This window comes from Hemicordylus capensis, chromosome 1 (assembly GCF_027244095.1).
Source record: "Hemicordylus capensis ecotype Gifberg chromosome 1, rHemCap1.1.pri, whole genome shotgun sequence".
NCBI lineage: Eukaryota > Metazoa > Chordata > Lepidosauria > Squamata > Cordylidae > Hemicordylus > Hemicordylus capensis.
In genome coordinates this window covers 227,823,633-228,080,885 of record NC_069657.1, presented here as the reverse complement: position 1 = coordinate 228,080,885, position 257,253 = coordinate 227,823,633, and the positions used below count along the sequence as shown (strand labels likewise).

At 44.2% G+C, this 257,253-nt stretch overlaps 5 protein-coding genes across 12 annotated transcripts; 1 reads left to right on the top strand and 4 right to left on the bottom strand.

Annotated features, from left to right (window-relative positions):
- The first annotated feature begins 44,809 nt into the window (after positions 1-44,809).
- Positions 44,810-132,563, top strand: COL6A2 (collagen type VI alpha 2 chain). 2 transcript variants are annotated; one of them, XM_053285178.1, is made up of 28 exons: positions 44,810-45,031; positions 52,792-52,906; positions 57,191-57,801; positions 59,585-59,605; positions 63,474-63,539; positions 64,834-64,887; positions 65,475-65,519; positions 66,786-66,812; positions 69,469-69,495; positions 69,585-69,629; positions 70,325-70,378; positions 72,258-72,320; positions 72,422-72,484; positions 75,491-75,580; positions 80,688-80,750; positions 86,184-86,246; positions 88,003-88,065; positions 95,083-95,145; positions 97,948-97,998; positions 101,705-101,740; positions 102,562-102,624; positions 106,628-106,690; positions 108,214-108,249; positions 108,616-108,661; positions 111,552-111,704; positions 113,197-113,646; positions 114,778-114,816; positions 130,395-132,563. In XM_053285178.1, exons 2-28 carry the CDS (start codon positions 52,813-52,815, stop codon positions 130,997-130,999), a joined length of 3,054 nt encoding a protein of 1,017 aa, XP_053141153.1. In that variant the 5' UTR covers positions 44,810-45,031; positions 52,792-52,812; the 3' UTR covers positions 131,000-132,563. The 2 variants fall into 2 exon arrangements, with proteins under 2 accessions (XP_053141153.1, XP_053141154.1); XM_053285179.1 differs by lacking the exon at positions 130,395-132,563 and adding an exon at positions 118,442-121,758.
- Positions 132,564-132,856: 293 nt separating this feature from the next.
- LOC128340357 (proline, histidine and glycine-rich protein 1-like) lies at positions 132,857-140,836 on the bottom strand. Of its 2 annotated transcripts, none has more exons than XM_053285367.1 (4): positions 140,640-140,836; positions 135,400-135,440; positions 133,534-133,865; positions 132,857-133,139 (listed from the first exon to the last, which is right to left on the bottom strand). In XM_053285367.1, the coding sequence occupies exons 2-4, from the start codon at positions 135,416-135,418 to the stop codon at positions 133,098-133,100; spliced, it is 393 nt and encodes a 130-aa protein (XP_053141342.1). In that variant the 5' UTR covers positions 135,419-135,440; positions 140,640-140,836; the 3' UTR covers positions 132,857-133,097. The 2 variants fall into 2 exon arrangements, with proteins under 2 accessions (XP_053141342.1, XP_053141340.1); XM_053285365.1 differs by having other exon boundaries at positions 140,644-140,836.
- A 3,796-nt stretch (positions 140,837-144,632) lies between these two features.
- FTCD (formimidoyltransferase cyclodeaminase) lies at positions 144,633-178,429 on the bottom strand. The gene is made up of 14 exons (XM_053287563.1): positions 178,309-178,429; positions 173,196-173,379; positions 170,591-170,719; positions 169,944-170,032; positions 167,966-168,145; positions 165,987-166,124; positions 163,764-163,895; positions 163,182-163,243; positions 157,802-157,931; positions 153,687-153,848; positions 152,655-152,698; positions 151,526-151,664; positions 149,420-149,515; positions 144,633-146,343 (listed from the first exon to the last, which is right to left on the bottom strand). The coding sequence occupies exons 1-14, from the start codon at positions 178,360-178,362 to the stop codon at positions 146,257-146,259; spliced, it is 1,626 nt and encodes a 541-aa protein (XP_053143538.1). The 5' UTR covers positions 178,363-178,429; the 3' UTR covers positions 144,633-146,256.
- An 8,395-nt stretch (positions 178,430-186,824) lies between these two features.
- SPATC1L (spermatogenesis and centriole associated 1 like) lies at positions 186,825-210,643 on the bottom strand. 3 transcript variants are annotated; one of them, XM_053283089.1, is made up of 5 exons: positions 210,327-210,642; positions 206,399-206,749; positions 195,994-196,323; positions 189,190-189,341; positions 186,826-187,461 (listed from the first exon to the last, which is right to left on the bottom strand). In XM_053283089.1, the coding sequence occupies exons 1-5, from the start codon at positions 210,520-210,522 to the stop codon at positions 187,135-187,137; spliced, it is 1,356 nt and encodes a 451-aa protein (XP_053139064.1). In that variant the 5' UTR covers positions 210,523-210,642; the 3' UTR covers positions 186,826-187,134. The 3 variants fall into 3 exon arrangements, with proteins under 3 accessions (XP_053139065.1, XP_053139064.1, XP_053139066.1); XM_053283090.1 differs by lacking the exon at positions 206,399-206,749 and having other exon boundaries at positions 186,825-187,461; positions 210,327-210,643; XM_053283091.1 differs by lacking the exons at positions 206,399-206,749; positions 210,327-210,642 and adding an exon at positions 201,526-201,663.
- A 3,005-nt stretch (positions 210,644-213,648) lies between these two features.
- On the bottom strand, positions 213,649-248,889 carry LSS (lanosterol synthase). Of its 4 annotated transcripts, XM_053283081.1 has the most exons (22): positions 248,673-248,888; positions 247,095-247,266; positions 245,332-245,470; positions 243,458-243,566; positions 239,772-239,893; positions 239,463-239,559; positions 237,777-237,912; positions 236,793-236,901; positions 236,277-236,395; positions 234,643-234,740; positions 233,994-234,021; positions 232,885-232,941; positions 231,974-232,045; positions 225,399-225,449; positions 225,083-225,232; positions 224,725-224,821; positions 223,033-223,138; positions 222,667-222,732; positions 221,852-221,932; positions 220,809-220,979; positions 219,907-219,985; positions 213,649-216,121 (listed from the first exon to the last, which is right to left on the bottom strand). In XM_053283081.1, exons 1-22 carry the CDS (start codon positions 248,681-248,683, stop codon positions 215,984-215,986), a joined length of 2,208 nt encoding a protein of 735 aa, XP_053139056.1. In that variant the 5' UTR covers positions 248,684-248,888; the 3' UTR covers positions 213,649-215,983. The 4 variants fall into 4 exon arrangements, with proteins under 4 accessions (XP_053139056.1, XP_053139058.1, XP_053139057.1 ...); XM_053283083.1 differs by lacking the exon at positions 220,809-220,979 and having other exon boundaries at positions 248,673-248,889; XM_053283082.1 differs by lacking the exon at positions 221,852-221,932.
- Positions 248,890-257,253: the final 8,364 nt, after the last annotated feature.

Below are 257,253 nucleotides of genomic sequence, written 5' to 3'. Positions count from 1 at the left end.
ATTTTCTTCCTCTGTAAATGAAAATACTCAGTGCATTTAGAATATGCATTTGATTTTTAAATGGTACTTTTTAATTTAATCAGATTAACAACACCCAACCCAATGCACTCTACACTAAAAGATGGTCCTTGCATCATTTATGAAAATGCCCTCATTCCTGCATGTGAGGAGGCCGCACATGTTCATCGTGTTCTTCCTAGTTCATCAGTTGCCCATTGCAATGCACAATAGTGCTCGAGCTCTCTCCCTCTTTCTGTGGTGCTCTGATCTTTTACATCAGCTGAAATGTGCCATAAAAATATTGAAGGTCCAATGCAATTCCACTCAGGGGTCAGCAATCTTTTAGAATGGTTTGCCAGCCAAAGGAGGAGACCTGCTTGAAGTGAAATTGGCATCCCCGCCTTGCTAGCGTTGCCCAACCCCCTGTGTCAGCCCAGGCAGGATGCTGCCCTATACCCCACATCACTAGCCATGCCCCCCAGCTGCAGGAGTCACTGCTGGAATGGAATCCCCTTGCTAATTGCCACCCCTCTTCTTCCCCGTGGTGTTCAATGCAGTTTTCTAGCTGGCAAGAAGCACTGCCAGCTGGTCTGCCTCTCTGTTCTTCAGCAAACATTTATGCTTTGACTCCTCCATTTCAAGAGGACAAAGCACAGGCGTTCGTTGCTGGAGGTGAGAGAGGAAGACTAGCTGCTACAATACCCGCTGCCTGTCTCCAGGTGACATGTCACAGCTTGCTATAGCAGGCAGCAAACATCCAGGATTGCGGCATGCAGCAGTGGTCTCTCTTGGTCTTGCCAGCCAGCCGTCTGGCTCTCTCATATGAGCTGTTCATTTTCCAGAGTGCACACATTCAAGAGAGAGAGCCAGCCAGCTGGCACAGCCAGAGACAGGCAGAGGGCAACAAAGCAACTGATCTTTAGGGATGTGCACAAAACTGGTTTGCCTGGTTTGGTTCGAATTCAACCTGATTTTGAACTGGGGTGGGGAGTTTCAGTTTTGGTTTTGCTCAAACCCCACTTTGGTTTGGTTTGAATTCAAACCTGATTTGATTTTTAAATGGTGCCAATTGCCACCTGAAGCAATCGGACACTCCTATGATTTTTAATGAAATTTTGAAAAATTTTATTATTGCCCATGATTCCCTATGTGGAGTACCTTGGGGCAAAAAACTGGGGTGCCTACCACCCACCAAACCCCATGGCAATTGGACACTTCTCTGATAATTGGTGAATTTTTGAAGTATTTTTTCAATTTCCCATAGGTAATAATGGGGATTTGAGACAGCCCCACCACCCCACTTTGGGCAGTGCTAGGGCACCCCACAGTGAGTCTGGGGACATGCAAGGGCTGGCCTCAACTCCCCCAGGCACCTCTAAGTTGCTAGGAATTATTGTTATTTATTCATGAATTTTTAAATAATTAATGTTTGCCTCCATAGACATGCATGGAGCCATGGCTGCTGCTGCTGGGGCTCTGCTGCTATATAGGGCAGGCTGGCCCAAGGGCACAAGCCTCTTGGTGTGAGCCGAAGGGCGAGAGCACAAGGGCTCTCGTCCTTGTGGCTCTCAGCCATGGAGCGAGCTGCCGAGGGCCCAGAAGACCTTCCTTCCTGCTACAAAGATCAGCAAGAGCAAGAGACTGCATAAATCTGGATTTGGTTTTTTTTATCATGCCAAGGAGCTGTGGTTGGTTAGGCTGGGGAGATGTGTCTGGGAGAGCAGAAAAGCAGGGATGGAGTGGGAGCAGCAATATCACAGGTAGCAGGCAGAGGGAGGTATGGTGGTGCGAGTTGGGCAGGCTGTTACAGGGGGAAACGGTCCAGGCAACTGAGGCCTGTTCCTTTTTCCAGCTCTTCTCCCAACCCTCTGACCCCAGGGAGCTCTGAGAACACTCCCTCGAGGATTAGGGTACTGCTGCTGAATACCAGGTCAGTTAATGCTAAAACATCTCACATCAACTATTTGATTGTGGATGAGCATGCTGACCTGGTATGTGTGATGGAGACCTGGTTGGATGAGCTGGGTGAGGTTGGTCTCTCTCAGCTCAGTCCTCCAGGTTTCCAGATCGTGCAACAGCCCCGCCTCAAGGGTTGTGGAGGGGGCGTTGCAGTCATCTTTCAAGAGATCCTCCACGTTTCCAGATGCCCAGTCAGGCAATCTCAGAATTTTGAGTGTTTGTCCTTGAGGGTGGGCCTCTGAAATAGTCTGGGGATTCTGCTGGTGTACCGACCAGCCCGCTGCACTTCAGTCTCCTTACCTGAGCTGGCGGGGGTGGTCTTGGAGGTGGCCTTGGGTTTCCCCAGGCTTATTGTTTTGTGGGATTTCAATGTCCATGCTGAGGCCCCCCAGTGGGTGCGGCTCAGGATTTCATGGCCTCCATGGCAACCGTGGGCCTGTCTCAGTTGGTATCAGGCCCTACCCACATGGCAGGACATACTCTGGATCTGGTTTTTGCTGACTAGGAAATAAATGATCTGGAGGTTGGTAAATTTGAGACAACTCCCTTGTCATGGACAGATCATCATCTGGTGGGGTTTAGTTTGCCTGCTTCGTCTGCCCTCTGCAGGGGTGGTGGGCCGATTAGGATGGTCCGCCCCTGGAGGCTTATGGATCAGCTTGGATTTCAGATGGCCCTCGGGGAGTTTCCAGTGTCCAGAGCTGGTGACCCTGTTGAGGCCCTGGTCGATCTCTGGAATGGAGAGACAGCCCAGGCTATTGACACGGTCGCTCCTAAACGCCCTCTCCAACTTGGTGGAGCACGATCTGCTCCTTGGTTTTCTTTGGAACTTTGGGCAATGAAACAACTCGGACGGCTGGAACGACGCTGGAGGAAGAGTCGTGACCAATCCGACCGAACACGGGCTAGAGCCCGTGGGACTACCCCGTGGCAGTGGGAGCAGTGAAGAAACGTTTTTTCTCTGCCTCCATTGCATCCGCTCAGTGCAGACAAACAGGGCTCTTTTGTGTGGTTAAAACATTGCTCCACACATCCCCCCAGGTAATGGGGGAGGAATCATCTACAGCTCATTGTGATCAGTTTGCTTGCCACTTTGCAGATAAAGTCGCTTGCATCCGTGCCAATTTGGACTCCAGAGTTTTGGCAGTTCCGGCAGACATGCCTCTGGTACCATGTGGTCCCGTTCTGTTGGATTCTTTTCAGTTATTGCAGCCTGAGGATGTGAACAAGATCCTGGACAGTGTGCGGGCGACATCATGTGCTCTTGACCCTTGCCCTTCATGGCTAATAAAAGCTGCCAGGGAGGGTACAGATAGATGGTTGGAGGTGACTATTAATGCATCATTAAGGGAGGGCAGGATGCCACCATGCCTCAAGGAGGCAGTGGTAAAACCATTATTAAAAATGCCCTCCCTGTTGGAGATGAACTTCCAGTGCATCGACCTTTTGCACCAACTGTCCTAATGACCACTAGGGGCATTGGGAGTAGAGACAGTGAGTCAGGGTCTCCCTATCTGTCCCTACTCTATGACCCCTGAACTGACTCTGCAGCACTTCCTGTGCTGAGTCACAATCCTTCCTTTCCTCCTAGAGAGCAGATGGAAACATCTCTCTCTCTCTCCTTACGTATCCACTATGTAGTCCTTTAGATTAGATATAGGTCTTTCCTATCGAAGTGTATTTAACCAATAAATATTTAGTATTTAGTTCTACAAGGATCTCCATGTGTTTTGTCTAAATAGCTGCAATATCCAAACCATCCTCTGCTACCTACTCTAACTGGAGTGTGTGCTCATTCCTTAGTGCTCTGCTGTTTTACCTATTGTGGGTAAAAATCAACAACCTCTAACACTCCCTTGATCCCTCCAACCTGGACAACTACAGACCGGTCTCTAACCTGCCCTTTTTGGGCAAGGTGATAGAGCGTGTAGTGGCGTCCCAGCTGCAGAGGGTCTTGGATGATACGAATTAGCTGGACCCTTTTCAATCTGGCTTCCGCCGGTTAGGGTAGCAGCAGCGTTCAATACCATCGACCATGGTATCCTTCTGGGTGCCTCTCGAGTATGGGAGTCGGAGGTACTGCGTTGCAGTGGTTCCAGTCCTTTCTTGAGGGGAGGGTCCAGAAGGTGGTGCTGGGGGACTACTGCTTGGCTCCGTGGCCACTTGCCTGTGGGGTCCCACAGGGTTCGGTCTTGCCCCCCATGCTGTTTAACATCTACATGAAGCCGCTGGGAGAGGTCATCTGGGGACCTGGACTGAGTTGTCAGAAATATGCAGATGACACTCAGCTCTATCTCTCCTTGTCATCTGATCCTAGGGAGGTGGTGGATGTCCTGAATCGGGGGCTGGAGGCCGTGATGGGTTGGATGTGGGCTAAGAAACTGAGATTGAATCCGGACAAGACGGAGGTACTGTTGGTCAGTAGGAGAGCCAATCAGGATGAGTAGATTTTACCGGTTCTGGATGGGGTTGCACTCCGCTTGAAGGAGCAAGTACGCAGCTTGGGGGTACTACTGGACCCAGCTCTGCTTTTGGAAGCTCAGGTGGAGACGGTGGCCAGGGGTGCCTTTGCACGGCTTCGGCTAGTGCGCCAGCTGCGTCCCTTTCTTGAGAAGGCAGTTCTGGCCACAGTTACCCATGCCTTAGTCACGTCATGGCTGGATTACTGTAACACGCTCTGCATGGGGCTGCCCTTGAAGAATATCCAGAAACTGCAGCTAGTGCAAAACGCGACAGCTAGGGTTTTATCCGGAGCTGTCCAATGGGAGCACATCACACCCATTCTGAAAGAGTTGCACTGGCTGCCAGTTCATTTCTGTGTCCAATTCAAGGTGCTGGTTTTGACCTTTAAAGCCCTTAACAGTTTGGCCCTGGGGTATCTAAGGGACCGCCTGCTCCCAAGGGTTGCTGCCCACTCGATGAGGTCATCTGAGGGGGCTCTGCTCCAGGTGCTGACAATGAGGGAGGCTCAACTGTTGTGCACTCGGGACAGGGCCTTCTCTGTTGCTGCCCCCACTCTGGAATGCTCTCCCAGTGGCCATTCACTCCTCAGACTCCATCACAGTTTTTAGAAAGCTTGTTAAATCTTGGCTTTTTATCCAGGCTTTTACATGATTGATTTTATTGCTGCTTCTTTTTACCTGTGTATAGTTTTTATGCTTGTATTTTATATTTCATTTGTTTACAAAACAAATTTGGTTTGTTTTTATATTTTTAGCTTAATATTCTTATTGTCATTTTATTGTATGTTTTTTTTAACTTTTGTAAACCGCCTTGAGATTGTTTTTAATGAAAGGTGGTATATAAATTCAACAATAAATAAATAAAAATAAAATCCCCATTATTCCCTATGGGAGGGATACAAACATTGGGGAAAAAAATACTTCAAAAATCCACCAATAATCAGAGAAGAGTCCGATTGCCTTGGGGTTTGCTGGGTGGTAGGCACTAGGAGTGTGCATGGTTTTGGTCCGGCATGATAGACCAGACCGCCAGACCGGTCCGGAGGTCCGGCGGTCTGGCTGGGTGGGGGACTGTGACTTTAAGCGGGGGGTGGTAGTACTTACCCCCCCACACACCGCACTTCCCCCTCCAGCGCTGTTCCTTTAAAAGGGGCAGCAGAGCTCCTCTCTGCCGCCCCTGCCCCCGTCGTCGTTTGAAAAGCTTTAACAGAGACAAGCGCTAGCGGCGCGCATGCGCCCTGCGTGGCGTGCGCGCTCGTCTCTGTTAAAGCTTTTCAAATGACGACGGGGACAGGGGTGGCAGAGAGGAGCTCTGCCGCTCCAAGAAGATTTTTAAAAGGAACAGCGCCGGAGAGGGAAGCGCGGCGGGGGGTGGGTAAGTACTACCACCACCCCCTGCTTAAAGTCACAGTCCCCCCATGACTCCGAGCCACGCACACCCCTAGTAGGCAACCTTGGGTTAGGGTTAGGGTAGGCACCCTTGGGTGCCTACCACACACCCCAGGTTTTTACCTCTAGGTACTCCACATTGGGAATAATGGGCAATAATAAAAAATTCAAAAAATCATTAAAAACCGGAGTGTCCAATCGCTTTGGGGTTTGGGTGGTAGTTGGCACCCATGGGTGCCTACCACCCAACCCAGTTTTGCAGGCTTAAACTGGTTCAAACTGGTTTGAATTGAACCAGGCTCAGTTTGATTTGAATTCGAACTGGCAGGTCAAACCCACTGCCTGGTTCGGTTTGAATACGAACCGTCAAACCGAACTGGTTTGAATTCGAACTAGTTTGAATTCGAACCTGTTTGCACATCCCTACTGATCTTCCTGCTCAAAATCATGTTGCATGCTACTTTTGGCACCCATGCCATAGGTTCCTGACCCCCGAAACAGAGCAATCTGTGGCAGAGAAACAACAGCACATACTGCCATTTCCATCTGCCACCACTATGAGCTGACCAAGGAGGGGGGGGGTTCCATCACATAGAGCCCAGGCCACCCTGCCATAGTCATTAAGAGTGCCACTTCTATTTACACATTTAAAATATTTATAGTCCACTGCTCCATATGCTTAAAGCACTTAACAAAAAGCATCACAACCAATGAACACATCAGCTAATAATACAACACCTGAAGATAGCGCAGAAACTCTTTTATAGCTGCTTCCATCACGAAGGCAAAGTAACTTTGTATAGATTTAACTAATGGTTTATTGAGAAACAGATCCATTTTCTCCCCCTTTCCCTCCTTTCCCCTTTCTGACTCCACCCACCACACTCTCTACAGGATCCCCATTGGGACAAACTTCTAAACAACAAAACATAAAAGATGCTGGATAGAATACAACAGAAACCAACCAAATCAATACCTGCTGAAAAAGAAACAATCTTTCCAAAGCTCTAGTAAAGATGTAGATTTATTTAACATATAGGAACATAGGAAGCTACCATATACTGAGCCAGACAACTGGTCCATCTAGCTCAGTATTGCCTACCCAGACTGGCAGCAGCTTCTCTGGGGTTGCAGGCAGGAGTCTCAGCCCTGTCTTGGAGATGCCAGGAAGGGAACTTGGGACCTTCTGCATGCAAGCATGTAGGTGCTCTTCCCAGAGTGGCACCATCCCCTGAGGGGAATATCTTACAGTGCTCACATGTAGAGGTGCTTCACACAACACGTGTGAAGCGCCTGAGGGGGTTCTGTGGGGAGAGTGGGCTTTGTCCACTCTCCCAGCAGACGGGCAGCTGCTCGTAGCTGGGTGGCCGGATCGGCCGCCCACATGACTGCCAGTGTCAGGGGCTACAGGGATTGGGGGCTGCATGGCCGCGGAAGTTCCAGGATGCCCCATGCGAGTGCACAGGACATCCTGGAGAGACCCCCGAGCCTGGGAGGCTGCTTGCAGCTTCCCAGCCAGGTATCTACTCGTGTGTTGCTGCGCACCGTGGTGACACATTAGCAACAAAATGTGGTTAATGGAGCGCTCATTGCATTAACCTCATTTAAGGGGTGGGTGGTTTAGGCGGGCTAGCTGTCTTAGGAGGTGGTTCCCACAACCACTGGAAAGTGGGCTAAGCTCCCTTAGCCAGATTTCCAGTGATCGTGGGAATAGCTTCGTAGTCTCCCATTCAAATGCAACCAGGGTGAACCCTGCTTAGCAAAAGGAACAATTCATGCTTGCTACCATAAGAACATGGTGTGTGTGTGTGTGTGTGTGCACGCGCGCAAAAATCCCTATGGAATTGTTTATCCCAGGGATCATTTGGACAGTTATAAGTGTGGGCTCTTGTCCTCTTTTCTGCATGGCTTCTATTGTCTAATAAAATCTACTATAAGCATAATAATACATACGTTTGCTACCAATGGATCTTCTTGGAAAAGAAGAAAAACTTTACATTAAAAAGATGCTTCAAAATGATAAATTGCAATTACAGAAGCCTTGCTTCCACATGACTTAAAATAGATCTTCATTGAGAATAACTAATCAATAATAATCAATAAATAATCAAGGCTTGAAAAACTCCCCCTCCCCACCTGAAGTTTGAACTATTGGAATTAATGGCCGAGTTCAGACATAACTGCTAACCGCAGTTAAACATGCCCAAGGGTATAACTCCTGTACATTTGAATGCACAAAACCACGGTTATGGGCCAAAGGTTAACTCCAGTTTGCCTTGTGAAGCTCCAGTTGAAACCTTCAGTTATCTCTAAGCCCTACGCCGCCAACAACTGTGGTTTTGGTGCTGAAGCATTACATCCGAGGCAGGCATTACATCTGACACAGCTATAACCGCGATTTCGCTCCTATATTCAAACCCCAATCAGAGAGGTGACATCACAGACCCACCTAGGGATGTGGCTGCTCCATGCTTTTGGCACTTCTCACTGGCAGCCTCTTGGAAAGTCAGCCATGCCTCTCCTGTCAGCTGCAGTTATGGAATTGCCAGGCTACAGGGATGCTGCCACTGCCCATCCCAGACTTGTCAGGCTGTCAAGCTGCAGAGTTGTTCAGGGGCATTCCTTCTTCCCAATCTGTCCCTTGCTCCCCGGACCTGGCAAGCAGGAGGGAAAGGGGATGGGATGACAGAACGGCACTAAATTCTTTGCTCCCCAAGAACAAAGTGAGCACAAACATGCCAGTTGCAGGCATACAGTTGCACAAACATGCCATAAGCAGGGCACAGCACAGGGAGGGGAGCATAGGACAGGAGGGGCTGTGGCTGGCCCGGGGTTGGCGCCCCAAAGCAGCAGCAGGCAGAGTTTCTCAAGCAGCCATGTTCTGTTTTTTTCACAGAAAGTGGGGGCAGCCCCTTCTCCTTGGGGGTTATCATTCCTTAGGCTTGCTCCTGGGAAGAACCATCTGTGAGGAGGAAGAAGAAGAGGGTACTCTGAAATGACCCATACTCCCATGGACTGCTCTCTCATGAGAGTGCCATTCCTTAGGGGTCTCTATACCAAGCCAGGTTGTTCTATGGAGGAAAGCCACAGGGATGGGTACTTGGCCGAGATCTGTCCCAGCCTCGGTGACTGCTGCCAAGCTGCTGCCAAACCCTGTGTCCTGCCAGCCTGCACACCCATGTAGAGATGTGCACCCTTGCCTGTGCCCCCCATGGGTGATGCCGCCGTCCCAGGGCTGCTCTCCTCTCCCAGGAATCCCCACACCAAGAGATCTGAATACGGCACCATGCCGGGCTGGATCCAGGAGTTTTGAATGGATGTAAGGGTCCGTGCCACAGCCTCTTGTCTGTACAGTCTATGCAAATGCTTTGGGTGGGGGTACTATTGGCAGCCTTTGAGAGGCAGTCCCCAGTAGTGATTCCAGAGCAGCCTGATTCTGTTCTTTTCACAGAAAGGCTGGGGAAGGGGGGGCCAGCCTCTTCTCCTTTGGGGGGGGGGGTTTGGTGCCCCCCAGGTTTACTCATGATCAAGGTAGTCACCAGGGTCTGCACTGGGTAAACGGAAATCCTTTTTCAAGGATACATTGTGGTGGAAGGGGAGATAAATGCCCGGACAAATCTGAAATTATGCCAGACAGCAAAACATCCCCCTTTTCTCAACAACACCTCCCTCATGAGAGGCCATGGGGGCTCTGAACAGAGTCAGGTTGCCGTGTGCAGGTGAGCTTCAGGGAGGGCTACCCCGAAGCCTGCTCTCTTAGTCTTGGGGGCCACAGACAGGCTCCTGTGAAACCACGCCCCCTGCCAGCACCCCCCATGTGTACGTGTGCACCCTTTCCTGCACCCCAGAACAGCCACCCAGCTGTTGGTGGCTGGAGAATGGGGGGTCCCCTCTCCTGTGATTCCTCACACACGCAGATCTGCATAAGGTGATACCCTGGAGAAGGACCCAGGATCATGATTCGGTTTAAAAGACCTTTCCAATGTCTCCCCCTGCCCTCCATGCAAGTGTTCAGGCAATGACACATGGGGCATCTAGATGTCCTCTGGGTGTGAGAAAGTCTGTGCAAGGGGAAAGAGTGGGGAGGTTTAGGGGGATCTGTTCTATTTTTCACAAAGAAAAGAAAACCTAGGACCAGTCACTTTCCCTGGGGTGTAGGGTGTTTACAACTCACGCTTACGCATGAGCAGGGCCAGCAGGATTCAGGGGAGGGAGGTGGAGAATCTTTTCTATTTTTTAACACCCTGCCAGCAGTGAGCAGAGCACTTCAAAAATGCATTAGTGCACCAGCCATGTCCCCTTGGAGATCATAGCCAATCACGGCCATGCCGCTGATACAGTGATGCTTTGTCACAAAAAAGCCAAAAAAAGACCCCTCGTAAAATAACCAACAGATTGAGAAATACTACAATAAGATAGAAATTGCTATATTGTGAAATATATATAATATGAATCAATTAAATATGCAATATTTAATATTGCATATTATTCAATTATTGAATAATAAATATTGAATCAATTAAATATATCTGTTCTAAGTAGATTTCAGTCTAAAACTGTCTTGTAGTATTATAGTTGAACCCCCAAAGAGTTCTTTGAATTTTATTTGTCTAATGCATTTGAACACATCTATTCTTGTGAGAAACGCATTATATCGAGGAACGGGCACAAACTAAATCTACTTTCACACCACATTCACAAATTACACAAATCTGCACTTTTGAGGAAGTGGTCTTAAGAGACATCACCAAATTAGAATATTACTACCTCAAGGGAGACCATAATCTTACTACAACAGTGAAGTTGGCTTTATCGTCTTTAGAGACATCATAATCAAACCTGCAGACAAATGGGGCGCCATAGTTTTGTTAAGACAGAGTGACTATTTAACTGAGGTATATCGTCAACTGAATGATGCTACAAACTTATAGGATTTGATCCAACAAAGGATATTTAATTTATTATAAAGATTACGATACAGGAGGCAGCCTCTCTAGGTTACATTTCTGTGACCATTGGTCAATTCTTATGTAAGGAATATGCCAGAACCCAGGGTTTTTTAAAATGCTGGCCAACATTCATAAACCTGGCTCCCTCCTCTGGGTAGACCAATTGTATCAGGTTCCAATTCCATTGTGGAGCCACTGGCCCAATTTTTGGACTCATTTTTACAATCTATGGTTCCTGAAAGTCCATCTTACTTCAAGGGCATGAAACATTCCATCAACATTATAGAACATTTATCCATTCAGATGTCTTTTTCATTTGTCACTTTAGATGTTCAATCTTTATACACATCTATTCCTCACAAAGGTACTAGGATGGTTATTTCATCATATCTTGATTCGAGATCCCAGCAAAATCCCCCAACACATTTTCTACTGGATTTGCTAGATATATTAGGAAAATAATATTTTTGCTTTGAAACCAAATATAATTTACAAATCCAGGGAGTGGCTATAGGAAGCCCTGTTGCTCTCAGTATTGCAAGCTTATATATGTCTTATTTGGAAACCGATATCATTTTAAATGAGGATCGTAATCCTTATAAGAAAGATCTATTATATTATGTTAGATTTATAGATGGCATTTTTATTATCATTCAGTCAGACTGCTATACATCCTCACTTTTTGATTGGTTCAATTCTATTGATCCACATATAAGGTTCACTGGACACGTCAATAATGAGTCCAGTCCATCTCATTCCTAGATGTCACAATGTACAGAGAAGCCAATAACATCTTGGTAAGAAGATATCAAAAACCAACAGAAAGATTTTCCATCTTACATTACAAAAGCTTCCATCCTAGGCATATCAAAGACAACATTCATTTTGGACAATTTTTAAGATTGAAACAAAATTGCACAAGTGGTCAAACTTTTAAACAACATAAGAACAGCCCTGCTGGATCAGGCCCAAGGCCCATCTAGTCCAGCATCCTGTTTCACACAGTGGCTCACCAGATGCCACTGGGAGCCTACAGGCAGGAGTTGAGGGCATGCCCTCTCTCCTGCTGTTACTCCCCTGCAAATGGTACTCAGAGGCATCCTGCCTCTGAGGCTGGAATTGGCCTATAGCCCTCCAACTAGTAACCGTTGATAGACCTCTCCTCCATGAAGTTATCCATACCCCTCTTAAAGCCATCCAGGTTGTTGGCTATCACCACATCATGTGGCAGAGAATTGCACAAGTTGATAATGTGTTGTGTGAAAAAGTACTTCTGTTTCTTGGTCCTAGATTTCCTGACAATCAATTTCATGGGATGACCCCTGGTTCTAGTGTTATGTGAGAGGGAGAAGATTTTCTCTCTATCCACTTTCTCCACACCATGCATGATTTTATTGACAAAGGAGGACATATTCCCAGGAATTTAAAAAAAAAAATAGAGGTTTCCCACCACGCATCATAGATTTGGCAATGACACAAACAAAAGGGATAGCTAGACACCCATTAATTGATAATCATTCTTCCACCTCTCCGTCCAAATTATTTTGGTCCTTGGAGTTCAGCCCTCAAGCCAATTCAGTCAAACAGGTCATCAAGAGACATTGGCACATAGTCCAAGATCTTCCAGATTGTGATATACCACCAGGAATGGGCTATCATAGAACATCAAATCTGAAGGATCATTTAGTTCATTCTGACATCAATCATACCACAACACAGTCTTACAGTACTAGATTTTTAAGACATTATAGATGTGCTCATTCTGTGCAGATCAAGCAATTCATCAGTCCCAAAAATGGTAACTTAATTAGACTAAGATCAATCACAAATTGCAAATCATCAAAGGTGTTCTACATTATTATTTGCACTTGCTCACTTCTTTATGTAAGCCAAACTGGTAGATCTTTAAGAATCCGCATAATTGAACACAAAAGTAAAATTGGGACAGGCAATTTGGAGGCCCCATTGGCTGCATATTTTTTTTGGAGTACAACCATGGAGTGGATTATCTTAAGTTTTTTGCCATCAAAAAAATCATCATTCCAAGTAATAAAGGCATAAATCTATCAAATAAATTACTCCCACGTGTAGCTTTCTAGATTTTTAATTTAAATACTGTAGTACCATATGGACTTAATAAACATTGGAGTTTTCATCATTTTTGTAACAATGTATTATTTACTCACACATGACTGTCAGTGTCATGTGTCACACAATGATTTAGTTTGAGTTCCCCATCTCTGTTAGCTATGTCAGTATGCTTATTATTAAGAACACAAGGGTCAATATATTTTCTACATTTACAAAATTTCGTTACAAATAGAGACTCCACCCTTTATAATACTGATTTTCATTAGTCTGCGGATAATCACCTGGGTTCTGGCATATGTCCAGACAATAGGACTAACATTTATGCTTTCACCAATTGTTGTAAATTGTTTGGGGATTAGTACCTTACATAGTCAGCACACCTTCAATCTTATTTATTATTTATTTATTCCAAAATGGAATAAATTCTTTTTATTCGCCCTGAGCCTTCCAAAATGGCTCAGGGCGGTTCTTGATCTTGATTTATAATTGATTGCCAGTAGGTAGCCAGCTAGCAAGAGACTTGAGTCAGAACAAGCTTTGCACCTATCTATACAAGGGCATTTTTGAGAAATAATCAGAAGAGGTAACACAATAGTAAATACCAGCTGGGCTAGGTGCAAAGCATCTGTACCTCTGGCCGGCCCACCCACCTGCTGCCACCTTCTTGTGGACAAAATCTCTCATATACGGGCCTACTTAGATTCAAACTCTACAATTGTTACAGAGTCTGATGCCGAGGTGTCCAGCAGCGCCTATTATATGATGATCCTGGACAGGGGCGTAATGATAGGGGGGGCAGGCAGGGCAAGTGCCCTGGGCGCCACCCCGGCGGGTCACGTGAGGGGGCGCCAAAAAGTGGCATCCCCCCGACCCCCCCCCCGGATAGCCCGCCAAGTGCGGCGGCGGTGGCGGCGATTCGGCGGTGGCGGGTGGTGGCGGGTCGCTCACCGAGTGCAGCAGTGGCTGGTGGCTGGCGGCGATTCAGCTGTAGAGGCCCGAGCGGCAGCGGATCGCCTGCCGAGGAGTGCAGCAGAGCGACGCTGAGGCCTGCAGTCTGGCCCGGCGTTGCTTCCCATCTGCGCAGGCGCAATTTCAGGGCCAGAGCTTGCCCTGGGCGCCGTTTCCCCCCGTTACGCCACTGATCCTGGATCAGTTTCAGTTCATGACTCCTGAGGATGTGGACAAGTTGCTTGGAATAGTGCGGCCTACCACCTGTCCTCTTGATCCTTGCCCGACATGGCTTATACTGTCTAGCAGGGAGGCTGTTGTAGAGGGTCTGGTAGAGAATATAAATGCTTCTCTGAGGGAGGGCAGGATACCTCCTTGTCTTAAGGAGGTAATCATTAGACCGTTCTGAAGACGCCTACCTTGGATCCCTCAGAGTTAAGCAATTGCAGGCCTGTCTCCAACCTTCCATGGCTGTGCTAGGTGATTGAGAAAGTGGTGGCCTCCCAGCTCCAGGCAGTCTTGGGGGGAACTGATCATCTAGACCCATTTCAAACTGGCTTTTGAATGGGCTATGGGGTGGAGAGTGCCTTGGTCAGCCTGAGGGATTATCTCCAATTAGGAACTGACAGAGGGAGTGTGACTCTGTTAGTCCTTTTGGATCTCTCAGCGGCTTTCGATACTATTGACCATAGTATCCTTCTGGAATGTCTGAGGAGATTGGGGATGGGAGGCACAGCTTTGCAGTGGTTCTATCTCACGGTAGAACCTCACACTCCTACCTCACAGGCAGATTCCAGATGGTGTCTGTGGAGACTGTTGCTCTTCCAAATCTGAACTTTCCTATGGTGTCCCTCAGGGCTCCATATTGTCTCCGATTTTTAACATCTACATGAAACCGCTGGGAGAGATCATCAGGAGATTTGGTGTGGGGTGTTATCAATATGCTGATGACACCCAAATCAATTTCTCTATGTCAACCTCATCAGGAGAAGGCATAACCTCCCTAAATGCCTTCCTGGAGGCTGTAATGGGCTGGATGAGAGATAACAAACTGAGGTTGAATCCAGATAAGACAAAGGTACTTATTGTGCGGGGTCGGAACTCAGGAGACGATTTTGATCTGCCGGTTCTGGATGGGGTCACACTCCCCCAGAAGGAACAGGTACGCAGTCTGGGGGTGCTTCTGGATCTGATCCTCTCCCTGGTGTCCCGGGTTGAGGTGGTGGCCAGAGGTGCTTTTTATCCACTTTGGCTGATACGCCAGCTGCATCCGTTCCTTGAGATGAACGACCTCAAAATGGTGTTACATATGCTGATAACCTCCAGGCTGGATTACTGCAATGTGCTCTATGTGGGGCTGCCTTTGTACGTAGTCCGGAAACTGCAGTTGGTTCAGAATGAGGCAGCCAGGTTGGTCTCTGGGTCATCTAGGAGAGACCATATTACACCTGTGTTAAAGGAACTACACTGGCTGCCGATAGGTTTCCAGGCAAAATACAAGGTGCTGGTTATTACTTATAAAGCCCTAAACAGCTTAGGCCCTGGGTATTTAAGAGAACGTCTTCTTCACCATGTGCCCCACTGCCTGTTAAAGACCACCTAGAAAGATTTGCCTGCGGCTGCCAACTCATTTAGTAACTAAACTACCCGGGAACAGGCCTTCTCCGTTGCTGCCCCTGGACTTTGGAATGTGCTCTCTATTGAAATAAGAGCCTCCTCATCTCTGGAAACTTTTAAAAAGGCACTGAAGACACATTTATTCACCCAGGCTTTTAATTAGATGCATAGTTTTAAAAATTTTAATATTGGGTTTTAAATATTTCAATGTTTTTAATGATTTTCATTGTTAGTTGCTACGATGTATTAAATTATTTTAATTGTAAACCACCCAGAGATGCAAGTTTTGGGTGATATAGAAATATTTTAAATAACTAAATAATAAATAAAATAAATAAGATGAATAAGCCTTTTGAAGCACTGCTCTTAGAAATTTAATATGGACAACCTCCACGGGGGTAAAATGTGAGTACGGGCCCAGTTGAGCTCCAAAGATCAGCTGGGCCATTGACTTGGCTTGAAACAGCTTAATAGCTGCTGGGACAAATTGTCCCCCTTTAGAGAGACAGAACTTTTAAATTGTGGTAGCACTTCATTGTGCTGTCTGTATTATATATTCTAAATGCACTTTCCTCCCTCCCCCCCGAAGCATGAGACACCACCCCTAAGTACTTTTAAAAAATAACTGGTGAAATCATGTTGCTATTCTCCAACTGTGAGATTTGGGTCCCTTAGCAAAGACTATTACTTTAGGGTTTTGGTAGTTAATTAGCAAATGGTCTTCTAAACGGAATAGGAGAAGTGCTTTTAGAGCTCTCCTAATGCCAATGGGTGTGAACGATAGAATCACTGTATCATCAGCATAAAGAAGTATAGAGATCTGCTTGCTAGAGGGAAGAGGGTGCATGTCTACCCTATTCAGATATTAGACAAATGAGTTAATATAGGAGTTGAATAACAAAGGGGCTAAAACACATCCTTGCTTAATGCCAGTGCTATTTAGTACTCCACAGTACACTACACCACCGTGTACTATTTAGTACAACAAAGTGTACTATTTAATACACCACACCACAGTGTTCTATTTAGTACATCACAGCATAGCATGCTGTTTCATGCACCACAGCATGTAACTTAGTGCTCCACTGCACACTAATAGTACATCAAAGCGTACTATTTAGAACACAACACAGCATGCTGCTTAGAACACCACAGTGTACTATTTAGTACATTACACCAAAGAGTGCTAATTAGAACACCATAGCCTACTATTTTGCATCCAGTGTACTATTTATTACACCACTGTGTACAGTTGAGTTCACCAGACCATTGTTCCTTCTATCAGGGATTCCCAGATGGTGTTCAATATAATTCGCAGCATCCCCAGCTGCAATGGCCTTTGGCTGGGGATTATGGGAACTGTAGTCAATAACATCAGTTTCGCTGTTAGAGGGAACACTGCACCAGACCACAGCGTGCTATTTAGTACATCAAAGCATCTTGTTTAGTGCACCACACCGCAGTGTGCTGTTTAGTGCACCCCAGCATAAAATTTAGTACACCATTCCATGGCTTATTTCTCAAGCCATCATCCTATACCAGACTCTACAAAGTCCTTACAGCTTATATGGTTCAGAAATTCAGATGGGCACCTCAACTTGCAATTTCCATTCTTTTTAGACCATGAATGAAAGCAGAAAGCAACAGCATCGTTGAGCCACTGGGCTCACCCACGAGCCCAGTGGTTCTCACAACGAGCCCAGCTAAGGGCTGGGCTCCCTTAGCCTGGTTTCTCTCCACTGTGAGAATAGCCTTAATATGTAAGTTACTTATATATGAGCTACTGTTACAAGCACAAAGCAAAATAAAATAGTAATGATTATAAGGGGAAACATGTTGAGAGAGAACCATTTCCTCATATTTTGCTATCTAAGCCATTTTGAGAACTTTGTTGCTAAAAAAGCAGCATATAAATATTTATAATAAGGGGGGAGGGAAGAAAGCCTACACAGAGACCAGATTAGAGTTTAAAGCAGTTTAGTATCTTCAGAAACAAAAGGCAGAAACAAAAACAGATCCATCTTGTCAGAGTATTTTTTCCCTTTTATTCTTTTTAAAGCTTTTAATACTTTTTCACTAATTTTCTCACAAGAAGGCATATCATTGGCATGAGGAGTTTAAAACTCACTCTCTCACACACATGGTTCATAGTGGGGGAAGAGAAACACAGTGGATTAAGCAAGGGGAACAAATAACACACAAACACATAACGGTTGGTTTGGAATCTTGGTGCCTTGAGACACACAGGACATCAAGGCTTCCCTGACTCCAATCATGAAGGTGGCCTATGACAGGAAGTATATCAGACCTTCAGGAAGCAGGTAGGACTTCCACTGAGCTGGCCTGCACCCCACCCCGAGCATCTCATGCAGTATTTAGTGCACCTGCATGCTCGGGGATTGGCTACAGGGACATTAGCTGGCCATTTGGCAGCCCTTGACTTTTATACACAGTCTGAAGGTTTGCCAGAGCACCAGTGGTTTTCTCATCAGGCACATGTTAGAGGGTTGGGCTCAGGAACACCCAGGCACCTCTAGAATCCAGGAGGTCTCTTGACCCAAAGGTCCTGAAGTCTGCACTACTACTACTACTATATTTATATACCGCTCTTCAACAAAAGTTTCCAGATTTATCTCTCTAATAGAAAGATAGATAAATAAGATGGATCCCTGTCCCTAAATGGCTCACAACCTAAAAAAAAAAACATAAGATAGACACCAGCAACAGTCCCTTGAGGGGTACTGTGCTGGGGGTAGATAGGGCCAGTTCCTCTCCCCCTGCTAAATAAAAATAATCACCAAACTAAAAATGTGCCTCTTTGCCCTGTTAGCAGGGGTCCTGCCTTCAGTTTGTCATTCTCCTTTCAAAAGGACCTTTTTCCATGGTTGCATTTTTTTGTTTGTGCCTTCAAGACCTCTGAGCTGTTTCTGAAAGGAAGGTTAGGGCTGGCTACCCGGGTAGTTCAGCAGAGCAACCTGACCCTGCAGCCAGTTGTATTACTCCAAGACAGATTAGAGAGGGTGGGGTGAGCAAGTTTCTCTGTGCCCAGTTTGAGCACTTCAGCAGTGGCTGCTGGGGGGGAGGGGGGCGCGGTTCTGAAGGATGCCTGCTTGCACATGAGGACAGACTGCCACTCTCACAATACCAGTTTGGAGCAGTGCTCAAGAGGCCTGTCTGCCATTGGGGAGCCTACAGCCAAACTGTCCTTGCATTCCTTCCAGATAGGGCAGCTATCACGGCCGGAGCAGTGTATCCCTGCTCCCCAAACCTAAGTATTATTATTATTATTTACATTTTTATATCCCGCTCTTCCTCCAAGGAGCCCAGAGCAGTGTACTACATACTTAAGTTTCTCCTCACAACAACCCTGTGAAGTAGGTTAGGCTGAGAGAGAAGTGACTGGCCCAGAGTCACCCAGCTAGTCTCATGGCTGAATGGGGATTTGAACTTGGGTCTCCCCGGTCCTAGTCCAACACTCTAACCACTACACCACGCTGGCTCATAAGTACACACACTTGATATAGTCAGACACTTCTACAGGGATCCTGGAAAGGGAGATGTTGTTCTTCTAGACCATAGCCATTCCACCTCCCCACCGACATCCCCTCACCTGCTCCTCAAACAGAGTACCCTGGAGGGAGAAGCTGGACCAAGACCAAGCCTCAAGCCTCCCCCAACCAAATCTCTGTGATACAAAGCAGGTCGGCCCCTTTGTCCAGAATCAGATCATGGAGGATTTCTGATTTATTCTAGACCAACCTGCCAGTACAAAGGAGCAAGATGAGGCTCTGTCGGTGGTTGGCACTGCTCCCAAAGATCAAAAAGCTGGCAGGACAGCTGGAAGGGGAAACAGCTATTAGGTTTCTGATTTCCCTTCCCCTGTAACAACCTTGGCCCCACTTGGCGGCCTGTGTGCTCTGCTCACACAAGTTCAATTATTGAGCCACCCCTTCAGTGTCCCCAGTTTTGATAACACCTGAACACGGCTTTTGTTTCCACATTTTGAAAGATATATAACTCACAGGGATCTAGACTTGTTCTAGGCAAGTATGTGTCCTCTGTCCCTCCATTAATAAGGAGCCAGGGTGGTGTAGTGGTTAGAGTGCTGGACTAGGACCGGGGAGACCCGAGTTCAAATCCCCATTCAGCCAAGATACTTGTTGGGTGACTCTGGGCCGCGTGGCCCCCGGAAGCTCCAGTATGCTCTGCGTGAGCACGCAGAGCATACTGGAGAGACCCCTGGAGCTGGGTGGTGGCTTTTTGCCTCCCCTCCGGGGGTCTACGCGTGAGTAGCCATGGTGCAGAGCAGCGCCGCGGCTACTCACGATTTTAAAAAACGGGATTGCGGCGCACTCGCTTCACAAACCCGGTTTAAGGGGAGGGATTGTTTGGTGGGTTAACCGCCGGGAAGCAACCAGGCTCGCCTGAAAGCCTGGTGGCTCCCACGATCAGCCGAAAGCGGGCTAGGCTCCCCAGGCCGATTTCGGCTGATCGTGGGAATAGCTTCACTGTGACTGCTCTGTTGTCACTGAGAGTTGTGTGAGGACAATAAACTGTTCGTGTATTGTTAACTTGATTGAACAGAGATGTCTGACGATTTTTCTGTAGGCTAAGTGGAGCAGGTAGTTCTGGAGGACCTAGCCTTTTAGTCTCATATTTCTGTCAAGGTAGTGGGAGACCCTGCCTTTTAGGATTGACCATCAACAGTAAAGGATCCAGCAGTCAAGAAATACGCTGCAGACTAGCACTTGGTTAGGGTTGCAATGAAGGCATTAGAAAGGATATTTAGGTGCCATGACGTGTCTAAACCTACAAAGATTAGAATTGTTCAATGGTTTTCCCCAGGACACTCTATGGATGTGAAAGCTGGACTTTGAAGAAGCAAGATAGAAAAAGCATTGACGCGTTTGAACTCTGGTGCTGGAGAAAACATTTGAGGAGACCATGGACAACAAGGAAAACAAACAAATGGATCATAGAACAAATCAATTCAGAATTTTCACTCGAGGCACAAATGACCAGGCTCAAACTAGCATACTTCAGACACATTATGCAAAGACCTGGCTCCCTTGAGGTCTATAATGCTGGGGAAAGTTGAAGGAAAGAGAAGAAGACGATCAGCAGCAAGGTGGATGGTCTGGATTATGACATCAATGAATGCACCACTGAGAGACCTTAAAGGCCAAGTTGGTCATCCTGGAGAGAATCGATCTATGTGGTCGCTAAGAGTCGACACCAACTTGACTGCACCTAATCAATCAATCAATCAATCAATCAATCAGTGGGAGAGAAAATGAGTTTCTATTCTTTTATAATTTGGAGTATTAGACTTTTCCTGATACCTGTAAGGTTTGTACTCCTTCTTGGTTATTTGTGCCACCTTCCATTTCCTGTCTGTGTCCTTTTTGCTTCTCAGCTGCTCAGGGAGTTTCCTGTGCATCCACTCTGGTTTCTTGAGATGTCTCCATTTTTTTTACCCTACTTTCCATTAGGCTTATTTACTACTACTACTACTACTACTACTACTACTACTACTACTATTAATTCGATTTCTATACCACCCTTCCAAAAATGGCTCAGGGTGGTTTATACAGAGAAATAACAAATAAATAAGATGGATTCCTGTCCCCAAAGGGCTCACAATCTAAAAAGAAACACAAGATAGACACCAGCAACAGTCACTGGAAGTACTGTGCTGAGGGTGGATAGGGCTAGTTACTCTCCCCCTGCTCAATAAAGAGAATCACCATGTTAAAAGGTGCCTCTTTGCCAAGTTAGCAGGGTGAGATCACCCAGCATTCTGTGTGTGTGTCCCCACCTATCAAATTCACAATGCCTGGACCAATAAGAACCAAATTGGGTACAGTTGTAGGTACACATAGGAACACCTCAATGGTGCAGTTTGTGATGTCATCTACCCCAATCCAAGATGGTAGACGCATAAACTTTTGAGGCGCAAGTGGACTAACTTGTGAACCACTTAACTGATTTGAACCAAATTTGCTCCAGCTGTAGAGGATGCCCAAATGGCATGATGTGATGATGTCATCCACTCCAATTCAAGATGGCAGCCACGTGAACATCTGAGTTGCAAGTGGGCTAACTTGTGGACTGTCTAACCAATTTGAACCAAATTAGGTACAGTTGCAGTGAGTGACACCTCAGTGGCATAGCTTGTGATGTCATCCACCCTGATTCAAGATGGCAGATGCATACGCTTTTGGTGCGGAAGTGGGCTAACTTGTGAAATGCTTAACCAATTTTAACCAAATTTGCTAGGGGCACATGGGCAAACCTCAATGCCATAGTTTGTGATTATGTCAACCACCCCGATCCAAAACAGCAGACGTGTGAATGTTTGAGGTGCAAATGCACTAACTTGAGGACTGTCAATCTAACCGATTTGGACCAAATGTGGTACAGTTGTAGTGAGTGACACACAGGGACACCTCAATGGTATAGTCTGTAATGATGGCATCCACCCCAATCCAAGATGGTGGATGCATGAACATTTGAGGAGCAAGAGACCTAGCCTGTGGACTTCAATCTGAACAAAATGTAGTCCAGTTGTAGAGACAGAGAAAGGAAAGTAGGCTGATTAGTTTTTACTAGAACAACTTTCCCTTCTCATTAGAGCTGTTTGCAGTTGTGCTTTTCAGTATCTAATTGTTCAGAATTTTCAGCTCCTTTTTCCTTTAGGAACTCTAGCTATGAAATCCTATCTAGCATTCCTAGATAGAAATGTTTATTCAAGTTAGCTTGCCCGAAATCCAAGTGCATGTCTGATTTCCTGAAGTTAATCCTCCCCTTGATTTTATGAATGCTAAGATGGCCTGGACACTTTCTCCCAAGGTTACCCCCACTTCTGCTGCTTCAACCAACACTGCTACTCAGCACATTTCTTCCAGTGCACCCTATCCAGGAGTTCTCTGTCTAGGTGGCATTGGCCATAGTTCAAGAATCCAAGCCTTTCTTGAGTATATCCTCTTCAGTCAGCTGTTTCCTTGCAGGATCCTGCATTCTCTTTTTCCATCTTGACTTTCCACCAGCTAGATAAAAGAGAAGATCACTTATGCCCCTAAATCTTTCATGGTCCTGCTTTATCATCTCATTTTCTTTCGATAATTAAAAAAACCCAGATACATCCAGATGTGTAAGCAGTTAACCCACAGTTCCCAGGTCTGGATGATGTGCAGAGCTGTGGTTTGGCAAGAGTGGACTCCTTCCTCTCAGCCTTGCACACGATCAGGGAGGAGGGACCATGTGACCTTGTCACTCTTTCAAGTCACACTCATAATCCACAATGTTTACAAATGTTGAGATGCCATTTTCAACCAAAAAGGGTTCTCAAAGCAGTTTACATTGCAAAAGGAATGAGAATATAGTTGCTTGCCCCAAAGGGGCTCACAGTCTAAGAAGCAGCACAGGAGAGACACCAGCAATAGCCTCGAAAAGATGCGTTGCTGAGTTGGTTGGGGTAGTTGCTCTCCATCCTGTTAAATATGAGAGCCCCCACTTTAAAAAGTGCTTTGCTCAGTTAGCAGAGATGGAACCCAAACTCTGTGGCACAAAAAAAGCCTGAAGATGCTTCCTTGTCCCAAAAGGACTCACAAGCATGTGTGTACACACACGCGCACACACACACACACACACACACACACACACACACACACACCAGCAGCCATGTGGCTAAATAGGGACAGTTGCTTCCCCCCTCACTAAATATGAGAACTACCCACAAAGGTGCCTCTTTGTCCAGTTAACTGGGATGATTCCCAAACTGTGTGCCACAAGAGGGCCTGAAGATGGGTCTCTGTTCCAAAGGGATTTGAACTCTAAGAAGAAGCACAAGGGAGGCTGCAGCAATGACCACTGGGAGGGATGCTGTGCTGCACTGAACAGGGACAGTTACTCTTTACCTGCTAAAAATAAGAGAACCACGGCTTTTAAAGGTTCCTCTTGGCCCAGTTAGGAGGGCTGATTCCCAAACTGTGTTGCACAAGAGGACCCCAAAATGGCTCCCTGTTCCAAAGGGCTGCATGATCTGAAAAAAGACACAAGGGAGACCCCGGAAGGGGTGCTGTGCTGGACTAAACAGAGACAGTTGCTCTCCACCCTACTCAATAAAAGAGTAGCAGCTTTAAAAGGTGCCTCTTGGCCCAGGTAACAGGGGTCTAGCTAGTAACAGATAAAGCAGATTTTACAGAAACCCACTAAGTCTCCTCCAAAGGGAGGACAGGGTTGACATTAAAACTCCTTGCCACTTGATGAAGTGAGTCACAGCACAGGAGAGAAACCCGTTCCATCATGATCATTAAGACTCACCTGGAAGTTTTTCACCCGGGGCTTTTAAAGCCCTTTAACTCACATCGCCTCCAGAACAGAGCAGGTGCATTCACATATGGGCCAGATTTACCCCAAAGTCCATGCGAGTTATCAGGGAGCAGTTCACACACAAATTGGGTTTTTCACTACATGTTAGAGTGTAGCCCAATCTATATCTGGGATAAAATAAATAAATAAACCTCTTTCTAGGATTTAAAAACCTAAACTGCTGTATCTTAGTCATTTTGCAACGGATTTGCACCACAATTGGAGGAGTAGTGTCTGTTGTCCCCTAATTGATGTGTGTAAACTTTCATGGGGATTGGATGTATATAATTGACTTTATAAGCAATAGAATGTCGAAAACACTCTCCATTGTATAAACTGTGAATAACTCAGCGAACCTATTCCCACAATCACTAGAAAGCAGGCTAAAGGAGGTTTTGCAGGGAGGCTAAAGCCCACTTTCTGGTGGTTGTCGGAACCATTGCTTTCTAGCGACGGTCAGAACTACCAGGCTCACAGGCGAGCCCAGTAGTTCCATGGCAGCTAGCCTGCCTAATTCCCCTTCCCCATAAATGAGGTTAATGGAGCAAGCGCTCCGTTAACTTTGTGTTACATGAGTAGACCTCTGACAGGAAGCAACAACAAGCCTCCCAGCCTCGGGGGTCCCCCCAGAATGCCCCACGCATTCGTTTGGGGCATCCTGGGATTTCCAGGGGGCGTGTGGCCCCTGATCCCCACAGCCCCAACTGACTCCATGACAAAGCCAGCAGTCATGTGGGTGGCCGATCTGGTCGCCCAGGGCTTCACAACAGATTGTCTGATTGTCCACTCTCCCTGTCGAACCCTCCCAGGCTCTACACACCACTCCTGTGTAGAGCCTCAGTCTGTATGTCCCATGCCTACAACACAGCGTTACCACAGCAGTAGACCATTATACACTTAGATCCTGTGAATCCTGTATAGCCATACAGATACTTCAAATGATGGCAGCAAAATAAAAGAATGCTAGGAGAAATAAAAATCATCACATAAATTCAAATAAGGGCATTCTAGAAACCTCCCTTATGACAAACTGCCACTGTCAGGGACAGAAACATGCAGAGAAATCAGTGCTGTAGGATTTCTGAGTCCACAACTGCACCCGTTTCTCTCCTTTGCATGTAAAGTCTGTTAAACTACGACAGATAAATTCCAGATTTTCAGTTTAGAATGGGAAATCACTGGCTATGAATTTAATGCCTTCCTTTGGCCTTGGTGGATGATGACTCATTCCACTACAACCACATCTGGATTTACTTATACTTACAGCTCCCTCAGAAAACTGCTGGGAAACCGTGAGGCAAACAGATGTGATAAGTTACATCTGACACCCACTTTTCATACTAAAATTATTAGTATAGCCCAGGCCTGCTCGACTTAGGCCCCCCAGCTATTTTTGGACTACAATTCCCATCATCCCCAGCCACAGCAGTCAATAGCCAGGGATTATGGGAATTGTGGGCAAACATCTGCAGGAGGGCCGAAGCAGAGCAGCCCTGGTATAGCCTGTGGATATGGCCTGCATTTGCGTTTTTGTTTTTGTTTTAATGTATGTAATGTGCCTAGTTTTATTTAATTATATTTGTATACCACCATTTGTCCTAGGCACTTTAGGCACAAATAAATAATAGACTCACTGTTAATGGCACAATAAGAAAATGTGTGTACATGCTTGCATACACGTACATACATGCATGCGCGTGCACACACACACACTTATATTTGTCTAAGAGATATATTATTAGGATCACCTGCGTTTGGTTGTTTTTTGTTTTGTTTTGTTTTACAAATCTAACAGAATTGGTCCTATGATGAGGTTTGTGGGTGATTATCTATGTCTCATTTCAGACATTCAAAATAAGTGCTGGAAATGGAAACACAAAATGGTTGTGCTTCCTTTTCCCACACTTGTTTTAAGTACTGAAACAAATTGTTGGCTGGAGATACTTGCATACAGTATTCCCATGAGCATGTTTGTAAGTCCCATCCCCATGTTGAGAGCCTGAGGTGCCTCACCCCACTACTGTCCACAGTTGCAGTATTTGCAGAGACAATCCCTGTATTTTTGGAGAGATTCTTCCCAAGATGCAGAACACTGGCACCCCAGCATTCCAATCACAAGAAGAATACCGTGCAGACACAGGGGACAGGGCATTTCAGAGCGTGGTAGAAGAGGGGGGAGCACACTCACAGGAATGCTGTATTCACATTTTTTATAATACCTGAATAGGGCATAGTTCTTTGCAGAAACAGAGAGTTGGACTGAAGGAGAGTTGGAACAGAAACTTCTCCAAATTCAAATTCAAAAAGCGTTTCAGAGTTCCTCAAAGAATAAACTGAAATTGCAAGATAATTTTGGAGTTCCACCTTCCCAAGTTGAAACATCTAAGTATTTTCTTTGGCACATCCCCAGAATGGCCTGATCAGTTTTTTGACACAAGTTTTTAATTTCTGATTCATGTCACACATTCTAAAATCTCTGAGCGATATTAAACTGATGGGTTATATTAAACATCTGATTAACTATATGAAACTTTTAAAGTGGTACATAGCTTTGGCCTTGTCTCCCGTGGGACAGTCCACATTCTCCCTGAAATTTTGAGGAAATCAGTGTGATGGAGGTGCACTACAAACATGCATTTTAAAAAGTGCTTTCAAAGAACGATATGCAACAACGCAACAGTTACAGCCAGTTGTTATGGATTATGCACCACAAGCAAACCAATCCTGAAAAGTAATAGACTTCACCACTGACCCCTGACTCATGCTATGCTCTGAAAGGCAGCACAGCAGAACTGTCCACATTCCGTTCCCTGACCCTCGTACTTCTCTCTTTTTAGTGATCATGGCTGATTCAGGTCCATTCCAGACAGAGAAGATTGCCACATCACAGTGTAGACCCTGGTTATCTGTATTGACGCCATACAGCCAAGGAGTGATTTAACTCACGCTGCATTGTGGGATAATCAAAATATTTTAGAGTCCTATTCAGTCATTATACAAAGCATGGACACTGTATTCAGGTACAGCACTCATAAGAGCACACCATGTCAGTGCAGTCAGTAGCCCTACTTCCACACTATTTGTGGGTATAGCATTTGTCTGCAGAGACAGTTGCTGTACTTAAGGGTGGGGAAATGATAGAGAATACTGCACACTCTGTTAGAGAGCTAAGAAGGGGAGATTTCTTTATCTGCCCCAGCCACAGCAGAAGCGCACAGGTAAGGCAGCACTGTTAATTAATATTCTCAAGCACTAACATAGAGTTAAGAGTTCTAAATAAAGTAGTTTATTTAGCAAATCCAGCAGGGATATAGATAACACCTACATGCCTTATTGCTAGCTCCACACAGGAAGAGCAAAGGGAGAAGAAGGAACTCTCTCAGGTGAGAGAATGGAACCTGAGTCTAACAAAGGGAAGTCCAAGCACAGAAAGCATGGTCAGAGGGGAAACGCCCTTACGAGCTATCTCTTCCCCTAATGCTCCTAATAGTCAAAAGGGGTGCTGGTGATAAGAGTCGATGCCATCAGGAGCTGTATCTCCAACACACTCAAGTACTGTCCTTGTGTATAACGTGTGGGGAGGAGCTTGCCAGCATGCTCTCAGGGATGCTGTCACTGAGGTCACTTTCTATCATGCATGAATAGAAAGTGTCCTTCACTTTCTAGGTTTCTTCAGCATTATTATTATTATTTTATTGTTATTTTTACTACATAATTACTGGGTTCTATCCAGACGAGGGCTCTGTTAGCAGAAACTCCTTCTGTAAATGGAAAGAGCATTCCACATGTGCAACACTTCTTCTGTTCACAGAAGGCACTTCTGCCAATGAAGTGTAACTCCAGCTAAAGATGTGGGTGCTACCCAACAGAAATACAGCAGACTCATTCTTTTGGCATTTATGTGAGAAATTTGTCATTTCTCCTTCAATTGTTGTTGTTGTTGGTATTATCAAATTATTTCCTACCAAAAATGTGTTATTGGACCAGGGATGCTGAGTCAACAATTCTCATGGTGGTGGTGATTTCTCAGTTCATCAGCCGCTTATCAGAACAGCTTTTTGGCTGGAACAACGGTTTCAAATAAGGGATATTCTGATGCCAAAGTAGAAGAAACTTCCCACACTACGGTAAATATCAGAAGCTTCCGATACTAAATGAGTTGACGTTCCTCAGTTGCAGCACATTAAACCAGATTTGTACCATGGCCAGTGCTACACATGTTTAAGAATGATCACTTTCATTTAGGAAAATTGTTTGTTTTTATTTCTTCCTTAACTTTGTCTTTTCTATTTTTGAAATGTTATGAATGTGGGAGTATTATTTTCTAATAACAACAGCTCTTGGACTTAACAGAAGTGGAAGAACTGAAAAAGTGAGGCTGCTATGGAAATGTTACTAGCTATTCACCTTTTACTCTCATAAACAGTCAGTCAAACGGCTGATTGGTTTTAATTCAGATGGTTTTCTAGAACCTCATCATTCCTTGACTGGTGTGTTATCTAAACCACAGATGAAATAAGCCACTGAATTCATGGAATCTGGAGAAGAGAGTAAGTATCTGAGGAAAATAGTTCCGATGTTCCCAAAGATGATTTATCAGTTTCCTCAACTAACCCATTAAAGTTAATTTCATCCATTATAAGACAGGCCAAACTGACAGCAAAAGACATTGATCTCTAGCTATTTAAAAGGGTGGGTCTAGGAAGAGAGAAAGCTGGCTTTTTCTGTGAAATGCTATTGGAAGCTGAGTATCAGATCAATTTGAGCCCATTGGTGCTCCAAACAAAGCAGCAGCTTCTCTGCTTGAGGAACAGAGAAATCTGCTTTTAATTGTGATGCTTAGTCATCTTTTAAGCTATTTAGCCTGTTTTTATTTATGCTGTCCACAAAATGTTTCTCCTTATGGCTTCCTTTTTCTTAAAACTACCACACAGATGGAAAAACTGAAACAAATAAATCACCACAGAGAGCCAAGGAGAAAAGTTTACAATGGAAAGAGACTAAAATGAAAATATCATACATTTCAAGCATCCACCAGCAAAATGGAATACTGGATGGCACAAGAGCTGGTTATTATGACCCCTCAGTGTGTAAGGGGGGAGATATTTTGAAGTCACACATACAGATGTAAGTATCTCTAGAGATTGACCTGAAAGATGCTACAAGCTGAGCTCTCGCAACAGATTTCTCTGGAGGCTTTGCTACCTACAACAAGCCTCTTGCAGCATCTCCCCAGGTACCCAGCACCCCATGGGTTAGCAACCCTTCCCCTGGCCAATGTGGGGTCAGTAAAGAGTGGGAAGAAGCAAAAGAGCCAATGGGGAACAAGGAGGGAATTGTCAGCAGGTCAGCCCATGATTTAGGTCACCAATCAGAAGGCTGGAAGGGTGGGAAATTCAAAGAGATGTCAAACACAAAATGGAGACTGACTCAGAGATCACCACAAAATGGAGGTCCGAAACAACAAAACGTATTGTAGCCGAAACAGGGACGTTTTGTTTTGTATACAAAACTTTTGGATCTGGAAAATGGGTGTTTTGTCTTGTCTACAAAAGACCCAAAACAGGCTGTTTTGGGTACAAAATGTTTTGTATCTGAAACGTTTCGCACATCCCTAGTCCAGGCCAAGGATGGTCCAGACATGGAAAAACACCCAGGGTTAGTGAGTAGGGCTGAGGTTTTGCACGGTTTCTGAGGATGCTTGTGAGATCTCGGGGTGAGAACTCATTTTGGCCTGAGATCTTGCGAGATTTAGCAGGGCTGTCAGGATCTATTTAAGGACACACTGGCCAAGGATGAGGGGCCAGTTACCAAGGAGGACCTGTGTTGGTGTGTGTGCAGTGACTTGGTGTAAGGAAGGAGCACTACTCGGGGGTTGTGTGAGTGAAACCAAACCCACTGCAGGTGGGGTTGCCAAACCCTCTGAGGCCTGTCTGGATGGAGCTTGAGTTCCCCTTTTTATCACAGCCCAGGTGCTTGTAGGCCTGACACCAGTAGATGGCAACAAGCCAAAGCAACCATCTGATCTCAGAAACTCAAGAAGGTCTGACCTGATTATCACTTGGATGGGAGACCATCTGAGAATACAGGTGCTGTTGGCTTCTAGATTTTGATTGGCAGGCATCCAGTCCACGTGACCATGCCTGCCAATAAAAAGTGCTTTTTGAACAGCTGCAATGCAACAAAACCTATAAACAAGTCTCGGTCCAACTTCTGAAAGTGTTTTGCAGTGATATCAAGAGACAATTCATCATCTTTGTGCTTAAGTATGACCACTGAACATAGGAAGCTGCCATATACTGAGTCAGACCATTGGTCTATCTAGCTCAGTATTGTCTTCACAGACTGGCAGTGGCTTCTCCAAGGTTGCAGGCAGGAATCTCTCTCAGTTCTATCTTGGAGAAGCCAGGGAGGGAACTTGGAACCTTTTGTTCTTCCCAGAGCGGCTCCATCACCTGAGGAGAATATCTTACAGTGCTCACACTTCTAGTCTCCCGTTCATATGCAACCAGGATGGACCCTGCTTAGCTAAGTGGACATGTCATGCTTGCTAGCTCAAGACCATCTCTCCTCTCCACTGGTTTAATGAAATATCCTAAAAGGTCTACATATAGTTTCATCATGGCAGGATGTAGCCAGTGTTCCCTCTAACAGGGATTTCCAGATGTTGTTGACTACAGCTCCAATAATCCCCAAGCAAAAGCCATTGCAGCTGGGGATTCTGGGAGTTATAGTCAACAACATCTGAGAATCCCAGTTAGAGTGAAGACTGGATGTAGCCTGTGGATCATTGGTTCCTCACAAAGCAATGCACTGAAGTTCTCAAAGTGAGGTGCAATGGCATGCAGAAACAGAACATGCCGTTTATGGACTGGACTCTTGAATATATTTGCTAGTCTACTCTATCAGTTCTTTTTGTGCTGTTTGGATGGTGTTTTAAAACAAAGACAGGAGCCATTTTGTGACTCTGTCACAGAAAATGGTGGCCAGAAATGACCTCTACGGTCATTTCCAGCCACCTCTGACCCATAGATACATGAGGTCGGATTGGTGTTTTTTTCTCCCGCGGATGCTGAGGTTGGGTGTCTTTTTCCTGACCGTGGCTATGAGAATCTGCAGATGTGGAATCCACAGATAACCAGGTCCACCTGTACTGCATCCTGCAACCGACAGCTGCCAATCAGATGCTACCAGGAAGCAGACATGTGGGGCATGAAGTCAGCAGCCCTCCATTGTTATACGTTCTCCTCTGCTCTCTGTAATGTACTGCCTTTGATATTCAGAGGGCTACTTGAGATACCTTTAACTATCAAGGCTAGTAGTAGTAGTCTTTATTACAGTAACAGACCAGAGAAGCAGGCCCGACCTTAGGGTGGGGCAACTAGGGTGGTAGCCCTGGGCCCCCACATTTGAAGGAGCCCCACTGTACCAGCCTCACAGACTGCCCGCGCACGGGGCTCCTGGTGGCGGCATGTGCTATGGCTGCCCGCCACCCCCATGTGTGCTTGCTTGAGGGAGGGGGGAAGCAAGCCCTATGCCCCCTGCGCCTGATGCAGGGGGCGTGGTTTTGCTCTGAAACGGGGCTGCGTGCTCCGTTTTAGAGGAAATACTGGCAGCGCTGCGCTCGCAGCATGGCCGGGAGTTGCTCTCCTGGCAGGGAGAGCAGCTCCCAGCCACACCACATACATCGCGCTGGCCGGCATGCTCTGAAACAGGGGGGGCCCATTGCAGAGCGAGGCCACACCCCCTGCTGTGTCTGACGTCAGAAGCTGCTGACATCAGACACAGGGGGCGGCCCCCTTCGCCCCACCCCCGCAAGGGACAGCACTGCAGAGAAGTCACAATACAAACATCCGATAAGCCATTAGGGGAAAGCAATCACCTTTTGCCAAGTTCAACAAGCAGTCAAGCAAAATTGGTAAAAACTGAAGATAGAAAAAATCTGTATGGCCTGGAAAATTAGTTAATAAAGGTGATATTTACTGGTCATGACTGTTTTTATAAAAATCACAATATTGTAAAACATTGTTTCGATGAAACCCACACCACATGGGCAAAGGCAATCTGCATAAGGAATTTTCTTAAATTTTCCTTACAAAACAGCTGTGGGTGAAATATTAAAAGGAGCAAATGTTAACGCCCTTAGATATTTCATCACAGTATCATAACTAATAACCACTGAGACTTCTATTCTTTGTGAATTTGACTAATAACTGCTTAAGGACTCTAAAGCCAGAGGCTATCAACATGTGACAGTGATTTTGATCATTATATGTTGTGTGAAAAAATATTTTCTTTTATCTGCCTGAACCTGTTGCCATTCAGTTTCATTCTATGACGATAACTTAAGTATATATCGGTTTGCAATTTCTTTTCCCATCTCTTCACATCATGCATAGTTCATTAAACCTTTTTCTTACTACTCTTGAATGTAAATTCTGAGGATGGAATGTATACAACTAGGGGTATTCATGAACCGAAAATTGCAGTTCAGTTCGAATTCGACCTGTCTCCAAAAGGTGAACCGGTTCAGCATCAAATGGTTCATGCAGACCCCTGCATACAACTGTATTAGTACAGCATGGCGGATTATGATAAAACTCATTAAGAGTCCAGTTGCATCTTACAGAATAAAATGATTTCATTAAAGAGCTTGAACTTTCAGAGTTTATGGCCATCAGATGCTAGTTTGGAACTGTGGACTGCAAGTCAGAGAAATCAATTTAACTGAATGTTTGAACCTAATCTCTCTATGTTTAAAGGGACAGTTACCTCTCCTGTGAACTGGAAAATTCTGCACTATTCTGTAATAGGAAATAAACTACCAGTACTGTGTGAGCAATAATCCTGACACTGTGCCTATGGACTAACATGCCACCACAAACATTTAACAGCATAGTAGTAGGGTAATTTTGTGCTCAGTGTTACTGTTTTTTTCTTTTAGTCTCAATGAATGGCACAACCATTCCGCTATTATTTATTTTATTATTTATATGATTTATATACCGCCCTTCCAAAATGGCTCATTATGATATTGTGGGTTGTTTTTTCAGGTTGTCACTGATGGAGGCACGATGCTCAGGATCCATCCTTGTTAGTGAACTCTGCCCTCAAGATATGAATAAATCTATTTTGAGTGATCATGATCACATTCATAAGAACAAATTCTAGTCTTTTTGAAGGACATGAGGTACTTTCCTAACAGTCAGCTCACTGTGTATTTATTGGTTCTTCCCATATGGAGAAACTGGAAAGTAAAAGTGTTTCAGGGATATGTTTAAACAAAAAACCTCCTCACTGCAGCCTTACATACTGACCTTCCCTCCAAAGGGAACAATGGTAAAGAACATGGAGACTTGATCCAATCAGATGTGGTTTCCCCCCACCCCAGCCACAGAATACAGAAATCCCAGAATTCTTGTATTAACAGCAGTACTCTGCTGTGTATTTTTGTAGAATGCAGCCCCCTCTTTTCCCAGACTGTTTCAGTTTCTCCTTCGGGCTAATTCAATAATTAAACCCCTTCTTAAATTTCCTCTTCATTACTCATTGCAAAACACTGGTCTCTGGTAGAGGTAGAATTACTCATTCAACCAGGAAAATGTCTAACATTAGAAATATTGTGGGTTTTTTCTGAAACCATTGCCAAAAAGGTTCTGTAGGGGGTTATAGTTGACTCATGCAGAGCCAACTCAAATGTTTGAAATCAAAGAGTATGGATATTGCTTTGGGGATGTGTACAGTGTTGAGGGATGCCTGGTACAGAAGAGAAACGTTCATATTTCAAACCATCATTGGAAAAGGTGCAGAAAAGAAATCCTTGTTGTCTTCGTATAACATGTGTATATGTCCTGTTGGATTTCTTAATGAAAACTAATTCCAAGATTTCTCACTGTGGTTTCTCTGGTGACTAGTAAACAAAGCAAATGCAGCTGGACTTTCCAGTCCTGAGACCATCCAACCAGGCAGCACCGATAGAAATACACAAGAATGTGCCAAATACACAAGAAATACACAAGAATGTGCCAAAATTACAGCTAACAACTTTTCATATTTGATTATTCTCAGCAGTGTGAGAGAACATAGGTAGAAATGTAAAGTGGGTTACACTTAACTGAGAGATTATCAGCCCAGCCCTATTACTGAGACCACCAGAGGCGTAACTAGGGAAAACGGCGCCCAGGGCAAGCACTGAATTTGCACCCCCGCGCCCCCAACATACTACATTATACTTAGGTTTTTCATCACAAGCGCCTGCCGCCGCCAAGCCAGGCCACTGACTGGCCGCCAGGCGACAGCAAAGCAATGGGGGGGGCGCGGGCAGCGCGGAAGGGACCGCTCGTGGGGGAGGGGGAATATTTGTATTAACAAAAAATTAACAAAAAAATTTTGTCATGGCAGCGCCCCCCACGTGACCAGAAAAGATGGCACCCGGGGCACGTGCCCCCCCTGCCCCCCCTATAGTTACGCCTCTGGAGACCACACAGATTTTACTTTTTCCCTCAGCTTTTTCCACAAAAGCTGAGAAATCTCTACTGCTTGATTCAACAGGAAGAAAAATACACCTGAAGGCAGAGGGAACTGCCTCAACACACAAGGCTAGTAAGACTCAGGCCAAAGATAAAGAAAAGAAGAAAGTTTCCCGTCACTTTGCCTTTCTTTCTTTCGCTTCTCTAGCTCCATTTGCCTTCCTATATGTTCTTCAGCTCTCGAAAGGCTACTGTGGCTCTTGTATTTGGGATGGGAAGAAGTTCAGAGAGTGCTGGAGAGGAAACTGACAAGGTCATCATGATGCCTGAGTCACAAGCATTAGCAAGTTGAAAGAACAGTGGAAGACAGCCACATTGCAAAGGTGACGGTGCCTCCCGATGAGTTTTCAAAAAGCTGCAATTCATTCTAGTCAAGAGAAGGAACATAGGACAGCTACTTGTGAGCAATGAGCAACGGGAGAAAGGAAATGAGCACAGCTTAGGAATCATTGATAATTCAATCTGCTTCTAACTGTTGACTTTATTGTTTATAGTGGTTTTAAACCAATTGTAAACCGCCATGAAATGCTTCTGTTTGGTGGTATATAAATTAGCTAACTAAATAAATACATAATTTTTAAAAGGCAGGGGAAAGGAGTGGCCAAGGAGGAATTCCTCTGCCCTGAACTGAAGGGAGAATCAGGGAGGAGACCAAGGACAAAGGGTGATCACGAACCCTGTTCCTCCCAACTGAGGTCACACGTACCCACTGTAAGGCACCAGAGAGTGAGACAACAGGTCTCTCTCAATATCTGCCTTACTGCCCTCAAAAACAGGGGCACGAATAAATAGATGAGAAGGCTTCACCAGCACTCTTCCAGCACTCCAGTTAAAGCAGGACACCGACAGATTTTCAGGGGGGGCGGTATTGGTTCTGTGGTCTTTCCCCTGTATGAGTAGATCTGCATCAGCACTAGTCCCATGGGCCTTAAGGGTATCCTACATGGAGCATTGGATTACACAGCTGTGTTCTAAATGAGACTAACACAGTACCATGGTCTCTGTTGTTGTCAGATGCTGTGTGATGATTACTATTTGCTGCTGATATTTGCACAAGGTAGGCATGTCTGCATTGGTAGCCAAACTGAAGAGCATCAGAGGGAGAGGACTATTGCCTTCATATCCTAAATGTGAACTTCCGAGAGTTTAAGATAGCCAGAGTATGAGTATATGTAGGCTCCTACTCTTTTATAATGACTGAGACAGGAAAGCTTCGTACTTTAGAAAGCTTTCTAGAGTTCTTTCCTTAGGGTCTTTTAATCCTTAATAATAACATTCGTATTATTCATATTATTTCAGTTTTGTATCCATTAAGAACAAATGGCATCTAAATTTTTCACCTTTAAATTTTTTATACGAAGCCTTAGGCAAACTACCATCACTCAAGCTCAGCCCCTTTTCCCATCTGCAAAATGGGGAAGATATTGAAGCTCTTCTCACGATCAGTGAGAAGAGCTTTGGGGGTAACTGCAGGGAGAGCGGGCTAAGCCCGCTCTCCCCGCAGCCGGGCAGCCGCTCGTAGCTGGGTGACCAGATCGGCCGCCCACATGACTGCCGTCTTAGGGGAGGGGTAGTTAGACGGACAAGCCACCTTGGGAGCACCAGGCTTGCCTGCGAGCCCAGTGGCTCCCATGATCCCTGGAAAGCGGGCTAAGCTCCCTTTGCCCACTTTCCAGTGATTGTGAGAATAGCTTCACTATTTCTTTACCTCACAGAGCTAGTAACACTTACATTAGCTGTGCTGTAATCCTTACAACACTACAGAAGTGCTTAGTAGTATTATTCCTTGAGGCTAGTCTCACACACACCCTAACCCAAGCCTGGGAAGCCCAGCCGGGATTGGGCCCAATCCCGGCAGGGTAGCACCACCTAGCCCCTTTGAAATCCAGCTCTTAGCTGGGGTTAAGGGCTCAAACAAGTCCTTAACCTGGGATTAAGGGATTATGTGTTCTGTGCGGCTGTATTCAACCCAAGCAATACAGAGACAGGTGCCCAGAACACCTGTCTCCTAGGGGAATCCCCCAATGCATTGTGCATGTTGCATGGTGCATTGTGGGATATCCGGAGGCCAGGACAACATGTCTAACCTCCAATCTCCGCATAAAGCAGATCATCTGGGAGAGCCATCCGCGTTCCCAGCAACAACCAGGGGAGGGTGAACACAACCAGGCAAAAACAACTTAACTAGTTTATTAATAGGATTATTAATAGGATTAATAAACTGGCTCATCTGGTGGCTACTCAGGGATGGGCCTTCTCCATTGCTGCCCCGAGGCTTTGAAACACTGCCCCGAGGCTTTGAAACACACTTCCTGCCGAAATAAGAGCCTCCCCATCTCTTACAACTTTTAAAAAGTCATTCAGGATGCATTTGTTCACCCAGGCTTTTAATTAGACATTGTTTTAACTGTGTTTTGATAGTTCTGACATTTTAAATTTTAATGTATTAATCTTCTTCTTCTTCTTCTTCTTCTTCTTGTGGAAGGTAATGGCGTACCAGGACCGTAAGGTCCCACTAACGCCACCTACTGAAAGTCCAAAAAAGAGCACAACTGTTCGAAAAAGGAGATGGTTTCATAAAGACTCAAAAAGATGTGTTGACTGAAGAAATCTCCACAAAAGAGAGGTAGCAATCTTCCATTTTCGACGGTCCGAAAATAACGCCTGAAGAGACCTGCCACAAAGATCAGCAGACTGAAGAGACAGGAGGAAACGTTCACGGTCATCACAAAACCGAATGCAGTCCCACAAAAGATGATCTATGGTCTCGGACACTCCACAGAACAAGCATAAATCATCCTCAGATTTTCCAAGGAGAAACAACTTGTCTCTAGTCAAACAATGGCCCATTAATGTCCTAAACAAAGAGACTTGTCGGGTCCTATCCGGTATACTGAAAAGTCAAAAATCATTTAGATTCGGACAAAAAGCATAAACACTCCGACCCGTAGAATCAACATCCCATGCCTCTTGCCAAATCTTCCTCATCTCTGACCCAACCCATGACCTAACTTCCATACCATTTAAAGGAACTTTGCAATCCACAACCAAACGATCCAAAGACTGTTTCGCAATAGTATCTGCAAGCTCATTCCCAAAGATCCCAATGTGAGAACGAACCCAGCGGAACTTAATGCAAAAGCCCCGGGAATGAAGAAGATTATTCAAATTCCAGATGTCAGCAACAACAGGAGACTTGTTCAAAAAACTACCCCCTAGGATAGCTTGCAATCCCGACAAGGAATCCGAAAGGATCACAAATCCCCCAGGGTGCAAGTCCTGAACCCATTCCAGGGCCAGGAGCATCGCAGTCAATTCAGCGGTCATAATGCTAACGCCTCCAGTTAACCTACAACCTTTTCCTATGCCCAAACTGGGTATAACAAAAGCAGCAGACACCCTATCACCCTGAGCAGATTTGGAACCATCCGTATAAACGCTACAAAAGTCCAAATCAGCAGACAAGCCTTCCAAAGTCAAAGACTTCAGTACATCATTAGATCTATTAAAAGGACCAACCTCTAAACCTTCGAGCAGAACCACCGGAGAGCAAAAGAGCCATATTGGATATATCAAAGGCACAACTCTCGCCCGCTGAAAGCCCCAGGAAGGTCGGGTCCAGGCCACAAAGAAAGTCTAACTGCATGAGGATAACGACCTCCCGAGAATTTCCCAGGATCACTAAATTCCCAACTCGGATCATATACATTACCCCAAGTCCCAAATGACAAATCCCGCAAGCGATTCCAAAGCGTGATATCCAAATATTTTCGACATAAGCTTCCAGGCATTTCGCCAGTTACACCCCGAAGCACGTTACACGGTGTAGTAAGAGCTGTAGACTGAATCACGTCTAACTTGTGCAAAACGGACTTGGAAGCAGAAGGAAAAACCTGACAACCATAATCCAAAACCGATCGAACCATGGCACGATAAACCAATAAAAGGGAACCCTAATGAGTATCAGAGATACTTATCAACAAATTAAGACGCGGTCTACACCGATCCTCAAGATAGCGACTATGAGGAATCCAAGACAACTTGGAGTCAAAAATAACCCCCAAAAACTTAAATTCGGAGACAACCTCAAGTCGGGAGCCATACAATAACAAACAAGGAGCCACCGGAACCTTCCACCGCGTAAAAATCATTGCCTTTTATTTTAAAGATGAAAATTTGAAGCCCCACTCATTACCCCAAGACTCCAAGGCAAGAAGGGCCCTATTCATCTTATCAACAGCTCCACCCAGATTCCTGCTCCTACACCAAATTGCGTAATCATCAGCATACATGCTACACACCACACCATGTGGCAAAACTGAAGGGAGGTAGTTTATCATGACGTTAAACAATGTGGGAACGCTGCACTGAGGAATCCCATTTTGAACATCTCGAGGCTCAGAAACAAAGTCCTGGACCCGAACCTTAATTCGCCATCCCGTGAAGAAAGACTGTAGCCATCGAAAAAGTCTCCCTTGAACACCGCAGCAATATAACTTATACAACAACCCCTCTCTCCACACCATGTCATAAGCCTTTTCCAAATCCAAAAATACCACTATCAAAAACCCCTTTAAACAGGTCTTCCAGATGTCAGTCTCCAATCTGACCACTTGGTCCAATGTACTACGACCTCTCCAAAATCCACTCTGAAAATCCGTAATTAAAAGTTTTTCTCAAGATAAGCCATTAAACAATCATTTAACATTCATTCCATAAGCTTGCATAAACAAGAAAGCAAGGCAATGGGACAGTAGGATGTCGGATCGGACAAGTTCTTACCCAGCTTACCCACAGGAATAACGACAGCATCCTCCCAGGAACTAGGGACAGTACCCATTTCCCAGACTAAATTATAAAAGCGAAGCAAAAGCACCAATGATTTCACAGGAAAATGCCAAAGGATCTCATAACTAATCCCATCCTCCCCAGGAGCAGACCTTTTAACCGGACTCAAAGCCCTCTGAAGCTCCCAAGGAGAGAAAAAAGCATCAAGCTCACCCTCAAAACAGGGAGCTGACACATCATAAACTGCCCTATGGCAATACAGAAAAACTACTCAATGCCGGTTAAAGGAATCCGGCCAATTGTCTGAACTACTGACCCGTTGGAACACAGTAGCAAGCATTTCAGACTTCTCCATGTTTGAAACAGAATCAAAACCCACAGCTGACTTCAGAGCAGGGATACCCACAGATCTCAGACTAACCCCATTCATCCTCTTAATTTGCCTAAAAACATTCCCAACTGGAACATCTGCTGATAACCTATCACAATAAGACCTCCAGCTCTTCCTCTTTGCCGACCAGATGATCTTCTTAACTTTTGCCCTTAAACACTTATATGAAATCAACTCAGCCCCAGACAAAGAACGCTGAGCCCGCCTAAAAGCACGATTCCTATCTTTCACAGCCAATCTACATTCCTCCGACCACCAAGGAACTGAGCAACAAAAACCAGCCCGGGCCCTAGTCTTAGGGATAGCAAGAGAAGCTGCTTTACAAATCCCACTGGAAATAACACCGGAAAACTCCTCAACCGAGACCAAACCAGGAACCATCACCAATTCCTGCTTACATAAAGACTGGAACAAACCCCAATCAGCTTTAGAGTAGTTCCAGCGAGGGCCAAATGATCCCTGCTCAAACCAACCCTGTTCCCCAAAACGCAGCAAAGTAGGAAGATGATCGCTACCCATGTGAAATTCAGCCAAAACCTCCCAGGAACATTTCCCCGCAATAGAATTAGAGACTATTCCCAAATCCAAAGGAGACATTAATCCAGTACTGGCATTAAACCTAGCTGACGTATCATTATTAAGGACTACAAGACCCTTATCTGCTAAAAAAGCCTCCAAAATTTTCCCATTGGGATCAAGCTTGGAACTACCCCATAGGGGACTATGACTATTAAAATCCCCACATAAAATAACCGGACCTCGAGCACCATCAACCAAAGCGTCCAGGACAAGTCCAGACAGAAGCCGGCATGGGTTATAGACACTGACAATCCGAACTGGCACGGAAGAACCTTCCAATGGAATTTCAATATCTAAAATCTCAATATCATCAACCCTGAGATCAACTTCCAAAAAATTCAGATTCTCCAAAATTCCAAAAGCTACTCCACCACCCCTCCCCTCTTTGTGGTCCTTACATAAAAGAACATATCCTGGCAGACGGAAGGTCAACGAAGGGACCAACCAAGTCTCCTGAATACAAACAACTAAAGGAGGATCCAAAATTCCTGACAAGACATGCTTTAATTCTTGACCGTGAGCAAGAAGGCTATGAGCATTCCAACTAAGAATTGTTAAAGGTCGCAGCCTAAGTTTCAGGGTGACCCAACTCTGCACAAATCTGACCAGCCATAACTGAGCCCATACCCAAGTACTTCTCAGCAGCCTTCAAAATTATTGCCATCTTCTCAGAACAGCGCTCAGCCTGGGCGGTGCAGTTTATCACCTCCACCATGAAAGCCAAAAAAATTTCTTTGGCAGGGAAGCAACAGACTTCACCTCCAACCAAAGCTATGGAAGAAGAAGGAAGAGGGGAAGAAGGAAGAGAACCCCCAACATTCTCCATCGTCCCACTAACCTCCTTATACCGTTTAACGGCCGCAGAATAAGAAATACCCTGCTCAATTCTAAGCGCTTGAACTTTCCAGGCTTGCTTAGACACAGCACAACCACGATAGCCTAGGTTATGGGCACCACCACAATTGCAGCATTTCACAGGTAGGGGGCTCTCACATTGCTTCATGGAATGCGCGCCTCCACATTTCCCACAGCGAATCTGACCACGGCAAACAGCAGCCACATGACCAAAACGCTGACAATTGTAACAACGTAAAGGAGGAGGAATAGACGGGCGAACCTTAAAGACCTGATAGCCTATAACCACCTGCTTGGGCAGCTCTTGACCCCCAAACATAGCAAAAACCGTGAGAGAAGGAAAAACCTTACCCTCCCTCTAAGAAGACAAACGTTTTACCTCTGAGATAGCATCATCCCCCAGGTACTTCTGGATTTCATCATCTGAGAGACTAACAGGAACCCCCAATATTACTCCCTTCCTTAAAGCCTGAAACCTGGGAACCTGACAAGAAACCTTAATCTTACCCAGAGATGTTAACCGGAGGAGTTTGTCTAATTGTTCTTTATGGACACATTCCACCAACAGGTCACCGGACTGGAGGCACTTAGCCCTGGAAATATCTCCCGAAGCCTTACGAAGCCACTCTGCTAATTTAATAGGGCTGGTATCTCCAATTTTCACATCCTTATTAATTGCTTTTACCACAGCTGAAAAGGATGACTCATTACCTTCCCGTCACCATGAGCCCCTGGTGGCGCAGTGGTAAAACTGCCGCCCTGTAACCAGAAGGTTACAAGTTCGATCCTGACCAGGGGCTCAAGGTTGACTCAGCCTTCCATCCTTCTGAGGTCGGTAAAATGAGTACCCAGAATGTTGGGAGGCAATATGCTAAATCATTGTAAACCGCTTAGAGAGCTTCCAGCTATAGAGCAGTATAGAAATGTAAGTGCTATTGCTATTGCTACCCAAAGCCCCAACCTGATAGTCTACAGAGCCACTACACTTCTTTTTGGCACGAGCATCTTCTACAGGGTGACTGCCTTCCATTTCCCCAACCAAATGGCGCCCCTTCCCCTTTCCTGAATTCACCCCCTCAGTCTCCATACCCTCTTCCATTACCACGAGTAGTAAGCAAACACCTCCTCTTCGCCACCGTCAAAAAACATAAGCTGCTGCAAACAGAGGTCGAGCAAAAAAGGACGAAACCGTCCCCACAGGAGACACTAAAACCGCCACAACGAGGGAAAGCAGAAAAACTAGTCCCCTCCCATCTACCAAACACTCACAACCGACAAAACGCCCACCACTATACGCGTGTGTGACTCCGTGCTCGGCTGCTGAGGCTGCTCTCTCTCCGCATCCTCCTCCTCCCCTCCCTCTTACAGGCGCAGTGGCTTCCCCAGCGGCCAATCTTTTTATTGGTTTTTATTGTCTTGTAAATTGCCCAGAGAACTCGCGTTTTGGGCAGTATAAAAATGTGATAAACAAACAAACAAACAAATATAAATATAAATAAAGCTTGCTGAAAGTGATCTAGGCTACAGCAGGGTTTGTCCTAAGCCAAGTACAAAGCACTTTGCATGCATCAACTTGTATACCAGGACTATGCCAATAAGTCCTGAAATGTAGGTGAACAGTAATATGTTTCATGGGAAGGGGCTAAGGATGGATGATTTAGTCCTCAGAGTTTATACAATCTTTATTCTTTCTCTGCCACTGTTGTTCCATTATTACAGAAGTTACTAACAGTTATGCATTCCTTTCTTCTTGTTATTTAGATATTCCTCAGGAAAATTAATTTCACAACTCTGTCAGTCCAAATTACAGTTCACTAGACTGCATTATTTCTATTTAAGCCAGTTTCAATCTCTTGATCTCCCCCTTCCGCTCTTCATTTAAATGGTCTCTCCAAGGAACTTTCTTGAATAAACTGACTTTAATTAGGCATACTAAATATTATTTAATATGCATTGCTAGCTTTAAAGACTATGTTACAGTTTATATAATTTTGACATGTGTTCAGGGAATTGAGGAATTAGAAATCTAAAAATGGAAATTGGACTTGTTTATGCATGCCAACCTTTTTTTTTTAAAGCAAGCTTTTAAATTTCTGATATGACTACTTCCCTTTAAAGAATAAGTCTTTATAGTCATTTGTAGGTAAACAAGTCAGTGGCCGCTGCTGCCCTCCCGCAAGAGACTGCTCCAGTCTCTATCCACTTGACCTGTCCAGCGCTGCCCTCCCAAGATTCCCTCTGTTTCAGAATAGGGTTCAGTTCATGGTCACCCTTGCCATGTCCAAGTGATCCTAGGGTGGGGGGACTCTAGCTACTAGGACTGTGACCATGGCAGGATACTTGAAGAAAGGTAGCCCCTGGTGGCGCAGTGGTAAAACTGCCGCCCTGTAACCAGAAGGTTGCAAGTTCGATCCTGACCAGGGGCTCAAGGTTGACTCATCCTTCCGAGGTCAACATCCTTCCAGAATGTTGGGGGGCAATATGCTAAATCATTGTAAACCGCTTAGAGAGCTTCCAGCTATAGAGCGGTATATAAATGCAAGTGCTATTGCTATTGCTAAGTGCTATTTACACATAGATAAAAGATACTTGAAGAAAGGTATTATTTACACATAGATAAAAGATTCTGGTTCTGAAGCTCAGTACTCAGACATTAATGTACACAAAGACCCTTGGGCTCAGTGACAAGGTTATAGCAGTTTCTGTTGGTTATGAGGAAATCACTGGTTTTCCATTCATTTATTTGAAGCCCAACCTGTGGCAGCCCTACATAGGGTTGTAGGAAAAATGTACATGTACATGTGCACCCTATGTACATAGGGGAAATGTGGCAGCCCTGCATAGTAAGGGAAGCTGGTTACAGCCTTGCCAGGGATAATTAAGAATCTCATTTAAGTCAGTGATTGTATTTGAGAAGTTATGAAAAAGTGGTATAATCTTAGAACTCAATGAGCTGTCCACCATGACCCCAAGATCTCCTGGTCAATTACCAAAAGCTCAGATCTCATCAGCGTATATGAGAAGTTGGGGTTCTTTGCTAGGGATGTGCATGAACCCATTTGGAGGCCCTTTTAAGGGCCAGTATTGGAAAGGCTGCCACTTTAGTTTGCAATTGTTGAGGATGATATTTTAAATATTTTTTAACTTCTTTAAAGCCCTCTGCTTGAAGAGTATCGACTATGAAGGAAGAGGGCAACATTTGTCTGTCCCTTTCTTTTAACACCACCTCCCCGTTTTATTCCTTATTCCATGACACTGAGAGGCTTTTAAAGCTTAGGGCTGGGATACATTCTAGAGACCCTTAATGTGTGAAAAATTCCACACATCGTCTGCATTCCTTCTGTGCTTTTTCTGACCTACTGTGCAAAAATAATAAAAATAAATTCCAGTTTATAAACCTAAAAACTCAAGAGAAAGCCATAAATGCATATGGAGAAATCACATTTGCAAAGGCTTGGTCAGTCTGAAGCTTCCTGCTTGAACATTCAATTTTGTTCAGTCAGTTGAGGGAGAAACGAGAAGAATGGAGAGAAGCCAGGGCAAGGCTCATAAGAAGCACGGCTCAAGGAACACAGCTCTTTGTTGCGTATATTTACTTCACTAAGAGGCTCCTCTCCCCATCTTGTTTTTCTTTTCTTTCTTTCAGTTCCTTTCCATCCAAGATGACGACTTCCCTGTGCCCTACACGACACAGCCCCCATTTCTCAGCCCCACCACCTTCTGAAGGGAAATGATCTGGCAGAGGGGGCTTGTGGAATCCAGCACCACACCCTTCTCTGAAGAAGAATTGATAGACCCACAGCCCCACCCAGTGGCTGTTTGTAGTAGTGACTGCTTTGAGTTTTCTCTGGACTGACTTGACAACTGGAAGGAGGAGAATTCTAAAGCAGGCAGTTACTTTTTGCCAGAGAGCAGAAGCTTTCAGCTGGGGAAATCTGTGGCACATCTAAGTGGTCCCTTCTTTTCACTCAAAACAAGAAAAAGAAAGTAGTTCTTTCTCCCTGAAGATGCAGAACCCATCTTGAAATTGAAGGATAAGAAGTCATTTCTTCATTTTACATTTTCCCCCAAAGAAACTTGGATGATCTCATTGCCTTACAGGTAAGCTTATATTTATGTATTCCATTCTTTTTTCTTGCTTTTATTTTAATTCTTCAGAGGAAAGACAAATTGGTAAAACAGCAAGCAGCTGTTTATGACATGCAGAACTAGGCAGGCTGTACTTCAGCAAAAGCTGAAATAAAGAATGAATTATCTGTGCCTTTTAATGTGTGCTTCATTTACAGAGGCAGACCTAATTCTTAAGGACTGGAATGATTGTCTTACCCTTGCAGTAAAGAAGGCCTCTTTCTCAGTTGAAATTATGTAGGGAAAGTTTGCATTTCCTCCACTGCGATGTATCGAGGAAAAATGAGCTCCAAAAAATAGGCTTTTTATGTGGACAGCAAGGCCAGAAACATAGTCACTCTTGATGCTGGAGGAGGGAAGATTTTTTAACTGCCTTTTTGATACTAATGGGATTATACTAACACAAGTAATCAACGTTTACTCAACACTTTTTGTATGAAGACACTTCTGGTTTCACTTTGTTGAAGAAACAATAGGAAAGATACTTTTGGTCCACCACTTATAGTTTTGTTAGTTATTTTCCTCTTGTAACAGTCTATGAATACAAGACGCTTGTGCTAGTGCTGGACTTCTAAAAGGAAAACATCCCCTGCCCTGAAAAGCTAGGAACCTCTCCCCATAATATTGCCACCGTTATCTTATATCAGTTTTCTTTGTTAAAACACAGCACAGATTTGGCAGGGCTTGCTTAAATTGCTGTGTAGGTTTTCCTGTACTAAGCAATGCCTACTGCCTTTGAATACCATGTTATTTATTTCTATCCGCTCTCCCTCCTAGGAGCCCAAGAATGGTACTAGGTTATGTTTATCCTCAGAACAACCCTGTGAGGTTGGTTAGGCTGAAAGATACATGACTGGCCCAGAGTCACCCAGTGAGTCCCATGGCTGATTTGGGATCCGAACTGAGGTCTCCCTAGTCCAGCACTCTAGACACTATACCACACTGGCTTTCCATTAGATTATGTTATGATTCCAAAAGGTAGAGGACTATGTATTTGTTTCCAGTTAGTGAATTACCATTACGCATATTTTCTTCTCCAGTGTTGTACCATGAAGACAGTTTAGACAAAAGAACAGCTTCAGCATTTCTTCTGTTGTGTTTGATACGTGTGCCTTGGAGCAAATGAAGCACTTTTAGTAATAGTGTTATTCCTCCCCCTTTCAGAAGGAGACTCTTGATATCTGCCTCTAACTTTTGTACACTGATATGTCCCATAGTAAGATGTGCATAATAGTAAACCCGAGTAGCACCCAAAGTTGTAGGGAACCGTTGCAATAAGTCTTATATCTGGGAACCTAGTCTTTGTCTCTTGGGTGAAGGAGTCAAGAAACAAGGACTCTCTCCTTCCACACACAGACTGTGAACTAGGTTTGGGGAAGGAGAGGCATGGGCTGATGTGGTCTTTCTACAGAGACTTTGATTTCTCTTCCTTAATTTGAAGGACAGCTGTGAGCCCAGGGCACTGCTAGTGCTGCAGCAGAAGACCTCTTGCTGATGTTATGAGCCCAGTCTTCAGATATCGTCAACTGCATTCAGTGTATCACAGAGCTTAGTGATCTTAAGCCATAGTAAACGTTCCATTAAAACAGAATATAACATTCTCTTAGGGAGCAGTCATTCACACAGAAAGTAACCGGAGAAAATGCAATGGGAAGCTGAAAGAAATCTTATTGTACAATGTAGGATAACAAGGCAATGACATTTGAGGGCCCCCATTTTGCAGTGTTGGAAAAGCCTCAAACTCAAATCGTGGCATACAAAATCAGAGATCTCCCTTTCAGTCATCCATTATAACTTACTGTTTTATATTTACTGTAATTTACCCACATGTCACCCACCCCCACCCCCCAACCCATTTTGTGGAAATCAGGTCAACCTCATTAAGATTGTGGAACTTCACTGGATGACTCTGGGCCAGTCATGTATCTCTCAGCCTAAACTATCTCACAGGGTTGTTGTGATGATAAAAATAACCTTGTACACTGCTCTAACCTCTCAGAAGAAGAGCGGGATATAAAAGAAAATAAATGAAACGAAATAAATAAAAGAACTTGGTGTGAACTTGGTGGATTTAGGGAGCTAAAGCAAAGGGCAGTGGGCCCTGAATGCTGTGGTCTGCAAATGCTGTGTGTGTCTAACACTAAGGGACAAGAGGTTTGTAAACACAGGATGATCAAATGTGAACAGCCACAAGAAGTCAGGAGCAGGGCTCAGACTATACCAGTGATCTGAAGGCTGGCACATTGCTCACAAGTGCCTCTGAAGGCCTCGGTTCCAGGATATGAAGAGGGGCAAGGCCTGGGAAGGAGTGGACCACCGCTCAGTCAAGGACACGCCTTGCATCCCGAAGGTCCATTCTTCAGGGGAAAGGGTTTCTGGTAACAGGGCTGAGAGAAAGCCAGGAGGGCAGCATTTGTAAGGGGCCTCCTGTCAGGGATAAGAGTATCATGGGCTGGTTCAACTGAAGGCGGTGTCATTATAGAGAACCTTTTAATGTGAATGCCACAAATGTTGCATGGCTCTTGTGGCAGGCTAGTCCTCATTGCTTAAAAAACATATGGCTTTTAAAAAGATTAATTTAACCACATCTTATATGTTGCCATGGATTCTTCTTATGCATTTCTTTGCAAGATTGATTTATATTTTATTAATTATCCTTTTTATATCCTGCTGATATATATCCCTAGGTGGTGTACCTAACTTAAAATACAACAAATATAAACATGATAAAATGATTAAAACCACTTTCCCAAAGAAAGCAAACAATTAATTATTTTAAATAACTAAAAGCCAGAGAAAACAGGTGTGTCTTAAGGGTCTTTTTAAAAATAGCCAGAGGTGGAGATGCTCTTATTTTGACAGGCATTGCAGAGCCCTGGGGCAGCTACAGAGAATACTTACTCTCTGGTCCCTGAAATCTCTCCTCTTATGGAAGCACAGACATCTTCTTTCACACTATATGCTTATTAAGGTTAGCTGCATATACTTTGGCCAAATGTGTCCAGGATCAGACTGTAAATCTGGTAATCACAGGTGAGCCCTGCTAACTGAGCAAAGAGGCACCTTTTAAAGCGGTGATTCTTTTATATTTAGCAGGGGGTTCTATCCAGCCCTAACACAGCATGCCTCCTCCAGTGGCTGTTGCTGGTATCTGCCTTATGTTTCTTTTTTAGATTGTGAGCCTTTTGGGGCCAGGAAGCCATTTTATTTATAATTATATAAACAGGTTTGGGAGCTTTTGTTGAAAAGTAGTACATAAATATTTGTCATATTCATATATTTGTTGTTGTAGTAATCTAATACCTACATTACCAATATCTTTTACCAAAGAAAAAATATTCACATCAGCAAAGTCCAATGTAAGAGAATTATATTTCCTTATTTCCCTCGTATTTTCCGTGGCAACTTTTTTGCATGTTAATAAACAGAAAAGATGTGGTGCAATCTAGGAAAACTTGTAGTGGCTAACTTCTGTTGAAATAAGTGAGAATGGGTGTTCAAGACCCACTGTCTTTACATTCAAAGCTGGGTGACTCTGGGCCAGTCACTTCTCTCTCAGCCTAACCTACTTCACAGGGTTGTTGTGAGAAGAAACTCAAGTACGTAGTATGTAGTACACCGCTCTGGGCTCCTTGGAGGAAGAGCGGGTTATAAATGTAATAAATAAATAATAAATAAATAAATAAATATTTGTACTCTATGCTATTTTTAAGCCATCTTCATAAGCAGGTTTTCTAGAGCAGAATGTGATGCAGTGGATCAGATTTTTGGTATTGGTCCAAAACTCTGATCAGCTATGAAACTCATTGATTGGTCCATACACAGGCCTAGTTCCAGAGTTGATTTGATTTAAATAGATTTAAATCACTTCACAGGAGGACTCAATTTTAATTATTTAAATTATTAGTCAGGAAGATAATTTACTTCTATAAAAGTACATAGGAAGCTGCCATATACTGTACTGAGCCAGATCATTGGTCTATCTAGCTCAGTATTGTCTTCAAAGACTGGCAGTGGCTTCTCCAAGGTTGTAGGGCTGAGAGAGCTTCCTGCCTATCTTGGAGAAACCAGGGAGGGAGCTTGAAACTTCTGCTCTTCCCAGAGTGGCTCCATCCCCTGAGGGGAATATCTTACAGTGCTCTCAAATCTAGCTTCCCATTCATATGCAACCAGGAAGGACCCTGCTTAGCTAAGGGGACAAGTCATGCTTGCTACAATACGAGCTCTCCTCTGGAGTACATTCCAACAAGTACATTCTTGTTGTCTAATATAAGCTTAATGCATATTTAGAGATAGATGTAGGTTTCATATTTAGAAGGTAGATACACACTTCCCATAATGCTATTTCATGCAGGCAACCAGTTTTGCATTTTGTTGTTGCAGTTACCATTTTGCACGCATGCCTTTCTTACTCACAGGTACAGGAAAATATCCCCAGATCAGGACTCTTTGACAGGCTCCTGCCATGATAGGTGTTTCCTTCCTACAAGGGAGGATACATTCAGGAAATGTTTCCTCAGGACTGCATGAATATAAGTTCTGTTCACTTTTGGTTTCACTTTCTATTTCCCTCCCCTCCCCTCTTCCTTGCATTTATATCTAGACTCCTCCTCCTTGCTCATATCTACTCCACCCCACCCACTCGATCCTCGATCCATTCATTGACCTTCCTTGTCTTCGCACTTGGCGCAGGGTGGGGGGGAGAGCAAGGGCTTGAGAGTGTGTGTGTGTGTGTGTGTGTGTGTGTGTGTGTGTGCACTGCATGTACATATACTGCTAATGTTCATAGACTATAATTATGATTAATATTCATGAAGATATCTTTGACTAGGTTCTTTATTTTAAAAAATTAAATCAAAATTTAAAAATCCAAATTTTAGAAATCGTCTATTTTTATCAACCCTGCACTTTTCTCCCTGAGGTAATCAACCTGTATTTGGAGACTGGACAGTACCACTTCAGGCTGCAGTGGGGACTGTTCATGTGGCTGAATGCTTTCTATAACTAGTGTTCATATTACAGAGAACTAGAGAGAAGCCGGCAGCCCCCTGTCTTTTGGGCTGGCCTCTTGTCTACTGTGTTTAGGGTGCTATGGTGGGGGGGGCATGATATGACTGAAACTGGTGAGCGTCAAGGTGAGGACTTGTGGATTTCATGAAGGACCTCCCTACTTTGAGCAGTGTTCTATTCAAAAACAATTTCATATACATAGCAACTGACACACAAAGCAAAGGGCCAGACTAGAATCCTTCTCTCTGGTATGCTAGTCCTCCTTTGTGGAGGGAATGTTTTGGGGAGAGAATAGCATTCAAATGGGAAATCTGAAATGTTTTTTAAAATGAGAAATAGACCATCATACTCTTGCATCTGATAATCTGCTTCATAGGGTTCAGGTGAAGATAAAATGGGATAGCCATTGTTAAAGCAGTTTGTATTAGAGTGCTGGACTAGGACCGGGGAGACCCGAGTTCAAATCCCCATTCAGCCATGATACTTGCTGGGTGACTCTGGGCCAGTCACTTCTCTCTCAGCCTAACCTACTTCACAGGGTTGTTGTGAGGAGAAACCTAAGGATGTAGTACACCGCTCTGGGCTCCTTGGAGGAAGAGCGGGATATAAATGTAAAATAAATAAAAATAAATTTAAAAAAATAAAAATAAAATATTATTGCAGTGATTAAAAATACGGCAGTAGACTTCAGTAGTACCAGCAACATAGGCCCTTCTTTCCCCTATGTCCTGGTGCTCAGGCAAATCAGAGAAGCAAGCAGATATTCCAAGAGCTGGGATTCTTTCCTGTCAGTGTCTTACTATGAAGAGTCCCTCTTACCACCTGGTCTCTAGTCTGACTGAGGTTGCAGCTCACTTTCACTGGCCAAAAATTGTCATCCTGACAGGAAGCATTTTTCAACTTCTGGATCTTTCCCAGCCCTGGTAGCAGAGGTCTCTTAAAGGAAGTTGCTACACACTGCAGATAATGCAACAGTGGGGTTGAAATGTAGTCTTCTGGCAGGAACTGACCTTCATGTATTATTTATACACTATACAGCTTAAATTACTTTAGGAACCAATAGAGTTTTGGTTAATGTAATTATAACTAGAGGAAGGTGTCCCATGTTGTACAGGAGCTCACACAGTCTTTCAGACCACTAAGGAAAACCATAAAAGTATAAAAGCATATGTCAGATGGCTCTGCAGCCTACTTCTAGTGAACTTCTCTGTATTTGCAGTTCTTGCCCATTAGCTACAAATGTACATGTTCAGGATATCCTTGAGGCTGCTGCTCTTGTACTCACACCTGTGTTTCCTCACCAATGGCTGGACAGCTCCATCTTTTGTCACCATATACTTGCTCCTGCATGGTTGCTTCAAATATAACAAGTTGTTCTAGTAAGAACTAATCAGCCTACTTTCCTTTCACTGTCTCTACATCTAGATTAAATTTGGTTCAAATCGAGGTCCACAAGTTAGATCTCTTGCACCTCAAATGTTCATGTATCCGCCATCTTGGATCAGGGTGGATGTCACCATTACTAACTACACCATTGAGGTGTCCCTGTGTGTCATTCATTATAGCTGTTCCAAATTTGGTTCATATCAGTTAGACAGTCCTCAAGTTAGTGCACTTGCGCCTGAAAAGTTTATGCATCCGCCATCCTGGATCAGTGTGGATGACATCATCACAAGCTGTGCCATTGAGGTGTCCCTATATGTCACTCACTGCAACTGTACCTAATTTGATTTAAATAAGTTAGGTGGTCCACAAATTAGCTTGTTTGTGCCTCAGATTTTCATGCAGCCACCATCTTGAATTGGAGTGGATGACATCATCACACACCACACCATTTGGGCACCCCTATGTGTCCCTACAACTGTAGCAAATTTGGTTCAAATTGGTTAAGCGGTTCACAAGTTAGCCCACTTGCACCTCAAAAGTTTACGCATCAGCCATCTTGGATCAGGATGGATGACATCATCACAAACCATGTCATTGAGGTGTCCCTATGTGTCCCTATAGCTGTCCCTGATTTGGTTCATACTGGTATTGCTTAGTTAATACTGGGGACACACAGACGGACACACGAACACACACACAGAATGCCAGGTGATCTCATAAGCCTACTGGAAAGTAGGCTAAAAACTCCACACATACACACACACACACACAAGGAAGGAAGTGGGCTCATGGCACAAGCACAGCCAGGGCAGCCTGCTTGGATTGGTCTGCCCTGTGAAACGTTGTGCTCTCAAGCTTAAGTTTATAAAAGGACATACCCTCTTGATGCTAAATTTCACTTACTTCATGGATGCTCCACGAATGGATGGATGCTCCTGCAGGTCTTTCAGCAAAGTTTCAGAGCCTACTGAAATATTCCTATTACAAGGCAAACATATCTTTTACAATCCAGACTTGGTCCACAAACGTGGCAAAAAGCACCCTGCAGAACTGATAGCATATCTAGTGCCATAGGCAACTTGCAGTACTCTAAGTACAAGAGCCAGCGTGGCGTAGTGGTTAGAGTGCTGGACTAGGACCGGGGAGACCTGAGTTCAAATCCCCATTCAGCCATGAGACTTGCTGGGTGACTCTGGGCCAGTCACTTCTCTCTCAGCCTAACCTACTTCACAGGGTTGTTGTGAAAGAGAAACAAGTATGTAGTACACCGCTCTGGACTCCTTGGAGGAAGAGCGGGACATAAATGTAATAATAAGTAAGCTCTGTTTTCCTGACAGGACTGAAAGCCTATTGCTGAGATGTTTTCCAAAGCCTTTTTAGCTGTTTTGCTCTACACAACCCTGGTTCCCCTCCGGGCACAAAATGGTGAAGATGGAGCTTCTTCTTGTGCAGGTAATAGCACAATTTTAAGAGCTATGCCCACCCAACATCCTGTCTCTCCACCTTCCCCACCTCTCGTCATACTTATTGAAAATTCTTTGCTGTCTTCAGTTATGGAGTACATACAAGTTGTGTAGGGATAGTTATCCTAGACAATGAGCTCCCTTTGGAAGTAGAATTCCACATGCTTCCCCAATACTGAAGGAAATAAATGTGTAAAGATGAGCAGCTAATGTATCTTGAAACTAGCAAGATCCACATTTCAGAGGAGGAAAGGTACCTACAGTATGAACACAAAGGTTAAGGCTGGATGCAATTATGACCCATTGCATAGATATTCTTAACTGTCTATTTACGATGACTATATTTGCATAACTGGATCGCTTGATTCTTTTTCATTACTCAAGCTCTTGTAGAGTCAGGATATTCAACTTGGGTACAGATCTAAGTTATATGCAGATAAATGTTATTATAAGTAAAGTCATCAATATATTACAATGAATATCCCAGATTTGGGGAAAGTCAACAATGAATGCCCCCCAAAAGGATAGAGAGATATCCCCACTATTCAGACATACATTAGTAAAAGTTGACAATCATGCTTAAGTGACTTTCAACTTTCACTAGTGAATTTCTGAATATACAAAATGAAGGTAAGTAAACAGGGAAGGATTTCCAAGCATATGTATTGTGACCAATGCTGCATAATATATTCTTAAATTTAGTATTATGAGTGAGGTAAGCAGAGTAAGGTAGCCAGATCTGTGGACAATATCAAATTATTGTCAGACTCCAAAGAATCTCTTCAAGCAAACTAGCACATGAGCCTCAGTAGAAGTCACAACAAAAGCCAGTAAGATGGGGCAGAAAGTACCACTTAGTAGTCAGCAGCAAAGGACAGGCAGGCCCTGTGCCTTTACCAGCACTGGGCAACTTGGTCAGCACTAGATGTAGCAATTTCACTGCTGACTGGCCAACAATGCACAGTGCTGACTAAACCCAGTCCATCTGACTCCAGCCAGCCAGCATTTCAATGAAACACTGACTGGTGAAGGATGGAAGAGAGTCCAAATAGATCTCTCCCAGGTATTGGCCACACCCCTGCAACTGACATCAGACATAAAGGGGTGGTGCCAATGCCGAGGATGGGATCCATCAGCTCTGCTGGAGCCAATGTTCTTGGCACTGACCCTGCCCCCTTGCATTGCCCCTCCCCCAATATCAGATGCGAGGGGCATGGCTTGGGGCGCGCACACAAAGCACACACAACGGTAAAAGTCTAGAGGGTGGGGGAGTCGTCAGAGGACAAAATCTTCTGGCCGTGGCCAAGTTCCCTGTGCCCCTTCACCTGCCAATAGGGGCTCTCCTTTCCCTTGCTCTTCGGCGCACCTCGCTAGCTACAGCTGTTGTTTGCACTAAATTTTATGTGTCATTTTGTTGCAATTCACCCAGGCTAGAGAGATCCTTTTGGAGCACCACGCCAGTGCTCCAGACATTTAAGACTTAAATGCTTTGGACAGTTAAAAACACGCTGCTGTCACCATGAACAGTGGTGCCAATGTGTCAGCAGTCCTGCCCCAGCCTGTCAATCCCCATTGCTCCCCGCCACTCATGCTTAGAGCAGGCTTTGTCTGAATAGGGAAGTCCCCTACCTGTGATGGTGGGCACTTCCATGATTGCAAGGCTGGAAGGAAGCACCCTCCCTCACGGGTAGGGTGCTTCTCTATTCAGACAAACCCTGCTCTAAGCATGAGTGGCAGGGAGCAGCAGTGATTGACAGGTCGGAGTCTGGGAGTTCCGTTCTGATCCATTTGCATGTGCCTTTTTAAGTGTCTGAATGGGGCTTCTCCTTATGTTTTCACCGCCTTGCATAAGAATGATCCACACTAGAATAAAAATCTTGACCTCATATACACTGATGGCATCTAAATAGGCTGTGACTATCCAGGAAAGATAATTTGGCATGGTGGTGGGTAGTTGAAGGGAAAACACCAACTCATTGTGGAGCAGCAGTGAAAAAGGCAAAATCTGTGTTAAAGAGGGATTATTAGAAAAGGGACTGAAAAACTGCATAACAACTAGCATATAATCCAGTTTTATATACATCTAAACTGAGTTTGCATTGGGAACACTCTACTGTATACAGTTTTGGTGGTTAAAAGAGCAACCAAAATTATCAAGGGGTGAAAGCACTTTTCCTCCAAGGAAAGACTAAAGAATTTGAAGCTTGTTGGGTTTTTTAAATAATGTATGGTGTGGAGACTGTAGATGTAGAGTACCCCCACTCCCCGCCCACAAGTTTCTCAAAATATTAGAACTAAAAACCATCCACTGAAATCTATTTATTGCACATTCAGGACAAACAACATTATTTCTGCACAAACAACAAAGAGTCTTGTGGCACCTGTAAGGCAAACCTATTTATTTTTGCTTAAATTTTCCAGGGAAATGTGATCCACTGCATTACTGCTTCATATGGTGCATCATTAGTTTAGGGAAATTTCTGCCACAAGATGTAGTGATGGTCGCTTTTAGACAGATTTGGAGGAAAAGTCTCTTCCTGGCTTTGAGCCCCGATAGCTGGATGGAACCCCGATCTTCACAGGCAGCAGACCTCTGAACACTCCTTCTTGGAGGACAGACCACAGAGAAAGAGCTGTTGCCCTCATGCCCTGCTTGGGAGCCCTCTAGACACACTAGGCCATGCGTACTGTGGGGAATGGGATACTAGACTACATGCACCCCTAGACTATATGGTCCCAAGGCATAGTCGGAGGCACATGAGGCAGCAATACTGCTGAAGCTAAGCAGGGCTGGGTCTGGTCAGTGATTAGCTGAGAGACCACTTGGGAAGCCCATGCACACAGTCCTGAGTTTCTTCATGGCGGGATGTGAATGGATTTAGAAAGTATGTGCTTCTGTGTTCACAACTGAATGAGAGTCCATTTTCACAAGGTGCGGTAGCCACTTCTTATATGAGCACCGTGTTCAAGTAGTGTGAGATTGCAATTTGCAGGAGCAGGTTATGCGTGCAGGCTAGTGGGAGCCTCATACAGTTTCTTCCTTGGAGATCAGAGCATAAAGGCAGAGTGTTTCCGCTTCAGACCCACGGGCCGGCATCTTTACTAAATCTCCTTACAGCAATTTCAGCTGAAATCAAAAGGTGCAGCTAGGCATGCTTACCTTGTGCTCTTAATTCCAATGCGACTTCCTCGAGTGCATTTAATCAGGATGCCAGCCAGCATCTTTATAGCTCAGACTGAAAAGATATGTTGAAGAGCACAAGACACTAAGGATGTGCACAAACTGTCCGTGCACTCCTGGGAGGGCAGGTGGGTTGCTTTAAGGTACAGGGAAGGTGCTGCCTACTTAGCCCCTGCCCCCCTGCTCCCCCCTGCCCCCACTGCCAACACTCTCCAAAACAGCAGGCTCCCTGAGCTGCAGCATTCCTGCTAGAGCCCCAATCAGCGTCGCCACGCTCATGGCCGACACACGTACCTGCCCTGCAAACCGCTTCAAACGCTGGCTGAGCGAACTGGTTTGGTGCTCCATGAAATGAGCACCAAACCTGTTCGGGCACATCCCTACAAGACACCTGTCCTCTGAAGGCTGGAGGTAAGCATTCTTACAGAGTAAACTATAAAGCTGTTGGGTCCATAGTTGTGCTGAAACAGCTCCTTTCTACCCACTGCTCTCAGAATAACGGCAGGGCATGGGTAGGAAATGAAAAAAGGAAGCTCAATATGCCCATCTAGGAATGCTAGGTTTATATCCCTTATCTGTTTAACAGGCATGCCTGAGTTTTGAATTATGTGTATATTTAATGAGCCCTTGTTTAGAAGACCAAGATATTTTTCTCGTTAGAGCATATGCATATTCATATTTGTAGGGACAGGCTTGCCAGTTGTCACTAGACCTTGACTATATTCTGGCTCACAGACTTTGCTGGTGGGAATAATAATAATAATACTTAGCAGTTGTAGAGTGCTTTTTGAGTGTTCAGAGCACTTTACAGGCATTAGAACAATAATCTTTACAACACCCTTTTCAAATAGATCAGTATTATTTTCACATTGCAAATGGGGCTCTAAGGCCAAGAGAGGGAGTGCCTTGCCTAGGGCTACTTAATAAATCCATGGCAGAGATTAGATTTGAGCTGGTGACTTAATGACTATGCTAATGGCTGAGAAGTACAGCATGAACCCAGATCTAGCCTTTGCATCTGGCAAGCCTGGGTACGGGTTTGGTCCCACCAAGACCTCCTCAGCAATTCTGCCTTGCTGTCTCTCTCTACAGATAAAACGAACTGCCCCATCAGTGTCTACTTTGTGATCGACACATCAGAGAGCATTGCCCTGCAGACTGTGCCCATCCAGAGCCTGATTGACAACATCAAGCGCTTTGTCCCTGATTTTATCAATAAGTTAGAGAATGAGCTCTACCAGAGCCAAGTAGCCATCACTTGGCAGTTTGGGGGACTTCACTTTTCAGACGTAGTCAAGTTCTACAGTGACTTCACCAGTGACAAGTCTGAATACATCACTCGCTTGAAAAACATCGAGTATATTGGCAGGGGCACCTTCACAGACTGTGCTCTCTCCAACATGACGGCAACGATACGCAACAGGGGAGGGCAGAACTATGTAATTGTAATTACTGATGGCCATGTGACGGGGAGCCCGTGTGGAGGGATAAAGCTGCAAGCTGAAAGAGCGCGAGAGGCAGGGATCAAGCTCTTTGCAGTGGCCCCTAACCAGAACATCCATGAGCAGGGACTCCGAGAGATTGCCAGCTCTCCACATGAGCTTTTCCGTAATAACTATATCATCACGAAGATAGATCCCATCACAAAGAAGGATACCATTGATGTAAATACCGACACAATTGATAGGATCATCCAAGTGATGGTAAGTATTAAAATCTATCTCTTTACAGGCAAAAAATATCAGTGCCATTTTTCAAGCTACATTTTGGCTTAAATAGGTTATTTGGACTGGACTTCTAGGGCAGAAGATGCACCACAAAATATATTTCTGTCAAAATCACCACCAAATGGCATGATTTGCATCAACCATTTTTGAAGAGTGCTAGGCAACTGACTAGGGAAATTTCTCTGCAAATTGTTGTGCTGGTAAAACCCTTGGCAGGCATTGGGGGACTGCATCTCAGTGGGTCCAGTATTTAACCTTTCTTTGAATACTCAGTGCCATCTTATTCTTCTCCAACATAAACCAGGGATTGCACAAAATCCTGGCCCTTGCCCTGCTCTTGAAAGCCTCAGTGCCAAGAGAAAAAGGGTGAATTGGGCTCATTCTGGGTGCTCAGGGAACAACTTTCTAGTGCTTTGAAAGGGGGGGAAAGAGAAATCTGCCCATATGCCCAAACCTCCTGCTTTTAGGTGAGAGTTCACAGACACTTTTAACTTCTGCTGTGTTGACTGCACTGTAGGGATGTGCATGGAACCGTTCAGCACTCCATTCTAGGAGCACTGAACTGGACCTGTCAACTGGCATTTGAGCCAGTTCGGAGGGCAGGGGGGTTCCTTTAAGGGGCAGGGGAGCCATTGCCTACCTGCCAGGCCCAACCCCGCCACTTTCCCCCACCGGCACTCTCGTAAAAAGTGGGTGCGCGGGGCTGTAGTGTGCCTCCCTGCAGCCCCAGTCAGCGGTGCCACGCAGATGGCTGACGTGCATGCCTCTCCTAATTATCTGTTAATTATCCTAGAGTTTTCAGTTCACTTTCATAGTAATTTTCAGTAGACATGGGTGTGGTTTGAAAGCTCACATGTGTCCAGAAGAGACCCTCCAGTTTCCACTTTTCAAAGATATCTTAAGGCATTGTGCATCAGACTGGAGCATTTATCAAAAATAATTGAAAAGGTCAACTTGCGTTAACGTAACAAGTACTTCTAATGGAGTCTACTTTCTGCTTCTTTTAGCACGATCTCTTACCCCCTCCCATGTGCTGTGAATGTGGTTTGTATTGGACTATCGGCACATGGGTTTCAATGAAGTGTGGTCTATACTTTGAGTGGCCAAAAAATACCCTCAGAGTCCCCTAGGACCTCCTCCCATGTGCTGTGAATTTGGTTTTCATTGGACTGTAAATGCAAAAATTATTAGAGGAGTTTATGTGTGCGCGCGCACACACACACACACACACACACACACACAGATCTCATAAGTGTTGTTCCCATCAGAAAGTAGGCTAAGAATGGTATATTTTCTTTCTGTATGGCTGAGGCTTACATCCTAGCAAAAATATGAGTTTGACTTGTGTCCACCCCAAAAACTCATATGCTGCACAGACTAGAATGTGCAAATTGAGTAGTATTGCACATGTGAGCTTGTCTTAGACCACTAGCAGTGGCTCTCCAAGGTCTCAGGGAGAGATCTTTTCCAGCTGTTTCCTGACATTCTTTAACCAAGATGCCAGGGACTGAACCTGGGAACAAATATCCATCAACAAATATCCATCACTTTGCTATTTGCCATTGTAGTTCTTGCTAAGAAAATCCCAATATTTGCAGGAATGTGGATTTTAGAAGCAGAATAAGCAAGGGCTGGGGCCATAGCTAAGTGGTGGAGAGCATGCTTTGTCTTCTGCAGGATATGCACAAAAGAGCTATGTCAGTTTTCTTTTTCCTATAGGTAACTGAATTTCACTTTCTTTTTATTCTTTCCCCAACAGAAACATGATTCCTATGGAGAGGTAAGTAGGTCAGCCTGCACAGCATATTTCCAAACAGCAACTCTCCAACTGATAATGGAAAAATTAGTAGTACAACACATCTTGAGCTCTCTAGAAGTACATGCGCAGCTGTGATCTTCAAGATAGCACTAGTTATTCATTCTTACTTAGGAGTTGTAAAGGACCAGAGGTTATTCTTTGCTTTCTTGGAATCGACCCTCAGTAGAGAGATTGCTCTCAGCTCTGATCCCAATTTAGGAGCACACCACTTTTTGGAGGTAGGCTGCCAGCCTACCACCGGTTGAAGACTGATCTAAAGCCACCAACCAGGCTCAGACACAGCTTCAGCAGCCTAGTACTCACTGGCTTGGGACTTGCAGGCATTGTATAGCCAGAGTCTACACAACCCAGCTCTAGTCGAACAGTATATTAATCTAAAAATGACTCATCAATAGCACATGACCTTGCAAGGCACATGGAGAAGAGTTTTGCAAGTAATCCTCTAGAACCCTTCAAACCAGACTGAAGCCACATCTAAGTATATGAAATTTATTAAGAAATAAGGATTGCACACAGAATAAGGGATTGGGGAAAATAGGGGAAACTGGGAGTAAAGAAAGGCACACAGGAATTCAAAAGAAAATACAAAAACATTAACGATCATACTCAGAGTTTTACGTTAGTTTAGCAGGAGGCATGTCCTTGGCTGAGAGAGTCTTAATCTCTACAGCAAATCCCTTGTAACACTAGTAGCAGCTAGGGACATGGCAACAAGACTGATGGCCAAATGGTGGGGCGATTCGGTCCCATTTTATAGTGATTAAAGAGGGGGGAGGCTTTCCCACTCTTCCAGAGATAGACAGTTCTGACATCCAATTAAAAGAGTCAGCATATCTCCAATGTAGTGCTGGTATCCAGCCAATCCAGGGCTGAGGCTTTCTCACCAAACTGGAGGTTCCTCCTCCTTAATGGGTCTGAGCTTACCATATCTAAAGGCAGGTCTGGTTTGAGCTGGTCGCCTGTTGTGGAAAACTATAACGATGGCTCTGTCCCTTCAATGACAAAAGAAAGAGATTGCGTTCATACAGTGATAACAAAGGGAAGGAATGTTGCCATTCAGAGCACATAGACCTGCTCTGTGGTGACTTTTAAAATAATAAATGTAGTTGTAGTGTAATTCAGTGTGGACTTCCCTGGTGGGAGAAGTGCTCTATGTTGTGACTGTTAAAAACCTGATTTTTTTGTATTGCTTGTGTTGCCATTTCCTGATTGTCATTATGTCCAGCAAGCAGTGCATTCCCTTAACCCCCTCCCCTTCTTTCATGTTCTGCTTATTATTTTTACTTACATTGTTGGGTTGCTGTGCAAATGTTAAATTGTAACAAAAAAATATTAAAAATTCTTTTTTTAAGCAACCCTTCAATACCATAAGGAAATGAGTAATTTAGGGGTATAGAAGTGCCTAGAACTAGGCAGCATCATGGGTTTAGTATTCATACAAAATTGCAGGCCATGTTTTAATGTTATTAGTCTTGGTGATTTATGCAACCCTAGGATAATTGCTTAGTCTATGAGGCTCTTCTCACGATCATTGAGAAGAGCCTCTAGGGGGTTTGCGGGGAGAGCGGGCTTAGCCCGCTCTCCCCGCAGACGAGCAGCAGACGGCTCTGGGCAGCCACAGCGGCCACCCACATGACTGCCCGCACCTTCACGAAGCCAGCCGGGGAGTTCAGGGGCTGCTTGGACCCCAAAAGCTCCAGCATGCCCTGCGCAAGCACACAGGGCATGCTGGAGAGACCTCTGAGCCAGGAGGCTGCTTTTGAGCCTCCTGGCCGGGGGTCTACTTATGAGTTGCCACGGCGCAGAGCCACACCGCGGCAACACACGTTAAAAAACGGGTTTGCGGAGCGCTTGCTCCACAAACCTGGTTTAAGGACAGGGGCACTGCAGTGGGTTACCCGCTTAGGAACCACCGGGCTTGCAGTTGAGCCCAGTGGTTCACAGGATGGGAGAAAAGCCTCCACTAGCCCGATTTTCTCCCATCGTGTGAATAGCCTCTATATGTAATAGAATTAATTAGAAGCAACTCTGATTGTGTAAGCAGAGAATGGATAGTAGAGTCTTTTTAGAATCAATGTATAGGGAATCATTTGGACAGGTCTGTTTCAGACTGAGAACCAGTGACAACACTGAAGTTTCTTTTGCCTTTGCATTCTCTTTCTCCCACTGAGCCTACCAGTAGCAAGAGAAATGCCCTCAACTGAACTACGGCACTTTTACCTAATGAGTACCAGCCTTGGTCAATCTGACAGAATTCATCATCAGTTTTACAAGCTTTACTACCTACACCAATTCAGCAGACTTCATTTCACACTCCATGAAATAGCACCTCTGATACATGAGTTATCTTGCATATCAGAAGTTAATAAAGCCAATTAAACCTTTGCTGGATTTGACTCAACCCTGTAGTAGCACAGAGTTTTTGAAACACTTGAAAAGCCTTTCTCCAAAAGCTGGAGTACAAAGGGAATCTTGCTGACACCGATGCACAAAGAAAGTTAGGAAGGAATGAAGTCCCTCACTCCAGCCACTGGAGAAAGCTCCTGCAGTTGAAGGAAATGACTGATGGAGCACAACTCTTGTCCACCATGCCATTGTCTTTAAAGAGCCCAAGTGCCATTTTTAAAAAAACAAAACCTCTATTCCCATTGTTATACAACACCCCAGTTTTTTAATTAAAATTTTTTAAACCTAAGCAAAGTCCAGCCAAAGAAGGAATTCTGTCAAGTGCTGTGGTAGGAGCTGTGCTCCATGAGGATGAAAACAGGCAGAATGAGCATGGCACACTTTTCCAAATTCAGATCCTTGACCCCTCTGGATTGTGTGTCCAGGTTTAATTTTTAGCCTTCTCCCCCATTCCTCACCATCTCTTCCTATAAGGCCCATAGTAGTTTACAACACTTTGAAATATTAAGCTAAAATAGTGCTTTGAACTCCTGTTTGATTTCGATTTCTGTGCTGGAGGCTGGGAGAAAGCTGCAATCCTAAACACATTTTTTAGGAAGCAAGTCCCACTGTATCAATGGGGAACACAGGATCTCACTTTAAGATTGTAATCCTCAGTCAGTAATGCCTCCCCCTTTTTGTCTTTGCCATGGGGACAAGCCCTGCCAAACTGTAGTGGAATTATAACTCTGTATTCAGTGCCATGCAGAGCCACAGTTTTAATTCCATTTCCAGTTGGTCATGCAACAGAGCACTACTTTAACAGTGCTAAAGAGTCCTAGAGGCTTTTCTCATGACCAGCCTAACCCTGCCTGGGCTGCTCCAAACAGAATTAGGCTGGTCGTAAGAAGCAGTGGGATCCTCGCAGTTCCCTCCCCCTCCCTTCCCACTTAACCCCCTTAATAAACCCGGTTTTTAGCCGAGGTTAAGAGTGCAAGACGACCCTTAACCTGGCTACTGGGAATTGCAGAGATTAGTACATATAGCGCATATCGGAGGGGGGAAATCCAGTGCAACAGCACATGTGTTGCATTGAGGGATGCCTGATCCCTCCACCCTGTTCCATGCTGCACGGAGCTGCACGGAGCAGGGCTGTCCATGTGAGCACGCAGAAGGCACGCTGAAGCCGACCTGCTTGGCCGTCTGGGCGGGGAGGAAGTGAAAAGCAGCCTTCCCCCCCACACACACACACCCTCCCCACCCACCCAGGGTGATTGTGAGAATCACCCCCTAGTGTGGAAGCAATCTATGGAACAGGAAGATCAGGATAATTTAATACCCCTATGGAGCTGCTAAATATCAACTTTATCCAAGGCTTCTTTCCTGGCTATATAGAAATTTATCTTTAAGTATGAAAGCTTCATCTCATTCTCATTTATTTTAGTGCTACAAGATGAGCTGCCTGGAATATATCGGGCCAACTGGTCCAAAGGGCTTTCGGGGACAAAAGGTAAGTTCAATTACTTCATTCATCGACATGAATGTATACTGGAATCAAACCAGGGGTGTACTCCTACATGCCGAAGGGCTCAATGGAAAAATCTCTTTTGTGGCTTTTGCGATTACCCACCACTAAGTGGGAAAGAGAGAGGCCATTCACATGACCAGGCAGGCAGAGCAGTGGGCGGGCGGGCTAGTTAAACTCAACTTCACCCCAGATGAGTGCTGTTCTGTGGCACATGAGCGGCACTGCAGCAAGCGGCAGAGCAGGGAGCTAGAGGGGAAAGTCCTCTGGCAGTGCATTGAGGGATCCTCCCTCAGCTGGGAGCTCTTGCCTCCCAGCTTGGTATATGCATGCAGCCTGAGCATACGCATGACCCCATCATAAGAAGTAGGGTTAGGCGGGGCAGGAGCACCAGGATTGAGAGCGATCCCAGCACTCCACACAAGCAACCTAACCCAGGCTCAACCTAACCCAGGAATAGCCTCAACGGCTGAGGATTAACTGTCCCCTGCCTGCCAAGAACATAGCTTGTGGGTAGCCTAATATTTTGTAAACTGAGAGAGTAGCACTGGGGTCTGCTATTTGATTCTACAAGACAACCTAATGTGTGTTGAGGGTTTGTTGTACAAAAAAAGTAAAACCATTGTGGGCTTAGACTACTAGGAAGTCACCAACTGCCAGCTGCATTTTCTTTGTACTTTGGCAAGAAAAGTATTTGTAGCAAAGGCAGTTTGGCAGGAGGGATTTTAAAAAGCCCAATCTCAAGATGTTTGAAGAGACCCAGAAGTCCTTAGCTCAGTCATAATATACCCATATGTGCCTAGAACCTTGGCTGTTAATGATCCTTTGAGATGCAGGGTAGGGACCCTTGAAGACCCTTTTCTACTTGGCAGATTTCTGTTCAGGGGGGCAATTTAAATCAGAGCTGTGGGTCAAGAGGAAAAGGCAAACCCCCACTTCCCCACCCCCACCATAGTAATCTTGATTGTGCTCCCACAGCTATTTAAAAAGAGAGAGAAAATAAAGCATTAGAACCAAAAACATTTTTAATATAACTGTGTTTTGGGCCTTAAACAGCAATAAGGTACTTCCTGTGACTTATTCAGCCTATTGTATCATGCAGATCACGAAATCTGATGTGACTGAACTCCATAAGTGAACCCTCTGTGTGTCTCTGTGAGGTATTGCCCAGCACAGACACTTTGGCCACCATACACTGATGAAATTTCCATTGTATTACGATTGGGGAAATGCAAGCAATGTCGCTCTAACTGTTTCTGGTTTTGGTTTTTCCTTTTAGGGTGCAAAGGGTAACATGGGAGTCCCAGGTTCTCCTGGGCCAAAAGGACGACAGGTGAGTAGCTATAAAAAAAATGGAGAACTAAAATAATTCTAATTTGGTAATATTGGATAGTCAAGACTGTATTTGATCATATTCAAATTTGCATGCCAATTTAGGGGTTAGTATTTAACCCTCAAAATCAGACTGTGATCCTCAAAACTGGTATGTGAATTTGGAGATATGTTCAGTCTCCATTCCGATGTGAAACAGAGTGTGAGCGTATGGGTGAGCATACAATTGTAGTATGTGTGTATTGTTGGACTAGACCCTACTCACTTTCTAAATGTTTAACAAAGAAATAAATGCCTTTATTATAAACAGATTCTGTAATGAGATGTCACTTAAAATAAAGCATTTAAAAACACAATGAGAAGTGACGTCCAAATCACTTTCAGCTCTCTAGAAAACTATTGTCTGTCTCTACCATCTGTCTCTTTTTATAAGGTTCAGTTCATCATTTATAAAATAGTATCAGTAAGAACCTACTATGCATGCCGGTTGGAAAGGTGAATGAAATATTGATTGCAAATAATTAAAAATGCTCTTACTCACATCATCTAGTACTGTCCTATTGATTTTAATGTTGCCTTTTTATGTAGGGTGACCCAGGAATTGAAGGTCCAATTGGATATCCTGGTCCCAAGGTAAATAATTTTGTGCCTTACACTTAAGCATTTATCTTTGTGCATATGTCTTAATTAAGAACGTGAATGCCCCACCCTCGCAATATAGATTAACTGTTATTAATCTTGTCACAGTGCAGGGTCATCATGCTTGGCCCTCAGGTCAGGGGGAAAATAATTGTTAGAGAAACTTTCACAAGGATTAGTGGTAGGCAAATGTCATGTTGTGACAACTGAATGATTCAAATGATGGATATTTATACGGTCACCATTGAAATTTACAGTAAATATCAACCCTGGCTTCTGGAGAGTTCTGGTCACCTCATCTTCGAGGAAATGCTTTTGCTTAGTGTTCTTACATGTGTAGAGAAAGATTCAAACATCTATCTATATTATTAATTCTCTTAGCCGCCCACCGTGGGGATGCATGTTATCACGGTGGAACTCTCAAAAGGTTGTGCGAGAGTTCCGCCCACGGTAATGGTGGCGACCCGGCCTGGGGAGGTGGCTGAGCTGCCAGGAGCAGCCCGGCAATGGCCGCAGTGGGGAGGTGGCGGCAGAAATGGAGAAGGCAGCGGCCCGGCCCAGGGAGGTGGCTGGGCCGCCAGGAAGAGGAGCAGGCAGTGGTAGAGCTGCGCCACCGAGAGCAGCCTGGCTAGGTGGGAGGCGGAGGCGTGCCCGGCTGGGAAGGAAAGTGCAGACGGAGACAAAAGAGAGCAGCCCGGCAATGGCCACGGTGCGGAGGTGGTGTTGCAGAAGGCAGTGGGGAGGGCAGAAGAGACTGGGGCAGAAGTCAGAAGGAAGGTGGGAGAGACTGGGGCAGAAGGTGGTGGGGAGAGGGGAACCGCCAGCCCCAAAGAGCACACACATTCTCTGTGCGGGTTCAGCTAGTAAATTCTTAATTTCACAATTGCTACCCTAGGCAGATATACATTCTGTAGTGCAAAAAGGCATGTAGGACTGCATAGTTTGGAGATTTTGGATTATGCTGCTGGGTAATACAATATCTCTGTTTGTTTGCAAACATATGTTTTGTTGCAGGAACCAATCAGTGTGCATACTTGCTCAGGAAACAGAAGAACCAGAAAGCTGGAAACTTTCTTTAAACTAGTCACTTAACTTTCAGGCCCTTTCCTGAGCACTGTTTTTAAACAAGTTATCTAAATAGGCTTAATTTAAAGCATATTTATTGGAATAAATATGATATTATAACAAAGAAAGAGCTCTACAAGGGAGTTGCACCGAACAGCATTACTAATAGAATGTATATCTTCATTTCTTCCATAGGGTGTTCCTGGTCTAAAAGGAGAAAAGGTAGGATATTCTATGCTACTTCCAGAAAGTTCTGGGAGATATATTTTGTGGTTTTAGAAACATTATATATTTGTTCATTTCAAGTTTATTGTGCCAGGAAAAGATCACCATCTATCTTCTGTGATTTCACCATAGGGGTATCAAATAATAAGTTTGTGTGAGGTTTGTTTGTTCATGTTTGGCAAATTAATAACAGATAGAATAATTAATATTGCAATGTGCACATATTCACCTAGAAACAATTCTACCTTGGGGATGTCTAACACTTCCAGAAAACATTCAGATTTCCAAGCCAGAAGTCTAGCAGATAGGGTATATGCAGAAAGTCCTGCATGTATGCTCTTGAGAAGTAAGTTTTTTGTGGGGCTAATACTTGATTGATCCCATCCAGCTATTCTCAAGTAAAGGATATAAAGATAAGAAAGAGTTTGTGTGAAAATTCAGTTGTAATGTGCGTCTATCTATCTATCTATCTATCTATCTATCATCTATCATATTCTATACCACAGTTTCTCAACCGCCGGTCCCCGGACCGCTGTCGGTCCCCAGGGGGTTGAGTGCTGGTCCGTGCAAGTCCTTTAACACCCCCTCCTTTTCAAGCATGCCAGTCCTTTAACACCCTGGAGATTAGCTCCCTAGAGCTAATCTTTAACCAGGCAGCCTTCACTGCAGGGCTCTGTCTTCCTCCGGAGTCCCAGACAGCCTTTTCTCACTCCCAGCTAATCTCTCCAGTCTCTTTGATGAGAGGAGATAGCGAGAGCGAGTGACGTCACTGGTATGCAGCCGGTGAAACACACACGAGGCAGGTAGCAGGGCGAGTGAGAGGGAGTGCTTGGCTTGGCTGGAGTGCTGCATGCATAAACTCTGTTCTGAACTTCTGCATGCATAAACTCTGTTCTGAACTACTACAGAGGAGGAACAGAGGAAGGCAGGCAGGCAAAAGATAAGAAAACAAACAAAAGTAAGCACCAGTGCTGATCAAATGAAAAAAGAAGGGAAAGATAAGAAGAATGAAAGGGGTGGGGGTGAGGGGCGGGCTGATCATGTACTGACGCAACAAAAGGGGATGGAGATCAAATAAAATGGGATTTTTAAAAGCAAGCATACAGGAGAGAACAAGTACAATCTGTGTGAACTGAGAAATAAAATGTGGGGGGGGATGAGGGAGATGAAGAAAGGGGTGGCTAGGGTGAGCTACTGACTTACCAAAAAGAGGATGAAGCTAACATAAACTGGGATTTTTAAAAGCAAACATGCAGGCAGGAGAGAGAACTAGTGCAATGTGTGTGAACTGAGAAACCCAGTGGAAAAAAGAGATCACGAGAAAGGGGATGGAGTGGGGGCTGGGTGTGGCAAGGTATGAAATGGTGACTAGAGGAGAGAGAAGGAGGGAAAGAAGGATGAAGAAGAGACCCACTAAAAGTCTTCCCACTCATGTGTGAGTACATAGTACTCCCCCCCCCTTAAACCTCTGCCTAAAAATCATTACAGTTGTAAAAACTTGGATATATATGAATGTGTGGTATGAAGGGTTAAATCTCCCACCCCATTTCCCTGTGGTTTACTTTCCTAATGTGGATGCCATATTGATGTGTAAAGTTCATTACCATAACATTACCTTTTCAAGGTAATGAGTGTTTTAGTTCTGAGTGTACTGCTTGAAGGTTTTTTGGATGATGTTTGGTTACAGACTTCCAGTATGATATGAGATATCATGTTTTAAGCTTCCTACCAATTAAGTTGATAAGCTGGTTTTATGGTAGCAAACATGCATTGTCCCATTTGCTAAGGAGAGCAAGGGCAGTGATTACCAAATGAAGAGAGGAGGAAAGCTGGATGGGGAGTACTGTGTGTGTAAGAGAGAGTACTATTTTAAAAGCAATATTAAATTACTATTTTTATGCATTTAAGAAGCAAGATATTATGTATACAGGAACTTGACACAAGTTCCTGCCTGCATGTTTATATGCAAAATAGATAGATGAGGAGTAAGAAACGACAGAATTGGAAGAATGGAGTGTAAGGTTGCAACCTATTTTTAAAATATGGTAATGTTAAATCTGGACTGGACAAATCTCAGGTGCCAGGGAGCCATGATGTCTCATCCTTTCCTCCCTCCCCCTTTTGAGCCAGAACTTCAAAAGTTAAATATAGATTAAATTCATTTTCATTAATTTCACTTTGATTTAATTGATTGATTGTTATTTTAATAATCAGCACCCTAAAAATTGACCTCGGCCCCCATGAGCCAAGTCACGGTCAGTTTTGGCCCATCAGGACATTTGAGTGGTGAACACCTGTGAACGCCTGTACTAATAGATAAACTTGAAACCCCTTTGCTAACTGCTGGTCTGACAAAAAATGTAGCTGTCCTTGAAACTCTGCATGACGAATTTAGCGATCCTTGACTCCAAAAAGGTTGAGAAACACTGTTCTATACCACCTGATATGTACATCTCTAGGCGGTGGTTTTTGCTTGAGGATAATCTTCAGTAATGTAGAAATCTAAAATGCATGCCATTATATTCCAAGTAATTGATCAACTGTTAAAATGAGGCTACATCCTTTTCTGATAGTCTACCTTGTCATTGTGACTGATCTTGAACAAGAAGGCCTGACTCATAATTGCTCTTCTTCTTTCCCTTGCCCTTTTTAGGGAGAGTTTGGAGGAGATGGACGAAAGGTAAGGCCTAATCTTTGAATATTACCCATTATTGCATTTCTAATTTTTAGGGAGGAAGCTGTTCCTAATGCTCTCTGTCTTTACTTTAGGGGAGCAGCGGTTTGGCTGGAAGGAATGGCACCGATGGACAGAAGGTAAAGTTATTTGAAGAATAAATATTTATCATTTTGCTCATATTGATAGACCATTTTTGAAAAATGGAATCTAGAATGCTTCTCTCCAAATCTTGAGGGATGAATCATTGTTTAATCAAATTTGAGGCACTGGCAGATGGAAGAGAGAGAGATCAAGATCGGCATCCCTGACACCCATAAGGCATATGGACATCATGCCAATTCTCATGCTGATGCCCACTAGTCCAAATGGCAGAGAAAAGGAAGTGGGTCCCAAATGGGTGACCCACTTGGGACCATGCCCCACATTCCACACTAAGTAAAGAGGTACTTATATGTAGCTTTGTGGACCTGACTCCAGAATTTCAGCTTCGTGCTCCAGTGTACTCATCTGTGATCTGTGCAGTAAGTTGGCTTAGAGTGAAATATTTTTCTAGAACAACCTATATATAGAAGTAATCTATAGGTTGACTCAGCCTTCCATCCTTCCGAGGTCGGTAAAATGAGTACCCAGAATGTTGGGGGGCAGTATGCTAAATCATTGTAAACCGCTTAGAGAGCTTCGGCTATAGAGCGGTATATAAATGTAAGTGCTATTGCTATTGCTATCTGCTGAATAGGGCTAGATCTTGGATGAGAAAAATTAAATATATATTACATTTTAAAAATATATTCAGAATGTCTTTTTCTCTGTTTTTCATATGTGATCTTTCCAGGGCAAGTTGGGACGTATTGGACCTCCTGGCTGTAAGGGCGACTCAGGTGACAGGGTAGGAATATCTAATCATGGCTATAAACTTTCTTGCAGTAATATTTGGCATAATGTTCACCTGAGCATGCTGAGTGAAGTAAAATAATATCTAATAGGTTAGCAATAAATACAAGAGACATTGGTAGAAGAATAGCTGTCTATTCCACTGCTTACCACCACGTGTGGAGGATCCACCCTGCTGTGCTACCACGAAACACTCCCTGACAATTTGCCAGTTTAACTACGGCCACCAAGTAGATTTTTGTGCTTTAAGTTGAGTCTATGACAACAGCCTTCCAAACTTCTGTTGCAAAAACAAACTTTGGTAGAGTAGTAAGGCCCATAGGCATGGGGTAGAATAAACAGTTTTTTTCTATTAACAAGAAATGTTATTTTGCAAATAGTTCCATTTTAAATCAAGAGTTGCTTCACAAGTTTATTTATTTTTTAACAATTAACCAAAAGAGCATAAGGAATAAACAAAATGTGGTCCAAAACGCACCCACTAACCTGGGCCCTAACTTAGAGGCCTTGATGAACACATTTAGTAGCAACTCTGGCTTGTTCCTTCTCTTGTCCTGGTCACAGTACAGGCCTGGGGTTCAGCCCAGCCTGGTTCTTCTGTGATTTCTGCTCTTGCTACAGCCACAGTACTGAATCACTCGGCCTGTGCAAGCAATGCTTCAGTTTTGACTGGCCTCAGTTCCTCCACTTGGACTGGCCTCAGTTCCTTCAGCTTTCAGACTTCTGATCTCTAGCTACTTCTTCCAGGACACTCCAACTCTACATGTCTGCTAAAACAGTCTCCTATATGTACACACAAATTGTCCCAACAGTTCTTTTTAAAGAGTCCAGTCTGCATAACACAATGTTCCCTCCATTTTTCAAAATTTCCCATCCCTCCAAAATTAAACCATCAAACAGTTCTTTCTCAAAGTTGTAGCAGAATTCCCTAGCCCGGGTTCAGAGTGCGAGAATTGACACCAGCAGTTGAGAAAAAGCAGAATTTATTTGCCAGCAAATTGATCTCAGTGGAATTGCTCCCAACCTGAGATAAAGGATTATATCATGTTTCCAGCTTTATATCCATCTCAATTACATTCAGTGTATACAATCCTCATTGGTCAGCATCACTTAATCGTCATATTACAATTATTACAATTATTGCAATTAGACAACATTCCTCTATTACAATGGAGCGTTTCTCCTCTACATGTTGATAAGCAAACTATCTCACTCCTTTCTCCAGATGTGCCCTTGAAGTTTCAGTTTACACGCTTCACTATCTCTAGATTCCAAACTAGGGCCTCTGCTGGCATCTCCAGCCAGACATGGGGAGATTTATGATTTTAACAACTTGTAATTAACAGCAGGCAGCTTACAGACCCTATTAACCATTTCTTGACCAACACAAACCTGAGTTCTGCCTCAAAGTGAAACTAAAAAACAGCAGGCATGAACTCTTGACCCTGCCAGTATTTCAATGCATACGAACTTTGAAAACATATTAATACAGAAATCCTATTTACAATAATGAGAGTTTTAAGAATACCAATACATTAATAAAAGGGTTTATTTACAAGAAGTGGTTTGAGAATATCAGTCCAATTCATATACAATTCAAGGGTTTATTTTTCAAAAACCAAGAAATTTTGGCCTCATTCCTCCACACATTTCAAGGAAGCTCTTGGATCATATTTGAATGGCAGTGTGAACTGTACGGAAAAGAGGCTCCTGTAATGGTGGCCATCAAGGAGGGAAGGTATAGTTGACTTTAAACATGGGATGGTCTCATCATTTTGCCTGGTGTCTTGTGGTCCATTCTTGTGATCCTGTTTTCTGAAAGTTGTGGCTTATGGTTAGTCATATAAACAATTATTTGCTGAATTCCTCCCTAGGGTGCTGACGGTTATCTTGGAAGTGCTGGTGATCAAGGACCAGCAGGAGACCCAGGGATAAAGGTCTGTACCATCACTGGAAGTTTCAGCACTGCACAGTCAATGTATCCTGCATGCATGTAGAGCTGGTGTGAATTATGACTGTTGCTCTGTTTCTGTTTCAGGGTGATCGTGGGCGGCCTGGCCGTAGTGGACCACCAGGGGCCCCTGGAGAGAAAGGACTCAAGGTATGTACCTCTCTGCTTTCTGAAACTGCTGACTCCCATGGGAAATGTGAGCCGCCATATTCTGTAGGTGTCTCTCCTTCTGCATGGAGAGAGGAATACAGCCCCTGAGGAAATAAGAGCCTCCCCATCTCTGGCAGCTTTTTAAAAGATCCTTAAGACCAGGGGCATAGCAAAGTTGGAGTGGAACTGGGGGACAAAATTTGAAAATGCCCCACCTTTCTGCCCCTCATGATTTTGCTGCAGAGAAACTATCAGGACATGTGTATTATTGTGTACCAGGTTAACAAGGGAGGCAAGTACAAGAATGAAGACATTCCCTTAGAAGCAGATTAATGATAAACACATACATACAACCCTTAAAATGGTGTTGAACTAGGATTGGGGAGACCCAAGTTCAAATCCCTGTTCAGAAACTCACTGGGTGACTCTGGCCGAGTCACTTATCTCTCAGTCAAGCCGATCTCACAGGGTTGTTGAGAGAGCAGGTCAAGAACATTGGACACATGAACAAACCTACTACAGTAAAACTGCATAAACACAAATGGTACAAAATATTTTTAAGGTACATGCTTCCTTCTAGGGATAGAAAATCTTCAGGAGGCAGTGTACATATATGGGAACACACAAACATAAAGCCTTTATGGCACAAATGAATAAAACTTTTTTGATGTGCTATTGTTCTCCATCAGTTGCTGTCCAGCACTACAATCAACTATTTTAGGAAATGAACAACTGAATTAAAAAGCCAGGACTTTAGGAGATACCTCTGATGTCCCACCTCTACCCCCTGTATTTGTTGGAGTTCCAGTGCATTGACCTTTGCACTGACTATCCTAATGACCACTAGGGGCATTGGGAGTAGAGGTAGTTAGTGAGGGTCTCCTTACCTGTCCCTGCTTGCCTCTACTCTATGACGCCTGCCTTGACTCCTCTGGTATTTCCTGTGCTGAGTCAGACCTCTTCCTTTCCTCTTGGAAAGTAGATGGGAACATCTCTATAAACCTATTTAGTTTAGATTGTACAACCATCTCCATGTGTGTTCTTCAGCTAACTGCAACAACTGCACTCTATTCTGTAACTGGAGTCAGTAGCTTCCTTTGTTAGCACTTTGCTAAATAATTTCAAACTCCCAACAGTATTTTCTTCATTTATGTACAGCTTTGTACACCCTTAGAGACAGCCTTATTGGCAGGGGTGTAACTATAATAGGGCAAGGGGAGACAGTCGTCTGGGGGCCCACTGCCTTGGGGAGGCCCCCCAGAGACAAGTCACATGACTGACTCCCCCAGCCACGTACCCGCCCAGGCAGCTTCCTTCAGTTGTATTCATCCTCCAAAACTGATGTGAGTGTTAAGACCTGGAGCTACCAGAACAGCATGTCTTTCTCTAGTACCATTAAATGACTTGCATCGTCCACAATTTACAAAACCTTTAAAAAAATTTAGGATGATGTTCTATTCTGGCATGTAGGGGATACACACACACACACACACACACACACACACACACACACACACACACACACATATATATAGTTAGTTAGTTAGTTAGTTAGTTAGTTAGTTAATTTACGATCTTAGATCAAACATCAATAGACACAGAATATACACAGTAAAGAGAGAAAACAAAAATGGAAACAAAATCTAAAATGTTATCAAATACATAAAATCAGGAACCTTTGACAGTAACCGATTGCTGTGCTCTAGCTTCTCTTAGTTTGGTCAATGTGTAACAGAATTTAGCAACTGCCAGGGATATTGTTGGGTCCCTATCTTCTAATAAAGATGTAAGAATCGTCTCCACTGAGTGGCTTTTGAGATCTTTCAGGTACTGTGATAAAAATAAATCTCTTTCATCAGTATAAAGTGGACAATGTAACAGTGAATGCATCAATGTTTCGGGAGCATATATGCTTTTTGTTACCACTATTCAGCCTCATTTAAGATTTCTTTACTTCATGAGCTGAGCTTCAGTGAAGGGGGGGGCATTTTAAAATCTTGTCTCTGGGACCACTCCAACCTTGCTACACCCCCTGCTTATTGGATATGCTCAGGACTAGGAAAACCCCTTCCATTCTTCCTCTTCCTACTGTTAGCTGAGAACTAATTCAACCACACACACACACACACACACACACACCAAAAAAACCAAACAAAAAAGCACCCACAAGTGCAGCAATCCTCTTCACTGCAATAACCAAGCATGTGGATAGGAAGTATATTTAGTGTCTCATTCCCTCCCCTTCCCAAATTCTGCCTGCCTGACCTCCCTCTCTGCCCCCATATCTCCATCATAACTAAAAAGAAATAAACTATTTTAAAAGTGAGGGTGTCACAGCAAAATTGGCCGAGGGCGCCACAACCCCTTGAGTGCAGTTTAAGGCAGGATATCAGCTCTTCTCTCTGATGTGATGGAAAATCCAAAATTCTCTTCCACATTCACATTTGCTGAAACTTCTAGTATAAGTTTTGAAAATATATATCTTGATGAATCATGGTGTTCCACTTTTTCCAGTTTTTCCCATTACTACCCATAAATGTGCCATAACCAGGCCAAGTTTCATATAACTAGTTTGTCTAGAAAATGATTATAGTTGGAATAGAAGTTATCATCTGTTCAACTATCATAATTATAATTCTTTATAAGTAAGAAGCAGCTGTTTATATTTATATAAAGGTGCTGGGTTGGGGTAAAAGTACAAGAGTCCAATGACCAATTAGCTCAGTGACTATCGAGTGTTCACAAGCCCTGCCATCCTCTAGCAATTAAAAGGGCATTGCAGGCCTGGAATAAACTCAGACCAAGTAAGTCTGATTCTCTGCAGTAGTAAGAGTTGTTTGCTGGCTGATGCAGGTATGGAAGATGTGAAGAAGTATACTGTATAATGCTAGGGACAATGGTGATGTGTCTCTTGACCCTGTGTATGCCCAATACTGGCAACACTGCCTTTGTTGCCCCTGTAAACTGTTATCTTCATGTATATTCTGACCTTTTTGTTTTTCAAAGGGACAAAATGGCAGCAATGGATCTCCTGGCAGTCATGGTACCAAGGGAGGCAAAGGTACCCCTGGATCTCCTGGGCCCAAAGGAGAACCGGTAAGACTGTAGATGATTTCTTCTGTAGCTGTAGCAGCATGGGTTTAAACTATTTGTCTTAATGGAAGGATTCCAATACAGGCTGCATTGAGAATGCAAAGTATGCTAGGTTGGCCTTTTTTAACCCTTTGAACCTCACTGCATTCCCTAGATCTAGGTTACAATGGATTCGGTGACATGTAGCTAGATACAACAGATTGCCTAAGGCCACCCAGTCAACTGAGTAGCTGAATGGAAAGGAGTCAGCATCTAAGCAGCACCACATTCTAGACTTCGCACTGCACTGACCCTAGGACTCCAGGTCTTGCTGACCACAGTCATTGGTGTTCCACTAGTTCCCAGAAACTCTTCCGCTTCAGTAGCTGACAAGGGCAATGATGCCCACCAGATTGCAGCCACTGGGTTTGTGTTGTTGAAGTTTGTGCATGAGGAGACCTGTTCTCCACCTCAATCAAAAGTAAACACTGAAGTTAATAGAGACAAATTGCTTCTGCAAGGCCCAATAATGATACAGCTCCCAGCGGAGATTTTGTTCTAGCCTCAGCTAGCTGCACTGAGATTTGTACAAAACTTTCTTATGCTACCATACAAGCAAACAAAAGACAAGAACGTGATCCAAAACTGAGAATGTGCTGTCTTTCAGTGGGGTCTTTTCCTAAATTCCATAATTCATTATGTTGTCAGCTGTTACTCATACAATACCTATAGGGGGAAAATCATTGCTCCAACTATGATAGTTTTCCTTTAAAAGTACTTTAAAGTTAGCTGAAAGCTACACTCCTGGAGAGACCGAAAATGCACCCTCCTTGGCTGATGTAATTATGGCATCACTTTCCTGTTCTGCTCTGAGGCAGACATACTGCAGCTTGTTCTGCTGGGTTTTCTCTGCCTTCTTCTTTGCTGCCAACTAACAGGCCCTACAATTGTTAAGGTGAGAAACTACATAAGTGGGGTGGAGATGGGGACAGGGAAGGTGGGTAAGGTCATCCAGCTTTACTACCAAGTAATGAGGACAGATGTGCTCTTACTCAGGGCCGAAGTCCAGGGCCTCCACACTCCCTGGGAGGCCCCAAATCCTCCTTAGTCTCTCCTGGGTGGTGTGCTTTGTGCCCTCAATAATCTATGTGTTAAAAAATGATGCTTAACTTGCAGTGGGTGGGTGAGCCTCCAGAGGCCTTTAGGTCCAGGCTCATTACCTAGGTGCACCTCTGAATGAGGAGGTTGCAGCTCTGATTTGGGTGGGGGAACTGAGAGACACTCTCTTTCTCCAAGACGGCAGGCTTTACAATGGTGCCAACATGTGTGCAGAGTGCCTTTTTCTTTCTGCCACCATTAACTGCAGAGTGTCTTTCTTGTGTTACTGTAAATGCAAAGTGCCCTCCTTCCATACGCCCAGGATTAAAGAGCTGGAATTCCATGGCAGATTGAATCTTTCTTAGCAGGAGTGGTGGGTGGTGGGGTGCTTTTATCCCTGCCTTTTATCTAAGTGATGCCACAGATCTGCCTGATATCTCTGGAGGTGATCTAGGGTTGCCAACTATCCTGGACTGGCCAAGATGTCCCGTAATTCCATGGGAAAGTAGTTGTCCCATCCGGGATGCTCTTTCCCCTGTATTTGGATGGCTGTGAGTGGCACAATGGAGCCGGCGGGGTCTGGACTGCTTGGATCCTGCCCAAGAGGCAACGGCGTCAGCAACACTGACTGAGCCCTGGGAGTCAGCTGTGCAAGTATCAGTGGCTGTGGTGCTGCTAGCCGGGGGAAGCCGGCAGCAGATGAGCAGCATGCACCACCCCAAAGCAGTTCTGCACTCTGCTGGGCAGGCTGCTCCTTAGCTACACAGTGAGAACCATGGAAAGGTTAAAAGGATCCGCTTTTCCTGCTGCTCTCCTGGGCTAACAGAAACTCCGCTCACTGCCTTTCCTCTTCCGGCCCCACCTTGTCTCTGACTGATGCTGGTGGAAGGGAGACTTTTTCAAAAGAGGTGTAACACCTGACCTGAATTCCAAAGGAAGCTCCCAAATTTCAACAGAAGATTAAGAATACACAGAAGAGAAGGAAGGACAGGGGCTGAAACAGATTGTTTAAAGAAGGAAGGAATACTAAAGGAGAACTCTGAGAAATGGAAGGGAAAAGAAAATGGCATCAGATCAAAAGCCATAGAGGTCTTTTGAGGGGAGGGATGAAGTAGTGAACTAAATACAGAAAAAAGATGTTCAAAATTAGGAAAATAATACTATTTTGGAGCATATATTCTCATATTTATATATGCTAGAATGACATACTATTGTCAGTTCTGCACTCTCTCTCTCTCTCTCTCTCTCTCTCTCAGAATTGGCACTTGGTTTGTATGGATGGCTCCCGACTTGTTTCCCTTATTCAGGCAACGGAATGTTGGCAACCCTAAGCTGAAACACCATTCGGGTTCCCCACCACCACCAAAAAAGAGGTCACTTTACTCTCCACACACTTGTTAGCCATCCCCTTCCTGCTCTGCTCCTGTCTTCACCTTCTTGGCCCTCCCAGCTCAGGGTCTTCTCCCTTTAGGAACATGGGAGAGACTCAAGAAACACAGCTTCCTTGGTCTTTCAGTATAACTAAATGCAGTAAGCAGCCCCTTGTGAAGATGCTGCCTGTAGCTTGCCTTCTGCTTCCCCCACACGCCAATCCCACTCCCAGGTTTACTAGAGATGGTGGTAGAGAGAGATTCCTCAACCCGACTCCAGTATCCCCCCAAATCAGAACTGCCACCACCTCACTCACTAAAAGCCTTACTTGGTAGCAAAGTTGGATGAATCTCCCAACACCAATGAGGTGCATTTTCAGTCTCCACTGTTGCTAGGCTAACTTTAAAGTATATTTTCTTGAAAACTATAAAAGTTAAAACAATTATTTTTCCCCACTACCTACTAATTGTGTGACTGAAAATACCCCAGTACAAAATAAAAATAAAAAGTAAAGTATGCCATCAAGTCGGTGTTGACTCCTGGTGACCACAGAGCCCTGTGGTTGTCTTTGGTAGAATACAGGAGGGGTTTACCATTCCCTCCTCCCATGCAGTAGGAGATGATGCCTTTCAGTAGCTTCATATATCACTGCTGCCCGATATAGGTGTTTCCCATAGTCTAGGAAACATGTCAGCGGGGATTCAAACTGGCAACCTCTGGCTTGCTAGTCAAGTCATTTCCCCGCTGCACCATTAGACATATTTTAAATCCCCTCCCCATTGAAATCAGTGTGATTTTAAAGAGTTTCTCGGGGTGGACATGAGACCCCAAACTAGTTTGGGAATTTTTTCTTTCTTTCTTTCTATGGTTAACATGGGAACATGTTTAAACAGAAAGCTCACTGCACAGTATATGAGTCAGTAGCTACAGCAACCGTGGTGTTGGGTGGATTCTGCAGGCCTGAAAGGCCTCCTGTTTGTCCTGAATGTGTTTATTGTTTAAGCACCTGAGAACAATTTGTTGTATAGACATAAAATTAGCAATGCGTGCAGGCATACAATCTAAATAAACAGACAGGTGAGGAAAAGGGAGGAGGAGAGAAGAAAAGACAATGAAGGAAGGAAGATACCAAGTTCAAAACTCAGGAAATTAGGAAAGGCCAAGTGAGGGGCTACATACAGTATAACTTGAGGCATTTTTGAAAGAGTTGGAAGGGACTGAAATAACTGGAGGCTAGGGATGTGCACAGAAACAGTTTTGCCAGTTCAGCTCGAATCTTCACCAGATTCAAGCCAACCCAGCTCAGGCTTTGCCAAACCAGGTCCAGTCCTGTTCGGCCATCGAGCCAGCCCACAGGCCAGCTCAGGGAGCGGGAGGGCGGAATACTTGTGAAGGGGAAGGATTGGATTGGCTGAATGCAAGCCAACTCACACATCCCTACTGGAGGCAATGAATACATACACATAACTGGAGGCAACGAATTCCATAGATTGGGCACAGCCAAGAAAAACAGAAACATCAGATATAATGCTAAAAGGTTGTCTGCAACCTTCCTTCTTGGTATATAGAGCATTAGCATCCCAGGCAACAGGGACTCCCAGAGATGCTATTTTCTAAAATTACATCTCCCAAGGTTTCTGATACCTGAGATATTAACATTCCAGGTGCCATGAAGGAAGGAGGAGAGAAGGAAACGTTTCAAGCCTCCAGACTTCCCTCTCAACTACTGCTGTTGTTAGAGTTACCTTTACCACCAGACCAGTAAGTAGTAGAGGCAGGGTCTGGTTGTGGAGCTCTTCTTTAGCTCAGATCATAATCCAAGCCTGGATGGGATGGGAAAGGAGGAGGTTTGGTTCAGCATGCAACCAAGCATTATAAGCTAAGCTAGGCAAATTTGTATCAGGAGTTACTATTTCTCTATTTCTCATACACACATGAATTCAGTGGCATTACTAACAGTGAGGGAGCAACAGTACAAAAATAATCCTTTGTGCAGCATGGGAGTTTGTTAAAGAGCAATGCAATGTTTCTAATGTAAGAGTGCATAAATATGGGTTGACTATTTTAACATCAATAAATCCGTACAATTAAAGATATTGGCTGACATCTGGACTAAATTACTCACGAGTGATCCCACTAAAATTAATGGAACAAGTTAATCATGACTACTTGTCCCATTGAAATTAATGGAAAATTAACTTGTCCCATTGAAATTTCAATGGGATTACTCACAAATACCTTAGTCTGGATGTCAGCTATCATCTCTACCTACCTACTGTATGCATTATTTTGTAGAATCAAACAAATAGAAACAGCCAACAGAAAAGAATTCTCGGCTGGAGGAGATGAGGGTACTAGGGATGTACAAATTGGCTCGACGTTGAACCAGTTCAGTTCAACAGTTCGTGGTTGAACTGAACCACCCCCTGTGGTTCGGACCCCGGACCGAACACCCTAACCCCCCCTCCCCCAAACCAAATGGGGAGGTTGATGGGGTGCCAGACCAAACTGGCCCGGTCGGGTTTGAATCCGGTTTGGACTCAGACCGAATCAGGCCAGCCAGTTCTGTGCACATCCCTAGAGGGTACGGCAGTAAATGTAACACCTGATCAATAAACCAGTATCAGTGTTTTGCTTTGATTGTTTCTGTATTTTCCCCAAGGGTCGTCGTGGTGATCCTGGAACTAAAGGGGGTGCTGGAACTCCTGGATCCAAGGGGGAGAAGGTAAGTTAAGCGGGTTTCCAAAGCAACAGAACGAGGTGCCAGCCCATCAGCTGGACTGAGAAATAGAAATGATCTCTCGGAACACTTGGATTCCAGTGATAAAGATCACAAGTACATGAAACAATGTACATGAGAGAATGAATGCACTTTGGCTGGAAAAGGCTGTACCCTCTTGTCAAAGATTCATACAGTTACAATCATGTATCTCAAAAGGCATCTAAGCAATTAAAAATCTAGACTCCCCCCGCCCCGCTTCTCACTGTCCAATTAATATTGGGAATTTTTTAAACCCCATTTCCCAGTGAAGCTCCTAAAGTGGCTTACAGAGTTAAAATAACATAAGAGAAATAAGTATATATCAGTTAATGATATCATTATTACAACTATTACAGATATTATTATTATTATTATTATTTTAATTAATTCAATTTCTATACCGCCCTTCCAAAAATGGCTCAGGGCAGTTTGTACAGAGAAATACTAAATACATAAGATGGATCCCTGTCCCCAAAGGGCTCACAATCTAAAAGAAACATAAGATAGACACCAGCAACAGTCACTAGAATATTGTGCTGGGGGTGGATAGGGCCAGTTACTCTCCCCCTGCTAAATAAAGAGGTGCCTCTCTGCCAGGTTAGCAGGGATTACCACTTCCAACAAATGAGAGGATATGAGAGGATGATTTTCTGTCCCCAAAAGACTTTCAATTTAAGAAGAAACACAAGGTAGACACCAGCAACAGCCACTGAAAAAATGTTTTGTGGTTGGAATAGGGGCTCTTGCTCTCCCCCTGTTAAATGTAAGAGATTCACCACTTTAAAAGGTGCCTCTTCGCACAGTTATGAGGAGACTCCTGCTAATAATAATAAGCTATACTCTCACAACCCTTAGTCTGTTGGTGGTATCAATAGCACTCTTATCCGTACAACATGATATTGTTCCAGGAAAATAATCTTTGTCAAAGAAGCATAAAATGGAGTAGCTACTTCCAAGGGGTAGCCATATTACCCTATTGCAGCAAAAACAATACAAAGTATTGTCATTCCTATCTCAAAATTTGTAGTTAATTATTGCATCGCCAGAAAAACTATAGCTAGGAAAATGGGATGGCAGAAGCATTATTATGTAAAGTTAAGATGAACAACTGCAGTAATAATAATTATCCCATAGCCCTTTGACACCAACTTTACTTTTTACTTTTTTTTTCTTTTTCACTAGTTGTATACAGGAGAACCCTGTTCTTTGCGGGGGTTCCATTCCATGGGGGTGGGGTGCGGGGGGTGCAGATAGTTAATCCATGGATAACGGGGCATTAAAGTCAATGTAAATTGGGGACTATTTTAAAAATCACCCCAAAATTGCCCCCAACATGAGAAAACAGACCGAATAAAGTTCCCTACCATGCTCCACTATCCTTCAGGAGTATAAGGATACCAACCACAAGTCAAAAGGTCGCTGAAATTCTGCCAAAAATCGCAAGGTTTTTTGCCTTAACAAACAAGCAGAGCAATTGTCCTGAACTCAAAATGGTGGCCAGAAATGACTTCTGAGGTCATTTCCGCCCACCCCCCAATGCACGGATACGTGAGTATAACCCTTTTGTGCCTTCCCCCCTCTATACCGTGGTCGGGTATCCATTACCCAACTGTGGATATATGAAAACATGGAGGTTCTCCTGTGTGGGTGTGTGCGCGCACACACATATGTTTGTATGTGTATTTATGTACAGCAGAAGAGCAACTGTCGCAGTTCAGCCCAGCATTGTGTCTCTCCCAGGGGCAGAGCCACCATTGGGCGAAAGGGTTCAAAGAACCCAGGCCGTCCACCAATCAGGAGCCGTGAGAGCAGCCCCAGACATGCCCCCTGTGTCTGACGTCAGACGCAGGGGCATGACTCTCCATTAAAGGCTGCTTGCTGTAGTAGCAGCTTCCCACACAATTGACTGGCTGGCTGCTTCAGATGGAGGAGCTTGATCATTGCTTCACTGCTCTTGTTCCTTGCTCAGCGGAAACAATGGCTGCATTGCCTGTGAGTATTTGACCCGGGCTGAGCAGGGCCTTGGAAGAGAGCCCTTTGTGTTTGCAGAAACTAGAGAGTGTTGTGTCTGCCCGCGAGAATCTTCCATCTGCCTCCCCCACCCCACTGCTACTGCTTCTTCTGTTCACCTTCCAAGCTGACCTCCTCACCCTTCCTCGCCTCCCTCCCCCGCCCCCGCGCGCTTTGTTCTGCAATATTAGCATAAAGCTGCCATTGATCTCCCGTTTAAATAATTACACACGAAAGAATGGGGGAGACATTAAAGAGTGAAAACAAGAAAAAAAAACCATGAGGCAGAAAGCAAAGGAGAGAGCACAAATATGCTCTATCGCTTCATTTTCAACACCAGCCCCTGCTCTCACATACACATTATAGGGGCAGGCTTGGGTCTCATTCTGCAGTTTAGAAATGTGGGGAGGGGAGGCAGGTGAAAACACACAACCTGTTCTTATACTTTGTTGTTGTGCACGTGGGGTCAGGTACTCTCTTTCCCACGCCAGTCGTGTTCAAACCCAGATTGAGAAGTTAGGGGCCACACGCTTTGCCTGATGAAAGACACATGGTCTGAGCAACAAAACCTCAGCGGAGCAGAAGGAAAAAGGGCTTCATGGTGGAAGTGTAGTAAGCGGCCGGCAGGCAGAGCAAGCCCTAATATGCTGAACCCCCAACCCACTGTAAAGTTCATTTCTATGGAGCTGGTGGAAGAGAAGGTAGTACCGATGGATCCGACCCTCCACTAGTGTTTCCATTACCCTGCCCACAAATACAATCTGACCTTGCAAGAAGCCTTAGGAAATAATCACAGCCTTTCAAAAGCTACTTGCAACTGAGTCTCACTGAAAGTCAACACTGGGACTTTCCCTGTAAACACGCTTAGTTTCAGTTCTCCATACACAGATACAGGCAGGCACACGCACCAGGTGCTCTCTCTGAGGGAGGGTTACTGCACTCAAGCAGCGGCGGTGACTTTGCTCTTTAAATTGGTCTCAAAGCCGATTACAGCTGATTTCCCACGTGATATTTCCCCTTCTGGCTCCTGGCGTAGTTGGGGAGGTGGGAGCAGAGAGACCAGAAGAAGAAATGGGGAACCTTGTTGTGAGCTTGGCACGACTGTGAAGAAGCGCCAGCGAAAAAGTGAGCCTCTGAGAACTTTTCTGGACCAGGCTGCAAATTCAACGAGCAGCTGGTGTGCTTGAATGCCCAAAGGGAAGTTAGGGAACACAAGATCGGCGTGGTGCTTTTCACTGGGCAGGGATGTAGCTATAATTGAGCAGATGGGTGTGACTGGCAAGCATAGCTTCCCGAACAACCCCTCTCCCTCCACTCTGATTTTTTTCTACTGAAATCTTCCTTCTCTTTGCCTGCGAGACCACACCCCCGTGTCTAATGTCAGATGCAGGGGCACGGCTAACCAAGCACATCTGACGTCAGATGCGGGGGGCGGGGCCAGGGGGCCACCGCTGCTACCGCACACTGGCCGCCGGCAGCCTGGCTCCGCTCCTGGTCTCTCCAGTGTGAGTTGCCCCAAACAGGAGCTTTATTATCTTTAGCATTTAGATCGCCCTCATGCTGTTCAGCTAGCCAAGGAGTATGAAACCTCCTATCCAGAAAATACATCATGAGCTCATGTTCAATAGGGTAGTTTATTTATATAGTTTCTAGTACAGCATATATTGACCACAGAACACAGACAAAGCATAAGAGATCAACATTGAATTGATTAGAAGGACTTTACATGAAAAATAATTTCTTGGAGCTTTAGTATCATATTTACAACCTGCCTAGAGAGTCGGGTACGGTTCTGAAAGCAACCTAACTCTGCATCTATGCTTTTTTATCCTGAAATTTCTTATAACTAAACAGAAATCATAACTTAGAGAAATATGTCAGCTTTCTAATCCTCTCTTAATAGAAAACACAGGGTCACATAGAACCTCCCTCTCTGATATAATTCTCCACTGATATAATTAACCCCTTTTATGTAGATTTTAAATTCCTTCACTAATCTTTATGTTTGAGGAACAGAAAACAACCTAGATAGCTAAACTGGATTCACTAACTATAGCTTTAAGACATCCTGAAAAACTCAGGTAAAAGTATGAAAGTCATTAACAATAATGGAGACAGTCTGTCCTTGTAGACAGGGTTTCAAGCTGCAGGGATTTGTTTTAGTCACAATAGCCTAAACCATGGGAGTCCACAGGACTTTTTTTCTTGGGGAGGGGGGCGGTGGCAGCAAAATATATAAATGCAAAGTATGTAAATAGAAAGTAAAACACAACAGGTAATATTGGCTCAATCGCTTGTCCACCAACCCCAGATGTTCATGGCTTGTATCAATGTATGTGGATCTAAACAGCAGAGGTGAGGGGCAACAGACAGGAACAATAACTCAGTAAGCAGGGGGAAGGCTTAGTTAAAGGGAACAGCTACTAGGACGTAGGGGTGTGCAATGTGATTCAAGGTCAAATTGATTCAGGTCAAATTGGCGGCAATTCGAAGATTCTACCTCAAATCAAATTGCCCTCACAATAAAGGTCCTGATTTTGAGACAAAGCGAATTACTCTGAATTCGACCCAAATCGATTCAGGTGATTCAAATCCCCTTTTGATGCCTGTGTTACTGGGAAAACAGACCTCAAAATGGTGGGTTTTTTCGGGGGAGAGCTGGTCTACCAATTGGGGGCAGCAGGTAGACCAATCCCCTGAGGCAGGCTGATGTGCTAAGTCTGGAGTAGAGAGGTGGTCTACTAGCTGACCCCAATTGGTAGACCAACTCTCCCCAGAAAATCGGTGCTATTTAGGTCCATTTTTCCAGAGAGAACTGATCTACCAAATGGGGTCAGTGGGTAGACCAGCTCTCCACTCCAAACTTAGTGCGTCTCCTGCCTTGGAGGACTGGCTCACCGACATGCTAAGTCCAGAGCAGAGGGCTGGTCTACCCACCAATTACAATCAGCAGACCAGCTAGTGTGTCTGCTCCACCTCGGAGGACTGGTCTACCCACAGACCCCCAATTGGTAGACCAGCTCTCCTCAGGAAAAAGCACCATTTTGAGGCCCATTTTTCCAGCAAAGCAGGCCTCAAAATGGCATTCAAATCACCCAACTTGATTCAGGTGATTTGAGGGTGATTCGTCAAGACAGATAGCCAAGCCGGCTGTTCTTGAAAAATCAATTCAATGGTTCTGCAATTCATGTTGACTTTGAATTGAATCATGTAATTTGATTCGTACATACCCACTAGGAAGTGTTTGTTACAGCATGGAGTAGGAGCAAGGGGGACTCGGAAGGATGCTGAAGCTGATTTCTTTAATAAAGGGCTTCTCATACACTCCTGTTCCAAAGAACGGAAAAGGGGCTTTTCTTTCTTTAATGTCTGTTTCTTTACTTACAGGGAGATCCTGGTCTTGAGGGCCCAAGAGGGCTGCTAGGAGAAGTTGGAGAAAAAGGAGGAAGGGTAAGAAACAACAGAATTGCAGCCAATAGCCTCTCTCTGCATTTGTTCTCTCAAGAGCAGATAGCAAGATTCATTGATAACTTCACTAGCAGTGTGTGCTAAAATGGATGAAACTGCAAGACTATCCTCAAAGTCTGAACCAGCAAAGCAGGGCTCAAAATGATGCTGAAAATTGATCCCTCTGGCTGTTGAAGCTCAGTTTAGCTGCCACTTATTTACCAATTAGAGTGCAGAAGGAGGAAGTCTGCAAATTCCCCTGTATTCTGCCCAGGCTAGAAGTTTCCAGCAAAAGGCCCTGTTATCCTTTGGACATTTCCTCTTGTCACAAAGGTTACCCTGACATGAGGCTTGTTTCCTATGTTGTTGCTTCCACCAATGAAACAAAATGAAGGCAAAAGTGCCCTCTAAGAGAATGACTAGGAAGTTGCCTACATGGCCTGGACTGCATATGATCATCATGGAGTCTCAGCATCAGATGTCCACTTGAAAGTCCAGTCTGCTTGACAATCATCAGAGGCAGTATAGAGGCATCCAGTAGAAATGGACCAAAATTGTGTGGTCACGCAAATGACCTCCATGCATCCCCCGAGGCTGGAACCAGGCCAGTGGCAACCCATGTTGCTGGAGGGGAGCGCAGGTGGGGCTTAGAGGAGCTGCCACCACCCTGTTACCGCTGCTGACAACAATTAAGCCACTAAGGTGCCCTCTCACCGCTCCCCTCCCCCACCAGCTGGACTGCCCTTAAAACATGATCGAACTGGCTCGTGGATCGGCAATTGGGTTTGAATTCAAACCAAACCACCTGTACCAGTTCCATGCACACCCCTGTTTGGGACTAGCTGCCAGCCACAAACCTGAATGTTTTATTTGTGTGACAGAATGGAAACGGAGGCTTGTTATGTTTATTGAACTAAGTTACTAAGGTTTATTATTTAACTCGTACCAAATCCTAAACAAAAGTCCTACGCTGAGGGAAAAGATCTTCCTAACAAAACAATAGCCATCTCAAGTGTCTAGTAAGAAATATAAACTGTCCAATCAGCCCACAGAACTGCAGATTGACACAAACATTCTAAACTCTGTCCTAAACATATGCACTGATGGCAGACATCAATGGCAAGAACAAAGACCATGTACATATACATAAATCCTAACTTTATTTCTGTATGGGGATGGGTGAGTCTGGGGAACAAAAAAGGGAGAAACTGATGGTGGTCTTTTTGCTTCCTCTTGAAACATTCCTGTTTAGTCTGAGGGGAATTTTCTCATTCTCCAAACCCTGGTCAGGATAATTCAAATTCCCCTCCAGGATTGGAGCCCCTACTGTAATCTCATAGGGGCTTGGGCTCCCAATTCCTTCTTCCTACTGCCCTCCTTTTCTTTCTTTCTTTCTTTCTTTCTTTCTTTCTTTCTTTTTTAAAGCAAACTGACTGACATCCCACTCAAGAGCCCTCAATATTCCATAGGTTTCGAAGCTAACAGGGCTCCCCTCCCCCCATTTTAAGGTAACTTCTGCATACCTAGGGAAACCCTTGAGCATGTAGAAAGCATTGATTATCTTTAGGTGGCCCTGTTTCACTTCCTTTTCTGACAGGCACTCAACCATGTGAGTTTGTTATTAGAAGGGGTGGTGATGAATAATTACATCTAATGGCTTCAGATGGGTAACACTTTCTAGCTAGGTTCCTGTTAACTCAAAATTTCTGAGAAGACCATAGACGATTCTCACTCTTTTTCTCATTTGTACCTTTCACAGGGAGATCGAGGATTGCCTGGTCCACGAGGTCCTCAGGGTGGTGTGGGTGAACCAGGCAACCCGGTAAGTTTCATCCATGCACAACTTCAACATGCATTCCCTCCCTGGCTGCTAGCAAGAGATCTAGGACTCCAGGAATAAGGAAAGCCCATGAACACTGCTTGCAAACACTTAGGAGCCACTGTGGCTCATAAGAATTGCAACACTGCTCTCATTATTCCCAATGAGAATAACATTCTCATAAATCTACTAGCTGTCCCCAAGGGTTAGGCTCACTAACTTTGGTGGATGATTTCTACTCCACATGGAGGAGGAATATACATGACATTCTGGGTAATTATGGCCTCTCAGTGCAATATATATGACCATTAAATTATGATCAAGCAAAAAAGATCATTACACAGAGGGTAAGAGACATAGAAAAGCAGAGTGACCTTAGTCTGATTGCTTCCAGATATAATTATCTCAGCTTTTCAAATTACCCGAGGCCAGCTGCGTACCTTACACATTTGCCTACATCCAGGCTGAGAAGGGTCTTCTCTCAGGATCGTTTTAATGTCCTCCCTTCAGCTGTGTTGGAGGGCAGATTTCGAGGGATCTCCTTGTGAAGCCCATGTGGAGCTGCTGAGGTGGAAACATTAACACATACTTTGTTTAATTGCTCGTTCTATAATATTGCCCATTCCATTCAGATCGCGCCCTATCAAAAGAAACATTTGGATTGGTCTGAGGAACATTTTATTGTTTATTTTTTAGGAGATAGGCATGAAGAGGTTACTCATAGGATTGCTTGTTTTTGTTCGGAGGCATGTAAAATAAGGTGTCTGCAAACTGGTTTTTAAATTTTTACTTATGTTATTGTATTGTACTGTATTGCTCTTTGCTCTAGTGTTTATTTGGTCATTGACCGTAAATAAATGAGTTCAGCGGCTCATAACTCTCTCGTATTCGGGGCGACTTAGATGGAGACTCCACAATTACTGGAGTGTCTGAATTGGAGGTGTCCAGCAACTCCTCTTATGTGGTTCAACTGGATCGGTTTCAGTTTATGACTCCTGAGGATGTGGACAAGCTGCTTGGAGCAGTGAGGCCTACCACTTCTTCTCTTGACCCTTGTCCAACATGACTTGTTCTGTGTAGCAGGGAGGCCGTTGTAGGAGGCCTGGTAGAAATCATAAATGCTTCCCTGAGGGAGGGCAGGATGCCCTCTTATTATTAAACCCATTCTAAAGAAGCCTGCATTAGATCCCTCAGAGTTGAGCAACTATAGGCCTGTTTCCAACCTCCCATGACTGGGTAAGATAATTGAGAGGGTGGTGGCCTCTCAGCTCCAGATGGTCTTGGAGGAAACTGATTATCTAGACCCATTTCAAACTGGCTTTCAGGTGGGCTATGGGGTGGAGACTGCCTTGGTCGACCTGATGGATGATCTCTACTTGGGAATTGACAGAGGAAGTGTGACTCTGTTGGTCCTTTGTTGGTCTTCTGTTGGTCCTCTGTCGGACATCAAGCATTGTCTAGAGAGGCTCTTAGGCAGTGCTGGGGAGGAGACAGCTGTCGTGGTGCACATCGGCACCAACCATGTGGGGAAATGTAGTCGGGAGGTCCTGGAAGCCAAATTTAGGCTGATAGGTAGTGTATTGAAGTCCAGGACCTCCAAGGTAGCATTCTCAGAAATGCTACCTGTTCCACGCACAGGTACAGTGAGATAGGCAGAGCTGAGGAATTTCAATGCGTGGATGAGATGTTGGTGCCGGGAGGAGGGGTTTAGATTTGTTAGGCACTGGGATACATTTTGGGGGAAGCAAGGCCTGTACAAAAGGGACGGGCTGCACTTGAACCAAGATGGAACCAGACTGCTGGCGCTTAAAATCAAAAAGGTTGAAGAGCAGCTTTTAAAATGACGCCTGGGGAACAGCCGATGGGAGCTGGGCAGTATCCTCCGTGGCAAAAGCCATCCTTTAAAGTGTGAGGGTGCAAAGAATTCCGATAAAACAGAATGGGACAGAGCAGAGCCACATAAAGAGCAGACGGGAGCCGGTGCCAGCAGGTCAAAGAGTCAAAAGAATAGCATACATCAGGTGAGAGATTCAGCGTATAGGTGCTTATATGCCAATGCCAGAAGCCTCCGAGCCAAGATGGGTGAGCTGGAGTGCTTGGTTGCTAACGCAGAAAAAGATATAGTGGGCATAACAGAAACATGGTGGAACAGTGAGAACCAGTGGGACACTGTTATCCCTGGGTATAAACTCTATAGAAAGGACAGGGAGGGGTGCCTTGGAGGAAGGGTAGCAATGTATGTTAAAGAAGGGATGGAATCTAACAAACTAGAAAACCTAGGTGGACTGGAGTCCTCAACAGAAACCCTGTGGGTGACAATACAAGGTCTGAAAGGGAACGTGCTACTGGGGATGTGCTATCGCCCTCCGGATCAAAACGCTGACAGTGACTGGGAGTTGCAGCAGGAAATCAGGGAGGTGTCAAGGAGAGGCAGGGCTGTAATTATGGGTGACTTCAATTACCCACACATAGACTGGGTAAATTCATAGTCAGGTCATGACAAAGAGGTCAGATTTCTAGATACGCTAAATGACTGTGTCCTAGAACAGTTGGTCTTGGAACCAACCAGAGAGAAGGCGACCTTGGACCTAATTCTGAGCGGCACCCAGGACCTGGTGCGTGATGTCAGTAACATCGACCCTTTAGGGAACAGTGACCATAGTGCCATCAAATTCAGCATATATGCGGGGAGAGAATCACTAAGGACGTCTAACATGGACATTCTAACATGGACGTTCTCCAAAATGAGGAGTATGGTGAAAAGAAAGCTGAAAGGGAAAATCAGGAGAGTCACTTCGCTCCAGAATGCATGGAATTTACTCAAAACCACAATACTAGAAACCCAGTTAGATTGTATACCCAAAAGGAGGAAAGGTACCACTAAGGCCAGGAGGATGCCAGCATGGCTAACGGGTACCATCAAGGAAGCCATAAAAGGGAAGAAGACTTCCTTCCAAAATTGGAAGGCCTGTCCAAATGAAGAGAACAGAAAGGAACACAAACTCTGGCAAAAGAAATGCAAGGTGACAATAAGGGAGGCAAAAAAAGAGTTTGAGGAACATTTAGCCAAAAGTATCAAGGGGAATAACAAAAACTTATTTAAATACATCAGAACAGGAAACCTGCCAGGGCGGCGGTTGGACCATTAGACAATGAGAGAGTGAAAGGGATTATTAAGGAGGATATGGAGGTTGCAGAGAAGCTGAATGAGTTCTTTGCGTCTGTCTTCACGGCAGAGGATACTGAGTATATACCTGTTCCTGATCCAGGCTTTTTAGGGATGGAGGCTAGAGAGCTGATTCAGATATAAGTGACAAGAGATGATGTTCTAAACTGTCTGGAAAAACTGAAAGCTAACAAATCACCAGGGCCGGATGGCATGCATCCAAGAGTCATCAAAGAACTCAAAAGTGAAATTGCCGACCTCCTTGCTAAATTATATAACTTATACCTGAAATCGGCCTCTGTACCAGAGGACTGGAGAGTAGCAAATGTAACACCGATTTTCAAAAAGGGATCCAGGGGCGATCTGGGAAATTACAGGCTGGTTAGCCTAACGTCCGTTCCAGGAAAATTGATGGAAAGCATCCTCAAGGATAAAATTGTAAAGCACATAGAAGAACAGGCCCTGCTGGGAGTGAGACAGCATGGCTTCCGCAAAGGTAAATCTTGCCTCACCAACCTTTTGCACTTATTTGAGTATGTCAACAAGTGTGTGGATCAAGGTGATCCAGTTGACATAGTATACCTGGACTTCCAAAAAGCTTTTGACCAAGTTCCTCATCAAAGACTCCTGAGGAAACTTAGCAGTCATGGGATAAGGGGACAAGTACATGTGTGGATTGCTAACTGGTTGAAAGACAGGAAACAGAGGGTAGGTATAAATGGAGAATTTTCACAATGGAGGGAAGTAAGAAGTGAGGTCCCCCAGGGATCTGTACTGGGACCGGTGCTTTTTAATTTATTCATAAATGATCTAGAAGCAGGGGTAAGCTGCGAGGTGGCCATATTTGCAGATGATACCAAACTCTTCTGGGTATTGAAATCCAAAACGGATTGTGAGGAGTTCCAAAAGGATCTCTCCAGACTGAGGGAGTGGGCGACAAAGTAGCAAATGCGGTTCAGTGTTAGCAACTGTAAGGTGATGCACACTGCAACGAAACACCCCAACTTCAAGTATATGCTGATGGGATCTGAGCTGTCAGTAACTGACCAGGAGAGGGATCTTGGAGTCATGGTGGACAGCTCGTTGAAAGTGTCGACTCAATGTGCGGCAGCTGTGAAAAAGGCCAATTCCATGCTAGGGATCATTAGGAAGGGGGTTGAAAATAAAACGGCTAATATTATAATGCCTTTATACAAAACTATGGTGCGACCACACTTGGAGTACTGCGTACAATTCTTGTCACCACATCTAAAAAAGGACATTGTAGAACTGGAAGAGGTACAGAAGAGGGCAACCAAGATGATCAGGGGCCTAGAGCACCTTTCTTATGAGGCAAGGCTACAACACCTGGAGCTTTTTAGTTTAGAAAAAAGACAACTGCGGGGAGACATGATAGAGGTCTATAAAATCATGCATGGCGCAGAGAAAGTGGATAGAGAGAAATTCTTCTCCCTCTCACACAACACTAGACCCAGGGGTCACTCCATGAAACTGATTGCCAGGAGGTCTAGGACCAACAAACGGAAGTACTTTTTCATACAACGTGTGATCCACTTGTGGAACTCTCTGCCACAGGATGTGGTGACAGCCAACAACCTGGATGGCTTGAAGAAGTGTTTGGATAACTTCATGGAGGAGAGGTCTATCAACAGCTACTAGTCGGAGGGCTGTGGGCCACCTCCAGCCTCAAAGGCAGGATGCCTCTGAGTACCAGTTGGGGGAGTAATGGCATGAGAGAGGGCAATTTCTCAACTCCTGCCTGTGGCTTTCAGCGGCATCTGGTGGGCCACTGTGCGAAACAGGATGCTGGACTAGATGGGCCTTGGGCCTGATCCAACAGGGCTGTTCTTATGTTCCTTTTGGATCTCTCGGCAGCTTTTGATACTATCAACCATAGTATCCTTCTGGAACGTCTGAGAGCGTTAGGGGTGGGAGGCACTGTCTTACAGTGGTTCCACTCCTACCTCTCAGACAGATTCCAGATGGTGTCAATTGGAGACTGTTGCTCTTTGAAATTGTGCTTATGTATGGTGTCCCTCTCCATACTGCATCCAATGCTCTTCAATATCTACATGAAACCGCTGGTGATCATCAGGGGATTTGGTGCGGTGTGTTATCAGTATGCTGATGACACCCAGATCTAAACTCCATGTCAACATCATCAGGAGTTGGAAAAACCTCCCTAAATGCCTATCTGGAAGCAGTAATGGGCTGGTTGAGAGAGAATAAACTGAGACTGAATCCAGATAAGACGAAGGTACTTATTGTGTGGGGTCAGAACTCCATAGACTATTTTGATCTGCCTGTTCTAGATGGGGTCACACTTCCCCAAAAGGAGCAGGTATGCAGTCTGAGAGTACTCCTGGATCCACACCTCTCCCTGGTATCTCAGGTTGAGCTGGTGGCCAGAGGGGCTTTCTATCAGCTTTGGCTGATACACCAGCTGTGTCTGTTTCTTGAGATGAACAACCTCAAAACAATGGTACATATGCTGGTAACCTCCAGACTTGACTTCTGCAGTCCACTCTATGTGGGGCTGCCTTTTTATGTAGTCTGGAAACTCCAATTGGTACAGAATGCAGCAGCCAGGTTGGTCTCTGGGTCATCTTGGAGAGACCAGATTACTCCTTTTCTGAGAGACCTACACTGGCTGCCAAAACTGGGGACCACACAGGGCAAGAAACCAGAAACAAAGAAATCCCCCATTGAATCCCTCAATTCATTGTTTATTTTCATTTATGGTTTATTGTTATCCTTCATAGTGTTATGATCGTCTCACAATTAGTTTTTGATTTATGCATTAAAATGTTTTAGTTCATATTATTCTTCTTGGCATCTTCAGGGGAGGCAATTTTCTCATTAATAGTTCCAATATGTTCTTTTTAGAGAGTCCTACAGATTTACTACATAGATAGTTGTCTTTTTCAGTCTTTTCACCATTAGCCTGACACGGGGGATTTCTTTGTTCCAGAGCTACACTGGCTGCCAATAGGTTTCCGGGCAAAATATAAAGTGCTGGTTATAACCTATGAAGTCCTAAATGGCTTAGACCCTGGGTATTTAAGAGAATGTATTCTTCATTATGAGTCCCATTGCCCACTGAGGTCGTCTGGAGAGATCCAGCTCTACTCCAGTTGCCGCCAGCTTGGGTGGTGGCCACACGGAGACAGGCCTTCTCAATTGCTGTCCCAGGACTGTGGAATGCACTCCCTTCTGAAATAGGGCCCTCCCCATCTCTGACAATTTTTTAAAAGCACTTGAAAACCCACCTCCTCACCCAAGCTTTTTTAGCTTTTTAAATTTTTAAGTTTTAATCTGTTTTGATTTTTAGATGTTTATAGTGTTTTAAGATTTTTGTGTATGTTTTAACTTGTTTTATGTCATTGTTAACCGCTCGGAGACTAAAGTTTGGGGTGGTGTACAATTTAGATAGATATTCACAAGATTTCCTCACTCGTGGAGGCAGCATACATCCAGCTCTTCCATACAGTGTCAGCCACTATATCTTGACATCCCAGCTTTTCTGATGGACACCTTTCAGCGTCTGTCAAAGTTTTATTCAGGTCTGCTGGCATCCTGTTATGGGCATCAGCTCACCAGCTGTTCTTCAGCCACCCCTACCCTCTGTTTGTCCAGACATTTGTGAAAGAGGAGAATCCCTACACCATCTTTTGCTATTGTGGATAGGTTGAAAATGGGGGCAACAAGATTTTCCTGTCAGTTCTCACTTCTTCCTGCTAATGAGAACCTGTGAGGAAAATGAGGGCTTTGACATCACCAAAGTGGCATTACTGAAGCTCTTACAAAACTGTGTACCCCACACTCATTCTTTGTTTTCTACAACATTACTGCAGGGCTCACGAGGGGATTCCGGTGAGACAGGTGAAAGGGGTGACCCAGGTGTTCCAGGACCAAAGGTAATGCATAAGTATATAAGTAACAGGATTACACTTACATTTTATATATCATTGGTTTTAATTTTTATTGTTTATCACTGAATTTATCATTGTTTTTAATTGCTGCATTTCTTCCAGAAAATGCAGTAAGTTTATAAAAGAACAGAAGTACACAAAGAAGTTGTTTACTTTTTGGCAACCTCCGGAGAGCCTAGACACGGTTGTTCAAATACAAGATGCCATTTCTTAAGCAGAGCACCACGTTCCGGTGAATGCAAGCTTGAGAGAAACTCCTAGCATAGAGGGGAAGTGGAGAGAGATTGCAGTGATAGACAAAGCACGCGCGCACACACACAGAGTTACAATTAATATAGCTGTCCTAATTTCTGTGTAGCTGATAAGCATAGACTTCAAGGTTCTCATCCCTGCTCTTCAGAGTAAGTAGGGATGGATAGGCTTTGCCACAAGAAGATAGATAGCTGTGGGAGCCAAGGCAGTCTGGGAGGCAAGTTTAGAATTCACCATGGAAACCTCCTCAGCCTTGCTGTAGGTCTCGGAGAGGACTTTGAGGATCTTGGACAGCACAGAATGCAAGTCCAGGGACTCCTGACTGACCCCCTTCTGGAAGACATCAGCCTCCATGGAAATGGAAGGGGAAAGGGGGGCAAGTTGGCAGGAGCTCTGGGCTAGCTCCTGGGGTAGGCAGCTTAAGACAGAAAGCCCAGCAGAAACAGATTCAAGAGAGGAATCCCAGGAACTATCCAACTAGAGTCCAGGTGCAACTTGGAGTGCATGGAGGTGTGCACACCATTAGAGAGAGAACGCACACTCATGAACACACTCAGCGTTAAAGGAAAAGAGAAGATACTCTGGGAATTCCTTGCCTTCAGGACATGGCTAGGCAGGTGGCCATGCTGCAAATAGTCTAAGGGCTGGCAACAAAATACATGATTGAGCTGGTGAGGTACTCGTACCAATTCAGGCAAATGGCTGGTTTTGGTATATGGTTAATCTTTATTGGATTGTGGGGGGGAGTTTGGAGATAAGTTTGGAAACATGTTTTTAGAAATAATTTATTTCTCTTCTTTTAGATAGAGCTTTATTATTAAGCTGAGGAATCCAGCTGCATGTGGTCCATGAGCCAGGCCTACAAATTCTGGCCATGGGGACAATCTCAAGGAACAAATGCTCATGATTTTTGGCAACTATTAGGCAATTTTGGTCTACCTCCTTAAAGATGGAAAATAGGTGACAACATTGTTGTACTTACAGCTTTATCTCTACCCCACCCCCTTCAAAAAAATTATGGTAAAATTGTGTCCGTTTTTGCAAGGGGGGAAAAGGTTAGGGTAACGATGAACAAATTATTGAATTCTCTCCATGGAGTAATCCTTGGAGGACATTCCTGCCAATTTTCTTTTCTATTCTTCTGACTCGATCAGTGAAATTTTATAGTAGTTCTTTGTGTGTCATCTAAGTTTTTAAAAGCTTTTAAAACACCTTTGCACGTTTAGCCATTGCAGGCCTGATGCTCAGGGCAATAAAAGCATGGTAACATAGAGAAAGGTGCAAATATTGCAGTGTTATCTATTTTCCATCTCTAGGGATGCAGTCCTTGTCAAAAATCACACTGAGCATTCTTTCTCCCAGAGATGACTCATGTACTGATGTATACTCCATTTTGCAGTTGTAGTCCCATGTGGGTCACTTTTCACTTTAGCAATCCTAAAAATGTCTTCAAATTTTTAAAATGTTATATGTTTGATAAAGTATTGAAACAAGTTACTATGGAAAACTTTTCATATGTATGTATTGGCTGACTGCAGTTATTTGTAATATTAATACAGATCCATTTTCTATGTATATCATGGGGTTTGTTTGTTTTTTGAGGTTCCCTTCTCTTGGCTACCTTTGGTCATTTTGGGACCACTTCCTCTCTTGTTGTTGGTTCAGGTAGCCAGGCAGACAATATAGCAATAGCAATAGCACTTACATTTATATACCGCTTTATAGCCGAAGCTCTCTAAGCGGTTTACAATGATTTAGCATATTGCCCCCAACATTCTGGGTACTCATTTTACCGGCCTCGGAAGGATGGAAGGCTGAGTCAACCTTGAGCCCCTGGTCAGGATCGAACTTGTAACCTTCTGGTTACAGGGCAGCAGTTTTACCACTGTGCCACCAGGGGCTCAGTGTTTAATAACACTGAGTGTTTAATAACACTCAATAAACAGGTGTTTCTTTCCTTCTTTTATTAGGCTAACAATTGAGCATTCTCAAATAATTGCTCTGGAACATATCTTGAAATGTAAAGGGAGGAGGCCCATATGACCTTGAGTACTCCCAGAAAGCTCAACTTTTCCCTTGTTCCCAGATTTCTACCCTTTTTAAGCCAGGGATGCTGACAGTTCAAGGTGGTGCCTGTTTTCCAGCAAGTTGTTCCTTTAGCTACAGTACTGTCAAACTAGGTTGGCCATTCTTAGTCCTTTGCAGTGCTGTCTCTCTGGGGCACTAGAAATGTCAATTAACACTGATGGTGGGAACACATACAGCACCAGATTATGGACACGAGAGAATCCTATAAAAGAGAAAATGGAGGAGCGGGTTTCAGGCAATCTGCCCATGGAAGATAGGATCTTGGCCGCCTGCAACTGCTCCATGCATTTCTGCTCATTAGAACCCATGGACCTAACCGCACCACACAGAACAGTGCTCTTCAGCAAAAAGACACGGCCGTTCATGACAAAGTAGAGCAGTACAAGCAAGCTTCTTGAATGCCATGCTTTCTTTGAAGAAGCATTCTTTCTTTCTTTTTAATCACAGGGAGACAGAGGGAGACCTGGCTTTAACTATCCTGGACCCAGAGGACCCCCGGTATGTGTTGTACATGCTTTTATTTTGTTCATCATTTATACTTAAAAGTGACTCATATGGAAAGCTCTCCTAGCAAGTAAAGAAGGAAGGGGATCAGAGGAGAAGCCAACTTGCAGACAAAGCAATGGGAGTTCCTTGAAGCCAGCCATGGAAAAAGGAAATGGCCTGTAGCTCAGTATTAGAGCAAGTGTTTGATATGCAGAAAGTCCAGGGGAAGAACCACCATGGGGTGAATGGGTTCAAAGAGCCCGGGCCACCAATGAGAAAGGCCGGCGAAGCCTGCAGGGGGGCATGGCTCGGGCTCCAGAGAGCCCCGAGCGAGCTCTCCCCCATCCACGTCTGGACTCCAAAGAGCCCCAAGTGAGCTCTCCCCCGTCCATTTCAGGCAGCACTTACTGCCTGACAGCATTTATTTCATTGGAGGGAGAGAAAGGGAAATAAAGGACAGGGGAGAGCTCGCTCGGGCTTTTTGGAGCCCGAGCCACGCCCCTGTGCATGTGACATCACACGCGCGGGGCGTCACTAGAAGGGCTGCCGGGTGGGGCTGGACACAGGTCACCGTTCAACTGGCTCCGCACCTTAAGGGGAAAAGTCAACAGTTAAAGGATCTCAAGCACTAGGGCTAAGGAACATTTCTCCTTGGAGAAACCTGGAGAGCGGCTGCCAGCCACATTCAATAGTACTCCTAGACTCTGTAACCTGAGTCCAAGGCCACTTGGTGTGTTATCTCCCTCGGGGCATGCTTTGAGGTGGCAAACGTTAGAGCAGTCTGCTCTGCTACTTAAGAGGTACTGGCACAACAAGAAGTGACTCAAGAAAGCACTCAGTTATTGGACAGCATGATTACCAGAAACACATGTCTATTTATGAGATTAAGCATGATAACTGTCATAGATAAACTGGCAAACCAGGTGTATACTTATTTCAATTTTAGAGTGGTGACTACTTCTTGAGACAGTCTTTTTAAATTCAATTTTGTATATGTTTCCCTTGAAACTCAAGAAGCGACGGCTGGCACAGAATGAAGCAGTCTACTTCCTGAGGAGATTACTTGCCAGGAGCACGTCCCACTAAAACTCCAACATTTTTGTTGGTTTTGCTGCCGCAGTCTCACCTGGCTGCTCCTCTGGAAGCATCTCCGTTCCCTCTTGTCTCCTGGGCTATTAAGCCCTGAACAGCTTGGGTGCAACATCTAAGCGATTGCCTCCTTCCCTGTGTCCCAAGGTGATGTCTAAGATGGACTCAGGGCACCTGCTTAGCATGGGGCCATTGTTAGGGGCTGACCTCATTGAGCCACCTGCCAGGAACCACACCTCAGCAGGGGGCCATTTCAATTTTGCTCTCTTCCTCTGGGGCAGTGGTGCAGATCGGGCCCCAAGAAAAGTGAGAAGTGAATGGGCAATGGTGACAGGCTTACTGGGGGCATCTTAAACCTGGAACTAATTGTTGCTATTAACCTATGTTAAGCTTCTAGGATTGTGTGGGCTAAGGCATTTCTATATGGATGAATACATAAATAACTGTATCAAACTATGGTTTGCTTTTTAATGATATGGTATGGTAAAAGCAGCTCTGCTCCCAGATAAATTTACCATTTTAAGGCTGCAGCCCTGGGCTCAATTACTTGGAAGTAAGTCCCGTTGACCTCTGAGTAAACCTGCATAGGATTGGACTGTTAGCATCCCTTCTCTTCACTAGAATACATCTAATGCTACTACTTATATGTTTTATTATTAAAAGCATATTAGCAAATGGGGGGAAAACAAAATTTTCCAACTGAATATGTTCACAGTGGTTATTTCAATATGCAACAAGGGAGTTTTAGCTTTTCAACAGATGTATTGTCACTTCTAAAAGATTTGCACACACATCAATTCTGGAGTGAACAGACTGTTTAAAAGATACATCTTGCACTCAGTGAAAGTGCTTCTTTCTTTGCTACCTCTAGAAAAGTGTTATCTTTTATGAATGAGCATCCCAAATTGACCCAGTGCAATAGCCGCTAAAGTCAAGCATCCTGCTAATCACGTGCTAAGTAGGGATGTGTGAATCATGGTGTAGTGGTTAGAGTGCTGGACTAGGACCGGGGAGACCCGAGTTCAAATCCCCATTCAGCCATGAAACTAGCTGGGTTACTCTGGGCCAGTCACTTCTCTCTCACCCTAACCTACTTCACAGGGTTGTTGTGAAAGAGAAACTTAAGTATGTAGTACACTGCTCTGGGCTCCTTGGAGGAAGAGTGGGATATAAATGTAATAACAACAACAACAACCATATCTAGGGATTCGGGTGATTTGGAAACAGAACAGATCACCACTGTGGTCTGTTGTCTAGATTCAGGTACAAATCGAATCGTGCCAGATTCACTTTGAATTGATTCGAGATTTGGATTCCTCCTGTTAATTTCCCCAGATTCCCAGCTTCCATTTAAAAAAAAAAAAAAAACAAGCTCTAGCCCTTGTAGAAGTGGAGTTATGGAGCAAAATGTGTGGTCACTATTTTTAAAGTGTTTGGATTCTTTGGTGTATAATAACTTTTCCTCAATGAATCTCTGTGAGGATTCATTACACACCTTTATTTCTTCTCTTCATTTTGACTGTCTTTGGACAGTGTCAACTGCCATGTGCCAACTACAACCCCCCCCCCCACACACACACACACACCTGCAAGGCAGTGGGGAACTACTCAATTTATTTTCTAGGAATTTTCCCAAATGTTTCGACTCTTTGGTGTCTAATAACCTTTCCCCATAATGAATCCCTATGAGGATTCATTACATACCAAAGAGTCTAAACACCTCAAAATTTCCTAAAATATAAACTGAGTACCCAGTGGCTTGTGGGCTGGGGAGGGGGTAGTTTGCACATGGGGTGCCACTAATTCCCCACCCCCACCTGCATAGCAGTGAGGTCAAAATGAACAGAAGAAATGAAGGTGCGTAATGAAGACACCAAAGAATCTAAACACTTCAAAAACTCCCAAAAAATAAACTGAGTACCCCAGTGTGCATGGGGGAGGGGGAGGCAGGGGGATAGTTGATACATGGCAGTTGACAGTTGGCACTGTCCAGTTACAGTCAAAATGAACAGAAGAAATGAAGGTGTACAATGAATCCTCATAGAGATTCATTATGAGGAAAAGTTATTATACACCAAAGAATCAAAACATTTGAAAAATAGTGACCGCACACTTTAAAAAAAAATTAAAACTGGGAATCCATGTTAGGGTTAGAATAGGTCGACTTCAAATCCCTATTATTTCCAATGGCTGAAATATACAAAATCAGTAAAAACTGAATAAAATTATTAAAAATCAACCATGTGCCCCACTGCCTTGAAATATGGTTGGTAGGTGGCGCCCATGGGGTGCCACCTAGGACTTTTATAAGTGCCCTAAATTGATCCAAATCCAAATAAAATCTAATCAAATCCAAATAGAATTTGGGGGGACAGATTCAGACACAAATCAAATTGGGGTGATTCGATTTGGGCACAAATCAGATCAAAAAAATGGATTCGTGCACATCCCAAGATGCTAAGAGCCCACGTTCTCCATTGGAATTGAAAGAACCTTCTATGTGCTCAACATCTCTGGAGAGGCGAAATGGTTGGCCCCAACTAGAAATTAGAAGATACTTTTCATGTTGTCTCTGGGGAGACTTATGGCAGGGTAGAGTAAAGGCTGACCAGCTCTTTTCTTTTCTTAGGGTGAGAAAGGTGAGAAGGGCCTTCCAGGACCAGAGGTATAGTATGATCAGAAGTTTATCAGTTTCTTCAGCTAACAGACTGGTAATGGCTTATGTCTTGGTCTCCTCAATGCGCGACCTCTCTGTCCAGCCCTCTTTTGGAGCACATATGAGGATTTGCAGGTTCTGATTATTTAGTGGCTCAATGCCAGGACTCCTGGTGCCATTATTATGTGCAGTAAGCCAGTGCTGGCAGGATTATTCAGTCTGCATGGGTGTCTTTTTGTTACGATGTCTATGGAAAGATTTCTCCTCTAAGATACTGTCAGCCAGGGGTGGAGCCACCATTGAGCAGGCGGGTTCAAAGAAGCCAGCAGCAAGCTATGGAAGGTTCATGTGAGCCCTCCAGAGCATTGGCTGGCTGGGTGCATTGATTTCCCTTTCTCCCTCTCGCTGGAGGGAGAGGAAGGGAAATGAATACACCCAGTCAGCCAATGCTGGCTGGAAATGAGCTCTGGAGGGCTTTCACAGGCCCTCCGGAAAGCGGGCCACGCTCCTTTTGCACATGGCATCACGCGCAAGGGGCATCACTGGTGCATGCATGGCAGGGCCCCTGGGGATGGGGCAAAACCCGGGCTCCACCATTGGATACTGTCCCCACCACTGGAAACTGTCCCCATCCACTTCATTTTCTTCAGCTTAGCTTTATATCATTAAAGCAATAGTATAGCAATTTGCCTACAGACACTTCCCTAAAAGGCACCTAGAAAGGCCAAGTAGAAATGGTGTGGTAGGTAGAGAGAAGCGATTTGCTTCAGGCATAGGAATCAGCAGAGAAAGATGAGAATAATTCTTATGCTTCTCAATTTTTGGAACAGGGCACAAGAGGAGACTATGGAGCAAAAGGCACCAAAGGAACAAAAGGCCCTAAGGGTGAACCTGTAAGTACTCTCTCTACTATTCTACATGTCTGCCCTTTACCAGTGTGTAGCAGTGCCAAAATTTGGTAAGGCTAATTACCATCTATGCAAATTAGAGCCCTATGTGGAAAGGGAAATGCCGGATGTTCAAGCTGGTTTCAGAAAAGGCCGAGGAACAAGAGACATCATTGCTGATGCACGCTGGAGAATTGAGAAAGCCAAAGAATGCCAAAAAGAAGTCAATGTGTACTTTATTGACTACAGAAAAGCCTTTGATTGCATCAACCATGTCAAGTTGTGGAATATCCTTAGGAAAATGGGCATCCCAGAACATCTCATTGTTCTCACGAGAAACCTATACACAGGACAGGAAACCACAGTACAGACAGAACATGGTGAAACAGACTGGTTCCAGATCGGCAAAGGAGTAAGACAAGGCTTTATACTTTTTCCTTATTTATTCAGTTTCTATGCTGAACATATACTGAGAGAAGCTGGATTGGAAGAAGATGAGTGTGGTTTTAAAGTTGGAAGAAGAAACCAATAACCTGCACTACGCTGATGACACCACTCTGATAGCTGAGAATGCAGATGATCTGTAAGCTCTAGTAATGAAAGTCAAGGAGCACAGTGAAAAAATGGGACTACAATTAAATGTAAAGAAGACTAAACTAATGACAATGGGTACAGCAACCAGCCTCAGAACTGACAATGAAGACATTGAAGTGGTGGATAGCTTCTGCCTTTTACGATCAACCATCAACAGGATCCAGCAATCAAGAAATACGCAGCAGACTAGCACTTGTTAGGGTTGCAATGAAGGCCTTGGAAAGGATATTTAGATGTTGTGACGTGTCTGTACCTACAAAGATTAGAATCGTTCAGACAATGGTTTTCCCCGTGACACTCTATGGATGAGAAAGCTGGACCTTGAAAAAGCAAGATAGAAAAAGCATTGATGCTTTTGAACTTTGGTGTTGGAGAAGACTTTTGAGGATACCATGGACAGCCAGGAAAATAAACAAATGGATCATAAAACGAATCAATTCAGAATTTTCACTCAAGGCACAAATGACCAGGCTCAAACTATCATACTTTGGACACATTATGCGAAGACCCAGCTCCCTTGAGAAGTCTGTAATGCTGGGGAAAGTTGAAGGAAAGAGAAGAAGAAGACGACCAGCAGCAAGGTGGATGGACTCGATTACGGCAGCAATGAATGCACCACTGAGAGACCTTAAAGACCAAGTTGAAGACAGATCATCCTGAAGAGAATCTTTGTTGCTAAGAATCGACACCAACTTGACGGCACTTAATTAATCAATCAATCATTCATTCAATTACCATATAGACTTGCCGGACATTTCTGTGTGCCCCAAAGGCATTACAGCCTTTGGCTGTAAACCATACCAACCAGAGATGAAAGTTTGGGTGGTATATAAGTTAAATAAAATAAAATAAATTTCTCAATTCAGCTTGCCTTGTTTATCAGGGTTTTGGCTGATGAGTCACCAAAATGAGATTCACTTTCACAAGCTTTTGTTTCCCTCATGGATTTTGCATTACACTACAGACCCATGTAACCTTAGGGTAGCTCCACACATTATCATTGCTATGAGAAACAACTGTGGTACACACAAACAGAAGTTGTGTGGTGAGCACATGAGTGTACACACATCTTTAAACACTGATGAGCACATATCTGGAAATCTGATTAGGCCAGGTTTTCCAGCCATGCTTACATTAGTGTCTTCAGCTCGGAGTATGTGCATATGTGATGTTCATTCATCATATGTTTGCTTTTGGAATACTGATGTAACACTGGTGTTTCCCACAGCAGTCAGGATACCTTGAGCTGCCCTAGTTATCTCAATTTCCTTTTTAGTGTTCCATTTTGTGATGGGTGAACTGTGAACTGTGATGGGTATGATGGTACTTCTGGCCTTTCTTTTTCATACAATGATCTTGTCTTAAGATGCACACAAAGATTCCCAAGGAGTTAAAAGCTATGGCCAAACTAGAACTGATGCGGGAAGTCATATTTGTTTGTTCATATATCAGCCCCATTCACAACTAAATGTTTTGTTTTGTTTTTAACAACAAACCATGCATATAGGTAAAGAAAGCTGAAACCATACAAAAATCTGCATATCTCATTAGCAGAGATGAAAGTGAACTGAGTTTACATATCATGACCTAGGTATCTTCGAAGACTTCTTCACCTTTCTGGGGGCAGGGGGGGCTATCCTGTGTCTCCAGCCTTATTTACCACTTTCTCTACTGTATTAATCTCCCATTTTCTGTATATTTATCCCCTGATAACTAGACAGACACATTTTGCAGTGGTGATTATCCTGTATTTTGGAGGAGGATAGGCAGCTGCCCTGATTCATCCCAGTACAGAGTCTTTTCCAGTGTATATTTGCTTCTGGAACAGGGAACCGAACCATCTTATTCTTTTCGTTGTGTAAACGACTTTTATGAGCCTTTTTGTTGTTGTTGAAAAGCAGTATGTCAGTATGTATCCACATCCTCATCTAAATATATTGACTACAGATGGTTTTGCTATTATTGCTTCCAATAATGTGATGCAGATAGTTGTCTGCCCCCCACAATTATTTTGTAGATGAATAACTTGAGGTTTACAGTTATTTATTGAAAATCATAGAAATAGACTGGCTATATAGGGATTTGATCCCAAACATCTTCATCACACTAATAATTATAGTAGATTTTAGCACTCTTGCTAAGTAGGCTATGGTTGATAGAGCTTTGTGTTTGCCCAGACTCCCTACAACAAACATGGATTCTGTTTCAACACTTCCACTCCATATTAGAAGAGGATGCCAGAATGTGGCATGTCCTTCTCCAATGTGATAGAGTGGACAGAGTGTCAACTTTGCTGCTACCAAGAAACTCTTTGGATTATTTTGGAGAAAGACTCTAGCCCCACACAGTCTCTTAATAGAGAGGGCTGTACTCAAGTACACTCTCCAAAAATGAGGCAGAAGTTCCACCTGGCACATCAATCACTTTCCCCTGCAAGGCAAGTCCATCACACATACTGCCTTTGTCTGAAGAGATGAAGGCTGTACATGTGATGGCGGGCACATCTGTGATTGAGAGGCTCTTGTGCCTGAGTCTTCCTATCATGGATAAGCCCGCCATCACATTTACAGCCTTCACCTCTTCAGCAAAGGCTTTAAATGTGACGGATCTGCCTGGCAGAGGAAAGTAAGTGATGCACTGGACAGGACTTCTGGCTCTTTTTTGGAGGCTGAACTCCAGTACTTATTAAATAACATCTGAATGAGGCTACAGTGATCCAGTTACCAGGACACTTAGGTTGGTAATCCTCTTTGTGTGGTGTGGGCCCCTGCCCTTTGTCACACCCATGATGTAGAATAATGAGTGCATATCCTACATGGAAGGAAGCCCAATTTGCACAGAGGCCTAATTCTTACCATTCTTCCCCAACAAAAACAGAGAGGAAAGATCAGCACAGCACAGCCCAACTAGGCTTCCGTGCTTATGGGCCTCCATATGGAGTGCCTACCTTAAATGTTAAGTGCATAGTGGAAATACCTTTCCTCTGCCACACAGAGGATCACCAGCCTGGTAAGTACCTGATGCAGCCTTTCTCTCAGCCTTATTTGTTTCCTATGGTGGTTAATAGGGGTTAACCGCCCTGAGCCATTTTGGAAGGGCGGTAATCAAATCAAATCAAATCAAATCAATAAATAATAGTGATAAATTAGGTAGTACCATAAAACGCATTGTGTGTACGCCCTTCCCCCCGCCATCTCAGCTAACTTCCAGTATTGAAGTGCTAGGAGAAACATTTTGTATAGTACTTAAATGCTATAAAAATGATACACAGTACTTTAGACATTGTAAACCTGAATGGTCTAGAGGAGGCACCTTTGTCTTTGGGTAAGTAATTAACCTTCATGTTCATTGTAATACATTTTCACGTTCACATGCATAAACGTCCATGTAGATAAATCAATTTCTCCTTTTATAGGGTGACCCTAGCCCACCAGGTGAGCCTGGACTCAGAGGACCTCTTGGTGAAGAAGGACCTGAGGTACTGTAGCTGTGTCATACTGGTTATCATATCATGCCTACCACTGCTGCCCCCTTTCTCTGGTGTTCTGGAGCTGACTCTCAGGACTTTCAGTGTCTCTGTGTACAAAACGTTTCACACACAAGCAGCTGCCAAGTACCCAAACAGAGTTGAGAAAAATCAGTGAAAAATTTAAAGATGTATCCGAGTCTAGTTAACATAATTCTATATTGCTAAGGAAGAGAAATGAGACATTTCATTGCATGATGTGCTGGATTTATCCCAGTTTGGCTTGAATCCCATTTTCAAGACAATTCTCTGATCCATGCCTGGAAATGTTATCCAATAGATCATGGGCAAAAGCAGTTTCACACATTTAGGGCATCAAATGATTTCTTGAAATGCTTACTTTTTTCCCTATGGGAAATTTCAAATGATTGTTGTAATGAATTTCATTTAAGCTGATCTTCAAATATTCCAACTTGATTGGCTTTTGTTCAGGCTAGGTGAAAGTTTGTATTGGTACACTGTGTGTGTAAATATTGCGAACCCAGACCCAAATAAGACAAGACATGCATAGCTGGAAGAAACTAGGGCCACTTTATTGAATAAATACAAAACCTGCAACAAGGAATTAAACTATCTCCTATATGGGTCAATCTCATAGGAGATATGCCTACAGGAGAGTGAAGGACTGGACTTTGATTCAGCTCAGTACCAGACCAAACCTCTTCTCGACCACGAGGTTACCCCCAACGAGGGGATTCATGCCAGCCCATCTCAACCCAGGTCACGAGGCACTGAGCAGCGTTTACTAGCATGCATCCGAGTGAGAGGGGATCCAGCCTAAGAGTCGCGAGATCACCAAGCCTTCCTCTGTATTCCCACTCACCATAATAGCTCTCCAACCCAACACCAATGCAATTTACCTACCCCAACCCGCACTTGTCTGCAAAGTGACCAAATCAACCCCGTGACAACCTCAACAAAATCAGTGAGAAGTAGGCAAAAAAAGGCCACAACCACAGCCAATTCGCTGAGACCCCCCAAAATTCCTACTTGGCCCCAAAAGGTGACCGGAATATCCCTTACTGAGTTAAGGGACAGGCGAGAGGGTGCCTGCCCACAGAGCAAAAGGGGAAAATGATGGAGCAGGCTGCTGATGCAGGTGCTCTTCAAATCTGATTGGTCCACCAGCAACACGTGCTGGGGGACGAAAATGGTAGCCTGCATGTTTGTCTCTCAGGCCAAGCCCGCAACTCCACCCACCACTCACCCAGTATCACTGCTAATGGGGCGAAAGGGGCAGGGAGCGACTTAAATGTAAAGAACAAAAAAATGGTAACTCTTTGGGGAATTTTTTTTTTTTGGCAGGCAGTCATTCATATTGCCCAAAGCCAGTGATGGTTAAGTTTGTTAACAATGTGTTCCGTTGTGTGCTGCTTTGTATGCAAATACTTTAAGAACCTAGCAGAAGCCAAAGATTCCTGATGCAAATGAGAATTTTTAGAAACATCCATAATGTCTCTTTCATCTTTTTATAGGGTAGCCCTGGCCCTCCTGGAGATCCCGGCTTAACTGTAAGTAGAAGAGAGAGAAAACCTAACTAATTATGATTGCATTTTCACATAGGGAACTTGCTGCCTACCTAATTTCAGTTTGCAATGATGTATAAGAAGTTCCCACTATGTGGGTGAAAGCTCTAGCATGTATCAGTGCCAAAAGCAGAATTTGAATCATGTCGTTTTGCACACAGTAGAGGGAGAAAGCATGAGATTTCATTTATTCAGCAAGGCTAAAACCTGATTTGACAAAGAGAGGATACAAATAGAAGCCATTAAGGTAGATAATTATCCACTTCATGCTGGCTAACTTCCGAGTTGTTCTTGTTATGCCCATCAAGAGCTTGAGCTAACAGCTCTTTACTTTCTGTCTTTTGCTGGTAGGACTGTGATGTGATGACCTACGTCAGAGAGACCTGTGGCTGTTGTGGTTAGTTCAGTCTTTTTTCCTTGTGGATTTAAAGTAGTGATGTGCTTCCTTTAAAGTAGGACTGCTCCTAGGACAATAGCTGTATAATTTCAGTGTTAACAGACAAAGGTCATTCAGTGATTTTTCATCAATCATAAATTTTATGTGTGGTTAAAAAAAATTAAGACAACCAATAAGAAAAGAAAAGAAGCAACATTCAAGACCACATTTTTTAAAAAATGTTACATCTGTACATATCATTGCAGTTCTGATATAACAAATATAAAAACAATGCACAATATTGAGGCTGTGCACACGAAAAGCCCTACTCAGGTTAGGGAAGCCCTACATGGGTAGGGCTGCTTGTGTGCACAGCCAGGATCGAGCCCAATCCCAGTGCTGCCCTCGCAGGCAGCCCGACTTTTAACCCCAGCCTTTAGCCAGGGTTTAAGGGAACGGATGTGCCCTTATCGCCAGTGCCAGAGTCATGTGTATGCTTGGGCTGCATGAGTTGGGCACCTAGAGCACCCAACTCCCAGGGGAATCCCCCAATAGCACTGCACTCACCACACGGTGCACTGTGGGAATCCTGGTGGCTGGGAAAACAAGTCCTGTCCTCCAGAGGTCCATGCCGCTCCATGCAGCGCAGATCATGTGGGTGCACAGCAGCACGCTGGAAGGAACATCAGCGATCACCTGGGGGGAAGGTACTGTAGGTCCATCCCTGCCTTCCCCCCCACCACGCCCTCTCTCCCTGGCCCGGTAATTAGGGGTGCGCACAGAACTGGATTTGCATTCTATTCCAAGCTCAGAATGGAACACAAATTCCTGGAACATTCCATCGGAAATGAGCCATCGTTCCAGCGGAATGAGCTCAGAATGTTTCAGATGTTCCGAACACCATTTTGGCAGGCTGTTTTCCTCCTGCTGACTGGTTTTGGCACTGGCTTCCAGTTGGCTTGTAATCTTGCCTCCTGGTTGGCTAGTTAGCATACAAATCAAGTTTGTATGATAACAAGGTCTGTTTCGAGTCAGAACGTTTCAAGTTCAGAATATTCTGCACATCCCTACTGGTAATGATCGTAAGTATAGCCTTGTTATGTACACTCCATATAATTACTTAATAACATTAGATATCATTCCTCACTGAGTACTCATTACATAAATTAGATGCAAGTAAGCAATCATGAAATTAAAAGGGCACTTTATCTTTCTGACCATGCATAAATGGCTCTATCAGTGAAATTAAGATAAGACAACCAATGATTGCAAAGCAATCATATCTGAACCTCAATAACCCTAACAAATTTAAAATTATGTGTAAGATATAGATATAGATATAGATATAGATATAGATATAGATATAGATATAGATATATATTCAGGAAGAGAGAGATTTCTAGATTTGATTGTTATGTATTGCTTTGGGTTTTATGTATAAATGGCATATATTACAGGCAGGTCCAAATTTGTATTGTAATTGTAGTGTATTGTGGTGACAACCACGGTTCCCTCTAAGGCGTGCACATGTGCGCATGCTCATAAGTTTTCTGATGTCTGCTAAGTTAATTTTAGATCTCGCTCAGGTCGAATTAGGAAGGCCCCACTCTGAATGTACATACGCACACAATGCCTAGATACTGCCGCCCAGAACAAAACTCATTCTGCACAGAAATGAAAAAAATTAGAAAATAGTCTAAGATTTGGCTGTGTGGCAAAATACACCTCTGACTCCAGGACCACATCCAGAGAATAGACTTCCAGAAGCACACTGTTTGAATACAAGTGTAAACCTGATGACATGGGGTGCATTACCAAGAAGGTTTCAATCCCCGGATGATAAGATGACCTTATCCCACCAAAAGTGGCTGCTTCAATTCACACTGTGTATTCCCACCAGTTTTCTTTTCTGGATGGATTCCTATAGCTTTACAAATACAAATATTTCTTTCTCTGCTCCCATCAGCCCCCATTTTTCTTTCTCCTTGGATTGGCTACCTTCTTTCTCCTTGGGTTGTCTTTTTTTTAACATATAACAATCTTTGCTTCCTCCCAGTTGCTATGAGGAGAGCCATGAACTATTGTAGGTGCCTCTCCTGTATCCCTTTAAAATATAGTAGCACCACAGCACTTTCCCTGACAAAGAGCACATCTAAATGCCAATTTGAAGTTCAATCAGTGCTGATTTCCACAGAGGTTGTTGCTTCCCAAATACATGACACACATGGAAATCCATGCTTTTCTGACACAAATTGCCTCCAAATCCATGCTAGAAGTAGAGTTTAAAAACCACACCTGGTTTTGCTGTGTTGAATGTGACTCCACTTCTACCCCCTCAGCCACTGCTGTCATGGCTGCCTCAAGTACATGCTAGTGCGTGCTCTCTTTCTCTTCCCCCTCCCCTGATGTGTGCTCCCCACCTGTTTGTTGTGGCAGGATTAATTCCTTCCTCTTCCCCCTTCTCCTGCTGAGGCCGCTGCTGCAGGTGACTCCTACACACATACTCTCATCGTCGTTGCCTCCTCCTGCCATTGGCAGGAGAACTCCTGCCATTGGCACAAAGAGCAAGCAGCAGAGGTGAGCCAGGGCCGACACTGAGGGGGCTAATGCACATGGAGTGTGTATATACAGCCCACACTCCCTCTGAATTAAAGTGTGCAAACTCACCAATCCTGCTGTAACAAACCGTTTCATTCAGAAAGGCTCAAAATATTCCTTCCTTCCAGTGGTGCCCAGTTACAGAACCCAGACTGGGAACAATACCTTGGTACTATTTCATCTGCATACATTGCCCTATCCTGCTGAAGAAGATGGCCTGGAAACAGCTTGCTCTCCAACCTGCCCCTGTCCCAGGCTAGTGTTATAATGTTTGAATGAAAGGTTTCAAATTGCTTGTCTCTTTTCTCCCTAGACTGTGAAAAGCAGTGTGGCCCCTTGGACATAGTCTTTGTCCTAGACAGTTCAGAGAGTATTGGCTACACCAATTTCTCCTTGGAGAAGAACTTTGTCATCAATGTGGTGAGCAGACTTGGCTCTATTGCCAAGGATCCAAAATCCGAAACAGGTCAGTGGTATCACTGAAAAAGTGATTGTGTCCCACCACCCCGCCCCACCCCCCGCCATTGCTGGATATTGTCTTTAGCTGTGATAATTATATTGTGTCATAACCCAATTTTTTCAACAACCTGATGATTCCTCTTCCTCAGTTCAAGGGAAGTGTTGAAGCTGTGTTGTGTATGGATTTTGGGACACTTCCCTGTTCCCATCTACCTTCTAAAGCCATTTTAAAGTTGACCCAATAATGCCCTAAGTCTCACGATATTCATGGTTCTCCTTGGTACAGTCGGGGGAACAAAATAGAGGACTGGGGAAGATTATGCTTTGGAAGTGTGCATCATTCAAAAGGCAGAGCAGAATAGAGCCCTTGCTAAATATCTGTTACACGTACATAGAGAATAATAGAATTTTAGAGTTGGATGGTGTCTCAGAGGTCTTCTGGTTCAACCCCCAGTGCAGGGAGAAAACTACTGGAGAAAATTACTATAGTATCCCTGACAGATGACCTTCCAGCCTGTTTGGAAACCTCTAGAGAAGGGGATCCAGGCATTGCATGAGGTAGACTGATCCGCTGCCAAATGGTAGTTACAGTTGGGATATTCTTTCTAATGTCTAGCCTAAATCTGATTCCTTGTCATTTCAACCCATTGGTCCTACCCTCAGGAGCAACAGAGAACGCCCCCTCCTTCAGTCTATCAGCCCTTCAGATATTTGAAGATGACTCTTATCTCCCATCTTAGGCTCCTTCAGGCGAGACATACCGAGCTCCTTCAACAGTTCCTCCTAGGGCTTGGTTGTCTGACCCTTCACCATCTTTGTTGCTCTCTTCTGAATATATTTCCACACTACTTTCTGGTCTTGACTGATCAGCACTCCAAAAATATCAGTTCTGCTTCCCAACCAGCCTGGATTTGCTACCAAACCCTGCCTCTTCCCCCAAGCCCTCTGGCATATACAGGGAGCTTGAGAGACGGTCAGGGATTTCTGTCATTCGCTCTGATGTTTGGAGAAAATAAGAAACAACAGCCAGGGGTCTCCACTGTTTCTTACCTTCTCCAGAGTACAGCACATGAGAGGCTGAGGAAGCATCCTGTTGGACTTGGTCCTTGCCAGAGGTCCAAGTCAGACACTAGCTCCTGACCCAAGTTCTTCTATACACTGAACAATGACTCTGTGTGTTGTTGCAACTGCTACATTTCTGGCCTTGATGTGTTTTGTCTACAAACTCCGGGTCTGGAATCAAGAAGAGCACTGCCATTCTGTTTTTTATGTGGGTGAGATCTTGTGACTTATGATATACTGTATTCCTTGTATACCACTTCTGGGCACCTTCTGACCTGTATGACTGGTCTCTGGAATGAAAAGGGTGGCAGACCGCTGACCTAATGCACGAGTTGTAGGTTTCAGTAGAATGGCTTCTGAGCATTGCAGGGAATGCAAGGACAGCAGTAAATCTGTTTTTCCAGAAAAGTGTGATTGATAGTTCATTTCCCTGCCAGGTGCCCGTGTTGGGGTGGTGCAGTACAGCCATGACGGGACATTTGAAGCCATCCAGCTGAATGATGAGCGCATCGACTCCCTCTCCAGTTTCAAAGAGGCAGTGAAGAAGTTGGAGTGGATTGCAGGCGGTACTTGGACCCTCTCTGCACTTCAGTTTGCCTACGATACCCTCATAAAAGAAAGCCAACGACAGAAAGCCCGTGTGTTTGCTGTAGTGGTGACTGATGGGCGCTATGATCCACAAGATACTGCCAACTTACAGGCCCTCTGTGGGACCGGTGTTGTCGTCAATGCCATTGGGATTGGAGACATGTTCAGCGTGTCGGGTGATGATGAGACCCTGCGCTCTATTGCCTGCAATGATGGCCAGAGAGTTCAGAAAATGAAGTTATTTACAGATTTGGTGGCTGAAGAATTCATTGACAGCATGGAACATGAGCTCTGTCCAGGTCTGTCAGTGCTGCCTCTAACTACTTAACACAGGATAGTTAGAACTTGGAGCAAAGTGCCAAAGGCTTCAATTATCTTATTCTTTTTGCATTTTGCTATGAGGTTCATAGCTCAGTGCGTAAACCCAGTTTAAAAAACCACTTCCTCAGACACTGGAGACATGATACCATTCAGGGAGGACATTAAACATTATGTTGATATAATACAGATCGCCTCCTTTCCCATTATATCCAGCTGGGCACAATATTTTTTTTTAAATGGCCTAAAACTGAAATGTAAAAACATGGGGATTGGGGGAAACCCAGAGGTTTTCAATAAAGTTAAAATACTCCACACCATTTTCCAGTGTCAGCTAAAATTACAACATAAAGAAAATGCTGGTACTGACTAATATAATCCAGTCCTGGAGGCCTAAACCTATTAGGAGCTCAGTCGCCTTCCTTGCATTAGCTAGAATCGCTAGCTAATTCCAGGACTTCCAGGACAGGCCCATGTAGGGTGTAATAGAAAATTCAAAGTTTTAGATTATGTAGACATGAATGTCAGTTCCTTTATTTGTATCTGAATGCCAACAATATTGTCTGAAATCTTCCCCTTAAGACTACATTCCTACTTAACATTTTACTTCTAATGAATGTGGTTAGAATTAGATTGTAAGGAAGTTAAATGCAAAGTAATCTTTGTCCTCATGATGGGAAGACTGCATTATAGATGGTCTTGAACTTTTGTAGAGCTATCTTGACAGGTGTCCTCCTAGCTGTGGCTCTGAGGTCCCCATCATTACTTTTCCTTTTTAAGGATTTTCTCATCTGTGAGGGAGGAAACCCAAATCCATGCATAATTTTCCCTGCTTGCAGAAAAGCCACTTTTATAAAGTCTTTTTATATTGATCAGAAAAGAGCTCATTGGGAAAGGGTTAAACTTCCCTCTCCATGGAGACTGCGGCTGCTGCTGCTGCTGCTGCGTTAATCATATTTGGATCCCCCCCCAACCGTGCTGCATTGGTGAGGGAGGGGGGAGGTCAGAAGAAACTTCGCATGTCTCCCATGTCATGCATAGTTCCACCTTAGCAACTGCTAGACAAGCATTGATCTGCATTGTTTCAAAGTAATGTTTTATTCTCATTTCAGATCCTCAGATTGTCTGCCCTGATCTGCCCTGTCAAACAGGTAAAAAATCAAAACATGAATAAATGATGCTATGATTTCCTCCCATTGTTTGCTGTATTGTGTGAAAGAGTCCTGATGCAGACAAATAATGAAAAGGTCTAGCTGAGAGAACAGGAGGAGGAAAGGACACATTATGGCCAGAATCTTTATATCTGTAATTCCTTTCCACTATTATACCCTCTTACTCAGTTATCTGCCTTTGCAAGTTGTCTGCACAAGGAAGTACTTTCATACCTTGCAGCCTGTGCAAGTTTGAACAGCTCTATCTACAAGGATGTATGAGTATGTGGCAGACATTCTGGAGCCTTATCTGAAGCAGTAGTCTGTTGGAATAGTAGAAACATCTTCTGACCTGCCACCTATCTGGGGACAGCAGCTATGTCAAAGATTGACAACAGGTAAGCAAGGGCTTATCATGCCCTTGGAAGGTACCACATTTGTACAGAAGGCCCTTATTAGCAGCTGCTGAACAAATGGTGATGATTAGACATAGTGGTCAGGAGCGTCTGAATAAAAAGCATAGTCCATGTCTGAAACTGCGAGGCAGTGCTGCTACTGCCAGTTTTAGGCAGCTAGTCCATAATGTGTAGCTTGTGCACTGGATAAAACCATACAGTGTGGTGGTGAAAGCTCATGCAAAGGTGTTGCTTGTCCACAGATTTAGGACAAATCATCTGATAGTCCAGGAAGGAGCAAAGAGGCATCTTTTTATAGTGGTGGTTCTTTTATATTTAGCAGAGAAGAGCAACTGCCAATCCCCAGCACAGCATCCCTCCTGTTGCTGGTGTCTGCCATATGTGGTGTAGTAGTAGTAGTAGTAGGAATACCCTCAGTAAGTTCACCCATGATGGACAATCATGAGAAACATGAATAGCAGAATATTGTAAAACTGTACTGTCTTCATCCTTTTGTCTTTCTACTGCTATGAATATTTATACTCTGTTTTTCAACAAAAGATCTCAGAGAGGTTTACATAGAAGAAATAATAAATATTTCTTTCCCAAGTTGTCAGCTGAAGCTGATTATGCAGACTTCTTTTAAGCAACCCAACTTGCTTGTTCCAACAAGGACCCTGCAATTCAATTTTTATTACTGGAACTGGAGAAAGAAGCTATTTGTGCTTTAGATATGAAGGCCAAATAATGCAGTCCCAGATGTGGACCAAAGGGTTTTGCTCAGCCCTATACAATCAAAGCCATTGGTTACTTAGAAGCCGGCTGGGTTCATACCCTGTGAATGAAGAGCAGCCTTCAATATAGCCTCTGTCTCACAAGTAACTGAATAGATAAAACTGATACCATCAGAACCCTGCTTAAGACCGGTGGTGGAGTTGGAATAAGTTGAATCAGGAAGTATTTCGGCCAGTAATGATCCCAAAAAGTGCTGTTGGTTTTGTTTTCGGTTTGTTTTCTTTATAAAAGCAACCAGGTGTTCACTCTTTTACTCTGCCCTTCCAAATATATCACTGAACTTTTTAAAATTGAGAACCCTTTTCCATTATTGGGCAGTTTAAAAAAAAAAGAGTGTGTTACCATTGCTATATTTGTATTAGCCCCAGTCCAGTGTGCCCAAGGAATGGCATTGCTGGGAAATAGTCATTTGTTGCTTTAAAAAACATCAAGGCAGAAGTGCACTCCAGCACTGGGGGAGAAGAGCACATAGCCTTAGAACTTTCAAATAACGAAATAAATTGGTTAATGTTTGCATATATATATATATATTTTTTTAAAGCAAAAAGTTCAAAAAAATAGTGAGGCATTGTTCAGGAAGGTGCTGGTTTAGCATTGTTGCTGAGGTAGTACAGTGCGGGGTGCTCAGATTCAAGATTTTTTTTGGAAATACATGGATCAAAATTGTGCAGGTATGCATGTGGATGAATGTATTGTCCATGTGCTATGCTTACTGTATGAGTCCAAAGAATTCTTTTAGAAGTCCAGTCTTTTGTCAATACCAAAGATTTTATTTTCTGCTTTTGTTCTCAATAGCTAATCATGTGTTTGTAAATTGAGTACTTGGTTGGAACAAGTGTGAAGGAAAGCTCAACTGATCATGGTGATAGCATGCAATGAAGTGATGTGATGGTGCAGTTTCACTGTATCAGGCATCAATTTCGGATCAGTTTTGCTTTGAGTTTTTGGGTTTATTCATGTGCAAAACTTAAAGTGAATACCAACAGGACGGATTCAGTGGAGCAAAAGTTCATTGAAAAAATTTCAATGAACCTCTGTCATTTAGTCTCACAAATAAGTGGATTATTTGAATCTATGATGCCAAGAGCATTGCCTTCTTTTGACTGGAAAATAAGATGATTTGAGCTGCTGAGGGTTTCTTTCTCTAGATGAAGCATGTAGAAAAGGCAGTTGTCTTCATAATGTGACCTAGGAATGTCTTGAGTAACTGTACTTATTGTGACAACATCAAGTGCTTAATTATTAACAACAGTTGTTTGTTTGTTTGTTTGTTTGTTTGTTTGTTACATTTATAAACCGCCCCATCCAAAGGCTCTGGATGGTGACCAAAACCTAAAATTTCCTTTTTGGTACTGGCTACTAACAGACCTCCATGAATATGACTGTACTGTCTTGTCTTCTATTCTAAGGCAGGGAGTATGACAAGAAAGCAGACTTTACTAATTTGGCATGCTGCTGCTTCCTAAATACGTATCACATTTCTGGCATATGGTATTTATGACCTATAATGTTATAATGCTACTGCAAAACATTCCTCCATCACACCCACCCACATATCAGCCTCATTGATGACTTTCTTCTTGCTGTCAGCTTGCCAAGATTCGATTTGTCTCTTTTAGGAGTCCACCCATAAACACTTTATCTATTAGCCTTGTTTCAAAGAAGAGCCATACTGCCTTTGGGTACTCATTTCAATCATTCCCTCCTTTGTATTATGTGGGCCCAATATCAGCTGCCTTTGTCACACACCCGATCTTATTCTATTGACAGCTAATCAAATAGGGTGGTAACAGCTGGATGCATTAATTACAACATCCATTCAGAGAGTAACTATATCTCTACACATTGCAAGTCATTTTGAAATCGGTAACCAAAATTAAATATTTCTGCTGATTTTAATCTGTCGACTTAAGTGAGATGCACTCCTGTAAGGTATAGCCTTCAACTACTGTAAATCAGAAATGTTGGTCACCACTTCCATGTGGGTTCTCTTCACTGTTGCTAAGCAGCTACCTTGGTCTGACCAAGGCTTAGTTCTCACTGAGGTGGTACAACTTCAGATCAAGGGGAAGTCTTACATGATTGAAGGTTCCTTTATACCACCAACATTCCCTCCACCACTCTATATAAACTAGCATCCCAGGGAGACAGCAAGGCTAGTATCCCTGAGATACTAGTTTTATGTGCTGAGGAAATTTTGTGTATGAAGGAGCCTTCCATCATGTGAATTGCAAGTCCCACCCAGTATACGTCAGATTGTGTCAGGCTTGATTCATAACCTATTAGATACTCCCCTGGCTCCATCCACTATCTTAAAAAAAATTATATAAAAACCTGTCAATCCAGCATCATATACAAAATCATAGTGAATAGAAATCAGAGATCCATACCATGCTAGAAAGCCCTGAAAATATTCTTTTGACACTCACTTGCAGATAGGAGGAACCCTGGGATCGAAAACCCAGTTATTTTCCGCCCTATGGAAGAGGGAGTCAAGATAACTTTTCCCAGCAACAAACCCATGATCGCCCAGTTCCTGAACTCCACGAGGGAGATCCAGGACCCCAACATGTACACGCAGCTGGTGGCCATCTTGGCCTATACCGCCGAAAAAGCCAAGTTTGCCACTGGACATGAGCGGCAGGAGTGGATGGACTTGTTCATTGACAGTTTTAAAATGGTGCACAGTGAGATTGTGGGGGATCCAGATACTGTAATTGGCCTTTGTTGATGTAAAAGTAATAGGACTTGATCCCGCTTATAGAGCCTAAAGCTAGTGAGCACAGCTATTTTACCTGTAGAAATTCTCTGGAGCTCTCATTGGTGGTGGGAGCTCTCATTGGTGGTGGGAGATGGCAACAACAAAAACTTTCAGGATAGGAACGTCCTAAAAAGTCAGTCTCAAGTGCTGTTAAGGCTTGTACTCAGCTTTGCTATTAGACCAGTACATTGGCCCTTGCTCTAACATAACATGTGCTGCTGTGTTTCTAGGGAACCATGCAAAGGAGTCAGGAAGACCGGATGGCTGGGCATTAGTGATAGATCTGCCTGAGTTCCTTCCCTAGACATCAGGCTATGCCAGTCAGTTCATACGTTCTCTAAACAATCCAACACAAGGCAGTGGGGGTGGGGAAAACTAGAGGAGTCAGGACAGCATGAAGCCCTTGGTCTTTCCTGATCAGAGGGCGCAATATGGTGGTGATCATGTAATAGTTACCATATGACTGGCCATGTAAAAACCTACCACCAAGTGACTCATTACATGGAGATAGTAGCCTTTGGCCATACAATAAGCCAAGCAATACTAGACGCGCGCACACACACACACACACACACACACACACACACACACACACACACACCTGTTTCTCACTTCCCTGGATTTTGAATTGATCACAGGAACATGGAAATACTCAAATGGCCACATATATAGAGACGGTTGCTTCTCAACCCTGTTACGGTTGCCACATGGGAAGTTTTAAAGTGGTTGCCATGTGGTCAATGGTAGTCTGTTTCTACCTTGAACTGGTAGTATTGCCAGCACGTATGTATGACAGAAGCTGCCCTTTATAAGCTGGCAACATAAAAATATGTTGGGGTGTGTGTGTGTGTGTGTGTGTGTGTGTTCCTTTACCTTTTGATTGTAAATTCCTGTGTCTGTATATTGCTGTGTCTGTCTTTCTATTTCAGCTGCAAGGGCTTTCCTAGATTATTCAAGGGAGTGTTGATCCCATGCGTTTTCAGTCTTTGGGTTCTAAAGGTGAAGACAGATGATGCATTCTGAAGTGTGGTGGGAGGGGTTTGGGTGCACATTCCAGGGCATTTGTTTTCAGGTGTATTCACACCACTTAAAATAACTGTCTTCACCCTAAGGCATTTCTAAAAGACAGAGCTTTAGCTCAGGTTGCAAGCTCTCTACTGGACCAAACTGGCACAGAGGAAACAGCAGGGAGGCTTCTAGTGATACTCGAGGACTGTCCTTGTTGTGTCTTTTATTGTTGTTCTGCATATTTTGTATATATGGGGTTTCCAATTTTGCATATTTTCTTTGTCCTAGGGAGCTAGTGGCATCCATAATCCCAGGGAAACATTGTTGGTGGAAAGCAATAACCCAGTGACTGCACAATTAAATAGGAATACTTTTATTACTGTAATAATTATGAAAAAAGATGATTTAAGTTTATGGTGGTTACGATTCTTAATCAAGGTTATTCACTTCAGAATCCAGAGATGAAATATCTAGTCACCTTCTTTTCGGCTAAAGTCTATATCAATCAAGTTTTATTGTAGCCAGTAGACCAGAGCTAGAAAAAGAAGTCATAGTTGCAACAAAATAAGTCTAGATGATATTTGATCTGTGACTGAAATAAAGATTCATTCATTCTGTATGATATATATGGAGGGGCCACATGTTCACAAGTTCAGATTCAAACATGCTATAGAAATCCAGGAAGAGAATTGGAGTAGCCATTGAACATGAGTTTGCAGTAGTGTCTCCTATAACTGTACAGTACTAACCATATTTATTTGTAGCAGATTGAATTAGATTGCTAATTAATTCCCTCTGAAGGGATACTATGAATTTATACTATATTGAAGGAAAAGTGACTGATAAATCAGCATAAATCTCTTTTAAAACCCCGGGCTCTGAATAATTATCCTATTCAATATTCATATCTGTCTTGCTTATAGATCAGCCATCTAGGGGTATGCTAGCTCTAGATTTCTTGCATTGAGCAGGTGTTTAGATTAGATGGCCTTCAAGATTCCCTCAAATTCTTTGATTCTGTTGTTCTACTATTTGTAGTTCTAAGCAAATGAGAAAGACCTAGAGTGGATTTAAAAAATATTTTCCCCAACAAGCATTGAATGTTGTGGTCACCAAGTTATGAGAAACTACACTGTCTGCAAGGATCCAATGAGTGGTGGATTCCATGGCCACCACACAATGAATTGTCCAGCGGATACTGGCTGCAGAATATATTGCTTGCTGGGCCCCTTCAGACAGCTTGGTTTCACTTGATCCCACCATTCCATTGGATCCTGCAAAATTCAGTACAGTCTGAATTCAATCTATCAGCCAGATAGAACCAAATTTTAAATGTAGTTCAGCTTTTGTGCGTGTCTACCTTCCACTGCCCCTCCTAAGTGAGATCAATAGAAGATTATCACAAAGACAGAATTTGCACACATCCCCCTCCCCGCCAACAAAAGGACTTTTTTTTTACAGTTGCATCACAATGCATACTCATATGAACCATTCAAGTCCCATAACTGCAGCCAGACATGCCATCAGGTCACAGGACAATACAGATTCCATGTACAACATTTTAGTATACATGAGTGACAGAAGTGGATGGACTTGTTTAGTGACATTTTTTAAATAGTGCACAGCAAGGTTGTGTGGGATCCAGAGACTGTAAAGGCTTTTGTTGAATTACTATTGCTTTTAGATATGAACACATGTGGATCCATTAATAAGACTAGAATGCACATAGCCATCTATCAAACCAAAAAAAAAGGCCCTTCATAATGGAAAAAAAATTGTTGGATCAGCTTGTGTAACTCCATCCTGAGGGGGCTTGCAAGACATCAGCTATGCTTTGGGCCGATCCGTAATAGATCATATATACTCTATAGAATGTTGCAGGCATATTAAAGTAGGGCTAACGGTGTATGCCACACCTTGCTATGTACGAAGTATGTGAGAGAAAAACAACGTTTCAATTAAAATTTTGATGTGAAGAGACAATTATGCCTGGTCTGTAGCAGTGTTCTCCCTTCACTCCTCCAGAAATGCAGCAATTTCAAGAAACAGCACTGCAGAATGTGGCCAGACAAATATAGTGCTTTGTGCAATAACAACAGTGGAATTGTTTGGCTTTTATCATGTTTTTTATTTGCTGACAAAGATGCATCTTGCTTTTTATAAGCTACCTGCAGACATTTTTGCATGGCAAAGGTAAAGTTGTGCCGTCGAGTCGGTGTCAACTCCTGGAAACCACAGAGCCATGTGGTTTACTTTGGTAGAATAAAGGAGCAGTTTCCCATTCCCATCTCCCGCACAGTATGAGATGATGCCTTTCAGCATCTTCCTATATCGCTGCTGCCTGATATAGCTCTTTCCCATAGTCTGGGCAACATACTAGTGAGGATTCAAACCAGCAACCTCTTGTTCCCTAGGCAATTTACTTCTCCGCTGTGCCATGCCTTGGCAGCTTCCCCTATAATCTGTTTGCCATTTTAGAGATGCCACAATGATGTCAACTTTGGTCTCTGGCATAGATATTGTAGTTCTGCTACTGTAGGTGCCTCTTTCCCAAATCCACCTTCTATCCAATTCTACCTTATTTACTTTCCATTGGGAGTGGAGGATTATATGCATCTAGCTGCAGAAACTCTCTTGTGTAAGCTAGTTGCAGTGGAGGGTTAAGAATAGGAAAACACATCTAAATACCCATGGAACGTAAATGACAGCATCTCTCAGGATGCACACCCCCTGCAGTTCCTAAAAGTAAGGATAGCCCAGATGCTCTGGAATAAATATTGGTGGCCATAAGTCAGGGGTGTGCAAACTTGGCCTTCCAGCTGTTGTTGAACTACAGCTCCCATATTCCCTAGCCACAATTTATTATGTCTGGGAATGATGGGAGTTGTAGTTCAACAACAGTTGGAGGGCCAAGTTTGTCCATCCCTGCCATAGAGTGAAGGGGAATTCCAGAAAATAAAATGACAGGTTTCACACCACTCTAAAATCAATACAGAATCCCAAAGGGCAAGAATAGACAATAAACTAGCTCCTAGAATGCCCTCTAGAACTTTGTGAGAATGGGAACTCATGTAAGGAATGCAGTGTCATCCCCGGATGGGTGTCCACACAGACCAGCAGATCACATAGGAAGAACATTTTGCAGAATTTGCTGCCCAAAGGCTGTGTCTGTCCGCAGAAGTGAAGGCAACAGTCCTATAGTGCCTAGGAAAGGAATGAACTGAAGTCCACATGGCAGCCTGGCACATATCTCCCAAAGAAAAACTCCCTTGGAAAGCAGCTGATGTTGCCACCCCCACAGGAAATATGCCATCTCCCACCATCCTGGAAGCTGCTTTCCCAAAAACATGCAAACCAAATCAATATACCCCTTAAACCACTGGGAAATTGTAGTTGTGGGAACCTTCTGACTTAAGAAACTATCCAGAGAGAAGACCAACTGTGTTCCTGACTGCCTAAAAGCCCCTGACCTGTCCAAATCAAACCAGGTAGCCTGCTGCACATCCAGCATATGCCACCACTGCTCCTGAAGATGAACTGGGTTGGGACAAAAGGAAGACAAAGAAACGTCTTGGGCAAAGTGAAAAACACAATTGACATTGGGAATAAAGGACAGGTCGGGCCTCAATACCAGCTTGTCCTGGTGAAAGATAAAGTTGCAGGTCAGAAGAAATGACTCCCAATTCTGACAGCCACCAGCAGAATGTTATAGATTACTAGCCTTGCAGCAGGTCAAGAAGGCCTTCCAGAGAGATCCATACACCATAATTTGCAAGATGATAGGCAGATTTCAGCACTTCTTCAGAGAACCTCAGAGTCTTATCTCCCTCCATTCAACCTCCAGGCAGTCAGGAAGCGCTCTAGCTGATGGTGTAGCACAAGTCCCTGCAAAAGGAGGTCCCTCTGGTACAGGAGCTGCCAGCTCACTTGCACAGACAGACTGGTCGGAACCAGGAGCCAAGTTTGCCTAGGCCAATGTAGAGCCAACAGGATCACGACTACCACCTTGTCCTGCACCTTCCTTATCACCTGGGATAGGAGAGTAAGTAGAGGAATGACTAGAGCAGGGCTGCTCAACTTTGGCCCTCCTGCAGATGTTGGCCTACAAGTCCCATAATCCCTTGCTCTTCACCACTGTGGCTTGTATTCCAGAAACAGCTGGAGGGCTTAGGTTGAGCATGCCTGGGCTAGACAGACAGGAGATGAAGGTTTCCACTTGTGCATTTTCTTGTGAAGCAAACAAGTCCACCATCAGATGGCTGAACAAGTGAGCTTCTAGAACACTAAAGGATGCAACTTCCACTCCGATTCCTGAATCAACAGAGCCAGTCCACCACCAAGTTGTCTGAAACTGCTAGATGCTCTGCCCAAAGTGACAAAAAATTGCATCACTGTCAGATGAGCTCAAAAAGCTGCACCATATCCAGCACCACACCTAGATGTTCCAGATTCTCCCTGAAGGATAGGAGACTTTTCTCCCTGTGCACTACAAAGCCAGGATACTGCAGGCATGCCAGGATGGTCTTGATGTCATTCAGGTAGAGGTACTGATAGATGCCCTGCATCCTGACATATGCCTCAAAGGCCACCAGGACCTTAGTGAACATTTTGACAGCCAAAGTCAAGCCTAATGGAGTGGCTTGTATTGGAAATGGCATTTGTTGTAGCAGAAACACAGGAATCTCTGATGTGCCTTCCTGACTGGAATGTGGAGGTCGGCCTTTGACTGGTCTACCGGAGCCAGAATGTCCCTTTTGCTGATACAAGCTACAGTGGACTGCAGCTTTTAATCCCCTGTTCAGCTGCTTCAAATCCAGTATGGCCCTCATTCCACTTGTGAAGAGGGGAACTGAACGATAACCAAGCAGATGGAACTTGGAGGAACCAGCTGTAATGCTTAAATGTCAAACAGGTGCTGGATGAAAGCCATGGATGACTGAGTCTTTTGACTTCAGAGATGCCACAAATTTGTTGTTAGGAAGGTGAACAAAGCTCAGTGAGTAGCCCCTTGAGACTGTCTCCAGCACTCATTTGTCCATCAAAGTTTTCAGCCAGGACAGAGCAAAGCAGAAGAGATGGTCCCTCGTTACCCAAGAGACTTGAGGCTGCCTGGCATCAGACTGAGAACTGATTTTTGGACCTCATGGTGAAGGAAGAAAAAGCCTACAAGGCCCTTGGTTTTATAGCATACAGTGGGTCTCATTTTGGCTTGTAGTCACCTGAAGTGTGACTCCTGGACTTCCTGGAGGGGCAAAAGAACCACTGAGGTTTGGGCTCATCTTACATGACAGATGACAAGGCCATAATTTGAATGAAGACTGCCCGTGGGGGTTGGGTCTTTGAAAAGCCTGGATCCTGAAAAGGAAGTACTGATCAGTCTTATTTCCAACACCAGATTTATGTTCCAATTATGTAACCAGATATTCCATTTGGCCACCATGCTGGCAGCTGTAGATGTAAATTCAAACCAACCTCATCCAACAGTGCCAATGGAGCCACTGAGAATGCATCTTTTTTAGGCCATCTTTGACCAAGTTGTTCAAACCCAGTTTTTTCCAATCAGAGGTAGACTACTCAAGAAAACACAGAGTTGGACATATGAAAGGCAGCAGCTGAAGCTTCAAAGGCTCTGTGTAATGCAGCTTCTACCCTCATATCACATGGAACTTTAGACACACACACACACACACACATCCTGCTGCTTCCCTGCCTGCACAAATAACTACTGATGAAGTCAGGGACACGACTACTGCACCAAATACCAGGACTTTAATGTGGTTTATAACCCTGGGGTTTATAACCCTGGAGTTTACTAATTGTACTAATTGGAATTTTGGGGTGGTTGGCCCATTCTGCTTTTAAAACTTTGACAACAGTAACAACAAACTTGGGGAAAGGAGAGCTGGTCTGTTAGCAAGGATGACTTGTCCCTTTAGCTGAGCAGGGTCCACCCTGGTTGCATATGAATGAGAGACTTGATGTGTGAATACTGTAAGATATTCCCCTCAGGGGATGGAGCCACTCCGGGAAGAGCAGAAGGTTCCAAGTTCCCTCCCTGGCAGCATCTCCAAGATAGGGCTGAGAGAGCTTCCTGCCTGCACCCTTGGAGAAGCCGCTGCCAGTCTGTGTAAACAATACTGAGCTAGATGGACCAAGGGTCAACTCAATATATGGCAGCTTCCTCTGTTCCTAACCATGAGGCCTGGGGAAAACTGTCTTTGTCCTGTTGACAGAAGCTCCCTGTTCCTTCAGCTTAGCCACTTCTTCAGTATGCTGCTGTGTGTGGCATGCTTTGACCAGAGAAATAACTGCCTGAAAAAGCCTGTCCTTAAGGGCAGAAGCTTCTTCAAGTAGGGATGTGCGAAACGTTTCGGATACAAAACATTTTGTACCCAAAACAGCCTGTTTTGGGTGTTTTGTAGACAAAACAATACACCCATTTTCCAGATCCAAAAGTTTTGTATACAAAACAAAACGTCCCTGTTTCGGCTACAAAACGTTTTGTTGTTTCGGACCTCCATTTTGTGGTGATCTCTGAGTCAGTCTCCATTTTGTGTTTGACATCTCTTTGAATTTCCCACCCTTCCAGCCTTCTGATCAGTGACCTAAATCATAGGCTGACCTGCTGATAATTCCCTCCTTGTTCCCCATTGGTTCTTTTGCTTCTTCCCATTCTTTACTGACCCCACATTGGCCAGGCGAAGGGTTGATAACCTATGAGGTGCTGGGTTCTGCTGTTTCTGTGGTGTTCTGAGTGTAGATTCTCTGGTAGCATATGAGAGTGGATTCTTGCTTTTCACTGAAAATCTCATATGCTACCAGAGAATCTACAATGAACACCTCAGAAACAACAAAACCCAGTACCCCACAGGCTTGTGGGTGTGGGGGTGGTTGGCACCCTATGTGCACTACACAACTCCTCGCTCTGGGCAACCCCAGTGCCCCCCAAGTGGAATTATGGGGCTGCTGAAACCTCCATTATTCCCCATGGGAGAAATCTTAAAGACACGTAAACTTCAACAAATCACAAAAGATCAGCCCTTTGCCCAATTCCTTTGAAATAATTCTGGAAGTTTCCTTGCCCCCATTGGGCACTACCACCCACCACACTCTGCTCTGGGTCACCCCTTTCCCCTTGATTTGAAGCGATACATTTGCTGGAATCCCCATTATTCCCTATGGGGAAATTCTTAAAGATGTGTAAAATTTTAAAAATTCACACCAAAAATCAGCCCTTTGCCTAATTCCTTTGAAATTTGGGTGGTGGCTTCCACCCATTGGACACTACCACCACCACCCACTCTTTTTGCCCTGGGGCCCTTTTTAAAAATCCAAATCGATTCGGATTCGGAAAATTCGGCTACAAAACAAAACAGGGCTGATTCGGATTCAGAAAATTTGGGTACAAAACAAAACGGGGATGTTTCAATTCACATACAAATCGAAACAAGACAATTCCAAAATGCACACCCCTATCTTCAAGGTCTCCCTCAGATAGCTCAACTTCCTCCTTAGCATCCAATGGCAAGAAGACATGCTGGACAGATAGGCCTCGGCTCCTTTACGGCCCCCATATTGTTGGAGGAGCTCTGATGTCACATGGGAGTCTAGCATGTCTTTTGGATCCTTTTTTCCTACCCGAGCCCCTACCTGTACCCCATTTGGGGAACTGGGAGGAGTGGAGAGATGAAGAGGGATCTGAGGCTGAACAGGATGCAGAAAAAGAACTGTTGGAATGGGACTTGCACCCATGCCTGTCCCTGCCCCAGGAATGGCACATATGCTTTCTCTTATTTCCCATGTGGAATGCTTTTGGGCTCTGTTCTGCTGTGCCCACTCCCCTTTATTAGGATAAATCCCTTTATCACCAGGGCCTTGATCCATCATAGAAAATATGGATCAGCCCCATCCCCCGGCACTCACCAGGATCAGGAAATGGGTGAGTTGAGGCCATTGAGAAGGATTTCTCACCCCCTCCATGACCATCTGAGCCTCAGTGGCTGCCATCAAAACCTTTTTCTGCAGGGTCAGTGGTAGCATCAGAAGAAAAAATTGAGGGGGTCAGAGAAGGGGTTAAGTGAGCAAGTTATGTCCCACATGTTTGATTTCTGAAACAGAAATGAGGGCAATTGGGGGGCCAAACTGCTTGTCTGAGGGACTGCACACAGCCCCTGTGTGGGGTTGGCAGTGGCATGTCCTCCTCCAAGGAGGTGCTGCTTTCCTTCATCTCGGAGTCCATCTCTGTTCTTCTGCCTACACTACATAAAAAGCAGGCCATTACGACATTAGCTGTGTGGGCATCTTTGGCTCGCTGCTGCTTCTGGGGCTGGGCACTGAACTGCCTGCTTGTGGGCTCACATTCTCCTTGCCAGAACCCTGCCCTGTTCACATTCCTCTTGAGCCCACTTCAGGCCTTGGATGCAAATGTACCCATTGTTTTTGGTGTGAGTTTCAACTCATCTCCTGTGGCCACCCTCTCAAATGTCAGCGCTGCAGACTGGGGCTGTGCAACATCCTTGCTGCCTATGGAAGAGCTCCTGCCGTCGCCACCACTGGCAGGGGAGAGAAGGTTACTTCCCTCTTCCCAGTTCAGGGATGTGTCAGGTGAGGGAAGGGAGGGAGGAGAAGCCCAAATAAACTGAGTTCTGTAGAGGCCAAGAAAAAACTGCCAACCTGCCTGCTAGGCAGGGCCAGTCTGGAGGACAGAGCATCCCCTCCCCACCAGAGAAGCTAAATTAGTCACCCCTGCCTATGCCTTCCTGATGTCCCATGTGCAAGTTGATAATAAAAAATATCACTGAATGAGCAAAAACGTTGCTGCAAATTCTGAGACTGGGGACCTTTTCAGATATTTATTTCTGAACAGGTGAGTAAATTCTCAGTTGATATGCAAATTCCCCTCTGTCATTGCCCCACTGCTTCTGCTTGCTAGCTGAAAGACCCTGGAAATTTGAAAGTCTATCTTTCCTCTCTATGCGCCCCGCCCCCCTGCCTTGGACAAACATATTTTATTGCTGCTTAGCTGACATGTCCTGCAGCATCATACAGGTGGTGCAGATCCACCCACACTAGCTGACATATCCTGCAGCATAACCCAGGTAATGCAGACCTGCCTGCACTGTGTTGACTACAGCTCCCAGAATCCCCAGCTGCAATGGCTTTTGCTTGGGGATTATGGGAGTTGTAGTCAACAACATCTGGGAATCCTTATTAGAGGGAACACTGACAGTGACACTACTGCACAAGAGGGCTATATTGTACCAGAGCCACCCACTTGTGCAGCAGTGTCATTGTGTGTGTTAAGCCCTGCAGTGGTGCAGGCGGGTCTGCATCACCTGGGTTATGCTGCAGGATATGTCTGCCAATAACATTGTGGGTTATCCCTTGCTAACTGGGTAGTCCTCTGGACAAAGAGGTACATTTTAAAGTGGTGGTCCTTTTACATTGAGAGTAGCAGGGAGAGAACAACTGTTTCTATTCAACCCAGCATGATGTCCCTTCAAGTGGCTGTTGCTGATGCCCCTCTTTTATTTCATTTTAGATTGTGAGCCTCTTTGGGATATGGAACCATTTTCTCAAACTGCTTTGAGACCCTTTTTTGTTTAAAAGCAGCATACAGTTTTTTTGTATTAATAATACTTCTGAATACTTTGTATTTTGTTTAGACTAGGTTCCCTGATAGTATTTTCTTTCAAATTTAGATCATTTTATAAGATATTATTCCTTTTCTGTTCAAAACATCATGACCCAAGATCAACAGAATCTCAGATAGCAGCCTGTCATTAGCCTGCTATTTATGTTCAACAAACATTCAAGCATTCAAAGGTCTGTTTACACCCGTGCTAAAAGGAAAAACAAATCAGTTGTGTGAACTTGACTCATTCAAAAGGTGTTGCATTGTGTGCCTTTTCTTTAGTAGAAGAGCCTTGCTTCTCCATAGAAGAGGAGGAGGAGATGTGGGTCTAGAGAATAAGACTTAAATGATTTGCTACTGAATTCCCAATAGTTTGCATGATTCTTAAGCCCTATCACTATTCCTCAAAATCTGGAGTATAGGAAATAGGAACTGCCCAGAGACGCAAGTTTTTGGCAGTATAAAAATATGTTAGATAAAAAATATTTATTTATTTATTTATTTATTTATTTATTTATTTATTTATTTATTTATAAAAATAGATTATAGGGGCTGACATCCAGAGCAGCAATCAGGAATGCAGAAGGGGAGAGGGGTGATTTTCATTGCTGTTCTCTACTTGGAAGGCAAAGTCCTCTTTGCCTTCCAAAAAATATGTCCCTGATGGTCACACAGCCATCAGGGACATAGTTCTGGAAAGCAAAGAGCTCTTTTGAAAGCAGGGGAGAATACAAAATATCACTCCCTTGGCACACTTTGCTACTCAGGAAGACTGACTGAGTAAAGAGCAGCCTCTCTGCTTGCTGTTCTGCATGTCAGCCACTATTTCTTGTGGTAGAGTGGAGTAAATGCTATCTAAAGAAGCATTTACTCCAAATCTTACATTCTAAAAAAACCAAACCCTTTCATTTCCTCAGTCTTCTAGAGGATCTCTCCTTTTAGAGTTCTGTCGTAGAGTCTTGACTGTTTTCTTCTCTTTTTGTAGAGCTTGCTGTTGCTCAGTGCACCCAGCGCCCAGTTGATGTCGTCTTCTTCTTGGATGGCTCTGAAAGAATTGGCGAGCTGAATTTCCACAAGGCCCACCATTTCATAGGACATGTGGCTGAACGTCTCACATTGGCCGGAAATGACAGTGACAATATGAATGCACGCATTGCCCTCCTACAGTATGGAAGTGAAAATGAACAGCAGGTAGTTTTCCCATTGACATACAACCTCAATAACATCTCAGATGCCTTATCTCAGATCAAATACTTGGACTCTTCTTCCAACATTGGGTCTGCCATCATCTATGCTATCAACAACCTTGTCCTCGGTTCAAGAAGCAATCAAAGGGCCCGACGCAATGCTGAGCTTTCATTTGTCTTCATTACAGATGGCATCACAGGCAACGAAAACCTAAAAGAATCCATCAATGCCATGAAGAAGCAAAATGTTATGCCCACGGTGGTGGCCTTAGGCAGTGATGTAGACATGGATGTCCTGCTGAAGATTGGTCTAGGAGACCAGGCAGCCATTTTCCGGGAGAAGGACTACGACAGCCTCTCCCAACCTGGTTTCCTTGACAGATTTGTTAGGTGGATCTGTTAGTTGCAGGGAAATGCAGTTTCCTCTCTCTCACACTCAGATATTAATATCCTTAAATTCTTATATGGTTTTTAGCAACTATGAGCTGCCTAAGAGCCGCTGATACAAATTTGCAAAGGATTTATTTTTATAGCCAAAATTTGTAGGCTTGTTTTAAATTTCACGATGAAACAAATGTTTATGGTGCTAATTAAAAAAAAATGGAAGGATTTGTAATTTGTTGTGCCTTTAAACATTTTGTGTACTGTAATCCTCTAGGTGCTATACAGAGGAACAACAAAGTCTTCATATTCAACATGAAGAATAATCATCTCCAGCTGCCAAAAGGTTCAAATTCCACAACAGACTGCCCGCTCCTTTCCCAATCTTCTATTTCTGGAATCTGGTTCTTTTACTGGCAGACGGGGATAATTGAATGTTTTCTAAGCCACTCTGTAGCACTTCAGCTTTTTCATAGGTAGAAACAGGGACCAGATCAGACAATATATCTCCTTCCCATGATCCAGCCTACCACAAGAGCACACCAGTCCTCCCCACCCACCTGCCAGCTCCTACACAGAGATGAAACGTTTGAATGCCACCATGTGTATAAGCCAATGCATGTGGCTTTCAAACATTAGAGTATGTGCACGTAGGCAGCATTCAAATGTACCATCTCATACATATATGCAAGGAGGGGAGAGGCAAGGACAACATGCCAGGTGGGTGGGGGGCGGTCAGGCAGTGCTGCTCTTCTTCATACAATAGGCTTGATTTAGAAGTGGGGTGTATTTTCCTAGCTGGCCCAGTAAAAAGGAGCTTTACTGCCAGCACTACATCCTGAGCTTTGGCCTTATTGAATGCCTGCTCTCTTCCTTGCTTTTTGTACAAGGTTTCCAGCAAGAGATGGTTTCTGAAACCTTATGGGGTCTGCATTAAATGCACTTCATTATGATTAACTGTAGCAGAAGGAACTTTGTTCTGCTGCTGAAGAGATAATGGTGTTTAGTTGTCCTATGCTGACACTGTTCTGCTTCCAGATGTATGGCAGCCATTGTGATGGTGTTAAATTGCCTTTGGGCTTCGCTAGGTGGCTTCACATCACAGTTGTCTCTGGTTTCAGTAGTTGCAACTGTCTCATGGTGGTTGGGGTGGTAGTGTGTGTTTTATAAGGCTGAAAGCACCCCAGCTGCCTTGCTTCAGACTCTTTGTTTTTGCCTTCCCTAATAATAATGGGCAGCACTCTTAACCTGGATTCGGATTTGAACTGTGCTACAGGTAGATATTTCCTTTCTGGGTTTTCGCTATCATACACTGCAGTGCATTTCTTATGTATGTACCCCACCTTCCTGTGGAAAGTATTGCTCCCATTTCTATCTGCTACTACCATCCTCTTTCTCATTAATCACTAAGCAATGGTCCTCTAAGAGCCAGTGTGACTAATCAAGTCGGGGATGATGCAAAGCCATTATGAGCAATGTGCAAAGAAATAGCAACTTCAATGTATTTTTGGAATTGCTGTTTCTGGAACAATATCCTTACTTGAGCCGAAATTGCACTGTTGGTAAATAAACTCTTTTTCACATTATCTCAGTGTTGCTTATCATTTTGCACTGGAGAGCATACTTTTAAAATAGAGAAAGGTATCTCAGGATAAAGAACTGTATATGCTATGCTAATTCCTAAATTCAATAAAATGGCAATGCAATTAGTGGACAAACATGCATTTGATGAATTCATGGGATACGTATTCTGTTTGTGCAAATACATGTTACGCCTATAAAGCTCAGAGGTTTCTTGTACATACACCCAAGATACCACACTAGAGTCTTTTGCCAAAGTGGTTTTTTAAATAATCATGGATCTTTTTATTTCAGGGATTAGATTAATGCTTGCTAGAAAACTGTAAGACAACTTGGCATATCAATATTTTTTCTCAACATATTTTTATTGAAACTGATATGTATGGAACAAAGGGGTTCCATTATTCATGGTACATATGAATGAAAAGTGGATAACCAGCAGTGTGCCATAAGTGAAGATGTGAAGGAATTTCAGAAGAGTCCTAAATAAGCGGCCAAGTGTTGATCAGCTGTGCTCATGCTAGCAGGAAAGGCTGTCTTCAGTCTGAATCTGAGCTGCTGCTGCTGGAACTTCCACCGTGCTGAAAAGGAAATAGATTAAAGCTGCTGATAGTTCTGCTCTTATTTGTTGATTTCTATTGTATTCTTAACTCCTTTATTGTTACATGTATATCTTCATCCCACTCTTTGGTTTAGTTTTGCTTTTACAGTTCTGTCGCTATTTGTTTTCCAGTGAACACTTAAGTAATGAATGAGGCATTGTGCAGAATAATAGCCTCAGTGCTCTATTTTCCTCTGGACTACCTTGACTCTTTAAAAGCCCTGATTGGCAGTACAAAAGGAAAACACCTACATCTCCTCTGAAGCACGGCATCCCTCCCATAGCAGTGCTGTGGCATTGTGAGCCCAGGACTGCTGAAGCAGCCTCTTCTTCTGCAATTTGGCTTGTCAGGAAAAAATCCAGTCTCTCCTTACCTTATGGCCATGATGACCATGGCCATGCTTATGGCCATGCTTATGGCCATGCTTGTGCTTTTTGTGATGGCTGCCTGGAGGATGGCAAGCAGGTGGTGGTGGAGGAGGAGGATTGCATCCAGGTCCTCCAGGGGCTGGTCCAGGTGGTGGATGATGCCCATGATGATGTCCATGGTGATGAGGAGGAGGAGGCCCACATGGCCCAGGCGACCCATAAGGTGGAGGAGGCTGCCCAGGGTAACCTGGGGGTGGGCATGGCTGCATGCCTGGTCCAGGATATGGTCCCAGGTGTGGTCCAGGAGCAGAGGGGCAAGGCTGCTGAGGAGGCATTCCTGTCAGAGACACAGAACCAGGGCTCTTATTTAGTAATTGCCTTCCTCCTAATATTTAGTAAGCGCCTTCCTCCTTTCACAATGCTGGGCCACATTGTGGTTGTCAAGTGCCTTGACAGGGCTTTAGTGGGAGTGCACAGCCACACTGACTTTAAAAAAACACCACTATAATAGGAGGCTGGCTTTGGCAGCAGCACTTGGCATAGGGATCTGGGAGGAGGCAAAGGGGGCAGTTGCACCTCCCAGACTGAGTCAATATTGCCACACTACAGTTGGATACAACCTGTAGTGTGTATATTCCATCCCCACCCACCCCCAGAAAAAAATCCTGCAGACACCCATGGCACTCCTCAGTGTCATGGATACTCCTCAGTGGTTGTGCTGACAGCCCCCTTTAAAAAACCAAACACTAGGACTTTATGGGTCAGTCATGAGTTGGCTGTCCGATCCCTGCTGATGGCCCTGCTTGACTTAACAAACTAATACAGGTCTGGAGAATGGGGCTACTAGAACACACTTATTTATAGGCTAGAACTGGAATTCAAAACACACAGGACTGAGGTCAGATAAAAACTGAATAGGATCACGTGGCCAGAAATGCTATAGATAATCGAGTCAAAGAAGGATGGGAGATTCTGGAAAGCAAGATGCTGCTGAGGCACAATTGCAAACAATTCTCATGAGAGGGAAAAATGAGAAAGAAACCAGAGTGGGTGCACAGAGAACTCTCTGGAAAGCTAACAAACAAAAGGATAAATTTACCCTTTTGGGAAATGTTTTCAGGAGGCACAGTGAGCTGCAGTGGGAAAGGGAGACTTGTGAAAAAAAGTCTTCCCCCATTGTGTATGTGCAGCATTTTTCAACATGCATGGGTACCAGCCATTATTAGGTATGTTGAGTTTAGGAAGTTCTTTGGATCAAAATTTACTTGTTGTGTTCTAGGAATTTCAGTTGCATGGCTATCAGCACTTAGCACTACAATTGAGCTGAGTCCTCTGCAAGTCACTGCCTGGTAGCATTTCTGATCACGCTGCCTGATGCACATGGAGGCAATGGGTATAACAAAAACAAAAGAAGCTAGATGCCTATGGACATATTCCACAGAATTCAGCAGCACATTGTACTTAAAGAGAGCCAAGAATCTAGGCCAATGGAAAACAAGCTGTGGTTTTGCTTTCTGAACAGAGGATCTAGTGCTGCAGCCTTTATCCAAGTGAGCAGCATTATTAGGGATCACTGCCAGCCTGCTAATGAGGCTGAGTTAAGTCACAAAGGTGCCAAATTCCTCTCGGGTCACCTCCACCGGCCAGCCACCTTGGCTTGTTAATGATGTCCTTTTTGATGTTACTCAGAGATGTGCATTGCTTTTGTAAAGGCTGTTGTCTCATACATAATATTGAAATGCAGTTGATTGATTTGTCTGTTTATTTTGCATTGGCCTTGAAAGACATACAGCTGGGTGAATCTGCTTTCTGCTGAAGCAAGAGCCTGAGAATTGCCTCTACTAGATAAGCATGAGAAGACAAAAATTTACCTGGGTTAGGGTTCCACATGACAGCAGAGAAGGTTCTCAACCTGTAATAGAGCAACACTACATAATTAGAAGTGTCCCATTCCACACCCCACCCCATTCCAAAATGGGTGGAATGGTCTAGGGTTGGCCTAGGGTTGTCTTGGCCTCGGCTGTCAACTTGTTCTGGTAGAGCAGCTCCTGTGCTTTTAATCGTTGCATGCAGTGAAAATGTTCCCTGTAGCATTGAGATAAAGTGATGGGGAAAGTTTCAACTGCTAAATTTCCTCCTGTCACACAGCTGTAAAAGGCACATGGCCAATGCCCCGACTCCCAAATGGCAACCCTATACTGAAGTTGTTCTCACGACCAAGCGGGTGGGGCGGCAGGTGGGCAGTGGGGAAGGCTGCAGAAGCCCACCTTCCCCACAGACTATCTCCAAGGACCGTCTGGGTGTACAGATCACATGTCCAGACAGTCTGCCATTACCTGAGGGAGCACGGAGGCCAAGAGGCATCATCCTGACCCCTGGAAATCCCACAATGTGTTGTTCCTGCCCCTGGAAATCCTACATTGTGGGCATCTCCCCCACCCCCACCCCACACCAGCGACAGGAGTAGATGGGTAGACACCAGTCTACCCATCAGTAGACTGTCCAATGGCAGACTGCCTTCTCATGCTAGCACACAATCAGAGGGGCGGCATGGTTAAGGGAGTGCTCGCTGCCTTAACCTTGTTTATGAGACGGGCTCCCTAGCTGGGTTTGCCACTGAGGTGCCACTAGGAGCTGCGTGCCTGCCAGCGGTTCTTACGGGCAGCCAAACCCGGGCTTGGCTTCCTTAGCCTAGTCTTGGCTGCTCATGAGAACAGCCACATGGGCTTCTCTGTCTCCCTAGTAATTTGATCAAATCATGATTTAGATACTCACTCACTAGTCATAGCGGGGGTAAAATATTCAGGCTACCCAGTAGAGCAGCGCCCGGATTGGGCCTGATCCTGGTGCTGTATACGAGCAGCCCTAGCCATGTGCATGCCCTCCTTATGCCTTCGCAATACTTGTTTTATTGAAAAATACTAAACATGTGTGTATCATTTCCAAAGGACTTTGTGATTGTATTCATTATCTTGTACTCCCTACAGCAATCCTGTAAGGTAGGTCAGCATTATTATCCTCATTTTGCAGATAAGTTGGGGGCACTGATAGAGGCCACCTCGTGAGCTCATGGCAGCAGGGAGATTTAAACCAGGGACGTCTTGCTCTGTGGCCACAATGCTACGTCATCCAGCTCATTTACAAACAGACTGTAAGCAGAACATGGTGGGAGCATATCAACATACCCACAGCAAGTAGTAGAGCGACTTCCCAGCCTCAAGGCTGCACCCTCGTTTCAGCTGACTCTAGCTAGGAACCTGTTTCTACATTCAAATTACTAATCTGAGTCCAAACTGTTTCTCTCTCTCTCTCTCCTTCTGCAAGCTGGATGGTATCTTCCCAAAACAGAAGCAAGAGATTAATTGAGGTGGTTCTCACACACAGCCAAGACTGGACTAAGGCAGCTAAGCCCGGCTTTGGCTGCACGTGAGAAGCAGCGGGAGTGAGTGGCTGCTGGTGGTGCCGCGGCAGCAAACCCACCCACTGAGCCCACCTCTAAAACAGGCTTCCGGGTGCAAGAACTCCGATTTTTTAGCCCCGTTTTCTTGCTCATCTGTCATTGCAGGCTGCTTGCAGCTGGTGTTGTAGCAATGGTGAGCACCTGCTTGTCTCTGTGGGGATCCCCACAATGAACCATGCCCTTGCACGGGTTATCCCAAAACTCCACGCTGCCAGAGCTGCTGGCGAGCATCTGGGTGCACAAGCACACACCCAGCAAGGACTAGGCCATCCTTTGTGGAGAAGGTAACGCAACGTCAGCCTTCCCTGCCACCCGCCCAGCAGTCCCTCTCACTGATTGTGAGAAAGGGCTCATGGTATGGGGCTCTGGGCTTTGAGGACATGACAATGACTACGACAAATATTTATATTCTGCTTCTCAACAAAAGTTCCCAAAGCAGTTTACACAGAGAAATAAAAAGGAATAAAATGGCTCCCTGACCCCAAAAGGGCTCACAATCTAAAAAAGACACTAGCAACAGCCACGGGAGGGATGCTGTGCCGGGGATGGGTAGGGCCAGTTCTTCTTTCCCTGCTCAATAAAGAGAACCACCACTTGGAAAAGGTGCCTCTTTGCTCAGTTAGAAATGTCAGTCAGTCATTTCTGCCCATAATCAAGTTATCAGTTCAGCAATGGTCAGCCAACATCAGTAACACTATCCAGAGATGCCTTGTGGCTTGTCGCCACCTGAGGTGACCTGCAACATGCCATTCTGCCCCCCACCCCACCTCGTCACTTGGCACTAGCGCTCTCCTGCCTCCACCTCACTTGCCCCACCCCCAGCCACTCGACTCACCATCCCTCCCACCCCATGGTAGGGATGTGCACAGAACCGCAGCAGGGCGGTTCAAAGGTGGCAGGGGTACCACTTTAAGAGCGGGGGAGGGTGCACTTCCCCCTCCTGCCACTTCCCCCCCCCCGGGGTCCTTTGTTAAGAAAGCTGATCAGGGCACCAGTGTACCTCCCTGCTAGCTGGTTGCCACGCGCAAGCACATCGGGGACTTCCGGCCATATCTGGCCAACAGGGGCAACGGGGCGGCAGGGAGGCACGCTGCCGCCCTGATCAGCTTTCTTAACAAAGGATGCCAGTGGGGGGGAAGTGCCAGGAGGGGGGAGTACACCCTCCCCCGCTCTTATAGTGGCACCCCGCCACCTTCAAACCAGCGGTACCGCCGGTTCTTCAAATCGGTTCGGAGGCCCATAAAGGGCCTCCAGACTGGTTCCATGCACAACCCTACCCCATGGGCCAGAAACCCAACACTGATCACCACCCCCTCTTCCCTTTGCTAGCCTCTTCAGCAGTGCACAGTGCTCTGTCCTCTGGGTGGTGCCACTGCTTGCTCTATCAGGCAGTGGGCATCCATCTTCACCAGCCGGTCTGTTCCTTGCTGACAACATTGCACCGGACTGCTGTCCTCCCCCCTCCCCTCCACCAAACGTGCCTGCTTTGTTTCCTCCATTTTGGGAAGAAGCTTTGCTGCTGGAGGGGAGAAAAAGAGGGCCAACTAGAGCAATGGTGCCATGGTAGCAGCAAGAGAAACCAGCCAGCAAAGGTGGATGCCAGCTGCCTGCTAGAGCAAGCAGTGGAGCTGAACAGAGTGCTACGTGCTGCTGAGAAGGTCAATGAAGGGAAGAGAGTTGGCAATCAGCCCTGGGCTTCTGGCCAGGACGTGAAACAGGGAGGCAGGTGGCGCTGGCGAAGCAAGGAGCAAGGGGCGAAAAGACTTGCATTTCTTTTCTCAAGGTGACAAAAATCACAGAGGAGGTGGGGGTAGCAGCCGCCATGGGCATAGCATCTACTGGACAAAGCGGTGCAAATCTCCCTGGGCCCCAGAGGGTCAAGGGGCCCACAAGGGGCCTGCAACCCTGCTGCCCCACCTCCGAGCATTGCCACGCCCCCACACACTGCCACGCCGCACGGCACCATTTCCTCCTTGGTGGTGGTGGTGGTGGCGGCGGTGGTGGGCAGGCTTCTTCTGCCTCCCTGGCCGGCACACAGGCCTCTCCATTACCACACAATGCTCTCCATACTCAATGGGGAGGCCCTACTCCCTACTCAATGGGGAGGCCCATGCACAGGTGCGAAATAAGCCAGCATGCTGGCCTGGGAATGGGGAGGCCCATGGGCCAGCCAGAGAGAAGCCAGTACACCAACCAGGGAGAAGCCAGCATGCCGAGAAGCCTGCCCACTGCCACAGGTAAATAGAGGGGGAAGCACAGTGGCGGGGCTGGAAAGTAGGGGGCATGGGGGTGAGGGCCACCCTTGAAAATATCAGTAATACATTTTTATTTCGTATCTCCTTGGACAACAGAACCCTGTGCCACGTCTTTCTGTACACAATAATGACACTTTCATCCCACCACCCTTTATAGTAAATTTCGTTGATAAAACTCTTATTCAGTGGACGTTGTAGTTTGTGAGGATGCTGAGAATTCTCTGTTCAAGAGCCCGGATCCACTGGCCAACGTTCCCTAGGCAGAGGCAGAGGTTGTTAAAAGCAGTTTCAGTCTGTGGTAAAGAGATAGGCCTTTTGTTACTCTAGCAGCAAAAACTGATTCACACCCAACTTTTCTCTCCCTCTCAACTTTGTCCTCAGGTGTGGAATCTTGGTTTTTAAAGATATACCTACAAACTGACAATAAGGAAGGCAAAGGATAGAATTCAGAGAAGTTGATCCATTTTCTGTTAGCCATTTCAGAGCTTCCCAGACATATAAGTCAAGAAACAGAGAGAATCAAGGTGAGTTTGGAAACATTTCTTAAGGGGCCAGTGTCCTGTTTGAAGATCTCACTTAAGCTCAGAACCTTGTTTCATCTATCAACAAGCCAATAAAAGATGTTACCGGATCCAAATTGTATCACTTGTCCTACTGAAGTGTGGCAAGAAGACTATGCTAGGGGTGATATCTCTTTGGTGGATACAGCTGTAGCTGTTTTGACAGGAGCAGATTTCCATATAGTGCAGTTATCACACGTATCATATTATACGTATCATATTATCATATCATATTTGTCCCAGGTGGCAAAATATCCAAATTTAGCTAAGTGGTACCTTACATTAATTTTATGAAAATTTGAATTTTCCTCATTCCTGAATACACATTGACTAATTAAAACAAACAAACAACCACCTATAACATTACCTGTCTGGTTTCTCCTAAACAGAGGGCTGTTTAGTGTATGCAACACCAACAACATACAACAGAGGAATGCCATTGTTCCCTCCCTCCCACTCCCATATATAAACTTTAGTTTCCAAAAGGAGTATACGGTCCCCTAATCTCATACATTTCATACATTTTATACATTTTATAAGTTCATACATTTTATATGTATAAAATATGTATATTTATATTTATAAATATTTTTATATTTATATTTTTTATATTTATAAATATTTTTATATTTATAAATATTTATTATATGTATAAAATATGTATATTTATATTTATACATACATTTTATAAGTTCATACATTCTAATTTGGCCAGTACGTGTTGTTAAGGACACATGAATGTAACTGTTTGTCCTTTTACTCCAACAATCTTGGTAGCTCCTCTCACTTTTCTATAAGTTCAGCATCGCTAACAAAGCAGAAATGAAATACAATACCAACCGTGAAGAGTCTACAGTGGCACGTTGTCCTTAGGTTTGCTTCTTTCTCGTTGGAATACACTGCAGACTCTATTCACTTACATGAGCATGCCTATACCACTTATCACCTTTCCTACCAGTCAGAGAGCAGGGAGAGCCAGTGTTGCTAGGGGCGGGCTAACTACCAGGAATGCAAGATATTCTATTGACCTTGTATCCCTTCCCTCTATTATTGCCAAAGTGCATACATATTCTCAGCCCCACCCACATGTGAAGTCAGTCAAATCACCTGATTGTGGTCAGAGTTTAGGTACACAATGGCAATGCAAACCTAGCTGAGGTGTGGTAGTAAACAAATAATTTGATCCTCAGCCAAATGAGTTAAATTTATTCTGGCCTTTGGGCCAATATAGGCCCAAATTTATTCTGGCCTGTATCTATAAGTAGATACAAGGTACTACTTATTTCTGGCCAGTCTCTCTATGTTTAACTTGTGCCTTACACGGACGCTGAAAAGCAGCAGTCTCTGAATATTCACCTCCTGTACATGAGTGTTAGTTTGTATTTCCAACTCAATCATCACCCCAGGAATCCCTGTCCAACTTGATCTATATCACTCTCATCAATAGTTCTTGCTGATAGAGGAAACATATTCCCCATTTACTGGCAAACTTGTCTACTGTTCACAAAAATAACCAGCTTAAATTGTGGCCAGAAATGATGGAAGCAAGCATTTTTTTAAAAATGGTCAAGCTCTACAAGAAATTAAATCTAGGTGCTTAACTCTTCCCCAGCCTGGAGTTTCCCCATTCTAAATCGCCTCACAATCATTTTATTTTATTTTATTTTATTTTATTTATTTATTTATTCGATTTCTATACCACCCTTCAAAAAATGGCTCAGGGCGGTTTACATGGAGAAATAACAAACAAATAAGATGGAACCCTGTCCCCTAAGGGCTCACAATCTAAAAAATTTGAGCTCTGCAGAGAGGAAAGCAGCTGCAGGATGATCTGAAAGGGAGAAATTGTGGATGCAGGAAGTGCTAAGCACATCGCTGCCATTTCTCAACTCTAAATTCTCCCCTCCCAATTACACTCCCCCGCCCCAAAGTCCAAAACACCTTTGTGTGTAATTTGTAATTATTTTTTTGGTGTTGTATATTAGGTAAAGTGTGCTGTCAAGTTGATTTCGACTCCTGGCACCCACGGAGCCCTGTGGTTTTTCTTTGGTAGAATCCAGGAGGGGTTTACCATTGCCTCCTCCCGTGCAGTATGAGATAATGCCTTTCAGCATCTTCCAATATCGCTGCTGCCCAATATAGTACCAGCGGGGATTCGAACCAGCAGCCTTCTGCTTGTTAGTCAAGCATTCCCCTGCTGCTATTAGTTTTATGTATATAATATTGTATATAGTATTATGTGTGTGTGTGTAGATAGATAGATAGATAGATAGATAGATAGATAGATAGATAGATAGTGTTATTTTTGTAAAGTGTAGTTAGCCTCCTGAGGAGGATTTGTGTGCAAGTGCTTGGGCTATAAACATTCTATCTTTCTAGCACAAGAGCCTTTAGAAGGGCCAGGTTCCCTTGATTGTAAGGGTGTTATAGCCAGAATCTCTGGCACACCAGAACATAATGGAAGAACAAGACTAATACATTTATAAGAACTGTTTTTAAAATTTATCATCTGCAGCATGATTGGTATTTGGGGGAAATGGAAAAATCAATAAAGACCAAAAACAAGGCGGGGGTGGGGAGAATGGATTGATAAAGCCAAAGACCAAGAGCTCTTTTAAACTCTCTTGGTATTGGCCCTGTTTCTACCCTGCTTACATCATGGCACAAAGGAGACCAGAAGGCATGATCTACGTAGCGCACTCATGCCGTCGAGAAGAGTAAGCGTCATGGCACTTTAACCTACTCCAGTGGAAGGCGGATCGGAGATTAGAGCAACTGCTGACATGGAGGTTATTTAATGTGGGGCTGAGCAGAGTGGTGTAGTGTACATGCTTGTTTATTCAGGTGGTATCATGGAAGTGTTGCTCTTTTTCACCAGAAAGTGCTAATAGGCAGCAAAGTACAAAGTTTGATCAAATATTTATACATGAATTACTGTCATTAGCAATTGCTATGTGAGATCAGGCCGGTGCTTTTATAAGGAAATTTAAAATGAGATAACAGAAACTGGTCTCCTTGCTGTTACTCAGTGAAAGAGCGCATGGTTGGGTTGTGTGGATGCAGACCTGACTAGTTAAAAGCTGCTTGGCTGGGAAGTATATTTTACCTGCAGACCTTTCAGAGCTTCATTCAGTCAACTGTGACAGTGCCAGTACAGATTCAGTTATTCTTATTTACGGTCAATGACCAAACAAAAGAGCACCTGAACAGTAAGTACACAATTAAAGATCTAAAAGCAAATAAAATAAATTTAAACACCAGTCTGCAAGTATCTTATTTTGCACACTGCGGCACAAAAACATGCAATTCTGTAAGTAGTCTCCTCTTGGCGATCCGCTAGAAAGAGAGCAACATGATAATCATCAGAAAGCCCAGAACATTTTTTCATATAAGGCTCGATCCAAATGGAACGAATTGATTTATAAAAGGAACAGTGAAGCAAAACATGAGCTATTGACTCAACCATGCCTACACCACAAGGGCAGAGGCGATTCCTTAGAGGGACTCTTCCCTCTAATACAGCCGAGGGAAGAACACTAAATCGTGCCGCGGGGAAAACTCTTCTCAACCTTAAAGATGAACCAAGGAATAATCCATTACAGGCATAGGCAGTCTTTGTAAGGCAGTTTTTAGTAGGCTTATTCAATATTTGTGAATCATTTGAAGGAAAGGGTTTGTGAATACATCCAGGTAAAGACAATCTCCAGGATTATGATCACAACAAACAGATAAAACTTTGTGTTTAAGAGCAACTTCAGTTCAACACATTTTTCTGGGCATTCATTAATAAATTAGGACCCAGACTCATTTTGCATAACTATTGTTTACTGGGGAAAGGAGCAATTTAAAATAATTTCTACTTTATTAAAAAAAGGCATTGCACGTTCTGGCACTCAAATTCAAATTATGCTCCGTCAAATTATGTTGGAGTCTTGGGCACTTTCCTCATGCAAGTATGATGACCACTACTGAAAGTGGCTGAGCTTCCTCTTGTACAATATCCTCAACCTTCCATAGAAAGTTTTCAAAAAGTGTTTTGTGGGTATGGATGACTCCTAGGGGTAGCGAGGGGTAGTGGCAGCTCCCCTCAAAATATTTCCTGCTCCCCTTTTCACTCCCCCATCCAACATTTCTCTCCCCATCCAACTTTACAGCAAAGTGACTGACAATACAGTCATGGTATATTATGGTCCTATAGCTTGATGTATATGGATTATTTTATAAGGCCTCTGTTGTTTAAAAAAGACTGAATCACTCACTTCTCTACCTGAGTGAGCAGCAGAAGCCAGTGCAGCCAAGTCAGTAGAGACTCCTCCGGCCTCCCAAGAGCCTGGCCAACCCATTAGCTTCCTTCCCAGCCAAGAACTGGGCTGCATATACCAAGTGTGTAGCATGCTCCCCGCTACATACAAGGCGGGGCCAGATTGGGGGCACTGAGAGGGCGGTGGAGGGGGCACCGGGTTTTGAGCAGAATGGGTAATTAAGGGAGGGAGTACTCACTGCTGCCATGTGCGGCGGAGTGCAGGGGCGCCCCGCAGGTGAGGCACACCGGGAATATGCCGTTGCGCTGTGGGCCAGTCCGAGCCTGATACAAGGTGCAGAGTTATCTCTGCTGCAGATTTCAGCTGGCCTGGTACTGCCCTCTCGCCCCACCCCTGTCTTTCCTGCCACGTGATCTTGGATAGGAAGAGAAAACTGTTGGGGGTTGTTAATTGTTATCCCCAGTAGGTAAAACAGCAGAGCACTAATGAATGAGCACACACTCATTACAGAGTAGATAGCAGAGGATGGTTTAGGTGTTGCAGCTATGTAGAGAAAACACATGGAGATTCTTGTATAGCTAAATACTAAGTATTTATTGGTTAAGTACACTTGGATAGGAAAGACCTAAACCTAATCCAAAGGACTACATAATGAATAGGTAAGGAGGGAGGGAAATGTTTCCATCTTCTCTCTAGGAGGAAATGAAGGATTGTGATGCAGCACAGGAAGTGTGGAAGAGTCAGTTCATGGGTCATAGAGTAGAGACCGGTAGAACAGTTAGGGAGACCCTTACTCACTATCTCTACTCCCAATCTCTCTGGTGGTCATTAGGATAGTTGGTAAAAAAGGTCGCACTGAAACTCCATCTCCAATACCCCTTCTCATCGCCTTTTGCACCGGTTCACAACTCCCATCTTCTCACAAAGCTTCTGGAATCTGTCTCTGGACAATGGCTTGGTTAATCCATCTGCCAACATCTCTTCTGTAGGGCAGTATTTCAACTGGACAGCCCCTTTCTCTTGCAAGTCTTGAACATAGTGGTACTTTATGGGAATATGCTTAGTTTGAGACTTCATCTTCTCCATTTGGGAGACCTAGATTCAACTTTGCTCATCCTCAAACATCACTGTGGGCTTTAGTTCCTCAATTCCAAAGTCTGATAGGAAAACTTTTCCTCCTACCTTGCTTCCACACAACTGAAAATTGAGAGCACACACAGCTCCCAAACCTGGGTAGAATACAGTTTTTGATTGTGTGAATGACCTCAGTATTTTCTAAGAGGAATATCACCAATTTTCCAATTGAAAATATCAAGCAAACTTCCTTAATATGGAAAATAAACTAACATCAACTTTGTTACCTCTATAAGTATTTAATGTTACCTCTGTAAAGCATTTAAATCCTTGCTCCCCCAATAACATCCTTTGCTACTCCTTTCCTCCCCCATACTAATTGTTCTAGTGTTGCTCCTGTTTGTGGGTCACAGAAACTTGCATTGTACTGTTACCTTAGGCCCATCCATACATGTTCAATGCTAGTACGACTGTACACATGTACAGATCTATAGGTTCTTCTAGGTTGAATGCAGTTACAGATGTCCACTTCCTATTGGTACCATGCATTTGACGGGCCTGTATCCAGGTTCACTTTTAAAATGAACAAAGGAACAATCATTCACACAAACACATGTACGAGTGTACAGACATCCGTACACTTGTCCAGCATACTGCCTGAACTGGGCTAATGTGTGGCACTAGAAATGAAGTACAGTGACCTTTATATTTTTAGATAAATTCCTGCAGGTGTTGCAGAAAGAAGAGAGCTGGTTTTGTTGCATAAGAATGGGAGACTACATGTGTGAGCATTGTAAGATATACCATTAGGAGATGGATCCACTCTGGGAAGAGTGTCTAGGTTTCAAGTTCCCTCCCTGGCAGCTTCTCCAAGATAGGGCTGAGAGAGATTCCTGCCTGCAGCCTTGGAGAAGCCGCTGCCAGTCTGGGTAGACAATACTGAGCTAGATGGACCAATGATCTGACTCAGTTTATGGCAGCTTCCTATATTCCTATGTTCCTAAGTAATTATATTTTGGTATAGCAAAAAGTGTCTTGTCTGTCGCACACAGTCCAACAATACCGCAAGTAGAGAATCAACATGCTTAGATAAGTAGTTCCTTGCAGAAACAATCTTTCATGTTGTACGTTTCTCCAGCAGCTCCAGCACAAATGCCGTACTTTTCTGGGCTTCCTCCAAGAAATTGAAGAGTTTCCCTTCAACCTGCACATAAAAGGAGAGTTAAAATCCCTGTTCTTGTGCCCAGTCAGAAACAGAGAGGGCAGCCCCATGAAAAAGTAAGTACAGTGTGCTGGCCATTTCTTGCCCGAACATTGCACCTTCTTATGTGTACACTTATGTGTATTCACGGAGAAGCTTGGATTCCCTGTATCTGTACAAACAAAAATGGTAGGCTTTATAGCTTGTGGGACCCAAGTGTGCAACAAAAGAGTACCATGCAGAAGCATTCTCTATGTCAGGTATTATTTTATTTTACCTGGCTTCTTCAGGTGCTTCCGGCAGTTTGAAATGTCATTAAACAATGAAATAGAATATCCACATTAACTAGCTTCAGTAGGTCCTCTGTTTGTCATCTGACACACACATATATTTGTACCAACAACTACCTAGATAAATGGTTGGTGGAATTTGTGCTCATACCATTTAATCTTGTAGCTGAGAGCGCAGTGCACTGGCCTAGATTATACTGAAAGCTCTGGCGCTGTTCTCACGAGAAGCCAAGACTAGGCTAGGGCATCTAAGCCTGGGGTTGGCTGCCCGTGGAAACCCATGGAGGCTGATTGGCAACCAGCACGCCTCAGCAGCAAATCTGCCTAGGGAGCCTGCCTCTTAAATGGGGTTAAGGGAGCGATCACACCCTTAACCATGTTTCCCTGACTGGGAGCAGCACCAGCTGCCTTTACCTGGCGCTGGAACACTGGCAGGTGCTTGTCCATTACTTTGGGGGTCCCCACAATTCACCATGCACTTGCATAGTGCATTGTGGGATTTCCGGGGGCTGGAACAACACATCCCGGCCCACAAACCTCTGCACTGCCTGGGGCAGCCAGTAACTGACTGGGTGTGTGATCAGCGCACCCAGCAAGGACCCAAGAATCATCTGCGGAGAAGGCAAGTTTAAGCAGCCTTCCCCACCGCCCGCCCACTGCCCCCGCCTGGTCATGAGAATGAGCTCTCTAACTAGCAAAGTATTTCCTTTTGAAATGACACAAGAATACCTTGGAATGCTGGTGCCAAGAGGCATTTAGTGACTGTGTGAACAGAGGACATTCACTGTCCTCTATGAATGTTTTCTAGGAGACTAGTCATGCCATGCATTTTGCCCTTGCTGTGCACAGTGGGCACCCAGTTTTAAGGCTGTTTTAGGCTATTCCACTTTGTTTTGCTTTGGTTAGTTTCACTTTCCTTGAAGTTTTCTCAACAACATTATTGGATAATTAAGATATTCTACAGCTGAGCTTGCTAGATCAAAGCCACACAACTTATTTTGCATGCTCCTTGGCAAATTGCTTGGCTTTGATCTAGTAAGCTCAGCTATTTGACCTTTAGAAGCTATGTAAATTTTTAATTATTAATTGTTTTTATTTTGATGTAAATAGTGGCCCTGAGCCATTTTTGGAAGGGTAGTATAGAAATCAAATTTTAAAAAATAAATAACGTGAAGGCCATGCTTAAAGTTGAGCTCTTAAGTCAAGGTAGTTTTACACGTTCGTTTGTTTGTTTGTTTGTTTGTTTGTTTGTTTGTTTGTTTGATAAACTACCCTTCATAAAACCTATCCCAAAGCATCATCACATTGATGACAACAGCCTTTGTTAGATCAAAACTGCTAGATAACTCAGATCAGTAGATCCTTAGAAATGACAGAAGAAGAAGAATGTTACTAATCAGCTTGCAGAAAAGTTATGTAAAGCATCTTGATGTTTTGCCTTTAGTATATTTAATGATATGATCTCAAAATATCTATTCTGATTTTCTTGGCTTCACTTTCATTTCACATGACAAGTAACCATGAGAGGCAGTGAGGACCTTAAGAGAGAGAGAGAGAGAGAGAGAGAGCAGGATCTTCAGGTTGGCAGCAATCTAATAACAGTTAACTGCTTGAGTCATAGTATGTATGCCACTCTGCAAGTATGTATGCCACTCTGCAGTCAAGGGACTGTCAATATCTCTGCAAGATACCTACCACTTTGAAGTAAATGAAAGGAGGATTTGACACCCAGGACATGCTCAGACTAGAGAGGGAGCAAGGAAGAAGGTGGTCTGATCCCAGCCTAGCAGGGACACCTCTACTCTAAGAGTGGGGTTTCATGCTTTATGTTCCAGAGGACATGAAGGGTATCTGTCTGAAAGCCCTCTGTCCTATTTCCCCCCAAATATGCCTTAGCTGTTGGACTGTAGTAAAGATTACTGGACTGAAGTAACTCCATCTTGGTATGGACTGGAGTCATCTAGGAAAAGTCTACAGGTGGACCTTATTATACATGGGCATTCCGTTCCCACATATTACCGCAGAAAACAAAACTGCAGATAATGAGCTATTGAGTCTATGGGAGCACAGGGGTTAGGTTCCCAGTCTGAAAACACACACCAAAAAACCACCAAATAAATACAAACATTGGCATTTTATCCTACCATGTTCCACGGGTCTTCTGGCTTCTAGCAATGCCCCCCAAATGGTCCCAAATATTGCAGATTGCTGAACTTAGCCCCAAAATGGCTCCCATTGACAAAATGATCTCCGTGGTCACTTCCGAGCCTCTAGGAACCACAGAAATGTGGGTTTTAACCCTTTCATCTCTGTGGATAATGAAACCAGGTGTCAATTAGACACCCATGAATACGTGAAACCACGGATATAGAATCCACATATAATGAGGTTCTCCTGTATACTTACGACAGAGTAACTACTCATTTGTAATAAAGGACCAGTAACTGACTAGAATGGCAAGATGCCCAGGGATCTGCGGGGCCAGAGCTGTGTCTTATTACCTGACATCTGACGTAAAGAATCATGGAGCTGGAAGGGGCCAGCAGGCTGCCCAGGCTAGCCTCCTGGCCATAATAGGACCAATCACCCACACTACTGTGGCAAAATCCATACACCCGTGCTGTACAACCAAGGCACAGGACACAGAAGGGTGCTTGCCGAGCAATGACTTCAAATGATTCGAGCAACTTCTTGGCACTGTTCTGGAGAATTTAGTGGGCCATATAAACAATGTTTAATTAGAGATTAACACAGATAGTGCAAGTACAGTAAGTGTGAGCATTTCTTACCTGTTGCTTGAAGCTGTCATCTGTTATGTCTTTCAGATTGATGGTGACATTGAAGTAGGCACCAAACACACCAGCTTCTAAAGCTTTAGCTGCCACCTACATACAGTTAAAGCATAAGAAGTAGGTGCATGGTCTTGGTTTAAAACTCCTTCATTCATAAAGAATTCATTTACCTATAAACCCTTGTAAAGCACCAGAACCAGGGAAAACTGACAGGAATATATTGGTTCAATAAAGTAGCATTTGAAAGTTAGTTTGAAAATTATCCATCTTTTATGATGGCCCACACTACTCAAATCCATTTTGTTTTGTAACTAACTACTTTGTTGCATGGTGTGGCATGGCCTCTTGATACAGGCTTAGGTACATTCTTCTCTTCATTCTTTTCTGCTTATCTACTGGAAGTTGCTATCTGGAGGATGCTATCTACTTCTTGCAGCACACTAAAGCCAAAAGGACTATTTGAGATCAATCTCTTGGTCTATGACTCTTTATGTGCAATAATCACTCTGAGTGAAATAATTCCACACCTTATTCATTTAGCACTACTGAGGCATTCTTACCCAGAATTAGCAAGTGAGATTCACATAAGTGCCACACAATATTTAAGAGAGCACTATATAAACCAGAAATGTTCTTCCCTCATGGCCAAGATCCTTCTTAATGTCTAGACACAAATAAATTCCATTGAGCAAAAGTATCTGGTAACTACGAAAATGAGTGTATGCTTGCAAGTTCAGCCTATTACTTTCTGTTGATTTTGGCTAGGAGATGAATGAATAATTGCCCCTTGAATAGCCTCTCTATCAATTGCCCCATGTTGGGATGAATATTTATTACCAATTTCCTCTGGGGTTCCCCCCCCCTCTTTTCTGACTTGGGGCAATTCACAGAGAGGATACAATATAATGAGCAATTACTTACTAATCCTCTAGCAAAAATCAACAGAAGCAATAAAATGGGCTGAATCTGCAGAAAGAAGTGCTTAGTGTAGAGATGCACAGAAGTTCTGACATGTCTTAGCAGTGCTTTGTCTGCACAGTCTGAAGCTGCAAGTGTGTTTTATTGCCAAAAAAACCAGCCACAAATTGGATGTAAACAAACTTGAGAGGAAAATGCAGAAAACACTAGAGGCCAACGATATGGAAACAATATCATGTGGCTGTTTCATAAAGAGTGAACAAAGAACAGCAGTTCCAGAGAAGTACCCAACACAAAGCCTAGTAGCTTACTTGGTATCTTAATAATGTTGATATCAATTCATTTACTCACTTCCACATTTTTATGTAATTATCCGCTATTTCTAAGGCACTTTTTAATGTATTAAAAACTTGGCATTTCTTACATCAGTTACATTTACAACAAGCCTGTGAATTAGTTGGGCTAGAAAACAATGATGGTGATGATGATGATTGATGTACCCCAAATTAAGGATGTGCAAGAAGAGTTTCATGCCCATCCAGGGGAGGGGGTTGAGAACAGTCACTTTAACAGGAGGAAGGCAGGTCTTAGCTGCCCCTCTGTTGCTCCGTCACCACCCTGTCATGGCACTGTTTCTGTTAAGTAGCCTGGGCTGTCTGTTTGGAAAAGCCGCACTGCCCAGCTGCAAGTTGCTTGGGGGAAAAAAGTTACCTGTTCCCATCAGCCTGTAGGCAGCGTTGGGAAGGAAATGGCATCTGAGCATGTGCAGATGCCATCTTGAGTGTCCACATAGTGCCAGACCTGCCTTCCTCCTGTTAAAGTGACCCACTCACCCCGGCTGAAACGATTCGGCTGGAGCAGCTTGAAGTGTTTTGGTACCCTGAAATAGAGGCGCCGAAACACTTTGAGCACATCCCTACTCCAAACTACCCACTAACGTTCATGGCTGAACAGGTATTATTTGGAACCCAAGGTTTTTTCCCCACCCACATTGTATACACTATCTATCTAAAGCACCCACAATGACCCCCATTATGGTTTAGTCAACATGCTTTGCAAAGGATGCCACTATAGCTGTACCTGCAAATGTCGCTTTCAACTCACTTAAATAATTAGTTACACAAACTTTTTTAAAACCTGGAGACCATCTTTCTTCCTAAGCTGTACATCCATCAAATACAATACCTGAATATCTGATTTGCAGGCTAGGTTTCCATGCTGAGCCATTTCTTTTAAAAAGGGCCATAAAGAGTGGACTTTTTCTGCCAGAGAGAGGGGGGCGCCAACTGCATTTTTCAGGCCCACCTGCATTGCTGCTGTGCGCCTGAAGATAGCGCAGAAAGGGAGAGAAATAACAATGGATACTGTATCTCAAAGACAAATTCCAGAAGAGTAGCCTTGACAGTCTGTCTCAGCATAAAAAGCAAAGAGTCAGTCTTGTAACACTTGCAGCTAACACATTAATTGTGGCATAAGCTTTAGTGGACTAGACTCCTCCTGAAGTATCTACCAAAGTCAGCTCTGGTCCACATAAATGTATGCCCAGGGCTAACATCAAGGGTTGGCCAGTTTGACCATAGGCTTGAGGGCCCATCTCCATTAAGGACCTACCTGGGCAACCCCTGAAGGAGGTGGACAGTATCCAATGGGGCGCAGTGCAGGTGCTTTGTGAAAAGGGGAGTGGTTTGCAGTATGACTCCTCCTTTCCCTATTGTAATATCTCTATCACAGGCATGGGAAAACTTGGCCCTCCAGCTGTTGCTGAACTACAATTCCCATTAAGGCACAACTGATTCCGTCTACTCCAGACAAAGCTGGGGGTTGGGGTCAGAATTCCAGCCTGTGGCAGGGGGTGATGGGAGTTGTAGTTCAACAACAGGTAGAGGGCCACGTTTGCCCACCCCTGCTCTATAATCAGACACATATAGGAAGCAAGTCCCCAAATCTTGACAACTAATAGAGCCTTTCCCCACAATAAAAAACAAAAAATGTGTTTCAACCACCAATTATCTTCAGCATGGTGTTTTCATGAGCACCACAGTCCAGTGGCAATTGTGCCATATCCCCTCCCAATATGGACTGGGGGAGGGGCGCAGAGGAAGGAAGATAATAAACATAGTGCAAGGAGCAACCATGGTTTTTTTAATGTCCTATTTTTTTAAAATGTAGATCATTGTGCACTCCAGCCCAGAAGGGGAGCATGTAGACTCCCAAGAACATAAAGAGAGAGAAACATTCCTAGTATAAAACTGAGATGTTTTTAGTGAAGATATGCCTTCAAACCATAGTGTTAAGTAGCTCCCTGGATACAGACCTTTCTTTCTCCTCAGGTGTGTTCTTAGGAAGTTTCATGGCATCCTAATGGTCAAGGGAGAAATTACTAAATCAGTTATGTTGTCTAGTTATCAGGGCTATGAGAACCACAAGTCTGGAATTCCAACCCCAATCCCCAGCTTTGCCTAGACTATACAGAATCAGCTGGGTCCTAATGAGAACTCTGTTCCTTTGCATTTCATTTATATCCCCCATTATTCCAGTAACTGTCTATGTACATTTTTCATTTGTAATAGGCCAGGAGCATTTCCAGACTTTACCGTGGGTTTACTGTGAGGCTTTGCTGCGAGTTTGAATTCCCCCCCCCAAAATGACACAAAGGGTGGATTTTTTTTACCCTGGACAAAAATTGGGCTATGCCCTAACGCGCAATGAAAACCCCGAATCATGTCTGGAGTGCTCCCCAATACTCACAGGGACTTCGGGGTAAATCTGGCTGATTTGTGAATGCACACCCTCCATTCTGGAGGAGAAGCGAGCTAAAAGCCCCCTCTGGACACGCTCCTGGGGAAGACAACTGCCAGTTTAAAAAGCCACAAATGCTGCCCACAGAGAAGCAGCTTTTCTGCCTTAGAAGAAAAAAGAGGAGCCCACTGCCCTGCTGTCAGGGGAGGCCCCCAATAAATCAAATCAATCTGATGTGACCTCTGCTCTTTGATCAGCTTGTTAAGGGCTCCCCCAGAAACCCGATGCACTTGATTAGGATTGGATCCATTCCAATTGTGAACATTCTGGCAATGCACAACCCTAACTTGTATGAGCTTTTTCCTCCCAGAAATGGAGGTTAAAAAAAGATACAACAAACCAACACCACAACCCCTCTACCCTTCTAAAATAATTATCACTTTCAGGTGACTTAAATGACATATCACCAACACTTTTACCAAATCAGCAAACACCATTCCAAAGTCTAAGATTAACTGCCTTGCTATGCAAACCAGTCTGGAGAAAGAGAAAATGTGGCACGGAATCTAGCAGGGAGGGAAGGGAAGGGAAGCAACGAGATATTCACCATGTAGCTGCTGAAAGCCAAAGCATCTGCATCCACCATGACTACCAACTCATTCATGGCCTGATGAAATGGAGGTATTAATTGCCTCATCACTGGGTCCAGTTCCTCAAACTGACGCTTTCCATATGTCAGCAGCCCCACCATACAGCCCAGTGCTGCCCCCTAGAAAGAGAGACATTATGATCTGAAATGTTCTTTCATTGAGAAGGAAGGTGGTTACTAAGAGCTGCCTAGCTTGCTGTGATGGGGAAGGGAGCCACATGTGTTACTTTCAACTAGTGGGACATAATTGCTATGATATTGGAACATATTGTAAACAACATGTGCAAGGCTTCGTGTGGACCAGGGCTCACTCCCAGAACCTGTTTTGAACGGGAGGGTCAGGCCTGGAACATAACAAGAAGTATCTCTAAGAATGTGCCCGCTGGATTTTTGCCCTCATGAGTGCTCAGCATTTAGGGATTTTAGGAGGACACAGGGCTTCCAGGCCGCAGCTGGGCCTTGTGTCTCGGCATCTCCCGTTTTGGAAATTAAACGACTGAATATTCATATATTCATTCATTCATTCATTCAAATAATTTCAGGGTTGCATTTTCCAGCTCAAATAAATGCTCTAAGATATATAGAAATTATAAAAATAAGTTTAAAAATTATATAAAACAAAACCAGAATTTAACTAATCATTGTTACAGAGCAGCAGAGGAACAATTTAAGAAAAGTTATGGATGCCAGTGAAAATAAGGGTGAAGACAGGCAGAAGTCTGATGGAAGTGGTTTAAACACACTTCTTAAGCTGTGAAAACAAATGCCTTGGGATTCAGAGAAGGGATGTTCGAACCACTTGCTAGGGATGTACATGGAACCAGCTGTTCCACCATTTCGACAGCGGGAGAAGTCTCGCTTTAAGGGCAGGGGAGGGTGCATTTACTCCTCCCACCGCTTTCCCCCTGCCAGTGTCCATTTTCGTAAAAGTTCATCGGGGCGGCAGCATACCTCCCTGCCACCCCTTTGTCCAGATATAACCAGAAGTCCCCAATGCACCTGCATGCACCTGCACACATGCTGACAGCTGGAGCAACAGTGCGGCAGGGAGGTATGCTGCCACCCCGATGAGCTTTTACAAAAACAGACGCCGGCAGGGGGAAAGCCATGGGAGGAGTAAATGCACCCTCCCCCACTCTTATAGCGGCACCCCCGCCGCCTTCGAGCCTCCCCACTGCAGTTCCATGCACATCCCTACCACTTGCATCACAATTTAAGATGTTAGGGCTGTCTTTCCCCTAGGATCATTTTTTGAGAAAAGAATACAAGGAGGGGACCAACAACAGGAAGGATGGGTGCCACAGCTGTAAAGACCATGCATTGTGCCCTCTTTATTATTATGCAAGTAAAAACTGTAATACAAAACAGGGCCTTGTAGCTGATCTCAAGGCATGGGGAATACACAGTGGTGGATTAACGGAGAGGCAGAGCAGGCAGCAAAATTTGAAGAACGGCAAATTTTTCCCCTCCTCAAATTTTGCTGCCCCTCTCTGTGGACAGCAGCAGCTGCATCAAGGGTAGAGTGGGCAAGGAGAAAGTCCCCCATTTTACCTGGGGGGGGAGACAAACCTTTTTTGTTTAAGGTAAAAGGGCAGCAAAAGCCTTCTTGCCTATGGGTGGCAAAAAGCTTAATCCGCCCCGGGAACACATACAGGAGGTAGCACTGTTTTAGATAGATAGATAGATAGATAGATAGATAGATAGATAGATAGATAGATAGATATCTTTATTTCGGTCATTAAACAGCAATAATTAACTGACAACAACTGCAAACAATAATCAGATGGTGAGTTCTTTGCAAATTTTACAAACTACGTAGCAGAACTTGGCCACATTCCAAGAAACTGAGTCTTTAAAATTTGACAACAAATAATCTAAATAAAACTCATTGGTGTGGCCAGGAAATTCCATTAAAAAAAGAAGAAATAAAATTAATTTGGATATCCTTATAAAATGTACAATAGAGTAATACAAGTGCAGTTGTTTCTATATCTCCCGAACCACAAGGACATAAGTGGGCTGAGTATGGTAATTTCTTAAACTTCCCCTCTAAAATTGCAGTGGGAAGCACATGATTTTAAAGGTATCATTCAGATCCACTAATCAATCTCATAAATGCATTGCATGAAAACCATCCATCACATTAGGGATGCATTCCAGATCATGTAACATGTCTGCATTCACTCAGGGTGCTGCCACAGTAGTGTTGACTTGAAAATTGCCACTTTTTGTTCACTCACTTTTTATGTCAACAAGTTGTTAACTCGCCTGTGTTTCCACTATCTTTTTTCTATTTCTTTTGGGAGCTCCTTTAAGGTGACCTTTTTTTCCCCCAAGGCGGGTGGGGAGGCATAACATTGCAAGTTTAGTAGGTGCAGATCACCTGGTATTTCCAAGCGCCGCCTGGATCTGCCAGGGATTGAACCTGCGACTTCCTGCAAGCAAAGCAGATGCTCTACCCCTGAGCTACAGCCCCCTCCCTATGAGCGATGGCCCAACGAGGCAGGCTCTTCCCAGTATCAGCCACTGAACTATCTTCTTCTGATACATTCAAGCTGCCCAGACCATCCACCCCATCTCTTCCCTTTCTTCCAGGACTGGAGGCGGCAATAAAACTTCCAGGTGCATTTGCTCTTAAATGACACTCCCATTATCTCCCTGCAGGAAGCCCTGGAGCCCCATTCTGGCCATAAGTAAGTAAAGTGTGCCTTCAAGTCAATTTCAACTCCTGGCACCCACAGAGCCCTGTGGTTTTCTTTGGTAGAATACAGGGGTGGGTGGGTTACCATTGCCTTTCAGCATCTTCCTATATCGCTGCTGCCCAATATCATACCAGCAGGGATTCGAACTGGAAACCTTCTGCTTGTTAGTCAAGCATTTCTCTGCTGCGCCACTTAAGGTGACCAGCGTGGTGTAGTAGTTAGAGTGCTGGACTAGGACCGGGGAGACCTGAGTTCAAATCCCCATTCAGCCACAATACTAGCTGGGTGACTCTGGGCCAGTCACTTCTCTCTCAGCCTAACCTACTTCACAGGGTTGTTGTGAAAGAGAAACTCAAGTATGTAGTACACCGCTCTGGGCTTCTTGGAGGAAGAGCGGGATATAAATGTAAATAAAACAAACAAACAAACAAACAAATAAGATATTCTGGCCGTGCCTACCTATAATTGTCATGCCTTAGGAGGGGAGAGAGGGAGGCTGCAGGTTCCCAGCAGTGATTTTGCCAGTAGCAGCTGACAAGCCTGGAGTGCCAAACAAGAAACAGCTGCCTCCAGTTTCCCAGCAGCTCCGTTGCTCCTCTCTCTCTCTTTCTGCCCCACCTGGAGGTAACGAGCATTGTGTTGCCTGCAGGCTGGCCATTCATCAGGTAGAACTGTTTGGTCTGCCCTTTCCCAGCAATCATGAAGCACATGGACCTTGCCTCCACCCAGCCCAGAGGCCAAGAGAACCAACATTTGGGAAGGTAGTGGGGCAGGGAGGGTGTGTGTGTGCGTGTGTGTGTGTGTGTGTGTGTGAGAGAGAGAGAGAGAGAGAGAGAAGACCTGTCACTGATCTGTGATGCCTTGATTAACACTAGAGGTCCATGACTAGGCATTTGCTCATGCCAGGACTCCATCATTGCACACTACTCCTCTAGTTTTGGAGGACACCCAAGCTTCCTATCTGGACTCAAGCACTAGCCATATACGAGTCATGTATGAGGACATGCAATCATGATACAGCACAACTACTACTACTACTACCACTACTACTATGAATATGTATATACTGCTCTTCAACCAAAGTTCTCAAAGCTGTTGATATTGAAAAATAAATAATACACAAATAAGATGGCTCCCTGTCCCCAAAGGGCTCACAATCTAAAAAGAAACATAAGACCAGCAACAGCCACTGGAGGGGTGCTTGGGCTGGGGTTGGATAGGGCCAGTTGCTCTCCCCCTGCTAAATATAAGAGAATCGCCACTTTAAAAGGTGTCTCTTTGCTCAGTTAGCGGGGGGTCAAGAACACATGGGTTCAAGGTTTCCACATGAAGACTGGCTTTTTAAGCTGAACAGGCCAAGCCACCACGTACCAGAGATGACATTGCTGCTGCTACTGATCCTCCTCCAGGAGCAGCTGACCTTGCGCCAACTTTCTGCACAAAGTTGTGAAGAGGCAGAGACGTCAGGCTGCCGCTCTCTTTGCCCTCTTGCAGCATGTCCCTTCGGAAGACAAAGAGGATGGAGACAAGCCACACACACACACACATGCAGTGAGACAGTCTGAATGAAGGACATGCAAATAAACAGGATGCTCTTCAGACACCTTCCTGCTGTGTTTAGGGTGAAATGATTACAAGTGGCACTTGAAGTGTTAGCATATTATTAGAAAACAGCCAGAGGTGACTCACCAGAGGTGGGGTGCCCCAGATGTCCCTTCCCCAGTCAATTCAGTCCCGGGAGAGATTAGTATCCTGTCATTCTGTTCTCTGGCCAGGCATTCCTCAGACAAAAACTGTCCCCTTGAGAATGTGCTGCCATGCACAATCATGGCAGCAAAATCTAACTGCATCGACTTCAAGCCTCCAGGCTGGTTTCAGGGAGGAAGCTCACCCCCTCCCTTCAGTCCTGAAGTCAGCACAAGAGCTGGACAGCCATTGCCTGGGGGCCCCTGCTCTGGCTGCCCAACCTGAGCACACAAGCTGCTGCTGGTGGTCGACCTGTACTGAGGCCCACAGAGGCACACCAGCCTCACTGTATGAACTGGGCACTTCCTGGCTGTCAGACGCCAAGGAGACCCACAACATGTTATATGTGCACATCTTGCATTTCCCAGCTGAAAAGCCCATATGAAAGTCAACAGCTCCAAAGCTGATGTCATGTGGGGAGTAGAGAGAGTATAAAAGAAGTTGAAACACCTCTCTCTCTCTCTCTCTCTTTTTAACCTACCCTTCTTCATCACTCTCCTCTCCACCCCACCTACCTGTCATTTTCTACCAGTTTCTGTTTTTAGCTACCAACTGGCTAATGCCACTGACTAGTGATGGGCAACACAACTTCTCCCTTCTAGTGATTTTGCTTTTAACACTAAAACTATATTCAAAAACTCAGTGTTCTTTTTTTTAGGAATGCTGTAATGAGCACTCACCTAGTGCTTTAAACGGAAACATTTCAAGTGACAAACATGAGCCCAGCTATCCTTGCCTTCCAGAGCCATGCCCATTCATTTAGGACCCATTTAATTGTTTTTAATTCTATGTACACTCTGGTACTAGAGCACAGAGCCTTGCTGGTTTATTTATTTTTAAAAAATAATAGCTCAAAGGGGAGGCCCCTCGACCACAGTGCAAAGGCAGACCAACATCCTAACGCAACACGGGTGTTACATGAGATGTTTGAGGACAGCATGCCTGCTGCCAAATGTTCAAACAACTTTCCAACAGCAGTTGTGCAGGGGAGGCTGAATTTTGTTGATCTCGCCTTCCCTCAGAAGTGCCCTGTGCCACCCAAAAATATGTCCTTGAGGGTCGCACAGCTCTCAGGGACATATTCTGGGAAGCAGTGTATTTCTAGGGAAAGAGGAGTTTGGCAAAAATCTCCTCTCCCTCACATGAGTGCTGGTGCTGTGTTACTCTGGAATGTTTGAACAGCATTGGCACTTCTTCGCATGGTTTGAGTACTGCATTATTTAATTATTTTTATTATTTATTTACTTAACAAATTTCTGTATCACCCAAAATGTACATCTCTGGGCGGTTTACAATAAAAAACATGATTAAAACAAAATTAAAACATTAGAACAACTTAAGACTTAAAACAATTTAAAAGTATTAAAACTATAAATCTAATTAAAAGCCTGGGTGAACAGATGTGTCTTGATTGACACAACTTTTTAAAAGTTGTCAGAGATGGGGAAGCTCTTATTTCAGCAGGAAGTGTGTTGCTGCTCGGGGCAGCAACGGAGAAGGCCGATCCCCGAGTAGCCACCAGGTGAGCCGGTGGCTACTGTAGATGAACCTCTCCAGATGATTTTAATGGGCGGTGGAAATCATGGCAAAGAAGACGGTCTCTTAAATACCAGGACCTAAGCTGTTTAGGGCTTTATAGGTTATAACCAGCACCTTGTATGGAAACTTATTGGCAACCAGTGTAGCTCTTTCAATACAGGTGTAATATGGTTTCTCCGAGATGACCCAGAGACCAACCTGGCTGCCGCATTCTGTACCAACTGCAGTTTCCGGACTATGTACAAAGGCAGCCCCACATAGAGTGCATTGCACTAGTCAACCCTGGAGGTTACCAGCATATGTACCACTGTTTTGAGCTCATTATCTCAAGAAATGGATGCAGCTGGCATATCACCTGAAGCTCATAGACGGTACCTCTGGCCGCCGTCTCAATCTTGGGAACCAGAGAGAGGTTGGGATCAAAAAATACCCCCAGACAGCATACCTGTTCCTTCTGGGGAAGTGTGACCAAATCCAGAACAGGCAGATCAAAATCATCTCCTGAGTTCTGACCTGCATAATAAGTATCTCTGTCTTATCTGGATTCAGCCTCAGTTTGTTATCCCTTATCCAGCCCATTACTGTCTCCAGGAAGGCATTTAGGGTTGTTATGTCTTCTCCTGATGATGTTGACATGGAGAAATAAATTTGGGTGTCATCAGAAAACTGATAATACCCTGCACCAAATCCCCTGATGATCTCTCCCAGCGGTTTCATGTAGATTTTAAACAACATTGGAGACAATATGGAGCCCAGAGGGATACCATACGAAAGTTCAGATTCTGAAGAACAACAGTCTCCAAGGGGCACCATCTGGAATCTGTCCAAGAAGTAGGAGTGGAACCACCACAAAGCAGTGCCTCCCACTTCCAAACCCCTCAGACGTTCCAGAAGGATACGATGGTCGATAGTATCAAAAGCCGCCGAGAGATCCAAAAGGACCAATGGAGTCACACTCCATCAATTCCCAATTGGAGTTCATCCATCAGGCTGACCAAGGCAGTCTCCACCCCATAGCCTGCCCGAAAGGCAGTCTGAAATGGGTCTAGATCATCATTAGTCAGGATTTTGGATACATACACCAGCAGCAAGATTATTACTTGAATTAAATTGAACTGATTTGGCATTCGATCCATCCTGGATGATGATGCTTGAGGGCTAGCACCAGTGGCAATAAAGGCAGGGTGTGCAGGCAGCTGCACTTCTCCATTGCCATTACTCAGCATCAATTGGCAGGACTCAACTCAGTATGCCCCCTTCTGCACCACAGAAGGGGCAAAGAGTATCAATTGGAACAGAGATTCAGCTGTAGGCCAGTGATGTCCAGGTGATGCAGTCTGCCCCTACCCCTTAGCATCACTGGCTACTATAGATGCGCTGCATGAGTTAAACACAGAGGGTTGTGAGAACACCCTTACGTATTTTCAAAAGAACAACAACCCCAAACTTCTTTCTGATTAATAATGTAGACTAGATTACACAGTTTTCCATGTGTCAGGAGCTATATAGGCAGAAGATATTCTCTTTTGGAGGCACTATACTTTTTGAAGAAATGGATCAACCAATTAGAAAGAAAAAAATGCTTCTAATGTGGAGAAACTGCCTGATAAAATTTGCCCATTTTTCTCCTGGGCAGACCCTGGAATGATAGAAAAATAATTTCTCCCAGGACTGAATTCACTGGGGAAGGAACTCTGAAATTCTCCTCTGAAGTTGATTTTAGATACATTTTGATTCCAGTCCTACCAATTCCTTCCACCTCCCTTCTCTGTGGCTTTGTTTGCAATGTAGAGAGATGCAGGGTGGGGGGCACTTCCGGATGCCTCCTATGGCAAGTCTTCCTTGCACAAATCCACAGATAGATAGATATCTTTATTTTGGTCACTGACCAGCAATAATAAACAGACAACAACTGCAAACAATAATCAGATGGTGAGTTCTTTGCGAATTTTACAAACTATGTAACAGAACTTGGCCACATTCAAGACACTAGAAGTCTTTAAAATTTGGCAACAAATAATCTAAATAAAACTCATTGGTGTGGCCAGGAAATTCCATTTAAAAAGAAGAAATAAAATTAATTCTAATATCCTTGTAAAATGTACAGTAGAGTAATAGATGTGCAGTTGTTTCTATATCTCCCAAACCACAAGGACATAAGCGGGCTGAATATGGTAATTTCTTAAACTTCCCCTCCAAAACTGCAGTGGGAAGTGCATTTAGCTGAGCAAGAGTCATAGCTCTTCTACATTTTGCTGTTGTTAGGTAATTCAGCAGGTTTTACATTTGAAAACTGATTACCTATATAGATCCCTCTAGGCAGCTTGGCTGACTCTTCTTGCATTTCTATATCAAATACACACTGTTTGATGACTGGTATTGCTTGGTCATGCCCCATCCTAATAAGCTCCTCCTGGGAAAAGCCGTAAGATTGTAGCTTCTGTCTTAAGGACACCTTCCATCTCGAAGTATAACTATCTATAAGGGTTAGGGGGGCCAAGCCCACTTGGGGAAATAACGACTTCAACCAAATTACAAACATACTCAGCCAGAGTCTTATTTCTAATCGAAAAACTCCTGCCTCATGTCTGAGAGCTGTATTGGAAACACAGCATGGCACTTGAAATATTGCTCTTATAAATTTGGTTTGGATTACTTCCAGGGGTGTAAAATTCTCATAGGGGCCAAGTTGGGCACCATACAAGAGCTGCAGGCAAGCTTTAGCTGCGGGAATGAAGAGAGGTGAAATAAAAGGACCTAACAGCATTGGCCGATTGCTGGGCATTTTGCGTCACATAATTAAGGTGTGTTCTTCGCCCTCCTGCGGAGTGGAAGTCGACTCCCAGATATTTAAAGGTTCTAACTTGTTCAATTGCATGGCCATTCATAGATGATGAGTGAGACTTAGGTCATTTAGCGAAGACCAGCACCTTTGTTTTGGAGTAGTTAACTTCCAGCGCTTCTTCAGCACAATATAAACTCAGTGAAGCAAGCACCTGCTTCAACCCAATTGGGGTCTGTGCTAACAGGACCATATCATCTGCATAAAGCAGGACCGCCAGATGTTTATTTGCCAATTTGGGTGAGTGGGTATCTAGTTTATTCAGATGGGACATCAAGGGATTTATATAGAAATTAAACAGAATCGGGGCCAGAATACATCCCTGCCTAACACCTCTTTGAGTTGGAATTTCTGCTGATAAATGGCCCCTAGTGCTGCAGCGTACCCTCAGATGGGAATCTTCAAGTAATTTATAAATAAGTAACAATAATCGCTGATCTATGGTAGAGTCCCTGAGTTTTGACCACCGTTTTTCTCTCGAGAGTAGATCAAAAGCTGCTCTAAGATCTATAAAAGGCAGCCTTTGGGCTGCGCACAAATCCACAAGTATCAGCCCAGCCTAATTCTTCAGAGGGGCAGTCCCACTCCCAACAACAGCAACAAAGAACATGAAAAGATCCCTACTCAATTATGCGCTCCTTGGGATTGAATGAAGACAAAGAGTCGAGCCCCAATCGGTTGACCACCTGCAATAAAATAATATCTAAGTTCATAGAAGCTCATTTCAGATTTACAGAGATGTATTGCTTTCATAAAACAATAGCCAAATGCTTTCATAGATAAGAGAAACACAGTAACAGAGTTATAATTCTATAGATGTGGGGAAAACATTGCTACAGAGTGGGAGTATTTATAGACAATAAAAGATGGCAATTCCAGGACTCTGAAAAGCCGATGCCTTAAGAGGGTGAGCAGGTGGGTTGTTGCTGCAAAGTCTTATGAAGGCAGGTGAAAGTATCTAGCAAATGAAAAGGAACATGGAATGTCCTCACAATGAGGGCTACTGATGAGAACATACATTTCAAATAATAAAAAAGAAATAAAGAAACAGCCTCTACCTTGATATGGTTTTTGGAAAGGCAATTAAAATGTAGATCAATAATGTAATTGTTACATTAATCAATGTATTTTTTCACAGGACTCTCAAGTATTTTGTTCCTTTTTATTTCCTAAACCCAGGATAACAAATGAATGTTGAAAAGTTACCAGTCTGATTTTATGTTCCTCCTCAAGGACGAAGAGATTTTCTTTGTTAATATAAAATTCCGCTGCATCCAACAAGGCCTTTTTGGGGACCAGACCCACGAGCTGAGATCCCACCACTGGCAGATTCAGAGCCTAGAAGCAAGAAGTGGGATTTGACAACCCATCACATAGTCAGTATATGGCAGTCCACTCCATCTGGTGTGGAGCAGGTATGGAGCATGTCAGCTATTTCCATAGAGACTGCAGCACTGGAGTCCATGACAAAGGTGGTCTCCTCAATTTTCTGTCCACAAAATCTCACTACTGCACCGATTGCAGAAGAAGCCCAATAACGTGGTATGATCACTGCTGGGTGCTTTCCAGATTACACCCCACAACAGTGTCACTACATCTCCATTAAGTGTGCCTGTGTATCAACATCACAGTCCCTGCGCTGCCAACAAGATGCCATTCTTATTTCGGATGCCTTCTTTCGGATTTTGTCTTTGCGTTACATTGCTACAACGTTGTTAAAAAAATGCTGTATTTTCCCATTGTAGGAGAATTTCACAAGCTAGAAAATACTGCTCCCCCTGCTGGTGGCTTTCTTTACAGTTTCAAGATGATCCTGCCAAGCCAAAGTAAACTACTGCTGTTGTAGAGTGTAGTCTGGAAAGCACTCTGGCTCCTAGTAAAAATGCCGATACTGTGAATTTTTGAATATAATCCCAACTTGCTTAGCAAGAATGATTTGTGATGGGCTGCAAAAGAGCTTGCTTTGGAAAGAGAAGGCTCTTCCTAGCTACTTGGTAGATATTTTTCCATGAGCAGCCCCCACACAGCTAGAAGAATAATTAGATGACCCAAGCACATGGGTGGGGGCCAATCATATGGTTCTGACCATGATGTTGGCACTCCTCCAAGAGGGGGTACCAATTCTGTGGTAAAGTTCCACACAAGCAATCCCTGTCCATGTGGTCGGTTCATTTGAACATTTTCCCAGTCATGGAGGAGCTGCTCACAGTGGCTCCTACGCAGCAAGGGTAACATTTACAGGGCCCTTTAAGGAACTAACCATTTTAAAGAGATTTCCAAGATTTTCCTAGGTTAGGAACATCAGAAGCTGCCTTATACTGAGTCAGACCATTGGTCCATCTGACTCAGTATTGTCTACCCAGAATGGCAGCAGCTTCTCCAGGGTTGCAGTTAGGAGTCTCAGCCCTATCTTGGAGATGCCAGGGAGGGAACCTGGGACCTTCTGCATGCAAGCATGCAGGTACTCTTTCCAGAGTGGCCCCATCCCCTAAAGGAAATATCTTACAGTGCTCACACATGTAATCTCCTATTCAAATGCAAACCAGAGTGGATCCTGCTTAGCAAAGGGGACAATTCATGCTTGCTGCCACAAAACCAGCTCTCCTCCCCTTGGTTTGTGAATCTAGTCACAAACCAAAGAGTTCATCTATATGGACTTTCTAAGGCTTTCCAAGGTGGCTGTCAAACATTTTTCTATAATTTTAAATGCAAAGAGGCATTTTCCATTTGCATTTTTTGCATATTTTTGCATAAATGGCAAAAATATGAGCAATTGTAGTGGGAGATATTTTTATTTGACTGTGACAGAAATATAGCTATAACAACCAGGCTGTTCAGAATACAGAACAATAACAATACTTAGCTGCTTTTGAGTGGACAGAGAGTTTCACATATGAGTATGTTGTAATCATTACAACTGTGTAAGGTGAGTGGGTATTATCTCCATATTGCCAAAAAGAAGCAAGTAATTGCCTAAGTGAGTTCATGGTAGAGGCAATATTTGAATCAGGAACTTTATTTATTCATGCATTTGTTTGTTACATGTATATCTGATCTTTCTTCCATTATGTAACTCAAGGTGGTGTGATCATGGGGTTCCCAAGCTCTGACCAGACCTAAATCTACTTAGCTTCAGTGAGGTGACTGAATCGTGTGCCCTCAGATCATGCCCTGAGACCCCAAGGATTTCCGAATTGATAATTCAATCCCTTAGCCACTAGCTATGCTACATCAACTTTCTACGTGCAGAGGCTATAACTAATGCAGTCTCACAGCTTGTGAGCCAGTGCTTCTCCTGTCCTTAAAGAGCTGCTGCCACGTGTCTTGAAATGTTTTCATTCTTTGTACTTGGGGCTTTCAGTGCTGGTTGGGGTACATTTTTCTGAAGGAGGCTGGTTGCTCTAAGTTAAGCATCCTTATACAACTTGCCTGAGCATCAATGCAGACTTCCTCATAGACTGTGTGGAGGGGAGTGGTTTCAAAGTCCAAGAGATTTGTAGACACTTGAGCAATATTTTCCTCATCCAAATACCAGCCTATTCCTTGAACCTGCTTCAACCGCCCAGGCTGCAAAGGACAAACAGAAACAGCTCATTCTGTATCTTCAGCTTGGCATAACCTCAAGCAGGAATATGAGCCCATATTTTCAGCCTTAGTTACGAAGAGCGACAATTTTAAATTCTTACAGTGCCTCCAAAATATTTCACTTTCAAGGCAATGGGAAGCAAATCTGTTTTACAGTGGTTCCGCTCCTACCTCTCGGACAGATTCCAGATGGTGTCGATTGGAGATTGTTGCTCTTCAAAATCTGAGCTTAAGTATGGTGTTCCTCAAGGCTCCATACTCTCTCCAATGCTTTTTAACATCTACATGAAACCGCTGGGAGAGATCATCAGGGGATTTGGAGCTGGGTGTTACCAGTATGCTGATGACACCCAGATCTACTTCTCCATGCCAACTTCTTCAGGAGTTGGCATATCCTCCCTAAATGCCTGCCTGGAAGCAGTAATGGGCTGGATGAGGGAGAATAAACTGAAGCTGAATCCAGATAAGACGAAGGTACTTATTGTGCGGGGTCGGAACTCTAGAGACGATTTTGATCTGCCTGTTCTAGACGGGGTCACACTTCCCCAAAAGGAACAGGTTCGTAGTCTGGGACTACTTCTGGATCAACGTCTCTCCTTGGTTTCTCAGGTTGAGGCGGTAGCCAGGGGTGCTTTCTATCAGCTGCGCCCATTTCTCAAGATCAATGACCTCAAAACAGTGGTACATTTGTTGGTAACCTCCAGACTGAAGAGAGCGTCTTCTTCGCTATGAGCCCCACCAGCCGCTGAGGTCACTTGAGGAGGTCCATCTCCAGTTGCCACCCACTCATTTGGTGGCTACACAGAGACGGGCCTTCTCAGCTGCTGCCCCGAGATTGTGGAATGCGCTCCCTGCTGAGATACGATCCTCCCCATCTCTGGCAATTTTTAGAAAACACCTGAAAACACATCTCTTCAACCAGGCTTTCTCAGCTTTTTAAAACTTGTTTTTAAATTGTTTTGGTTATTTAATTGTTGTTTTATGATGTTTTTAATTGTTAATCATTGTTTTATGTTTTATAATTTTTGTTTAATTATTAATTGATTTTAATGGTGTTTTAATGTAAACCACCCTGAGCCTTTTGGAAGGGTGGTATAAAAGTTTTAATAATAAATAAATAAATAATAAATCACTTCAACACATGCCAGAAGGAGATCCATGTAAGTCTGCTGCAGCGAAACCAACAAAGAATTGTGTGACATCTTAAAGTGTAACATGTATTGTGGCATAAACTTTTGTGAACTAGAGTCCATCACATGCATGAAGCATATCCTCAGTGGGCAGGTATGCATAGGTATCGTGTGGATTTGTGATTATTTATCAAGGCGCCAAAAGGAGCTACCCACTCCAGTTATGGAGTAGAGTGCAGAATTTAGTTGTTGCAGTTATTCAAAGAACATGCATGTAAATTGTTGTACAATCTAAGCTAAATAGGTTTATTGGTGAAGTATATTTGAGATAGGACAGACGTATCCTATATATCAGCTACATAATGGATAGGTATGGAGAGAGAGATGTTTCCATCTGTTCTCTAAGAGGAAAGGAAGATGACTCACTCACTACAGGAAGTACCTGAGGAGTCAAGGCAGGAGTCATAGAGTAGAGGCAAGCAGGGACAGATAAGGAGACCCTGACTAACCACCTCTACTCCCAATGTCCCTAGTGGTCATTAGGATAGTTGGTGCAAAAGCTCAATGCACTGGAACTCCATCTACATGGAACTCCATCTCCAACATATCAAGATAGAAATGGTAAACAGTGCAGTCAAAAGACACACAAGACAAGATTAGCAAGTGACCCATTTACAGCATCACTCATTGTACCTGTTCTTTTCCACGGCCCTGCTCCCGAATGTTAAGTGCTATCCTGTGTGCCAGCTCTTTCGTGCACAGCATGTTGATGTTGTATGCTATGAGGAATTTCCGGGCACCTGTTACTGTTGCTCCCCACCTTGGAACAAAATCTGCAGAGCCAAAATCAGGAGCCCATTCTACCTTTTTGAGCTTGAACAAAAGGAAGGAAGAGAACAAGGATTATTCCTGTAATAAGAATATACTCGTGGTTAAAGGGAGTCAACCAGGTAGTTGGCTTCCTGCACATTATCACATTTTAGAGAAAATTGTAATGTCTGAGAGTGGACTACTTCAAACAAACTTGAAAGGATTATTCTTCCTCTCTGTGTTGACGATATTATACTCTTTAATCACACTCCATGTTTCCTGTGCCAGAGAGAGAATGGCTTCACACAACTGCTTGCAAGCCAATAAGTAAATGAACATTTGAGGGAAATTCCGGGAACCAGAAGCATTTGTGCCCGATGGGCATGAAGTCTGAATCTGCACAAGTTACTGAGTTCCACCCAACCTTCGCCTGAGGTCCTCCACCCAACTTCATCACATGCATGAAGCATATCCTCAATGGGCAGGTATGCATAGGTATCATATTGATTTGTGATTATTTAGCAAAGTGCCAAAAGAAGCTACCCACTCCAGTTACAGAGTAGAGTGCTGAGTTTAGTTGTTGCAGTTATTTAAAGAACATGCATGGAGATTGTTGTACAATCTAAGCTAAATAGATCTTGGGTGAAAGGATCTTGGGTGAAAGTCAGGTGGAACGCAGTAATGTGGCATGGGAACCAGACGGGTGGGCCATGCTCTTTGGGAGCACTTGTCTCCCAGGTCCCATAAATGTTCCCTATAGAATCCAGAGGAAAGAGTTGTGGTATGCATGGACAAGGCAGTGGAGAGGAATCAGAAATATTAATCATTTAGTTAAATAGATATTATCTGCAGAGAGGCAAGTGCAGACTGCTTTTTCATTCTCTTGCTGCTGGCTGTTGGTTAGTCCTGCCTCTACTCCAGGACTGTCATAAAAATAACGAAAGCACTGTTCAAAAGCTGACCTGATCAATGAATGGATTAACCAAACACACAACATCCCCTTACTTATTAGCTTGCCAGTGGTCAGCCCAGAGCACTGCAAATAGTCACTGTCCCTCCGTAAACAAAAAACATAATAGGGTAAGGAGAGGAAGACATAGCGCACTGTGCATATATACTGCTTTCACTTCATGGAGGGTGAAAAATACATTTTAAAAAATCTTGAAAACTGCTGAACTGGCCCTCAGAATTTGTCATCTGCTGAGAGAACCAGAAATGGAACAATTTCACACTTGCTAACTCCTGCATTGTGATGAGTCACACAACTTTCCCCCCTGAGATATAGACAAAACAAGCTGACACTGTCAATCATTTTGCAAAGGCTGATAAAATTCATTTGCAGACATGAGCCAAGTGGTTTTCAGGTAGTCTTTTCATTTCCAGTAAAATGCTCCTTGAGTTGATTCTGACATAACCTGTTTTTTTCCTTTTCCCTTTGTGGAAGAAAATCCATGCAGAAATACAGATTAAACAATGTCAGAATGCACAATCCACGTGGATATTGCAAGAAAGTTTAATGAGCTGCGGTGGGAGGGAATCTCAAATGAGCCACCTGGCATTGCTTTAGGAACTAGTAGGACACAAAGCAAGAGCCTGAAGCTGCAGCCACCTTTTGCTCAACATCCAGCCTGAAGAGAAGTTCTTGAGAATTCAAACCTCATTGTTTTTAGTTGGTCCTAACAAAGGTAACCCTATTGTGACTTTTGGATTTTTGGACCTACATTTTTTTGCCAGTCTTATTTGAACTCTAAACTAGTCCAAAATAATTCCAAACATCTTCTTCTTTCAAGGTCTTGAGACCTGAACAATGTCTCTGATCAAAGCAGTACTTTTATCATTATAAGCAACGGAAACATCTTACTTTCTCAGGGAGGGCTTCATATTCTCCTGTTCGGATGGCTGGCAAGGACCTTCTGCTCTCCTTCAAAGCTGCTTCGCCATACAAATACACTGCAAGGAAATGCCTGCTTTATAGAGGAGGGTTGTGGGACCTGGGCTTGCCAGCTTGCAACCCAGAGAACATAGTTTTACTTGGAGAAGATGTCTGCACAAGGGGCCTATGAAGACACACACCAGTAGGCTTCAGACATGTGATCCATCCCCTTAAGCTTTTCAAGGGTACTGATGCCACATTTGGAGCTTACAGATGTAGGCCCCTGTGCAAAGACACATGAAAGTCACAACAAGGAGATGGAGCCAGTAGGTGCAATCCCAACTGTACCACTATGTGTATACCTGCAGCTCCTATATGCAGAATGCCAACATGCACGGCATATCTATCTATCTATCTATCTATCTATCTATCTATCTATCTATCTATCTATCTATCTATCTAGTATATGCTGAAACAAAGTGTAGTACAAATCAGAGCATAAAAGGATAAAAGGGATTAGGGGAGAGGCAAATTAGAAGCAGGTCCCAGAAGGGCCATTTTGTATGGGCATTTGCTGGACGGCAAGCTGCTGTCTCTCAATGCAAGTTCCTAATCCCTTGTGGTGGATAGCTCACCAGGGACATGAAGTTCATCTGCCAAACGCTTCCCAAAAAGATTGGCGCAGTGAACACAGTCTTCCATAGTGACGTTCCTCACTGGGATGAAAGGGCACACATCCAGAGCTCCCATCCGGGGATGTTCACCTAGGACAGCAAAGCAGGGCTTCAGAGATGATGCATAGGGAGGCCAGAAGAAATAAAATGAGCGGCCATAGAAAAGGAAAGCTTGAGTTTAGAGAAAGCTGGACTTTCACGTGACTCCATGTGTTCAGTAAACTGAATTTGAGGACTAAGGATCAGGATCATGGACAGTCCTGGTGAGACTGAGAAAAATGAATTAAATTGACTTTATTTGTACTAGGAGGTCAGTTCTTCCAGACAAAAAGTGACATACTACAAATTCAGGGTTGTACCTCAAAACATTGGTTAGAAATAAGTCATGGGGTATTTTTTCTACATTCCAGCAAGTGGTCTGGGGGCACCCACATTTCCTTATTCACATCTCCTCATTCACTTATCACACAAGGGGGGTGGGCTCCGTCTTTTACAACAAACATTGCACGGGAGACCAAGGAGTCTTGAATCTGGCCCCCATCCACATTACCTTTCCGCACCCTGTTGCCCCCAGCACTCTTTTCCCAGTCCAGCTCCAAGACCAGAACCGAGGCAAGCTGGGAGGAAGATGCCTGAAGTAAAATAACATGACACCTGATGGTGCAGCGGGGAAGTAACTTGCCTAGGGAGCAAGAGGTTGCCAGTTCAAATCCCCGCTGGTATGTTCCCCAGACTATGGGAAACACCTATATCGGGCAGCAGCGATATAGGAAGATGCTGAAATCCCCACTGGCACTATATTGGGCAGCAGTGATATAGAAAGATGCTGAAAGGCATCATCTCATACTGTGTGGGAGGAGGCAATGGAAAACCCCTCCTGTATTCTACCAAAGACAACCACAGGGCTCTGTGGTCGCCAGGAGTCGACACCGACTTGATGGCACAACTTTAAAGGAACATGCAAGGACCCCTGTGGAGGAAAGGAGCTGGGGGCAATTGGGGGGGGGAGTAAGGGAAGGACTAAGCACTTTTCTTCATCTTCCACTGCTCAAAACTGTGCCCTCTCAATTTGCTTTCCCATTTGAAAAATGTCTGTCCAGGAAGGCTGTGCATTGTATTGAACCAATAACCAGGTCCAAGGCAATGCAAGCCCTGTTGGGGCATTTTTTAAAGCGAACAATTCCATTGAAAAATGTAACTTATACTGGCAAACTATCTGATCCAGTATTGAAACATATCAGTATCATATTGAATATTATCAGAGCATGACGGGGGCCTATCGTGTAATGAAGAGCCCACTTTTGAAGTGATCATCTGCCTTGCATTTGAAGCTGCTGCCTTCCCCTTCCTGGTCTTACCCTAGAAAAGGCCCAGTAATGCACCAGGAAAAGGATGCAAAGTCATGATGTTGCTTTCTTTCCTGGTGCATTCTTCTAGGGTAAGACCAGGAAGGGGAAGGCAGCGATTTCAAATGCTCCTGCTGGGGCCTGACTGCAAAGCAACTGATTACTTTGCAGAAGCCAGTTCTTCGTTTAAAAATAAGCCCCTGTCTGATCCTATGCATTGAGCTGATACCAATTTTCGGCTCAATAAGATCTTTGCTACTCCCTGCATCATTAATGAGAATGGCCAGGATCTGCCCAATAATAAAGAAGCTACTATCTGAGTTTCTTTATTCAAAATTACTCTATCCAAATTTTTACATATAAAGTGCAGTTGACCCCAAATTTCTATCCAATGATTAAAACTAAGTCCAAATGAAGGTCAAATCAAATGCACCTTAACCCCAGATACCATTTAAAAAGCAAAAATGCCTAAGAGTAAAAAATAGTTGAATGTGATACCATTCCTTGGTATTTTTTAAACATTTCAAAGTAACACTTTAGAGTGACCCAGTGTGGTGCCATGGATGGTGTTGGACCTCAATTCCAAAAAGCAGCTCTGGCAGCATGAACAACAAAGAGTCTCGTCACACCTTAAAACACACACACATATTGATTGTGTATCCTGGGTAGACAGAGTCACCAATTTAGAAGTTCTGAGAAGAATGAATAAAAACATGGAAATTTTAAAAACAATAAAAGAAAGGAAACTGGAATATTTGGGGCAAGTGATGAGACATCAGAGATATCGTCTTCTGCAATTAATATTGCAAGGAAAGATTGAGGGCACGAGGAGGGCAGGAAGAAAGAAAACATCATGGTTGAAAAACCTTAGAGACTGGTATGGTAGATGCAGAGTCAAAAGATCAAGTAGCCTTAATGATAGCAAACCTCCAATAGGAGAAGCAACTAAAGAAGAAGAAGATTGTGGCATGAGCTTTTGTAAACAAGAGGCTTGTTCCAGATGCTTGATAAATGCATCTGCCCAGAGAAATGCATCCGCCCAGGGAACTCACGTTTTGGGCAGTATAAAAATGTGATAGATAGATAGATAGATAGATAGATAGATAGATAGATAGATAGATAGATAGATAGATAGATAGATAGTAAAGCAACACATACCACAAAAATTTGGGTGTAAGTTTCCAATTGCCTATTATATCATCCTATCCCATTCTAATTACCTTTATGTTTTGACATGTCAATTAGCTGAAAAGCTGTTCTGGCCGCATTCAGTGCACCCTCAACGACATCTTCAGGCCTCCCAACAAAGGTATAAACTGTCCGATTAGTGGAAGGGCCAGAATCTACATCCAGGAGCATACAGCCCGCTGTCTGAGAGATTGCTGCACCAATATCATCTATCACCTGTACCAGAACATTGCCTGTTAGAGATTTTTAACATAATTGTCCTCATTAAAATTCATATCACTTCCTTTAAATTGGAATCCCAGGCCTACAATATGCTAAAATCCTTAATATTCTGCAGACTCCATTCATTTGATCATTAATAACTTGGAAATATACCTACATAGGAACATAGGAAGCTGCCATATACTGAGTCAGACCATAGGTCCATCTCACTCAGTATAGTCTACACAGACTGGCAGCAGCTTCCCCAAGGTTGCAGGCAGGAATTTATCTCAGCCCTATCTTGGAGAAGCCAGGGAGGGAACTTGAAACCTTTTGCTCTTCCCAGAGCAGCTCCATCCCCTAAGAGGAATATCTTACAGTGCTCACACTTCTAGGATTCATATGCAACCACGGTGGACCCTGCTTAGCTAAGGGGACAAGTTATTGGTAAAATGAAGCAATCCAAAGGGTTGAGCCACTGGACAAAGCATTGTCAGAGCATACTCAGGGATACTCAGCACTCTATCTGCAGATGTACAATTCCTTGTTTGGGATCCAGACCGGAAGAAACTGGTTCTGCCACTACACCGTGCTGTCTGACTGGTGCTGGTGATTTCACAAACCCACCTCCTCTTTGCAGCAGGCCAGTAGCCAGAGGGGGCTAGGGCAGACCTGGTCTTATTTAAGTGATTTTTATTGAATTAACGAAAGGCATTGTTTTAGACAATTGCAGATTCTGTAGACTTTTGCACTACTTCGACATCACTGTTCCCTCTATGGCATGTACACTTGGTCACGCTCACAAGTTTTCTGATGTCTGCTCAGTTAATTTTTGATCCCGCTCAAGTTGAATCAGGAATGCCCCACTCTGAATGCAGGTGCACACACAATGCCTTGATACTCAGAACAAAACTCATTCCTCACAGAGATGAAAAAAATTAGAGGGTCCACTGTTTAGCATATGCACATGTGATGTGGCATAAATGAAATAGTATGCCAGGATGTTATCCAGACCTGGCTTTATGCCGCGGGGTATCCAAGGGGTGAATCTACTTTACAGCAGTTTAATTGGGGGGATTAAATGGACCCTTCACATTATGGCTGGCTCCTCTCTGCGCTCCCTTAGGATATTTTTCCTGTGTGCATTCCCACAGCTTGCTCCGGGGGTTTTCTCCAACCAATCCGAGAGGACGAGGTGAGAGGAGGCAAGATGCCATGCCTCCTCCCTCCTCCCTCCTCCTCCTCGTTATTTTGACTGTGTTGCAGAACAATGGACAGGACAAGCTGCCATGCAGCGCCCTCTGCTGACAGTTGTCCTGAAAGTTCACCCAGGAGATACATAGTACAACAACAAAACCAAAGTGTGAACTTTGGGGGGGAGGTGAGTTATCAGTAATTCCCCCTTCACACATCGCAAGAGAAGCGTTGGACATATCCAAAACCCCAATTTTTAAAAAAGGCACCAACAGCAGATTTTTTAAACTCAAGCATGATCCTAGACTAAGCTGAAATGTGCAAGGGAAAACCCAAAGCATGTGTGAACTGCTCTCCAATAACTCGCATAGAATTCGGGGCCAATCCAGGCAATGTGTGAATGCACACTCCCCATGCTAGAAGAGCTTCAAGCTTAAAAAAAAACCTGTGTGGAAGACTTCCAGGTCTAACTGTTTTTCTCCTCTAACCACAGCCTAATGAAAACTAAATACTTTGCAAACTACTAAAATAACTTTTAATTTTTTTTTAATTTTTATTTTTTTCTCAGCCCATGAATGCTTCAATGGTACATGTACCCCACACCACAAATTGGCTAGATAAACTGACAACCTTTTTTTTTTTTCTTCCTTTGCTCTCCCCTCTTGAACTTTAGGCTGGCTATGGGTCTGCTTTGCAATTGTTTTAAAATGGAATCTACTTTCAGCTTTAAAAAAAAAATTTAATAGGACTTCTTAAAGCAACATCTGTTTACCTGAATAAATATTCATGTTACATTTGAAAGAATAATAGAAGGAGGGAGAATTGTCCTTCAGAAAACAAAGAGAGGAGCAGGACAGGCCACTGAGATCAACCTTTGCACCACCGTTAAATGCATTCCTTGAATGCATTGTGAAGGGGGTAGGGAGCCACTCAATAGTGGAGGGAAAGCCATAGGATTCCATTTCAAAGGTATGTACATACCCCAAGGTGAAAAGAGTGTACAGTTCATGAAAATGAGCCCCCACCTTCCAAAGACCCTCAGCCACATGGAAAGGGTTGCTCCTTAGGAAAGGGGAAAATTGAAATCTGGGGACTGGAAGCAGATGCAGGTAGGAGTAACCTGGAGTATACATACTTGGTTCTACAGACTCATGGATACAGCACTGCCTGTGCTAATTCCAATGATGAGCTTAAACATGTTGGAAAACCTTCAAATCTGCCTGAATGTGTCTTCAAAATATGAACTATAATTACATTTGACTTGCTGTAAACTTGTTGGACCTTCTTTTGGTCAGATGAATATTGTTACATCTTTAAAGGAACCCTGAAGGATCAACCTTTATCCCCAGCTCTCACCCCCATATTATCCATGCCTTGCCTGCCCACGGGTCTGCTTGCAGGACCCTAGAAAGCAAGATTATTGCCAATTATGCAGTTTCATACACATTTGCTTCTTGTTTGACATCCACCACCTCCCTATATTTCTTCAGGGTTACTATTCTGTTGCTGGAATGTAGCATTTGCTCATACGACAATATTTTATATTTTGACAGATGAGATTAATTAAGAAATGTTATGGAACATGACTGCATATTGCAAAAGGAGTTTTGCAGCATGACATATTGATGGGGACATTAAAAAAGCTGTGTTTAATGAAAAGCTGTGTTTTGCCCTTAGCACAAGAGATGCCATTTTGTTTTCTGTAAGAGACTGTTTTAAGCTATTGGGGAATAAATGATGAAGGAATAAAATGCAAGCAACGGAGTTTCAAAATGACTTTAGAAGTATTTCTGTGTCAAAACCGCAAACAATTGGCTAGACGGAGCAGGATGTGCTTTTGACATTTGACATATAGGCAATTGAGAAATGCTTGAGTCTGCGAGACCACAATAGGGAAAACGGGAAGTGGAGAACAGGTGGTGTGATAACATGTCTGGAGAAACAACTTATTTGAATATAGCCAATAGCATTGATTCTACAGAAAAGGGGAACTGAGGGAGGGGGCTTGTTGCTTGTCACTGCTTGTTGTTAGAGTATAAAATTGCTTGTAACTTCTTCTGCGGGTGTGCCACTTCTTGGGGTGCGCACCCAGTAGCTTTGCTTGGCCAAATAAAGATACTGACCAGAATCTCCTTCTTGTCTTTTATTAATTGGCATAATCAAATAAAGGGCAAGAATCGGGCCTTACCCAGACTAGCTGGGAGGGTGCAAGCCTTCCCTGGTAGGCGGGACCCCAACAATATAATACCCATTGTGCAATTTTTGTGGCTGCGCAACAGCACTCTTGCACAATTGTGTAAACACTATGTTTCTCTGTGGGCATAACACTGTGCAGTATATCAGCTAGAGAGAGGAAAGTGGGGAGCTCAGATGAACATTTGGTCCCCAGGCTTCTAGGTCTTAAAAAGGCCCTTGTTCAAGATACTGTATATGCAGAGAAGGTGTGTGGTAGCAGATTTATCCTATTAACTCTTAAAATGCAGCCTCTACATGGAAATTAGAAATGAATTGTTAAAACTTTTGCTGGATAGAGCAGTACAATTATCATACAAAAGTGCAGCTACTTAGCAGAGATGTTATATTTGAATGTAACCCATAGGATGCCTGCCTTTGCTTGCGTCTATAAAGAGCTTTGCTACTAAAAATTCCTGCAATCTCAAAATGGCTAAGACTAATATGAACATATATCAAAGCAGAGTTTAGATTAGGTGGGCTTGTTCTAGTTTGGATATATTGTTATGCATTGCCCTTTTACTTTGCCATTTGCACTATTTTATTATTGATTGTAATGTGTGTGTGTGTGTGTGTGTGTGTGTGTTTTGTTCACTGTGACCTTCGGTCCCACCTAAACAAATATTGGATTAAGCACGTACATACCAAATACAGCATTCGAGATGATGAGAGAGTTTATATACCATTATAATTTTGAGGAAAGACTTAGGTCAATTATTCCCAAGTCCTTTTACAACAAAACATTAGGAGAAAGAAGACTTTAGATTGCTATCTGTGCTGGACATTGAGAGAGTTCATTTACAAGATTATTCTATTGGAGCTGCCATTACACAGTGAAAGGATCGCCTTTCCCTTTTTTCTTCCTCTCACCTTTGTAATCATGCACATTTTCTTTACAAAGCAAAAGCTCTGTAGTATTGGGTCACATAAAGTTGATGTTTAGACACACTCCCCCCACCCTCAAGAGTCAGAGACAGGGCTTATAATCTAGATAAGATAAAAAATAGCATACATATACTTCAATAAAGAAATTTCAGATGGGTACTACTAATAAAAGTGAGCTTCCAAACAGTTATCTGAGAGCTTTTTGGTCAATCAAATAATTGTTAATGATTAACTGAATGTTACATTTTCCATTTTTAGCATTTACATTTCAAACCACTCTCTCCTCAACTCTCTATTAATTTGCTTTGGGCCACTGAATATATTACACATCAAATGAATTAACACAGAGAAAATAGAGGCTTTGTAGTATTATTTAGGATGATGATAGATATAGAAGCATTTCTGTCAAGGTAAAAAGTACAAGGAAAAAGATTTTATTTCCAAGTTCCTTTCTCATGCTCAGTTTATGGAAATAAGCTTACTTCCAACTGGCAGCTCAGGCTGGCAAAAGTAAGTAAAAATAAAAATGTAAAAGTAAAAGTAAAAATGTTAGAAAAACATTTTTTACAGTTGGCCAGTATCTGCATTGCCATAAACTGGGTCTCTTAGTCCATTAAATAATTCAGAACATACCTCTTTGTTGTTGCCTTCAGAAAAATTGGGGACACACTCTACTAATTTTGACATTGTTCTGATTTCCCCCCCTCCACTTGTGGAGATTCCAAGACTGGAGGTTCCTGGATGTTTGTTTCCTCTGCCCTTCTAGCGGGAGCGTTTAACTTCAGGACTTATGGAACACAGCCAGATCTCTTTCTCAGTCTGTACGGTTTCTGATTAACTATCCCAAGTTGTATCAACAAAGGGAAAGGAAAGGGAAAGAGAGGAAAGGGAGAGGGATGACTCACATGACAGGACCACTCTGCATTTTATGTCTGAATAAGTCATTTGTTATAAGCACAAACCAGCTATCACCCAAGCAACCTTAAGAAGAAGAAGAATGGCATTAAAATTACAATTTGCATCCGTGGTAAAAGACTCAAGTAATACATTCACTGTCTGTACCGTGCAACAATCTGAACTAGAAGATATATCTACTTTAGGGTCTTTGGCTTTGGCCCTTCAGCTGTTTTTGGACTACAGTTCCTATTGTGCCCATCCGCAGTGGCCAGTCGTCAGGAACTATAAGAGTTGGAGTCCAACATCTGCAAGAGGGCTGGAGATGTGCAGCCATGGTCTACATACAAAATGGGTGGGTGAATCTGTTAAAGGTGACTCTGATGTGTATAAAACTTACTCCAAGAAAACATAATTTGGTTTGCAAATATACATTGTCCTTTGGTACCAACTCTCTATCCCCAGAAATATATAGGAATATGCAGTTATGAATGGATGGATGAATCTGACTTTGCGCATTATACTAGTGCATATAACAATGTTTTGGAACAATCTTTAGTCCATCCTGTCTATGCAGTAACAGAACATATGCCCTGTGTCTACCAAATTAATAACATGGTTGGACACAGGAAAGTTTTCATACATTAAAGGCTAGTTCCATTATTACTTTATGAAGTCTGAAGATAAAGGTCTATTTATTTTCTACAGATAACCTAGGAGGGCGTTGACTTGAAAGTGCAAGTTCCACCCCTGCGATCTCCCACTGTTTTTAGGGGTCAGAATCAAAGTACAATTTTTTCTCAAATCGGTGGTGAGCAGAGCATTACACAGATGGAATGAAGGAGTACAAGTTACCAGAGTCAGAACTGCTAGTGTTATAGGTGTTTGATATCAGTACATCATCTTATAACAAAATGCTGATATGACCTTAGTTTGACATAACCGACAGCTGACTTCAGAGTCAGGTACTGGGTCTGCACAAACTGTTGTAGAGCTTCCCAGGTAGACACATTTTATAACCTATGAAGCAAAGGGGCATATGACTTGCACAACTGCCATGTAGAGCTGTTGCTAGCTACTTAAAGGATCCAAGGGCTCAGCCCACTCATTCTGATAATTAAACCTTTTTAATTAGACGGCTCACCAAAAGAATCCAACACTCTTCCAGTTTTTGAAGCCATTAATCCCCTGTCAAGGTAAAGTGTGCTGTCAAGTCGATTTCGACACCTGGCGCCCACAGAGCCCTGTGGTATTCTTTGGCAGAATACACGAGGAGTTTACCATTGCCTCCTCCTGTGCAATATGAGATGATGCCTTTCAGCATCTTCCTATATCACTGCTGCCTAATATAGTACCAGTGGGGATTCAAACCGGCAACCTTCTGCTTGTTAGTCAAACATTTCCCCACTGCGCCACTTAAGGTAAACATCCTTGTTATATCTGCCAATTTGGGCCAGGAGATTGTTAGGGAACTAGTGGGTCCATTGCTTTATTTTCAAATTTATCTCCACCTTTGGAATCACTTCTTGCAGTGCCCTTATCACCATATGTGGGGGTGGGGAAATTATAGTGTATTAGTATCTCACCCCTCACCTCCCTCCCTCCCTCCATCCCTCCCTCTCTGGTGTTATTGCCACCATGCCATTTTCTTTCTTTTTTTAAGCATTCTGGGGTCAGGGGTGTTAGTACTTTCTGAAGGTACATGGCCCTCATGCCTAGTGCCAGCAACACCAATGTTGTATGATATTGTGCTATCATGGGAAATAAATGACTAAAAGAAATGATTATGATTTACATCTTCCTATTCTTAGGGATGGAGGCCACTTAGTGACCCAACAAATATTTACAATGCCTAAAGTATCTGTCTTTATGCCTATCTATCTGTTTCCCCTTTTATAAGAAGGGAATCTGGTGCTGGGACCTAAGACTGTGACATTTTCCAAATTAGCCGCTCAACAGCAGCAAAATGCTTCTGTGCAGGCTTTCAAAACGTAAACAGCAGGGGGTGTAGTCTCATGAAAACTAGCAACTAAAAAACCCAGCAACTTTTTTTATACAGGATATATGACATCATAGCACTATATCGCAGCAATTAAGTATGAAACAAGGCATTGGAAATATGAACGGCACCCTGCTGTCAGCGTAGGGACTTCGGTGTCACAACACTGGAAGCTACATCCTGATCCCATTGCAGGGTCTAATCTGGAAAGTGCCTGTAAGAGGAAATGCCTCTTCCAACAGTTGGTACTAGATTGTCCTCCTCTGCTGCTTACCTTGGAAGCCTTATCACCATAGATTATTTCCATAAGAAAGAGCACAAAAGAACCTGTAGCAAACAACAACTGTTAATTGCTGCCAATTACTAGCTGAAACTGCAGCTATCGTTAGACCAACAATTATTGAGATTAGCAACCATTTACACTAGCACACACATTAGTCTCCACTTGTTCTAGAAACTTTACAGCAGCTGCATCCTTAAATACAGAAGGATAAGAACAACATGTATGGATTCAAACTCACAGTCAAGTAAAGCTACGTATCGTTTGTAATCCTTTGCTTGCTCTCCTCGCTGCCTCCAGCCGCCTCTCCTGGGTTCTTTCCAGATTAGACCCCGCAACGGGGTCACAACGAATCTCTGAAGTGTGCTTCCACACTTCCTGTTTTGTGACACCGCAGTCCCAACGCTGACAGCAGAGTGCCGTTCATATTTCCAGTGCCTTGTTTCAAATTTAATTGCTGCAATATAGTGCTATAATGTTGTATACCCTGCATTTAAAAGTTGCTGGGTTTGGGGGTTGTTAGTTTTCGCGAGACTGCTCCCCCTGCTGGGCGCTTTGGTATTTATGTTTTGAATGCGATTTGCCTGACCTGAAGCATTTTGCAGCTGTTGAGTGGCTAATCTGGAAAGAGTCCAGCTGTAGTGCATTATAATCACGTGGCAACATCATTATAATATACCATGGAAGGCTGGTGGCAGTAGTGGCAAGGAAAACAAGTGGATGGACGGTGGGGTGACAAGGACTGCCTGCCTGCTGGTGCCTGCCTGTGCAAGCAAAAGGGGCAGGGCGGGGTGCCCACTCAGGTGAAAGGGACACCCACATGGGCAAAGTGGGCAGGGGTACCCATGTGGGCCAAGGGGCAGGGGGTGCCACCAACCCTTGGACAGGCCCTGGCTCTACCCTTCTTAATGCCATTTCCTCTTCTTTTTCCTTTCTTTTCCCAGTGCCAGGGAATTAAAATGTGATAGGGGCTGTGGGCAGAAAACAGAAAGGAGCTTCTTTTGACCATACTGAGCATGCTGCAATGCTTTTCAGCATGCTCAAATACACAGGAAACTAAATATTGGAAAGTGTTGCTACATCAGACACAAAGGTCCCTTTCTCCCTTCCCCAGGGTACTTGCTCATCCTGTTCCTCCTGGCGCCACTGCCTTTCCTTCCCATGGGCTTGCACCAGGACTGGCACTCTCTCAGGCAGCTCCCAATGCAGTTTGGCTTCTTCTCTGGGCTCATTGTCATTGGTCACTCAGAGTAACTTGGCCTGTAGGGTGGCGGAGGCATCCTGGCAAAGTATTTGACATATATGACTCTATTTAACAACAGTAAAGACTGGAGCCCTAGTTGTGGACTTCTCAGAGGCTGCTCAACAGCACAGATTTGATTGATTAAATAAAAGTGGAGGCAGTTAAAAACCCACTAAATGTAACCAATACAAGACTTAGGGGAAGTCTCTGGAAATGGTGAATAGATGGGAACTACTCAAATGTGCACCAAATACATGTGTAAGCAAGGTTATTCTGATAAATCTGCAGCCTAGGAAACTGTAGTAGATCTTCATCATTTGGGAGAGGGGTGAATAACCCTCACACACTCATAACACCAGTAAATTTCTCTCTTTGCCTTCTTCCCCCTGTATTCGACTTCAAAGTGGAGGGAGGGGACCCTGTCTTATCACAACTCAGCCCAGACAGGTTTGGCATGTTCACCCTAATTACCCAATACAGTTCTTTGTCTTCCCCCAACCTTCCACTCCATTAAACTCACACATGAATCTACATTTCAATATACATCATGAATTCAGGAACCTGCTATTCTGTCTTCTCAGTACGCTACAATTTTTGTTCAGCCTGTTTTTGAGCAACAAATCTTAAGCACAAAACTTTGAAAAATAATTTCTGGATTCCCGATGCTGCCCAGTCATTTGTTTCAAGGCAAGGTGCTGTCAAACAGGAGCAGATCTTCACATCATCATCTCGCTCCGGAGGCACCTGACAAGATGAAGATCACTAGATAGGACACCAACCCTCTTTGCATGCATAGCGCACAGGTTCCAGTCCTCATACAGGTCCAGCAGATAGGCTTGGCAGGCTTCCTTCAGGGCCAGGATAGCAGCCGTCTGGAAACACAGGTTTTTATAGCTATGCACTACCTTGTCAAGCACCATCCCAAACCCAGAGGCTTTTGGATGCTGATGGATGCGCTGCATTACTGACACACTAGGACAGTGGTGGGACGATGCCAGAATTTTAGGAAGACTTTTATAAAAGCTAGTCTTCTTCCATGGCTTGCCCAGTTTTTGAGAAGCCTTCGTTACTCTAGCCATATCACCAGTGGGCCGATGCACGACTCTGTGGCCAAACACCTTGCAAGCACAGCAGAGTCTTGAATCATTCAAACATTTGAACCTTCGAACCTTAGAACTCTTGAACCTTCGAACCTTTGAACTCTTGAACCTTTGAACCTTCAAACTCTTGAGCCTTGGAATTCTTGAACATTTGAACCTTTGAACTTTTGAACCTTTTAACCTTCGATCTCTTGAACCTTTTAACCTTTGATCTTTTGAACCTTTTAACCTTCGATCTTTTGAACCTTTTAACCTTCGATCTTTCGAACCTTCGAACTCTTGAACCTTTGAACCATCGATCTTTTGATCTTTCAAAACGTTGAACCTTCAAACTTTCGGACCTTTGAACCTTTGAACCTTCGATCTTTCGAACCTTTGAACCTTTGAACTCTTGAACCTTGGGGCCTTCGCTCTTTCGAATCTTTAGACCTTTGAACCTTCAAACCTTTAGACCTTTGAACCTTCAAACTCTTGAACCTTTGAAACTTTGTACCATTGAACTCTGGAATATTAGAACTCTTGAACCTTTGCACCTTTAAGCTCTTGAACCTTAGAACTCTTGAACATTTGATCCTTTGAACCTTTGAACCTTTGAACTCTTGAACCTTTGAACTCTTGAACTTTCAATCTTTCGAACCTTTGAACCCTCAATATTTTGAACCTTTGAACCTTCAATCTTTTGGACCTTTGAACCCTTGATCGTTCGAAACTTTGAACCTTCTAACTCTTGAACCTTCAAACTCTTGAAACTTTGAACTTTTGAACCTTTAAACCTTCAATCTTTCGAACCATTGAACTCTCAATCTTTTGAACCTTTGAAACTTTGATCTTTCGAACCTTTCAACCTTCAGCCCTTTGAACCTTTGGACCTTTGAACATTCAAACTCTTGACCTTTGAAGTTTTGGAATTCAAAGGTCCAAAGGTCCTAAGGTTTGAAAGATCGAAGGCCTGAAGGTTCAAAAAAATTGAAGGTTGGAAAGATCGAGGGTTCAAAGGTTAGGCAGATCAATGGTTCAAAGGTTCGAATGATCAAAGGTTGAAAGGTTCGAAAGATCAAGGGTTCAAAGGTAGGAAGGTTCAAGAGTTTGAAGGTTCAAAGGTCCGAAGGTTGAAAAGTTTGAAAGATCGAAGGTTTAAAGGTTCAAAAGTTCAAAGTTTCAGGAGTTTGAAAGTTCAACGGTTCGAAAGATCAAAGGTTTAAAGATTCAAAAGTTCTAAGTTTCAAGAGTTCAAAGGTTCAAAAGATCGAAGGTTCAGAGATTCAAAAGATCGAAGGTTAAAAGGTTCGATATATCAAGGGTTCAAAAGATCGAAAGCTCAAGGGTTCAAAGGTTCGAAAGATCGAATAATAAAGAGTTCAAAAGTTCAAATTATCAAGAGTTTGAAGGTTCAAAGGTTTGAAAGATCAAGGGTTCAAAGGTCTGAAAGATCGAAGGTTCGAAGTTTTGAAGGTTCAAAGGTCCGAAAGTATGAAGGTTCAAAAGTTCGAAAGATCAAAGGTTCAAAAGTTTGAATGATCGAGGGTTCAAAGGTTTGAAAGATCAAGGGTTCAAAGGTTCAAAAGATAGAATGTTCAAAGGTTCGAGAGATCGAAGGTTCAACAGTTTGAAAGATTGAAGGTTTAAAGGTTCAAAAGTTCAAAGTTTCAAGAGTTTGAAGGTTCGAGGGTCCACAGGTACAAGAGTTGGAGGATTTGAAAGATCAAAGGTTCAAAGGTTTGAAAGATCGAAGGTTAAAAGGTTCAAAAGACTGAAGGTTAAAAGGTTCAAAAGTTCAAAGGTTCGAATGTACAAGAATTTCAAGGCTCAAGAGTTTGAAGGTTCAAAGGTTCAAGAGTTCAAAGGTTCAAAGTTTCACGAGTTCAAAGGTTCAAAGGTTCAAATGTATGAAATATCAAAGGTTTGATCTTTCAAACCTTTGAACCCTCGATCTTTCGCATCTTTGAACCTTCGATCTTTGAAACCTTTGAACCTTCAAACTTTTGGACCTCTAAACATTCGAAACTTCGAACCTTCCATCTTTCAAACCTTTCAACCTTCAGACCTTTGAACCTTAGAACTCTTGGACCTTCCTACCTTTGAACCCTTGATCTTTCAAACCTTTCATCCTTTGATCATTCGAACCTTTGAACCATTGATCTGTCTAACTTTTGAACCCTCGATCTTTCGAACCTTTGATTTTTTGAACCTTCAGGCCTTCGATCTTTCGAACCTTAGGACCTTCGGACTTTTGAACCTTCAAATTCTTGAAACTTTGAACCTTTGAATTCCAAAACTTCGAAGGTCAAGAGTTCAAAGGTTCAAAAGTGTGAAGGTTCACGAGTTCTAAAGTTCAACAGTTCAAAGGTTCAAAGTTTCAAGATTTCGAAGGTTCAAAGTTCCAAAGGTTCGAAAGATCAAAGGCCTGAATTTTCTAAAAATTGAAAGTTCAAAAGATCGAGGGTTCAAAGGTACAAAAGATCGTGGGTTCAAAGGTTCAAAAGATCAAAGGTAGAAAGGTAGGAAAGTTCAAGAGTTTGAAGGTTCAAAGGTCGGAAGTTTCAAAGGGCCGAAGGGTGAAAGATCAAAGTTACAAAGGTTCAAAAGATCAATGGTTCAGTGTTTCAAAAGATCGAAAGGTTTAAAGGTTCAAAAGTTCAAAGTTTCAAGAGTTCGAAGGTTCAAAGTTCCAAACGATCAAGGGTTCAAAGGTTTGAAAGACGGAAGGTTCAAAGTTTCTAAGGTTCAAAGGTCCAAAAGTTCAAAGGTTCAAAGGTCCGAAAGTTCAAAGGTTCAAAAGATTGAGGGTTCAAAGGTCCGAAGGTTAAATGGGCCGAATGTTCAAAGTTTTGAAAGATTGAAGGTTCAAAGGTTCAAACCATTGAAGATTCAAATGTTCAAACCATCGAAGATTCAAGAGTTCAAAGGTTCAAGAGTTCAAAGGTTCAAAGTTTCAAAAGATCGAGGGTTCAAAGCTTCAAAAGATCAAAGGTTCAAAGGTTCGAGAGATCAAAGGTTCAAAGGTTCGAAAGATTGAAGGTTCAAAGGTTCAAGAGTTTGAAGTTTCAAGAATTTAAAGGTTCAAAGGTATGAAGGTTTAAAGGTCCAAAAGTTCAAAAGGCCGAAGGTTCGAAGGTTCAAGAATTCGACGGTTCAAAGTTCTGAAGGTTTAAAGGTTCAAAAGTTCAAATTATCAAGAGTTCGAAGGTTCAAAGGTTTGAAAGATCAAGGGTTCAAAGGTTTGAAAGATGGAAGGTTCGAAGGTTCGAATGTTTAGACGTCTGAAAGTTCGAAGGTTCAAAGGTTTCAAAGATTGAAGGTTCAAAGATTCGAAAGATCGAGGGTTCAAAGGTTTGAAAGATCGAACCAAGGGTTGAATAACCAATACATGGGCCATATTGTAGATGCTGACACACCAAGAGGGATCCTGTAGCAAGGAACTGAAAATGGGGGAGATCTTGCTGGGGGGGAGTCTAATTTTGCTCAAGATAGCCTGCAATGCCAGCATATCGCTAGCATACAAATAATATAAAACAAGTAACACAAAAATGTGTGCAAATTGGACTGGAATAAAAGCAAGAACTTTCAAGTTGGCTTGCTTTCCTCTCCTTGGTAAGGAGAAATGCAGTGCTTAATTTGGTATCTGTGAACTGATCGTTAACGACTTCCTTTATTTAGTTAAAAAATCTTACTTTATTTATACTAAAATATATCTCCCGCCACTAGCCAAAATATGGCTACCGACAATACAAATATAAAATTACAATATCAATAAAACAATTAAAAACATATTTAACCAAAAGCAAAATGAAATTTAAAAAACAGCAAATCAGTCAGCAACAGCCGAACACAAAAAGCATCCACACTACTTCATGCCCACTTGCAGCAGATATCATTTTATTACATAAATGCCGTTTGTGTGTTCTTTCTGTTAGAAATTTGCGGGCAAGAGTCGCAGGATGCACTACCAGGCAAAAAGGGCCTTGTGGTCTTCTTTAGAAAGTTCACATAAACAGTTTAACAGCAGTAAGGTGTCTCCAAGGAACTTAGATGGGACAATGTCAATCACCATCTTCCTGAGTTCAGCAGGGCTGTTGTGCACTGGGTTGGCGGTCAGGTCAGGCCTTTGCTTCAGGATGCCATAGGTGTTGATGAGAAATTCACTGAACACGGGATGCACTTCCGTGCGGTAACCCATCTTCCCCAGGCGAGCAGTCAGGTCTAGGTAGCGCTGAGTCATGGCTCGATACTTCTTCTCATCCACAGAGCCATCTAGGGATTTCATGGAGACCTACGGATGTTAATTACTTTTTAAAGCCATCAGTCCCTTTCAGACAGGTCCAGCTTTCACTCAGGGTCAGCCCTTTGTGGTCAATCACCTCAGCTGGAGGATTGGCTGTGCCACTGTCTCATCTCAGACACTGCTTCACCAGGTCACCACCATTACTCAAGTTCCTCCTCTTCCACTCCTTAATGGCTTCTAATTCTCCCCGCCTACAAGGGGTAGGGAATGTAGTGACAGGAAGTGCGGACTTATGCTTCCTGTTACTCCATGCCCAGCCCCATGAAGGCAGGGAGAGTGGGGGAAACCAAATCAGGAAAGGAAACAAGGAGGAGTCTGAGCTGCAGCAGTAGCAACTGCACACACACGCACACACACACACGCACACACAACCAGTAAGGAGGGATTGAAGAGGAATGTTCAGGGGGCGGAGGGGGAGGTGGGAGTGGTAGCAGAAGGACAAAGGTCAAGGCTTGGGTGGCGGGGGGGAGTGGAGATGCTTCTCCCTAGGAAGTGGAGCAAAATTCCCAAGGAAGTAACTTGTATTGCAGTCCTGGAGTAGAGGCAGGCAGGGTTAACCAACAGCCAGCAGCAAGAGCACTTAAGGCAGACGGCACTTGCCTCTCTGTAAATATTATCTAGCTCATTAAACCGTTAATATTCCTAATTTAACTCCACTGTCTTGTCCTTGCATACCACAACTATTTCCTCTGGCTTCTACAGTGACTTAACTGCTTTCAGTAAAAGTTGGCAGTTTTCTTTATGAGGGAGGAACTAAACAAAGAGACTAAGACTAAACTTGACAACAAATTGGTTGGTGCCATTAAAATTCCCTCCTTGAAGTTTGGGCAGAGGCTGAGGAGGGAAAGCAGGCAATTGCCAAACCAAATCTTTCCCATCAGGCCCATAAGGATGGAGGATTATTTATTTACACAGTCAAACAGGTGTTATTGACTGATTTGTTTTATCCAGACATCGAGTCCTTCCCAAGGACCTGGGATGGCTGAATTTTATTGTCAGTGTTGTTGCTGTTGTTGTTGTTGTTATTATTATTTCAATTTCTATACTGCCCTTCCAAAAATGGCTCAGGGCAGTTTACACAGAGAAATAATAAATAAATAAGATGGATCTCTGTCACCAAAGGGCTCACATTCTAAAAAGAAACATAAGATAGACACCAGCAACAGTCACTGGAACTACTGTGCTGAGGGTGGATTGGGCCAGTTACTCTCTCCCTGCAAAATAAAGAGAATCACCACGTTAAAAGGTACCTCTTTGCCCAGTTATCTGGGGTAAGTTATAATTTGGAGGGTTACTTAGGTGTCAATAACCCTGCTCCATTCTTGTATTATAAGTGGAATCTCCACAATTTTATTTTGGCTTTTCTCTGCGTATAGGAAATGCTTACTTAGCTCATTAGCCCCTCGTAGCATCAACTTACACCTTCTCCAGATATAACAATTGCTCTATCATTCCCAGATGGATTATAAATAATTGAAATCACTAAAGTACATTAAAATATATTATATGGTTAATTCTTTAACAGTGAAGAAGAGGACACAATTCCTTTGTTAATAATGCTGAAATCAAGGCTCTGTATAAAGGAGTTGCAGCATTAAATCGTGGTTTTAGGCAGATGCTGCATGCTTAATTTGGCACTGAACTTGAATTTGAGCCCTGCAAAGTGACTAATGTCTTCACCTAAAGTCAATTTTACAACTAAGTGCTGGGAGTTACCTGTTTGATTTTTTCAGGAATATTGGACACTGTGAATCCATAGAGCCTTGTGATTCCAGGAAACACATGAGCAAGGATACGCCTATCTAACTGGAAGGCAATTTCTCCCACTATGCGTCCATTTTTCTTGCTGTTTTGAGCAATCTCTATATCTGCAGTGAGTGAAAGAAATGAGAATAGATCATGTTTGCATTGACAATAGTCTACAGGCCAAGAAATCGTGTCAAACCGATGCTTTTTTGTTGTTTATTTGTTTAGATGCTATTTTTTGTTTAGATGCCTTTCACTCTTTCACTCATATCTCAAACCTAACATTATTAAATGAGAGGATCACAGTTAAAGCAACATGTCATATTCCTTATAATCAAAGGCTTGCATACAGAATTGTATGCAAGCCTCCATTGTGGCTTGCATACACATAGCCCCCTCCATTGTGCCCAGAATCTGACTCCCAGATGGTGGGGAATGCAATTAGTCATTGCGACTTGGGTGCATTACTGGCACCGTAATTTTTAGAAAGATTTTTATTTATTGCATTTATATAGTGCCCAATATAAAATCTCTGGGCAATTTACAAATTAAAACACAACAGTTAAAACCTTCAATAAAACAAAATAACCATCAATAAAACATTATAAACTAAAAGCCTGATAAACTAGGTACATTTTCAAAAGTTGCTTAAAAACAGCAGAAATGGGGAGGTTCTGATTTCAATTGGGAGCATGTTCCAAAGCTCCATGGCAACCCTAGAGTTCTGGGTCACCACTGAACAGTTTTGAGTTGCCACCAAACAAGCTGGTGGTAACTGAAATTGGACCTCCTCCGTGAACTTAATAGGTGGAAGCGTTCATGAAAAAGGCGGTGCTCTCTTAATAAAGAAGAGATCACAATGGGCCAGGGAAAAAACATCTTGTTTTTTTACAACCTCCTCCAGGAAATTGCTTTTACACACAGCAGGCTTTACTGCAAATTTACTGGGAAGCTTTACTGCAAACTTGAAGTTGTCCCAAAAAACCGACACAAATAGTGGGGTTTTTTTACCCTGGACATGAATCGGGCTACACTATAACATGCTGTGAAAAACCCAAATTGTGTGTAGACTGCTCCCCGATAACTCACAGGGACTTCAGGGTAAATCTGGCCAACATGTGAATGCAGAACCTCCATTCCAGAGGAGATGCAAGTTAAAGGGCTTTAAAAGCACCATGTGAAAAACTTCCAGGAAGGACCAGCTGAATAAAAGCCTGAAAATTGGTTAGATAAAACATAGGGCAGACTGCCCACCCCCCATCACTTTTGGAGGGTTTTAATGAGCAGGCACATAGAGAAATGCCAAGAGCCCTTCAAGGTTGCTTGAGCTTTTGATAAATGCCTGAAAGTTGTTGGAGTTTGTGGTTATTTAGCAAATTGCCCACAAAATAAGCTACCCACTCCAGTTACAGAGTAGACTGCAGAGTTTAGTTGTTGCAGCTACTTAAAGAACATGCATGGAGATTGTTGTACAATCTAAATACTAAGTTGATTTATTGGTGAAGTACATTTGAGATAGGAAAGACCTATTATATCTATCAGCTACATAATGAATAGGTAGGGAGAGAGCTCCAGGGAGCTATTCACACATGGCTTTATGCTATGGGGTATCCGAGGAGCAAGTCTACTTCGCAGTAGATTTGAGGCAGTTTAATTTAGGGCATTAGATGGACAGTTCACACAGCCGTGGGCTCCTCCCTGCACTCCCGGCAATCTTTCTCCTATGTGCATTCACACTGCTTGCTCCGTTTTTTCCCTCCAACCAATCACATCCCAGGAGGAGGCGCGAGACATAGGAACATAGGAACAAAGGAAGCTGTCATATACTGAGTCAGACCATAGGTCTATCTCGCTCAGTATTGTCTACACAGACTGGCAGCAGCTTCTCCAAGGTTGCAGGCAGGAATCTCTCTCAGCCCTATTTTGGAGATGCCAGGGAAGGAACTTGGAGCCTAGACGCCTCCCTTCAGTATTACTTTTTTTTTTTTTTAGTTTGACAGCCAGCCAGATTTCCACAAAAGTGGCAAGTCAAAACAACAGAACACTTAACCCCAACCTGCAGTCTCCATTGTTAAGCTTCCAAACATCTACATATCCAAACATCTGCATATGTACGCTGTGTTCCTATAGCGACCAAACTTTGAAAGCATAGGAAGACACACATTTTGCTTGTGCTTGCGTTTAACTCAGGAATTTCTCCCTCCCCCTCTCCCCTTCTGGACTCCCTTCACAGAATTGCATCAATCTGCCACAACTCCTCCCCGCCCCACCCCCCTCCAGTGCTTCCAATTGCAAACCACTCAAAGAACACAGCAGACTGAGCTGTCAAACTCTCCTTTGCTGACACTTGGTGTTATGGAAGTCCACCCAGCAGACATTTAAAAACAACAACATGAAAGTGCAAGTAAGCTGAATTATTGGCAATGGCCACGCCACACATTAAAAAAAAAGTCGGGGGTTTTCCCCCAAAAGCTTCTGGAAATACAAGATTTTTCAAAGCCAGACATACTTTGGGCTAAGCCAGAATGCACAGCCTCGATTCAGGGAGAAACAGAGTCATGTCTGTACTGGTCCCTGATATCCCGCAGGGACTTCGGGGTAAATCCAGCTAATATGTGGACTGGCACACTCCAATCCGGAGTGGATTCGAAATAAAAGCCTTGTTTCAGACAGCAGGCTTTACCACAGGTTTACTGCGTGGCTTTACTGTGGGTTCGGGGCAGGACAGATACTCTGACGCAAAATGAGGATTTTTAATCTCCAACATAAATTGGGAGATGTTCCAATATGAAGGAAAAGCCAAAATGGTGTGTGAAGTGCTCTCTGAAATATCTTACAGACTTCAGAGTAAATCTGACCTATATGTGAACACACACACACCCTCCCAAGGTAAAGTCACGGTCTGAAAAGGCTCCAGGTTGCTTTGTCAATTGGAGTTCAGCAAAAGCAAAGCGAGGAAGCAACTTGCCTAGGGAGCAAGAGGTTGCTGGTTCGAATCCCCGCTGGTATGTTTCCCAGACCTCTATCAGGCAGCAGCATTATAGGAAGATGCTGAAAGGCATCACCTCATACTGCGCAGGAGGAGGCAATGGTAAACCCCTCCTGTATTCTTCCAAAGTCAACCACAGGGCTTTGTGGGTGCCAGGAGTCAACACTGACTTGACAGCACAACTTCTCTTTGCTTTAAAAGACAGAGAATACACACACCAAGGACCTGTGCTGCCTTTGTGAGTGACCAAGGAAAAAGAAAAAGGAAAGTAGTGGGGGAAGCAGAGTAAAGTGGAAGTGAAATGGAGCAAGGGACTTTAACTTTTTCATCCAACTGTCCTCCAGTAGAAGTAGAAGTAGAAGTTTTGGTTTCAGCTCTTGTTTAGTATCATGAAGGGTTTTGGTTTGGTTTTTGTCTTTTTTGGAGGGGTGAGTTCAGAAGTCCTGGTGTGTGTTTCTTGCTGAAAAGGGGTTTAGGGTTCAGTGTTTACATGTGATTGTATAATTCAATGACTGTAAATGTGTTCATGTTAAAAGTGAACTAGGGAACACGTCTCCTCAGTGCAGAGTTCAGAAAGGAAATGTACATGCTCTGAAGGTGTAAATAATAGGTCTGTTTACGTTTGCAAATGTTGGGATCAGGTCCGACCCAATCTGACCCAATCCCACAAATGTCAATTCAGGGTTCTTTGGACCCTTCAGAATGTTGAGATAGGGTTCAGAACCAGTCTCCTCCCCACACCCAGCAAAAATCCCCATAAAGTCTATGGAGAAAGTTTTTTAAATTTGCAAAAAAACAAAGCAACAACTGCCAAAAGGGGAGCTCTGAAAGCTACCCCACAAATAGCTAGAGATGGCCAGAATCCATGTATTTCGACCATCCTTAGATTTTAAATTAACTTTTAAAAGTAAAGAAGAAGAAGAAAAGTAATTAACACCACCAGAGAATCACAGAGGAAGTGATACAACATCAGATATTCTCAGAGGGAAACTCTGAAATTGCCCACTTGATTTTTTAAAATGTGAGTTTAAAAATGGGCTAAGAATGTTTGTTTGTTTTTTAGCTATGAACACACAGGCAGGCAGGCAGATAGAGGGCAGAAGATTCCGCTCCCCGCCCCTTTTATTTTATTTTAATACAATCTTGGCATGCAATCTTAAAAGTATTATCATTAGATGGATTTATTTTAAGAGAATTCAGTGTATACAAGAGTGTTACACCAATGGAAATATGTTAGAATGAAACAAATAATAGTTAAACAATTTCCCTTATATTTTGCATTCTAAAATGCTATAACTGAATTCATCTATAAATGTTTCTAAAAATACACTGCCTTCTCTACATTTAGCATTATAAATCAATTTTTTAAATTCAACTGTATCACAAATAACATTTTTTTAAAGTCCAAGTGAAACCAATACTCTAATTGGTAAGACAATAATTTCAATACTCATTACAAACATGTTATATTGTAAATTGAACTTTCTCCATAGTGGCTTTACCCTAGCTGCTAAAAGGCAGGCAAGGTCAGGTGTTTAGTCACTCTGGATGCATGACATAATGTTTATTAAGAGAATCCAAAATCTTTTTAGGAGATGGGGGCTTTCTTTGGTGTTTTTTTGTTTTTGTTTGCCAGCCACAATCACACAAAAAGCCGCCCTTTGGAGCTTGAGGAAGTTCTGGCTTCTGCCAAACAAGGTCAGAGAAGTCAGAACTGAAATGGGCTTCCCTAGCTCGGATCAGGAACTTCTCCAAACTCCAACAAAAGGGCCCATGTCAGGCCCTTTCTGACATTCCTGATCTGACATTGCACAGCTCTAGTAAATAACTATGCATATAGATCTGTATACAGTATTCACTGTACACAGATTTTAAGGGAATTTCTTTGCTGTTCTTCCAGACTCTTTCTCCCCCTGTCCCCGCATCCAGAGATTTCTTGCCTCATTTTTCTCAGCCATTTAGATGTTTTCAGGACATTGTTTGCTTTGCTCTGCTCTGTTCTGCTCTCCCTTCATCTTTCCTTTTAAGAGAATTCATCTTAAAAGAATTCGTCTAACTAGAAGTGCCTGGTGCACATGCACGTGTCATACACACACACCAGGCACTTCCAGGTCGGGTGGCAAGGAGGTACGTATGCTGCTGCCCCACGGGACCGTTTTTAAACACAGTGCCGGCGGGGAAAACATGTTGGGGGAGGGTTAAGATCACCCTCCCTGCTCTTTAAAAGTAATCCCCCACCTTCAAACCAGCCGCTTCTGATTCCGTGCACATCCCTAACAAAGAGTTAGTGATAGACCTCTCTTCCTCTGTGAATGTGTCTAATGGAGCCATTTGAGTCAGGCGGTATATACATTAAATAAATAAATAATGCTTTTTTTTTTTTTTTAGAGCTATCTAAATTGTGCTATTGGGGCATGTGTCCATTTTGGGTGGGCCTGTCAGTAAGGGAATTCTTATAGTGTTATGTTTAAAACTGATCTTCCTCTGCAGAAGGTGTCTTGTCCATAACGTTGGAAAGGCAGACCATTGTTCTATCTGGACAGGCTGGCAGTCTCTCTCCAGGATCTCAGATAGGGCAGGGGTCTTTCCTAGCCCTACTTGGAGATGCCTCTTGTGTTTCCTCAGCTCTGTAGCTCTGTGCAATGTGACTTGTCCCCTTTGTTAAGCAGCATCCATATTGGTTTGCCTTTGGAGGGGTGAGTACATGTGAGGGCTGGAAGAGATTCCCCCGTAGGGGATGGAGCCATAGCTCAGTGGAAGAGCCTCTGCATCCCTGCAGGCAGAAGATCCAAAGTTCACTCCCTCACAGCATCTCTAGGAAGGGTAGAGAACAACTTCTATTTGAAAAACCCTGGAGAGTTGCTACCAGTCAGAGTAGACACTACTGAGCTAGAGGGACCATGGTCTGACTCAGTATCAGGCACCTCCCTGTGTTCCTAGGTCAGTATGTGGTGAAGAACCACGTTTCAAGTTCTGTAGGATTAGAAAACTCTCTACGACTTCTTGTAACAGAACCCCAAGAATAATTGCATTTACAGGCAAACCTCGTTATATGCAGACTCTAAATCTGTGATTTTGCATATCTGTGGGTGTCTAATTGATACTTGATTTCATTATCTATGGAGACGAAAGGGTTAACATCCACATATCCGCAGTTCCTAGAGGGCCAGACGTGACTGTGGAGGTCATTTCTGGCCACCATTTTGTCAGGAGGAGCCATTTGGAAGCTCATTTCTTTTTTAAAAAGCATTTTTTTCTGTGATTTTCCATGGGAGAAATGGGGAATTTGGCCGGGGGGGGGGGAATCCTGGACAGCTGGACATAGTAGGGAACTTTGTGTGTGTGTGTGTGTGTTGCCCCCCTTTTGCCTCTTTTCCAGCTTTTAGGAACCTAAACCTCACCTCCCCATCCCATCGAGTAAATGCCTTGGTATCCATAGTTTCCGTATCTACGGTCCCCACCACAGTCCTCTACCGTGGATACCAAGGTTTGTTTGTATTTAAGTGGCCGCGAGGATGTGGCTGTTGGGGTGGGCATGGCTATGGGGCATGGTGGCATGGCTGTCAGGGTGAGTGTGGCTATGGGGGCTGTCTGCTGTCCCTGGAGGGGGGGAGGTTGTAGAAAAAGTCCCCCATCAAATAAAAATGGGGCCCCCAAACCTCATTTTGCAGAAGGCCCCCAAATCCCTGACTATCCTATATGTGAGAAGACATCCCTTGAATTGATCACAATTGTTTTTAAACCTTCGTATTTGACATCATTCACTAGCAACATCTCAGCATTACCGTTTAAGTAGAACGTGTGTAACTTTAACTTGTCTGTGGCTGGTACATCTGAAAACCAGACTCTCTTCTTCTTGGGCATTGCTTGAGCTTCAAGCTGTATTTTATCTGTGCTTGAGTCCTGGGCACTGCCTAAATGGTGATAGGACTGCCTTTCAGAAATCCTTGAGGAGGAAACTCCTTTGGGGAGATCATCTGAAAACGTGGTCTGTGCCTGGACATCTTCCTTGTTTGACACACTGGTAGGATTTGAGGAAGTTAAATCTTCTTGCCATGATGCTGAGTGACTTCGTAGGTCTTTTGAGCCAAGTAGTTTTCCAGCCTTGTAATGAGCTACAACAAACCACATTTAGCTGGGTTACTTCAGAGGTCAAAGAAAACAGCATGACAAATAGTTGAGATCACCTTCTGCCTGCTGTATGAGATCCTTCCAAACTCCTGTGCATGCTATTCTTTCAACACTATCCTGCCTTCCATTCTCACTTAAGGTACCGTGAATTGGGGGTTGCATGCTTTGAGTACTGTGCTGCTGGCCCCTACCAATTGCAAGGCTATGCTTACTGATATTTCTTAGAATACTGTATTTTGTTTCTATTGGCTGGCATTCTAAGGGTGTGCACGAACAGTTCACTGTGAACCGGGCTGGTTCGAGCGGCTCAATTGCAAACTGAACCAGCCTTTGGGGAAAGGGGCCAGTCCATGATCAAGCTGGATCGAGTCCTGTTCAAAACGAACCGGTTTGGCAGTTCATGTGTCTATGTAAAGGGGAATCCTATCCTTTAAAAAGGGTTTGCCAAGTTGCCAGTCAGAGCGCCACCCGGGGTGGGGTGTGTGCAGTTCGGTGGCAAGAGGGCACCTGTCAAAGTAAATGATAAGGTGCTTATTTGCTGGGGGCAGTACGGCTCTCCTGAGCAGTGGGGCTCCCCCACAGCGGTCCACTTGGTGGCATGGCTCCAGCACTCTGGCCTCCGCACATGTGGAGGACTTAATTTAGTCATGATGAAGTCCCATTGAAATTCATGGGACAGAATGAACTTGTGATAAAGTCACAACTGACTTACCTTTTTGTTTTCAATGATGATTCATTGTGATTAACTTTCTTTGAATACAGCCTATTATCACTAGAGATAAGCATGCTTCCCCAGGATTGCCTTGATAACTCAGCTAATTTTTGAGTCTAATTCCCCAAACATCAGAAATAACTCAGTTCATCATCCAAGCCAGACGTCCTGGGTGCTTTCCAGACTGCAAGCTTGAGTGAAGGGGGAAGTGGTGTAAAATCCTATGCTAACCCTAACCGGCTTCAAAACAGGAATAAACCGATTGTGGCCGGAGCTGTCTGAGGCTTTGAGGGGAGAGAGCGAGAGAAATGAGGAGGAGAGGAAACAACCCCCACCCGTGAAGCACGTTGGGGAGAGAAATTGCCGGCAAAGCTGGGGAGTTGCAGTGGGGTGGCAGGGGGAGAAGAGAACAAGAGAGAGCAAGAGGAGGAGGAGGAGGAGGAAGCAGGTGACAAGATGGCTTTCCCTCCCCTCCCATTTTGTTTTTCCCCCCTCTTGATGAATTTGCACAAGAAAAGCTCCTGCAAAAAAAAACCCAACAAAAAAACTGGCTGATTGCAACTGAAGGAGGTACTGCTGGTCAAAAGCTGAGAGGCAGAGATCGGGGCGGGGGGCGGAGCGGAGCAAGCCTGCAAAACAAACAACAAACCCCCCCCCCAAAAAAAAACCACCCAACCCAGCTACTGTTTTCTCTCACACATGCAATGCTTTAAACCTGAACCATTAAGATAAGATCTGATTGCAGGCTGCGGCTGTGCAAAGGTTCCCATATGCAAGACAGTATCAAAACTCAGATTGTACCAACGCACACTTGGTGCATTGCTTGCAAAGCAATTTTAAGCTGCTGTCTGGAAATGCCCCTGGTAAAGCAAGAGAGAACTGTCCTGTGCACATTGTGTTGCTGAAAAGAGCACACATGTCCATTTCACTTTTGTCCACTGGGAAGCCCATTATACATTACAGGTACCATGTATCAATAGGCTAATACCTTGAGCAACCATCAATGCAATTGGCATAATACTCCTTTGGCATCACGGGCAAGTTCAAATTGCTACATGTTTTTAACAAATCTTAATTCTTCTCTCTTCTTGAGAGCTCATGTCTTATAGTGAGTAGCATCATCTATAAAGAATAACTGTTACTGCTAAGTATTACTGTCTTGTAATACTTACAAGATTTTTCTCCGTTCTGTTGCTACATTTTTCTTAATTAACCTCACCCTATTCATTTAGTTGTACTTTCATTTGTACTTACATTAACTTAGTTATTTTATCCATTTGTCATTCATTCTGGTACTTACCACTCATCTTTATAAGTGTTTAAATATTATTTTACTATTTTTACAAAAAAAAAATACCACAGTGTGTGGTGGTGGTGGTGGTGGTGACTGCGGCTCTTCGCCCAGCTACCTTTTGGTGGCTGCCATTTTATTTCCCCATCATACTGTGTTTTTTTTTTAAATAGAATTTTAAATTTCAAAATAAAAAGTAGATAAAGGAGAGATACAACAATAGTGTTCAAAAATATCAAGCAATACAAATTTTTAAAAAGGAAAAGAAACAACCTCTTCCCACACTTTTCACCGCCCACAGTTTGATAACTAAATAAATAAACGACCTAACATTTCAGAATTACAGATATGATAAAAAGCCAGTTCTAGTGAGTTTTTAAAAAATCATTTTTATAAAAATCATTTAATTTTTATTTTAAAATAATTTCTTTAAAAATGCCAAGTTAACAAACAGAATAACATCCTTTTCTGCAATGTTTTATGCCATTTTTACCTTGTGTACACAAAAGAACATAAAACTGAATAAAAAAGCAACATTCCATAATTACAGAAAAGAATGCTTTAAAAAACAACCAATTCTGTTGAGTAAAAAAAGAGTCATTTCTATTTAAAAAAAGCCAAGTTAACCAATGGCAAAACACCCCTTACAAACGGCAAAACACCCCTTTATTTCCCCATCATACTTTGGATGCACCTTTAATCTGGGGGGCTGTGAGAAAAAATGGCAGCCACCTGTGGCAATACCCTATGCTGCAGCTGAGACAGTGTGGGAAAATTAAATGGCAGTCATCAGGAGATGGCACGGTAGACAGCTGCTGCTACCAGTATACATCTGATTTAAAAATCAGACATCTGAGTAGTGAGCCCCTATTGATAGCCTGAAGTTGAACAGGTCCATCAACTTAGTAAGAACCTGGTCTAAACATTATTTACTTTATAGCTTTAAAATAGCAGCTATACCTGCTTTCCTTAAGTCTACAAATTTCCTCACAGTCCATCTATTTTCACAACCTTTTGCAACTCCTATCCATAGAAATGCCCCATTGCCCTGGCTTGGCTGTAACAAAACATTAACTAGAAGGAGGTGGGTAAGCTTGTGCTAGCCCAAATCGGGGTGGGGGTGGGGTGTGTGGAATCTTGAGATGAGATTCAGAACACTCTGCTTTTTCTGGAGAAGTCTAGTCTATGCTATTGCTGTGGTTAAGAGTTAATATTTTGCACTACAGACTTAGCTCTGTGTCACATGTTACTAAAATAGGTGAAGTGTGTAGACTAGGACAGTTATCAGAAAATATGACTGTTTTTTATGATGTTTTGAGGAAAAACCCAGGAAACCACTTTCCCCAAAGGATCTAAGATATGCTGCAACTGAATCTCTACTTTGCCAGGCTGTATTTTGAAGGTCAAAATCCTCAAAGAACAAAATGGTCACCAACCAGAACTGCTGATGGCCATGACCGCTATATGAATGAGGAGAATGCTGTGGTTTTTGTCTGTTATGCTTAATATGCCCACTAATTCACTGAACACAAGGAAAACCTCTTTCCAATGCTGTATATTAGTTTATATCAAAACTTACAATCAATTTTGTATATTACTCTAGATCAAGAACAAAAACAGTGGAATGTGTGATTAACACTGATTTCAAAATGGAAACACCTTACGTACTTCAGTGCTTAATCATCAGACAAATGAATTACAATACACATGTACAGTATAATAAGAATAAAACAATTTGTGTACATAAAACTATCAAAAGTGTTTGGGGGGGGCAGGGTTCAATTACATTTGCTTGCATGCTCCAGTACATCTGTTTCTCTTTTTTACATGTGCAATTTTGAAATATTAATTTTTTGTACATCCACATTAAACAAATTTCTTGCATGAAATGTAGAACTGGAGCAGGTAATGCTAACTTTGAGGAGTTGTCCATCTTCCATATCCCATTCACGGTTTCAGGTGATGGTAGGATAGGTTTTTGGATTTGTGACTTTGTGATCATTTGGCACTGGCAGTGTGTTTATTCAATATGAAATCTCAGTGCATTAGATGTTGGAGGTAGTGATTCTGGCAAGTTGCATGTACAGATCAGTTTCACTCAGGCCTCATTACAGCTGTTCACTTCTGTTACAGTGCACAACTTGCAGAACACCTTCTCTACATCCCTCCTTCATTTGTTAGTTTTCCATCTTCCAAGTTTTTGAAGCAAGTGATTCAACTATGTTGAATAGTTTCCATAGTTTTGCTGTGTCCAGACAAGCTTCAAAAACTGGCTTACTGAAAGATAATTTCTCTTTGAGTTCATGCACTGGTCTTCATCAGCCACACTTTTTAAACTTTTTATTTTGTCAAAGCGTATTAACAAAAGCACCAAAACATCTGTAGCCATATGCTGAAACCACAACATTCTCTGCAGTGGTCTGTTCACTGCAACACAAGCCTGATATCACCTTCCTCGTGGTTAGCTGCCGAGTATCAAAGCAAGGTTTGATGTTTCTGCTTTGCTTTTCAAATTGTTTTGCCTCAGGAGGATTTGTAACACAATGAGGCTATTCCCATGAGCAGCAAAAATCAGGCTGGGAGAGCCTAGCCCGATTTTTGCTGCTCGTGTAAACCACCAGGCTCCCAGGCGAGCCAGGTGGCTTACAAGAGGCTAGCCCGCCCCTTAAACCGAGTTTTTTAAATCGTGAGTAGCCGCTGGGCAGCTCTGCACCGCGGCTACTCATGAGTAGACCCCCGACTGGGAGGCTGAAAAGCAGCCTCCCGGCTTGGGGGTCTCTCCAGCATGCCCTGCACACATTCGGGCGCAGCCCCCAAACTCCCCAGCCCCAGCCGGCTCCATGACGGAGCCAGCAGTCATGTGTGCGGCCACTGCGGCCGCCCAGAGCAGACTGTCTGCTCGTCTGCGGGGAAAGCAGGCTAAGCCCGCTCTCCTCACAACCCCCCTTAGAGACTCTTCACACTAATCTTCACTGAAGAGCCTCAATGGCTTGAGAGGAAATATGCCAAGACCTAGCCTTGTTACCAGACACAGCTTTAAAAATCAGCTCAGTTGGAGGGAGCAGGAAAAGATCTATTTTCCAATGTTATTCTGGTTAGCTTATAATGGCTGACATGATGGGGAAAGTAAATCAAAGTAGCCCATTGAAATTAAAAGGACAAGTTAGGCAACACCATGCTGACCTCTCGAGATGGCAGCTGCACATGCTCAGATGCTATTTCCTTCCCTATACCACCCACCGGCTGCTGGGAACAGGGAACTTCCTGTTCCCAAGCAAGATGCTGCCAGGCAGGGTGGCTTTTCATAACAGACAGCCAGGTTGCTTAATAGGAACAGCGCCGCACGGGGGTTGCGGAGGAGCAATAAAGGGGCAGGTAAGACCTGTCTTTCCTCCTGTTAAAGTGACCACTCTCTGCCCCTCTGATGTGCATAGGGTTGCCATTTTCCGGCTTTCCAAACCTGGGTGCCTAATTTGCATATTATGTAGATTGGCTTGAAAATAATTTTTGAGCAGAATAGTGACTGCATGTTTTGCTCCATAACTCCGCTTCTACAAGGGCTAGAGCTTCGCTTTTTAAAAAAAGATGAAAGCTGGAATCCGGGCAAATCTTGGCGGCCTAAGCAAGCTAGGTGAGATGCTTAAAATCAAGGTGCAACCTGGAATTTTGGGGGACTTTAGATGTGCATGAAGTGCTTTGTGCACATCTCTAAAATCTAACCTTCATAAAATTGTTCATTTGTGTTTGAACATTTCCTGAACATCTCCTTAATGTTGGAAATATTTCTTAATAACACTTGTTACCAAATCTTTAACAGCAATGTTCTGAAGAATATCCACATGGAAGTTCACTACTTTCAGTGAACTGTGGCTTGCAGATGGGGTTCATTACAAACATTTCGAGGTAATACATAATTGAAAGTGTTTTCCGTCAAATCATTTAATGTACCCCTTTCCCAGCATGTTTATTGCATGTTTACTGGTATAGAAAACATCACAGACGGATATAAAAACCATGCTGTTATCACCTTCTGTACAGCAAGTTATGGCCATCAGCAGTTTTGGTTGGTGACCATTTTGATTTTTGAGGATTTTGACCTCAAAACTTCAAAATACAGCTTAGCAATCAAAAGATTCAGTTTCAGCAGATCTAAGTCCTTTGTGGAAAATGGTTTGCCAGCTTTTCCTCAAAAATGCTTTGTGAATTTTAATCTAGTGACATATCTAAAATGTCATCATCTAGTACATGTATGCAAATACCTAAAGGAAACATGTACATCTTCCTCCTAGGAACATGCACAACATTTAGTGACATATCTAGTGACATTTTTTTAAAAAATGTCATCATCTAGTACATGTATGTAAATCTTCCTCCCAAGAACATGCACACTATTTTTTTTAAAAGGAAATTCCTAGCTGCTGCAGGTGTTTCATACATTTTACATTTATTTTTAACATTTCTATCCCGCTCTTCCTCCAAGGAGCCCAGAGCAGTGTACATCATTATCTTTATCCTTACAACAACCCTGTGAGGTAGCTTAGGCTGAGAGATACATGACTGGCTCAGAGTCACCCAGTGAGTTTAATAGCTAAATGGAGATTTGAACTCAGGTCTCACTGCTCCTAGTCCAATACTATTAACCACTACTTGACCACACTGCCTCCAGCAAATCTAACACAATCTCATTTCCAGTTCTGCCTGGCACACCTAGGGTTGAGAACCTATCAACATTTTTGGGCCCGAGTCAAATTTTATCATATTGGCAGGTTGTCAGATTCAGAGGCCTGGCTGGAATACAAGGATGTTAAGCTAGAAAATATTCCTGCCAGGCCATTTTAATTCTTATGATCTTAATGCTCTCATAATGCATGCACACTAAGGCATTGCTTGGTAGAAGCCACATTTGCAGAATCGTGATCATGCATGAACTCTCAGTGAGAATGCATGTACACTTTAGAACCCCACCTGTTAAACACAGAGATGTGTGGAAGTGCAGCATACATATATGGGTCTCCTGGCTGCTGTGGCAATTGGCTCAAAACAGAGTCCATGGCTCTGACTGGTCACTTGCCATCTGATTTCAGCTGTGAAGGTTACCTAGGTTCATAGCATGCCTAATTCTACAGCATAACCAAACAGCAGAGTCAGAAGCGAGGCTTCCAAACTAGCCTTCAACAGCGTAATATATTCAGTAATGTGGTGTAGTGGAAATTGTGTATCTGGGTCTGGCATGCGGTTTTGGGGGTCCAGGGAAATGCATCAGAACGCAGCATCTCTCCCAGTGCTTGTTGCTGGTGACTCCCTTGGGCAACATTTTCCAAACTGAGTATGTGATATATCAGTGGGCAGATACACATATTCTCCAAGTTCTATTAATAAGAGGCCTACAAATGGTCCTGGCCCGGGGTTCCCCATAATATAGTTCATGATAATCCCACTGAAAGGGAGGCATGCAATCTGTTTCATGCAGTGGTGGGCTCTCCTTCACTGAATACTTTTTAACAGGGGTGGGGGGAACTATCTTTCAAAAAGAGGGAGAGGAAGAGGCAGAAAACCAGGCAGCTTGATATTGTTAGAGATCCAGCTCCAGATCTCCAACCAGTTACTTTTGCCCCAGTAACCCTAATGACCACTAGGGGCATTGGGAATAGAGATAGAGAGTTAGGGTCTCCTTCTCTTTCCTGTTTATCTCTGCCTCTATGACCCCTCTATGGATAGAATGTGCTCAGGAACTTCCTGGGAGTGACTTTCTTCCTTCTTCTTCCCAGAATGCTTCTAGCTCTCTCTGAGCACCATGCTTCTATAGCACCATGTAGGCAGTGGTTAGCTATATATAAATCTTTCCTACATCATGGACTTCTGAATAAAGTAGATTAGTTTAACCTTACATGAATCTCCATGCTTATATCATTAAAAGCTGTTGCCGCTGAGACTCTGTTAACTTCTGCTGTAATGGGAGTGAGTTGATATAAGTAATTATCCACCAACAATTGATACCTAGCAAGAATCTAGATCAGATTATTAAGCAGTCGATGTGTGAGAATTTAGAAAAGTAAGTGATGATTACTAGGAGCCACCAGTATGGGTTTGTCAAGGCAGTTCATCCTTCCTTCTGTGTGACAGCCCATTTGACATTTGAAAACAGCCCTCATCTCTCCCCTTAGTCTTCTCTTCTCCAGGCTAAACATACCCAGCTCCTTCAACTGTTCCTTGTAGGACTTAGTTGCCAGCCTCCTCGCCATTTTTGCTGCCATCTTTACATTTATCTCTGTTGACATTCATCTTGCTTGTTCTGGCTGAATACCTGAGTGTGTCCAGGTTATTTTGAATCTTGAATCTGTCTTCTAAGGTATTTGCTATGCCCTCAGCTCCTGCAGATTTGATAAGCATCCTCTCTACTTCCTCATCCAAATCATTTAGAACAATGTGGAAAAACCAGGACAGAGCCTTGTAGCACTCCACTTGTCATGTCATTCCAGGCTGGCATGGAGTCATTAATAGAGCCATACCTGTTGGGCATGGTTAGTCAACCAGCTGTGAACTCACCTAACAATAGAATTTGTCTACCTAATGGCGCAGCGGGGAAATGATTTGTTTATCAAGTCAGAGGTTGCCGGTTCGAATCCCCGCTGGTATGGGAAACACTTATATCAGGCAGCAGTGATATAGGAAGATGCTGAAAGGCATCATCTCAGACTGCACGGAAGGAGGCAATAGTAAACCCCTCCTGTATTCTACCAGACAACCACAGGGCTCTGTGGGCACCAGGAGTCGACACCGACTCGACGGCACACTTTACTTTTTACTCCACATTTTATGGTCTTTTCAACAAGGATATCACGGGAGATCTCAACATGCTTTGCTGAAATCAAGATGCAGTGTGTTGATAAGGTTTCCATTATCTACTAGAGTAATAATTCTATTTTTAAAAGAAATGAGATTAGTCTGGCATGACGAGAAGAGCCTCAAGGTCTCTTTCAGCTCCAAAATTCTATTATGTGTGCTCTTTTAAGGGAGGCTACTATCTTGACTCTTTGGTGAGCTATAGAGTAATGGGGCCAAAGGCACCATCTTGGATCCTTAAGCAGCTGGCCTGTTTACTTGGCTGCATACCTGTCCATGTACTTCACACACCACAGAGACTAAGAGATCTGCATTTGGTTTCACAAAACACATTGGGCATGTATTCAAGGGCAACATGGTGGCACTAGTGAGCTTCAGGGCTCTGAAAACTCTATGACTACAGAGATTGTAGTTGTCTTTTCCACAATATTTAGGGTGGTACAGTGGTTCAAGCCCTGGGTTTCATCACAGAAAGCTCCAGTGCCAATCCCCACTAGGCCACAAAATGTAATGGAGTAGCCTAGGGCAAATTCAGAAACTACCCTCACTGAACTTCTGTGAAGGTAAATAAGGGAGGGCTAATGCATGTGTCTCCTGGGTTCTCTGTAGCAGCTTTTGTTGTTCAGCTTATGGCAAGTGAGTTGTGCCTGTGATTCATTCACATGCTGCCAGTTTGGCACACCATAATAAATCATGAGGTTCATGACATTCAGAAATGGCAGCTTCTGCTCATGGTGATTAGGTCACATGACTCCGTTACCATGTGCAATGAACACTGGCAGATGAAGGCAGTGGGGGGGCGGGGACTGACATGAACTTGGCTTACATGTAAGCTGGCCTTGAAGTAAGAGTGTACAGATCTCATTTGCACACAGTGGTTGACAGCCAGATAAACATTTTGTGCACCGAACAACACATTGTATAAGCAGCAGGGGAGAGACTGTTTTTGTTGATCCTCCCTTCCATCTGCAGCCCTCTGAGCCTCCCGAAAATGCGTCTCCGAGGGCCCCACTGTCCTTGGGGACAACATATTTTCAGAAGGCATAAAAGGTGGCTCAAGAGGAAATCACACCTTGTGCAATGTTATTCAGCATGCACAGTGTTAGCCTAGATGTCAGCCACTGCCTATTAATAATAAATCCTGTGTCTTTTCTTCTAAGTTGAAACACTGGACATTGGATTGAAAATGCTGGACATTGTGACCGTTTCTCACCAATGTTAAGTGGTAATGGAGTTTGAGCCTTATCACCTCCTGGCAGAGGGCCCTCCGTAAGCCAAGCTTTCTTGAGCCCCAAGATGTCTGTGGATTCCTCAAGCTGTTTTCCTCCAATGGAAGAACACGACATGCTTGACAAGTGCATGGATTTCTTTTCTCCACTTCTAGGTTGAAAAAAGGAGGAATCATTGTGGAGCTGCTTGGGCAGAGTCTGGGCACTGGGACTGGACAGGACTGAGGTCTCCTTGGAGGTGATGCGTGGGGAATAATTAAAATCTTCAAGCACGGATGGCTGTAGTTGAACTTCAGATTCGAATTTGTTGTTAAGCGATCTTCCAATATACTGAGCTACAATTAAAAAAACAAAAACACAACAGTATTACCAGCCCACTACCTCTTTGATTACCCATTGATGCAGGGAGCAAAAGATAAATATCTTGCTGACTTCTTAAATGTACATGCTAACTGGTCTGTTCTTTTAAAGATTGTGTGTGTGTGTGTGTGTGTGTGTGTGTGTGTGTGTGTGTGTGTGTGTGTTTTAAAGGAGGTAAACTATTATTCTGAAGAGCATCACTATTTTCCCATTAGCATTAGTTATGCCACGTGCAGAATGGTTTGAGTGGTTTTCTGGCACTGGATTCCAAATGGCTTGCAACCTCCTTGCTTCTTGATTGGCTTCTTATATAAATCAGCGTTGTCATGGGCAAGTGTGCCCCCATTGGTGTGGGTGGGGAAGGCAGTGGGGAGAGGGAGCCAAAAGGAGGGAGTTTCAAAATGTATACAAGGGGACATTTTGGAGGCAGAGAGACAGGAAGCAAATTTGCTAATGATGTCATCCAACTTGATTCAAGATGGAGAACACATGAATGTTTGAGTTGCAAGTAATCTAGCTTGTGGACCATCCAGGGGCGTAGCTATAATTGAGCGAAAGGGTTCAAAGAACATGGGCCCCCAGCTCCTGAGGGCCCTCTAGCTCCATCCCTCCCTATTTTCTTCATTATCTCCCTCATTCTGGGGGGCCGCCAGAGAGAGGGATGAACACGAGCCCCCTCTTCCCTAGCTACGCCCCTGGGACCATCTAACTGATTTGAACCAAATTTGGTAAAGTTGTAGTGAGTGACACATAGGGACACCTCCATGGCATAGTTTGTGGTGATGTCATCCACCCCAATTCAAGATGGCGGATGCATGAACATTTGAGGTCACTTGCGCCTGGGAAGGAGGCGTGGCTTGGAAGTGTGCAACCTATCCACCCAGAACTGGGCACTCATTTCCAGGGCTGTCTTGATACTCAAGCTGTTCTTTGTTGCCGCTAACAGCTTGTGTGCTGGTGTATCGACGCTGAGTCAGACTTTGCCTGCCACTTTTCTCGAGAAGATGGTGGGTCAGCTGACCACTGAGGAAGCAATCGCCTTGGCAGGTTGGCTGAGGACTGGAGTGGTGGATTGGCTCAGGACACCATTAGGTACATCAGCAGAACATGTTTTGTCCTGCCAACATGACCCAAGGTTGGAGGGCAAAGCTGTCACCCCTGACCAGCTGCCCAGGTGGAGTGCCCTCCTAGTTGAAGAGGTTAGCCCCACAGCAGTGCTGAGCAGCGTGTTCTGCAGTACCTGCAGGAGCCAGTAGCAGTCTGGGAGATGGAGCCAACCCAGTTTTGGGCAACGCATCACCAAGTCTCTTCCTCTCGTACCCGTCAAGCAGAATCCAGAGTACGAGGGTGTTCTCCATGGCCACAGGGACATGGTGACACCATATCAATCGTGCTTGCAAGCTGATTTGGTGGAGCAGCTTGTCTTTCTGAAGGCCAGCTTCCCACTGCTGGGATATCCAGAGCTGGCCATAGAGGGTGAGTGACTCATGGTCGCCCCCTACCCACTGCAACACCACTAGCAGTGTGCCTCCATCCTGGCGAACCTCTGAACCAGCTGTATCACAGTCTGCCCATCCTTGCCAACCCCCAAACCAGATGTGGCACAGTCTGCCCAGATGTGGCATACATGCTGACATGTGCAGATATGCATGCACGCCACTGCCATGGCCCATGATGAGAGGGACTGGTGCCCTGACCCATGTGTCAGGCTATCAGCTGTGGCCCAGCACCAATCTGAACCCATGGTGTTATCCAGACACAGGCAGGTAGAGGCAGCACTGTCGCAGGCCTTACACTAGAGAAGAAGAGTTCTTCTCATGGTAAGAGACGATAAGCTTTGTTTCTTGTCAGACCATTGGTGCATCTAGCTCAATACTGTCTGCAGTCTTCCTGTCTCTCTGGCAGGCATATGAAAGGCAGAGATGTGCACAAAACCGGTTTGCCCAGTTCGGTTCGAATTCAAACCACGTTCGAACCAGGGTGGTGTAGTTCAGTTTTGGTTTTGCTTGAAACACCCCCGCCCCCATGGTTTGGGTGGTAGGCACCCATGGGTGACAACTGCCACCCAAATCCCAACACAATCGGACACTCTTACGATATTTTACGATTTATTATTATTTTTTTAAATTATAGCCCATTATTTCCTATGTGGAGTACCCAGGGGCACAAGAGAGGAGTGCGTGGTAGGCATCCAGGGGTGCCTAACACCCACCAAACCCCAAGGCAATTGGGTGCCCCTACTACTAATAGTGAATTTAAAAAAAACACCATAAGGAATAATGGGGATTTGGGGCTGTCCAAAACCCAGCCTTTGGGGGTGGCAGCGCAACCCAAAGTGGGTCTGGGGGCACGGCAGGGATGGCCTCAAGCCATCCCAGGCACCCCACAAGTCCTTGGGATTTTGTAGTTCTTAAGATATGGATTTTAAAAAGTATTTATATTTTCCTTCCATTTTGCAGGTTGCTGCTGCAGATGTTGAAGAAACACTTTCACTGACCTAATTGCTGACCTCAGGTCAGTCATTAAGCAATTAAGTTTATCAGTGCACAGTGTGTTCCCTTGCAGGGAAAGTAATAGTCTGCAGACTGCAAAGGGAGGGACAGATTCCCTTTTACTTATGCTTCAGCAGTGTTTTTCTTTTTCAAGGCAAGGTAGCAAAATGCCTGCAGATTGCAATGCAAAACATGTGTGCGTGCACTCTGTGAGTGTAGCTTGTTCCAGCCCTAGCGGAACAATGGGGAACTCAAACTACCCCATTGTTCCCCATGGGTAGCTCCTAGGAACACCAAAGTGGGTTATGTAGTAGGGCATGATGGGTGCTACCTACCCAGCCAACCCACAAAAGAAATAGGCAAGCAGGCAATTGTAAACAAATTTTTAATCCTTCCCACAAACCCCCATTGGATCCTATGGGGGTTTGGGGAAAAGGTTTTTCTAAAATTTAGAAATCACCTGCTTGCCCATTCCTTTTGTGGGTTAGCTGGGTAGGCTGCACTCATCATGCCCTACCACCCAACCCACCTTGGTGCCCCTAGGAGCTACCCATGGGGAACAATGAGGTCTTTCGAGTCCCCCATTGTTCTCTATGGCCAAAACACTTGAAATAGTTCGAGTTTGTTCTGCAGAAGCCAGCTGTTTCAACCAAACTAATTTCTGGCCACCTGCATTTCATTTTGAGCTCAAACGGAAATGTGTAACCCATTTCATGCACATCTCTAACCTGGATTGCTAAATAAGTTTCATGCGCACACACTCAAAGGATCACCTCCCAAAGCCATCCCTCAGAGTGGATAATGGGCCTCCAACCCCTTGCCACCCAATCCTGTGCTTTATTTCATTCTACTGAGATGAATGGATGTGCTTCCTGGTCAGTCTGTTTAAGACTAACCTTCATCTAACCCTTGAGGCCATTTGTCTTCCGTTTGTGAAGAGAGAGGTGGCCAGATCATGTGGAGCTGAGAGAGGATGGCCATATTATGCCTGAATGAGTTGTGGATATAAATTCAGACAGCACCTTTATAATTTGTTTACGTTTAGAGATGTTGGCCTTACCTCCTTTTGCCAATGAGCCAGTATCAGAAAAGACAGGAGAGGTGTGAGGACCCAAGCTTTGCCCTTGACTATTGTTCTCACACTGCTGACCCAACAATAAGCGTAATTCATAGTTCTCCTTGAGTAGCCTAATTTGATTTTTCAGGTGTGCATTTTCTTCTTGAATCCTTTTCATCCAGTCGTTCTCCTCGCTCATCCTCTTCTTCCTCCTTGGTGAGGAAGGGTCAGCTCATAAGAAAACAGCTTTGGCTGGACAGAAGTTCTTTGTCCCAGTGCTTTGAAAGGCTCACAGGAAACTCAACAGGCTTAGAATGTTTCTATACCTTTATGATGTCATCACCAGTTCTTAAAGGAGCACTCTCTTGTTCCACTGAAATCATTTTATTTGAGCTAGGTCTAACCCTTTGGCAGTGGAATTAATGGTGCAGTTTGTATACTGGATAGAACAGGCACTCCATACGCATCCATGTGCACTTAGAACTTTGCATGATAAGCGAGGGCCTAGTCTAACATGTCCAGTCTGGCTTGTTGAGAACATGTGTTCAACAGCTTCACCCAGAGTCCATTGCACGATGACACAGTCACATAATTGCTCCATTGTGCATCCACCTCGCCATTCAACCTATCTTTAGAAATTGCTTCACCTTCAAATTGCAATTTGGTTTAGTGCTGCAATTTTATCCTTGAGTTAGTTTTTGCATTTTTTTAATGTGCTGTATGTAAACTGTTTTTTATGTTTATTAACAGAAAAGAGAAATAGAAATAAATAACACCAACTAATTGAGGTCTGGGTAGGTAGCAGCCCATCTGCTGGAAATGCCAGAGATTGTTGCAAAGCCTTGTAGGGCTTGGACTTCTTGCCACTCTGTACTCTCTCCACCAGTTGACTGAAATCATCTCCTAAGCAGCACTGCATCACAAGGTAAGAATTTCTGCCCCATGGTGGTAGACAAGAAAGATACAAACAAGGAGGCTGTGGAACAGAATGTGGAGGTGTGTTTAAGGTAGACTTTCAGGCAAGGACAGACATCAGATGGCAATGGCCAGCGTGGTGTAGTGGTTAGAGTGCTGGACTAGGACCGGGGAGACCTGAGTTTCAGCCAAGATACTTGCTGGGTCACTCTGAGCCAGTCACCTCTCTCTCAGCCTAACCTACTTCACAGGGTTGTTGTGAAGAGAAACTTAAGTATGTAGTACACTGTTCTGGGCTCCTTGGAGGAAGAGCAGGATATCAAATGTAGTAATAATAATCATCAAGCTTATGCCATGCCTTCTCCACTGAATGTGAGGACAGACCAGGTATACATCCCATGAGGGACACTGACTGCTTGCCTCTTTAAGGTGTTGGGTCTTAAGCCCTTGTTGAGGGCTTCTTGGAGAAACAGCAGTAGCTCCTTGAGGCTGCATTGTTGAACTGGAATTTTGTGCCATCTGGCCCATCTGAGAATGCTCTCAGGCAGACTGGTAGATGTGGTTAGTTGAGGATTTCCTCCATGCCAGAGCAGTATACATCACTTCGGGAGAGTAGTCATGTTTGCTTAAGAGATTCCTCTCAATCTCCATGCAGCTAGCTGTAACCAGGCTAGGTCCTGGTGCAGAATCGGCCTTTGGTGAAGAAGATTCAGTGTGACTGGGAAGAACCATGGCTTTGAAATTGCTAGGTGAAGGATCTTGGGAAACCAGGGTCTTCTTGGCCAATGATGTGCGATGAAGATGACCTCCGTTAAGGTCATCTTCATATACATACATTACAGGGTATGTCTCTACCATTTTGTAGAGATGCGCAGTGTGCAGGAAGCAACTGAATATGGTGTTGTGTATTGGGAGAAGTGTTAAGGACAATGTTGCTTTAAGAAAGGGTCTCAGCCAGCTTAGTAGTTGTTACAAGATAGAAAGGGTTAAGGGTTGTTGCTAGGCAGCAAGTCTGCTAGCTTCAGGCTGTTGACTTCTTCACGGGCCTGCCTCAGATAAATTAACATATCTTACATGGTTTTTCAGGGATTATTATTAATAAAGGTTTGTTCATTAACCCTGAAGTATTCTGTTATCTTAGGTGCTGACAACACCTAAAGAGGCTGTGCACAAAAGCAGCCCCACCCAGGTTAGGGAAGCCCTACTTGAGTAGTTCTGCTCGCATGTAGCACCAGGATCAAGGCCAATCCTGGCACTGCCTTCCCCCGGTAGTCTGAGTTTATAACCCGGGATTTTACCTGGGTTAAAGGGCGAGACACACCCTTTACCCCAGGTCTGGGATTGTGTGTATGCTGGGGCTGCACGCAACCCAAGGCATACACAGAGTCAGGCACCTAGCACTCTTGACCAGTGTTCCCTCCATGAGGGATTCCCAGATGTTGTTGAATACAATTCCCAGAATGCCCAAGCAAAAGCCATTGCAGCTGGGTATTCTGGGAGTTGTAGTCCACAACATCTGGGAATCCCTGTTAGAGGGAACACTGCTCTTGCCTCCCAAGGGAATCCCCCAATGCACCGCACTCATCATGCATCCCGGAAGATGGGGAAACGGGTCCCAGCCTCCAGAGATCTGCGCTGCATGAAGCAGCGCAGCCTGTGTGGGCATGCGGTGGTGTACCAAAAGGAAAGCATCACTCATCTGAGGGGAAGGTAGGGTCAACCCTGCCTCCCCCCTCCTCATGGTTGTGAGAATGACATTTTTATCTTTTGGTGATGAGAAGTGGGATATCTGCTAAGAGATAGCATCTTTTGATATGACCTTGATATCTGTGATATCACCTTGCCCTGGAATATTTTAAGTGCAGGAGCTATTAACTGCCCCACTTTGGAATATTTTTTTAAAAAATAGCTCCCACAGAGCATGGGGCAGTTGTTAGAGCAACATTAAGGTGAGCCTTCCATACAAGAGACTTATGGAAGGAAACACCACTATACCTAAAAGTAGAGCATTACTCTATTTGTTGAGCATTCACTGACCCTCTGTGCTTTGTTTCTGCTGCCAAAGGCACCACACCAATTTTGTTTTATCATAATTAATCCTCAGTTTATCTTTTTCACAATAATTGGCCAGTCCAACCAACATTCTCCTAAGTCCAATCTCAGCAAAAGAAAAAAAATGCCATATCATCAGCATACATTAGGATTGAGACTTTGCGTCCACTAAGGGAGAAATTTTTTTACCCAATTCCATAGCTAATATAATAACATTGATATAAGAACTGAATAAGAAAGGAGCCAATAAGCAACCCTATTTAACACTAATGAAATAGGTTAGGCGGTTCACAAATTAGCCCACTTGCGCCTCAAATGTTCACGCATCTGCCATCTTGAATTGGGGTGGACGACATCATCACAAATGATGCTGTTTATTTGTTATTTAATAAATTTGTATACTGCCCACTACCAAAGTCTCTAAGTAGTTTACAGCATAAAACAAACCAAGAACAGACACTGTTGAGGTGTCCCTTACTGTGTCCCTCCCTGTTGATGGGGGAGGGCCGGCTGGGTACATACACACACCTGCAGATCCAGAAGTTAATTAAAGTGGGTGGTCACATGTATATAATTATGAAGAGAGTTTATCAAAGTCAGTGATTATATGGTTAATTGAACTGGATTTTGTATTGTGGATAATTGAGCATATCTTCTGACTGAGGCTTCTAGATTATGATATCAATATTAAGTAATAAAGGTTTTGAAGATTGTACCTTGGATCCTCTTCTACGCATACAGTCTTCCTTTAGATCTGTTATTGATCAGGGATGTGCACGAACCATGGTTCATGCACTGGTTCAAAGCCAAACGGGTTTGGCAGGTTGGAGGTGGTGGCAAGTGGCACCTTTAAAAGTGAGGACAGCAGCGCCTTACCTGCTCCACACAGCTTCCCCATCGACCTGCGCCCAACCATGCTGACCCTGCAAATGGCTTCCGTGCATGTGCGGAGGCCATGTGCATGCCGGTGTTGCGCCACCGCACCCGGGCTGACGGGGGAGTGCCGCCGCCACCACCACCACATGCGGGCTGCTGGGCAGTTTGCCGCAGCAGCAGCAAGCTGTGTGGATGATCTAAGGACCTGTTGTCCTCACTTTTAAAGGTGCCGGTCGCCACTGCACTCAACCCGCCAAACTGTACTCTCCCCACTCTGGCCGTTTTCTACTTACAGGGAAGTGTTTACTTAAGAAAGCATTCAGAAATGTGATTCCCTCTCAACTAGAGTTTAGCCTTCCACCTCAGCAATCTACCACCTTATTCTGCTACCATTTATATATCCACTCTAGAGACGGTCTGCCACAGGATGTGGGGATGGCCACCAGCTTGGATGGCTTTAAAAGGGGCTTAGACAAATTCATGGAGGACAGGTCTATCAATGGCTACTAGTCTGGTGGCTATGGGCCACCTCCAGCATCAGAGGCAAGATGACTCTCAATACCAGTTGCAGGGGAGCAACAGAAGGAGGGAGGGCATGCCCCCACCTCTTGCCTGTGGGCTTCTCAAAGGCATCTGGTGGGCCACTGTGTGAAACAGGATGCTGGATCAGACAGGCCTTGGGCCTGATCCAGGGCTGTTACGTTCTTAAACCATGAGATGTACTGCAGGTTATTATAGATTAGAGCATCTCTCTGAAAGAGGGAGAGAAAGGATGAGAAGTAGTAGCGGGGAAATTAGCACCATCATTTGTGACACAACTCTTTGTTCGTTCACTTGCAAACATTACATTTGGTTGCTGCCACCTTATGTATAATCAACACACAGTGGAGCAGGAGGATCACACCAGCCCATTACAATGTGCAATATGTACACCCACAGAACTCAATACATGTCGGGCCCAGAGAAATCAAAGTGGGAATTATGGGGGGTTGAGCTTATAAGTCCAGTTGGGATCAGTTACACAGTAAGGCTCTTCTCACAAGCAGCCTAACCCAGGCTAGGGAAGCCCAGCCTGGGTTAGGCTGCTCGTGTGGAGCGCTGGGATCTGCAGAGATCCCAGCACTTCTGCCCAGCCTAACCCTACTGTTAAGCCCGGCTCTTAGCCGAGGTTAAGGGCACAGGCAATCATGTGTCTCCTTGGGCTGCATGCAGACTGGTTGCCTAGAGTGCCCATCTGATGGGGAAATCCCCCAATGCACCATGCCCTAGGCACTGTGGGATTCCCAGAGGCCAGGGAGCGTTTCTCCAGCCTCCAGAATACAGCCCCAGTTGCCGCCACAGTGATTGTGTGTGTGGTGGCGTGGCACTGCTCAGGCCATCCTGGATTGTCTGCAGGGAAGGTAGGTTAAAACTCTGCATTCCCCTCGCCCTCCCTCCCAGGACCAGCAATGGTCATGTGAACGACCTTATTACCTACATCAAATGGAGGCTACTCAGCTCACAGGTCACATGCTGGAACAAATACTACTCCTGAGCCAACCTTCTTGCTGTGTGCGCACATAGAGCAAGGAACATTGTGATAACGAGCCATTCAAAGAAGCCTTCAGTGTCGTCCTCTTCAGCTCCTCCTCCACCTCACTAGCTCCTCAAGACAGTGTCTTCTAGCAATCTATACATAATCCTGTAATTCAAAAACTTACAGAGAGCCTGGGGAGACTGCCAGGACACATCTGCCATGTCAGTTAGAAGTCCCCAATTTGGGAGGAGGGGGAATGGCAATTATGTCCATTTCTTGTTCCTCCAGCTAGTCCATTCTTTCAATTTCTTAATGCCTCGGTAAGAAGGCTGGCAGGATATAGGCGAGAAAAGCGTCCTAAGGTCCAAATGGGGAAGACGTTTCGGTAGGAGGTGTAGCTGATAGCACAGGTCTTGTTGAATACTCCAGAAACATTCTCCTGCAGGGACAAAATAAAGGTAATCTAGAGCTGCCCTCTCATCTTTTCCAGTATTTAAAAAAAGGGAGGGGGCTATTAAAGGTGAAACTCGGAAAATTAGAATATAGTGCAAAAGTCCATTAATTTCAGTAATGCAAATTAAAAGGTGAAACTGATATATGAGACAGACGCATTACATGCAAAGCGAGATAAGTCAAGCCTTAATTTGTTATAATTGTGATGATCATGGCGTACAGCTCATGAAAACCCCAAATCCACAATCCCAGAAAATTAGAATATTACATGGAACCAAGAAGACAAGGATTGTAGAATAGCAATAGCACTTACATTTATATACCGCTTTATAGCCGGAGCTCTCTAAGCGGTTTACAATGATTTAGCATATTGCCCCCCAACATTCTGGGTACTCATTTTACCGACCTCGGAAGGATGGAAGGCTGAGTCAACCTTGAGCCCCTGGTCAGGATTGAACTTGTAACCTTCTGGTTACAGGGCGGCAGTTTTACCACTGCGCCACCAGGGGCTCTTTGATATAGAACAATATAGAACAATATCGGACCTCTGAAAAGTATACAGTGTACTGTGCTTGATTGGCCAGCAAACTCGCCTGACCTGACCCCATAGAGAATCTATGGGGCATTGCCAAGAGAAGGATGAGAGACATGAGACCAAACAATGCAGAAGAGCTGAAGGCCGCTAATGAAGCATCCTGGTCTTCCATAACACCTCATCAGTGCCACAGGCTGATAGCATCCATGCCACGCCGCATTGAGGCAGTAATTGCTGCAAAAGGGGCCCAAACCAAGTACTGAATACATATGCATGCTTATACTTTTCAGAGGTCCGATATTGTTCTATTCTACAATCCTTGTCTTCTTGGTTCCATGTAATATTCTAATTTTCTGGGATTGTGGATTTGGGGTTTTCATGAGCTGTACGCCATGATCATCACAATTATAACAAATTAAGGCTTGACTTATCTTGCTTTGCATGTAATACGTCTGTCTCATATATCAGTTTCACCTTTTAATTTGCATTATTGAAATTAATGGACTTTTGCACGATATTCTAATTTTCCGAGTTTCACCTATAGAGCACAACAAGAGAAGCAGCAAAATGGAACACTGGTACTTCTCTTGAAGGATACCCTCTTGCTGTTGGGTGTAGGGTATCCAGAGTGAGTTCTTTCCTTCTTTTTGCTCACAGGCAGGCCTTATATTAATTTGATATGCTTTAAAAGCCCCTTGGAGGAGATTCCTCCCTCAGCTTTTGGGATGTACTGAAGCTTAAAATCCAATGAATGTATAGTAATTTTTATCTTTATACAGAACACATAACTTTGAACAATAGCTACCTTCATATATCAGGGAATAAAGAAGATGGGATGAAAAAGGCATAGAGATAGTTCAGAAGCCATGGTGAGACTAGCGTGTCCTCTTTCTGTACCCTCCTCTGAAAATCTGGTGAAGAACTGGTTGAGCTTGTGATTTCCCAAGGAGGTGAACAAGTCTGCTGTGGGTTATTCAAACCACCACCACGCTGCTGCAAATTTAGAGACTTCAGTGCCACTCTAAGGGGCCTTGCCAGCTTAGCCAGGCTGCTTTCACACTGTAGATCCCACTGCCATGCTGTGCAATTATGGAGGTGAGATGCTGCTCCACTCTAGGAGTAACTCTAGGTGGAGGGAGCGAGACCTTGTGCAACCTTGGTGACTCATGAGGGATTTGGCCATGATGTTGACTGTCCCAACAAGGACACAACTTCCCTGGATGAGGGCTAATAGAGCAAATCTGATGGCTAGCACCCTGGTGATAATATGCTGCAACCCAGATTTCAGTTATCTGCCCCATGCGGTCTTGTCCATACTGTGGACTCCCCATCTAGTAAGACTCATATCTGTCGTCACCACAATTATTGCCAAGTTCCATCTAAGGTCAGGGAGGCCAGTATACAGGCAGGAAGACGAAGTTTGTGGTGTTGTGGGAGAGTCAATGCATCCTAATGTAGAAAGAGGAGTCACTACAAGGCTGTCATGTGAAACTTTGCCCAGGGGACAGTGTTGATTCAGACTACAAAGAGCCCCAAATTATGTGTTTGGGAGGGGTAGGTTGATCAGGTTGTCTGCATATTCCTGTGGAAGTAATAGGGATTCTAGGTTGGTATTTAGCAACGCACACAAGTGTTGGAACCTCAGAGTTGGCTGTAGTTGGTTTTTTAGGGTTTTGATGAGGAAGCCATTGTTTATCAGCCTAGTTGTTTGAATATCCCATAATCCTTGCTGTTGGGACAGCAAATGCAGGGTGACAATATCCAGACAGAGATCAATGTGGATGCCTTTGAGGTGGAGGTGAGTGATTATGAAAATCAGCAGCTCTCTGAATACTCCTGACTGATGACAGCCAGAAGGGGAGCGCTTGGAACTGAAAATAGCAGATCCTGTATGTGTGAACTGGAGGAACTTGGGGTAGTTGGTGTGGATTGGTACACACAGGTATGCTTCCTTCAGGTTGATGAATGACAGGAAATGCTGTGGGAAATTGCTTCCAGGACAAATATGGGGGGCTTCCCCTCTGAAACTTGTGGCACTTCACAGGTCAGTTGAGCAGTTCTGGACCTGAAACTGCTCACCAATCACCATCTCTCTTGCAGAAGAAGTAATACGGAATACACACCAGAGGATCTCAGAGATTTGGACCAGCTCTGTGCATGTCAGAAATATCAGAATTCCACTTTGGAATTCCCACCCCCTACCATGAGGCGGCAGCTGTTTGCAGGATCCAATGGTAGTGGTGGTGTGTAGGCGACCTTTAAAAGCTGTCCCAGCACTGGCTTGGGGAAAGCTGGGCTGAACTGAAAGCGAGGGGCAGGCTGGGAGATGCATGGATGCTTGGGGGATGTAGTTCCTCCCAGAGCTACTCCCATTGGAGGGAAAGAGCCTTCCTCTGGGAAGAACTACATCCCCCAGGCATCCCTGCACTTCCCAGTCTCCCTTGCAGAACTCCCCTTCTGCTCCTGAGATTCACTGCAGCTGCCCAGATTTCCCCACATCAGTGTTGGTATCTCTGCCAGATACCAGGGTCCCCAGCAGAGCTGGTAGGGAACAACAGATGTGTCCAAATACTGGGAAGTGATGGATCTATACTAACTGCTACTAATATATTTCTGGACAGAGTTCTGCCTGAATTTATATCATGGCAGATTGGGGGTGTCCCAGACAGACACTACTGATAAATGAGAGTGACTTGTAAACTTCATGAGTGGTTTGTTTGGAATGTTCTCTTTCCCTCTTGCAAGTAGGAGGAAGAGCCGGAAGTGGATAAGGACTTGGACCTGCAGTGCTTTCTTTTTGCCCTCCCCTACATAGGTCAGTCTCAAGATCTTTCACAACAGTGTTTATCCATTCCACCAAGCCAGCCATTTATAACGGGTAGCAGAAGAGCTCATACTGCATCTGCAATGAGCAGAGTTGATCTACAGCCTGCCAAAGCTTCAATTTTGGCCACACAAAAAGTTACGTTGGGCCTTGTTTGCAGGAGGTGCTGTTGAACTGCAAGGCCTGGCTGTTTCCGTGGTGGATTCATTGGCCTGAGAGTTAAGGTGGAGGAGAGAGTCTGCAACCCCCTGCTCCATGTTTGCTGACTTCTGGAGCAGGAGAAAAGCAGTTGGTACAAAGATGTATATTGTATTATAACCATGTTACAGTAGCAATGGCTTTTAGCTATAACTGAGTGCATGCAAGTTTGTTTTATTGAACACGGGCTCCACTAGAGGAACAAACACTTTACCTGTGGCCAGTCCCCATTAGGCAGCTGTCTGTCAATCAAGACTTTGATCCCCCTTTCCAGGACTCTGACATCTGGATACCTGCAAAGCCAAAAGGTGTAGTTTTGACCCAAGATAGATGCAAAGAGAGGGGAAATGGCAGATCACTTCCAAGTTCAGAAAGGACATTCCCTTCCAAGTGCTGCAGTGTTTCAGGCAGGAAGATCAAACCCTATCTTCAGCAAAATCTCAGAGCCTTCTTAGCCCATTCCACGCTCCAGAGCCAAAAAAAGGAAGTGGCCAAAAGCACTCCTGCATGGCTCTGCATAGCAGCCCTGGATGCAGCGATTCAGCCTCTCTGATTCTTGCAGGATAGATGTGCGGGATGCTTTTGCCAGTCTGCTAGGACTAATGAGGAGCTACGTGGAATAGGCATGGGCCAACATGGTGACAGAAGATTCAATCCTGATTGGTGATGGTGGTGGCTGTCACCCAGACATTTCCATAGCCCCAGCCCTCTCACTTCTGATCCTTTAACTCAGACCTGCACAACTTTGGCCCTCCAGCTGTTTCTGGACTACAACTGCCATGATTCCCAGCCAGTGGCCAATAGTGAGGAATTATGGGAGTTGTAGTCCAGCATCTGCAGGCGGGCCAAAGTTGTGCAGCCCTGCTTTAACTTGAGGTTGGAAAGGACAACACAGAAAGGACTGCAAGGAGGTTTCAGGGGCAGAAGATAGCGGCCTTTTCCTGGAAGTCTTCTCATGCTCTTGGCTGTATCACAGCCAGGAAGCTGCTGCGTGGGCATGCTCTATCCATTGATGGCCAGAGTGTCAACAAAAGGCCTCAAGGTTGCAGGCTGGGAGCAGCAGAGGCCACTATTGTAGAGGAGGAAGTCATGCCATTTCCAGCCACAAGCTCTTACCCCACGGCCATAAGCCCCAGAAGAGCCCAGCAGGTGTTGTGGATCTGGGACGTGGCGCTCTGGACGTATCTGCGCAGTTCACAAGATTCAAAGTCCTCTCCCCAACCACCATCCTCCATCTGTTTGGAGAGCAAGAACTCACAAGCCTGGGACACTTCCCTGCAGGCTACTCTGGATGAGACACAAGGCAAAAGAAGGGGGATTCAGTGTCTTCCCTCATGACAATCTGGGAGGAGCATGTGGTGTTAGGATCAGGCAAGTGGGGTGGGATCAATCATACCAGGGTGTGCAGAATGTGGAGATGGGCAGGAATTGAAGGAGGGAGAAAGGCACAGCTGTATTATACGCTTGAAAGATGCAAAAGAAGCAGCAGCAGCAGCAAAGAAGAAAGGAGGCAGAATTGGTCTCTCCTTGGCAGAACTAAGTTTTAGGGGATGGTGCCTGCCACAGGGCAACCTTTGGTCGCTTGAGCTAACTCCCAATGCACTACGAATCCTGCAACATCCAGATGCACACACCAGTCACTTTTAACTCATCTTACATACATCAGCTGACTGCAAGCTGAACCTGGAATGATTAGGGAAGCAGCATCTGCAGGAGGCCCACCACCTCCAATGCCTGATCCTCCTGCTTTCTAATGGAGATAGGAGAATGCACAAGTACACAGGGGAAAGAGCAGAAGATGTCACAGGTCCAAGCTGCCAGGAAAACCTTCCTTCCCGAAACATCAGTAATGGGTGGACAAGCACAGATGGCCCTGTCCATGCTAACAATGACACCTCCACTTCATTCCTGATGTCAGGAGACAACCACGCAAGTGAGGTCACAAAGGATATTGACAACCCTTCACCCGAAGGACCAGATTAGTACCAAGCTAAAGCCCAATCTACCTCAAGGCTCAGTCCAGCATGCTGGACACACCACAGACACACACGGCAATAAGAAAGCATGTTTAGCCCACCACATGAAAGGTCTTCTTCATTGCAATTGTTTATCCAAAGCAGCAGAATCCCATCACAAAACTGGGAAACGCTTCAACTCACCCATCACAGTATGTGTGCTGCATACAAGCAAATGCTTCTAACGCAAACCATGTGCCATAGGTGATGCACACACCCCAGCTCCTAACAGAGAGGAGAAACCAGTCAGCAAATGCAAAGTATCTGAAAAGTGATTTTCCAGAGCAGCTGTGCTTCGTGAAGTATTCAACTCCCACAGCTGCACAGAAGAAACCAATGAATCAACCAAACATGATATACAGTTGATTGGGGGGGGGGGTGACCCAAACCAGAGAGAGGCCTCAAAACAGTGCTCAAGAATGTGCAATACACTCAATATGTTTCAATTATCTAGTCTTCCTCAGGGGCAATTTGTATATTATACAATGTGTAATATATGTTGGGTATATTACACATCGTCACCTTAAGTGGCGCAGTGGGGAAATGCTCGACTAACAAGCAGAAGGTTTCCGGTACAAATCCCTGCTGGTACTATATTGGGCAGCAGCGATATAGGAAGATGCTGAAGAGAAAGACCAAAGAAAACCACAGGGTTCTGTGGGCGCCAGGAGTCGAAATCGACTTGATGGCACACTTTACCTTTATATTACACATCACATTAAATTTCCAGTTTTTGAACACCAGTTTGAGACCTTTGCTTCTCTTTTTAGTTTTTTGTCCCTTTGATGCTGCTCTTCTTTCCTTCCTGCTATTGGCTTCTTCACCACTTCCCCAACTACTGAGTTTTTATTCCAGATTTTCAAGACTGCTGCTTATGATCGAGAACCCCCCTGCACTGACCAGCAGCAGGAGAGCCCCAAACTCTGCTGAAGCTACATTAGTTAGAAGATGATACTCACCCTTCCCAGGAGCCATCAACCCTCTGCATTTTCCGACAGTACTCCAAGCCCTTTTGAAGCGTTTCTCTAGACAACAAGGAAACAGTAGAAAGCTGTTTCGACCAGTGAACATCCACTATTCTTGTCCCACTGTCTCTAGTCCAGCTTGGAAGTGCTAAAAATGCTTCTTTTACAGACACAGGTCACATGGAGAGAATGTTTTGATCCAGCCCAGATCCCACAGAAGAGTCAAACACAGAACTGAAGCCTTCTGTTTACACTCCAGCAGGCCATACCGAGGGGAACTTTCATTCCACAGGCAAGTTTCAAACTCTGAAATGAAGCTTCCACAACTCGTCTCTCTGCTCTCCTCCTCCCGCCTTTTACCTGATCTCCAGTGTCCTATGTTCAGGGAAGCGCTCATGGAAATGCTTCAGTGCCTGCATCACTGCCGAGGTGCACTCAATGTAAGTGTAATCTATCATGATATCGCCTACAAATCACAAACAAGGAAGCAAATACTCTCCATTAACAAGAGTCCTGGCAAAAGAAAGCATTTCATGAGGGACGTTCTGGAACATGTTCCTTCACAGTTAGGAGAACTGCTCCATCCTGTAGGAGTCCAAGGGCCAGAAGTTCACTTTGACATACAAACTGACCTCATCAATTGTGGACATGTTCCACAATAAAGCAGGCATCCTTTGGTTGTGGAGCATACAGTCTCAAGTATATATATTTATGTATTCCACACATTACCTTCAAAATCCAAGAGGAAAATGTAGCATTTCCAAAGTGGAGTATTTCTAGATTGTGCATTTAAAAACCACACACATACTTTTGTTTTTTTACTACAACTTGATAAATCTTTTTATCAACCATTTTACTACAGCTTGATGTCTGGTGGGGTCAGCAGGAGACTACCTGGAGTTGGGGAGGGATGTAGATCCAGTCCATCTTTGCTCTACAGCAAGGGTCACCAGGGCATGCTTGTTAAAAACAGCATGCAAAATTATTTTGAGTGGCACTCATACTGCTATTCCAATTAAGAGCAATCAGCTCCGGGATTCAGGGGGAATATCATGGTAGGGGGAAGAAGGACAACCCCTGCAGGGGACCCACTGTGGGTCCCCCGTGAGTGGTTGCCTCACTCCCCAGGCCCCTGATTTCCAGCATGCAGTCCTTCTAAAGTGTCTCCGTAGCGGAGTTAGAGAGAAATCATCTCTGACTCAGCAGAAGGCTGGCTTAGAGGGGCTGCATGCTGGAAACAGAAGGCAAGGGGGTTAGAATAGACCCCTGATAACTGAGCAAAGACACGCCTTTTGAAGTGGCAATTCTCTTATATTTAGCAGGGCAACTGGCCCTATCCAAAACCAAGCACAGCATCCCTCCAGTGGCTGTTGCTGGTATCTGGCTTATGTTTCTTTTTAGAATGTGAGCCCTCTAGGGACAGGGGACTATCTTATTTATGTATTTATTTGTCTATGCAAACCACTTTGAAAGCTTTGGTTGAAGGTAAAGTAAAGTGTGCCATCAAGGCGATTTTGACTCCTGGCACCCAAAGAGCCCTGTGGTTTTCTTTTGGTAGAATATAGGAAGAGTTTACCATTGCCTCCTCCCGTGCAATATGAGATGATGCCTTTCAGCATCTTCGGATATTGCTGCTGCCCGATACAGTACTGGTGGGGATTCGAACCGGCAACCTTCTGCTTGTTAGTCAAGCATTTCCCCGCTGCACCACTTAGGTGGCTTTCGTTGAAGAGCAGTATATAAATATTTGGAGTGGTAGTAGAATCTAAATGATATATGTATTACTGGCACACAAAACTAATTTGAGTAAATAAATGAAGCCTTGGCACACCACTTCTGAAAGGTTGCCAACCCCTACCCTACAGTGATCCTAATCTCCGAAATAAGGAAAACAGTAGACCTCATCCTCAGACAGCTGTCCCAGTGCCCTGGGATCCCAAATGGCGCGCGCGCACACACACACACACACACACACACACACACACACACACACACACACCCGTGAACCGTTCAGTAGCCAGAATGAATGCAAAGCAAATCCCTGCCTCTTACCAAATACCTCTGAAGGATTCAGGAGTTCCAGGAGCCAGCCCCCACGCATCGTTTCATAGGTAGAAAAGCCACCATTGACATTTTGCATGCTCAGCAACTGAAGGAAGACACCGAGGAGGAAAGAGTCTCCATTATATAAGACAGAATTCAGAGGGATGGCTCAAAAGCCCCACACTCCTCAACAATGGTCAGGGCGGGCCTGCCCAGAAATATCCATAGAGGCTCATGGCTCTAGCTCCGGCCCAGACATTACGCTCTTTAGCTTATGACCAAGAACTAGCCAAAGGGAGCTGAGTAGACATAATAGTCTAGGGAAGAGAAAGGATTATGTAATAGAAGGCGCCGTCTCTGTTCTCACCACATTCACACTATCGAAGAGGCAGTTGGGTGGGACGTGTTCCTTTATGAATGGGCACTTCTCTTGTAACAGCATCACTGATTTGAGCCCCTCGGCAGTGCAGTCAGCTACAATCCAGCCACAGTCACGAGTGCTGAAGGGAAAGCCACCCTGGAATGTATGAGACACCAGAGGTCTTCCAAGTGAAGGCAGCAAAACAGGATTTCTCACAGAGAGACATCTGTCAGGCTTGCTTCAGAATCTGGAATCAATGCTTCAAGGGAGGGTGCTAGGCAGAGAGCCCTCCCAACCAGTTTCTACTGCCTTGCGGTTATACCTTGTTCATCTGGCGGTAATACTTCTCATAATCGGGTGGATTATCTGGAATCTGGAGAAGAGACAAAATCACATTCAAAACTGGCAGGCAGGAAACATCAATACCATCAATGTAGTTATACACTAGATCCGTACACAGGAACATAGGAAGCTGCCATATACTGAGTCGGACCATTGGTCTATCTAGCTCAGTATTGTCTACACAGACTGGCAGTGGCTTCTCCAAGGTTGCAGGCAGGAGTGTCTCTCAGCCCTATCTTGGAGATGCTGCCAGGGAGGGAACTGGGAACCTTCTGCTCTTCCCAGAGAGGCTCCATCCCCTGAGGGGGATATCTTGCAGTGCTCACACTTCTAGTCTCCCATTCATATGCAACCAGGGCAGACCCTGCTTAGCTAAGGGGACAAGTCATGCTGGCTACCACAAGACCAGCTCTCCTCTCCTCAGGAAAGGAGCTCACCACTCCTTTAGAAAGCAGCAGCATAAACAGACTGTAATACTTGTGCTTTCCACAGGCATGACTGTTTTTGTTATTTCAGGATTTGGCCTGAAGGGTTCTTGCATATACTGTTGCAATCTTATGCCTTATTGGAAGTTTGACATAAAGATGAAACCTTTCTACAGACTTACATAACAGCCTTGCTGAATCAGGCCCAAGGCCCATCTAGTCCAGCATCCTGTTTCACACAGTGGCCCACCAGGTGCCTCTGAGAAGCCTACAGGCAAGAGGTGAAGGCATGCCCTCTCTCCTGCTGTTGCTGCTCTGCAGTTAGTACTCAGCGGCATCGTGCCTCTGAGCCTGGAGGTAGCCTATTGTAATCAAGACTAATAGCCACCAATAGACTTGTCCTCTATAGATTTGTCTATGCCCCTTTTAAAGCCATCCAATCTTGTGGCCATCACCACATGCTGTGGCAAAGAATTCCTTTGATTAACTATTTACTAGGTGAAAAAGTACTTCCTTTTGTTGGTCCTAAATTTCCTGGCAATCAGTTTTATAGGATGATCCCGGGTTCTGGTGTTGTGAGAGAGGGAGGACAAAGCTTCACTCTCTCCACACCATACATAAATTTTCAGATCTCTGTCATGTTTCTCTTCAGTTGCCTTTCTTCTAAACTAAAAACACCCAGATGTTGTAGCCTTGCCTCATAAAGAGGCTCTAGGCACCTGATCATCTTGGTTACTGTCTTCTGCACCTTTTCCAGGTCTATAACGTCCTTTTTGAGATATGGTGCCCAGAACTGAACACAGTAATCCAAATGTAGCTGCACCATAGTTTTGTATAAGGGCATTATAATATCAGCCGTTTCATTTTCAGTCCCCTTCCTAATGATCCCTAGCATAGAATTTACCGTTTTCACAGCTGCCACACATTGAGTCGACACTTTCAACAAGCTGTCTACCACAACCCCAAGTTCCCTCTCCTGGTCAGTCACTGACATCTCAGTCCCCATCAGTGTATGTGTGAAGCCAAGGTTTTTTGCCCCAGGGTGCATCACTTTACACTAACTTACACTGAACCGCATTCGCCATTTTGTTGCCCATTTACCCAGTTTGGAGAGATCCTTTTGGAGCTCCTCACAGTCTTTTGGACTTCACTCCCCTAAGAAGCTTAATGTCATCTACAAAGTTGGCATCCTTGCTGCTTACCTCAACCAAGTTCATTTATGAATAAGCTAAAAAGCACAGGTACCAGTATAGATCCCTGGGGGACCCCACTTCTTCGTTCCCTCCATTGTGAAACTGTCCATTTATTCCTACCCTCTGTTTCCTATCCATCAACCAGTTATCTATCCACAATAGAACCTGTCCCCTTATCCCATGACTGCTGAATTTACTCAAGAGCCTTGATGACGAATTTTATCAAATGCTTTTTGAAAGTCCAAATATAGGACAACTGGATCATCTTTATCCACATGCCTATTGACACTCCCAAAGAACTCCAAGAGATAAGTCAGTCAAGACTTGCCTTTGCAGAGACAATATTGGTTCTCCTTCAGCAAGCCCTGTTCTTCTGAGTGTTTAACAACTTTATCCTTAAGTATTTTTTCCATCAATTTACCTGGGACAGACATTAAGCTAAATGGCCTGTAATTTCCTTGGCCCCATAGGATCCCTTTTTGAATATTGGTGTTACACTGGCTACTTTTCAGTCCTCTAGAACAGAGGGCCGATTGTAGGGACAAGTTACATATTTTTTGTTAAGAGATCAGCAGAGATGTGGTCGAGAAAGCCAAAAAGAAGTTAAAGGATTATTTTGAATTGAATTTAAATCAACGATTGGATAATAAAATTGTCTGGGATGCAAGTAAAGCGGTTTTGAGAGGTTTTTTCATACAGCAAAATGCATATTTTAAAAAACAAAGAGGATTGAAAAAAGAGGTATTATTGATGCAGATCTCCAAAAAGGAAAGGGAACTGGTATGGACTAAAGACAAGAAGAAGGTTTCTCAAGCTATTAAGATTCTACAACAACAACTTTCTATGTTAATAGCAAATGAACTTGAACAAAATTTGAAATATATTAAGCAAAGATCATTTGAGTTTGCAAATAAACCAGGCAAGTTGCTAGCTTGGCAAATTAGATCCGAGAGGAAGAAAAATTTTATATCTAAAATACTTACAAAAAATGGGCTCTCTTATAATGGAAAGGAAATAAGGATGGAATTTTTAAATTATTATTCAGAACTATATAAAGGCAAAATAGTAGAAGATTAAAAAGATGAGCAATTTCTTAGGTCTAAAAATATTCCAAAACTTTCTCATCAACAAATAGAAATTATGAATGCTCCAATAACAGTTATGGAATTAACAGAAGTAATAAATCAAGCTAAATCCAACAAGGCCCCAGGGCCTGATGGACTCTCAGCTTTGTATTATAAGTCATTTAAAGACCAAATTTTACAACCTCTTCAATGGACTATGAATGACATTTTACAAAAAGGGATTATGCCAGATTCATGGAAATATGCAAATATTACAATAATCCCTAAGCCAGACCAAGATCCAATATTAGTTAAAAATTATAGACCAATATCACTTTTAAATAATGATTACAAACTCTTTGCTGCTGTTTTGGCAAGAAGAATGAAAGTGATATTAAGAGACTTTATTCATGAAGATCAAGCTGGCTTTTTGCCAAAGAGACAACTGAAAGACAATGTTAGAACAGTCTTAAACGTATTGGAGTATTATGAAAAACATAATGACAAACAGATGGCGATGATTTTTTTGGATGCAGAGAAAGCTTTTGATAATATTTCGTGGCAGTTCATGTGGGGACTATTAGAGGAAATAACTGCGGGTAATAATTTCATTAGAGCAATTAAAACTATTTATTCGGAACAATATGCTAGGATTATTGTAAATGGAGAATTATCAGACAATTGTGTAATACAAAAAGGGACTAGACAAGGCTGTCCACTCTCCCCATTGCTTTTTATATTGGTTCCAGAAGTGCTTTGTAGAAGTATTAGAGAAGATGATGAACTACATGGTCCCAAAATTGGGAGACAAGAATATAAGTTGAGAGCCTTTGCAGATGATGTTGTGTTATTTTTAGAAAATCCAATGGACAAGACTGAAAGACTTTTGTACAAGATACAGCAATTTGGCCAGTTGGCTGGATTTTATATAAATAAGACTAAAACTAAGGTTTTGACTAAAAATATAGATCAGAAAACTAAAGACAGATTATTTGAAATAAGTGCGTTAAGAGCGGAGAAGAAAGTAAAATATTTGGGTGTTTGGTTAACAAATAATAATTCTTTGTTGTTTTTTTAATAATTATGTTAAAACATGGAACTTAATGAAAAATGATTTGCAAAGATGGTCCAAAATGAATCTATCTTTAATGGGAAGAATCTCAGTGGTGAAGATGAATGTTTTACCTAAAATGTTATTTCTCTTTCAGACTATTCCTATAATTAATAATATGACTTGTTTTAGGCAATGGCAGAAGGATATAACTAAGTTGGTTTGGCAGGGGGAAAGACCAAGAATAAATTTTAAGAATTTAACAGATCCAAAGGAAAGAGGTGGCCTTACCTTGCCAGATTTAAAGTTGTATTTTGATGCTGTATGTTTGACATGGCTAAAAGAATGGATAACATTGAGAAACCCTAGTTCTTGATCTGGAGGGATTTGACAGAAGGATGGCATGCTTACTTATGGTATGAAAAAAGTAAAGTACATAAAGATTTTTTGAACCACTATGTAAGAAGGAGTTTAATGAGGGTATGGTTAAAATATAAAAATTGGTTAGAACCAAAAACTCAGTTATGGATATCTCCAATTGAAGCTTTATCACGTAAAGAAGTAAATATGCAGGTGTCTGAGGGGTATTTATAGAGATCCGTTGCATTTTCATGGAAAGGATTGTAAGTTAAAAACTTTAAATGAAATACAAAATGTGGTAAGAGATTGGTTTCAGTACTATCAGTTAAATGAGATTTATAAGAAAGACCTTAAAGTTGGATTTGAGGATCAGATTTTGAATTTTGAGAAGGAACTATATCAAGATGATGAAAAATTAATTTCTAAAATGTATAAATTGTTACTTTTAGAGGAGACAAGAGAGGAATTGGTTAAAACAACTATGATAAAGTGGGCTCAAGATGTTGGACATAATATAGAAATGGTAGCCTGGGAAAAGTTATGGAAGAATGATTTAAAATTCACTGCTTGTTATACTTTGAAGGAAAATTATTATAAAATGATGCACAGATGGTATTTGTCACCTAAAAAACTGGCATTAATGTATAAAAATGTTTCAAACAAATGTTGGAAGTGCGGGGATTCTGAAGTTACTTTTTTTTCACATGTGGTGGACTTGTGGGAAGGCTAAGGCCTATTGGGACATGATATATAATGAATTAAAGAAAATATTTAAAGTGACATTTTCTAAGAAGCCAGAATCCTTCCTGCTAGGAATAACATAAGGAGAAATTTCTACAAATAGCTTTACTTTTTTCCTGTATGCTTCTACGGCGGCTAGAATAATATACGCACAGAAATGGAAGACTAATGAACTGCCTTCAAAAGAAGATTGGCTGATAAAAACTATGGAATATGCAGAGATGGCAAAACTTACAACACTGATAAAAGATCAAAGCTTAGAATGTTTCAGGGAAGATTGGAAACCTTTTTTGTTGTACTTAAAGAATTATTTTCCTAATATGGATCTTACAGCTGGATTTGAAGTTTGAAATGCAGGTTGGGTAGACTAATGGTTTTTTCTTTTTTCTTTAAGCTTTAAATTAGTGTTTTTTAAATTAATATTATAATAAGGTAAACTTTATAGTTTTTATTTCACAAAAAGAGGTGCACGGGAAGTCCAATTGTGTTTATTATGGATGTTATGATTATTGTTAAAAATTAATAAAAATTAAATTTCAAAAAAAAGAGAGAGAGAGATCAGCACTTTCACATTTGAGTTCTTTTAGTGGATGGATGCCATCCAGCCCTGGCGATTTGTTAATTTTCCAAGAGGCTGGTCACCTCTGTTTGACTTGGTTCTTCAGTCTCCATCCCCAAGTAGATAAGTTCAGAAGCAGGTATACACTCAGTCTCCTCTGCCATGCAGACAGATGCAGAAAATTCATCTGGCTACTCTGTAATCTTCATATCCTCCTTAATGATCCCTTTCACTCCCTCATCATCTAACAGTCCAACTGCCTCCCTGGCAGGTTTTCTGCTGCTAATATTATTTTTATTATTCCCCTTGACCACTTTTAGTTATATGTTCCTCAAACTCTCTTTTTGGATCCCTTAGTATCTCCTCGCATTTATTTTGCCAGAGTTTTGTGCTCCTTTCTGTTCTCTTCAGTTGGGCAGGACTTCAATTTTCTGAAGGAAACCATCTTGTCTTTCATAGCTTCTTGATTCTACTCGTTAATCATGCTGGCCTCCTCCTGGAAGAGGTACCTTTCTTCCTTTTTGGTATACATGCCAACTTAGCTTCTATGATTGTGTTTTTAAATAGGCTTCATACTTTCTGGAGCATTTTGACTCTGACTTTCCTTTTCAGCTTTCTTTTTACTACTCCCCACACTTATTTACTATTTCTCAAAGTAAACTGCTTTGGAAACATTTGTTGAAAAGTGGTATATAAATATTTGTTGTTATGTCCAAGGTCGCCTTCTTTCTGGTCAGTTCCATGACCAACTGCTCCAACTAAGGCAGTCATTTAGCATATCTAGAAATGTGGCCTCTCTGTCAGGCCTTTGACTTTCTCGGTTAGATGTTGCAATGCCTTGATGACTAGAAAGGTGTTGTAGAGTAACAGTAGCAATTAAAAGTCCTCCAAACCCTATTGCTTAAATTGGGTGTTTGGTACACACTGTGGCACGCACTGCATCCCTAGAAGAATGAACTCAGAGAGAGAAAGAGAGAGAGAAACTTACACAATCTTTCATATAACCAATCAGAGACACAGGCAACATTAAGAATATTGGAGTGAGAGGTGGGCAGGATGCACATAGTAAAACTGAAATGTATTCACATAAACAAAATTATGGCTAATATTACTTCAGAACTGAATCACAAGAGGGTGACTCGTGAGGTAACTTGATCTTTACCTGGCTGATTCTTAAGAACTCATGCGCATGTTGCAAACAGGAAATAAATTCAGACTTCTTCTGGGCACCAGCCTTAAAAATAAGATTGTTTTTAAGCTTGATGTAGTGTGAATTTTTGATAGTAAATATTAGTAAAGGGGTGGGCCCCCCCCCCTTGCCCCCGACCCCCCAGGCACCCCCCCAAACAATTTCGAGCCGGTGGGGGCTGCCGCTGCCGGGAGGCTCTCCAGAGCTCATTACCAGGCAGGCAGCCCTCACTGCTGTCACATGCAAAGGAGGCGGGGCCCAGGATCCACAGAACCCGGGCACGCTCATTTCTAGGCAGGCAGCCCTTGCTGCTGGGATTGTATTCATTTCAAGGAAGTGAAATGAACATTAGCCCAGCAGTGAGGGCTGCCTGCCTAGAAATGAGCTCCGGAGAGATCCTGGCAGCAGTGGCCCCCACTGGCTCGAAATTATTGGTGGGGGGTTTAATTCCTCATGGACCAGCACGGACCGGCACTCAACTCCTCATGGACCAGCACCAGTCTGCAGACCGGCGACTGAGAGTACTAGACAACTTATATTTAAGTAGGTGCTACTTTACATTGGGGTACAACACAACATTGCTGGCTATGGGCTTGCTTGCTTCTCTACTATTGCCGCCATTTTTATTATTTCTCTGTTTTATGTGAGCTGGATTTGCTCCATATTTTATACAGCTTCTTGGAAGACAGTCAATTCATTTGACTTTGACCGATAGGTCTCAGAGATATCTTGTTTTCCAGAGGAGCTGCTGTTAAGCTCAATCATCTCTTACTTAATGTAATACAATTCTCCCCAAAGGTAGGAAAAGGAGTCAGGTCTTTCCAAGTTGTGACAAGATTTATGGAACTGTAGGTCAAGAAGAATTTTTTTTTTTTTAAACCCACCTCCAGGAAAGCTTGAACAGCAAATGCTGTATCCCAAAGCTGTGACCCATTGGTGCCCTAAAAGAGAAAAGGCACAGTTAGAAACACCCATCTATCTGTTAGAGCAGGCCTACTCAACTTTGCCCCCACTCCCGCTGTTTTTGGACTACAGCTCCCATAATCCCCAGCCACAGTGACCAATAGCCAGGGATTATGGGAGCTGTAGGCCAACATCTGCAGGAGGGCCAAAGCTGAGCAGCCCTATCTATGTTAGATCATGATTTCTTAACCTTTGGGCCCCCAGATGTTCTTGGACTACAACTCCCATCATCCCCAGACATGGCCTTTGTGGCTGAGGATGATGGGGGTTGTAGTACAACATCTGGGGGCCCAAGGTTAAGAAACCCTGCATTAGAGGAATGAGATCCACTTGCACATCATTCCCTCTGCAGAATGTGCTCAGCTGATTCCAACAGGCCAAGAGACACCTTTCCTCAGATGCATCAAGTGGTAAGAAAATATTATTTTCTTCACAATAAACGACTTTTACTCTTGACTGCCTCCTCTCAAATTCAACTGCTGGCAAGTGATATGGCTGGGAAAACAATATGGTCTTTTGGCTGCAATACAAAGGAGTTTCCCTTCTCCGAGGAGGTAGAGGGGTGTGTCTCCATGTGAGTGAGAGAGAGAGAGAGAGAGAGAGAGAGAGAGAGAGAAGGGGCTGGGCCGGGAGCAGTGGCGAGGAGAGGAAGCACTTAACCCCTTCTCTGACTGCCATTTGCCTGCTCTAAATCACCCTCTCTCCGTAAGGTTTTAAAATACCTTTTCTCACACTGAAAATCCTGTGCAGGGCCGGGGGTGGGGGGAGCTACTGGGCAGGAGATACTATCTGGAGTATGGAAATGACAGTCTGGGGAAGGATTAAGCCCCTCTTCCCCCTCCCTGCCACTTTTCTGATCTAGTGCCCCATGGGAAATATTTTCTTTCTGGTTTAAATAGGTTTGTTGGCGCAAGGTCACCTGCATCTGTGTGTATCGTATAAGGTTAGCCCTCAATATGAGAGAGAGAGAGAGAGAGAGAGAGAGAGAAGAGAAGAGACCCATTTTTTTCTGGCTATCAGGAAGATTTACCTGCATCTTCAGGCCATCTAGTCCCAGCCTGCAAGGAGATAGAAAGCTACAGTGTTGAATACTGACTGAACACAGCCCTACACATACTGTCAACAGGCTTTGTGAAGCCTCAGTGCACATATGGACAAGAAGCCGGGGCTATCTTTATTGCCAGTACCGAAGAGCCCCATACCCCAGCCGTGCAAGACCCAGGTAAATGAGTATTACTGCTAGTCATTCAGGAAGAATTGCCTGTGCTGTGGTGGCTGGAGGGTTGAGTTGGGTTAGGATTTGAGAAACCCAGGTTCAAATACTTTTTCAGCTCTGAGGCTCACTGGGTAGCCTTGGGCAAGTTTTTCACCCTAACCTACCTCACAGGGCTGCTGTGAGGTTAAAGCCACAGTTCTGGCCACCTTGAATCAAGGGCTGAACACAACACAACAAAGAATGAATACATGAATAGCCCATGAAAGTCCTGCTTGAGAACTTAACGGGGCTGTTCAAAGGGCTAGCTCTTTCCTACAGCAACACTAGCCAATCCTGCTCTCTTCATGACAGACCAGCAGTTGTGGCGTCCCTGACAACGAACATTGTGCCACTGGTGTGTTTAATAGTATAATGGATGCTGCAGCTACAAGAAGTACCACATTTGGGATTTCCACGACTTTACCAGAGGTAGTCAGGGATTCTGGAGACATGTTCTTGGAATGCAGGAGATTCATTGCCCTCCACATACCAGCGCGCTAGCATGTTAATTGTTTTTGAGATCTATAGGAACAGAAGAAGAAAAGCCAACAATTACCTACCCTCAGCAGGCTAAAGCAACTGGCATCTAATATCTGACTGTTCACAAACTTAGATTCTGCATCACAACACAGGCAAATCAAGGCTCCTTGATCAGTGACCCAGTGGATTCAGAAATCAGCACCCAGCAGGAGTTACAACCAAATGACTAGTGCTTAGATTAAACGAAACAGTCCTTCATTTCCTACACAGGTTCATACTCTGACTTCTTCACGGAAAGACTGACACCCTGACTTGTGCCCATCGACTTGGTGCACCCAAATTCACTGGGGTGCACTTCTAGGACTCTGAAAGGCTGCAGCCCAGAGCTCGTCAGGGCCGGAGACACATACCCAAGTCACCGACCGAAACTGCCAAACAAGGGAACTCAGCCTCTGCCAAGAACAGGGTTCAAGTCTGGCAGACTGAGCACTGGGCTTCAAGGGCACTCTCGAGGATGTCGGACCAGCCTGCCTGAGCTTCCCAAGCACAGGAGCAGCAGCAACACACTGCCCAGCTCAAACATGAACCAGCACATCCTAGTGTTCAGCTATAACCCCCAAACCCCTTTTGGGACAGAGGGAGTCCGAAGCTGCAAAGAATGCTTCAAGGGGGCTGACTGCAGAAAGGAAGAGGAGACTGCTGGCAGACCCCTCCACCCACCCCGCACACACATGCAAAGTGGCAAGGGCTAGGCCTAGATCCTAGTCATGCAGCCTTGGAAGGGCAGTGTGTGGGGAGAGGGGAAGGCTGCTGGAAGCCTCCCCCGCCACCCTCCAATACATGCCCCTGCCCTTTCCAAAGGCTCCCCATTTTGGCCTTGGAAGGGCAGCATATGTGGAGATGGGAAGGCTGCTAGCACTCCCCTTCCATCTTTGTGCACAGTCTTCAAAGGCTGAGCATGCTGGAAGTGGAGGAGCGTTGCCAGGAGTACTCTCTGCCTCCCCAAATGGCATCATACTTAAGAGGGAAAGATTGCTTCCTGCAGCATATCCCTTCATTCCTGACAATGTGTGCAAACACAATGGAGGTGGGGAGCCTATCTGGCATGGGGTGTGCCGCCCACCCCAATTCTGCTCACAGGAAATGGGCAAGGGTGTTTGCCTCTTCGAGTCCTCTTGCTCCATTTCTCACACACTTCTGATCCCAAGGGCCAATCCCAGAAGACCTGGCCACAGAGATTGCTCTTTAGGCTGAGCAACTTCTCTCCAATGCAAGGACTCTGCCTAGCTCCCACTCCTTTCTCCCAATTGCTGCCTTGGATCCTGACCTCTGCCTGCCTTTCAGCACCCTTGTGCCACTGGCCTTTCTAATTCTTGCTTGCTGCTCTAGAACCTGACTCCTGTTTGCTTTGGACCACACGCCCACGTCTGGTCACCTAGATAGACAACTGGGCCCTGAAACCTAGCAGACCATGACAGAGCTGCAGCTGAGGGGAGCTGGGACAAATTTTCCAGGATCCAAAGAACAAGCTCATTCCCAGAGTTATTTCGCAATAAGCAAAATGTTCAAGTGACCTACAGGGCCAATGCTGATGGACTTGGTGAATCGGTCATCAGCCTTGATGTGGTCGTATATCTCTTCTATGGCTCGATGTCTCAGCATCTTGCTGTGGTATCTCTCATAGGTGTTGATTATTGCTGGAATGGAAGTAGAGAGACATTCATAGGTGTTCTGCACATGTTCCCTCCTGAAGGCATGTGTTTTAAACCTACATTGAAACCTACATTTCCAAGTATGCACATTATATTATTTCCTCCAACAACATTCCCTTCACTGCTACTACTACATTTTACCCCACCCAATACAGTGCAGCAATGCCTCTCTAGTGACTTGCTAGGGAAAGCTACCTCAGAAATTGTGTTTCATTCTATCCTGTCTTCTCTTTAGGGATAACACTGGTCTCAGCTTGGCCAGTAGCATTCTTTCAACTAGAAAAGGGAACAAGATGTCTCGCAAGGGCAAGCACGCAAGTCCTAACTAAGGATGGCAAAATGTTCAATAATGTTCCAAGTTCAGAGTTAGCATCCTACTCACCATAGACAACTGTAAGCAGCCAGCTGTGTGGCGTGTAAACGTCACACGCCGCAACATTATTTCTCTGCGCTGGCCAGTCAGTGCTGGAATAGTCTTGGACATAGAGCTCCTGCGGGGAGGGGGAGGGGAATGTCACAGGATATTACATAACCGAATGAGGAGTAGAACCGAAGTCCGAAAGAGACTGCAGAGGTTCAGTCTCAAATCAGGCCAGCATATTCAGCCAACAGTGCACTTTGACATAAACACAAATATTGTGAAGACTATATACAAGAGATGGAAAGAATCATAAGCACAGGTGTTTTTCTAGATTTTGCAGCTATTTTGCATTGAGACTCAAATTCTGTGTTCAGAATTATGTACGTTTGCATTGTTTTCACTCTATTTCATTGTTTCGCAGTATATATATATTTGTCGAATTCACTGATTTTTGTGGGAGGAGAATAATAAAATTTGGATTTTTTGCTTTTTCACACAAAACATTATGGTAGCAGGACTGCAGCAAGTATGAGGAGGAGTAGGGTGTGCATGTAACACACTGTGTATTCTGAGCATGGAACGCAACGCAAAATGTGCAAAATGTTTAGTCGGAACAACCGGGTGAGCTGGTTGTCTCAATGGCACGACCCCTATTCCGCCGGACCACTCCAGCCACCATTTTTGAATCGAAAATGGCGCTTAGTCAGGGGTAGGAATGTTCCACCTAGGAACGGGGCGTTCTGAGCTCAGAACAGGACCCCCTGTTCACTCTAAATGGCTCGTTTTGAGGCAGATCCCTAATGAGGAGTATGATCAGGGGTAAATGAGTAGTGATTTTGGACACCACACAATGTATATTTTCATTCCACAGGAGCCTAAGTTTTAAGCAAAACTGTAGATTCCATCCATGTTGTACCATTATGTGTCAGGATCTCAGTTCAGCATCCATGGAATTGCAGGAAGGGGAAGCAAAAAGAGCACGGCATCAAGGTCTCTTTGAAGTACCTGTCGGAGACTCAGGATAAGTTCATCTTCTTCTGCAGTAAGGCGTGTGGCATAGCAGTAGGCCATCGGCAGGTAAACTTGACGGCAATGACACCAAAGTGTGGAAGGATGTGCTGGCATCCATGAGGGAAATAACCTATGACATAAAGAGTCTATGATCAGGGACTGGCAGAACACAGGTATTCGGAGTTAATATAACAAGAAAATATAAACACAGTTACATTGCACTTAAAGAGGTTTCAAGACAGAATTCCATCTTGTGGCATACAAGTCTAGAACTAGTGGTTAGGGATGAGATCACCTCTGTAATAACATAAATTCCAGAGCAGACTCGAGAAAAGCAGGCAGAGTGCAAGAACAACCCAACGTCCCCTTTTCAAAGGGCTCACTGATTTTATACACACACACACACACACACACACACACACACACACACACACACAAAAGTTCCTAATGCAGGATACTTCCTGTGGCCAGGGCCAGCTCCAGTCTCAGGTGGCCCTCAGCAAACTGCCTTTCATAGTGTGCATACACACACTCACACCCCTGAGTGGACAATAAAAGCATCACTCCACCACACAGAAGCTATGGCAGTTATGGAGGTGGTCTCAGAAGCTGGCAATGGGCCCTCAGCAACTGTCCAATGATGTTGGCTCCTGACACCCGCCCAACAAATTTGTACAGAGCTACTCAGTGCATTAGAACAGAGTAATTTGGGCACAAAAGCAATGGATTCCAGCAAGGCAGGTGCCGTCAAGCAGGTAGGCCAGAGGCCCTCAAAAAGTACTTTAACATGCATTATTTTGTTATAATCCCTACAACCACTGTTTAGGGTCAACCAGTGTTCTTGTCCTCATATTACAGGTGCGGGCTGAGAGAGAAAGAGGTAACTCAGTAAGCAAAGGTGAGGGGGCAACTTCCCAATTTATAGCTTAGCCATGACACTACACCATCATCCTAGTCAAGCAGCTTCTAGGATGAAGAAGGGCAAGTAGTGACTCCCAAGCATGGGTCCAAGATCCTGAAAAGCGATAACACCCACACACACTCAGGGGTGCCATCTGGCCCAGGTCAGGCAAGGAGGCAAGTATGCGACAGGATACCATTAGCTGTTTTTCAGGGAACTGGCAGGTGGCAAAGCCCGAGAGGAAATGGCCAAAAAGCAGAAAGCAGCAATGGGGACAGAGCAGCCTTGCTGAGGAAATTTCACCTAGAAGGGCACCTGAGATCAAGCCTAGAAGATACTGAATAGTCTGAAGAGTTCAGAAAGATTCTAGTTTATCTTATGTTTCCTCCAACTATACAGTTACAAATTGCATTCTCTCTCTTTTGGAAATTTCCTCAGCATTTTCAAGTTCAGAATGAAAAATTAAGCATTTCAAGATAGATTTTAAAAGGCAACTTTTCCTCCTGTTTGGGTTAAAATATTAGCATTTGGGTTTCCTGCGGCCAGGCTTTCCCCTCATAGAACTTTATGGAAGCAGAAGTTCCTTCAAGTGTGAGTTCTGGCAAAAAATAAAAAATAAAAAAAATCTGCTCTTCAACTGGACATGCCAGAAACTGAAATTAAGACACACACACCAACCTATGGCCCACCTGCTTGATGGCACCTGCCATTCTGCCTCTGTGAGAAGGTAAAGATACAATTCATATGTGTTTGAATGAATACATTAAAGTTACACTTACCATATCTCAGGGAAAAGTGTATTCATGCCTTCCCAGCTATAGACATTCAAGACAGCCAACCAAAATTTACCCCAGGAAGGGATTCCCACAGCACCACCTGAAGAGCCAAATATAGAATAGTTCAATATAAATACCTAGAGTGACAGAGGAAAAGCAGTGCAGCAGGGTGCCCGGCCCAAGCCTCCTGCCTCCCCGCCCCAGGAAAACATCCTCTGGGAGCTTAGGCCCCTTCCCAGAGGCATGCTGGACAGAAAACCCAACGCCACCCCCACTTCCTCACTCCTCAAAGGTCTCGAACCAGGGAGTCACCTTTGCTATGGAGGTTGTTCCGAGCTCGCACCAGGTCTGGGTCATCAGGACTGATGCCAAGAATTCGCAGGGCTGTGTAGTTGAGAGCAGTTGCAAAGACCTTGGACAAGTCCTCAATGTGCCTACCGGAGAACAGATTAGGCAAGCATGAAGAACACCTACATGGCGCCCATGCAAAAAATGCCATTTGTCCCTGCTGACTTGCGGCTAAACAAAATTTATTGTAAGTTGAACTGAGCAATATAAAGGGCTGTGAGTAATTTCAAGGAAGCACAACTGCTATCAAAGAGACAGGAATTGACGTTTGCAGTGAAAACAAAGATGGACAATCATTCAGGGGACTATTTGAAAAGTGTCACACAGAGGTTTAACGTGGAGCTCCAGTCCCCAGCAGGCCTACATCTTTTCAACTGGGGCTTATTTACATGATCAGTCATTTTTCACACATTCAAGGGTATGTCAGAAACTTGCAGTGAGTTTAAAAAGAGTCAAAAAGCTCTGGCAATATCAAGAGTCAAGGATTTGCTATCTCAGGAGAAGTGATCACTGGGAAGTTGGCTTGCTTCTCTGATGGTTGGAGTCCAAATTTCCATAAGGAGAAAAACAATGAAGACTGGGATGGGGAAGAGAGTGTTCAAATTCTGTAAAGATCCTGGCTCCTTTAGATAGGGCTGGAGCCAGTAACTCAAAACAGATCATAACCTCTGAACCTCAATTATGTACGCATGCCATTACCATTAGCCCAGTTCTGCAGCTCTTCAAGACCTCAGGTTTCTCTCTTAAACTTGCCAACCTCGGGTCATATTACTGACATTTGGACATGGCCCAGGCAAGCAAGTACTGCATTCCCAGGCCATTGAGACATCTAGGGCAGAGAAGTAGCAATGAGAAATATCACTGCTGCCCAATATAGGTGACTACAAATGTATTTACTAGGCACAGTCTGGGAAGCACACTGGAGAGGAGAGCTGGTCTTATGGTAGCCAGCATGACTTGTCCCCTTAGCTAAGTAGGGTCCACCCTGGTTGCATATGAATGGGAGACTAGAAGTGTGAGCACTGGAAGATATTCCCCTCAGGGGATGGAGCCGCTCTGGGAAGAGCAGAAGGATCCAAGTTCCCTCCCTGGCTTCTCCAACATAGGGCTAAGAGACACTCCTGCCTGCAACCTTGGAGAAGCCGCTGCCAGTCTGTGTAGACAATACTGAGCTAGATAGACCAATGGTCTGACTCAGTATATAGCAGCTTCCTATAATCCTCACTCACTCCAGGTTTCAGGCAGCCCTAAGCAAACTGCCTCCCACAGGCCCCCTCCTACCTAGCTGGGCCCCAAAGGAGCAATTCTGCCATCATCACCAACACCACATGAAGACTACGGCCCCAGAGGTGGCCTCTGGGATCAGCAGTGGATGCTTCCGAGGGCCCTTAGCAGCTGTCCGACAATGCTGACTACAGCCGTGGATGACGAGTCCTCAATTGGACAAGCTTGAGGAAGTTTGCCCTAAGCCTACAAGACCTAAAAACTGGTCCAGGTTATAATGAACACAATCCACTTTTCTCATACTCATACATTAGCAACACAGGAACCTGCCTTCTACCAAGTCAGGCCATTGGTCCATCTAGCTCAGTATTGTCTACACAGACTGGCAGTGGCTTCTCCAAGAGGCAGGCAGGAGTCTCTCTCAGCCCTATCTTAGTGAAGCCAAGGAGGAAACTTGGAACCTGGATGCTCTTCCCAGAGCGGCTCCATCCCCTGAGGGGAGTATTTTACAGCACTCATATGTAGTCTCCCATTCAAATGCAAACCAAGGTGGACCCTGCTTAGCTAAGGGGATAAGTCATGCTTGCTACCACAACATTGAAGGTACTCCTGCCACACATTGTAGTTCACCAACCAAGCCTACTGTAGGCACTTCCAGCCTGCTGGAGTCCAAGACATTCCTTTATCATCTGGCTTAAATGTTTCAGTTTCATTCCCAGCCTACCCCATCCTCGACATCTATCTTCTATATATTTAATTCACTAAGGCATGGATTCTCAACATTGGGTCCCCAGATGTTATTGGACTTCAACTCCCATAATCCCCAACCAAAGGCCCTTGGGGCTGGGGATTATGGGAGCTGAAGTCCAATAACATCAGGGACCCAACACTGAGAAGCCCTGCTCTAAGGCATGGCTAATCCCATGCATGGCAGCTCTTGCGAGAGTTCGTGAGCAAAAGCACCTGATTGGGCAGTGGGGATTCCATATGCAGATAGGGAGGAGGAGCCTGTGATGGTTAAAGTCAGTTGGAATGCAACTGTTGCTGGTCGGAAGATGTTCTTGATTGTAGAGGAGAGAAATCTATCTATCTATTTCTCTATAAAAGGACAGTGGGCAGGGGTCTGCGAAGAGAGGAGCCATGAGGGAGGAAAGAGCCCCTTCAGGAGAAGGAGGCTTCCACTGTGAGAATTAGATGAGGAAGCAAGATGAACAAGATCTGTTAACTCGGGAAGGGACAGAGAGAGAGCGAGAGCGAGAGAGAAGAGCGAGTGGAGGAGAGAGAAAGAGAGAGCAACTGAGGGGGAAAGAGAAAGAAGGAAGGGCGAGGGAGGGGCCAGGGCCTGTCAGCGGCCTGAGGGGAATGGGTGTCCATGGCGGCAGCAGCAAGGAAGGGCCCAGTCAACCACGGCTGCTGTTTGGGCCATTGGCAGAGGGAGGCAGGCAGGCAAAGGACCTGTCAGCAGCCTGAGGGGAATGGGTGGCCATGGCGGTGGCAGCAGCGAGGAAGGGCCCAGTCAACTGCTGCCGCTCCTGTGGGGAGGAGCAGGAGTGGGGCTCTGGGGATAGGAGGTTGCCGCTTAGCCAATAGGTGCCAGCAACGCTGCAGCCGCAACCAAGAGGGGTGAGGGGGATGGAGTAAAGGGATGGAGGAGTGACCAAGAGGGGGATGGCAGCAACCGGTTGGAGGAGGAGGGCAACTCAGGTGATGGTGGAGAGATCTCCGAAGTGAGGGCGGCTGTGGCAGGAGGTGAGGGGAGCAATCAAGTACTAGTGTGCAGATGCTCTGCATAGGTTAAGCTAGTTCAGTTGAAAATGCAAGATTTACAGGACAATCCTATGCATATTTATTTGGGGGAAAGTCCAGTTGTGTTCCATGGGGCATTGCAAGGCCAAGGAGCCAGAGGCAGCTCCCACTGAACTCCAAGTGCGGCTTCCGACTTCCTGTTTATTAGGCCTGTGTAATGTTTCCATGGACGCTGAATACTCTGCCCAGCCCCCTGACACTGCTCAAAGGCTATCGTTGCCATCGCATAGTGCCACGAGGCCCTGCAATAGAAATAGAGCCCACTTGAGCCTCAGTACCATCCTGGAAGGCATGCATGCTGCATTGAGAAGTATAGTCCTTCCCAGTGCTTTCCCCATAGAGCTCTATGGGAGAGGTGTCAAGAAAGACTACACTTCCCTCCGCACCTTCCAAGACGGCGCTGGGGCTCAAGAGGGCTGCCTTTCTTTTGAAGCGTCTCACCAGCCTGCACTGTGCGAAGGTCTCTCAGATTGAAGGGTTTTTGCCCAAGTGGCTCCCACTTGAAAAACAGTGAAGATCGCTGCCCTAGTAAATGTGTTTAGGACTGCAGCCTTAAAAACAAAGCAAGAGACACTTCCATAGCATCCTTTCTGAATTACTGGCTTTTTAGCTTAACTCACAGGCCCCATCCTCCATCTGGGAGCTGCACCGAACGTAGGTAGCGCACCATCTCCTTCTTGCTCTCTTCTGGAAGCGGGATCTTAGCAACATGGCATGCGATTAGGAGCCCTGTTTGAAAACAGATATTCACTGGGAGCATCAAGTCCCCTAATGCAGCAGGGTGGTCTGTGTCCCCCCACCCCCTGCCAGGCAGCAAAAAGAACAAGCATAACATTTAAGGGAAGCAGAGACAGCCTACACTGGGCTCACTCCTGCTGAAACTTGGGGAGGCTGCTAGGAATGTCTTGACATAATTAAGACAATGATGAAATTAAAAAGGAATCAGAAAACCATTTTGCCCAACCATTTGCTGCAGAGCAGGCACATCCATGAAACTCACTGGGTGACTCTGGGCCAGACACTTCTCTCAGCCTAACCTACTTCACAGGGTTGTTGTGAGGAGAAACATAACCACATACTCCACTCTGGGCTCCATGGAGGAAGAGCAGCATATAAATGTTTAAAAACCCATTCATTTATGCTAGCACAGTATGCCACAACAAGGAACACAGCGCACCACAGAAGATGCACAAAGAGGTAAGCAAGCTGTGGGGCATATGCTGCCACAAAGCTAGATCAATATTCAGTATTTTACAGGGGACTGAATGGGGGTGGAAATTCCTCAGCAATGGTTCACTTAGGCTCTGAACATGAGCCTAGCATTGAACAATGGTTTCTAAAAGAAAGTTTCACTGGGCACAATACAATGCCACTGATATGTCTTTAATGTTAGCAATCCCCAATATCCCAAGTAAGGTGAGTGGGGAGGACAGGATACCAAGATCATGGGTCCGTGTGTTGGGTGGATGGGGGGGGGGGGGCGCGAGATTCCCAATTCCAGTGGGCCACAGCTAAGGGACTAGAAAAGAAACATTGCAAGATATCCATCATAAATTTACACAGCTCAAAATCTCAAAACCAGTGAGGCTCTTTGACTCCTTAAATGTCCCAGGGAAAGCAGGACTAGATTTTTTACACCCTTCGTATTTAAAGTGCCTTTTCTAATTTCTAACCTACATTTGCTACTGGCTAACTTGTAATCTCCCCTCCTCGTACTTGTAGTCTTGTTTAACCTACGTTCTTCTGTACTGTATTATCTCTACCCAGCCCCATCAAATCAAGGACAATGATCAGTTACAACACACCTCTGAGGAAACCCAACAAGACAATGCTCTTAAGCCCGCGTCTCTTCATTCCATCTCCACAAGTCTCATTCCTTGCTCAGCTACTAAGGTAAAGTGCGCCGTCAAGTCGATTTCGACCCTTGGCGCCCCCAGAGCCCTGTGGTTTTCTTTTGGTAGAATACAGAAGGGGTTTACCATTGCCTTCTCCCACGCAGTACGAGATGATGGCCTTTCAGCATCTTCCTATATCACTGCTACCCAATATAGTACCAGTGGGGATTCAAACCAGCAACCTTCTGCTTGTTAGCCAAGCATTTCCCCGCTGTGCCATTAGGTGGCTATATTACTCAGCTCCACCACCAACCAATCAAATGTTCAGAGAGAGGGGAGGGACAGGCGAGCAAGCATCAAACAGCAGTGAAGCAGCTTTCACCCCACACCCGCCCCCTTCCCTACTCCTTTCCCCCTGGCTGGTGATGTAGAATGCTCTCTACTATTTTCACATGGCTTGCAAGAAGAAACAAGTGCAGTCATGAAAGACTCGGAAGTACTCTCTTCACCTTCTCCTGCCTGCTTCCAGAGAACAATAGGAGTGGAGAAAACACGAGGAGACAGAAATCCGAGCCAAAATGTTAACATTTTGACACAGCATTGTTTGTTTGGGAAGAAGCTCTCAAAGTCTGACTGGTTAACGATTCATATCTCCATACCTGGCAACAAGAAGAGAGGTCCCCCATAGTCCCCAGCCCAATGGCCATCCTCCGCTTGTAGGCCTGAGTAAAACTTCATCCCATTCATTGCTGCCTCCTGTGCAGTGCAGGCCTTGGGCAAGACTGGGAAGAATTTATTCTACAAAATACAAATGAAGAAGGATGGGGAAGAGACAGAGGGACACAGATGAACTCTGCAATACTCATGTTCACCACTCAAAACCACCAGAAAGTTACAAACGGCAGCAAAATTCCCAGCCCCATCAGCTGCTAACATCTGATCCATACTGGTCTGGTTCAAACACAAAGCTCCTTGAATAAACCTAAGAGCTACGAACTCCATCCCTGCTCCTCCTCTCTCATGCACATGTTGGAAGAAGAGTGAAGGCTTTTGCTTTCTCTTTAAGAACAAGTTACAGATCTGTGTGGACCAGGACAGCAACTGGAAGGAGAATGGCCTGGCATTTACTCTCTGACCCAATTCAAGATACCCAAGCATTTCTGGCCTATAGTAGGAAAGCTCTTGTCCCCATCTCCCTCCACTCTAGTAAAGGCCACATTTCCTCAGAGTGGTAAATTCCCAACAGTGTGGGAATTTCACCACCAAGTAGCCATTCCTGGAGCTGAAATGCAGGATATCTTGATTGGGACCCATTTTCAGGAAGGCAGCAGAAGGGAGGCTGAAGGGAAAAGGGGAAAGCTAGAAACTGTGAGGAAGGGTGGGGGGGAAAGGAGCATAATGCGGTGCATAGGGTTTTCAAAGATGCATTCAGGGCTTTTTCAGAAGGATGGTATGTTTTTTGGAACACCAAGGAAGGAATACCAATACCAAGCAAGGAATAAATGGGGGGGGGGCTTTCCAATCACATTAGGGCTAAAGACCCTAATGAAGTGCTATATTGCAGTGCTATATTTCTCAGAGCAGAGGTATGGGGTATATACCACATCCCTTTCCCAATGCCTAGTGATTGCATTGACATGCACTTGGATACAAGGGATTTCAAGTTCACTGCAATCTCTCTGGGATCGATAATTTGTGAAGTCACTATGGGGCATAAAGGTTTCCAAGAAGAAAAACTGCAACTTCAGATGAGCTATAACTTAAGAGATTCTCAGTCCTTAGTGTGGAAGCCTATCAGGAGTTTCTCAATTAGGCCCAATTTTCTGATCACACTAGGCAACACTGAATCTTCATATTTGACTTATGCAAGTCAAAGGAGTGGCCTGCCTTAGAATCTCCTGCAATGTATAGGGATCCTGCAATAGCCAGGCTGGAGTGTAATCAAAACAATTGAATTTGATCTCAAATCAATTCAGGTCAAACGGGGTAATTAGCAAATTCCACCCCAAATCGAAACACCCTCAAAATAGAGGACCTAATTCAGGTCAAGGAGAAACATGCTTGGTTTGACCTGAATCGATTCAGGTGATTCAAATGCCATTTTGAGGCCCATTTTGCTAGAAAAATGGGCCTCAAAACGGCGCTTTTCCTCAGGCAGAGCTGGTCCACCAATTGGAGTCGTAGGTAGATTAGTCCTCCGCTCTGGATTTAGTGCATCAGCTCACCTCAGAAGACTGGTCTACCCAAGAACACACTCACAGGTGGCTGCAGAGAGAAGGGGTCACCAGAACTCACACCTCACCTCCGTACACACACAGAAGCATTCCCGAAGGGCAACTCTTGGTCATTGTAACTAGCAAGTTCTCTGCGTGTGTCCCATCCCATGTTTCAGAGACTTAATACAAGTATTTAAAATACATACCGTATCTAGCCCTAGAGAGTGAGCCTCCAACCCAGTCTGTTCCCGGTCACATTCTTCATCATCTGCCAGAAATCGCCAGCGCTGCCGCCCTTCTTCATTACTCAAGCGCCAGTGGGTTAGCTTTGTAGCAGGCTCCGTTTTATATGGACCGCCTCTTCTTCTCCGCAAACACCTAGCAGGGGTGGCACAGAAGACTGAAGACAGGGGGAGGGGGACCTTCTGCATGCCAAGCAGAGGCTCTTCCACTGAGCACCAAGCCCTTGGCAGTCTCCTCCTCACCCCTCAGCAGGGAATTGGCTGGCAGGTGGGCGGCGGGGGGAGAAGTGGGTGCAGCGGGCGGGGGGGGAGAAGCAGGATGGCGGAGGCACAGATGCTCTGTGCTCAGCCCAGCTAGTGTGTGGGCGTGTATATATATACACCCCTCGCTAATCCCATGTGTGGCAGTTCTCGTGAGAGTTCGCAAGCAAGGTGCCGGAAGGGGAAGAGGAAAGCGGCGGTGCCGGAGGCAAGGCGGGAAACAAAATGGTGGCAGGCACGGGAAGAAAGTGGTGCTGATGCTCTGGGCCCAGCCTAGCTAGTATGATATATTACTACAATCTAAAAGGGTAGAGGCCAGGATTCTACTGCCTCAACCTGCAAAATGTGTAGTCAAGCTTTCGGCAGATACCGGGGCTCACTTAAGGCTCAGCCTCAGAAGTTGATTGCAGTATCAAAACTCAGCCCTGGGAAATATGAAGTAGTACCAGGATAGTTCTGATATTATTAGGAGAAATGTGTTTTCAGGGCAAAGAGGAGCAATTATTTGTTCCCTTTCCCCCACTCTAAGATTTTAAGGTCTTATTTACTACATACCATTTTTCAACAAAAAAGTTCTCCAAGTAGTTTTTAGGGCAAGAAGAATGAAGAAATGGTTCCAAAAGGGCTAAGAAACTACACTGACACACACATACTGATACACAAATACACCCTAGCAGCATTGACGACAAGCAACCCTAATTCATAACTAGGAATTTTGTGATGAGCACATTCAAGATATGGGTATGGGATGGGGGAGGAGGAAACAATGTGCAACAGCTCGAGACTAAATAGCAGCATTTATTTATTTATTACATTTATATCCTGCTCTTCCTCCAAGGAGCGAGGAGCTCAGTACATGCTTATTTTTATCCTCACAACAACCCTGTGAGGTAGGTTAGGCTGAGAGATACACTCAGTCATACACTCAGACACTACTGGCCTGGAATCACCCAATGAGTTTCATGGTTGATTGGGAATTCGAACTCGGGTCTTCCCAGTCCTAGTCCAACACTCTAACTGGCTTAGCACATAAAAGTTAATTAATTGCCTGATATATTAGTAAAATACAATTTAATTCTATTATTAGATATCCCACCACCTTCGTATTTATCAGCCAAAATACTGGAAGGCAGGAGCAAATTGATTTCTTAGTGAACAATTAGGTATTGCCTGCACTCCCCCAACCCCACCCCCGTATGTTCTTAAGCAAAAAAGACTGGACTCTTTTAAAAAAGAAAAAGCTGAAAATTCAGTATCGGGGCAGTTTTGTGCCATACTCACGTCCCATCCATCCTGTTGTTCTGCACCAGACGTGTAATCAAGCAAGGTTTGTATTCAAAGCAGCAGCATCATTTCAGAAATGATGAGATAAAGAGCCAAACTGTTGTCCAAACTAAGCCCATACACCATACATCGCCACGCCGGACCGCAATGCACTCTGGGATGTGAAGTCGCCTCCTGAAAAGAGCCATCACCTTACTTAGCTCTGTGAACTACTCTTCCCACTATGCACGGCGCAACATCCGATCTGGAGCCACATAAGCTCATGATGACGATGGCCAATCATTGAGGACTTTGTGGGCGGAACTCTTCCAAAGTAGAACTCAGCTAGCTTCGGTCTTCCCAAGATCTTTTTGCTCTTGCTGTTGCTGCCGCTGATGGGAAATATTGTGGGCTTTCTGTGTTGTTTGTGGTGTCCACGCAAACATATATACTGGCACTATTCCATATAGAGACCGTGTAATAGTATCTGGCAGAAAAATCCCGCTCAGGGAGTAGTGAGACACGAAGTAATGCAATATACTGTTTTACTTTCCCCAAGGATAGTAGAGTCCTTTTTAAGACTCGGAGAGGGCCCGGGGAGCGGCGAGGGGCAGAATGTTCATCTGAGCCCCTGTAACGTAATGTGTGTACTCATCTTGTCAGATTTGTGTACCCCATGCAACAGCATGGTCAACTGCACTGCACTACAGTACAGCATGCACAGTGTGACCAAAGGAAGCTGCTTTCTTTTTTCTGCCCACAATTTCTGTCAGACTTCAGTACCTTCTTCAGCATTGGAACAAAACAAATCTAAATTCTGCAGGAAAAGCATCAGATGCTATTGCTTATGTTATTTGGAATACAAAGAGGGAAAGGCTACAATGGTGTTTATTAATGCAAATGTGAAGTACTGTGAAATACCTGGAGAGCTGGCAAGAAAAAAGTATGCTCCATCTCCATTTGTAGCCAGTGCCCTTACACTGAAGATACAGCTGTCAGAAAACCTTACCCCAGAGCTTGCATGCCACAGTTTGGAATTCCAAGTTGCTCCCTATATCTTACCTACAGCACAGCAGTATAGAATTCCAAGCTTCACTTTTCACTTCCTATTTCAGCATTGTAATGCTTGTAGCCTGTTCCCAGGAAGGAGATACTGTATGCCAATATTTCTTCTATGCCACCATTTTGAATTCAAAGCTGCATCTGTCAAATTTCTGAATGTGCAAATGAACTGCTGTAGTGTGGGATAATGGCAAAGGGAATAGTGCATGAGCCCACAGGTCCTGAGTTCAAGTTCTGCCTTGCTTCCATTCCTTCTGTAAGCAGGGCCACCCAAGCATAGGAAAGAGAGATTTTTCCTTCCTATATCTTACATGTAATGGTTAGAATTTTCAAGTTGCATCTGTCAAATACTGCTGTAGTGCAGGATTACAGCAAAAGGAATCATTTCTGAATCTGCAGGTGCCAGTCCGCCTGTAATGGGCAGAGTAATAGAATAAAACCTACCTATGTCTTATGGGTGGCTAAAGGGAAAGAAAAATAGGTGCGTTCAAAATAGCAGCAATGTTCCTGTGTACAGTTTGTATCACTAATTTCTTTTGCATCCATCTGTTACTGGAAGCATGTAACACCATGCCTAAACACCTATCTAAATATACACATGCTTGCACAGTCCCCTGGCTCAGAAATGTTTTTCTCTCTCTACCTACTATATTTACCTACTACAATCCCCTCATATTCATACATCAGCAATGCACCTATTTTTCTTTAAAGTTTAAACATAGATGGATTGCTATATTGAACAAGTGTTCGTTTGATTTGATGTTGTTAATTATTCAAAAGGCCCTTAAAGAGGCAGAGGTTGGATGTTTCTTCTTTATATACCAGTATACCTTTAGAGGAGGCCAGAATGGTCATAGAGAGAGTATTGGAAACTAGGCATAATAAGGATCCTCCCACATATTTCTAGTTAGAATTAGTGGACCTTATTTTTGAGAAGAACTATTTTAGGTTTGATGATCAATTCTATTTCCAAATCAAGGGTGTTGCTATGGGTAGTTCTGTGGCCCCTAGTGTGACTAATTTGTTTATGTACGCCTTGGAAGATGCATTCATTTGGAATGAGACAGCTAATCCATTTTTTTCTGAGATTTTTATATATAAGCATTTCATCAATGACATCTTAATCATATTTATGGATACCACACGGTTTCAGTCATTTTTGGGATGGATCAATGAACTTCACACCAATATTAAATTTACTAGTAATTCCAGTCAGCACATGGTTCCATTTTTGGATACCAATATTTGGGTGACGAAACAACACAAGTTGAGTTTCTCTTTATATAGGAAACCTATGGATAGGAATACATTTCTCCACTATGATTCTTGGCACCCTGGACATTTAAAGGACAATCTTCCCTTTGGCCAGTTTTTACAGGTCAAGAGAAATTCTACAGATATCTTCCATTATCGTAGGGAAGCTGATTTGCTATCCTCACAATTGGTCAATAGGGGATATCTTAAGGAAGTTATATATAGATCAAAGAATAGAGCAGACAACACTAGTCGAAGTGAGTTATTGCAGGATGCCCCGAAGAAACAGCTGGACCATCTTATCTGGTCTATAGATTACACTCCACTATCTTATCAGATCTAGGGATGTGCACGAAGATCGTTGTTGCCGACAGGGGTAGCGCTTTAAGGGCAGGGGAGGGTGTACTCACCCCTCCCGCCGCATTTCCCCCGCCGGCGCGCTGTCATTTGGAAGCCCCTCGGGGCGGCAGCATTCCTCCCTGCCGCCCCGTTTGCCCTGTCGGCCGGAAATGGACAGAAGTCGCGAGCGCACGTGTGCCTGTCGTGCGTGCATGCCTTTCTGCCATGTGCGCGCGCACGCACGATGGGCGCATGCACGCTCGCGACTTCCGGCCACTTCCGGCCGACAGGGCAAACAGGGCGGCAGGGAGGAATGCTGCCGCCCCGAGGGGCTTCCAAATGACAGCGCACCGGCGGGGGAAATGCGGCGGGAGGGGTGAGTACACCCTCCCCCGCCCTTAAAGCGCTACCCCCGTCGGCAACGAAACGCCAAAACGCCCCCAGTGCCAAAACGTTTCGGAGGCCTTCATAATGGCCTCCAAAACGTTTTGGGCACATGCCTAATCAGATCAAAAAGATCATCTATAGACATTGGCACCTTGTTTCTGATATCCCTGGTTGTAAACAAAAAACAAAAACCAACCCTATGGTGGCTTTTAGAAAAACCAAGAGTCTAAGAAATTTTTTGACTCATTCAGACTTTACAGTGAGACCACCAGTGAGTAGGGCTGCACAAGGTTTCCACCCTTGTGGGAGTTGTGCAGCTTGTCCGCTCAGTCTTCCCACCACTGAGTATTGGGACCCGGGTCTGAAGAAACATGTTAGCTTAAATTTTTTTGCAAACTGTAAGACAAAAGGGACTGTTTATGTCATAGTGTGTCCATGTAACCTGTGGTATATTGGGAGCACAATGAGACCTGTCAAGACCCGTGTGCTTGAACACAGATCTAGGCTCAAGCATAGTATATTAGATGCCCCACTAGTGCCACATTTCATTGAGAAATCTCACTCACCCGATGATTTCAAGTTTTTTGTGCTGTTCAAATTTATTCCAAGGTCCTTTGATAAACAAGATAAGCAGAGGATCCTTCTTCAAAAAGAATCATTTTTTATTCATAAGTTCAATACATGTATACCCAATGGGTTAAATTGTGACTTCTCCTGTTTCCTCTAATAATCCAAATTGTATTTAAAAAAAGATAGTAAGACCAGCACAGCTGGTTCAGCTTTTTCACTCATTGTGTGATTGATTGATGGCTGGGGAGAGTATTTAACTCCAAGCTTAAGCATTATTCATTAAGGAACATAGCATGTCTGAGCAGGCATGGTGGTGAGTTGCTGCCCATAGTGACAAGGCTTTCCCAGATTTAAGGTTGGTGTGTTTGTATTTATTACACATGTTCTTATCATGAATGTTGTATTATTGGGCTATCATTATTATGAATGCACAGATTATTATACTTCTGACAAAGATTTTCATGAAACAGACCACTACCTAGGAAGTTTGTCAAGATTTCAGCAAGTCTGTCAAGATTTCAGCAAGTCTGTCAAGATTAAGTTTGTCAAGATTTCAGCAAGTCTGTCAAGATTTCAGCTCCATTTTCAAGAATTTTGTGCCTAGCCTTTTAGGCAGAGGTTTTTGTGCAGAGTGCAGCACCTCGCATGTTTGATAACTGTCATATGTTCTATTTTGTCACTACCGACGTTGGGCCTCTGTCATTATTGCCTTTGTCTTTGTACATGGGTTTTGTCATATCATTTTTGATTTCTGAGGTGAGCAGTAATAATCATTTGTGTGGTTGATTTGCATGTTTATAAGGACACCCAGGTGTTGCAGATGGCAGATTAGTGAGAGCTGTCTCTTTAATAGGTTCATGCAGAAGCCGTGATTCCAGAGGGTGCACAGAGTGGTGTTTAAATCTCGACGCGCTGTCTGTACCGATTTGGGTAGGAGATGTAGATTGTCCTTGTACACCAGGATCCAGATCCCCTGAAGCCAGAGATGTGCCACCAGTGGAGCCAACACCTTGGTAAATACTCGCGGAGCTGATAATAGGCCCAACGGAAGTGCCCTATATTGCCAATGTCGACCCGCATAATGGAACCTGAGCAAGGACCGACTGTGACTGTGGATTGGAATGTGCAGATAAGCCTCCTTCAAATCTATGGATGTCATGATGTCGTGATAATGAAGGGCCTCTGCAACCAATCTTAAGGTTTCCATTCTGAACCGTTCCCTTTTCACCCACCTGTTTAGGAATTTTAAATCCAAAACAGCTCTTTTTATTCTGTCCTTTTTGGGGATGGTGAACAAAATAGAATAGATGCCTTCCCCCCATTGAAGGGGTGGAACAGGTTCCACTGCGCCGATTTCCTGTAGATGATGAATCGCTCGAAGAAGCTTAGAGTGCCTGATAATAGAGCGCAGATGTGGGACTGCGAGGAACCTGTGAGGAGGGGGAGCTATTTAATCTATTTTGTCCCCGTCCTGTATCACCTTTAAAGTCCAATTGTCTGAAACGGATGCTTCCCAGGCGTGCAAGTGCTCCGTCAGATGACTGCCCAGTTTTGGAGTGGCAACTCATTGTTGGCCTTTGGCCTGCCTATGCTGGAAGAGGGGCTGCTTATTGGAACCAGTGTTCCTATAGGAACCGCCCTGTCTGTTCCAGTTGAACCTCTGGGTGCTGAAAGGAGGACTGAGTTTGTTGATAAGATCTTTTGAAAAATGGCTTATCAGATTTTCTTGGGGCTGTTGGCATAGCCCTTTTTCTTTTTTTTCTTTCTCTCTCTGTGTGTGTGTGTGTTTTTGGATTCTACTAGCACAACCTTAAGTGCGTTCTCTCCTAATAACTTGGTGCCGTAGTATGCCACAGTGGTCAGACTGTTTTTAGAAGTGGCATTGACCTGTCAATGTTTAAGCCAGAAGTGGCGGCGCCCTACAACTGCAGCAGCAGATGCCCGTGAGACAAACCTGATTGAATCTAAAGTGGCATCGGCCATAAAGGCCTGAGCCTTTTGGATTTTAAGCAGTTGCTGCCTCAGCTTTGTTGGATCCGTGGGTGCGTCGTTCCAAAGGTCATTCACCCACAGCAGAGAAGCTCTGTCCACCATTGATGCTGCAGCTGCAGCCCACATGGTCAGGGATGTGTTATCATGGACCTTGCGAAACGATAGTTACGCCTTTTTGTCAGCGGGATTTTTAAGTGTGACCTCGCCATCCTTTGGCACTAAGGAGCCACTGACCACCTGGGCTATCGGAGCATCGGTATTGGGGGTCTTTAAGAGATCCACATGTTCCTTCTTGGTAAGAATAGAATCTAGTGGCAGCCGAAAGGGTTTTTCTACTAGCCACCGGTGATGCCCACTCCTGCTTTATAACTTCAGAAAATAAATCTGGTAAAAGCATTTCTCTTTCAAAGCTCTAGGAAATACTAAATCTCCCTTTCCAGACTGAATAAGGTCAGGTCCCGAATTAGCTTGCAGGCCAATAGCCTTGAGGACTCTTGACATCAGGAGAGAAAAATCATCTGCAATAAAGAGGTGGTAGGAAATATGACAAGGTTCCACACCCTCACGCCCAGACCACTCTCCCTCCTCCTTAGGTAGGGAGTCTGGATGCTGAATGTCTCCCTCCAAATAGCCCACATCATCCCTGAGGCCAATGTCACCAATACCAATGGGCACTGTCCCTGAGGTTAGCTTGTTTTGAACTAAGGGCCTCAGGTGAAGGGGTCTGGATACCCAGAGTCTTGGCTTGAATTTTCAGAAGAATGGTAGTCCTTGGTGGCAGAAGCCTTATCCTTGGACTTTTTATGTTTTTAAAATGTATGGTTTTGGCCTTCGACTTGTGGGGAGAGGGACACAGAGAGCTAGATGAAGCCGAACTTTCTGAAGAAGTTGTTCGCCTCTTGCTTTTTTCTTTTTTTGGTTTCTGGATCCCCTTTGTTTCTTAGTTTTCAAACCATGCCTGCCACTCAGGGGGAACAGACCTGACAAAATTAGATTGTGGGACAAAGGGAGATGGTTGATTCTCAGTCCCTGCAGCGCCCTCTGCTGCTTGTAAATTAGAACTGATAGACTGGGAGGATTCTGGCCTGTTCTCTCCATTTCCTGCCAAATTCGCTGAGGTAAACTGAGCCATTTTATAAGGGCCCCCTGCCACCACCTTAGGTGTAGCCGCTCCTTTAGGTGTACCCAGCACCCTGATCCCAGCTGAGGAGGGCAGTGGATTAGCTACTGGGTGCCTTTTACCTAGGAAAAGCCACTGCCCAGGGGACTCACGGTTTTCCACAGTTTGTTCGTAAAGTTGGTGCTGGGCCCACAAGAAGCGAGTGAGGTCTAAGCAGGCGGCCTGATTCCTGGACCTCCTGAATTGCTGGTGCTTGCACAGGGGGCAGAGACGCAGCCAATACGAGCAGCCTGCAGGTGGCCATATCTGGCACTGAGGAACTCTCCACCTGCGCACGAACGGCCCGGAGGCGGCCGCGCCCGACTGGGAAAAACGCAGCGAAGTCAAGCGCACGAATGGCCCAGATGCGGCCGTGGCCAACGACTGTGCTTTCACTGAACGCGGCCCTCCTGGAAAGTAAGCGTGGAGGCCTCTCCCCTTCGGAAGGCAAACACTGTAGCATGTTAATCGCCCCGATCACCACATGCAGCGAGGGAGAGGAGTAAGGGAAACAGAGGGACCAGCAGAAGAAAGAAGAAAGTAGGTTTTTCTTTTCTTTTCTTTCTTTTAAAGTTATACCATATTCAAGGTAAGAAGAGAAGGGAATCAGAAAGGAGCAATCAGTAAGGAAACAATCAGAATTAGCAAAGATATGAAAGTAGGAAAAAATCGCTGCCTGGAGCTTTCGAGGTCAGAAAAGAACTGGGCGGGGTTATCCCCCTCAGTTTCAAGTAGGTGTAGCTTTTTATTTCTATCCCATCAACTGTCCTGCCTTGGAGCCTACGGGAAGGATAACCCAGAGGTGTCCTCGGTCCCAGCAACAGAGAAATTGGCATACAGTATCTCCTTCAGGGGCGTAATCAGGGTGGGGCAGGCAGGGCACGTGCCCTGGGCGCAGGTTGAAGAGGGCGCCAAAGTGCCTGCCATGCCCCGCCTGCCCCCACCCCCACCAAAAAAAATGTCTGGGGGAAAAATCCCCCCCATCGCGGCACCCCCACCCCGCCGGGGTGGGCCTACTGGCTGCCCTCACTGCTGCCGCTGGCTCTGCGCCCCATTCACATGCTGCACCCACCCACCCCTCAGGTGTGAGTCGCAAGATCTCGGGGCGGGCAGGGTGGTGCATGGAGGGCGCTCAGCCTTTCTCCCATTGGCTGGTGGCACGGAGAATGGCCACGTGGTTTTACCAGAGAGACTACTGTGCGTGCACTACAGTACTTCCTCTCGTGCTGCCTGACTTGCTTTGTTGAGAGAGTTCATTGTTATTTTGAGCTCCCTTGCGACAGCGTTTGCCAATTTGATTTTGAGAGAGTCAATAGTCTTGCTTGCTTTCTTGCACTGCACACTCTGTTCTGCCCATCCTCCAAACAAAGTCAGTCAAAACTATTGCTAGCCTGTCTCTAAGAAATAATGATGTGATTCCACTACTCCAGCCCAATTTTTGCCTGTGTGCTTGCCCCCTAGATGATCTGGGGTGGCTGGCTCCTAAGTCGAGGGGTTGCTTGCTTGCTAGTCCTGGGGCGGGGAGGGGGCAGGGACCACATGCAGGAAGGAAGGGAGAGCCGGGGCGGCTGGGGGGCGCATTGCAAACCAAATCGAAGCCAAGAATCAAAGCAATGTAGTTTTGGGGAATGGGGCGCACGGGGAGGGGAGGGGGTAGCAAAGCAATTCAAGAGAGAGGGAGGCAGGTACAGTCAATCAGGAGTTGGTGCGGCGGCCAATGTAAAAAAAAAGTTGCAGGGAAGGGGGGCAGCCCGCAGCCACCTTCCAGGCAGCTGCCGTCGACTGCCCAGGTGGGGGTGGGGTTGTTGCCCAGGAGGCGTGCTCGCATGCAGAGTC

Bases quoted from the DNA above. Each gene is read 5' to 3' on its own strand.
- LOC128340357 (XM_053285367.1), bottom strand. The intron at 133,140-133,533 runs GTAAGGAGAGAC...TTTCCTTTTCAG, and splicing joins ATGGTCATCATGGCCATAAG to CACGGTGGAAGTTCCAGCAG.
- SPATC1L (XM_053283089.1), bottom strand. From the start codon at position 210,522: ATGAGCGAGGAGAACGACTGGATGAAAAGGATTCAAGAAGAAAATGCA. The intron at 196,324-206,398 runs GTGAGAAACGGT...GGTTTGTTGTAG, and splicing joins TCCATTACCACTTAACATTG to CTCATTACAAGGCTGGAAAA. The intron at 187,462-189,189 runs GTAACTCCCAGC...TAACATCCGTAG, and splicing joins TTCCTGAAAAAATCAAACAG to GTCTCCATGAAATCCCTAGA.
- FTCD (XM_053287563.1), bottom strand. From the start codon at position 178,362: ATGTCAAAATTAGTAGAGTGTGTCCCCAATTTTTCTGAAGGCAACAAC. The intron at 166,125-167,965 runs GTACAATGAGTG...TGTCCTTTGCAG, and splicing joins AGGGCCGTGGAAAAGAACAG to CCTGGGCGGTTGAAGCAGGT. The intron at 157,932-163,181 runs GTAGGGATCTTT...TGTCTTCCGAAG, and splicing joins CCCAAGGAGCGCATAATTGA to GGACATGCTGCAAGAGGGCA.
- COL6A2 (XM_053285178.1), top strand. From the start codon at position 52,813: ATGTTTTCCAAAGCCTTTTTAGCTGTTTTGCTCTACACAACCCTGGTT. The intron at 72,485-75,490 runs GTATGTACCTCT...TGTTTTTCAAAG, and splicing joins CTGGAGAGAAAGGACTCAAG to GGACAAAATGGCAGCAATGG. The intron at 106,691-108,213 runs GTACTGTAGCTG...ATCTTTTTATAG, and splicing joins TTGGTGAAGAAGGACCTGAG to GGTAGCCCTGGCCCTCCTGG.
- LSS (XM_053283081.1), bottom strand. The intron at 225,450-231,973 runs GTAAAGATCAAG...TCTCTTCTCCAG, and splicing joins AGTTCTTAAGAATCAGCCAG to ATTCCAGATAATCCACCCGA. The intron at 225,233-225,398 runs GTATAACCGCAA...CATACATTCCAG, and splicing joins ATTACCGCCAGATGAACAAG to GGTGGCTTTCCCTTCAGCAC.